Source organism: Plecotus auritus, assembly GCF_963455305.1.
Source record: "Plecotus auritus genome assembly, chromosome: 12".
Lineage (NCBI taxonomy): Eukaryota > Metazoa > Chordata > Mammalia > Chiroptera > Vespertilionidae > Plecotus > Plecotus auritus.
In genome coordinates, this window is record NC_137778.1 from 11,620,501 (window position 1) to 11,906,765 (window position 286,265).

Here is a 286,265-nt window from a genome sequence, read left to right on the forward strand (position 1 = left end):
TATATATATATATCATTATGTTTATCCATTCATCTGTATACTAGGGTTATTACTGCCTTTCAACTATTACAAATAGCCAACTAGAGTTTTGCCTAAGACAGAAGAGTTTAAATCTCAGCTTTGTGAACTTTCTAACTTGGATCAGATGTTCAACTTCCAGGAGTCTCAGACGTCTTACATGAACAATGCAATGGTTTTGTATGCCTTTTAGGGTTTGTACAGGCAATGAGGGAGAGAGGGGATGTGCAGTGGTTCGTGGTAAGCATACCTGACAACTAGTGAGTGCGTAGTGCATGCTAGGATGCCACTTGAATCACAGTGTCACTTACCAGTGCTGCTCTGTAGTCATTCCTTGTCTTTGTTAGTCTGCAATAGCTCTATCCCCATATCTCATGCTAGAATCTCAGAGGGCATGAACTTGGAACATAATAAACAGTCACTGACTCTTTGTTGACTGTTTGACTTGGGGATGGTTGTGTGTGTGACTACATAAAAGCATGAGTGTGAGTGTATGTATATGTGGGCATGTGTGTGTACGAACACATAGGCTCATCGGGAGCACCAGAGTGGGAGAGGGTGTGTGTTTGTGGTAGGCAGGGTTGGCAAAGAAATATTGCCCCTGCTGACAGCATATATTTCGTGGGCCTGGGGGGCAGTGCAGGTGAATGCTCTGTGCCCACTTATTCTGCACTTGCTTGCCCCCTTCCCGGCTCTCCACGCTTCTCTCTCGGGAGGGTGGGAGTGTGTGGCACATAAATGAGCTGGGAGCTGGGGAGCAGAGTGGCAGGGCGCCCACGGAGCACTTGCAATTGCAGATTCTTTGTTCTGTGGAACGATTCCCCTACCCCCACTCCCTACACACCCTACAGAGTTGTTTTCTGTGCCAGCCTGGCCTCCCGTTCCCGCAGCCCAGCAGAAGGACTGTCCCCGCGTGGCGTTTGCAGGCTCTGGCCTGGTGACAAGGCAGTCGCCTTCCTGGCACCTCCCCCTCCCCTGGCCACTTTGCCTTGGCAGGTGTGAAATATTAATTGCCTCACTGGGGACTGGGCTCTTTCTGTCTGTCGTGTCTGACCAGAATACCATTCTCTCCTGCAAATATAATTACGTAGGGGGGCGAGGGAGGGAGGATGGATGGGAGAGAGAAGGGGGCTGCACGGTAGGGAGGGGGAGTGTGTGTGGGAGGGGTGTGGAGTGGGGGCTGTGGCTTTTTTCTTAATCGCCTCTCGCCTGACTGTTAATTAGGAGCTGAGCTTTGCTACATGCTGAGATATTTTGGTTAATTATGAAAGAGAAAAGGACAAATTTGTCACGTCTTTTGTTTTCGTTCCACCACGTCTCTCGGTGACAGCGGTGGAAGGCTGATGGACTGCTCCGGAGGCAGCACCAGCTGCTCACACCTCCTCCCGGTCCTTGAGAGGCGAGGAGGGGTTCACAGGACCAGGGGGCCTGCAGGGGTGACAGGGCAGATGTGGGTATGGGTGCCTGGGCTGAGCCCATGGAGGTCTCATGGAGACATTCACATCCTTAAATGTGAATGTGAAGCGGATGGCAGGGAGGAGCCCAAACCCCACTAGAAGGGGTGGGGGAGACACTCCCGCGCTGTCCAGTCCGGGTTGTTGGCCTTCGGCTAACACCCAATGGATGGAGGCTGAAGTTGCTGTTAGCAATCAGAGTGGACAGGTGGTGTGTGGGGCCTCCTAAGGTCTTGAGGAAGGAGGGGGGCATGTTCACCTGGAGAGGGGGTGGTGAGCATATACAGTGTAATACTCCATGAGCTCGTCATGGAATAGACCGCCCAGGGGCTGCGGGAGGTCGCCCTAGTTCTCTCTTAACTCTGCTCACCTGGCTCAGGTCGCTCTCGGGTCTCGGCTGTATGTACTTCATTCCCTTAGATCCAGCTAGGAGCCCCACCTCCCCGAGCTTCTGCAGCAAGGTGATGAATTACGTGTCAATTCGGCTAGGCCCGTGGTCGGCAAACTCATTAGTCAACAGAGCCAAATATCAACAGTACAACGATTGAAATTTCTTTTGAGAGCCAAAAACCGACTTCTGCGCGTGGGCCACGAAGTTTCAATCGCACTGTACGTGCGCGCCCACACGTGGTATTTTGTGGAAGAGCCACACTCAAGGGGCCAAAGAGCCACATGTGGCTCACGAGCCGCGGTTTGCTGACCACTGGGTTAGGCTATGGTGCCCAGTTGTTTGCTCAAACACCAGCCTAGATGTTGCTACAAACCTATTTTTAGGTGTGAGTAATATTTACAAGCAGAGACTCGGAGGGAGGCAGACTGCCCTCCCTAGTGTGGGGGAGCCTCATGCAATCGCTGAAGGTCTTCAGAGCAAAGACCGAGGCTTCCTGAGCAAGCAGAGCTTCTGCCTCAAGGCTGCCCCACAGATCTTCCCTGAGCCTCTCGCCTTCCAGCTGCCCCACAGATCTCAGAGCCAAGACTCTGTCAACTTTGCCCAGCCGGCGTGGCTCAGTGGTTGAGCGTTGACCTATGAACCAGGAGGTTACGGTTCGACTCCCAGTCAGGGCACATGCCTGGGTTGCTGGCTCGATCCCCAGTGTGGGGCATACAGGAGGCAGCCGATCAGTGATTCTCTCTCATCACTGATGTTTCTATCTCTCCCTTCATCTCCGAAATCAATAACATTAAAAAAAAAAAAAAAAAAAAAGACTGAGTCAACTTTTACCTTATTTTCCTGCTGGCCCACCTACAAATTTCAGATTCGCCAGTTCCCCCAACTACATGAGCCAGCTCCTTAAAATAAATTTATCTATAGGTAGTATATAGATATGAATAGATATCTGTCATTGGCTCTGTTTCTCTGGTGACTAATTCATACCATTTCAACCCTTACCTGCAACCTGGTCGTCTCCAGCCTTAGTCTGTGAGGGCAGAAGCTAAACTGGGTCCCGTAACACCCCCTGGCTCCAGCAGAGGGTCTGACTGTAATAGGCCTTAATATGTATTTATTGCCCATTGAATGAGTTATTTGGGAAACAAGAAAGACCTACATCCCTGAAACCAATCACCTCACCATCCAAGGCAGCACAGGCCGTTCCTGCCTTACAAATGGATTGAGTTCCAAAAATTCATTTGAGTCAGTTGTCTAAAGCCTTTTCCCATAACAACAAGGATATCAGCGCTGGCAAGCCTCCCGGGCTGGCTGCCAAAAACCTATTTAACCCACAGTATAGATTAAGTACTGTGCATTTGCCATGAAAAATGGTAGAAAACAATACTCTTGCAAGGCTAGTAATTAAGAGAGAAATGTGATAGTATTGAATAAAATGGGTAATTTTTTATTTTGAATATTCGAGTTTGAGGAACATGCATGAGCAGGTAGAGAGGACTCATGGAAAATCTGAGTGGAATTTCTAAATCTTTTCAAGGGTTTTAGAAGTCAATGAGACCATGTCTTTATTTGATCTCATTTTTCTGCAAAGCTCAAGGTTGTCCCTCCCCCTCATTATAAGGCATTGTTAAAATTGTTTTATAATGAGGCCAGTTATTGGTCTAAATTAAGGTCATTATTTTGTTCACAAATGTAACAAAATGGGAGAAAAGGAATCCTCTGGTGCTTGGGCGAGAGTTAGAGAAAACAGCACAGAACTGATAACGGGGTATGGCTGTGGGCATGAGAGGGCCAGAGATGAAGTCCACGGGGCCAGAGGGCACAATGAACTGGAAGGAAGGCAGCTGGAGCAGGTCCCCATACTCGGGGGGGGGGGGGGGGGGGGGGGGGCCTGGAGGGGAAGTGGAGAGCTGCCTGCCATCAGTTCCCCCACCAATCACCAGGAGGCGCTGTTGTCCCGTATGGGGTGGGCAGCCTTTGAGGAGTTGTTGGGATAAGCGGGAGGGAGGGAGTGTGAAGGGCATTTCCAGGTTGGGAGTTACTCCTGCAGAGCCACTCTGAGGTTATAAAGATCCAAACAATGCCTTGCGGACTACAGATACCTAGGAGCCAAAGGAGGGAGTGTGGACAGTGAGTGAACCACAGATAAGGTGAGCCTGGGACCCGCCTTGAAGGCCGGCAAGTGGGGCCGGCAGGAGGGCAGGAAGGCAGGAAGGCAGGAAGGCAGGAAGGCAGGAAGGCAGGAAGGCAGGAAGGCAGGCAGGAGAGCAGGAGAGCAGGAAGGCAGGAAGGCAGGAAGGCAGGAAGGCAGGAAGGCAGGAAGGCAGGAAGGCAGGAGGGCAGGAAGGCAGGAAGGCAGGAGGGCAGGAAGGCAGGCGGGCAGGCAGGAAGGAAGGCAGGAGAGCAGGAAGGCAGGAAGGCAGGAAGGCAGGAAGGCAGGAAGGCAGGAAGGCAGGAAGGCAGGAAGGCAGGAAGGCAGGGGACGGGCTTCATGACCAAAAGGGCCAGTGTGAGCAAAGTGCCTGTGGCCAGAGGAGCCTGGTGAGTTCAGGGAAGGGAGATAACTCCGAGGTATTGACATTGTGCAGTAAAGCAGCGTAACTGGGTTGCTTGGATTGGGAAGTGTTTCTCAGGGTTGGGGTTGCGGGGAGCAAGACGATGAGTTCTTTTTAAAAGGAGTAAATAAAAGCATTCTATTTTGAAATAAGATTTACAGGAAAGTGGCAGAGGGAGTCCAGGGTTTCAGGTACCCTTCACCCAGCTTCCCCTCACGTTAACACCCTACATAATCACGGTACATGGACTAATACGAAGAAATTAACATCAGTACGATGCTAGTAAGTAAACTGAAGACTTTACTCTAGTTACACCAGTTGTCCAATTGATGTGCATTTTTTCTGTTCCGGGATCCCACTCAGGATAGACGTGACACTTAGTCAGCCTTCATCCCCTCTAACCTGAGGCAGTTTCTCAGCCTTCCCTTGTTTTTCATGATCTTGACAGTTCTGAGTATTTTTGTCAGGCATTTTGTAGGTTGTCCCTCAATTGGGCTTGGTTGATATGTTCTCACGATTTGAGTGAGGTTTGGGGTTTTTAGGACACAGAAGTGAGGTACCCTGCTCACTGAATTATCTCAGGAATTACATGATCTCAACATGACTCAATCCTGGGGAAGCAAGCATTTGAATGCCCTCTCTAAGGGCCGATTCAGGCAAGTTTCCCCGAATAATCCAGCACTCCTGCCTGCAGGCCCCTTACTGTCCAGACGAACTAGGGGAGGTGTCCTGCTCTGGAGAAGCGGCTTGCTCATCAGGATTCCTCATTGGAAAGTCAGTTTTGCCTGACCAGTGTGGCTCAGTGGTTGAGTATCAGCCTATGAACCAGAGGTCACGGTTCCATTGGTTTGATTCCTGGTCAGGGCACATACCCGATTCCGGGCTTGATCCCCAGTGTGGGGCGTGCAGGGGGCAGCCAATCAGTGATTCTCTCTCATCATTGACGTTTCTGTCTCTTTCTCCCTCTCCCTTCCTCTCTGAAATATATATATATATATATATATATATATTTTTTTTTTTTAAAGAAAAGTCACAACTTTTCCCTTTTCATACTCTGTTAGAGGCCAGTCACTAAGTCCCGCCCACACTCAAGGGGATGGAAATTAAGCTCCACCTTCTGGAGGAAAGAGTAGCAAAGCATTTAAGGAGATACGTTAAAACCACCAAGAAATAACACATATTTGGGTGGAAATGCTTTGAAGCTACACAGAAGTCCCAGTTTGATGAGTTCATTGTTGGGTAGGTTGACTTCGCTATAACCTTGGGACAGAAGACACATGCAGGAGATTGAGACACAGGGTGATGGCCCTGGGGTCCCCAGGACTAGAGATTGGTAACAGCGGGAGAAGTTCATTCTTTGCCTGTGGTCAGCCACCCAGTGACTTGTGCCGGGGCTGGGACTGACTGGGTGTTGAGAACCTGGCCAGGGCCTCTGCGGACGGACGTGGTCGTGGTGGTGAGAGAAGCGGAGGAGGTGGAGGGACTGGGGGAGGAGCACAATTAGCATGGGTTCCCAGCTCGCAATTCGTGGCCTCTTTTCCAGCGGAGAGCTCAGGCAGTCAGGCTGTAAGGATTCTGTCTTGTCCCCTGGCTCCCCTGCTTGGCCCTGGGACGGGCCCGAATGGGGAAGACGCTTCTTTGAAAGCCTTACTTCTGAGCTGTGGCAGGAGCCTGCTCCCCGAGCACTCGGCAGCTGCTGGCAGCCTCCTGTTCAGGGCTGCACCCTGACAGCGCAGATGCTGGCCCACTGATTGTGGTCTGTTCCTGGTCACCCTCCCCCCTCCCCATCTCCTCCCCAGATGTGGGGGATCGTGAACAGGGGCGGGGGACTCACTTGAGCTCTGCTGGTGTGCAAGTAGCAGCAACGCACCATAGCAGGAGCTCGTGTGCCAGTGTCCGGGCCCTGGAGGTTCTGCCCCGCCTAGTTTTTTCTTCCACGTCTCAGCTTTAAAGACAGGTGCCCGGAATCGGGAGTTGTTTGTTTGTGCAGAGCTGGGGTTTGGGTCAGCTGCTGGGTGTCCCAAGGGCTAGTTAGGACTTCCTCTCTCCTTTACTCAGTCACCTCTGTCGCTGTCCAGCCTTTGAGGCCGACTCAAAGGGCATTATCCCAAAATATCTCCTAGGATTAACAAAGCATGGCTCCTGATGTCTTGGTTTGAATCACTTGTTGCTTTAGATACCAGTTCTCCCCTTGTGTACGTGTGTGTGCGCGCGCAGGCACGCGCGTGTGTGCACGCTCTCATACATTAAATGGACTGCGAATTGTCTCTCAGCGTCTTTAGCCTTTCTTTGATTTATTTGATTCCATCTCACCTCCTCCAAAAAGCCTTCCTGGATTAGCGTTACATCAACCCAATTTTAGTGCAGCCAAGTTAACATCAGTTCTATGCTGTCTGTATTACTGAGCAGTTTCAAATGTGAACATTCTGACACCTCCTCTATATAGAGACCCTTGAGGGTCTCTCTTACCTCCCTACGTCTGTATATTGCCATGCGGACTAAAGCATAAACACTGAAGGTCTTGATCTTTTATGGTCCCCAGTGACTTGCGACTCAATTCATCCTCTGGAATGGATGATGATTGGATCAACCTTCCAGGAATCTGGGGTCATCCTGTTTATTCTCCTACCGTGTATGTGGGTGCGGGAGTGGGGGTGTGGGGGAAAGTGCCTCTTAGTCTAAGCCCATGGTCAGGCCTCGGTACTGTAGCTTCCCCATTTCCCCAAAGAAATGAGCAGGCAGCAGAATGAGACTTATGCCAAGAGAGTTAAAGAATCTCTACACTGAGGTCCCCTGACCCCTGAGAAATGGCCTGGTACCTCCAGTAGTGATTGATGCCATGGACAGAAGGGGGAAAGCGGACTAGTTCTACCCAGGCCTTTTTTTTAAAATTTATTTTCTTACCGCATTATTTGCATTCGGCGAGGAGGTGACACATTCTAGAACATAACCTCCCTTTTTCATTGCAGGAATCTAATTGTTACTTCTGTGTTTGTGAAAGATAAAGGATTAGTAAGAATGCTTTGCATTAAGGCATCATTTGTAAATGCTTTATAATTATTTATGAAATTATCCTGCATTTTATAGCATGGCGATAATAACTTAAATTGATGTATTAAACATGCGCAACCATTATTTCAACAATATTAAATGCACCTCTGAAGAATAATCATTTCATAAATATGAAGAAAGCATTCAGAAGTGGCACCTTAATTTAAGACATTACAGGCTTCGGGACACCCGCAGCCACGACCCTTTCTCTTGAAGACAGATGCAGTTTCTTATCTGGCTGCAGTGTTGTTCCTCTTTCTTGAAGTGAAAATGAATTCTTAATTTAAAATATGTATTATCGAGGTAATTTTGGCAATATGATGAAGCAATGGGAGAGGAGATAAGAAGCAGAATTTCCAGGGACCAGAACAAATTGGACAAACCTTATCTTCCTGGTCTCCACCTTCCCTGAGACTCAGTTGATTTGGGGTATCCTGCAGGGCTGGAGGAGGGGTTAAGAACTGACGGAGGGTGGAGACGGTTACGTTTTTATCCTCTAAAGCCCTGGCTTTGGGGCTGCTTTGAGCAAAGGAAACGCCAAAATAGAAGATCCATTTTGCACAGGTCTCTGCAATAAAGGGGGAGAATCGAGGAGAAATGTGAAAACGGGGAAACAAAGGTGGGGAGGAAGAGGAGAAAGGAAAAACATAAATCCCCGTCTGTTGTTTGTGAGAAGCTGGTTAGTTTAGTTTCTTTTTTAGACAAGTTAGTGGATCCAAGGCCAATCAGCCGTCTCCCTGGCAGTTCAGATTCAGTCTTCTGCTGGTGGTGCCCTCTGCTGGTCACTGTCAGAATTTCAACATCACTCCTTCAAGAGTGTTAATGTCCACCAGGAATGAAGTGCTTTCCTGGGTCTCGCCCCTGTGCTAAGTGTTTTATAAACGTGATCTTGTTCAATACTCACAAAAGTTATTGGATGAGAAAACTGAGCCTCAGAGAGTTTGAAGTGCAGGTCCAACCTCTTAACTGTTGGACTGTACTGAGTCAGCAGGCCAGAGAGCTGACCTTGGCTAGCCCTGTTATCTCGCCCCAGGCCCACTATGAATGCAAATCTAGGCTGCAGTTCAAGGCCATAATCCAGAGTCTTAGTAATCCTATTTGGAAGTGCATCTTAGTGTCCACCTTAAATTCAGCAATATGTCAAGCGCATGTCCTTTGGGGTAGAATGGGTCTTTGAAATCAGTATTCTTTATCCTAAGACCTGGTACTGGCCCCTGTGTGTGCAAATACTGGAAGTCATGCTGATTCCTCTTGTACTCTCTCGCCTCATACCCAACCCCATCAGGGAAATCTGTCAGCTGTACCTTCAGAATATACCCAGAATCCGGCTTCTTTGTGCCCTCTCCACCATGACCATCTTGGTCTGAGGTGCTGTCCTTGGGTATTTGTGGTATTGCTCTAGCCCAGGGGTCAGCAAACTCATTAGCCAACAGAGCCAAATATCAACAGTACAACGAATGAAATTTCTTTTGAGAGCCGAATTTTTTAAACTTAAACTTCTTCTAACGCCACTTCTTCAAAATAGACTCGCCCAGGCCGTGGTATTTTGTGGAAGAGCCACACTCAAGGGGCCAAAGAGCCTCATGTGGCTTGCGAGCTGCAGTTTGCCGACCACGGCTCTAGCCTCCTCCTGGCCTTCCTGCTTCTACGCTCTCCTTCTGTCCCTACGCTGTCTATTCTAAACACCATGGCCAGGAAGAGTCTATTAGAACATAAACTGAATTGTGTCTCTTCTTCCATCTCATTCTGGGGAAAGCCAAGTGGTCTTACACTGACCTATAGGACACTATAAAATTTGGCCTCTCTGCCTACATCGGTCATTTCTCATTTTCTCACTATTTGCTCACTCTGCTCCACCTGCTTGGAATTCTTTGAATAGGCAAGTCAAGCTCTGCCTCTGAGCCTTTGCACTGGCTAATCCCTCTGTCCGGAATGCCCTTCCCCCAGATATCCTCATAACCTACTCCCTCACCTCCTTGAAACTCCTAGAATGCCACCTTCTTAGTGAGGCCTATTTAAAATTACACCCCCCCTGCCCCTCATTGTCAATCTTCCTTCCCTGCTTTATTTTTCAACACAGCACGTATCACTTCCTGGTATGTCATACAACATATGTCTTTAGTACGTTTGTTTGTCTCCCCCACCAGAATGTAAGCCCGCTGAGGGCAAGTTTGCATCTGCTTTGTACACTGCCGGTTTCCCAGGAATCTGGAAGAGTGCCCGGTGCATTCAAGGTACTTAGCCAATACTTGGTAAATACGCAGTGCTGGTCCCTTGTCCCCAGTTGGTGACAGGTAGGTGACCAATTGTCCTGGTTTGCTCAGAACTGACCTGGCTTTAGCACTGGAAGTCCAGCATCTTGGGAAATCCCCGAGTTCCTGGCCAGTGGGGACTGCTGGTCACCTGACAGCCTAGAAGAGCATCAGGAAGGCACAGCGTCCTCAGGGGAGAGCTGAGCGTCTGGAGGAGGTGCCCCTCTCCCCCCCACGTCATTAGGGGAATGGCTTCATCTCGGGTAAAGCCTTCTGAGTTATTGAAATTGCAGATTATGAAGAAGAAAGTGAGTTTCTATTTCCTTGTAAGTGGCACAGGAGCAGACAAATGATCATGTAATGATGGTCCAGTGGAGCGATTATTTGCCTGAGATGGAGCGGCATAAAGCGTCACTTTGACTAACTCTGCCGCTGCCTTCCTACCCACACAGGGAGGCCAAGTTCAATGGCCAGTAAATCTTCCTCGGGCTTCCCTGCCCTGGGACTGCCGTCTCTGTAGCAGCTCACTGGCTGGCCTGGTCCTCCTCTGCCCGGCTGACCCCTGGGTCTCCTGGCTGTGCTTTAGGGTGATCAATTCAGGGCAGAGCCCAGGGCAAGTGTGAAAGGAGACAGGCAGAGAGAGAGGGTAGCTCAAAGGCTCAGGGTGTGACCTTGAATCAAGGCCTACGATGGGCTGTGGAGAGCAATGGAGCGAGGAGCAGGGATCAGAACGAGGTGCAAAGGCGGTGCCAGCAGGGTTGCTTGGGCATGAAGGCAAAGGGGAAGGGTCAGACAGAAGGTGAGGAAGGGCTGGAAAGAGCAGGAAGCCCTCGATAGGGTCCATAGCAGCTGAGGGGTATACGTGGAGACTGTTCTCTCTCTTTTAAAAAATCTCAGTATTTACTCAGGATGTTTGGTCCCCGAGTCTGCCTACCGTAGTCTCCTTGGGCTCCCATAACAAAGTACCACCGATTGGGTGGTGGCTTAGACAGCTGACATTTAGTTCTCATAGCTCTAGAGGCTGGGAGTCTAGAGGCTGGGAGTCTCATAGTCTAGAGAGGCTGGCTGATCTGGTTTCAGGGCAGAGCTCTCTTCTTGACTTCAGAACAGTCTTCTTGCTGTGCCCTCACAAGGGAGGGAAGGATGGATGGAGGGATGGAGGGAGGGAGGGAGGGAGGGAGGGGGAGAGAGAGAGAGAGAGAGAGAGAGAGAGAGAGAGAGAGAGAGAGAGAGAGAGAGAGAGGAGAAGAAGAAGAAGGAGGAGGAGGAGGAGGAGGAGGAGGAGGAGGAGGAGGAGGAGGAGGAGGAGGAGGGAGAAAGAGGGGTGAGAAGAAAGAGGGGGAGAAACTCACTTTCTCCTTCATGCACACATGCCCAAGCACACCGCCAAGCTCTGATGTCTCTTTCTCTTCTTCTTTTTTAAAATCTATTTTTATTGATTTCAGAGAGGAAGGAAGAGGGAGGGAGAGATAGAAATATCAATGATGAGAGAGAAACATTGATCAGCTGGCTACCTCCTGCACGCCCCTGCTGGGAATTGAGCTTGCAACCCGGGCATGTGCCCTGACCAGGAATCTAATCCAAACTTCCTGGTTCATAGGTCGGCGCTCAACCACTGAGCAACATTGGCCAGGATCCTTCCCTTATTATAAGGGCACCAGCCCCATCAGAATGGGGCCCCACCCTTATGGCCTCATTTAACCTTTGTCATCTCCCCATAGGCACTACCTCCAAATGCAGTCACAATGTGGGTTAGAGCTTCAACATAGGAATTGGGGAGCCCACAAACATCCAGTCCATTCCATTGCCTAATAGGACTGGTGCTTCCTCTTGGCCCCTGGCATGGTGCCCAGAGATGCAGCCTGAGAAAGGCTCACTTTCAGCCTGGGGATCATGCCTGTCCCCAGGTATTTAAACCGATGGTTCTCAAGGGGTGGTTCCCGGCCCAGCAGCGTCAGCATCATGGAAACCAGTCAAAAGATGCACATTCTCGCCAAGCCAGTGTGGCTCAGTGGTTGAGTGTCGACCTATGAACCAGGAGGTCACGGTTTGATTCCCAGTCAGTCAGGGCACATGGCTGGGTTGCGGGCTCGATCCCCGGTGGGGGGTGTGCAGGAGGCAGCAGAGCAATGATTCTCATCATTGACGTTTCTCTCTCTCTCTCCCTCTCCTTTCCTCTCTGAAATCAATAAAATATTGTTTAAAGAAATGCACATCCTCAGGCCTCACGCCAGACCTCCGGAACCAGGGGCTGCAGCTGTGGGGTTTTCACACCCGCTCCAGGCATTTCTGATGCAGGATGGAGTTGGAGAACAGTGACTGTGCATACAAGAGTGTCTCCCGTGAGAACTGTGGTTTTGAGATTCTCAAGCTTTAGTGTCAGGGTCACCTGTGCGTAGAAAAACACAGTCTGGCCCCATCTGCAGAGTTTGGGGCCCGGGGTCCGGGGACGAGGCTGGAGAACTGCATTTCCCTCTAGTTCCCAGGTGCCGCTGCTGCTCCTGGAAGCAGTGCTTGCAGTGGGGTCCCCTGGGCCCTTTCTCAGGAAGCTGCTCTTCCGGCTGCGGGACAACCTTCCCTGTGGCCCCAGTTCCAAGTGTTCTGTCTCCTTCACCCTGGACGTGGCTGAGCCCGACTCCCCCAGGTTACACTGCCTTGGGCTGTGGCTCAGCACCCATCGGCAGGTGGTGCCTGCCACTCCCAGGCCCGATCCCTGTCCGAGCACCTGCTGCCTCTCATTTCAGGCTCAAACTGGAGGTGGGGAAGAGGCCCCGCAGGCGAGTGTCACAGCTGGTTCTGTCCCTGGCCAGGCGTCTGCCAGGGCGCCCAGCAGCTGCTCTCAGCCTGGTCCCTGCCTCTGGAGAGGCCTCGTCCTCCCTGTGCCTTGCTCTTGCCCAGCTGCACATCTGCTGTGTGAGTGGATCCTTGTTTTCGTTTCTGCTCGGACCCTGGATGGTGTAGCCAGGGCCCTGCCACTAAGACCAGACTTTATTGCCCCCTTTCTCCTGCTTCCCTGGTTTTCTGACTGTGGCCTGCTCTGCGGGACGCCTAGCCCCCGAACCGTGCACCTGCGAGTTCCATCCTCAGTGCTGCCCTGCCTTCCACACCCTGTGTCTGCAGCAGCCCCAGCCCTGCTCCTTGAGGGGCTGGCCCACCTGGTGGCAGGCCTGGCCCCAAGTCCTCCCTCCAGGAGCCCACCAGCTGCAGCCTTTCCTGCAGGCTGGGCCAGGTACTGGGGTAGACAGGTCCCAGGTTGTTCCTGGGGCAAGGCTGGCACCTGGAGAGGCAGTGTTGCTCAACTGCATGTTGCCGTGGCCAGGGAGGGGTGGGCTGAGCTGTTGGCTGGGCTCCCGAGCCCTTAGGAGTAGGGACAGGTGGTGGGATTTTAGTGCATTGTTATCAATTATAGGGGTCCTTCAGCAGTTGCTGGCTGGAAATAAGAGGAACGAGGAAGCCTGTGGTTTTTGTCCTAATTTGTTTGGTTTGGGGCTGTACCCCAAGCTCGGAAACCACAGTAATTAGCGCAGCTGCAGAATTGGGCACACGTAGCACACGCTGTCGCTGCTCCAAGGGCCTGGGCCAGCACCACTTCCCCTGGCTCTGACATGGGCCTTTGTCAGCTAGGGGGCTGGGGCAAGATTGTAGCAGCGGATGTGGAGGGATGGGGCTCTGAGCTCCCAGCCTTTCCTCCCGCTTGTTTTGGTCTGTGGAGCGCTCCCCCATTTTCTGAGTCTGGGTGGGGGCTGGGAAGGGAGGGCGGCTGGGGATGAGGAGGGCAGAGGAGAAGGGGTGGCACAGCCTCCGAGTGGCTTGGAGGCTCATTGGAGAGGCTGGGTGTGGGGCTCGCTGAGCAGGGACAGCAGGGAGAAGGGCATGGTAGCCATGTGGCAATGGAGCTGTGCTAGGCCCGCATCTGCCACTGGCCAAGCCAACGAGAAAGTCACAAAGGAGCTCTGAGTGGGAAAAGGGGAGGCAAGAGTCAGAAAAGTGGGGGGCGCTGGGCCTACTGAGAGGGGCTCCATGTCACCCACAGGCAGGATGGGGCTGGGGGCATATTGCCATGGGGAGCACAGCACTTTGATCGGAAGCACATTCCAGGACTGTCACTGGTGCCACAGGCTGTGGGATTTATGATGTACATGGTGGCCACCCCACAGCCTCCCCAGGGGGATCTGAGGCCACCCTGGCTCTCCCCTGTCCCTCTCAGGTCCTGCCTGAGATGCCCCTTCTCAGCGCCCTAGTGCGAATGCTGGGTGACCTCTATGTGCTCAAGTGTCCAGAATCTGACACTTGCTGACTTTAGTTCTTTGCCTTTAATTGCAGGAGGGGATAATCGCAGGAAGGGTTTAGGACAGACATCAGGAAGATACTCGTACTCATAAAAATAGGTGAGGAGCCGAAGGTCATGCCTGAGAGTTGTCTCGACAATCTAGACCAGTGGTCGGCAAACTCATTAGTCAACAGAGCAGCAAACCGCGGCTCGCGAGCCGCATGTGGCTCACGAGCCGCAGTTTGCCGACCACTGGTCTAGACAGACGAAGGGGTCTGTCCCGCTGATGGCTGATCTCTCTGGGGGCTGGGGAGGAGCCCACCGACCAGAGACACGGAGAGTTCTGTCCGCAGACTTAAGGCCAGATGCACACCTGGGGACTAAGGCGCACCAACTACCATTTTCTTCCGTGGCTGTGTGGTCTCCTTGTCGTGTGCCCAGAGGGTCAGCCCTCTTAGTGCCACAGGGAGCACAGAGCCACTGAGAGACAAGGAGGTGGGAGCCGACACTGGCCTCAGCCTGCTTTAGGCAAATGACCCCGGCCTCTCCCATGGAGAGTTCCATGGGGCACACTTCCTTCCTTCTCCTGAGCAAGCCTAGAGGATGTGCCACGGTCAGTGGCAGCCCTTGGCTTTTTCTCCTTCCCTTGCCATTCCCGGAGGGTCTGAATGGACAGAGGAAGAGGCAGGGAAAGGAGAAAACACCCAGATCCTAAGAGATGGCCAGTGCGGTGAGAGACCAAGAGAGAAGTGGCTTTAAGGGGTGAACACTAGGCCTTTGGGCTGTGGCTACATTTTGGGGTGAGGGAGATTTGGAGGGGCATTTCCCTCGGGCCGGGTCTCCTGTGGATGAGCTGAAAGCCAGAAGGACTGTGCCAGCAGGGGGACCTCAACATCGCTGTCCCCTGCACTTTCATCTTAACGACCTGACATGCCCCTGGGAGCCTCATTTCGCTGGCTCCACTTCTATTCCCCATCTGTAGGGAGCTCTGACGGAACAGCAATGATGCCTATTTTGTTCACTGTGGTGTCCTCCAGGCCTAGAACTTAGTAGGAACTCAATAAAGTTGGATCAATGAATTTCCCCATGAGGGAGATACTGCTGCTGGGCCCAGAGCCGGGCATGGCAGCTTCCCACCATTTCTACTGTGGGCTCTTCCATCTGGTTCCTTTCTCTTCTCGGACCCCCTCCCTTCTTCATATTCTACTGCTGTCATGTTTCTTTTTTTCATTTTCTCGATTTCTTCTCCATAGACCTACCCTGATCCCTGGATGTTCTTAAACGTACAGGTTATACATTTATAGCATGCATTCTCAATGGGACCTCTCCAAAGGCCCCATCCCACTATGAAAACATACAGACGCAGTCCCACGGTGCACTCTCCTTAGACCTTTCCAGGGTTCCTCTAAGACAGTGGTCGGCAAACTGCGGCTCGCGAGCCACATGTGGCTCTTTGGCCCCTTGACTGTGGCTCTTCCACAAAATACCACGGCCTGGGCGAGTCTATTTTGAAGAAGTGGCGTTAGAAGAAGTTTAAGTTTAAAAAATTTGGCTCTCAAAAGAAATTTCATTCGTTGTACTGTTGATATTTGGCTCTGTTGACTAATGACTTTGCCGACCACTGCTCTAAGACATTCTGAAAGGCCTGGGTCAGACTTTGCTCAGGCAGGCAGAGCAGGCCCAGCTTGCGACTTGATTGTGTCACTCTGACCACACATACCCTATGTTCTCTTAACCTGACGATGTTGGACATTCTTTCAAAGGAGTAGAAGCCTTTCACACTCCTCCCTGAGATATAAACTTTATTTTCATGATGTGACTGACTAGGTATTGGCGCTCTGCTCCCAGAAAATGTATCAACCAAGGTAGCATTCTAAGAAAGTACTGACAATGAGAGTTTCTATTAGAGACTGATTTGTAGCACAGAAAATAATTGTAGAGGGATTTTTGAGAAGGAGGGATCAGTGGGATGGGGGTGGGGAGGGCAAATGTAGGTTGCCATCAGTGATTTGGTCACAAAGTCAACTTCCAGAGAATATCCAAAAATTAGTATATAGTTACCCTGGCTATCTATACCTTCTATCTCAACATCTGTAGCCATGGCAAATAATCAAGGTGGATAATATAAGAGCCAGAAATTCTGTAATAAAAATATTCATCCATCAAAAAAGTTTACCTCACATAGTGGTGTCGAGCCTGTAATGGCCCTTTAAGTGAACCTGGCTTGCCCATACCTATAGTCCCACCTTTGGAACTAATAAAGCAAGCCCAGTGTGGTAGGTACCCTTTTAGATGGCCCCCGGGGGTCCCAGTCTCTTGGTGTTCACCTACTTGTATAACCCCTTCCCCTTCCATGTGGGATGGGCTTATTGATTTGCTTCCAGTGAAAAAAATATGACAAAAGTGATGGTATGTAACCTCCAAGATTAGGTTGTAAAAACTATGGTTTCCATCTTGGGAGCTTGCTCTCCCTCTCAATTTCTCCCTTTTTGTTGTTGTTGTTTCTCTCTTTTTTCAACCAGTTACCAGGTTGTGAGAACATTTAGGTAGCCTATGGAGAGGCCCATGAGGTGAGAAGTTGAGCTCTGCCAGCAACCACGTGAGTGAGCTTAGAAATGGACCCTCCGGCCAAAACCGGTTTGGCTCAGTGGATAGAGCGTCAGCCTGAGGACTGGGGGGTCCCAGGTTCGATTCCGGTCAAGGGCATGTGACTTGGTTGCGGGCACATCCCCAGTGGGGGGTGTGCAAGAGGCGGCTGATCGATGTTTCTCTCTCATCGATGTTTCTGACTATCACTCTTCCTTTCTCTCTGTAAAAAATCAATAAAATATATTAAAAAAAAAAAAAAAAAGAAAGAAATGGACCCTCCGTCCTGCCCCATCCCCGAGGTAAGACTTAGAGAGGAGGCCACCTCTGGTCTTCAGCTTGACTTCAGTCTCAAGAGAGACTTTGAACCAGAGGTATGCAGCGAAGACATGCTCAGATTCCTGATCTGCAGAAACGGAAAGATAGTAAAAGTTTGTTGTTATCGGCTACTAAATTTCGGGGTGATGTGTTACACAGATAACTAATATACCCAGTTATCACGAGTTCTTGATCTCCGGGATTCCTTCAGACTCCCCGTGTTTGCCACTGTCCCTACTTACCCTTCTTTAGTTTCCTGACTCTCCCCCTCCTATTCCATCATATCGTTAGCTCCTTCGCTAACTGCTTGGTTTGATAGTCATGTCTTGGATCTTAACATGGGGCTCTGACCTTGGTATCTCTCCAGACAGAAATGTTAGGGTCTGCCTTCTGACTTCACACGTCATAATCTTATGTAAGAAGCAACTTCCTGAACCCAGGAGCAGAATCAGAAAAGCAGCTGACTTACTCCAGCAGGAAAGTGCAACCAGAAGCTCTGGGAAGATTTTCAATGAACACTGAAACCACCTCCTTATCATGAGAAAATCCCTCACATTGTAGCCCTTCACCCCATTCTTAGTGTTCCTATCAATCTTGACTTTCCTGCATTTGTTAGCTGATGGATGGCAACTGGTTGGCTCATGACTTTGTAAAAACAAGATGTTGTTTTTGGATGTTTTTCTTTCCTCCTTCTCCCTCCCACCCTGCCTCACTTAAAAGCTTTCATTCTTTAAGTCTAGTCAGTATTTCATTCATTATTATTATTGTTTTTGGAATTTAGACATTGAAATGATAGGGTCTGGGTTCCTTTACATGGCCTGGTAACTTAGGGTAAATAATCTCTGAGACTGGGAGAGTATATGGCTACTTTTTCTCAGTCATCCAGGTCTCATGATAGTCGGGCCTCGGAGTAAAATCAGAGGCAAACCTAAGGGTGGTCATAGAACTGGAATTCGATTCTTGTTCACTGGATTTCCAGCAGATACTCTCACGTTAAATTCAAAGTTCCTGGGTAGGGCTGGGGGCATCTAGACTAGGTTAGAAATAGGACATGATATTCCTCATCTCTGTCACCAGGGCAATGATATACCAATAGATGGAAATGCTTGGTAAGAAGCAATGACTGCCTTGCCTAGATGCATGGTAAATGTTTGCTGAAATGATGAACAAAGATTAAGGCCCAGTGAGGACCCTTGTGGCCACTCCACCTGCTCTTCCTGGATGATTTCATCTGTGATCATACTGCAACCATCATCAGTGACCTGATAATTCCCAAAGCATTCGCTCCAGGCCATTATCTCTCTTGAGCTCCAGACCCATGTCTCTAGCAGTTCACTAGATGACTGCCCTTGAGTGTCCCTCAAGACACCAAAGCTCCTCATGTCTAACATTGAACTTGCTTTCACCCAAAGCTGCTCCCATCCTGTCTTTCCTATCTTCTGGAATCCCTGCACTTTGCTCAAGGCAGACAACTTGGGTCAGATGTGGCTCCTTCTCCCTCACACTGTTCTTGTGGTCAGTCACGGAGTTCGGTTCGTTCCCTCTCTCGAGTGAGACCACATCTCTCCATCTCCACGGTCACCCCCATGTCTCCTCACTGGCCCTTCACTTCCTGGGTGGCCTGTGGCCAGTCCCTCTCCACATTCCTAGCAGAGAGATGAGCACAAAATATAGTTTGATTTATATCATTTCCTGTTTAAAACCATTCAGACTTCTTATTGCCCTTGGGTTACCTGCCCAAGCTGTGAGCACGGGTGGTAAGGCCCTACCTGATCTGATCTGGCCCCGCTTCCTTCTGCGGCCTTCTCACTTTTTCATAGCACACCGCGAATGCTAGGTTTCCGGCACGGGAAACACCTTTCAGTGACTCTCATGCCTTTGCACACATGGGCTTTCCTTGGGGAATAGCCTGGGGTTCCCTTCCCCTGTGGCTCTCCACATGGCCTGGTTTTCTCCTCTTTGTCCTTCCAAACTCAGCTAGGCTCCGCCTCCTCTGAGGAATCTTTCCTGCCATCCAAATCTGGGTGGCTATTTCCTGGGGTGCTCCTGCAGCAGCCAGGGTTTGCTCTGCCATTGTAAATACCTGCTTGCCCCTTCGAGAGCAGGGACAGTGCCTGGTCCCCAGGAGCAGATGAGCAAGGAAATCACTGGGCAGCAGAGGAATGTGCCAAAGCCATGGCAGGAAGTTTTCCACCTTCTAGGTACCAGGACATAGTAAAATCCTGCACCTGCCCCACCGATCCAGCAAGGAACATTGGCTGGTACTATAATACGATGAGTGCTAAACCCAGGGTCCTGAAGTGGCAGGTCTGAATCCCAACTCTGCCTCTTATTAGGAGAAGTTACTGAACATCTCAGCCTCTGCTGGCTCAGCTGGGAAGCCGGAACCATAGCACATAACAGCAGACAGGGCAGCCGCTGCTAAGGTGCCCATCTCAGGAAATCGCTGGTGGGGAGGGAGCCGTCCCCTCTGCGCCCACAGGAGCCTGTGCCCAGATCGATGAACTTGGGCTGTCAGGAGCAAGGTTGACAGAGCACACTCGATAAGGGGCAGGTTGTCGGATATGATAATAATAGTCTCATTTATTAATATAAAGGCCCTCTAATGGAGGCGGCATTTTTAATTAGCCCACACAGCCACGATATTAATTTTCATCCAGCGTTATTTAAGTCCGAGAGCCTTCCTCCCTTCTTCGGCTTGCACTTAGCTGGAGGGCGATGGGGAACGTTTGTAATTGGATTCTGTGCAGGACTTAATTATAAGGAGACAATAAAGCCCCTGAAATGCGGCAGGTCCTACCCCGCTGGCTCTTATTTTCCAGAGACACACTCAGGCCAATGAGGGCACAGATTTATCTAAATTGTAATTTTTAAACTTCCCAAAGCTCGCCTTGCCGGCCCCCAGGCCCGAGAGGCTGCCGGGAGGACCGGTTTGCGGGGAGGAAGCAGAGGTGGGCTGCTCACTCCATTGCTGTAATCAAGTCTTTCGCTCCATGGGCCACTGAGCGGCTTCCCCAGGCCCCTTGGGGTCTCAGAAGTGTATTTTCTTCCCTCGGCCAAATGGCTTATTAATAGAATTGGCTGATTTATATCTCACCCAGAAAATCCCAAAGTGAGACGGCAATGGGGAGATATCGAGCCAATTAGTTGTTGGGCTTGTTGTCGTGGGGGGAATCTAGTTATTAATTTACTGCCCTTCACCAGCGGCAGAATCGATTCAGAAGAAGCCAGAAGGAAAAGAAGAGGAAAAAGGAGAAAAAACCCACGAGTTTCCGACCACCTGGGAAAACTCAAAGAGACGAGGCTAAACCATTTATACCTTCCTCAAAACTGTCCCACCCTGGGGAGCAAGGAGTCGAAGGCCCCGCTCACGGTCAGCCAAGTGCTTCGAGCGTCTACAGACCATCGACTGTGGGCCTGATTATTTGTGTACATTATCGCATTTGGTTCATACAACCTCTGTCAAACGGGCTTATTTCACCCACCTCCTAGAAGAAACGTTGTTCATTCATCCATTCATCCTATTTGTGAAGAGACAATAGTGGACTGAAAAAGACTACCCTCCTGGAGCAAACTTTCTGGCTCAGATGCAGACACTTGCTCAAGGTCATCAGCCAGCATTCATACTCGGCAAGACTAAGATATGAACACTGGTAGGTTCCCAAGGCCAACGTCTGGCGAATCGCTCTGCCTTCTCCATGTATTTGGCTGCATAAACATTCAAACCATCTCTTTAAAAAACATCAAAGAGAAGAAAAATAGCAAAATGTAGGGTATCGGGTTCTGTGGGTGGCATCGCCCCCTACAAAGCATATCATGTGAGGGCCCACCTAGCTCCCCAACTGGGCCACCTCAGAGGACAAGAGATCCCCACGCAGCACGGTCTCGTTTAGGACGCGGAGGAGGAGGGTCTGCCGAGATGTGCTCAGGGGAGCGAGCTCTTGCTACACAAGCGTGTTTGGGGAAGATGAGGCGCTCAGGGTTACAAGCTTGAAAAGAAAGTTACTTTCCTAAAAAGAAAAAAAAAATACAATCATCATTTTCCTGGTAAGAAATTCGGGGTGAGGGAAGGTGGGAAACAGAATAAGGAGGAAGTAAAATGAAATTCACCCACAATCCCACTGCCCTGCTCAGATCACACTGTAACATACTGTGAACCGTTTTCTCAAACATTAAAAATTCTTTCTGAGCATAATTTTAAATGATACTATAACACTCCATCTTGTGGATATACTGTAATTTATTTAACTTTCCAAAATGTGGGGGATACCCCACCCCATAGTGGAGGTTTAATTGGTTTCTACTTACTAAAGATAAGCGATACAAACATGTATGTTTGTCCTTATTTGTACTTGCTTAAAATTGAAGTGGAATTATTGCAACAGAGAGAATGAATGTTTTAAAGACTCTTGAGGTTCATTGCCATAGTGCACTCTGGAAATATGGTACAGATTGCTGTGGTGTGAGTAGCGTGCGGAGTGGGCTCATCAGTACACCGTACCTTCATCAATATTCTGCATTGACTTCGACAAGGATTTGCTAATTCATTAGGGCAACAAATGTATTTCATTATTGTGTTTGTTTCACATATATTGATTGTTAGTGAGGCTCAACATTTCTTTGTATGTTTAAACCATTATTTGTATTTCTTCTGCTATTCTGTTATTGTTCCTTACACATTTTTCTTTTGGGTTTAGTGGGTTTTATGTATAAAGACTATTTTATATTTCAAGAACATTAATTTTTGATGTTTTTGTTGCAGACATTTTTCTCGGGTTGATTTTGCTGTTTATTCTTATTCCCTTTGATGTTTTCTATAGAGATGGTTTGAATTTTTATGTAGCCAAATATGTTTTTTTTTCTTTGTGATTTCCCCCATTGCTTTTATGCTTAGAGATTTTATCTCCACACTGAGATAGAAATAATAATCTATATTTTAGTCTAAGTATTTTATGATTTCATTTTTTACATTTAACTCTTTAATTCATCCGAGGTGTATTTTGTTCTATGTTGAGGGATAAGCATTTAAATAGGCAATCATTTACCCCAGCATCATGTATTAGAGAATGTTTTGTTTCCTCACAGGCTTGGATGCCACCTTTATCACATGCTAACTTTTTTACAAATACAGTAGACTATTTGAGTTATTATTCTGTTCAGTTGGTTCTATTATAATCACACTGTTATAATTACTGTGTCTTTATAGATTCAGGCAGTTTTGTATATGAAATGTAGCATTTTATTATCTGGTAGAACAAATCTTCCACAATTGCTCAGTTTAAAAAAAATTGGCTACTTCTGCTCATTTTCCAGATGAATTTTAGAATCATGCTGTCTAGCTTCAGGAAAAAAAAATCTCACTTGGGACTTTGAAAGGGATTGGATTCAACATATATCTTAATTCATGAACCATTTGCATCTTTATCCTGTGCAGTCTTACCATTCAGGAAAATGACAGTTTTGGTTTTTCCTCCCTTCCCTTTGACTTTTTTTCAGGTTTAACTCTAGTCTAAATGAAATCTTAGCGAATACTGTGAGACGAGGATCACAATGGATTCCTTTTCAAATAGCCAATTTTCCCAGATCCCCGTTTTTGTATAACTCATGCCTTCCCAGGTGATTGAGGAAGTTTCTGTTATCATTTATTAAGTCCTTACGTGTGTATTAGGGTCTGCTTCCAGGCTGTCCAATCCACTGCTCTGCCTTTTCTTGTGCTAATGCCACACTATTTTGGTTCTTGTCTGGTCTTTCCCTTGGAAACGACACCCCCTCCACATGGCTCCTGGAGTCGCTGCCTGCTTTTCCCAAACCAGGATTCATGTCCTGAATACAGAGCCAGCCCTTGACCAGAGCCTCTGGCAGGAAGCTTTCCAGTGGCCCAAGGGACAGAGCAGTTTGATGCCAGTATTGTTTGTTTTGTTTGTTTTTTAATATGAGAGGGGAAGGAAGAGGGACAGAGAGAAACCTCGATGACAGAGAGACATCAATCAGCTGCCTTCTGCACGTCTCCTTCTGGGAATCCAGCTTGCAACCCAGGCATGTGCCCTGACTGGAATTGAACCGGTGACCTCCTGGTGCATGGAATGACACTCAACCAAATGAACCACACCAGCTGGGCAGGTTTTGGTTTTTAGTTGCACAAACACCAAGGCTGGTGGAGACTGAAGACTGATCCCTACCCCCCTACCCCCACCCCTTTACAGATGCTGGCCCTGGGGCCTCCAATCTCCAGACTCCCCCAGGGAAGAAGGAGGGAGAACAGTGGCCTGAACATTCCAGGGAGGTGGTGCGAGGTAATAATGCCTCTGTGCTGGAAACCTCCTCATTTCTCAAGGGCCTGCTCTGTGCCAGGCCTGTGCGAAGGCCATGGCATATATTAGTCTAATTTTCACCAAAGCCCTGAGCGCACACTACATTTTACACATTAGAAGACTGGCTCGGAGGGGTGAGAACTACCTAATATCACCCAAATTCTATGATTCTCGCTACTGACCCAGTGGCCCCTCCGCCAGGGACTCTCTGATTGGGGAATTTATCACCCGGAGAAATGTTTGAGGTTCCTTGAGCTTTGAGGGGCCTCTAACTCCAGCTCTCCTGGCTAACAGAATCTGCTGATATGAGGTCCAGGTGTTTGAAGCTGGTCACCTGAGGCAGGGCTCAGTGCCCCCCCCTCCTCCTCCCCAGGCTGGTGGGCACACCTGAGCATCCTTGCCATGCTCAGCTATGGGGAGGCTCTGGTTCAGGGGTCCTCAAACTTTTTAAACAGGGGGCCAGTTCACTGTCCCTCAGACCGTTGGAGGGCTGGACTATAGTTTAAAAAAAAAAAAAACTATGAACAAATTCCTATGCGCATTGCGGGCCCGGGATGAGTCGGCTGCTAAGCAGGACAGGCAGCGGCACCCGGCGGGCTGGATAAATGTCCTCGGTGGGCCGCATGTGGCCCGTGGGCCGTAGTTTGAGGACCCCTGTGTCTGGTTGGTCCTCTAAATCAAAAAACAAGTACCTCCGGAGTCCGTGACGTTTGTTGCATTTGGCGAGCTAAGAAACGCCCCAATAGGTAGAGAATTTCTTCAAGAGTTTACTGGAGCCAAACTGACAACATATGCTGGGCAGCAAGATCTGAAACGCTCCTGAAAATGACCGTTTGCAGCTTCTTTCAGGCAGTTGAAACTAAGGAGGGAATTTAAGGGAGATTACCTGCAGGTGGGACAAAGCAAGGTGGGGATAAGATTACGGGATGGCTAACAAGATTATGTGCTCTCTTAAGGGAGCCCAACGTTAGGGGCACTTGAGGTGACAGCCAGGAACTGGGGCATGGAGCCACATGCAGATGGGAGGAGCCAGGGAAGATGAGAGTGGGAAGGCCAGAGTTCTGAAGGAGTCTCGGAGATTGAACAACTCAGCATGGTTTTGTGTGTTTGTTTTACCAGCTTCTGGTGTGTGCTTCTTAGCTGGGACTCTTGGTGGTGGACTATGATTATGCAGACATTCGTGAGTTCAGGGAAAAAGCAGAGGAGGAGGTCATTCCAGTTTTCCCCATTCCAGTTTAGTCCTCTCTGACCTGGACCCCTCCCTCCCCCACCCCCATTCCTGGCCTCCAGGGCACTTCATACCTGGTTGATATCTGCCCCGTTTCTCCTTTGGTTACCTAGCAAAGCTGGGATTCTATCAGGAAACTAAGGGTTTCCTCATGGTTGCCAGGGCCTGGGGTGAGCGGAGAATGGAGCCTTGTTGCTAATGGGTAGAGTTTCAGTTTTGCAAGATGAAGAGAGTGGTGAGGGTGGGTGGTGGTCATGGCTGCACAACAATGTGAGTGTAGTTAATACCACTGACCTGTGCACGGAAAATAGCTAAGAGGGGAAATTTTTATGTTCTGTGTATTTTAGCAGAATAAAAGCACCACAGTGAACGGATCTGCAGATGACACACCTGCGTTCAGCTTCAGTGTTTGAAAGCAGGTTGACTTGTCTTTTCTTCACTGTGATGGTTCATTTTTTGTGTCAGCTTAGCTATGGTGCCCAGTTGTTTGGTCAAACAGATGTTGCTGCAAAGCTAGCTTTTAGCTCTACATTGACATTCAGTAGACTCTGAGCAAACCGGTTTCCTGCTGTAGTATGGGTGAGCCTCAGCTAACACTGGAAGGCCTTATAGATAAAACGGATTTGCCAAAGAAGACATTCTGCGTCTGCATCGATGCTTGCCACAGTCACTAGCCTGCCAGCTTGCCCTGCAGATTGCAGACTTGCTAGTTCCAGTTATGTGAGCTGATTCCATAAATTCCCTAAAATCTGTCTGTCTTTATCTACCACTACACTACACTACACACACACACACACGGGCCCTGTGCCTCCAGCCCGCTTATCTGTGCCGCACCAGCACAGCCATGGGTGAATCTGAGGGCAGGGGGTTGGTGAAGGATTAGAAAAGACAGACAAGAGAATAAGGCTGGGGCTAGCTAGGATGCTGCCCTCTGATTAGAGAGACAGTGCCACAGCCTGCAAGCCGAGTCTTTATAGCCAGATTCCACGAGGCAAAGGAAGGGCGTGGTCAAGATGTTTACAACGTTCTCGTGGGTTTCGAATCTACTCAATTGCATGCACCTGATCAAGCTTTGTTTACTTGCTGCACCTCCTGCAGCCCATATCACTCAGCCACCTGGGAGCTGCTCTCCACACTTACCCTTCTCTGTTTCACCTGCCCTGGGCCCGTGGGCCTGCCCTGCCTCCTGACTGTCCTGGCAAAGGGGTATTTTACCTGCGAGGCCCCAAATAGTTTTTGGATCCTGGTCCTGGTCAGGCTTCCAGGAAGCCATCTACTGATTTGTGGCCAACTGGACTCTGTCTGTGGCTTGAGCACATGGAGATCTGGTTTGACCCACTTCTCTCTGCTACTTTCTATTTACCTGTAGCATTTTAAAAAAAGTTTTATTTTTATTGATTTCAGAGAGGAAGGGTGAAGGAGAGAAACATCAATGATGAGAATCATTAATCGGCTGCCTCCTGCACCCCCCTCTCCCTTTCCCCCCCCCCCGCCACACATACACACACACACACACACACACACACACACACACGGGAGGGAGCCTGCAACCCAGGTATGTGTCCTGACTGGGAATGAAACCATGACCTCCTGGTTCACAGGTTGATGCTCAACCACTGAGTCATGTCGGCTGGGCTACCTGTAGCATTCTTGACTGGCTGGTTCATAGCTGATTCTGTCTTTGGGTAAACCCTTCATTCATCTCATGCTTTCTTTGCTCGGCACCCAGGCCTAGTCCTCTCAGTGCTTACCTCTCAGCACCAACTTTCACTTTTGAAACCTATGGGCATTGATTCAGCTTCATCCACAGCCAGATAGAGACTCCCATCTCCTCCTGCCTGTACGTCCTGCGGTACTGTTTTTAAAAAGAAGGATTTATGGTTAATTCTATCTCTCACTTACCTTTTGTAATATCTATGGACCCCAAGATATATTTTACCCTATTTAACTCCTACAAAAACCCTATTTAATACATAGCATCCCCATTTTATAGATTTGAAAATTGATCCATAGAGAGAGGATGTCACTTGCCCCAGACCACTCAGCTTTGGGATGGAATTCAACGGTCGACAATTGAATCCCAGGCCTGTGCTCTGAGGGGAATGTGAACTCCAGCAATTATCAAAGGGTCTGGAGCGAGGAAGCAAGAAAAATGAGGCAGAGACACAAAGCAAAGTGGGGAATCAGATGGATAGTAAACTACTATTATTAGTGTTTATATAATCAGGGGTCCTCAAACTTTTTAAACAGGGGGCCAGTTCACTGTCCCTCAGACCGTTGGAGGGCCGGACTATAGTTTAAAAAAACAAACTATGAACAAATTCCTATGTGCACTGCGGGCTCGGGACGAGTCAGCTGCTAAGCAGGACAGGCAGTGGCACCTGGCGGGCCAGATAAATGTCCTTGGCGGGCCGCATGTGGCCCGTGGGCCGTAGTTTGAGGACGCCTGAATATATTATTAGTTAATATATGTCTTTATTACTTAATAATATATTATTACCACATAGCAGAAAGTCCTGCACATGTGCTACCGGTGGGCCCCAAATTTGGCTCCCAGCTCCTGGCAGCCAAAACGCAGCGGGACCTCCTCTGTTTCAGCTCCCTTGCTGAGCAGAGAGGTTTGACAGCTCATGGTGTCACTATGATCAAACACATATCACCAGCAACACCCACCTCCCCGAATTCTCTCCAGTGGCTTATCCTGCACGTTTCCCCTCAAATCGAGGAGCTCAGCACTCCCAGACTCCTGTTGCTGCAGATTGGCAACATTACTTTGCACTTTGTAGTAAAAATGAAGAAAAGGAATAAATCTTTCTCTTTGAATAATGATTCGGTATTGACATTAGATTGTAAATTCTGAGAAAGCGGCAACATTGAGACTTGTATATCTAATGGTGCCCAGTCTAGTGTGATGCTACTTCAAGCAATGAATCAATAGCAATTGTGTGGAACAAATATGAATATTAATGAATGCTGAAGACGGGTCCCCTGGCACCTGCTTGTTGCAAGAGGGAGGGTCCATTTCTGGAGAAGACTGCCGAGGATTCAATGGTTCTAGAGCAGTGGCCGGCAAACTCATTAGTCCACAGAGCCAAATATCAACAGTACAAGGATTGAAATTTCTTTTGAGAGCCAAATTTTTTAAACTTAAACTTCTTCTAACGCCACTTCTTCAAAATAGACTCGTCCAGGCTGTTATTTTGTGGAAGAGCCACACTCAAGGAGCCAAAGAACCGCATGTGGCTCGCGAGCCGCAGTTTGCCGACCACTGTTCTAGAGGTTGTGCAGTGGGAGGAGCATGCGACCTGAACTCTGGAGTCAGACCTCAGTGGCTCTACCACTGAACAGCTGTGTGACCTTAAGGAAGTCCCTTAACCTCTCTGAGTCTCAGTTTAGAAAAATGGAACACTCCTATCATGTGAGCTTAAGAGGCCTAAAAGAGGATGTTCCCATGGTTGGAGTATGATAGGTGGTTCCTAACATTCATTCATTCATTCATTCATTCATTCATTCATTCATAGCACTGTTACTTGGCATGTGCTGTGTGCCTGGCATTCACCACGCTCTGCCCTGTAAACAGGACAGGCCGGCACCTGGTAGATTCCTCTCCCCGCCTCTTCCTTCCTGAGGACGGCAGTTCCTGCAGCGGCTATTTAATAATAGAGGCTCTCCAAGTCCAAGTTACTAAGGGGAGATGGGGCCCGGCAGGGAACTCTGGGGTGCAAGGACCCTGTGTAAAGTAAAGGCCCCCTCCATCCGGTCTGTGTCCCAGCCGACCCCAGGGCCCATCAGACACTGTCAGAGGCCCTTCTCCTCTAACCACACTCTTGGCAGGAGCTCGCCAGGGCCACGGGGTCTCTGCTGAGAAACCATCACACCTTTTCACTGCGCCTCCAGTGCTTCGGGTCTGCGTGTAAAAGAGAAGCGGAGGACGGTTTAATGTCAGTAACATTAGTCAAATGGCCCATGGCCCCTGCGCTCACAAACCAACCCTCCGTGCACTGGAAACAATGCACTAATTACACACAGGCCTCAGCAACGTGGTGCCTGCTCTTCCCGGCTCTTCAGGCTGTTGTGTTTGCATTTTTCTCACCCTCAGGGCCAGCATTTGCATCTCTCCTGGTGTGTGTGTGTGTGCGTGCGTGCGTGTGTGTGTGTGTGTGTGTGTGTGTGTGTGTAAGCACCATAAACTCAGAGGCTGCAGAGTGAGGGTGAGAATTTTCTCTTTGAATCTATGATAATTCTACAACTCAGCATGCATTGTGTCTATGAACAGGCACTTGTTTGCATGCTGTTGTCTTTGAGACCCAGGCCCCATTCTTACAGTGTCACAGTCCATCTAAGACTGGCCACCAGGCCAGCAGGGTCTGCGTCTCCCCGCCGGCTGGCGGCTCTGTGAAGGCGGCAGCTACCTCCGCCATCAGATCTGAGGCTTTCTGAGGGTACGGGCTGCTGCTCCTCCTTCAGGAGTTTTCATTCCCAGTGCCAGGCACTCAGCGGTGGGGCCAGAAACCAGTTCTGACCTCGTTATCACGAAGGGAGTGACCGGCAGTTCTGGCCGCTCAGCTGAGATGTCAGAAGGGCAGGTTGTCCAGTTATCTTCATTCACGCCCTTCACCAGCTGAGGGTGGAAGTGTCACTGACACACTTTGGGAAATGAGCAAGAAATACAGAAAAAAGGACGTCCTCAGGTCAGCCTAACTGCTTACCTTTTAAAAAAATATATTTTTATTAATATCAGAGAGGAAGGAAAAGGGAGAGAGATAGAAACATCAGTGATGAGAGAGAATCACTGATTGAGCCCAAAACCTGGGCATGTGCCCTGACTGGGAATCGAACCGTGACCTCCTGGTTCATAGGTTGCCACTCAACCACTGAGCCCTGCAGCCAGGGCCTGACTGCTTATCTTCTCCCTCTCCCTGTGCTGGGTCTAAAGGCACCCCTGGCCTGGCACCTTCTCCCCGACCCCTTTAATCTCTCAACTGAAAATGAAAGAAAAACAACAGAAATACCCCTCCTGTGGCATGGCTCAGACACTCCCTTTCCAGAGTCTTTATGATGTCCACCACACTGCAAGGCTAATGAGGGCGATCAGGTCTTTCTCATTTTTTTTCCAAAAAAAATATTTTTATTGATTTCAGAGAGGAAGGGAGAGGGAGAGAGAGATAGAAACATCAATGATGAGAGAGAATCATTGATTGGCTGCCTCCTGCACTCGCCTTACTGGGGATCGAACCTGAAATCCCAGCATGTGCCTTTGACTGGGATCAAACCCGGGACCCTTCAGTCCACAGGCCGACGCTCTCTCTGCTGAGCCAAACCAGCTAGGGCATCTTTCTCATTTTTCATTTATCCCAGGGTGCCTGCCACAATGCCAGGCCATGGTAGATGCTTAGTAAGTGTTACATACTAATGAGTGAATATCATTTTCAGGAAGGGCTAGGGGTGGATTGCCTCATTCTTCAGAGGCCTTATTCACTCCTGGGAAAGTGCCACAACCCAGAGCATCTGGCACTGTCAGCCTATTTGGAAGAAAAGCTATATTCTGGGGTCTTGGGGCTAGAGGGCAGTGTTCACCTATTGGTACAAGCAGAGCAGCGTGTGCGTGCATGCGTGTGTGTGTGTGTGTGTGTGTGTGTGATGACTGGACATTAATGAGCTCTGGCTCCAGAGAGAATTCTAGAAGTCCCTCAAAACAACTTAGGTCATCTTTCCGTGATATCCTGCTTCTTAAATATGCTGGGAAATGTTCGTCTGCGTCTATGCTGCTGAACAATCAAGTGGATTTGAAGAGTTAAGGTATTTTTTAATCCAGTAAATTTTATTTATATATAACAACAGTACAAATCGTGTCCTTGGCTTGCAAAATAGGAGTGTTTCATATTTACAATAGGTACACAATAATATATTAGAATAACAAAAAACCCTATTTTATTGGAACATTTTAAATACTTCATTTTCTTCCAGTTTTTTTTTTTAATTCCGCAACACCTGTAAAAACAAGAAAACCAGACAACTATCGCTGCATTTTCTTAAAAATATAGATATCACACAGATTCCAGTGTGTCAGGAGCGTGGGTTTGGGGAGGAGAAGTGGGCAGAGGCGGGTGGGCTCAGGCCCCTAGTGTTGTGATACAAGGAACTGGTCCCTTCCTCCCAGACACACCTGAGGACATCTGCTCTGGATGGAGGGCACTATTTTCATTTTGCTCTCCACCTGCAATGCCAGGAAGGAGGGTAACCAGGCAAGGCCTTCACTGAAGCCCAGAGGGCGCCCATCTTCCTTGATGCTGGGACAGGGGGCGGGGCGAGCTGCAGAAAGGGTGGGACCGGCCTGAAGGCGGAGCTTCTTTCAGGTGAGGAGGCGGGATGAGGGCGTCTGCGGAAGCCAGAGCGTCTCAGGTTGCCTTGCTGGGCTGCTGGCCTGTGTGACCAGCTGTGGGCTGATCTCTCCCAGGTCTTTCCTGAGTCCAAGACTGAAACTTTAGGTTTCCTAGGTGGCATCGCTGAGCCCAGTAGCTAAAACTTCACTCACGGGGGAAATCAGGAGAAAGGAAGAGAGGAGGGAGGTTGGAGCTATGGAGAGGATGCTGCCAGCTTCTCGGAGCTTGTTCCTGAGGCGTCCCAAGGCCCTGAACTCCATCCCGGAGTCTTGTTGTGGGATCCACTCTGACACGGACCCTGTGTCTGTGCGGCTGCTCGCGTTTTCTCACCGTTGGAGCCCCTCTGCCCCCATTTGCAGGTCTTTCCTGTCTGTAGCCAGGCCTCCCCCAGAGCAGCTGGCTCCGTATTTACCGGCTGCAGGTTCATGGGGGCAGGTGCGGCAATAGGGAAGCACCTGGAGATTTAGCGGACGAGGCTTTCAGGCATTCTCCAGGTGTTCTGCCCTGGCCATGTTCAGTCGGTCACACCCATCCTTACTTCTGCATGTGCAGCGGGGCCAGGGGCCTCCACGGCTGTTTCTTGTCTTCATTTGGTGGAAATGAAGGAAGGTCAGGGGCTCCAGGAGCAGGGAACTGTTGCCACAAGAGGCAGTGGTAATGGGAACCAGGGAGGCTCTATTGCCCAAGTGACGTCCCCAGAATAAGGTAAGGCAGCTGGGTAGGTGAGCTTTCTTCTTTGCGCAGGCCTCCTTGCTTAGAAAACTCCTGCCCCCCTGCAGGGGAGAAAGGAGAACTGCGCCTGCTGAGTTGGTGGCAAGAACCAGTAGCCTGAAGAATGTAAACTTGCTAGAAGGTCCTCCTGGTCTTGTTCGTTGTTGCCGTTTCTCAGCACAGAGAGCGGAGCCTAGAAAATAGTTACAGGTCTGAAGGTTCCCTGAATGAATGAACGAATGAACGAATGAATGAAAAAAAACAAAACAGGTCCCTCCCTGGAGTGAGGTTGACAGCTGATCCATGAGTTCGGTGACTGAGCTCTGCAAAGAGGGGTGCTCTTAACCAGTGGTGGATGGGAAATGGTTCTGAGGGATGTGCTGAGGGGAGGGGGAGGGGTGATGGCATGGCAGCACTTGACACCAGGCTGACGGTGGGAAGCAGCAGGCCCGCTGGAGTGACCTGCTCCATCAAGATGGACATCTTTTCCATCTCCGTGTCGCCAAACACATTTCTGGGGTCCTGTGCCTTTTCCAGAGCATTGTCTCTTGTGCAGATCAATAAAACACAAACGGCATTGCCTTTCAGGAGACACCTCCTTCCTCGCCTCCCTCCAAGGTGGATGGCTTCATGTGGGGGAGCGGCTGTGACTTTAATGCTTATTCTGCACACAAGGTCAAAATGTCTTCGAAATGGAGGATAATGAGGGAGGCCAATGGACTGCCCCTCCTCCCTGTTCCACAGGGTGGACTCCACTGGTTCTTGGTGATCCAAGGTCAAGAGCTGGTGGAGGAGGAATAGGTGAGAAGCCAGAGAGGGGGCAAGGCTCTACCACCACTTACCCTCCTAGCCTGGCTTGAGTCCAACCGACGTTTCCTTTTTCTTAATTTCTTTCTCAGGGATGCCCCTCTGCCACTTCCCTTGCCAACCCAACTTCCCCAACTCTCCCATGGAATCCCGAGAAATGGGGCCACGTCTCTTGCCAGCTTTGGCTCTTCTCTCTGCGTCTGTGTGGCTGCTTTCTTCAGTCTACCCCTCATCTCCCATCATTCTCTGCACTCTCCAAGAACCTCCAAGGAAGCATCCCTGGGGGCAGTGAGTGGCCACCAGAAGTAGCTGCTGGGAGATGCCCAGGTGGCCGCACGGAGGTAAGGGGTGGCTAAGATGCAATGGACATGTCTAACTTGCTTTGCTTCTTGGTGGAGCCACGTGCTGGGTGCCAGTTGGAGCAGTGGTGTGATCGGAAAACCTGCATTCAGAACTCAGAAGTAACAGGAGGCGAGCCGGCTTTGTGTGTGTGTGTGTGTGTGTGTGTGTGTGTGTGTGTGTGTGTGTGTAGCAGAGTTCCTTCTCACATTCCTCTTGCCCATATCTCCTCTCTTTTCATCTCCATAAATCACGGGCTCTGAGCTGATAAGCTTTGGGTGCTGTGAAGAGTAAACACTTTGGCTGAGTGCGGAAGGCCAGTCATTAGTATTTCTTTCAGGCTGTTAATAGAGCCCAGAGAAACTTTAACAGAAAGAGGATTATCAGAAGAAAGTGGCCTTGGCATGGCTGGTCGTGAATTATAATGAAAACAAGCAAGTTTCCTGAGTATTTCGCTGAATGCTTTTCGCTTCCCATTTGTCAGCTGCATTCAGGCAAGAAACTGGAGCTGAGAGCAGGCGATGTCTGCTGTGTGGTTAGCTCAGCAACCCAAAGCCACACGCCAGGGATGGAAGCCAGCCCTAGAGGCTCCCTCCCCCAGCCCTTTCCTGGGAATCCAATGTGGTCAGCAGAGCCTCTGGAAATTGGAATTGTTTGGAGGTAAATCAGGGCACAGAGAAGCTGGGGCCCAGAGTTAATTACAGAGGAAATGACTCTGGTCTGGTCTCTCTGGGGATGGCTGGTCCAGTTTCCCAGCATTGCAGCCCCTTGAAAAGTAGGTGGAAAGGGGAGGTCGGTCCGCTCCTGCCTCCCCCACTTCCCATCCCTTTGCCTCTCTCTTGCCCTCCTTCCCCCACACTTCGGTGCTGCTTGTGGAGAAGTCGGAGCCTTCTGCTTGGATCCTTGCCAATGTGGGTGGCCTGGAAACTCGGGTGGCTGTCCTGGTCACCAAGGTCTTGTCACCAACAGAGTGCCTTCCTCTTGGTGACTCCCACTGGCTCCCGAAAGTCCTCTGGACCAGGGCGTGGTGCTGTGGTCTCTCTGTTTGCAAACTGCACTCAGGAGAGTTGGTCATCATGGTTTTAGGTGCCAGCAGGAGAGAGCCGGAAAGGAGCCCAGCGAGACACCGCCCACGTGTCCTTCCAACTCAAAAGGACAAGAGAGGCAGAAGTCATGGGATCTACAGTCTTTTCTCCCCAGGAAGTGCGCAGTCAGGAGCGTCCACATGTGAGCGAAGGGTAGTCTCCCGTCTCCAGGCACAAGAGAATGAAAGAAACAAAGCAGAACAGGAAAGACTGCGGCTTCTGTAACCCATGCTTTGCAGGTACTGCTTGCTGTAAACATGGTTTGATGTTTGATTTTTGTTTTCTCTTTAATTGTAAAAGCCTCTAGCGGAATGGAATGGAATCCAAAGCCAAACACCCATGCCCCACAAGGAACCTCCTGGAGGCCTGGCCCAGTGCCTCCAAGCCCTTTCCCCAGGGTGCCTGGTTCTGGACAGTGACTGATGTTAAGGCGGAGCTGCTCATGTCCTCAGGGAGGCCAGTCGTCTGGTCTGAGAGAGGCCCACCTCTCCCCCACTTCCGGTAGTAACTTTGGGGAAACCAAAGGGAAAGGTACCAAAGATCGGCTCCTCATTTGTTGAGGTTTGGGATTAAATAAAACACACATGCGTGTGCACGCGCGCGCGCGCGCACACACACACACACACACACACACACACACACACACACACAAAACAAACAAACAAAAAAACAGTAGCAAAAAGCATTGGTACTCTAGAGACACATCTCTCGAGAGATGAGAATATACAGGTGTGTGGTCTATAAAGCTCAATTTCCCATCCGCCAGGCTGAGCTGCTCCATGGCTTTGCAATTGGCGGCAAAGTTCTGTAGTTTCCATGTTCTCTGGCTGCCGGGATAATTCCAGGTTTTACTGGCCTCTCGTTTTGCAAAGTGTTTGGTGCAGACTTGTGCTCATTCTTCTTCTCCTCATTTTTTAAAAGAAACAACAATTTTCCCTCCGATTTCTCTCAGCCTCTCTGTAGGTTTTTTGTGGCATTTGGAGACAGGGGTTAGATAAGGAAGGAGGGCCGGGACAAGAGAAGGAAGGCGGGGATAGAACCCAGAATTCAACAAAAGTTGGACGGGATTAATAGGGAAGCTTTTTGTTTTGTTTTATTTCTGGTTTTCCTTTTTTCTTAAAAAAAATTAAATAAAGTTCTCATTATTTCCCCAATATACATCAAATGAGTTTTCATGCAAAGCAGCAGTCACAGAGGCAGAACCGTGTCCAGCTGGCGCCTCTCGGCTTGGAGCGCCGCCTCCTCCGCGGCCCTGCTCCTCTCCTGTGCGCCCTGGGGTGGAGGACGCCCATGGTCTCTCCCTGTAGGATCCGCCTGCGAGGAGACTTGGCTGGCGTGGGAGAGGGGCCCTCCCCTCTCCCCGGGATGGGGTCTCGGGGATCAGCAAGCTCTGGGGTCCGATCCCCTTCACTTGTCCTTCCTTCCGAGACGCCCAGTGTCACAGCTTTCACGGGTCCCTCTTCCCAGGAACGGGAGGCTCCGTCTCTCAGCTCTCGATGGACATAGCATTTATGAGCTGTTCCACCTTGTAGGCCAGCCGCTGGCGCCGGGCCTGCTCATCCTGCTCTAGCGCCCCAATGAGCTGAGGAACAAAGCAAAGGTGGGGAGACTTCAGGACTCGGGAGAGGAGACGCCATTTCCGAATCTTCCATCCTTCTATCTGCCTTTCTGTTCTCCCCTAATGAGCATAACCTCAAGTAATGTCTATGCTTAGCTGACTATGTCTGTATCTATGTGTTTATATATGTATGCATGTGTCTATAATTATATGTTATGTACGCATGTATGTATATCGTGACCCTGGAACAGCACAGGGATTGGGGTGCTGACCTCCCAGACAGTAGAAGATTCTCGTATAATTACAGTCAACCCTCTGCATGGGTGACTCCCAAAAGTATAGTTGATCTCCAAACAACGTGGGGGTTCAACTGAATTGTGCGAGTTAGCTGAATAGTGGTCAAGTGAAAAAAATCCACGTGCAAGTGGATTGTACAATTCAAACCGTGTTGTTCAAGGGTCGCCTGCACAGCTAAGGTGTTTAAACACCATCTGGCATTTAGAAAGTGCTATGCAAGCGTTCGTTATTATTATTATCATCGTTATTACTACCGACACCACTTTCAGGCACAGTGCTAATGTGTGGCTGGTGAATTCCCTGAAGCTGTCCTGTGAACTGCCACTCATGTGAAGGTCCACCTGCGTCTCTGAAATGTAACCGACAGGATGTGCCCAAGTGCGCACTGATTCATTGTTTAAGGAAGAATGAAACGAATCGCACAACACTTCCCACTGAGGAACAACAACTTTACTGAAAGTGTTATTTATTGCGTTACGACGAGCGAAAGCCGAGGCGATGTGTACGGAAGAGCTGGATGAGCCAGGGGAGGGTGGGCTGCCCCTGGAAGGATGGGGATGATGTTGCAGCGCAGGGGTTTTTCCCTCCGTGAATGTGTTTTCTAAATGACCTTTGGGTGCTGCCATTTAAGGACGAGCACAGGCGTTGTGTCTAACCGCCTAGCTTGCTGCGTGTCGGCGTCTGTGCCCCGGGGCCCTGTCTTACCTCTTCGCTGTACTTGCTGACGTAGGAGTAGATCTCATTGAGGGCACTCAGCATGTGGAACTCCACCGCGTGCAGGCGGGACTGCTCGGCGAGGTAGGCGTTCATGTCCTGGTCGCTGATGGCGGGCAGCTTGGCGATGTCTGCATAGTATCTGCCGTGCAGAGGACAGGTTCCTTGAGGGGGGCTCACCCTGACCCGGAGCCCCTTGTGAGCATGAGGAGTCCCCATTCACTAGCGCCTTCTTCTTTCTCTTCTGATGTGGCTTCCTCTGGCCCCTTGCCTCAATCTGAGGTGGAGGCGCCCAGACAGGCGCCCCCTAAGGCCAGGTTCCATCTAGCTGTGAGCTCCTGGCTGCAGTGCCCCCCAGTGGTGAAAAGCCCAGACTCCGAGCAGAATCCTTATATTCAAATCTCAGCTCTGCTACCTGCTAGCTGTTTGACCTTGGGCAAGTGACTCACCCTCTCTGTGCCTCAGTTTCCTTATCAGTAAAATGATGGTGATACTACCCCCTTCACGACTCTGTCGGATATTTTAATGGGATGGTACAGACAAAATCTTTATCACAGTGCTGGGTGCTTAGCATGTGCTCAATAAATGGTAATTAGGGTGATAATACCTTGACCTGATTTCCAAGACCACAAAGCTTCCCTTCCTCCCCGCAGCAGGCAGTGTAGACAAGGGAAAGGATGGAGCAGGTATAAAGGTACCAAACACAGTTGTGAGTGCAGGGTCAGTGAAAGCCACAGGGTGGGGACAGGAACAGGCAGCGGGCAGGGGCCTGTCCTCAGGTGCCACTGACCTCTCCACCCAGCTCTTGTAGCTGGGGATGTCCTTGGCATACAGCAGCTTGTTGGACGGGGAGTCCTTGCCCAGCCGGTGCTCTGACGTGGAGCAAGAGTCCATGAAGGTCTGGGCCACCACGGAGAGGCAGGCGTCCGTGATGCTGCCTTTGTGGATGTCAAACACGAACTGGGGGTTCTTGATCACGTTCACCCAGAAGCGCAGAGGGAGGCTGGAGGAAGAGGTGGAGCAGACCCTGAGGGCTGCACCTCGGCTGCACCCCTGATGCTGGCCACTAATGTTCCTCCCTGCCCCCCAAATTCAAGTTCTCTCTCCAAAGGGCAAGGAATGGAATTACAGAAAACTGGTCCAGCCAGGCCTGCAAATTTAGCTCAAGCTGCTCCCGATCCTGAGAGAAAAGGAGAGACGCCACTGCACCCTGATGGGGCTGACCCTGCTCTCTAAGAGCTGGGGGTGGGCGAGGGGCGTTCTGTTCCCTCCTGGCAGCCGTTTCCGAGGGCCTCGGTGCCCCAGGGCAGCCCAAGTACAGAGAACTGCAGTTTTCTCAGGGCTTCACACAAAGCCACCAGGCTCCCCAAGCCCCTTCACAGTGCCCGTGGCCATTGTCCGGAAGGCGGCCGCCGGCAGCCCCGGGCTCGGCCTCGGAAGGGCACAAAGGGCGCCACCTGTGCTCCCCGCCCAGCCCAGGCCGCTTCCCAGGGCAGCCCGGCTGCTTGGGCTGAGGAATGGGCTCCCCTGGGGCACGTCTTTCAGGACTCGCCCCAGGGCCTCCCCCAGGGCTTTCGTGTATCTGGGCAGGGGCCGAGGGAGCAGAGGAGGCCATTGTTGGCGCTGGAAATGACCCACTGGAGCTCCGTTTTTCCCACCCCAAGAGGAACCGATCAGTCCTTAGGGGAGTTCCTGCAGCAAAGTGGGAACTCATAATCGGAGCAGAATGCATTTTCTCCGCTCCTCGGGCCAGGAGGAGGGTAAGCCCGTTTAGGCCCCTTCAAACCCGGAACAGCTGCTGTTTTTCCCTGCCGTTCCCAGCTCTGCCTTCTCCTCCAGCCGCCTCCGGGCTTAACTCTTTTGGCTCCTCTGTGGAGTGAGCTCTGTCCTCTGGCTTGTCCCTCGGGCTTGAGGTGCTGGTCCAGCAACCCAGCCTACCTCTCCTCTCCTGTTTCTCATCTTCTCTTGACTCCGGTGGACCCCAAACTTTCCCGAACATCTTAGACCTGTCAAGTCTTGGGAAAGATCTGCTTTGCCCACTCCAAGCCCTTCCTTTAGGTTTTCTGCTTATCTTCCAAAATAAATGGTCATTAGCCTGGCGGGTGTGGCTCAGTGGTTGAGCATCGACCCATGAACCAGGAGGTCACGGTTCGATTCCCGGTCAGGGCACAGTTCCCAGTGTGGGGTGTGCAGGAGGCAGCTGAGCAATGATTCTCTCTCATCATTGATGTTTCTCTCTCTCTCTCTCTCTCTCTCTCTCTCTCTCTCTCTCTCTCTCTCTCTCTCTCTCTCCCCGTCCTTTCCTCTCTCTGAAATCAATAAAAATCTATTTAAAATAAATAATAAATAAATAAATGGTCATTAAGATGATGATGATCTGGCTTCCTAACCTGGGAGGAGCTGCCCCCACTGAGAGGTGACACATCTCTTCCCTGCTCCCTTCCGCCAGCAGCCATGGGGAGCTCCTGACCGTCTTTCTTTGGACATTGGCGATTTGAGTCTGGGTAAGGGGACTCTCCCCACCACCACAGCAGGGGAGGGAATTTCTATGACTCGAGCCTGGCCAGCAACAGGAGGCACAGAGATGGGGAGAATCCAGACTTTTCTTTTGATTTCCCTGAATTTGCCTACTCCCAGCAACGCAGACATCCATGGCCCTGCCCCTGGGGACACAGGCAAAGGGCCTGCCCTGGTGAAGTGCACCGTGGGCTCCGTACCCATGAGCACGCGAGTCTCTCCACTTCACTCCCCTGTGATCAAAGCTGCAGGCTCTGAGGGGCTCAGCAGCCATGACACACCAGAGAAGGAAGGAATATTCGAGATCGGGGTTGGGTATTTCCAAAGTGTTTTGCTGGTTGCTAGGACTTTGGATTCCCAAATAACAGCCTGGGCCCATCTGTGTCGGCTCTGTTTTCTGAAGAGATCGCTGACTCCGGACAGCTGTGCGGGCTGCTTGCCCAACCCCAGTGCCTGGACCTCCTTTCTCTACTCTCTGTGCTCTTTCCCGAAGGAAGGGTTTGACTACGGCTCCTGGCCAGGCCCGATCGGACCTGAAAGCCAGCCCTTTGCTTGGTTTTTGGTCCAGGTTCAAACCCAGGGGAGAGAGGTCTCATGCCAGCGGCCTGTGGGAGCTGCCTCCCCACGCTGGGTCTGGCTGCAGAGGTTACTTTCAGGGAAGAGAGGCAAGCCTGCAGGACATCTGCCCGCTGCTTCCTGACAGCCACGGGGTAAAACCTTGGCCTTCAGGGATCAGGTTTGCAGGGACCTCCTCTGTGGGCTCAAGTCTACAGCAGCTGTGAACTCTCTCCGGAGCGTGGGCCACCTTCCTCGGGGCTCTCGGCCTAACTCAGGGCTCCCAGATCTCAGGAAGTGCCTTAGACTCTGTCCTACTCAGGGTGCCCAGTGTTGCCTGGGCTCTGAGGCTCTGAGGCTTTGTGTAGGTTCCCCAGCTCCCTTTCCCGGAGAACAGAGACCTCAGAGTCAGGGAGGAGGTGCTTCCTGGGGAAAGGTCTCCACCTGAAAGGGCCGAGCTCAAGTGTGCGTCCTGGCCCTAGCTGGTTTGGCTCAGTGGATAGAGCATCAGCCTGCAGACTGAAGGGTCCCAGGTTCGATTCCAGTCAAGGCGGGTTTCGGGCTCAATCCCCAGTAGGGGGCATGCAGAAGGCAACCGATTAATGGTTCTCTCTCATCATTGGTATTTTTCTCTCTCTCCCTCTCCCTTCCTCTCTGAAATCAATAAAAATAAAAATATTAAAAAAGAAATTGTGCGTCCTGGCCCCGGGCCCTAAGCCAGGCAGGCCTCCCTCGGCGGCAGCTGGGGACCCTGGTGGCTCTGCAGAGCATATGTGCACTACTTGCCCAAGGCGCCTGGGCTTACCAGCCACAGCGAACAGGCTCCTCCATCTCCCTGGACCCCGCTGGTCCCAGCCCCTCCCACACACAGCTTGCAGCCTCCCCAGGGGTTACCAGTTGCTTTTCCAGGTGTGCCGCACATCTGTGTCGTGGATGCTGTGTCTGTCCGCCTGCTCATCCAGGAAGTCAAACATGTACTTGATGGCCAGGGGGAGAGCGCTGCCCCGGTGCACAGTGCTGAACAAGGTCTCGAACAGGTCGTCCACGAACTTCTGCAGGGTGCCCTGAGGGAGGGGCAGGGGGAGAAGATGAGGTGGAGGGGAGGGGAGAGAAGGGGGACAGCAGGCAGCAGGCGGGCAGACCAGATGGTGCCTTGGACCAACCCCGCCTTGGAAATTTGTCTGCGACTCCAGCCTGAGCAGACGGTGGAGGGGTTGGGGGTGGGGAGGTGACTGTTGGGATGTCGGGGAGGCCGGAGGGACGAAATGGGCTGCAGATTCCTGAGAAGATCTGCTCCAGTGTGCAGCCACATGCCACATTTATGCAGTGTCCACGCCAGGAGGGAAGACAGCGAGAGCTCCGAGTCCAGGCTTCCCATGGGGAAGGGGGGTGCAGGCTGATAGGAGAGGGTGTTTGAAGAACCAGCTGGAAGACTGGGAGCCTCCTGGCAGGGGCATGGCAGGGCCGTAGAGGGTCTGATAGGAGGTGTGAAAAGGCTTATGATGTTAGGGGCCTGGGGTACGTGGTGTCTGGAGTGGGGGCTGGAGTGAAGGGTCCAGATCTAACCCTCAGGCAGAGCCCTGAACCGTAGGGCCATGGAGGGCCTCTGTGGAGGGACAAGACTGGGCCTGGGTCCCACAGTTCGCAGATTCCAGGAATACCTCTGCAGGCCAGGAAAATGTCTAACCTTGGAGCCTCTTTGTTGGTCTCTCATTGGTCTTTTAGGCAAAGCAGAATTAAAGACATGTGACTGGGTGGTGTTTTTTTGTGCCATTTCTGGAAGCAGGTCTGAGAGCTGGAACCTGGATGCCACTGTGCTGGACGTGCGGTGGCATTTTCGTGGGGCCAGTGGGGAGAGTATTTGAAACCCAGCCCTGCCTGGCCTACGTAGCGGTGTGGTGGCCACACTTACAGGCATATTAGTTCTCTGCGAGGGAAGCGGGGAGCAGCTTCACGTCACAGTTTCCAGCAATGCAGCCTCCCCCCGCACCCCAACAGAGGCAGATGGGATTGGGGAGCGGGGAGGAGCTTTCTCTGTGATTATTGGCAGGACCAGGCCTTCCTGCATGCTTCCCCTCCCATTGTGGCCAGCAAGTGGGCAGAAAAGGCAGTGATGGTGAAAGCCAGCATATCTGTCCAGTCAGCACCAATAAGAAAACCACAGTTTGTTCCTAAGGGGCTCGGGCAGATGTGGGAGAGTGATGGTGGGCCTAGGAGGGGGCCAGGAGCAGCAATCGGGCTACGACTTTTGCCAAAGGGAAGAAAACAGTGGTGGCGGGTCCCCCGGAAAGCCTGTCCGGAGGCCTGGGCCTGCTCGTCCTCTGGGTCCCCTTGAAGGACGGACTCCATGATGTCCTCCCTGGGCCGAGCAGAGCAGGAGTTACCTTGGTGGCCAGCAGCCGGGTCAGGTAGATCTCCGACACCATCTTGCTGCCCCGGTCACCCTCCTTCTGGTCTCCGTGGTCGTGGTTCTTTACCAGATGCCACACCTTGACCCCGCTCTCCAGGTCTGGGGTGATCATGGGGGCCCGGGACCGCAGACTGTCGGGGCTGCCTGTGTACCTGAAGGAGGAGTCTGAGGAGAAGGAGGCGGTGGAGGCCTGTGAGCAGCTGATTGCACCATCCTTGCCTGAAGAATCCTTCTAGAATCCCTGCCCGCCTGCCATACCCACTCGGAAGAAACCAGTTTCAATTGGAAGGGGACCCTTGGCTCCTCCTACGGGGGAAGGGGTTAGGGATTCTTGGTTGGCCTGAGGACAGCCTGAGAGCTTTGTGTAAAAAGAGGATTTAGAGATTCTGGGAGCTGGAGAGACCCTTGGGGGTTTCGGAATCCCCCGCCCCTGATGCTTCCAGCCAAGATGATCAATAGGTAAAATGTCAAACAAATATTTCCACGAGGGCCTTGAGGAAAGCCTGATACTCAGGAGCTGTGAGCTGTGATCTTCCCTCTTTGAAGTTCACGGGGCCCTTCTTGGGGCCTAGAATTGGGAATGGCCAAGGCCTTTTGGAGCCGCTGGCCTCCGTCCTGAGGTGTCCTTCAGCTGGAGAGCCCAAAGCCTCAGTGCACAGGTGGATCCAGAGGAAACAGAGTAAGAGAAGCACCGGAACCTCATCCCCGGAGGGCATGGGGGGCCCTAACGCTCCTCAGTGGGGACAGGCTAGGACCACAAACTGATTGCCCAAACTGGGACGCTTTGGAGAGCAAACGGGGGCACTATTCACACTCTAGCCAGGACAGCAGACGTAGACTTGAATATATGAACCTCCCCCATCCAGGTGCCCCTTGAACTCCTTCACCAGGCCTGGGCTATTGAAGGAAGGGCACAGGGTGCCAGCTGTTCCCGCAGCTCTGAGGAAGTGGGCTGCTCTGGGAACCACGGGACTAGGGAGGGAGGGAAGCAAATGAGCAAAGGCCTCTGACTGGAGGCCAGCAGCAGCCTGGCTTCTTGCTGTCAGAAGGGACAGCGAGTGGTCCCTGGAAGGTCACAGGAGACTGGTCCTCACCATATCTGCTGATGGACGTCCGGGAGATGCTGGCAGAGGCGGGGATGTTGTAGGAGGAGGTCTGTTTGGGGACCAGAGCCACCACCGATCTGTCTGACACCTAGAAGGGTATGAAAGGTACAGTGCAGGTGACTGTTGGTGTCTTGTGAGACTGAGAAGTCAAGCACTTCTACACGGTTATGGAGAAGATGTGGAGCAGAGTGCAAGCAGTTCAGGAATACCAGAAGTAGCAGTTCCTGACATTCAACATGGCAGCGCTCCCACCTGTGGCTACTGAGCCCTGGGAGTTCAATTAGTCCAAACAGAGATGCACTGTAGGTGCCTGAACTGAAATGTGCTACAAAGAAATGTTCAGGCCCTGGCTGGAGTGGCTAAGTGGTTAGTGTTGGCCCATACACTGAAGGGTTGCAGGTTCGCTCCCTGCTCTGGGTCAGGGCACATGCAGGAGGCAATTAGTTGATGTGTCTGTCTCACATCGATGTTTCTCTCCCCCCCTGCCTCCCTTCCACTCTCTCTGAAAAGCAATGAAAAAAATACCCTCAGGTGAGGATTATAAATAAATAAATAAGTGTTCAGTATACTCTGGGTTTCAATGACTTAGCATGAATAAAAAAATACAAACTATCTCATTGATAATTTTTATATTTATTGCATGCTGAAATGATAATTATTTCAGATCAGTTGGGTGAAATAAATATATTGTTGACATTAATTTCATCGGTGTATTTTTACTTTGTAAATGTGGATAGTAAGAATTTAAATGTGGCTTGCATCGTATTTCTATTGAGCAGTGCTGGGTTAGAACCGGCCCCCTTCAACCTTATGAGTTACAGACAGTGATTCCCATTTTTCAGGTGAAGGAATCGAAGCATCAAGGGGATAAGCAACATCTCACAAGGTCACACCCTGAGAGATACCGTCTGCAGCCAGGTCTGCCGGCCCCAGTGCACCGGTTCTCCTCATCACCCCCTCATTGGGATTTCATTTCCAGTCACACTGGTCTGAAGTCCATTTTCCTTTCTGGCTCGAATTTCTTTCTGGCCCGGGTCCTACAACGCCCGGGCCACCTTGAAGAGCTCCTCACACAGAATGGCTGCTCTTGGTGACTCAGAGAAAAAGACGGTGTCTTGCCCAGTTCTCTGTGAGGGTGCCCAGCGCAGCACCCAGCCAGGAGGGCAAGGGTGATAAATGAGGAGCCATATTGAAGACATTTGGGGCCATTGTGATTTAAGATCACCCTCCATCCAATAAAAACGGAGAATCCCCAGAATTGTGATGATCCAATTAAACCCCTAACGCAGAGGGAATAAAATAGCTATAATAATGTTATGGGCCATAAAACATTCCTATTAAACCATTTTTTATTTTAACAATTTTTATGAACTTTATAAGTTTGATTTATAGCTGCACCAGTCGTAAAACCATCTTTCTGGGTCTTAAATTGTCAGTCCTTCTCTCCCACCAAAAAAGAATTAGATGTTGGGAAGTCGAACTATAAATGAACATTAGTGCTAACGAGATTCCCTGATAGCTGGTTTTAGTGGTGGTGGTTAATTTTACCCTCCCCATAAATCTGCAGGAGCCTAGGAAGATGTTAACGTCTCTCCGTTAATTAAGATTATGCAGATTTTCTACCCTAGGAGCTCCAAGGACCTTTGGCTCCAGGGAGGGTAACTGGAGGGCAGTCTTTGACCTGATGGCCTAAGGCTGCAGGGTCCTGCCAGGGCATGGGCCTGAGAGGTGCCAAGCTCCCTGATGTCCAGCCGGGCAGCCCTCAGGACCTCCAGCAGTTTGCAGCATCAGCACCAGGTCTGGAACCAGGGGGAACTCTCCACTCTGTCTGTCAGGAACTCTCCTTGCCCCTGATGGCCTAGAAATGATGCTTCGAAAGCCTGGGGGCAGGGGTTACCCTCCCAGAAAGGACAGATTACCTGTTGTTTACCACTTGTTGTCACCTAAAGGAAGGTTCACAAGATGCCCAAATGAGCACAGTTCGGCTCAATTCAAGGTCTCGTCACCAAATCTCCCGTCCTCAGTCTTTCTCTTGACCAACAGGCAGTGCAAGTTCATGGTCAGGATGCCTGGCTAGGTCTGACCTTGGCTCTGCCACTTCCTGGCTACATTATTCCAAGAAAGCCACTTCACCGCTCCGTGCCTCAGTTGTCTCTTTTGTCCGAGGGGATAATCATCTTGTCTAGGTTTGTTGTGCAGATTAAAGGAGCTGGGCCAGGAAAGGCTGCGGGCCGGGCCTGGTGCCCAGCGAGCACTCGGTGAGAGTTGGCATTAGTGCTGTTATTATGAGCAGCAGCATCGTCACCGGCCCCCAAAGGGAGGAATAATCCCCATGGTCCCCTGTCACTCAGGGGTGGCAGGTGGGAAGTGCTTAGCACTCCGTAAAGCTAGGTAAATATTTGAGGAGTGAATGAATACATGAATGATAAATGGCATCAGGGAATTGGAAGTGCTTTGTGTGGTGAGCACTGTAAGAACAGAATATTCCATTCTCCTGATCGAGAGCCATTGGACGGACAGCCCAGTCACAGCGTTAGGGCACCACAGGCAGAGAAGAGAGGCTCCACGCCTGCCCTGGAGACACTAATAATTCGGGGGCGTGATGCTATTCTGCTTGGCACTTCCTTCTCCAGCTCAAATTGGTTCATTACAACTGTTCTGCAGAATACATTAAGCACCGTGAAGCAGGGGTGGGTGGATCAACACGAATGTTTGTGGCTCCATGGACGTGAGTCTGCATCCTGGGCACCTCACCTATTGTTTCTAATTCTTCCAACTGCCTTCACAAGTCGGGTTGTTATTTCTATCATACAGATGAGAAGCCCGAGTTTCGGAGAGATTAAAGCCACACCACCGGTGAGTGGGGAAGCAGGGATTTCAATAAATATAGGTTGCAAAGCCCTTTCTCTTCCCACTACAGCACACTCCTCCTATCTGGGGCGGGGATGCAGCCTGGAGAAGAGCTGCTCGGGGTTTCCCCAGTGCCCCTGGAGGCACCCAGTCAGCTCCTGTGGCTGTGAAGGTCCCTAGTCTCCTGGTCATTGGTAACTCGGTGCCTCAGAGCCGAGCCTGCCAGCCCCCTGCACCCTCCCATGTGAGGCGTGGGCATAGGAGGATGTTATTAGTCAGGCAGTCCCAGCGGGCCTGGCAGCCTCAGGCACTTCCTCTGGTTGGTTTAATTTCCCTTGGTGTCTCTCATTTTCAGCTTCTATTTTATAATTTTTCCTGAATCCCAACCTGCCTACCTGTGCTTACTCTTACAGAGGCCCGAGCCCCGAGTGGTTACCGTGGGAGGGAAAGGAGGAGGGGACACCTCCTGGATCTTTTGTTCTTTTGCTGAGATTTTTTTTAAAGTTATATTTTCTTTAAAATGGTTTTTTTTGTTTTGTTGTTGTTGTTGTTGTTAATCCTCACCCTAGGATATTTTTCCATTGATTTTTTAGCGAGAGTGGAAGGGAGGAGTAGAGACAGAGAGAGAAACATCGATGTGAGAGACACATCAGTTGGTTGCCTCTCGCACTCGCCCTGACCAAGGCCAGGGATCGAGCCTGCAACTGAGGTACATGCCCTTGACTAGAATCGAACCCAGGACCCTTCAGTCCACAAGCTAAAGCTCTATCCACTGAACCAAACCAAGGAGGGCTGGGATTTTTTTTTTTTAAATTGCTCATTCAACAGGCAGTTGAGTTCTGCCAGTGTGCTAAATACTGTATTTAACCTATTCCACAAGACTTTGGGGCAGCGATCACCGTTAACCCTATTTTACAGATAAGGAGGACGAGAGCTTCAATAATTTCCCCAAGGACGTCAGCGAGCAAGTGGCAGAATGTAGGACCTGAAGACAAGTCTATCCAATTTCCTGCTCGGCTGCTAGCGAGAAGCGTAAGCTGCCTTTGCAGATGCCCATGATGAACGCGCAGGCACCACCGACAGTGGTTACCTTCCAGGTGGACTTTACAACATGCAATTTCCCTGCAGGTGCAGGGCCTCCAGGATAGCAATGCCTGGCCTTCCCCCAGGCCAGTTAGTCAGTTTCTCAGGTGGGCCTGGTGCTCATGTGTTTGCTAAGTTCCCCCAGTAATTCTAAGGGGCAGCCGTGGCTGAGAATCACTGCTCTAGGATCCGGGAGAAGGGGAAAAGGAAAGATCAGAAAACCCCTTTTAGGCTTTTCAGGGCCTAGGAGCCAACCTTGGAGGGGAGGGGACATTTGGGATGAAGGTCCTGAAGCGAAGCCCCCTCCCACACCGAGAGCCCCCCCGCCCCCTCACCTGGTAATGCATCAGTGTGTTGAGTCGCTTCCAGTCACCCTCGATCTTGGTGGTAATGTCCTCATCTTGCAGCACGACCCTGGCGATGCGGCCCTGACGCCACTCTGGGTGGAGGGGTGGTGCAGGTCACTGTGAGGGGGTGGGGGCCGCCAGCCAGGATCACCCAGTCCTACCTTCTCTAGGGACCTGCAACCCCAGCTCCCTCGAGCTGGTGCCATGGTAGCACCTAAGGCCTCTAGGCCTCTATGGGGCCCAGAACACTGGGCAGAAGTGTGGGCCTCACCAAAGGTGGCCCCATCTGAACAGTAGTTCAGGTTGCCCCTCACTGGGCAGGACCCAATCACGCCACAGCCCAAATGCCCTCCTTGGAAGCCGCCCTGCCCACCCTTGCCCCTGACTCCAAGCCAGGCCTCCTACCCAAGTCCATGTCCACGGCCCTCGGCCGCTGAGAGTAGGGCACGTTCTTGTAGATGGCGTCGAGGATCTTCTCCTTGACCTGCGTGATGGTGTCACAGTTTAACACCTTCACTGGGATCTCCGGACTGTTCTCGTTGTCGGGGTTGACGCAGTTCAGGATCTGCAAGTGGCCAGAGAGGGGGAGCAGGAGGGAATTGAGGGAGGAGTCCAGGGATCTCTTTCCAAGGCCTCCTCCCTTCCTGGGGAGTTGGGGTGCCTCTCTGTCTGTGCTTCACTTTCGTTCACCTCCCTGCCATCTGCCAACAACAACGTGAGCCATTCTGCCCGCCTCTTCTTTCTCAGAGAACCGGGACTCGACTTTCTAGCTCCTGGATGGCTGGGGGTTGCTGTGATCCTGGACCCAAGCATCCTGGCTTCCAAGATGGCTCCTTCCCCGAAACCTCTCTATTAGGAATCCACAGACTCACGCTCTTTCCCATGATGCCAATTTCCTCATACCTAAGGGCGGGTGATATTTTCTCTCTACCCTATATTATCTAGGGTAAACTGAGGCACCGAGAGCACTTTGGGCCCACCAACTGAGATGGCGAGAAGGCACCCAGGTGGTCTGCCTGCCCTTGGACTTGCTCCCAGGCCGGTCAGTCTCCTGGCCTCTTTATTGACCCCCTCAGACTGGCTGTGTGGTCAGAGGGTGAAGTAGAGATCAGGGCAGGAGGTTGGCGCTGTCCCCCAGCTCCGGGCCTCCTCACCAGGGTCTTGTACTCGATCTGCTGGCGGATGAGCTTGTCCTCGCTCAGGGAGTAGCGGGCCTCGCCCGTGATGGCGTCGATGGGGCCTTTCTCCATCTGCTGCTTGATGGCGCAGTAGAGCATGAAGAGCGGCTCCGCTGCACACTCCTGTGGGCACAGGCGGGGCGGGCGTGTGGCAGCACCAGCCTCCTCCCTCCTCTCCCGACCACCAGGTGGGGCCCTGCTCCTGAGCGGTCCCCATGCAGCCCCGGGGGCAAGCCCAGAGGAGTGGCACCCCATCTTGCTCTCATTTGCAGCTTCTGTCTCACTCCCACTCACCTTCAGGAACTTGTGCAGGAGGAAGGCAAACCAGTTGGTCAGCATCTTCTCAGCCACTGACTCTGTCCTGGGGAGGGAAAAGGGACAGGGACAGACCTTTAGGAGCGGTCTCAGGGCAGGGCCTGGTTTGCTGGGGGCACGGAAGACACAGGGCTGAGAGCCGGGACACCTGGGTCCCAGCAAACTCAGCCAGTAACCACAGTGGGACCTTGGGCAGACAGAGAGTTCTTCTTTCTGGGTCTCAAATGTGATGAAGGAGTGGTGCTGCCGTCTGCAGATAAAGGTGCCCAGTACCCCACCCCCCAGGGCTATAAAGAACCATTTCTCCCTCCTCCCTCCTGGCCTCAGGTCATGAAGTCCCCTGTCCCTCTGGGATTGCTTGCATGCCTGAGTACTGTACTCTAGTTCGCATGTTTAGAAGGTACCTTTACCTACCCTCCAACACTCAGAGTCAGACTGCCTGGGTTCAAATCCTGGCTCTGCCATGTACTGGCCGTGCGACCTAGGGCCAGTGAGCTCACCTCTCTGAGCTCTGTTTCCCCATCTCTAAATCATCATCATCTATCCCACAGGATCGCTGTCAGGGTTGAATGAGTTAAAGATGTGAAGTGCTAAGAATACCACCTGGTATCTTGCCAGGTAGGGTCACTGGGGACAGGTGAGGTCTGGATCCCAGCCCCTCTGGTAGAGAGCAGTGTGTGTGTTTCACTGACGGGGGACCTGTTTCTGTAAGCACCACCCGTCTCCACCCCCATCCTGGGCTGCAGGTCTGGGGGCTTGGGAAGGAACAAAGCAGTTGTGACAGGTCTTCAGCGATGGGGACGTGGAGGGGCTTTTAATCTGCACGTGGTGCAAATTATACCCTCTGGTTGCAGTAAATCCCAGGCATTTGCCAGGCTGCTCAGCGATCGGGGCCTGGGAGCGAGTGCCTTTGCGGGAGAAATTGCAGCTCTCTCCCTGGCCCCTCCCAGCGCCCTCTCCTGCATTGTGCCTGAGATTAGCTCTAATTTAAAGACAACGGTTCTTAGTGAGAGTTGCTAATGCTCAGATTGGCAGGATAGGGGCCCAGTCGTCATATAACAAAGCCATTCTTTCTCCCTTCTCGCCCCACGTGGGGCCTGGAAGCCTGTGCCCTCGCTTGGAGGAGGCTGAAGGGAAGGCAGCGACATAGGCGTGGTGCATTCCAAAGCTGTGCTCTGCTTCCCAGAGCTCAAGAGGGTGAGCTCTAGGGATGGGCCCCAAGGCCTCCAACTGGGGAGGGGGCATGTGGTGGATGCTGGTGATGCAGATCCCAGATGCTGGGCCTGGGAGGCACAGGCCACACCAAATCTCTAGGCTGCTGCGGTCCAGTAGGGCCTTCTGCTGGATGGAAATGCTCTCTTTGGCCGTATGTGGTGACACCGGTGGAATGCGGCTAGCGTAATGGACCCTGAATGATACATTTTGTTTCATGGTAATGGATCGTCACATGTGGCTACCATGTTGGACAGCACAGGTCTAGACACACAGGGAGGGACAGAGATGGTGAAAGAGGTGCTCTCAGTGTCATCTTATCCCGAGGAAACTAAATGGCAGAGGCCATGTCACTGATCCACGTGTACACAGCCAGCAGGTGGTGGATCTGGAGTTCAAGCCCAGATCCGAGCCAAGGCCTGTGCTTCTCCATCAGCTTTAGCAGCTGCAGACCCCCCACAGTGCCTGGGAGATGGATTCTGTTCTGTGGGATGTGCGGACACAGGCCTTTCTGGGGGGAACCCTCTGGTACTATCTACGGGACCTGCTCTCACAGGCAGGGTCCCTGTTCATACCCGCCGCCCTCCCGGCCTGGCCTCAGCTCACCTCCGGAGCAGCAGCTTGGGGTGATTCTTGTTCTCCAGGTTCTTATCGATGAGGTCGGAGAGCAGCTGCTTGAGCACGTCGGTGGCGTACTCCAGGCGGCCCTGCAGGCCGGTCATGATGAGCGAGGCCACGTTGCCGCGGTCGCGCATGGAGAAGCTGCGCTGCAGCTCCAGGGTGCGGATGAAGGTCAGCAGGAAGACCTTGTTGTTGATGAGCTGGGCGAAGAGCTTCAGCGCCTTCTCCACATGCTGCTGCCCGTTGCCCTGCACCTGGGTGGGCGGGGCGGGGGCACCCTCAGAGGACAGCTCCTGGCCTCCTGGCCCGGCTCTCCCTGAGGGTCTTCGCCCCACCCATGAGGATGTAGGCATGGCCAGTCTGAAGCCCACAGTCTGCTTGGACCTTCTCCTGGGTTGGGAGGGTTGGGCTCCAGGCAGGGCCCTTGGTGCAGATGCATTCCATCTGATTCTCCCAAGGATATGATTGGTGACACCCTGCAAAACCCGCTCGTTTACTAGTCTCCCCTTCATCTCTGTCCTGATTTATCATCTTCGGTAAGACATCCAACAAACGAACAAACAAACCTCACAGAGCCCTACGTCTTTCCCTAAGCCACCTTAAATCCATTGGAAAATGAGGCCGAATTGTACTTAATTAATTCAGTTATTCACTTAAAAATGACAAACAATGAGCCTTCCCTTGGAATCACCCCAGAGCCTGGGTGCCCCCCTGGTCGTGACCTCCCTGATTGGAAATGTGCCTGTTGGGGGTGACGCTGTTACCAGCTGTTTCCCCTCCTCACTTTTCTCTGAGCTGCCGGGCCCCATTGGCCTGTCCTAGGACACCCAGGTGCTGCGTCCCTACTGTGTGGCTGGGCCAGGGAGGCGGGTGTTACCTCCAGCTCCCGCAGGACAGGATGGTCCTCGATGCCGGGGAACAGGACGCGCATGGCATAGGTACGGTAGTCCAGGTAGGGGATTCCTGAGCGGTCCAGGTCACTGGTCAGCTCAATGATGTCTGTCTGGAGTTCAGCAAAAGCTACGGAAGGGCAGCAGAGACAGGGAGGCTCAGGACGGGAACCCCAGCAGAAAGGGGAAAGTGGGAGAAGAAGTCTGTGAAGAAGGAGGGGAAGCTGGGGGTACAGAGAGGGAGAGTTATAGGGGTACATCTCCAGAGGGGGTGGATTCTCTCCAGGCTGCCTTTCATAGGTGGTGGGAATATGGGTGATTTCTATGTTATTTCCTTTTCTGTGCTTATCTGTAATTTTGAATTTTCTTTGTACGTATGACAAGAAAAAGGAAGAATGCCATGACCTGTCATGCAGGTGCTACAGGAGCTGAAAGAGGTAAGTGGCCAAGCAATGACCAAAACAGGAAGCTTTGATCCCCTTTTCAAGCAAGAGAATACACCAAGATGCAAAAGCTTGGGGGACAATAAAAATTGAAACCGCCACGAGATAGTGTGGCTATTACAAAAAAAATGGAAAATAACAAATGTTGGCAAGGATGTGAAAATATTGGAACTGTCACATATTGCTGGTGGGAATGCAAATAGGTGCTGTCACTTTTGAAAACAATTAGGCAGTTCCTTAAAAAATTAAACATAGAATTACCATGTGATCCAGCAATTCTGCTCCTAGGTATCTACCCAAAAGAACTGAAAGCAGGAATTTGAACAGATACTTGTACACTCATGTTCACAGCAGCATTATTTACAATATTGGGGTGGAAATAACCCAAATGTGGAAGACGAATGGAGAAGCAAAACGTGGTCTATAGAGTCAGTGGAATATTATTCAGCCTTAAAGAGGAATGATAGTTTGACACATGCTTCAACATGGACGGATTATGAAGACATTAGGCTAAGTCAGTGGTCAGCAAACTGCAGCTCGCAAGCCGCGGTTTGCCGACCTAGATTCTTGATTCCAATAATTACAGGCTGTTGTTGTTCCTTGTGATTAAGCCCCTATCCCAGTGGTCGGCAAACTCATTAGTCAACAGAGCCACAGTTTGCCAACCACTGGGCTAAGTGTAGTAAGTCAGGGACAAAAGGACTAGTACCATATGATTCCACTTATGTGAGGTCCCTAGAGTTGTCAATCTCACGGGACAGAAAGTAGAATGGCAGTTGCCAAGGGCTGAGCAGAGGGGGTTACTGCTTAGTGAATACAGTGTTTTAGTTGGGATTGAGAAAGTTCTGGAGATGGATGGTGGTGATGGCTGCACAACCTGAATGTACTTAATGCCACGGAATGGGAGGAGGGGAGAGCCCTGGGGTGTAGAGACAGTGAGGGTTAAAATGGTAAAGTTTATGCTACGTGTATTTTCACACACACATATACACACACACGCATATACATGAGAAACTGAGAACCAAACCAAACCCAGCCTGGGGGCACCCTGGCCATTAGGGCCTCAACCAACAGGGGAGCACCCCCTTGGTGGCAGGCCTGTCTCCTGGTACCCTCCTCTCCCCTCCTCCCCAGCCCTGGCACCGGGAGGAGCCCTTGACCACCTTTGCTCGGCCCAGCTCTCCCCTCTCATCCAGCAGAGGGCTTGTTTCTGATCCTGACGTTTGCAGCAAAAGAAGAAATGTTTTGATTCCTAATGGAAATGTTTACTCAGAGAGCTCACTGGGTCCTCAGCCCCCGGGGACGCCAGGTACATTCATTGCCTTGCGGCTGTGGTTGCGTGGGAGACCGGAGATGGAAAAACACACACTCTCCACTCCCACACACGTCCATGGCCAAGGACACCAGCAAGCGCGGCTTCAGAGCGCTCAGCCTGCTGCTCGGAAGGAAAACAAACCCTGGAGTGGGAGGCAGGTGAGATGCTCCGGCGTTCCTGCTGCTGCCCCTTCTACATGCCCAGGGCCTTCCGCAAAAGGGGCCAGGCACTCCCACAGGGGGGCTCGGGGTGCTGAGATTTTGATGGAGGGAGCCCGAGGCCCTGAGAGGGAGATGAAGGCAGCCAGACTGAGGCCCGTGTCAGGGCACAGGGGACAGAACAATGTGATCGGGCCTGGGCCTCACTGTGGGCACTAACAGGACGTCTCTGGTCCCGAGGGCACAGGAAACAGAGGTCAAAGCAGAGCACAATGGCTGGGTGGGGAGGAGGGACGTAAAGATGAGCGCTGTTGGTAAGAGGGAGGTAGTAAGTTCGCTAAAGACAGAGGGGTCCAGGCTGCGCCAAAGTGCCTCCACGCACCTTCCTTACACTCCAGGGCCACACGGGACTCCAGGTTGTCCATCTGCATCTGGAGCCTCTTCAGTGTGAGGTCGTTTTCTCGAGACTTCCGCTTGTAGGCGATGAGGACGATGATGACGATGATGAGGAGGAGGCTGCCGCCCGCTGCGATGCTGACGATGGCTGGCAGGGTCAGCAAGCTGTCTGAGACGACACTCACCGAGCCCGGAGAGAACACCATCCCGCCCACGTGGACCTGCACATGGCACACACACAGATGCTGCAGAGCCCTGGCACGCCATCGGGTCCTCATCGTTTCAGAAGGGACACGAGAGGCCACAACCGCACAGGGCAGTCCATATTCACAACAACATCCTGCTGATTATCTGGCCCCCTGCCCCCAGTTCCTGTGTTCTCAACTGCTACCCATTTCCCGTTTTAATGCAGGACGTGGAGAGGGATATGGACTGGGACCGTGGTTGGCAAACTGCGGCTCGCGAGCCACATGCGGCTCTTTGGCCCCTTGAGTGTGGCTCTTCCACAAAATACCACGGCCTGGGCGAGTCTATTTTGAAGAAGTGGCGTTAGAAGAAGTTTAAGTTTAAAAAATTTGGCTCTCAAAAGAAATTTCAATCCTTGTCCTGTTGATATTTGGCTCTGTTGACTAATGAGTTTGCCGACCACTGGACTAGGAGGAAGAGAGAGCCTTTGTTATGACCAATCGATCACATATGCACGGCGAAGAGGGGAGGACATAATATGAAGAAGAGGGATCACTCACCATGACCTTGTGCTGCCCCGTGAGGTTGGGGGGCTCGCAGAGGAGCTGTGTCTCGGACACGGTGACGGCACACGGGGTCTCTCCAATCAGCACCGTGTAATTGAGTTTGGCGCCTCCAGAGGCAGGAGGGCAGAGGTTTTTGCCCTGTAGATAACAGTCATCTTAATAGGGATAATTGACACATGCGCTCAGAAGTTAATTGCCTTTTTTTTAAAAAAAAAAGGTGAAGGGGATAGATCAGTGGTCGGCAAACTCATTAGTCAATAGAGCGGCAAACCGTGGTTTGCTGACCACTGGGTAGATTAAGGAGGGAAGGGCAGCAGTGCAAAGACCAGTGGGTGACTCCCTGGTAAGTTTTGGGAGAGGACTTCAAACAGCCACAATTTAGAGGGAAAGAGAGAAAGCGGACGGAGGAGAGAAAGGAGGAGGAAGAGAGTAGGAGAGAGAGAGGAAGGGGAGACAGAACACTAAACAAGTGAAAAATACACCTCAGGTATCAATGGGAGTGGGGGACTACCAAAACACTTGTCCCAGGGACGCGACCTCCTGAAATATGTGCGCAGGTTACAGCGGCCACAACAGCGGTCAAGAAAGGCAATGGTTACTTTCAACTTCACGGCAGCCCTTTCGGGTCCCAAAGCTCACCAGAACAAGCAGCAATATCTAAAGTGTTTCTTAGGAATCCCAGGTGCAAGATACAGGGTGGGGCAAAGGTGGGCTGACAGTTGTTGGTATGGAAAAGAATAGAATAATAATCAATAACACAAGAATAAATTCTGTGCTCCGCATACTCACAACTGTAAAGCGACATTGCCCCTCCCTGTATATCGCCCGCTAGGCCAATACCTACAAATAAGCTCCCTTTACAGGGAGAGGCCAGCTTTGTGAGTCTGTCCTGTGTAGAAAAGAGAATATAAAAGGCAAGGAGAGAGGATGCTCTCTACCCTCCCCGCCCTCCCCACGTTCCTACCTTCAGAATGATGGGGGATCCCGGCTTCTGATTCAAGACTCCAGTGGGGCTGAGTAGTTCGAAGGTTGGGTTGGGGTAGTAGATGAACTTGGTGTCATTGTAAATGAGCAAGGACTGTACATTGTTAAAGACAAAGCCAAACTCGTCTGGCCGTTCCACAGTGTCCAGGCCGGGCCGGTAGTCCGTGGTCAGAGAGGGTGCCAGGCAGGTGAGGGTGGTGTTGTTCACAACTTTACACACCTACGAGGCCCAGAGAGCAGCATTCAAATGCCTAGCGAGTGACCGGAGGTCTGTGGGGCCCCTCCCACCCGCTGCTTGCTTTGGCCATTACTATTAGGCTACTGCTTATCTTCATTAGCTAATGAACCCCTTGAGGAAAAGGGCTGTGAAACTAATTTTGGGGGTTGCATTTTAACCTTATTCATTCATTCATTCATTCATTCATTCACCAACATTGCTTGAGCGCCTCCTTTGTGGCAGGTGCTGGCTAGGAGTTGGGGCTACCTAGTGAATAGTCACAGTCTACAGGGGAAGACGAACGATTCAAGCATGATATAGTCCTGGCAGAGGACAGGGAACACAGGAGGGGCACGAATGGATATGAGGAAGGTCCTGGTGGGGTGGTACCAAGTACAGGCAACTGTCAGTGTGTGGCCATGAGCATGTGTGTGAGTGACAAGGGCTCACGGAAGCTTCCCCTGGGAAGAAATGAATGAAATTTAATCTGAAGAATGAGTGGGACTTACCTAGACAAGGAGAGGGAGGGAGAGGGGAACAAATCTAGCAAAAGCCCAGGATGAGAACATAGAAGTTTAAGGAAAACGTGGGATGCAGTGCTGGATGTGAGTGTGAGTATGGAGGGGATCTGGGGGGGAGAAGGACATGGTGTGAGATAAGCACTTTGCCAGCACATAGTAGGTGTTCAGTTAATGTTTATTGACTATATTGATTCATGAAAAGGAGTCTTCAGCTCTTTAAATGTTCTACATAGAATCTCTTTCTTTTTCAACCAAGTCCTCTAACTTCGAGGGAATGTAACCTTGGTATTGATACCGAGTTCGCAATGTCCTTTCTTTATTGGTGGACTCTGGTCTCCCAAATAAAATCCTAGCTGGGCTGACCCCTCCTTAGCATGAGGTGTGTCATGCTCTCCTCCGGGTTAGAACTGGGGCTGCCCGAGGCCGCAGCTGGAATGAAGAAACCATTGCAGGACCCAAGTGGGGCTTGGGAAGAAACCTGGACTCCTCGCTCCCGGCTCAGTTTCGGTTTTGGGAGCCACGGTGTCCCAGCAACAGCCAAGGGCATCCGTGAGAACTCGGCCTGCTCAAGTACACACTGTCCTGGCAGGTCCGCACATGTGTGTCTGGCCAACATACACATACATGGACTTTGTGCTCCGAAAACAAGGCCGTGTGTGAAATTGCAAAAAGGCTGCCACTGGCACCGAGATGAGGTCAGAGCTCCAAGGCCAAGCGTTAACCCTCTGCTCCCGGAGGCCATTTGCGTTTCAATCAACAGCTCACCGAGGGCTTCCTGCCATCTTGGAGGTCAGTCCCCATTCCCACCCTTTCCAGCTCACACTTCAGCAGCCCTTAGAAGCCCAAAGTCCCTTTCATGTTCCAGCTGGGGACACTCTGGCGGGAAAAAAATGGGGGTGCAGTCAAAGGGTGGAGTTGAGCCACGGAGACTGAAACCCCAGGCTTTGCGGGCAGACACACAGCCAGGGTGCCTCTCTTCCCTCCCCACCCCACACCACCCCACCTTCTTCCCTGCTCTTTCCAGTTCCCCAGACTGGGCTCCTCCAGGAACAAGCAGATCACTCCCAAACAAGCGGCCTCTGTTTGCTTCCTGCCCCGTGCTGCATCGGCATTTTGTTTGCCAAACATTCCTTGGGGTTTTGCGGCCTTGGCTTTGGCCCTTCTCGCTTCTCACTCGGGGCTGCTTCATGGCCCAAAGGCAAGGAGAGGCCCCAGTCGCTGAGGCTGCCATGGGGCCCAGGCTGGGCTGAGGGGCCAAGCGCTTCTCTCCCACCAACCTGAGAAGGCCCAGGGCAGAGTTCACGGGCTTCCCACTGTGGAGCAGGCCCCCCCTCTCCATCTGCCCGCCTGCAGACCCCAGGCAGGTCACTACTGAAGCTGAGGGCCCCAGCCCAGGCTTCTCTTCAGTGGCTTCCCCGGGACTGGGCGTCAGCCTTGAAGGCCGACCTTGTCAGGCACATCCTCCCTCTCCCAAATCCCTCTGTGCCATGTGAACCATGCCTTTTACTGTCTGTGTCTGATGCTTTCACATCTGGGGCCTGGCTGACTCTGGAGGGACTGCCCCTCCTCAGACTCGGCAATTTCTAGGGACCGTCAACAGTGTGCTGCCTGCTAGAGCATGCTTTCTAATGCAAACAGCTAATCAGAGCCCACACCCCAACCACCTCCTTTCACACTGTGGGCAACTATCCACCTTCCCTAACTCTACCAGGGCTGGGCGCCAGACAACTAGGGCCCCTCTGCCCTACAGCCCATTGAAATGATCATGATCCAAACTGGCCCTAAACCTGCCTGCCTTACCTTGCTAGTTTCTTCCTGTGGAAACCAAAATAAAGGCTCTCACCCCAGTTTTCTTTTCTCCTTCTGCTTCCTAACCTACTCTGCGGCTTCCTCTCCCCATCCCCAAACCCCATGGCATGCCCCGCTTTTCTTGGGATCTATGTTTTGTTGTTGTTGTTGTTTGTTAATCCTCATCTGAGGATATTTTTCCACTGATTTTTAGAGAGAGTGGAAGGGAAGGGGAGAGACAGAGAGAGAGAGAGAGAAACATTGATGTGAGGGAGACGCACCATGACCAAGGTTGGGGATTGAGCCTGAAACTGAGGTACATGTCCTTGACTGAATCGAACCCGGGACCCTTCAGTCCACGGGCTGACTCTCTATCCACTGAACCAAACCGGCCAGGGCGGGATCTGTGAGTATTAATAAACTATCCAATGGCAATCATCTCCTGATCTGTTGGCCTTGTCATACCTGAATAATAAAATCTAAATTTTAAAAATGCACCTAACATGAGGGGAGTTTTATTTTCCCTGAGTGTGAACTCGCCATTCCCATTCCTACCCCTCACGCTCCTCCTTTTCATGTAGGCCCTGGAGTTGGACAGAGGGAGGTGGTCTCTGAGCTCCTGGGGGCAGTGGTCTCAGTCTGGAAGTGGAGTTGGGGCACAGATTCTTTACCCAGGGGTCACACTCTACACCTGCGATAAGGAAACATGTGCTCCTCTAGCCCCAAAAGCTGGGATCGTGGTGTGTAGAAGGTTGCAAAAGGTGTCCCCACGCCTGGCATGATGGAATGCCAAGTCCAGGAGCATCTCTTGTGATCTAGTTATAAAGGAGTTCAGTGGTTGAGCATCGACCTATGAACCAGAAGATCAGGGTTCGATTCCCGGTCAGGGTGCATGCCCCGATGGCCGGCTTCATCCCCAGTGGGGGGGTGTGCAGGAGGTAGCTGATCAATGATTCTCTCTCATCATTAATGTTTCTATCTCTCTCTCCCTCTCCTTTCCTGTCTGAAATAAATAAAAATATATTTTTTTTAAAAAAAGAGCCCAGATATTTGGGATCTAGCTTGGTCCTGCCACCAGTCATCTGCATGGTTGGGGACAAGTCTTTATTCCTTTCTGGCCTCAGTTTCCTCAGCTGTACAAGGAGGGGGCGGCCCCAGATGTCCCCCGAGGGCCTCCAGATCTAGCCTTCTAGCATCCTGTCATTTAGTGCATTTCTGTTTCCTAAGGGAGCCCCAAGCACTTCGGAAATGTGTCAGAGATGAAGGTAGACACAGAGCCATCCTCTCCATCTGCATCTCAGCCTCGTCAGTCCCCCGAAGGTCGAAGCAGTAATGATAGCAATTCATTTGAAAAATTATGGCCATAATTCATAGTGCCAGCATCCCCTGGACTATAATTATAAATACAATAACGTTTCAGAAAATATTGGCCAAGAAGAGCCACTAGAACAAACTAAAATATTTATAGCATATCAGACATTCTGCCCTTATGATAGAAAACTTCTTTAAAATCACAAAAAATCCATAATGAAAGAAATTGAATTGCGTGGCTCTGCTCAGAGGAGTAAAGTAAAATGTTCAACCTGATCCTCTTAGCGACCGGGATGGGATTATTCGCATGCAGTGCCTAACATGTGTCAAGTGCCAACCTCGTGAGGGCCAATGGCTGTAGGCGACCAATCTGCACACGAGTCTTATCACCATATGAAGTGACAGGGGATGGAGGATCAGAGAGGTCAGGTGACTTGACCATGGTTGTTCAGCTAATCATTGGCAGTGCCCTGCTTCCGATCCGGAAGTACCTGAATTTGGAGTCCGAATTTCTTCCCCCTCTCACAACACTGCTGCTTATCAGACCTCAGAGTGAGCATGTCATACAGCTGGAGCCCTTTTGTGTGCATCTTAAGCTCAGAAGGCACTACGTCGACACACTCATTATATCACCTTCTGACAAGAAATGACTATGCCATAATTATAACAATCATTGTCAGGCTCAGGCGTTTGGGGACATGATCCCAGGCTCAGTCTTGAGCCACCTACGTTCAGACGCTCCAGTGCCCGGCACAGAGCTCATCACATTAAGAAACACTGATATGCGTGGTGTTTGCTAAGGGCCAGGTGGACCAGTGGTTACTCACATTGACAGATTCTTTGCCATTAAACTTGACTCGGATCCTTGGCTCCTGAATGACATCCAGGTTGGAGCCTGTGATGGTCAGGGGTGTGTGGCCACTGGGAACAAGCAGAGGCTAGGTTAGGTAAACGTTCAAATTGCCACCACCTCACCCCTGGATCCTCTCACAAGCCATACTTGGGCTGAGGGGCTGATGCCACGTGGTGCATTCCTCCACGCCATGCCTCACCTGGCGATGCTCCACTCCGGCTCGATGCTCTGCACCTGGGGGTCCCCTATGTACTCAAACTTCAGGCTGTTATTCACACGGGCTCGGTCAACACTCACGAAGACAGGAACACAGCTCTGTCCGTTGGACGATGGGGGTGAGACACACACGATCTCATTCATTGACCGCCTGATGGGGAGACAGCAGGAGAGTTGTGAAGAAAGGCAGGGGCAATAGGGGTGCCCTCTGCTGGAAAAGGGGCTTGCCTCAGTCCAAGGGTGTGGCCAGGACATGTCCTTGGTCCTGTGTACTGTATACCACGGAACACCTCCCTTGTCAGTATCCTCTTTCCCTGAGATCCAACTCTGGTTCGATTAGGAGGAAGCAGCTGGAGAAGGGGATTAGAGAATGTGAGGCAGGGGCTGGGTTTCACGGGCTTCACTCTCTTTTCTGGATTTTTCTAGAAAATGACTATTTAACTGATGCTTAGAATCTAGTCAGTCAGTTAATAAATATTCATTGAGCCCAGCCGGCATGGCTCAGTGGTTGAGTGTCGACCTATAAGCCAGGAGGTCACGGTTTGATTCCTGTTCAGGGCACATGTTCAGGTTGTAGGCTCGATCCCCAGTGTGGGATATGCAGGAGGCAGCTGATCAATGATTCTCTCTCATCATTGATGTTACTATCTCTCTCTCCTTCTTCCTTTCTCTCTGAAATCAATAAAAACAATTAAAAATAAATAAATACATAAATATTCATTGAGCACCTATTATGCAAAAAAGTGACAGTGCTTGCCCTTAGGCAGTTTATGGTCCAAGGAGGAGATTATCAAATATTGGGCAAGTTGGGTTATCATGCATGGATTCTTTAAGAATTCTCTCAGGATTCTCTACACCCCCATTCAGTGTATTTGACAAATAGCAGGTGTTCAATTTTTTAGGCCTAAGAGATGCCCTGAGGGTGAGTCTGGCTTGCTGAGGGCTGAGGTCACGCAATGTCCATGTTTCTCAAGTAACCATGGTGGGGACCTAATGAATGTGTGGCCTGATGGTGACTGGACAGCTCCTGGGGGCCTTTCTCATCAGCAGCTCAGGGCTCTCACTTCTCATTATTTTCAGAAGTATCCAGCCCTGTGATACATGAGGTGTAAACGGACTAGTGCTATGTGACCAGAATGGTGTTTGGGTCAAGGATGCAGCACACAGCATGGAGGGAGGCAGGCCTATGTGTGAACATGCACGGGAACATGTGTACACATGTGTGAATATGTGCGAACGCGCACAGGAACATGTGTGCATATGTGTGAGCATACACCGGAACATGTGTGAACATACACAGGAACATGTGTACACATGTGTGAATATGTGCGCATATGTGCGAACATGCACAGGAACATGTGTACACATGTGTGAGCATGCACAGGCCACACAAGGACAGTCTCCCAGTGCTCCTTTGAGCCCATCTCACCCATAGAACTCGCAGGTCTGGTTGCCCAGGTACACAGCCACGCTGCTCCCAGCTCCAAGATAACGGCCCGTGATGGTCACCATGGTGCCTCCGGATTCTGGGCCACGGATGGGGTTGAGGGACAGCACGGAAGGGTTCTTTGAGAGGAAGCAGAGACATGATCACAGCTCAGGTTTTGTGCAAAGGGACGGACACAGGCTAGACTTAAGGACAGAAGGAGGGACCATGTCCATGCTCAGAGTGGAGGTACTTTTCCTGCCCTTTTGAATCCCGCACACTCTCTCCGCCCACCCTGGAGCTGAGATCCTTTATAAGAGGCTCCGGGCATGTCCAGGGAAGACAGAAAGGTCACACTTTGGAATTAATTACCTCCCCAGGGAGTCTCATGCCCATAACATTGATGGGAAGGCAGAGGTGACACTGACTAATCTATCAATTAGTTTACAAATTGAGAGCAATTTGAAAATGCTTCTCTATCTTGAACCTGTACTGATTTTTTTGGCACAAAATCGATAGGGCTGAATAAAGCATGCCTGTCTGGATTGGGCCACTCTGAGGCTAAAGTCCTTCATTAAGGGCCATGCACATCCGTCCATGCGTCCCTAAGCATGTGAAGGACACCGCAGTGTCCCTGGTGCAGAGGGCTGTAAGGGAATGTTAGACATGGCTTCCCCATCCTGCACCAGGAGAATGGATGGCCCATCGTTGGCTGGGGCTTTTTAGTAAGCTCATTAAGTTGTAAAATTAAGCCTGAAGCTTAGAAGAAATGTCATCAGGCAGCCGACCTGAATCAGAAAGGATTTGCTTCTGCCTCTGCAGAGGGCAGCGGAGCAGAGGGGAAAGTGCATTTAACTGAGCAACTACACAGACATGGACTAGTCCCCATTAGCCACTCACTAGCAATGAGCCCTGCAGCAAGGCTCTGGATCACCCTGCGCTTTTATTTGCTCCTCTGTGAAGAGGTGGGTGGGCTAAAGCCTCTCTGCGCTGGCAGTCCACTCCTCCCTGCTCTGGCATTCCGCAGTTCTCTCTGCATCCGGTGTTGCTGCGTTTGCCTCTCACAGAAGACCCTGTCTGTCTGCGTAGAGGATGGGGTAGGCCGGAGGCAGATAGGCCGAGGTTCTCTCCAGCCCGAGAGACAAGAGTACAAGAAAAAGGTGCAGACGCCAGGACAGGAAGGCAGAGACTGGAGAACCGACAATAAGCAGTAAAAATGCTGCAGAGAACAGCATCTTGTGGTTTAGGGATTTTTCAAAATTCTCAGCTAGGCTAGTTTGACCCCACCTGCTGGTGCTGATACTTCTTAATGAAGCCAGGTAGGTAAGTGTCAGAAAAGAGACTTGAGGGCCCCGGAGGCAAATTATCGATTCAGTAGGCACCTCAAAGGAGGCCTTTGCGGTTTTCCTACCTGTTGCCTGAGCACGGAGAGATGATTTCAGGTGTGAATGTGTGCTTACTTGCGTGTAACCACACCAACACACAGAGCAGCTCGTTTGTACACCCCACGCCCGTGATCCCGCACAAAGACGCGGTCCTGCACTAAATTCCTACTTACAGTATCCTTGGCAGAAAACAAAGCTGGCGGTGAATCTAGACCTTTTTAATTGGGTCCTCCAGGCGCTCTGGCCTCATTAGGCTGAATTAGGCGTGAAGATACTACATCGGCAGGGAAAAGGGCCACCCCTCCCTAGCCTGGGAGGTGCTTTCTAAGATCTGAATTCTAAGAAAGGCCTGATTTGGCCACGTTTAGAACTCTGACCTTTGGCTCTGGGGGACTCCTGTCTTCCCAGACTCCTTAGTCACACACCCATCCCACCCGGAAAGACAGGCTTGCAAAGCGAGGCCCGAAGTTCCCTTTTCTGGTCTCCTGGCGGTGGTGCCTGCCTGGGGAAGAGGTGGGTGGAGAAGTCCAGAAGGAAGTGTGCCCTTGCTGGGAGCCTGCAGCCCTGCTCGAAACCCCACACTCACCACAAAGGTGTACTGTTGATGGGACTTGGTCATGAACTCTGGTTTGCACTCGCCAATGCACAGGCGCACGGGCCCAGACGTGGTCCCCACGAGGGCGTGGCCCATCTCACAGACGATCCTGGGAAGAAAGCGTACCTTCCGGTGAGAAGCCGGGCAAGAGCTGGCATCTCTGCCGCTGCTGCTCACCGTCACAATGAATGACTCCTCACAGCCTCCCAACAAGTGCCCAACAAACCAAGACTCAGCTTGCTCTCCCATCTGAGCTGTGTGACCTTAAGGAAACGGCTTCTCCTCTCTGGGTTTTAGCCTCTCATCCGTGCAGTGAGAGGTTGGATGAAATCATGTCTAAAGCCCCGTGTGTCTCCAAAATGCCCAAGTCCCTGAACAAGCGTGTGGTACCCAGTGCCTAGTGCAGTGCCTACCACTGGGTGGGTGGCTGCCCGCTATTTGTGAAATAAACCGAATGCCCAACAGAGAGGTTCTGCCCAATGGAGTGTTCTTTCCCATGTGACGAGCCAACACTGCAACTCTCCCTAAAGGAGGGAGTGAGGGCCTATTTGCCAAACTGATTCAATTGTGGTTTGCTTCCTGCAGTGAGTTTTCAAAAGAGAAGAGATAATCCGGGGAGATAGTGAGAGCCGGGAACAGGAGCCCGGAGCCCAGCGGGAGGAGTGGAGTCCTGTGGCGGCGGGCGAAGGGCTGGGAGGCAGATGAGTTCATTAGGACAGCGGCGGGCACTGGACTCCCACTTAATCAAGGGCTGAGCGCACGAAGCCGCTGGGGGAGGCAGGGACCCAGCCCTGGGGTTGGAAGACAGGTCTCGCGTTAACAGGAGAGAGAGCTGGAGAGGAGAGGGATGCAGCATTCTCTCTCATGAAGTGCAGATCGATATCCCCCAGTGATGACTTCCCTGGCGCCTGAGATAAGTTACAAGCAGCACAACCAGAGGCGGGTTGCCTTGGCCACAGATTAGAAATGGTGGGTGGCTGGTGGGACTGAAGAAATCGGGTTCTTGGGGGAACTCTTGCCTGGAATGGTAGACGTGGGGTGCGTGGGAAAGGGCCCCACCAGGCTGAGCAAAAAGGAACCTGGGGACAGAGACAATGATTTTCTTTTCCTCCCAACCTCACGTTAAGAGTTCAGAGCAGCTGCGCACCCCTGGTAGGTTTGCTTAGTGGGGAGTCCGCAAAAGACACCCCCTCCCCCGCCCCACACTAATCCCCAGCATTATCCTGGCACGGTGGGGAAGATCCGAGTTTAACCCAGCGATGCTTATCTCAACCGCTTCTCTAGGAAGGAAGGTAACTAAACAGAGATTTCATTCCGATGCAATAAAACCTGCATTAAACAAATACACCGCATGCTCGCACACAAGGCGGGCGCTGATCTCCATTTCCTTCATCACAGTTAATCCCAAATAAGCACTTCATTCCTGGCGAATATTTACTTAACATGCAATAACTGTCTGGCTACGTTTAGCATATTAGATTCAACAAGCAAGAACTGAATCACAGGGAAGGCTACTCTCCCTTCCCTTTCGCTACGAATAAATACATTAATTATGAAACCAGAGTAGAGATGCTAGTGATGATCAGTTAGTATTTTCCACGTAGCTGTCTCCTCAAACCCCATTAGCAAAGCATCGGAGAAGCCTAATTTATGGCACTGTGTGTGGTGACCTCAGTGCTGCTACCTGCGTGGAGTGACCACACTCAACCTGCCTCCTGGGCCCTAACGCCTGCTGCTGTGTGGGGCTGGGCCCCCCTGCAGACCACGCGCTGGGCTCTCAGGAGCTCCAGAGGCACAGAAGAGAAGGGGGCAGGTATGTCTCCTTCCCTCTCTTCTAATCAGGGCTTTCTTGTCCCTCACGCCCCCCGCCCCCCCTTGGACAATCTGTGCCGAAGTGATTCTCCAGAAGAAAAGGAGGAAGGAACCGTGGCAGGCTTGAAATCATGGCGAGAGGAAACATGAGAATATGTGAAGGTCATGGGCATATCTGTTCCTCCTTGGACCACCCCAGGGCCTGTCTAGGAGAAGACAAAGCCTAGAACGGCTTCAGCTGTGCCTGGAGGGCGTTTAACAATGGGCCAGGACCTCTGGGCACTCTGCCTTTTCTAGAATATATATATATATATATATATATATATATATATATATATATATATATATATATATATATATATTTTTTTTTTTTGCTCAGGGTTCATGTCCCAAAAGATACGCCTTACATGTCAAACACCTGGGAGAAAGGGGATGAATGGAGAGGGGCACTGTCCAGGAGTCCAAGGCTGAATGGCTGCAGTCGGCTCTGAGTGCCCCGCCTAGAAAGGAGTGATGCGGGGGGTCAGGGGCTGGGAAGGGAGAGCCCGGAGCTGGACCACTGCAGCTGACCCTCTCCCAGCGGTGGAATGAGGACCCTCTGCAGCTAGTGAGCAAGAAGAGAGGTGGTGGCCTGCGGAAAAGGGTCTACAGGTGAGAGTCCTAAGGCAGTGGTCGGCAAACCCATTAGTCAACAGAGCGGCAAACCGCGGCTCTCGAGCCGCATGTGGCTCTCGAGCCGCAGTTTGCCGACCACTGTCCTAAGGAATCAGGCAGCGTCTCAGAAGAACTCAATGCCCTCGAACTCCCATCCTTTTCCTTCCTGGGACCCAGGGCTCGCCTCCTGGAGTGTATCTGTTGCAGGTAGCTGTTCTCTGAGCTCAGGGACAGGGGCAGTTCAAGGAGAAAGGAAGGGCAGCTGTAGGGAGTGGGAAGGGTTATAATGAGGAATGTGGGTCAGGCCAAAGCAGACTCTGTGGCTTAATAGTAACAGGAGCTACCCTGGACTGAGCTGTGACTGTGGCAGGCACCCGATAGGACAGGATCCCGTGTCCTCAGGCTCTCCTACCGGGAAGGTCTGATGAGCTTCTTTTATAGACAATAACTCAGGCTCCAAGATGCCTGGTGACTCACTGTAGCCACAGCTTTGGTAAGCCGCAGCGCCCTATTCAAATCTACGTCAGCCGCTCCAAAGCTCACGCCTTTGACCACTCCACTTTACTGCCTCTAGGACTAATGGAAGGACCTGTGTGTCTGTTGGGAAGGGGACAGGGTAGGCATGGCAGCAATGCTGGGGTGGAGTTGAGGTTGCTGTGGGAAGAGGGGTGGGGGAGGGAAAACCTGGCTGGGTTCCCAAGGCCCCGAGAGCTAACGCCCTGCGCCCCTGCCTTCCTGGCTGTTGATGGCCACAGGCAGTGGTGCGTGCACCACTTCCTCCTTCAGGCCTTACCAGTGGGCCAAGTGCCTGTGGTTTGATTTCTGGAGGCCGCCTGCCTTCCCTGCCCCCTCCCAGTGTCTCTGGTGGCTCTAGGCTCCCTGCGCACCATTAGGAGACAACAGATGGCCATGTTTTCTCCTGATAAAGTGAAGAGCTGGACTAAATCACTGTCCAATAGTTACTGAGCTCCAGCGTTCGAAGGCTTGACTCCTCCTGGTTGGCAGGGATTTCTGGAGACACATTAGTGCCACCAATGAGCTTTCTAATAGTGGGAGGAAAAGGCCCCGTGGGGCATACACTTTACTCCTCTGCCATCCGAAGGACCACAGACGTGACTGTAGGGATCATCTAGTTCTACATGCCCATTTTCCAGATGAGACATTTGAGGAGCAGAAAGCAAAGCCACTTGCCCAAAGTCTCCTAGCTCATCAACAGCTGAACTCCTGGCCCCCTACCAGTGCCCTCACGCCCTCCCCTGACTAACCTCCCTTAAATTGCCATAGGCGATGCTTTTCAGCCCAGCACTGTGCACCTAGGGTGGCGGTGGGGGGCACACACATCTAACATCCATCCAGCTGTGGCTGAGTTCACAGGTGCAGCAGATAGGAGGGAGGTGGTCTGAGACACGGAGCTGAGTGCCTATCACACAGAGCCCCTGTCCCAGGACCAGCTCAGCTGCGGCCTCCACCTGCGTCCCACCGCCCGGAAAATGTCCTGTGGTGGAATCCTCCGGCCCTCGCAGTCCTGAGGGGTGCCGATCGCAGGACTAAGCGGGGCCCTTTAACCAACATTAACCTAATTGCTGAGTGATAGATGGCAGGCACCAGCATATGGTGAGCCATTACCGTGCCCGCTAATCCTGCCCACACCCAGGACTCTGCACCGTGCACGGCCAGCCAAATCCATCTCTCGCAGACATCTGTAATGATTGTGCCTGCTGCTCCCTGCCCGGGATGGAGGCTTTAATGATGTTAACAAACTCTGAAACCTCGAGAGCAGTAATGAGCCTGGCACGGCTGGAAAGCAGGGCTGCATCCCGCCCAGGCGCCGAGCATGCCCGCCCTGGGGCCTGCCCTGTGCCCAGAGGCAGTGGTGGTGGTTTTCTAGGGCGACCACCAGCCTTGGCAGGGAGCCTGGTCCATTCACCTTCCCAGGCTCCTTCGAGTTCCTATCAGGACTTTCTTCCCCGTAGCCCTGAGCGAGTGCAGAAAACTTTCTTACATTCGTAGGGCACGTTACAGTCCCCGTGTTCTCATCTTATTGAATTTTCCTCAAAACTCATGCAGCAGGCATCATGGTTTCCATGAGGCCGATGAAGGACAGGAGACCGGGCAGATTGCTAAGGTCTCGGGGCTGGGCAGGGGAGCAGCCAGGACTCAGAACACGTTTGCATCCCAAACCCCATGGCACGTCCATGTCCAGCTGCCCAAGCGCTTCTCACCTCAAAGCCATACCCCTCACTCACCCAAGCCCTCTCCTTCGGCATCCTGTGGCATCTCCCCAAGTTGGAGACTTAGCTCATGTCTAGAGGCACAAGGCAGGCCTGGACGCCCCGGGGATTTGGGTCAGTGAGACCGAGGGGCTAGCCCAGCCTGTAAAGCCCTGGACTGTGAGGATCTCTCAGGCAAACCTGGCTCCTGCCCACAGCTGTCCCTCCTCTCCTGGCTCAGAAGTGCTACTAAGTCACGTCCCTTTCCCCTCCCTCCTCTCGTCCTGCAGACCCTGCCAGCCTTTCCCGACATGCTCTCCTTCCAGGACTAAGGTTGCCAGTGAAGGATCCCACAGGAAGGAGCTGCAGGTTGAAGGATCAGGCTCCTCCCTTGCTGGCAGGCATCCACCCGGCCTCAGAGTCTGGGAATTCACCCTCTCGCCCTGACCCAGCTCTGGGCCACACTGGGATCATGGCCCTCGAACCTGGAAGCCACATTGTGACGCATCATGAGATTTCCAGGCCACTCTCACCCCGGAGTCCACTCCATTGCTCGTAAGGAAGGGAAGACTCCAGGTCCTGCTCTGCCTTGGCCACTGTGCTCTGAGCAAACGGGACGGATTTTCACTCCTCTCTAGCTTTGTAAAGTGACGATAATGATTGGTCCTCACAGAGTCCGGACCAATGAAAAATGAGATAATAGATGAGACTGTGCAAGTGCTGACAGAACAAAGTGATGTCATTTTTATGGTTGCTGATGCCACTTTTAGGGTTGCTACTAAAGGCTGGTTCTGGGTGGGGTGGGGGTCAGAGGGAAGACCTGAGGCTGCAGGGGATAAAGCTTAGGGAGAGAAGGCCCCCCCCCGCCCCCAGCCGTGCTCTGGGTCAAGCTCCGAGAACCCCTGGCAGAGCTGTGTTCTCTGTGGAACGAGGGCGACTTGACCAGACTTGATGTGACCAATGATGCAGAGTGATCTGGCTGCTCCCCGCCCTTCCTCCTTTGAAGGGGAGGCACCCCTCCTTGTACCCTCCCGCCCCAGCTTCATGCCCGCCTCCTGCCCACCAACTCCACAGTGGCCGCCACTGCCAAATGAACACCCCAAATTGGAACATATGTCACTCCTGGAGCCCCGATCGCCTGTCTGCTGCGACATGCCTATTTTCTAATTTCCAGCTGACATTTCCCTTAGTGAAATAAATGAATTTACTCCGGCGGAGGCCCTGCTCGGATTAAGCTGCTGTCAGAGCCCCATGAGCCAAACAAATTGTTGCCCACAGCCCACCTTGCGGAATGCATTCCAATGGGGTCTGGTGGGGAGGGGCCAGGGAAGAGGCGGAGCCTGGGCTGGCTGGGAACCGACTCAGTCATGCCAGTGGGCAGGGGCAAACTGAAGGAGGGGCAGCATTGCACAGGGATCCCTGGTGCCAGAGGAGCCAGGAGACAGGGGAGAGAATGGACTATGACCTTCTGAGACTGGAGGTGGGAAAGGACAGGGCCCTGGGTAGACTTCTGGGGGCAGGGTCCACGGGAGAAGGGAGATGGGAAATGACTCTTGGAAAAGTCCCAGAGAAAGGGGGGTGGAGGGGAGTCTCGGCCCACCCAGAAGCTCCCCTGGGAAGGGGCAGGCCGGAGCAGACCGGACTCACTGCTCAGCGATGATGTATTCCCCGGGCAGGGGTGTGCAGGGCACCCCAGCCACCTGCACGTGATGGGCGATCTCGGAGAAGTCCAGACCCAGGTTCACGCCGTGGATGGTCACTCGAGTCCCTCCTTCGGGTGGTCCAGACACTGTCAAAATCTGTGGGAGGGAAACGGGATTAGCAAGCCTGCGGTCCACAGGAGCAGAGACGGCAGCATCCTTTGCCTTCCCGAGGGAGGCTCGGGGACTTCGATGGACATCTGGAACCTGGGTGAACAGAGAGTGTTTTCTCTACTTTGTAGCTTGTCTAAGATCCTGGCACCATATTTTTTTATACTCCTTCCTCGGGTCTTTAGGTCCTTAACTCATTCATTCATCCAATTGTTAAAAAGAAATGAGAAAGTACTAGACTCGAGGAATAAAACCATCGTTTGAACCATGTCTCGAATTCACCAGTTGCCTGATTGTGAGAGTCCTCTCCACCAGCCTCGCCCCGGGGGCTCCCGAGTACCAACCAGAGGGTGTTTGGGAGCATTCTCTACACCAAAGAGGCCCTGCAATTGTGAGGTGCGGCTATTGCCACTCCTGTGTGCTCCACTCGGTGGGAATACAATGATGAATGCACAGGAAATAGGCCCTCAAGGAACGTACGGGCGAGAGGAGAGATGAAGGAGGCCATACACAATGCTGATGCCGGGCACTCAGTGGGTTTGAGGCAAAGCTGGGGGATCCCAGAGGAGCCTGAAGTAAGGTAGCTGCAGAGGGATGACCAAAGATGGGAAGGGTGTTTCATATTGTTCTGGAAAACAAGTCCTGTGATGCATGCTACAGCCCCCCGCCCCCATAATAACTTTAGGATTTCCCAAATTTTGCTGGCTTCCTGTTAGTAAGGCTCATTTATGGATTCATTTCTTAATCCAGTCACCCAATGATGACTGTCTCATTTTGCTCTGGCCCAACAGGGAAGGGAACAGCAGAATCAGGCTCTCCCAAGGCGTAAACTTCTGTCTGGGGAGAGATCAGGCTCAGGAAGAATGCAGCTCTTAGAGATCCCACAGATGCCAGGGATACGTTCACACTGTGGTCCACAGTCATCGGAAGATGAAGGACATCTGGCCAGAACCCAGTCCTAAGCAGGAACACGCACTTTCAGAACGGGAAGGGGACTTGGGTGTCTTAGTCTAAGATGCTCGTACAACCTATACGCACAGTTGTAAGAAAGCCCAGGGCTCTTTTCATGGCCACAGGGAAGGCAAGGTGGGGAGAGAGGGAGGGGGCTGTCCAAGGCCAAGAGTCCACCGGACTCTCCCGGATGAGGCCGCTGGGCAGAGAGCTGCAGCCTTGGTCCCTTCTGTCCTTAGGCCCCTCTGAGGAGTTGGCCCTTATGTGCTGGTGGGGTGTCCAGTGGCAGATGAGTCCGCGCACCCCAGGGCACAGATGACAGGTGAGGGCAGGTGAAAATGCTGTTGAAGGCTCTGAAAACTCTTCCATCTCCCACCTTCCCGAAGGGGCCCTGCTCTCTTCCTATGATATGGGCACCGTGAGCTCTGCCACCAATTCAAACATGAGTCCCCAGGTGATCGTGGACTGAGATGTTGGGGATGGGACTGCCCCCATCCCTCCTCCCTCACTGCCTGGGCTCTCAGTAACGGGGCTGCACAGCCAGGACCTGAGCTCACTCTGAGCTGCTGATGTCCCCCGCCATCGCCTGCAGGCCTTTTATGGTGCAGCCTCCTTCCTTCCTTGTCAGCCCAGGCCCTGAACTCTCATTCGGGGACTCATTTCACCGAAGTCACCTTGTCTATGGCTCTGACTCCCTTTCATGGGAATAAAATAGCCCACCTTATGAATAAAACCAACAAGATTCATGAAATGAATCAATGGAGGGAGAGTGGCGGGGCACACAGGCATCTCTGTGTGCTGGCGCGAGTGTGGGGGGAAGGCGGGACAATTTGGAGAGAAAGGCGCCGGCATGAGGAACTGTGGCCCACAGCTTTTCTGTCCCTGGGATGCTAAAAATAAGCAATACTCGATCTTGACAGTCCCACTCCCCCCTGGCGGTTTCTCAGCTCCCCGGGCCTCCTGGACTCTGCAAGATGGACCCTTGTCCATGAGGAATGGGGAAGGGGCTGCTTCCATGCCCCTGCAGGAGCCTCTGTAGGAAAGAATTTGCTCTCCACAAGCTTGAGCACCTGGCTGGCTCTCCTTTGATCCACTTGGAATGAGCTCAGCGGGGCCCCTCCTCCCCTCCCCCAGCCACCTGGATGGCAGGAACCCACCTACTAAAAGCAACTGACAAGCCTGCAGTGATTGGTTCACTCTCCTCCCCCCACTTTTATTTTTAAAAATACTTTCTTTTGCTCCCTGCAGTTAATTACAACCTTTCAGAAAAACTGTGAAATGAAATCTTTCTGGGAAGACTAAAAATATTTTCGTCTTACAGGTAGCATGTGGGGATTGTACTGGGAGTAGGCAGGGGTGTTGGCAGGTTCCATGGGGCAGCTTCCTGCTGGCAAGTCATTTTGTATCCCCTTCCCACGCTTCAGGGTCAGGGTCAGGGTCAGGGACATGGTCATGGGCACTGAGCTGCTCAGAAGAGTAAGCCAGCTTATACTGTGCAGGAAAGGAAGACTTTAAAAAAAATTATTAGCAAGTGTTATGATCTTCGCATGAAGACACATGTTGAAGAGGTAGATAGTTTGGGGTGTCGAGACACCAGCCTGATCCCTTCTATCCCAGCTACCAGCTGTGGGAATGCAAACCTGGAGAGCCAGAGTCCTTCTGAGTCATTGGAAAGCACCCAGGAAATGCTGGATCCACGTGGGTTTTCTTCCCCACAAGGCACATGCTATGTGCTTGTGGCCAGCACCTGGGGTAGGTGGCGGAGGAGTATGGGGGCCAAGGCATTCAGCATCCATCAAGCCCTGGGGCTCACATCTTCCTTGATTAAAACGAAACTGATGTGTAACAATCTGGATTTCCCAAACATAGATGAGGTGGTGAGCATTTGATTTGCAAGAGAATTCCCAATGCCTCCATTACTGATGACTTTCAAATCTATATTGTTGGCTCAGACCTGCCTCTCGAGCTCCATATCCATATATCCAATTGCTACTAGACACCTCCACTTCCACTGTGAGTCCCTCAGGCACCTCACATTTCACCAGGTCTAAAAATGAACTCTTAATTTTTCTCCTTCCACCTCTAACCTCATTATCCTCCCAGATTCTCTTTCAAGGTTAACGGAATCACTGTGCACCCAGCCGGGAATCTTGCATTTTCAACTGTTTCCCTTCTCTCACCTACCATATGTAATAAATATGGTCGGCAGGCACCACCAGTTCTTACTCCCAGGTGTCTTTTGAATCCGTGCTCTGCTCTGTGCTCCAGACCAGGTGATAAGCAGGGCTCTACCACCCCTCACCCACACTAACAGCCAGAACCCCATGCTCCTCCCTTAGATCTGACGTCCTCAGATTGACCTTCATGAACACATACTTGACCAGGTTACTAGCTGTTTGCTCTAAACACCTGTCAAGGTCCTGGTCCTGCAGGTTCTGACCTTTGTGACTTCTTCATCCACATCTGCCATCCTGTACTATGTCTTCTGTGTCCCCCCAGGTACCAGTGATTCTTGTACACACATGCTCTTTAAACTTTCTGGATCTCTGTACATGTCATTGCTCTCCTTTTGCTTACAAATGGGAGTCAGGTGGAGATCTGTGCTCAGAATACAAAGCAACAGGAAGGTACCCTGTAGAACACATCCCCTGCCGCCTGATGGCTTCCAGGTGAGAAGGCCCTGGATGTCTGTGCAGTGGCCGGGGTGGGAAAAACCCAGGCATCCTCTTTCCTATTTCTCCTCAGGACCAGGTGTTGGGGAGATGCTACAGAGGGGAGGCTTGATGGGAAAGGATCTATTCTTCAGAGAGGAAGTGAGCCAGATCCCTTCCGGACACCCCCTCAGACCAGGCAGCTGCAGGGTCCCAAGCCCACCCTGGAAACTGATCCTAAGGCTCTTTTCTTAAAAGCAGCATTAGAGCCCGGCCCATGTGGCTCAGTGGTTGAGCACTGACCTATGAACCAGGAGGTCACAGTTCGATTCCTGGTCAGGGCACATGCCTGAGTTGCAGGCGTGATGCCCAGTAGGGAAGGTACAGGAGGCAGAGAATTGATGGTTATCATCATGATGTTTCTGTCTCTCTCTTCCTCTTCCTTCCTCTCTGAAATCAACTATATATGACTTTTAAAGCAGCATTAGATTGCAAAGTACCCAGTGCAGCACTCACAAAGCTTGGTTCTCCAAGGAGCAAAGTCTTGCCCATCCATCCCAGTCTATAAAGAGGTAAGTTGCTGGAGTCCCAGTTACTGCTTATAGAACTCCAAGGAAGGCCTTGCCTTCTGCCTTGCAGATCAGGAAGGTGTTGGGCTACAGCAGAAGGGAGAGCTTATCTCCCACAGAGGTGAAGGTGAGAGGGCGGGTGGAGTTATACAGATTCCCCCACTGAGAGGGGAGAAGATATGGCCGGGATGGAGAGATACCATCCGATGCTCAGGCAGTGTCTGTAGCAGGAAGAGAGTGGCCTCTGGTGTCAGATAGACTTGAGTTTGAAGTCTAGCTCTGACACGTATGGGCTATGTGACCTTCCATCTGTGTCCTTATCAGAAAACAGACAATGATGCTTGTCTCACAGGGAGGTTGGAAAGTCCCTAATGCAGTGGTGGATTAGAGAGCTGGCCTTGAAAATTGGCAATTCCCTTCCTTGTGTTCCCCCATACCTGTGCCTTCCTAGATCACAAAACCACGGGATGGCGCTGTTGGCCGGGAGCTTTAGAGGGTGGGGCTCCTCCTACTGATCTGGAAAAAGGACACACGGACCAGGCACACATAACCTAGATGCTGGGGTGACCCCGGTGGGAAGAGGTGTCCTGGGTTGACTGGAGAAAGCCTGGGAGGTGGCCTGCAGCCTGAGCTTGGGCAGGGAGTGGCTGCGCTGCTGCGGGCGGGGGCCTGGGTTTTGGTGGGTTCTGGGCCCTGCCCAATCTGAGTCACACATCACCTCTTCTCCCGGAATAAATTTGGGAGGACACTGGTCCTGTCTAAAATGGTCCACATCCCTCCCTCCCTCCCTTCTCACCACTTCTTTTTCCCTTGCCTAGGAGCTGTTCTGGGGTAGGCACTGACCTTCACAACAAACGCAATGAATTCTTTCAAGTAATTCAGTAATCTGAATGAGACACCCACACAAACAAATGGTTTGGCAGTTTGGGCTGAGTGTGTGTGTGTGTGTGTGTGTGTGTGTGTGTGTAGTGGCTGAGGGTGTGGAGAGAGGGAGAAGAAAGCTGAAAACCTGTGAAATCAGCTGGCAAGATCTTTAGATATTGACTCATTTCAGCCCCGTGCTCTGTAACCTATTACAATGTGGACCAGAGAGCTATTTAGATCCTCTGTGGTCCTCGGAAGTCAGAGCCAGAAGTCAGGCACGAGGGAGAGGATCCCAGAAGCAGCTGCTGTTGCTGAGTGGGGTGCTGGGGGCACTGGGGGTCTCCCCTAGGTTCTGTGCTGGCTCCTGCTGGGAGCCCCTCCCTACCCACCTCCCTGAGCCCTGGGTCCCCACGGCTAGACAGCGAAAGCCCATGTGCATTTGACATGCCCAGGCAGCGTGTCCACTGCGAGTCAGGGGCTTTCTCCGACTCCCTGGGGCAGGATTGGCAGCACCTTCTCCTACACGCCCACTGCCCTGTGGGAAGGTCCCGGGGCAGCAGAGCCCACAGGGACTGGAACTGCTTTTTCCTCACCGAGTCGATAACTGTCTTGGGACAGGGGCCCTCTCACTTTAGCCTAGCAACCTAATACTCAGCGCACTGCCTTGATAGACACCCCCAGCTCTTGTTACTGGGAAGTGCTGGTCTTGACCAGATTCTGGAACAAACTGTGCCCTTTCATGATGGCGGGGAGCATGGGGTGCCCAGTGTGGCTGGGAGTGACGCTGTTTCTCCACGTGGAATCATCAGGACGCCCTTTCTGCATCCCCCCGGCTTTCATGTAAGCCAGTTGCCGCTGTGATTCCGCATTGAACGGACGACTTAGCAGCTGCCTCCTCATCAAACATCTTTCAGACACTGACGATGGCCAATCTGTCACCCCTGGCCTTCGCTGCTGCGATTCTCTTGGTTTTCTGTCAGGAGACCTTGTTTTCTAAGCCCTTTGATCATTGCAGATGCTGTTCTTTGGACCTCGGGTTTCCGTGCCTCCTCGGAGAGGGTAGTGACCCCAGGTAGGGCCTGCCCACGTGCAGCAGGACGGCCCACGCCCAGGACTTCCTTCCCTTGTCACACAGACATCACCAGGCCGGTCCTGTGCAAATCCTAGAGGCAGGTAGCCCCTTGGCATCCTTCCCCTTTCTTTCTTTGCTCTCCGGGCTTCCTTCTCCCATTTTAGGCACCTCTCACGCTGCTAGCCTCTCCTCCCTAAAGAAACCTTTATTTGCATCTTAGTGGGACATTAAGGTTATTACCTTGCCTTAAGAGTACTGGCTTTTAACTGGTAGTAGACTATAAAGTGTTGGTCTATTTGCAGGATTCGGAAAGAAAATTCGGGAACACATTAGGGCGGAGGGCTGAGTTCAACAGCCCTAAACCCCGTCTGAGAAGCAGTCACTGACCAGGACTGGGTATAAAGGGGTTAGCCTCTTTAGTTTGTCTGAGTCCTGGCCAAGCACTTCTTTATCTGCCTCATCTTCAGCCAGAGGATGTGGGTGAGGCTGGCGTGCGCTGATGGCAGGGGGCTAACTCGGACAGTCCTGTGTCCTGCTGGGTCCTCTCACGCTCAAAGCCTCCCAACGCCTCTGGTTTGGAGAGCCACTTCCCCACCTCCCCAGACCTCCCTGTCCGCAGCCCAGCCCAGCTGAGCCCTGCCCAGCACCGCGGCCGAATCTGTGTTCCTGCCAGACGGTGTCATGCGTGTTTCCAATGTGGGTGCCGTGACCTGGAAACCAGTCCCTGTGGTGCTGCACTCACCCTGATTCTCGCAGCCACTCATGGAGCAGTTTGGAGGGAACTGTGCCACAAAGCCGCCCCAGGGCCAGCGCAGATGCAGCCAGATTAATTACAGCTGGAGAGCTCCCAGGGGCTGCACCAGGGAGTGGTGAGGGAGGTGCCACGGCCCGGGGCTCCGCAGCCTGGGGAGTGTGGGGTGGGCCATTCCTGGGGCTCGGGAGCCTTGCAGGGGTGGAGTGGGGGCCTCCTATAGGGTCAGAGGAGAACCCCTTCTTGGTGGGCGCCTCACAAAGCCCGGCTCCCATCCTGGAACCCATCTTCCTCTGGCTGTCTCTCTTGTCTGATAGACACAGTGAGAAAAGACAGAATCCGGCTTCTGCTCCAGGTCATTAAAGGTTCTGCTAATGATGACGACCGGCTTTGCACTTCTTAAGTACTTATCATGAGCCAGGAATTGTGCCAAGGGCTTTAAATATTTTATCCCACGATGCGCTTGGAGGGAGGGACTATTATGATTGCCATTGTATAGGTGGGGAATAGTGTTCCAGAGAGGTTAAGTAACTTGCTCAAGGTTGCGCAGGGAGTGGCAGAGCCCAGCTAGGCCTATCTAACCTGTGCTTTCAGCCTCCGCTCAACAGCGCCTGAGCTGGCCATCCTCCCACCGTGGGGCAGACCCTGGGGCAACTCAAGCTGATCTGCCCATGGGTTCCCTCTGCCCAGGCCCCCGTGCCCTCTCCCTCAGCTAAGGCCATGCTTGCTGCTTTCCAAGCTCTGAGTTTGGCTTTGCTGGTCACCAAGATCTCTCCAAACTTCTCAGCTTCCCTCCTCCCTCCTCTCTGCCCCTGTCCCTGGGGATGTCTCCCCCTCCCCCTGGCACCTCTCCCTGGGAGCGGGCACTGGCTTTCTCCCCATCTCTGCAGCAGGCTGATGCCAGAGGCCAGCACCTTCTCTGCCTCCAGCCCTGTGGTGAGAGTTCCATTTGTCTAAGTGAGCCCAGGAGAGGGGTTGAGGATGGTCTACGGGTCAAATGCGGGGCTCTAGCATCAAGTAGCTGAGGGTTAAGTCCCAGTCCTGAAACTTACTAGCAGTGACTTCAAGAGAGTTACCACACCTCACAGAGCCTTGCTTTCCTCACCTGTCAGATGGGCTGGCAATTATAATAGCTCTGCCTCCTAAAAGTTACTGTAAGGTCTAAATGAGTTAACATACCTAAGGTGCTAAGCCCCATGCTTGGCGCCAGGTTAAACATTCAGTGACTCGTAGTTAATTGTTTTTCTCATTACTATTTTATGAGTAAGAAATCTGGGCAGAAGCTGGGCTAGCTGAAGTCCTGAGGAAAAATGGTTCTGTTTTTTTTTTTTTTTTAAATTGATTTTAGAGAGAGGAAGGGAAGAAAAGAGGGAGGAAGAGAGGGAAACATCGATATGAGCAAGAAACATGGATTGGCTGCGTGACACACACACCCTGACCCGGTATTGGACCCACATCCTGGGAATGTGCTCTGACTGGGAATCAAACCCGCCACCTTTTGGTGTACGGAATGATGCGCCAACCGACTGAGCCACACCCGCCAGGGCAAGTGGCTCTGGGTCCTATGCAGGTGAGCCTCTGGTATTGTTCTTGGTGGGGACTCAGGTCACATTGTGGATCAAAGCTCAAGCAGCCCACAATCAAGACAAGTCGATGAGGACAAGTCTCAGGGGTGTAGACAGCTCATCTCCTCCTGACTTACTCCTTTCCTGCTCTTCGAGTTCCCTCACCATAGAGAGCAGCGATGCCAGCGTTGTGCCTGCAAATGCTGATCCCACCCTGGATCCCAAAGACACCTGGATGTTCATCCAAGATAGCACACTGTCACATTCTTTTCCAACTTGGTGTGTGTGTGTGTGTGTGTGTGTGTGTGTGTATGTGTATGTGTGTGTGGGCGCCCACACTCTTCACGGTGGGGAGAGCCCAGCTGATGGCTCTGCAGGAATCTATAGCCCTGGCGGTGCCAGTTCTGCTACCTGATGCGAATCCTGGCTGCCTCTGTCTTAGCTGATAGGACATTCAAAACCTAATTGTTATCTCAGCAGAGTAACTCCATTATTCATCTTGACACCATCCCCCGTTAGCGGTGTGTTGCCGGGATGTTATATTAATGAGGCCTGCAAATAAATGAACGGGGATCAGAGTGCTGACTTGTTTCTCAGCAAAGCGGGCGACTTCTCTTTTATTTGTCAGGAACTTTGCAGCGAGTCACTCTGGGCCTGGGCAGGTGGCGTTTGGCCTTTCCTGCAGAGATTTGAGGCAGCCTTACAGATAAATACTTGTAAAGGTCCAGCTCCCTGAACAGTTTCACAAACGCATCTGCATCTGAGGGAATCCGGGTGGAAAGCCACTTGAAATTATTTGGGCAGGAGGGAAGCAGGAGGAAGCCAGAGCGATGGGTCCTGTCAAACAGCAACATGACTCAGGCTTGGTCTTGGAGGGCGGTGTACACGGTTTTCTGCCACGGGTTTTCTTTCCTTGTTACGTGTACCTCAGGTAACGTTAAAGAGAATGTATATGCCCTGAGCAGGGACTAGTGAGGTGTAGCGGAAGTTAGTGAAGTTGAAAACTGTATAAAGCAAAAGCTACAAGGTGATCCATGGAGAGACAACTGCAGAACCAGGACCTGTGCAGCCTGGCATGCGTGTACCCTCACTAGGCAATGTAGCAGGTGGCTTCAGAAACACACAGGGACATTTTTTGGGATCCAAATGGTGGTAGGTTCCTGGTCACGCCCTGAGGGTCCAGCACTGGGGACTCAACCCTTGCAGTTCCAGCCTGCATTGCCATTACTTCACCCTGACCTCGTTCTCACCTACAGGTGTGGTCCACCGGGGCCCCATCCTCTGGGCTCTCCCATCGGGCTGAGATGCTTGGGAAGGCTGAGCCACCAGCCTAGGGAACTTCCAACTTTCACCTTAACCATCATGGAATTAGTAGACAACCAGAAACCAACCAAATCAAGTTTGGTGGCTTTAAGAAACCCGAAATTAAAGTTACATCTGCCCTAGGCAAGAAGTGATATCCTTAAGCTCAAGGGCACCCCAAAACGCTCTTCCTGTTTCTCCCCAACTCACAGGCATATGTGTGGGCCTAGTTATGTAGCAGGGTCCTCAAACTTTTTAAACTGGGGCCCAGTTCACTGTCCCTCAGACCGTTGGAGGGCCGGACTATAGTTTAAAAAAAAAAACTATGAACAAATTCCTATGCGCAGTGCGGGCCCGGGACGAGGACAGGCAGTGGCACCCGGCGGGCCGGATAAATGTCCTCGGCTGGCCACATGTGGCCCATGGGCCGTAGTTTGAGGACGCCTGTAAAAGTTTTTTTTTGTTTAGTTTTTAAGGCTCAAGTACAAAGCATAGCCAATGTTCTCAGCTTATCTGGCATCTCTTGGGCTCTTCCAGAGGATTCTGACCCTGGGCCCAGGTTATTTCTGATATACACAGAGTGGGGTGAGGTGTATAGCAAAGGAGAACCCCTCCATCCCTCTGACCAAGAGCGGTCACATGGCATGGTGGGAGGGTCTGCATTCTGGAGTCAGCGGCCTGGCCTGGAGTTTGCTCTGCCCCTAACCAATGCGTGACTTCCCTAAGCACTGCTTCCCCAACTCTTAAATGAAGACACTGATAGCCGTCTCGCAGAATTCTTAGGAGTCGTAGGTACGCAAAGTGCACAGGTGCTGGCACACAGCAGAGTCTCGTTAAAAAAAAGCTGTTATTACTAAGCCTCCCAGAACTAGGATGCGGCTCACCGCGTCCCTGGCCTGAAGTTTGTGTCCTCTTAGGTGTGGAGAGCTAGGCCCCTGCTGCAGTCCTCTTTCCGCACAGGAGACAACGGCAAAGGGTGTGGATTTGGAGTGACTGTCTCAGGTCCTTGGGAGAATGCACACTGGCTGCAGGGCAAGCAGTTTCCAGCCTCTTCCTAATGGCCAAGGGCAGAGATAGGCTGGAGTTCTCCAGAGAGAGGCTGCATCGTCCCGCCTCCTCACCCAGGACTAACCTATCCAGCGAGAACTTCAGGCCTCGCCCAATGCATGGCATACAGTAGTCACTCACTAAATGAATACTGAATGAGTGAATTCATTTCCTTAGAGCTGGGCATCTCCTCCTTTTTTCTCAGAATGCTGTTATGAGTTGAACTCTGTCCCCTCCAAATCCATATGTTGAAGCTCTAGCTCCCATTACCGTAGACTGGGACCTTATTTGGAGATAGGATTTTACAGAGGTAACCAAGTCCAAATGAGATCCTTAGTGTCGGCCCTAATCCAACATGACTGGGGTCTTATTGTTGTAAAAGCTGGAGATAGACACGAACCCAGGGAGAACAGCATGTGGACATGAAGCTGGAGATTGGGGTGATGCTTCTATAAGCCAAGGAAAGCCAAAGATTGCCACAACCCCCCGAAGCTGGGGGAGAGGCATGGAACAGATTGTCCTCCCAGCCCTCAGAAGAAACCAACCCTGCCCACACCTTGATCTTGGACTTCTAACCTCCGGAACGATAAGAAAACTAATACATTCACTTGGAGTGGAGGCCTTTGTCACATGAGCCCCAAAGCCCCTTGACCCTTCCCAAATTTCTCCTCCCAAAGAACATATTCTGTATCCCTCCCCTTTGTGCTGGATGCTGCCCACTCACAGCCTGTTGGAAAATGTTTTTTCCTGAGCCTTCCTGTCTAGTGGGTGGCGCATCACATCCCCCTCTCCGAGGTCCCAGCAGGACCCAAAGCACACGCTGGGAAGAACAGAAACGTGATGGGCCAGGCATCTCCCAGGCTTACCAACCCTCTGCACGTCGCCTGTTCCTGGGGTTGAACAGGTGACACGTGCAGAGACATCCAGGATGACAGCTGGAGTGGGAGCAGCCGGGGATGCCTCCCACGGGGGACAGTGTCATCATCACAACACGGGCTGGCTGGGAAGGAGCAGACGGCGAGTCCTGAGGGGGTCCTAACCTGAAGTTTATGCAAACTGGGAAATTCGATAGGCTGTAAGACTTGTCTTACACGAAGCTGCTGTAAGAGATGGGTCTCTAGGGGTGGGTTTGGTTGTCATGGAGACAGCGGGGGTAAGGAGGGGTTAAGGAAGAACACAGCTGTTCATCTAACTAAACTCGGGCTCACTTCTTTTCCTAAAGTAGAACTCGTTCATTGGGGGCATCTCATTGATTTGCCTGCCCCTGGAAAGGACAGCACCCGTTCCAGCTCCAGTTTGCTTCCAGCATTGGAAGTTCTGCCACCCCCAGCAGCCTTCACAGCTGTCATAGCAACCTCCTCTTTCCACCCCTCAAGAAGGCTCTTCATAGGAAATGGCTTCTATTTGCACGTGGGCTTGCACTGAGGGGATATCCCTAAGGGTCAGAGACAAGGAGGAGGAAAAGGGCATGGGTTTCACAGAATTCCAGGGACAAGGGGAGAAAAAGAGCATGGATCTCATATAATTCTAATTATTACGAAAAAGACCTATGCGAATGTTAAGGAATTGGCCAAGAAAGCTGGGGTAAAGAAAATAAGTTAATTCTTCTTAAAAGTTACTTTAAACAAATTATACATTTTGAGCAAAAAAAAAAAAAAAAGCCACAGAAATGAGGTCATGTTCTTAGCACATGCTATGGGGGGGCACATGAGGTTGGTTTCCCCATTCCTAAGATGTTAACTGTGATCCCGTGGCTGAGGTGGTGTGTGCCAGGTGTTTTTGCTGTGAAGTTACTATTTCTTATTGTAATTAATAAGTATCTTGGGGGAGATAGCTTGAGACTATGTAAACATCCCATTTCTCATCATACTTTCATCCACTAATTTTAACATTCATTGGCCATTCTTGCCTCAAACAATTATCACTGTGAATTTTGCCAAACGATGATTTTCTATTTCCATAATTCCCTCTACATTTATGAGCTGAAATTCTAGTATAAAGAAGAGCTTTCTCTCTCCTCCATGAGTTGTTTATTTATATCACAGAGGACCATACATTCTCATTTTATTCTATTGCTTATAGCCTAATGGGATCATTATTTATTTTCTTGCTACAATTGCTGCAGATTTGCCCACTGGGGCCAAATCAAGTTGGCTCCTGTGCCCTTTTGACATGTAACCTACAATTTTTTTCCTGTTAGTGCTCACTGCCAGAAACATATAACCCGAATTTAATCATGAAGAAACATCAGGCAAATCCAAATGGAGGAACAACTACAAGATAATGGGCCTACATTCTTTGACAGTATCAAGGTCATGAAACACAAAGAAAGATCAGAGCATGAAGGGGACAGGACAATGAATGTCACATATGACCCTGGGTTGGATCCTGGACCAGAAAAAAGGACGTCAGAGGGACAACAGGCAAAATGTGAACGAGGCATGTATAGGAGATGGCATTCTTGTATCAATGTTAATTTCCCAATTTTGATAATTACATTGTGGTTATGTAAGATGTTAATTTTAGAGAATCTGGGTGAAGGGTACATGACAGTTCTCGGTTCTATTTTTGTGCCTTTTGTTAAGTCTGCAATTATTTCAAAAATTAAAAGTTAAAAAAATTGAAAATGACTTTTATAGGGAGAGGAGGATAGGTTGGAAGTAGGAGATGCAAAGTGAAAGAAAATATTCCTGATAATAGTGAGTCAAACGTTCCAAGCCTGGGTCCTCCTTGCCCCCATGTCCTGTCCAGAATGATCTACCCACAGTGGCTTGGGACACAGCATGGATTTGTCTCTCCAACAAGATGCACGTTCCTTTCTCCACTGCCTCTGCTTAAAAAACACCAACAGGAGACTCCACTGCTCAGGGCCTCTGGCTCCTGCTGCTATGTTCTCTGGGAAAATCAATTACAGCCTAATTACCTCAGGGGGTTAATTAGCATCGTGTAGCTGGGTGTCCTCTGTGAGCGGAGCAGCCTGTCAGTCCCCGGTCAGTGAGCAGGGGAGGTGGAGGCAGAGGTTTCCCGGGGAGAAGCCTGCCTTGGGGCTGGGAGGGAGGCCCTGCCAGTCAGGGAGTAGACACATGGAGCTGGAGCAGCAGCCAGGGTTGGCAGAGGTGGGAGGTGATGGTGGAGTCCCGGGCTCATTTAAGAGCCCCAATGACACAGGCACCCAGACCTAGAGGCCACAACTGCATCAACAAGAAGAATTACAGAACAGAGCACGTTCCAGGCCAGCAGCTGCTGGAAATCATGACTATCAGGGTGAAGGCGTGGAGCCCTGAGCAGGTCAGGGGGCCAGCTATCTGAGGGCAGAGGCTGGGACAGCCCTGCAAGCATTCTTTCCCGCGAGATAAATGCACAGGGGACCGTCAGTGGGCTCCGTCTCTGGCCACATCCGAAAGTGCAATGGGATTGGAGAAGCCCAGTCTTTGAGAGGCAGTGTCTACAGTCTCAGAGCACCTTCCTATTGGTTGCCAAGGGCCTAGGTGCAGAAACCACCCGCCCCCAGCACTGCGCTTCCCCTGGGATATGCTGCCCTGTGGATGGATGGCCTCTATTTGGTCCATAGCAGCTAGGCAGGTCAGATATAAAGGAAGGGGAAGTACCACTGCTTGTTTTATGTTACTTGAGCAAAAAGAGTAAAGGCTTTAAAAATGGTTTTATAATTAAATACATCCAAGCTAAAATTGGGGCTCTGACGCTCAACAGCTGTGTGAACTTGGGCAACTCACTCCCCTTCCTCAGAACCACGTTGTCTTCCTCTGTCAAATGGAGCTGAGAATGTATACTTCCCACGGTGGGTGTGAGGATTGCCTGAGACCGTGCCAACCAAGGCCACTCATGGATATGTGCTCCGTCTCCAAATGACCCAGCTGTAGGTTAACAATATTCGTTTGATCGCGAGGGTTTTCTTTGCTCTGCTCTGCATCTTGGATATGATCATAAGGATGCTTCAAAGCAGGGGTCCTCAAACTTTTTAAACAGGGGGCCAGTTCACTGTCCCTCAGACGGTTGGAGGGCCGGACTATAGTTTTTTAAAAAAAACTTTGAACAAATTCCTATGTGCACTGCGGGCCGGGGACGAGTCGGGTGCTAAGCAGGACAGGCAGCGGCACCTGGCGGGCCGGATAAAATTCCTATGCGCACTGCGGGCCGTAGTTTGAGGACCCCTGCTTCAGAGGTTTCCCAGGACCCGGTAACACAGCGGAGAGCAGAGGTGCTTTCTTTGGCCAGGAGTGAAAGTGAGGCAGGAAAAGGGACAGAGCTTCTGCTCAGAAAAGAGGTAGAAGAAGAGCAGCCCGACCCTGCCTTCTTCAAACGCAGACCACGGTGGTACCTGCCCAGGCCTCTACGCCTCGTAACCAGAGGAATGTGCAATTAGGTTCACAGCCACAAGTGACAGTCAGCGAACTGGGAGTGGTGAAGAGTGATGAGTACGTTAACGCCAGCAAAGTTAAATTCAACTATGCCTCTCCCAGGCCGTCCAAACCCCAGCAGCTGCATTTCCATGTACATCACCTAGTCATCGTGCTTTGCAATTTGCTATTCAGGAAACAACATGCTTTTTTTCAGGATAATTAATTACCGGTTTCTTTCCATTAAAATGCACACACAACATGGGACAGAGTAAACCCTGGGAAATGGCCTGGTGGCTGAGGGAGCACCTGCCTTTACTCCTTCCGTGTTCAACTGTGCAACTCGGAGCTAATCTCAGCTGCTGAAATCACATTTCTGCTGAGAAAAGCGAAACCTGCTTTCTGAAACGTTCACCTACCACGCAGCCAATTTCCCATCCAGTGCTGCCGCCGCTTCATGGCCAGCAGGCCTGGCTCTGCCTCCCTTGTTGGGTGCACGCACATTCTTGCACAGGCATGAGGGCACACTTCCATACACTTGTCACTGACACCTGGACGTGGGCCATCGAGACACCCCCGAGCACAAGGCTCGGCTGGCACTCCTGTCCCACTGCCCTGGGGTCAGCTCCTGCACATTCCATTCTGCTCTGGAACTCGGGGGACTCACCTCGGTGATCTGCGGGTTGGAGCACTTAACGTTGTGGCTGGACCAGTCGAGCCAGGGACTGGAGGGGCTGGCGCAGTGCTGGTGAAGGGTGCACCTGCGCTCGCCACTGCACCAGCCGCACTCAAACTTCCGGTCGGCCTTGAGGCACAGGCCGCAGCTCTCCCGCTGGGCCGCGCACTTGTAGAGGTGGACTGCAAAGACAGGAGGGCGGTCTCAGAGTGGGTGGGACGGGACCTCCCACAATTTACCCTCTTCTTGCAAGTGTGACAGAAACGTCCCCAGCCACAGATAACATCAATAATCATCATGATCATTGCAAGAACAATTGATGAATAATTAACAATAAGAGGAACATTTAGCAATCATTTAAAGGCAATACAGAGCCCTAGCTGGTTTGGCTCCGTGGATCGAGCGTCGACCTATGAACCAGAAGGTCACGGTTTCATTCCAGTCAATTGCGGGCTCGATCCACAGTAGTGGCAGGCAGGAGGCAGCCGATCAATGATTCTCTCACATCATTGATGTTTCTATCTCTCTCTCCCTTCCTTTCTGAAATCAATAAAAAATATATTTAAAAAAATAAAGGCAATACAGAAAATAATATTATTTAAAAGTTCTGGCTCCAGATTGAATCAGATGAGGGCTTTAATGGAAGCTTCACCCCTCCTTAGCCACATGACAAAGACTTTGACCTCCTGAAACCTTGTTTACTTAATCTATAACATAGGGATTTAATGGAAGCTTCACCCCTCCTTAGCCACATGACAAAGACTTTGACCTCCTGAAACCTTGTTTACTTAATCTATAACATAGGGATAATCGTCGTTTTCTGTGAGGTTTGAGGGAGATGTAATATATTCAGTGCTAAGCACTGGGCCTGTAACATACCTGTACCTGCTTGTTGTCTTTTCTTTGAACACAAACTACCTTCTTATGCCACTACCTCTCTGACTCACCTGTGGCCTCATCCTGAGGACTAACCTCCCCATTTCACATAAAAATGCAGCTCAGAGCTCAGCCGGTATGGATCAGTGGTTGAGCATCGACCTATGAACCAGGAGGTCACAGTTCGACTCCTGGTTGGGGCACATGCCCAGGTTGTGGGCTTGATCCCCAGTGTGGGGCATGCAGAAGGCAGCTGATCAGTGATTCTCTCTCATCATTGATGTTTCTATCTTTCTTTCCCTCTTCCTTCCTCTCTGAAATCAATAAAAATATATTTTAAAAAAATGAAGCTCAGAGACTTGTTCACTCTTGGAACTCACTTAGGTGAGTGCCCCAAGCTGGGATCCTGAAATTCCAACTGGCTATGCTGCTGGACTCTTAAGTCCTGAGCAGGGAAGCAGCTGGCCCAGCACAGTGGGAAGTGGTGGGTCTGGGAGAGGCGTCAGAAAGGGCCGGCGGCTGGCAAAGTGGAGGCAGCACTGATGAGGAACAGGGTTACCACCGTCCTGTTCATGCCCCTGTGGATGGAGAGGCTGTCCCCAGAGAGGACAAAGTGGCCACTTAGCAGGTCACTTTGAAGTCTGCAAATCCATTGCTGCTGCTCTTGTCATTCCCTGACTTAGAAGCCCTTGACCGGCAGTTAGCAGAACTGTGTCTTGTGAGCCTGGGGTTTAGTTGTTGCCTGCTGGTGTTTTGAACTCAGAGTTCCAAGTAGAATCTATAGAAGCAGAATACTCAGAAAGTGGTTTTCAACTCAAGTCCAGCAGACATAGCTTTCAGGAGTCCTGGCGTGTCTCTGTGGGAGGCCGTGTACATGCCCCAGGGAAGGAGTAGTTTTTTATTCTTCCACAGGTTCTCATCCTGTTCCTCTGTTCTGTCAAGCGTACCCAGTCCCAGCTGTAGGGACTAGATTTAAACATCCACCTGCCCACGGCTTCCTATGGTAGGAATCCTAGGAAACGGGCATATTACACTGAGCAAGCACACACTGAGCATTTGTCACTGTGCACAAATGGTCCATGTCTAGCATCTCATGGGATGCTCAGGATGACCTTGAGAAAAGGGTATCCTTTCCCCCTTGCACAGATGGGGAATCCGGGGCGGAGAGAGGAACGGTATTTAGCCCGTGTCCACATGCTGTGAGGGAGAGAGACAGGACGTGAACCCCGGCTTGTTAGAATCTAGAACGTGAGTCCTCAAACACCATGGCCTCTTCCACCCAACACGGTGCGTAGCCTCCAGGATCACTGGGGCTCTGGGAGGGAGACGGAGGTGAAGAAGGCATCGCCTGTGCACTCAAGAGCTGCTTAAAAGTTGTCCGGCACCGCAAGGGAGGGTTCTGATGCGACAGCTTGGATGTGGCCATTTTTCTTTAAGCTCTAGGTGCACAGGCAACCTCTGAGAACTGAGCCTGGAAGCTCAGCAGGGGAAATGTCTATCTCTTAGCACCAAGAAAGTGTGGCCTGGGTATGAGGAGAAAAAGAAAAACACAAAACCCCTCCCTGGCTCAGTTTCTGCCCCCCCCCCCACCCCCCCCCCCTCAGTGTAAGCAGCATGGATCTTCAGGCAGCGTCCGGGACAGGGAGCTGCAGCCCATGGATCTGAAGCCTTTGCAGGGCCTGCTGTGGCCTTGGTCTCCCTCCCGGTGTCCCCGGGATGACCCTCAGGCACAGGGAGAGGCGTGTGGCATCCCTGGCTGTTTAAACTGTGGTGAGGCATGTGGCTCACAGTGGGGGGAGGGGAGCGGGTTCTGGGGAGAGGAGGCGTCACACCCCACAGTGGCCTCAGTCACTGGGAAGATAGAGATGTGGTTCAGCGTGAGCTCTGAAATCAGACTCTCTTGCTTCAAATCCTGGCTCTTACTATCTGACTCTTGGTCCATTTCTTTTCTTGATTTTTTTCCAGCTTTATTGAGGTAAACTGACAAATGAGGTTGTATTATATGAAATCAGGATGCTTTGCTATATGCATACACAAGGAAAGGATTCCTTTCAGTTAGTTCATTAACACACACATCCTTCACCATTTACATAGCGAAAACATGTAAGTTCTACTCTGCTTGCAAATTTCAATTGTACTACACGGTGTTCTTAACTAAAGTCACCATATTTTACATCAGATCCTCAGACCTTATTCATCTTCTAGCTGAATGTTTGTATCCTGGTTCCCCCACCCCCAACCCTGGCAACCACTCTTCTACTTCCTGTTTCTATGAGTTTGCCTTTTTTTTTTTTTTTTTTCAGATTCTACATATAAAGATATCATACAGTATTCGTCTTAAAAATACAAAACACGTTGTGAATTGGCACATCTGTGCAGGGGCCCTGCTATATATATAGTCGGCACCACTTCAGTCCTAGTATAGGTGCTGCTGAAGTGAGCACTCTGGTCCATTTCTTAACCTCACTGCATCTCGGGTTTTTAATCTACAAAATGAGCATCATACTGGTGCATACCTATCCGGGTTGTTGCAGTGATTGAAAAAATAATCTCAGCCTGCCTGGCATGTCTCCGTGGTTGAGCGTCGACCTATGAACCAGGAGGTCATGGTTCAATTCCAGGTCAGGGCACATGCCCGGGCTGCGGGCTCGATGGATCCCCAGTGTGGGGTGTGCAGGAGGCAGCCAATCAATGATTCTCTCTCATCTTTGATGTTTCTATCTCTCTCTCCCTCTCCCTTCCTCTGTGAAATCAATAAAAATATATTTCTATTTGGAGGTACCTTTGTCATTCTTGAGAGCATGATGAAATGTTGGTATTGACTGAACTGAGGGTACACCTGCCTGGCGCATAGGAGGAGCAGCACACGATGGATGAGGGTGAGCCTCCAGGAGAGTCCCCTTCATCAGCCCAGCTCCTGCCTGAACTTCCTGTGCCCGCTGTGCACTTGAGTCCCCATGCTGGCCTCTCCCACCCACCCCAGGACCAGGGGAGCAGCCTTGAAAACCTTCTTTGTGCAAGGACGGGACCAGAACCTAACTGGAAACAAGATCCCCATTTCCAGGGAAACTGGCGGGACATTCCGCCTGCTGCTCTCCTAGGTCAGGTTCCACAGACACTTCAAAGTCTCTGGGAGCCGAAGAAACCCACGATGAGCCGGCAGCCACAGCGGATGCTCTGGTTGTAATAAAACAGAGATCCCAACAGGACTCCTTTGATGGCTCCAAATGCTGCTTTCGGACCCTCGGAAGAGTTCCGCCAACAGAGGCAGTGTGTGATTCAGGGCACAGCGGCCGCAGGCTCTGATCCCGGCAGCCCCAGTCATTCCCGGGGTCACGGACAGATCAAAACTCTACCCAGAAGCAACCGCTTACCTTTCAGGTCCTGAGGGTTGTCGATGATGAAATTGCCGTTCCATACCACGGCAAAGTCTACGGCCAGGTTGCTGATGTCCATCCCATCATACTGGTACTGCGGGAGAGGGCAGAGGCACATGCTGGTGAGGCTACCACAGGGGGCAGGGATGCTGGGCGTCTCAGGGGACCGGGACTACAGCAGGAAAGAAGCGAGGGACTCCGGTTCCCTGGGCTGAGAAAGCAGCAGCGGGCCAATCAGAGGAACCCCATGTGCCGCTCAAATATCTCTGTGGCCCACCACCCTGGCTCCTAGTCACTGAGGCCAACAGGATCCAGCTCAAACCCCTTAGCTCGGCATCCAATGCTTTCCAGGTCCAAACCGACCCCTCCAACCTTCTCTTCCTCTGCTCTCCTCCAGAAATCTCTGAATCCACTTGACTGCAAACCGACTTGCCCACTTCCTCCCCCTTCCGTCCCCCGTGTCCCTGTTCCTTCCTTACAAGGAATGCCCCCCTCTCCCTATGACATGGTCCTTCACCCACCCTTATCTTCCTGGTCTAGCTCAGACTCGCCTTCCCCAGGTGTCTTCTCTGACACCCCTGCCAGCCCTCCCCAGGCTCTCTGTCCCCTGGGGTTGCCAACTTCTGTCTTTAACCCAGAACTGTTTCCCGTGCAAGTCTACTCTCTCCAGAGGTGCATGTGCTGCCTGTAAACCCCAGAGCCTTGAGCAAAGCATGTGTGTAACACACGGTTGGCTGGGCCCTGCATGGTCCTTTCTTTCTGCTCGTGAGCTTGACCTTGGTCAACACTCTGCTAGGGAAGGGCCCAGAGCCTCATGGGCAGGTACTTGATCAGCTCTGCCACGAACGGCCTCAAGCTGTGGCCAGGAGTCGGCTCTCTATGGTGCTGACCCCACAGAGGATGTGCAACCCCTCCACACACGTCAGAAATAGCCTCTCTCGGTGGCCCAGGCCCTCTGTCTCTGTGAAGGGGACCTCTGGGAACCCCCTCCGCAGGGACCGCCCCAGCCCCAGCCACTTAGCTCTCAGGGCATGTCCCCATCAGCCCTTTTGCCCGGAGCCCCTCCTGCCACCTTCTCCCTTTGTTGTTCCATTTCTTTCTTGTCCCAACTTCCCTTTGTGCTTGGCGGCCTTCCACCGATTACAAATTCCATCAAGCGCCTGTGACCCGGCAATCTGACAGCTCCCTGATAAGAGGCCCAGATCCTCTTTATCTCTCCCGGGCGAATTAGCTTCCCTCAACACCTTTGTCATGTCACCCCCATCTCCCGCTGACCTCCCACCTGCGGAGACAGGGAGTTGGCAGATAGGAGATCTTCTCCGGGCTGCTATTATAATTAAACACCTCGGGCTTTCTGTCTGGCGTTCGGAATTGGTTGAACCCTGGTTGCTCTTGAAACGCATGACCTCCACTTCCTTCCTTCCCGCCTCCCCCCATCCCATCCTGCTTCCCGCTGGTCTCTCCGGCGCAGCGCCCTCCTGTTGGTTTATCCACTCCCTGAATGGGGACGGGGTTTGCAGGGTCTGACTGGCCTTGGCTGAAGTTTCGCCAAAGTCCAAAAGGCACTCATCCAACTCAGAGAGGGCACAGAGCTCTCAGCTCTGCTGTTAGGGTGCTCACCGCACTCCAGCTCCTCTGACACCATTGCCTGATCGGCGCTCACTGAGGGGCCTGGCATGCATGCCTGCCCCTCTGTCCTCTGCCTCGCGGATCAGCCTGTGGACCTGGGAGGTTCTGGAAGCTGGGGCAGGCCAGGCTGAGGCCTTGGCAGGGGTGAGAGAAAGCCTGCTCCTGGCAGGGCCCAGGCCCGAGTCCTCTTACCGAACTGTTCTGGCACTGGACGCTGGAGCTGTTGAAGCGCAGGGCGGGGACCCGGTGGACGGCCCCCTGGATGTTGAGGACACACTCATAGCCTCGCTGGCCGGACTGAGGCTGGGGCAGGTTTCGAGCCTTAAGGGTGATGGGTTTTACTTCCCCAACGGGTATCAAGATCTCCTCCGTGGGCACCAGCTGGGGACAGTCCTGGAGGAGCAAGCAGAGAGGTTCCGTCTGTCCGGCTCACACCTTCCTGCTCACCTGAGCCAGGGCAGAGGACAGGGCCCAAGGCCAGGACAGACCCTCTTGTATCCAGGTGGGCTGCCCAGGAGAAAGACATGCCTCCCTCAAGGGGCACGTGGTGTCAGCAGGGAAAACGAAATCGATCTCTTAGCTCCCAGCCTTGATACTATTATTCCCAACCCACAAGTTGTCCTGGATCTGGTATGCGTGTTACCCTTCAGGAATTAATTTCCAGGCACTGGTGTGGCAGCAGCCTGTGGATTTTATCTCCTGAGACAAGGGATGAAAGAGGCTCCCTACGTCCCTGCCTCCAACCTGGAATCCCCAACTCTCGGCTCCACTCATCTCCCCAGCCCCTCGTACTGTCCCTGCCTGAGGTGGTCTGTTATCAGCAGCCTCAGCTCCCAGCTCCCACTGCGGCCTTTCCAGGAGGCTGGTCAGCCTCCCAGCAATGCTCTAAACACTGGCTGTGGCCTTTTATCTCATTTCATTACCAGGCCCTGCATGGATGCCACGTTGCTTTGAAAACAAAACTGAAACACTGAAACACACACACACACACACACACACACACACACACACACACACACACACACACACACACACAAAACAGGTCTTGATGGGGAGAGGCTCTGAGAAGGACCCTAAGAAAGGAAGTGATTGCTTTTCCTCAGTTCTGTTCCTAGATGTTGCTTCTCCAGCTCCCCGCAATCCCAATTCCCTGCCTACTTTCTCCCTCTCCAAGGAAGACAGAGTCCAGTAGCCTCGCTCAGTGAGGACCTGGCTGTCACCTCCCCCTGCAACCATTTCCTCTTTCCAGGGATCAACTAGGAAAATTCTGGGAGATGGTGCCTCTCTCCCTCTCCCCTTCCCGTCTGCTGGGGAGTCTGTGGGGTTGATGTCCTTACCCCGCAGAGGGAGCTACTGGCATTGAGTGCCTGGGGGCACAGTCACAAGCAATACATTGTCCTAATGCTGGAGGCGAAATTAAGGCCCAACATTGCTCAACAGGCCACGTTCAGCAACGGACAGCCTTAGAGGGAAACTGGGAGAGCTGGGTGTAGGCAGGTTCTTCCTTTCTCTGGCCTCCGATGCAGGCCCTTCACAACCTGGCCCTGCCTACCTCCTTCGCTGCGATTCTTGTGCATCAGGGTCCAGCCATGTGAGCTTAAGATTAGTTCTGAGGGGCCAGCCTCACTCATCATCCACCTCTGGTCCTTTGAAGGTACTGTTCTCTCTATGGGAAACACTCACTCCTACCCCCCACCCCCAATCTTCCTCCTGGCCCACCTTTAGCTAATTGCCTCTAATTAGTCTGCAAACTCAGCATCTCCCTCTTTAAAAAAATTTTTTTTTATTGTTTTCAGAGAGGAAGGGTGAGGGAGAGATAGAAACATCAATGATGAGAGAGAAGCATTGATTGGCTACCTTCTGCACACCTCCTGCTGGGAATCAAGCCCTCAACCCAGGCATGTGCCCCGACCAGGAATCGAACTGTGACCACCTCCTGGTTCATAGGTCAACGCTCAACCACTGAGCCACACTGACTGGGCAGCATCTCGTTTTTTGGGAAGCTGTCCCTGAGCCTCTCCCTGCACTGGCCTCCAGGCCGGGTTACGAATATCCTTCCCTGATCGCATCTCGCCTTCAGAATTGGTTTCTGGTTGGCTTGCCTTTCTCACTGGTCTGTGAGCCTTGAGGATCAGGCTCTGTGTCCCCAGTCTTTATCCCAGTTCCTGACAGGTAGTGGATACCTGGTCATTGCTTCTGGGAGGGTAAATGAGAAAACAAAGCAGCAGACAAAAAGATTTCTAGCTTTCCTTCTAGATCCTATTTCTAGATTCTTATTTTTTAAAAAAATATATTTTAGTGATTTTTACAGAGAGGAAGGGAGAGGGATAGAGAGTTAGAAACATCGATGAGAGAGAAACATCGATCAGCTGCCTCCCGCACTTCCCCTCCCCCACCACTGGGGATATGCCTGCAACCAAGGTACATGCCCTTGACCAGAATCGAACCTGGGACCCTTCAGTTGGCAGGCTGACGCTCTATCCACTGAGCCAAACCGGTCAGGGCTATTTCTAGATTCTTTACAGAGGAGGGGACAGCCCTGCCTTCTGGACATCAAGACACTGGAGAAGGAGTTCGATTGCCAAAGCTGGGTTGGAAGTGGCCATTGTTTCTGGAATCACACAATTACCAAATTGGCACGCCCATGTCTATGAAGAAATCTGAGGATTTACGAAAAGCTGGACCGAGGGGAAAGTTCTCATGGAAACCTCTCTAGGAGGCCTGCGGGAAGCTCCAGGTGCTGACCCCGGCCTGCGGGCCAGCTGCAGGCGAGGACCCAAGCAGGCGAGGTTTCCACGAGAGCCGGGATCACAGGGCGACCCCAGAAAAAGGGGTCCCTGTTCAGAAGCCAGCCCATCAAGCTGCCATCTCACAAGCTTGCTCTTTGCCGAGTTTTCACCTTTATTCCCTGCGGGTACTCTTGACAGAGTCTTTCATACATTTATAGCCCAGAAAAAAATAAACACCACTTTGGGGAAACCCAGGCATCCTATGGGAAGGAGGCCCTGCTTCCTGTGAGTGGCTGAAAAATCCCCATCGAGTCTAATAAATTGGAATGTTAATTTAGACTAGAAACGAGGCTGAGGTACAATGTGTGTGTGTGTGTGTGTGTGTGTGTGTGTGTGTGTGTGAGAGAGAGAGAGAGAGAGAGAGAGAGAGAGAGAGGGAATAAATCTTCAGACCGGGAACTAGTTGACACATTGTAAATGATGGCCATTGTTTTTCATCTCTAATGAGCCCGGAGAGCAAATTCAGATTTCAGTAGCAGAGCATTACAGATGTGCTTTTGGAAGTATAATGTCTTGGGTTAGTAAACAGGATTGTAGAATCCTTTTAAATTTGACAAAAGAATATACTTATATAGGTATTTGTTTTATTATATGTAATATTATAGTTGCACACACATGTACACATCCTCGCTCTTTGTCTGGGATAAATCTGATTCAGCTTGGAGGTTAAAGAATCAAAAGAAGAGACTTTATGAGGCTCTTAGGAGTTTGTTTTTTTTCCCTAAGAAATTCTAACATTTTATAAAAATTCCTTATGGTCTGCTGTGTCAGACCTTTTGGCACTACATTTAAAGACAATTTTTTAAAAATATATTTTTATTGATTTCAGAGAGGAAGGAAGAGGGAGAGAGAGAGATAGAAACATCATTGATGAGAATCATTGATTGGCTGCCTCCTGCACGCCCCCCACTGGGGATTGAGCCCGCAACCCGAACATATGCCCTGACCAGGAATCAAACCGGTGACCTATTGGTTCCTAGGTTGATGCCCAACCACTGAGCTACAACCAGCTGGGCTAAAGGCAATTTTACTGGGGGCTTCCCAAATGCCTAAACAGGCTCCAAGATTGCCCCAGGAAACAAAGATGTCTTAAGCTTTTGCTCGTGTATTTGGCTGTTTCTCTCAGGCCATAGAAAGTAGGATTCATCCTGCTAGTCTCTCAGGCAAAAAAAAAGTGGTTGGTGGCCAGGTACATGCCTTCTTGGGAGACAGGGGAAGACAGAGACCTCCGGGGCTGTGAGATGCTCTGGAGGATGCAGCACCGAGGGGGGCAGCGAGTCGTGGGTGGAAATCAGTGGCCAGGGCTGAAGGCAGGCGCAGCAGAGCGGCTGGCCCAGAAAATTGCCGAATTGTCAGAAATGCAATACCTCTGGAGCCTGAGGAAGGTGCTGGCTTTCATCAGCTACTATGAGGCCTCTCCAACCTGTTTGCTTCTGTGAGCATGCACACACACACACACACACACACACACACTCAGTTTCTGTCCTAATAACAAGAGACAAAAAACCATGCTATGCTTCTTCTTCCGTGGGACGTAAGGACTGTCACTAACATGGATCAGATACCCGTTGCTACTACTGGCCTCCCAGCGTGGACCGGCCTCCCGAGCTCATCTTCTTCTGTTACTAGGCAGCAGCATCACCTCCTTAGCAGCCACCCGAGTGGCCATCAGGATGAACAGATGTATTTGGGAATATCCCAGGGGCACGGGGAGGCAACACAACCACAGGGAGGGCAGGACCCTGGCACAGGAGCCCTATGACCTTAGGGTGGCATCGCCCTCCCGTTTAGCTGTGCATCGCTAGCGTTCAGTGCTGGGGACCCTCCGCCCTCGGAAACGACTTCTCCCACGTGAAAACGGCATTATCTTCACCCACTGGACTTCAAAGAGAGAGCAGCCGGCATCCTGGGCCGCTAATCGGATTTATTTGGTTCTATCTTTCCCCTGGGGCAGGGCATAAAGAAGATATTTATGTATCTACATCTAACGAGGCCTGGCTTAGCCATGAAGGGAGATGAGCTTTTAAAGCTGAAAGCCATACATACTCCCGTGCACTCCGCTCGCTAACACCATGTTGCAGCTGGATCCAGCCCGAGGAGGTGGAGAGTTGGGGGCTCCCTTCAGAGATCCGCTGTGCTCTGAGGGGGGGGGGGAGTGGGGAGGGGGGAGGTTTAGTTCACGACCTTAAGGGAGTTCAAGAGATGGTTCAACTGAAATTCCGTTTCCTCATCTAGAAAATGGGGCCGAGAATGACTGAGGTCACTAGCTTGCATGAAAGGGTATAAAAGTATGTCGTAAATGATGATACATGGGACGAACAAGGTTAATATTATTACTGCATATTTCTCGCATGTGTATACCTAAACCTCAGTTTATTTTTCCATAATAGAGTCCATTTTATGGAGTAAATGAGATATACAGATATTTAAAATATTGCTTATAGAGTAAGCACTCAATAAATGTTTACTGCTGTGTTTTCATTTTTCGCACCTGCATTCACTCCTGAATAGCGGTTCCTTGTTGTCAAGTCTACGCGTGGAGTTGGGCCACCAGCCCTCTGGAAGGAAGTGGGCAGACCTACTGCACAGGCCGGTGGCCTCTGTCTCTGGGTGTGGCACTACTGACCCACCTTCCAGGGGCAGTTTCTCCATCCATGGAGAAGGGTCCCTCCACATCCTGAACCCTTAGAACCGATAGCAACAGGCCAGACCGAGGTCAGGTCCACCAGTGTGGCTGCGGCCATGCAGACAGAGACGCTAACTGGCCCTGATTTTCTGGAGAAAGCATACTGTACTCAGCTTTTTTGGATGCTAGAGTTCTCTGTAGCCTTGGGCAAAAATCCTGAATCTGTAGCATCTTGGTTACTATATATGTCAAATATGAATTATGTGAAACTGCAGGTCTGTTGCGAGAATCAATTGAGATGCCATATGTCAGTGGTTCTCAATCTTCGGGCTAACCTGGGATGAGGCCCAAGAATTTGAATTTCTAACAAGTTCCCAGGTGCTGTGGATGCTGCTCTGTACCCCTCATTCCACCTTCCCCCCTGCCCTGACACACACGCTGAGAGCTCCTGTCACATGTGAGAGAACTACAAATGTGTAACGCATTCGTGTTGCTATGCAAATCAACGCAGCTAATCAGTTATATGTTGTTTCTAGGAAGTACAGACCTAACATTTTGATTCAGAGTTAGGGGGTGCCTTACTGAAAGTATAAAAGAGATATTCTAGGAACCCCAAAGAGGCACCTACGGGGTTTCCAATCCCCAGAAGAACCTGAGGTTGTCAGAGAGGACTCCTAGTAGAGTCGGGGAACCTCTCCCAAGCTGGGCACGTGCACCTTTGCTGCCCCCACATTCTCAGGAATGGGGTTCCCATAAGCAGAGCTCTGGACAGAGAGCAGGGCGGAGTGGGGGGGACCATGGCCTGTGCATATGAGCAGGAAGAGAGGGGTCCGCCCCATTCCCGCTCGGGGAGGTGGGAGGTGCGGGGAGACAAAGGCACCTCTCCTACTCCAGGGAACAGACGTTAAGGAGGAAAAGCAAAACTAAAAGGCGATGGGAAGCCTCTGAGTTCACCCCAGGCCTCTTTCCCTATTGATTCAATCCTGAGATGCAAAGGGTGGGTGTGGGGGTGGGGGTGGGGAGGCAAAAGCTCCTCTCAGGCCCAGTTCTCTGGACCGCCTGGACCTCATGCCTCAATCTCAGCCCCGGGGCTGAGAGGGAGCTGTGTTCCAGTGGCTTCTAAAAGGCGCGAGGGAGGCCGGCATGCTTCCAATTATCCTTCTGGGGCCCAGGCCCCCCCCCGCCCCCCCCGCCCCCCGCCTCCACACCAGGCAGTTTATTTGTCTTGCTCTGTGACACTCCTGCCCTCGCTCCAGCTGCTGGCGGTTGCAGGCTTGGCTTTGGGTTTCTCCTGCCCAAGGGGGAGCCCCTAGGAGCAAATGCAGCAGCTGTTCCTTCTTGTCCAGAGCCTGCCCTCTCTCTCTCTCTCTCTCTCTCTCTCTCTCTCTCTTCTGTTGTCCGCCTCCATTTATTTATGTATTTTCTTAAGGAACTTAGCAGTTTAGAAGTGGCCAATGTGAAGGCCAGTCTCTGAGACTATGATGCTTCGCTGCCTGAGCAGGTCTGCTCGTGGCTTCTGCGCTTCCTGGCCCACCTCCCTCCCTTCCCATTCTTCCATTCATTCCCAAGCTGGGGTGACCAGCTCGAGCAGGCAGGCGCTCTCAGGCCTCTCCGACCAGTGAGAAGACAGGCCTGAGAGCAGTTTCAGCTCCTGCAGAACCCCAGGGCTGAGATGGATTACCAGGGTCCGTGAAGACCAGTGCACTGCTTACTGGTCGGCTATGTCAAAGCCCAGAAACTGGCTGGAGGAGAAACCTTTCCTCAAAGGTCTTCAAGAGACTAGGTATCCCATTGTGAGGCACCTGGGGTGGGTCTGCCTTAAATCCCCTTGGGCGCCGTCTATGTTTCTCTTATACGACAGACAAATTCCATTTTTTTTCTGGCTGAATATAACACGTATTGCTTCAGAAACTTAGAGTTCAAGGCCAAGAGTATGTGTTTGGGAAACCTTTCAAAGGCTTACTTTCTTTTTTATTTTAACTTAAAAACTGTTTTTAGCTTTATTGAGGTGTAATTGACAAATAAAATTGTAAGATATTTAAGGTGCACGGTGTGATATATATCAAGGCCTGCTTTCTTATGTTTATCCATGAAAGCAACCAGCACATCTATCAAGATTAGGAGACACATGAGACTCTATTTCTTGATATCTTAGACACATAGATCCGAGGAACCCTTTCTATCAATGGCATTTGGGTAGAGTGGTCCTTGGTCCATCCATTCTTTCAGGCATGCATTCCACAAACATTCACTGAAGAAGGCACTGAGGACTTAAAGGTCAGATGTAACCTTTGCCTTCAAGGATCTTGTGGTTTAGTGCAAGAGGAAGACATGTATAGAGAGGCTATAGTAATAAGTGCAAATGCTACTCGTCACCTATTTATGTCTGTGGATTTCTAAAAGGTAGAAGAAGAAGGGATGGTTAGCCCCAGCCAGTTTGGCTCAGTGGATAGAGTGTGGGACCAAGGACTGAAGGGCCCCAGGTTTGATCCCAGTCAAGGGCATATACCTCAGTTGCAGACTTGATCCCTGGCCTTGGTTGGGGCCTATGTAGGAGGCAACCAATCGATGTGTCTCTCTCACACTGATGTCTCTCTCTCTCTGTCTTTCCCCTTCCCTTTCACTCTCTCTAAAAGTCAATGGAAAAATATCCCCACTTGAGGATTACAAGAAAAAAAAAAAAAGAGGGATGTGTATATATGCACATGTGCATATGAGTGAATGCATAAAGTCTCTATAGTTGTTCAAATGCAACCACTGACTACCCACAGGTATGAAAAGCACTGGGAAGGGAAAGGGTAATTGACCAAGCAGGCTTCATTGTCCTAAGGCCTGGGCAAGTCTATTTTGAAGAAGTGGTGTTAGAAGAAGTTTAAATTTTAAAAATTTGGCTCTCAAAAGAATTTTCAATCATTGTACTGTTGATATTTGGCTCTGTTGACTAATGAGTTTGCCGACCACTGTCCTAAGGCATAGTGTGAACATGTAAGAAAGTTCACATCAGTGGATAATCATTGGATGGAATATTCATAGAAAGATAAGCAATTGTTTTTTTCACCGTTTTGATAACAAAGGTGGGTCAGGCCTTAGGGATGAAACATTGACTACATAATAAAATGGGACTTTTAGCAAGGCCTGGTTCTTTTCACTTGCTCAATTTCTCTCTCTCTATAGGCCACCCACCCAGTCATACATCAGAGTCGAAGAATCACTGAATTTCACACTTGGAAGAGAAGCTGGCATGAAAGAATGGTTGAGAGTGAATGTTCTATTTAACTAGACTATGTCTGCAGCCAAGCAAAGGGCTTAGGCTCAAAGAATAAATGCCATTCACTGCACTTTTCTAGACCATGGAGTCTGTTTGGTGGGATATGTTTCCTCTAAGCTTTCAGCCTCAACCTTCCGTTCCCCTCAAGCTTTTGAATTCATACAGTCTTAGGAGTCTAGTAGATACAGCGCACTTTCTCTGCCTACGGGGTGTTTCCTGCCACTTTCTGAACTTCATAATAACAGGGCTTTCTAACATGTAGAATCTCTGGAAGAAGACCAAGATGGGCCGGAGCCAGGAGATGGCCAAGCTGCTGGATTGACCATCTGAAAGGGAGGGCCACTCAGATTCACTGGGAACAATGCCAGGCTGAGGTGATCCCCGCTTACCTCCGAAATATTGATCCGGCCCTCCTGGAAGGAGCAGGTGGTGGGGTCGTGAGTGCAGAGGTTGCGGTACTTGCACCAATGGCAGCGGAAGGCGCTGTTGACACAAGACAGGCACCTGCAAGGACGAACACAGTCAGAGGCAAAGAGAAGGAAGCAGAGAGGGGAGATAAGGGCACCAGGTAGCCTATGTATCCTGATGTTAGTCTGTTATCCTAGTCTTATTCTCAGGAGAGTATATTGATGGGGCAGCCCTCAACACTGATAACTGTGGATTCTCCTTCTAAGTTATTCACAGGACAAGAGAATTGGAAAAAAAAAATAAATGAGTCCAGAGTAGGAATGTTGTAACTTATGAAACAGAGGTGTGCTAGACCTGGCCTGTATCAGTTCATGAGAACTGGTTATTTATAGCCTCAGGAATTTTGCAAGTGGGTTGATAGCTTGTAATAGGCCACAGGGAGTATTTACACCATAGGAATTGGCAAACACTAATATGAAGTTTGCCCTCCAATTGCTGGTGGTTAAACATTTTTTTCTAGGACAGGCAAATTCCACTTTTCTGGCTCAATATAACATATTGCTTCAGAAACTAAGAGTTCAAGGCCAACAGAGTGTGTTCAGGAAACCCTTCAAAGGCCTACTTATAAGACAAAAAGGCTGAAAGAGCACTGGGGTAGAAACTGGGCAGCTCTAATGCCAGTCTTGCCTCTGCCTCTGCCACTGGGGTCACCCCGAGTCAGTCACTCCACCTTCTGAATAGGAATTTCTTCCTCTGTCTGTAATCAAACTTTCCTGGCTCCTCCACAGAGATGTTTAGCATCAAACCAGAGAATGTATAGGAAATGGTTTTGAAAAATACAATGCTAAATGTATTCTTTTCAAGCCCTTAAATGACCTGCTATTTCAAACTCTCAAAAAATATTTGTTAATGATTGGTTCATATCACTTATGTTCCTGAGCTTTCGGAGTTAAACAGTATTGAATGGAAACTTTGTCTGGCTCTCCAAGTAGCCAGGCATAGGTCGCAATAGGCTGTGTGGCTGATGCATTTTTGCCCGGCTGAGCGCTCCCCTCCCTGCTGTTCTACCTGTAGGATGTGCATATGATTTTGGCTCTGTGTGTATGACCAGACCATTATAATGGGAATAGGTTCTGTGACTGGGGTTGGTCTTCCTGACCCTCCACAGCTTCCCTAGCCTAGCCTTTCATGACTGGACAACCTGGAAGGGACACTGCCGGGTCTACAGTCTGGCGCCACCTGGTGGGGGCTCTCATTACCTTTGGGTGGATGGGGCTCCATCCCTGGGGGCCACTGGCTATGTGTTGGGTGCATTAGCCAATTGCATTCATCTCCCCCATTTGTGTCCCCTCCCGATATGCCCAAAGTGACTTCATTTATGAGCTTAGGCCGGATTGACTGATTCTTGCTAACACCTTGCAATTCAGCAAGTAAATAATGACAATGGTCCAAGGATGATGAGATGGGGTTCTAAGCCTGGCTCTTCCACGGACTAATTTTGTGCCTTTCATTGAAGCACTTGTCCTCTGCAGGCCTCAGTTTACCACACTAAAAGGAGAGATTGAACTTGGTTCTGTTACTTTTTACTATGAATGCCAAGATAGTTTTTGGTAATAAAAGGATGGAACCTGTGCTGTCAAGGAGACCCGCTTTTTTTTTGTCTTTCCTAAGACTTGCTGCTTGGGACAGCACCTCTGTTGCCACAGCAATGCGTGTTTGAAAGTGGTGACATCACACTGGACTGCCATGGAGATGAGAATGAGCTCACAAACAGTGGGTTCCATCACCACTGTGTTGGAGTGTGAGAAGAAGGTTGGGAGGTTCTTTTCCCATGATACTTGCATTTCCCAGAACAGGGATATCTGGGATTAGAATGCAGTGGTTAGTGGGCAATGTTGTCTGTTTTGACTTCAGCCCTATTGCCCTGCCCTGGCTCCTCCTGCCCGCCCCACCCTCCCCTGGACCTTTTTTAATCTCAGCACATCTGTTGATTTGTCCCAAATGGGGCTCAGCCATGTCTCCTTCCTTAACTACTGTGGAGGCCCGAGAACTCTAGCAGATGATTCTAATCATCAAAATCAAGAGCAGAGAAGGGGAGAAATGAGGACTGGCTCATTGGTCTGTTTTAAGGGCTAAAGATTCCTCTCAGGTTTAGCTGCAAACAGACCCTCTCCCCATGTGGCTGCTGAGCCCATCATGCCCACCCTATAGACTTGATGCTTGGACTTCTGCCTATTATGTAGACCCCAGGCTGTCCTTGTCCCAAACAATGGGAAGGATGGGTCCATAGAATATTCCCAATTACTGTTTCCTCTGGTATGGAGTTGTTGTTTGATCTCGCTCCTTGCTGAATGTCCAGGGTCACTGGTCCGGTGACCATTGTTCCCACTTTGTATGAAAGAAGTCTCAGTTTCTTTCCCAGAGAGGATCAGCAGAAACTGAATGTGGATCCATTTCTCCACTGCTCCTAGCTCTTCCAGCTTCCTGAGCAGCTATATGATCTCATAGCTTGTGGGCACCCATTGGTAGACATTCTGCTGCCGTAGAAGCTGGTGAAGTCCGTTGGGCTGTATTCAAGCCCCTCTGGAGGCTGGGGTTTAGTCTGGTTCCCACCTCCTTTTTAAAAAGTTGAAGGCTGGGTTTGGACCACAGTGGAGTTAAAGGCTCCTCTCCCTCTCCCAGCCCAGGTCCTTATCCTGGGTCCTGGGCAAGGCTATTGCCCCGTCCCTATCACTCCTCTGGGGGTAACTGCATGCAGAGCTGAGTCTTATCTCTGAGTCCCTCTTCATTTGGTCATGGATGACATGTCTAAACTCTACCCACTGTCAATCTCAATGTTCAAATGCACCACCAATTGGTCAGAAATGAAGACTTTTTCTTATGGTTCTGGACCACGATCTTTGTCTTTTACTTCAAACTTTCTTTTTACTCTCTTAGCTAGAGAGCTGGAGGTAGGGTTGTTGGGCGGGGGGAGTGGGGGGCGGGGGGCGGGGCAGGCAAGGGAGTCTGAATGAGACCCGAGGCTCTGATCTGTGATTGCCATTCAGATGAATGCAACTGAATAAACTGAATGGAACTGGAAAGTAACCTTGATGGAGAGCTTCCCCTGTTCCAGACAATGTACTAGGCCCCGTGGGAAGACTGGGAGGTGAATATGATATGACTCGAGCTCAGAGAAACCCCACACCCACATCCAGACCCAGGGCAAGGCTCTGACAAGGACTTACAGTTGGTGGGCACTGCAGTTGTAGAACTTGAACTCGGTGCTGACAAATATCTTCCCTGTCTCCTTGGATCTCAGCTGCAGTTCTAGCCCAAACCAGTCTGGAAAAATAAAGGAAAAAGGATGGAGGTAACAACCTGCGGGCCCGGTGGAGATCCTGAGGGTAAATCATTCGGCTATCTCAGGGCTCACAGGGCACAGGTGGTAGACGGCACCTGCCTAAGTCATCTCTTCAGAGTCCCTTTCATCCTGCCGAGACCCAGGCGGCCCCACACCCTGGATTAGGGAGGAAGTCATCAGTCACATCCCACAGAGCCCCAGGCTTTGCTCTGGCAAGTTCAGCTACTGAAACACTTTTAGAAGGATTAAGCCAGAACCCCTCAAGCCTCCAGTTCTGTGGGGAGAAGCCCGCTGGGAACCACTGGCTGGAGCCACAGCCATTCTGAGAAGGGAAGGGAAGTCTAGAGAAACGCTTTGCACACCAATGCAGCCTTAACCCAAACGGGAGCGAGGGATTTCCTTCTTCCTCAGTTTCTCTTTGAGGCGTGTCAGTTGGCTCTCAGACTCGTCATATAGCCCATTTGGGTGTTGGGCACAAGGAGACTTGGTCAGGCAACTTCTTTGTGAGTACTGGTCACCCCGGTTCCCGCGTTCTCTACTCCTGGTCTCCCTCGGAGGGCCGGCCCTGGCATGTGACTCTCATGGCAGACACTTCTTACCTTGATCCAATGGGATGACAGGAACATCCTTGGGCCCAGGTGAGATGCAGATGACTTGGGTCCCAGACACCTGTCCCTCCACCTCTGTCAGGTTTCCAAAGGCACATTTGATGCCCGCAGACAGATCTGGAGCATCATTCACAACCAGGCTGAGCTGCAGGAGGAGCAAAGAGCTGCAAAGAGGCTCAGGAGCAAAGAGCTGATGCCCTTGGAAGAGCCCAAGGGGCTTGGAGACCTGGCCCTAGTCCTGGCCCTGCCGTTGCCGCTGCCTCACTAATCTCCCCTGACCTCCTCTCTAAGAAAGGATGCTGATGTAGGTGATTTGGCTTGGACACTGAACAATTACAGCAGCGCTGCCAGGGTCAATGGTCTTTATTAATGTTATTATGAATTACTGGGGTGGGGTGCCCTAGGGGGAAAGGTACCCAAATCCATCTCAGACACAGCTAATTTTGACATGAAACCGAAAGCAAGTCATGAGCTGAGCCCTTCACAAGCTGTAGCCTTGGCTCCTGGGAGACTAAGGGTCACCAACCTGGAGGTTCCCGGGAGCTCACCAGGTGGTGAGAGACAGCGAGCTCCTCACTCTGGCTGTCCTTAGGGGTTCAGGGGCTGCTTATCAATGGGGTGAACGTGTTCAAGTTTCTGTTTATTTGTCCCTCTTGGGCTCTCGGCCTGCTGACAGCTCCCCTGGAGGGGCAGTCACTTCCCAGGGTGCATAGAGGATGAGAGAAAGCAGGGAATGGGCACCAGTGGCGTGGATGACGTCAGCTGTTACCTGGAACAGCTTCCAGTGACCTAGGCCAGAGGTGTCCAGCCTTTTCAAGTGTGAACACCCTCCTTGGAATGGTAAAAACATCTCCGACTGCCAGAAGAATCTGTTGCTTGAGAAACCATTTAATGGCAAGATGCTGTGCTGAATTCAGTGCACTTGGAAGTGAGCTTGTACTCAATTACCACAATATCACCTCTAAGTGAAATGTAAAACAATATGTGAGAAATGACACTGGTTCCCTCGGGCAGTGGGGGGTGCCCATAAGCGGTCACAGTGACATCAGCTCTGTGGCCTTCGCATTGGGAGTTGTGACATCGATGGGTCTCCCTGGGTCTTCCTCTGGGCACCTGGCGGGATTTAGCAGCAGTGGGCATCGCAGTCACAGTGGGTGTCCCCTCGCCTTCCCATACATTTGCTTGCTGCTGAATCTCTGCCCCAGTTTCGTTTCCATGGGGCCCAGAGACTTAGGTACAAACTCCGCTATTTGTTCCCTCAGCTCCCTGGGAGCCAAAACCTCCCTGTGGGGATGAATGAACGGGAATCTTGGAAGGTTCATTAACTAATTAACATTCGTGAATGCTCATAAAACTTCAGAATGAAATAATTGTGCAGGGCCTGAGGACATGAAATATTTGGGGTTGCACTTTGACAGGTGGTTAAGGGCTATTGTCTTCTCTTTAATAGTCTCTTTAAGCACACACGGTGAATTAAGTCTATCTCTGTTCCTCTCTCTCTCTCTCTCTCTCTCTCTCACACACACACACACACACACACACAAATGCAACTCTCAGGTTTCTGTGAGAGGCTGTATGAGTGGAGGATTATAAATACAGCATCTACCAAAGAACGCATTATCTGCTATCGGATTGCAGGATGTTGTAGATGTTGGTTGCTAAATGCAAAATCGAGGTTTACAAAACAGATCAATGGATAATGAATTTGCAAGGCGTATGCAGGACGACGGTGCCCTTTACAATAGCAGTTGCTGCGGGTTTTCTATAAATATAGTTTCCGTGAGCATGTAAAGCACGATCCATTTACAGCTTCTTGTGTGAGTGTTAAAGGAACCCGCCCACACGTGTGTGTGCTCCGTGTCCCCCCTGTCCTCCTGGGTGAGTGACTTACCAGCCGGCTGTGCTCAGACACTGAGATGCTGCTGGGATGCACCTCGAGGCTCATGCACTGGCTGATGCTGGCAGCAAATCGATTAGGTTCCCAGGCCCGTTGGCACTTGTCCCTGCGGGAGCACCTGCCACAGATACAGATTCGCAAGAGGTCAGGCCTGTGAGACCCGTCTGTTTGGCTCCATTGTCCCCTAGGCGTAAGGAAGGGGGATTTGCTGCTCTGAGGCTGTGGCCGGTCCCCTCATTACAACTTTCTCCCATCCCAGAGGCTTGGGTGCCTCCCAGATGGTCTCTATTGCAGTGAAAGACAGGCTAGGAGGAAGTGGGATTAACTCCCAGAAAGAGAGATTCAGTTTAGACACAAAGCATAGCACTAGTTAGCATCTTTATAGGCTTCTCAATGAGCAAGGGAGAGAAGGTGAGGACCATGAGCACACAGGAGGCTAAGAATATAAACTCTGGAGCCAGGTGACCTGGGTTCTAACCCAGATCGATTGCATGCTGGCTGTGGCCCTTTGGGGAAATTATTTAATCTCTCTGTGCCTCAGTTTCCCCAACTGTAAAATGTTGACCTTATCTCATAGGGTTGTGGTAAAGATTACATGAGTTATTGCTTAGAAAATGGCCTCCTGGCCCTTGTAATAGTAATAATATCAATGATGACTATTACTATTCTTCTCCAGGGATATTTGAAAGTCGGCACAGGGTCTTAGCTGTGTGGGACAGCATACATGTGATCTCGTGGCTGGGTTAATGGCTTTGTGAAGGCAGGGACCGTGTTTTATTCACTGAGATATTCTACCTGTCACTCGGCACATTTTAAATAGATGTTTGTGGTGTGAAATAATGCCTGGAGACAGGGAGACAGACGAGGAGTCGCAGCCAGGGCTGCCTCTGTCAGAAAACTGTTTGGCTGTTTCCTGACAACTTTATCTCTGGCTCCTGGCGCCTCTGCCCACAGTGGCAGGTGGGCACCATGGCATCTCCACACAGGGGCATGTGGTTGCCACTTATGTCACACGGGAACACGCTGGTGCTTTCCCAAACCAATAGCCAGGGGACAGTACCAGATTCCCCACTGCAGGGCGGGCGGGGGAAGGGGGGCGGGGAGCAGTGATTCCCACGGAACTCCCCCGCCCTTCCCCCTCTTCCTTTCCAGGTACATAATGGATCTAAATATGAATGCTGTCACAGAAAAGAATTATGGAGGTTTAAGTGAATCCTTAAGATAGCTCTAAAGTGAGCTCTTGACTGGAGCCTTTATCTCATTGACTGGCTGAAATGGCTGTTTTTTATCATACTATTTATGGCAACAGCCTTAACAGAGATAAATAGCCCTGGAGACAATAACACACTTGCAAGAGCAAGGCACACGGAAGAGACTGGAAGGTTGCAAATCCCCCGGGACCCAGAGCTTCTTGAGCAATTTCCCTCAGCCCTCTGCCTCCACTGAAGCCCAGCATGTGGGCCCGGCAGCTGAGCTGGGCCCTTCTCCTCCTTCCCTCCCCAAGGCAGGCGGGTGGTGGCCAGCGGAGGGGCTGGTGAAGAAGAGAGAAAAAAGCTCTGGGTATAAACAGGAAAAAGCTTGCTCCCCGCCTACTCTTGGCAGGCAGAGTAGCTGGCAGGAGAGGTGTGCCCTGGTAGGTAGCAGGGCATCTCTGAGGACAGGTAAGCAATTCGGAGGGCAGAGGAGATCTGAGACTGTGATGATGTGGCTCAGTCATTCTAGAAGCCACATCTGGCCTAGAGGATGACGGGGCGGGCCAGGGCCACCAGGAAGCTCAGGCATTGCCGACAGATTTGTAGGCACAACTACATGTTGAGGAATGCGGATGTCCTCGCTGCTGAACGGATGGCAATCCTCTGTCTATAACTTTGGTGTGTTCTACCTGGGAGAAGTAATGCTGCAGGAGCTGGCGGCCAAGGCAGGGGCAGCAGGGAGTGAGTGGTACAGTCGGACGTGCCCACTGCCCAGTGAGAGGGCAGGTACCCAGGACACACTGCGCAGCCGTCAGGTTCTTTGGAGGGAGAACTCCTCTGGAGGAGAGAGCCCACTGGCCGGCAGGTCAGCCTCACAGGAGGGAACCCCATTTTAGGCACCTTTGCCATTCTTGGGACACAACAGGGGTGTCACCGGCATCATCATCCCTTGTCTGCCTTTAATGGTGACTCCATGTCGGGGTTCCAGTGCAAGCATTTTTTTTTGCAAAACTTTTTTTTGCAAACCCAAGCGGGGAACCCAGTATTTGTGGGCTCAAATCCAGTCCAGATTTTGCATCTGCGAGGCGCCTGCTTCTCTCTCTCCCTCCGTAGCCCTCCCAACACCTGCTGCAGAGGCTGGGAGCCAAGAGCTATTGTGCGGCCCCTGAACTCTGGCCCCCGCCTCCGCCTCCACCCCAAACCCAAACCCGGCGCATTTCATAGAGATGCTTTGCTGGCTGGCACGGAGCCATGGAGTTTCCAACTCTGCTGGGGAACAGAATTCCTAGTCAGCGCCTGCCTTTCAGGGTTTCACCCTTTTCTCTCCCTCTGCGGCTCTTCAAATTCAGAAATTTAAGTGTAACTTTGCATTTCTATGGAGCTGGCATTCAATGGCGGGTGTGTGTGTGTGTGTGTGTGTGTGTGTGTGTAACTAAATTGGGATATGTGGCCAGTAGGAGTGGGAGGCAGATTTCTTGGAATCCTGAAATAATGAGGCCAGAAGGGTGCCCCCAAGAGTTCAGGGCCCATAGGAATTATTTTAATTTGTGCAGCCTATTCTGGGCTTCCTCATTCCCAGATTGTTTATTATTTCGTTTAACCCTCACAATTCACCTGTGAGGTAGGCACTGTCCCTAATGAGCGACGGGGGCCCAGAGGAGTCCACTGACCTTAGGGTTTGTGTCAACTCTATGCCCAACACGACCTGACACGGCGATGGAATAGCTGCAGGTCACACAGCAGCTACGTGGAGTCCAAACTCCCGACTTCATTGCCCGGCCATCCCTACACTCGCAGCAGAAGACACCTGCTCAGGCTGCCCGCAGAAGGTTCTCAGGGAAACCTAGAGGTTCTACGGCTTCCCGCTTGAGATTTTCCAAAACCATTACCCTTTCGGTACTGATGAGGTACAGGCTGAGAGCGGCTGGGAGGGCAGACTTTACAAGTGCAATGAAAGAGCCTGGCCAGCGTGGCTCAGGGCTTGAGCATTGACCTATGAACCAGGAGGTCACGGTTTGATTCCCCACCAGGCCACATGCCCGGGTTGCAGGCTCGATTCCCAGTAGGGGGCATGCAGGAGGCAGCCGATCAATGATTCTCATCATTGATGTTTCTATCTCTCTCTCCCTCTGCCTTCCCCTCTGAAATCAATAATAAATATATATATATATATATATATATATATATATATATATATATATATATATATATATATATTTTAAAGTGCAATGAAAGACAGAGCGATAAAGACGCTGTGTGGGACGAGGCCCCCAGTGACCTCTCTTCTTCTTGCTGCTCCTGGCACAGCAGAGCAGAAGCTCTCTCTCCCTGCAAACCGCTGTCACATCCCTCGTTGACACTCCCAGGAAAGTACCTGGTCTTATGCATTCCTGGCCCTTTCTCAGAACGGTCCCAAACTTACATGTTGTGCAGGGCACACCAGCCACAGTGCGGGTCCCCCGAGCTCAGGCACTCCCCACAAGTCGTGTACTGCTCACAGGATTCCACGGGGACCCTGGTGATCTGGTGGAGAGAGGAGAGATCATGGTTAGGTCAGGTAGTGCCGCCTTGCCCAGTGGTCGGCAAACTGCGGCTCGCGAGCCACATGCAGCTCTTTGGCCCCTTGAGTGTGGCTCTTCCACAAAATACCATGGCCTTGGCGAGTCTATTTTGAAGAAGTGGCATTAGAAGAAGTTTAAGTTTAAAAATTTGGCTCTCAAAAGAAATTTCAATCGTTGTACTGTTGCTATTTGGCTCTGTTGACTAATGAGTTTGCCGACCACTGGCCTTGCCGATGTGCATTCAGACTCGTCTACAATCTCACCACACTTGCACCATCACCACCCCTGAAGCAGAGACACTGGGGGGTGGCCTCCATGTTCTCATCTGTTTGCCTGGCACAGGTAGGCACAGCTAAGCAGACTGCGTTTCTCAGGTGGCAGGTCAAGGCTTCCTGCCTTCCCAGCAATGAAGCCAAACCTCCAGTGGCCTTCTGCCTGCACTACAGTCCTCGTGAGAGCTGCCGAAAATGGTTAACTCTGCTAAAAGGCTATCGCGTGCCTCCAACTCGTCTCTGAAGAGCTTTCAGCTGGGCTTGGGCTGAGACATCCTGCTTGCACAGAACACATTTGAAAAGGGAGAGAAGCAGAAACTTTTCCTATCAAATAATATTCATCATGTGGCACAGTCTCTTTACAGCCGACCAAACATACCACCTGGATCCAATTATCCCATTCTCTGATGTCTGAATTCCGTTTCTTTAGTAAATGTCCCATCATCTGAAAAGTCTGGCTAAATGGGAACATCCACAGAGATGAGCTGCCTTTCTGGGGAAAGTGGGGGTTTTCAGATCAAGCTTCCCACGCTCTCCCCTCCTTCCCCCCAAGACTGCAGCCCCTGCCAACTTCTCCTGGCATCCCGGTTGTGCCCTGCAGGGCTTGAGCTGGGCCTGTTTGGACATTACGCACCCCTACGTGCCCAGGTGCGCAACATTAAGGCTGGGCAGGAGGGGCAGGAGATTGAAGTTTTCCGTTTGATATGTCCTAGGTATCTGTTGCTGGCTGGGTCAGGAGGCCGCTGGGCCGCAGAAACATCTGATGGCTGGGAACAGCTCCTCATTTGTTAGGGCGTAGAGGTCCCCCACCTACTGGATGTGTGAGCTCAGGTAAAAATGCAACCTGCGGTCCAGCAGCACAGAGTTCCGCCACTGGCAGGGGCAAAGGATCTGATGGAGATGCCTTACAGCATCCTCCCGAGAGGCTGGGAGGGAGCCTGACGCCGCTCAGGCAGCAGATGTTCGTTAGATGTCACTGTATGGAGGCTCACATGCTTCGCCCGAGAGAAACAACAGCACACTGGACACAGATCCTGCCCCCGCAGGGCCCACAGTCCAGTGGAAGTTGGAAATTATAAACCGAGTTGCTCTCCACTGTGCCTGGGATGGGTGTGTGCCCTGGTAGCTTAAAAGAGGGGTACCCAGTACAACCTGCCGGGAGGAAGGCTGTAAAGGTGAGTGGGGAAACAATGGACCTAGAAGGGCATTCCAAGCTGAGAGACCATCACCCACATAAGTAATCAAGCGCAGTATGCACACGTGTAGGGTGCGCCCTGGATGGGCGGGGCGGAGGTGAGGCTGGTGGGAGGTAGGCAAGAGCCCAAGACCAAAGGCGCCAGCCTCACAGCCGTCTTTTTCTCTGTTGTCCCGCCCCTCATGCTTACCACCTAACACTTAAGATTCTCTATTTCAAGGTTTTTCTGTTAGTGAGTGACATGATCCGCTTTAAACATCCCTAACCTTCCATTAATCACAAAAATAGAAAATGCAAGAAGGAGAAATGTAAAATCCTGCAGTCTGATTTTTAAAAATTCATACTTTAAGTGGAGGCTGGGGGATAGCTGGTTTGAAACAGCTCATGTGGAATAGAACTGAGGGTTTGTGTCGACTCTATGCCCAACACGACCTGACACGGCGATGGAATAGCTGGAGGGGCTAATTTGCTCATGGGCTGCAGAAACAGACACAGTGTCAAGATTGAGAGAGGCTGCCCCACACCAGGGGGGTTCCCCGCTCACGTCTTTGCAACCTGCACCACGAGGGGTGTTGCTCAACCAAGGATCCTTCCCAGAGGGAGGTCACAATGGGGTGCACCCAGATGTGGCATCGCAAGTACAGCCGATGGACTTGGCCTGTTTATTTGGCTCAAAAAAGACGAAGCTCGGGTTGGCCGTGGAGGCTGTTTTTCAGTGTTTGAAGGGCAGCAGTGTGGCTGCAATAAGACTCAGGTGAAAAGTGTTAGGAAAGCTCAACAGAAGAAAGGCAAGGCTATGCAATAAGGCACCGGACCTCGCTTCCAGAGGAGCGCCCCCCAGTGGGATGTGTAAGCAGTGAAAGTGACCTGTGTCGGGCTGTGAAGGGATTCCTGCCCTCCGAGGAGGGGCTGACTTCATCCTTCCACTTCTGCCACTCGGGATTCTGTTTCCCACCGTTTACCTAACTCCTCCCTGACACTGTTGTTGCTTTTTGTCCAGTATAACGTGTACAGTTAAAAGCTAACATCCAGCCATCGCCACCAGCCACGGCTATCACATTGCTTTAAGGAGTAACCCTTGACCACGGACTCCAGGCCCGCGATTCCTACCAGGAGCACCTTTCTGACAGGTGCTTGCCATACACTGTCCTAGTGTGCCTCTGCGGGCCTGGGACTCAGGCCTTCGGGATTTCTGTGACCCCGGCTGCCTGCTCGGCTTCCGCCTGGCCCCCTCCCACCCACCCTCCGAGGCCTGAGAGCAGCAGCCCATTGCCCGGCCTTCCTTTCTTGGGTTTCGGGCTCCGTGTGAGTGATGTCTGCATCTGGCTGGAAATTAAAACAACTGTCTGCATTGCATTCGGCCCGTCTGTCAAAACACAGCCCGGCTCTCAGCAGCTGGGCAAGGGGGCCCTGAATGGGAGCAGTGTCTCCGGCAACAAAGCCCACTTTCACGCCAAGTACCACGGAGATAGTGAGAACCCTGTTCTTCTCCAAACATGAAACCAATAGCACAACTATTTTTCCTGTTTCCTGGGCCCTCCTGGTGGGAATTTTTTTTTTTTTTTTTTTTTTAATGCACGGAGTTGAAGAGCAAAGTGAAACAGGAAACTTATTGGGGTGAGGGGCAGTTCTAAAACTTGAATGACTCTATCCTCAAAGATCTAACAGCCATATACAAACCAGAGGAAAGAAATGTCCCAGGGACCCGGAGGAGACCCTCAGAGTCAGATGTTAGTTACCATGGGCTCCCTGTCTTTGCTATATTCACAGGCTGCGACAGTCATTCATCAGTCGGCAGCCAATATTCATTGATCATGTCCTACATACAGGCCCACACCAAGCACTTCAGGGGCATAAAAACAGCAGCAGCGTTACAACACAGCCATCATCTTCGAGTTGCAAAGTGATGTGTGTCCTAACAGAGGCGCGGAAAGAAGGCCGAGGGAATTCAGAGCAAAGAGAAAATACATCTGCATCGACAGTGTCCAGTGGGACAGCCACTCGCCCGTGTGGCTGAGCATCTGGAAGGTGGCCAGTCCTGACTGAGATGTGCCGGAGACTCACAGTACACACTGGCTTTTGAAGATGTAGCACGGAAAAAAAAGAATATAAAATACCACATTAATAATTTTTACTGACACGTTGAAAAGAAAAATTTAGTAAATATTGGGCTAAATAAAATTAACTTTAATTTCAGCTGCTGTTTCTCACTTTTTAAAATATGTCTGCCAGCCCTAGCCGGTTTGGCTCAGTGGCTAGAGCGTTGGCCTGTGGACTGAAGGGTCCCGGGTTTGATTCCGGTCAAGGGCACATGCTCGGGTTGTGGGCTTGATCCCCGATGTGGGGCATGCAGGAGGCAGCTAATCAATGATTCCCTTTTATCATTGATGTTTCTATCCCTCTCCCTTCTCCCTTCCTCTCTGAAATTAATAAAAAATATATTTTTTAAAGAGGTGGCCTTGTGGCTCTTAAGGAACAATGGCTCTCATCGTATCGGTCTCAGACCAGCACCCTTGGCATTAACTTGTGAGCTTATGAGACAGAAAAGCCAGAAACTTTGGGATGGCCCTGAAATGTCCTCAGAGCTTTCCAGCCGATGCCTATGAACGCTAAAGTTTGAGAACCACTGACAGAGACCACCTCACATCTTGGGGAGATCTTGTCGAATGTTAGGGCCCTGGGGCCAGGAAGAAACAGAATGAAACTCTGCTGTGGGGCTCTGTAAGGAACTACCAGGGGTGGGCAAACTTTTTGACTCGAGGGCCACAATGGGTTCTTAAACTGGACCGGAGGGCCGGAACAAAAGCATGGATGGAGTGTTTGTGTGAACTAATATAAATTCAAAGTAAAGGAGCAGAGGGGAGAGCAAGAGAACCCTCTGCCCTTTCGGCTCCGCGGGCCGGATAGAACAGCCTAACGAGCCGGATCTGGCCTGCGGGCCGTAGTTTGCCCACGACTGAACTAGACTGATTTGGGGGGAGGTGAGTGAGAGTACTCTGAGGATTGCTTTATGTCCAGGAAGGAAGAAACGGTTTTAATAACTCTGAGACTATGGAGGCCCTAAAAGACCAAGTTCAAGCCTCCGGGGGACAGGTGGGCACTTGCTCTAGGACCTGGCGGCGTGGGGTGGGGTGGGGTGGGGTGGGATAAGGTGGGTGGCAGTTGTCTCTGGAAGCTCTAGGAGGGAAGAGTTTCAGGTGGCCTCTGTCAGGGCTGACTCAGAGCTTAATGGGACACTCTAGGAGGCTTTAATGAGTGTTTGTTTATGATGATTGCGTTTTAATTATGCCTGCGTCTCCCCACCCTTTTCACGGAGTGCTGGGATCTGAGGGTGGCTGGGTCCCATGTAGCCCTTAATGAGTGTGGTGATGAGAAGCCCAGGGTCGGAGGGCACCCTTCTCCTGCCCCTCCACCGCCTTCTCCCCGGGACCACGGGGCTGCAGCAGACTTGATTCCACCCTCACACTCCACATTCTTCTCTGCTTGATCTCATGTCTTGTAATTATGCCTCTAATGAATGTAACTGTCCTATTAAGTCATTTACTTAAGAAATACTCTTAATTAAAGGTGATTCATACTGTGTTCTTGGCTCCTCTGGCCCCAGACCCCCCATCTCTGGTACCTTCCTTGGCCGGATTCGGGGAAGCTGGACGTCTATGTGGGAAGGGCTGGCTCAGCAGGGCTTGCAGAGTTTGGGGAAGTTCCTCCCGATTCTCTCCTTTCAGCAAATTTGGGTCGCCTAGGGGGTGTCGGGCCCAGCACAGTGAGGGACATGACACAGGACTGTTATTGGCTGTGGGGACCAGTCACTGAGGGGACTGCTGGAGCCAGCCTCATTGCCAGAGATCCCGAAGAGCGGGCAGACCCGCAGGGTGTGGGCCACCCAGGGTGAGTGCAGAAGTGCCTCTGGGCCCTGGAGCCACTACCTTCCTGGGCAGAGGCCCTGAGCACGCACTGCCTTTAGGTGCAAACCCATCGCTCTTCAGAGAGGCGTTCCCACAGCGGAGGGAGGCACCGGAGCCCTTCCGGGAGTGCACTGGGGGCAGCGAATCCGTGCTCCATCTCTGCCCCTGAGTGGACACCTGCAAGGAGCCGCTTGGTGCTGAGGACCTGGAGGGCTCTGCCGCAGAGACACCGGGGTTGAAAGCGGAACAACACGTAGGACCCTGACCGTGGATGGAGCCTGGGTCCCACATAGTCCTTAGACGTGTACTGAGCATCTGGGCGGTGTTGCGTGCTCTGCTAGGCAATGGGCTGCATTCTCTGCCCTCCTGGAGCCCATGGTGCGACTGAGGATGAAACTAAGGAAACAGGGCCTCTCAATGCGGTGGGATAGATGCCACCATAGACGTGCAATCAAGAGACAGTTGTGGATGAAAGGACAGAGTGGAGGTTTGCCCCAGGGGGTTTTGGTACAAACACTTGGTGTTCAAGAGGCCAGCGGGATTCCTTTGTAATCCTGCAAGGGAGCCAAGAGGGAGGAATGAGGGAGAGCTGTCCCCCACCACCCCCTCGGCTGGAGGGGCCCCTGGGGCACTGAGCATTTAATCCTTCCCTCCGCTTCCCTGGAATCTGCTCCCCCTGCCAGATAGTACACCTGTCCCCACACGTGTCCCCTGCTTCCTGACACCAGGAAAGAAACAGAGGCCTTCTCAGTGCTGAGACCAGGTGGCAGGGGTGTGAGGTGACACACACAGCCTGGTTGGAGCAGGCAGTTGGCCTGATCCGCAGCCCCCCGGTCCCCAGGGCCTGGGGCACAGCGCACAGCAGCTGAAACACAACTGGCCGGACTCCCTCTCCTTCCTTTGTACCTTCCCTGTGGTCCCTGCCTGCCAGCCCAAGCTCTCTCCCTTGGAGTTTGTAGGTCTCAGACCTATTTTCTCCTTTTCACCCAATCCAACCTGTTTTCAAGAAAAGATCTGAAGCTCATTTACATACTCGGTTGAGGCCCAGGGCTGGTGTGTGGACCAAGGTCCAGCACACAACCACAACACCTGGCGCGGGTTTTAGCATCTCCAGGTGCTTTCACACACCTGTCTCCCAGGTCTGCACAGCTCCCTAGGAAGGAAGAGAGGCTAGGTCTCCTCCTGCTCCATTTGAACCAGCAGGAGGCAGGCCCATAGGGCTGGCTCAACCCTAGGCATGGTCTTGCTGTGAGCAGAGGACAGTCCTCCATCACCCCTGATGGTGACATACTAGGAGGCGTCTTTTGGAGGGTGAGGAGGGAGAGACGGTTCAGTGTCAGTTCCAAGAGTTGGAGGCTGAGGGAACAGGAAGCGGGGAGCAGCCTGAGGGCAGGGGAGTCTGTCTCTCATGCCTCTGACTCCACCGCTCTCAGCGCTGTTGGCACCGGGCAGCTGTTAGTTGAGGGACTGGATGGGTGGGTGGATCTCTCTTCACAGGCTCCCCCAAATCTCCTCAACAGGTGCTAGGAGCATTGGGAGGCCCAGAGCTTGGGGCTCTGTCCTTCCCTTTGCACCAGATGGGGACGGGGGCAGAGTCCTCACCAGGAGATGGACACGAGCAGATGGGCAATCAGGGAGGCCCAGCCCAGCCCCCTGCTCTGGACAGTTTCTCTCAAGCACCAAAGCTAAAGGGGACACTCCGGGGGTGGGCCAGGCTCCCCGGGCTCCTGACAGGCCTCCAGTGATATCCCCTTTGGCTCAGCAAGTCCCACGGAAAAATACCCATCCTCTCTACTGTCCTTAAAGGGGAAGGAGCCCATTGTCTCTGGCTGCCTGAAGCAGCATCTCAATCTCAGTCTCCCATGCAGAGTGGGTGTGGAGGGGGTGCTGAGGCAGCAAGGGGATCCCCTCCTCCTGGGGGTTGAGGAAGGGAGAGATGGGGACTGAGGTCTCTGGCTGATGGCTGGCAGGTTCCTTCTCAGTGCTGGGCAGTTGATGGAACTTGTTGAACAGAATGGAGCAGCAGGGATATTAATAATAATAAATAATAATAATCCTATCTAATAAAGAGGGAATATGTTAATTGACCATCACACCTTCACAAAGATGGTAACACCCACAGCCAATAAGGAGGGGATATGCTAATTGACTGCCACGCCCTCAAAGATGGCGGTGCCCACAGCCACAAGATGGTGGCGCCCAGTCCCCTCAGCCCCGCTGGGGCGGCAGGCGCGTGGCAAGGCCGGGCCTGACCCCAGGTGGGTCCGGCTGCACCGCACGCCTGCCTCCGGAGTTCCCCAGTCCCCTCAGCCCCCCAGCCACTCAGGGCTGCCCGAGGCTCAGGTAACCAAGGTTGGCCAAGGCTTGCACTGCCGGCAGTGGCAGCAGCAGAGGTGAGATAGGGGTGTCACCTTCCCCTGATTGCCAGGTCACCTCCCACCCCTGAGGGCTCCTGGACTGTGAGAGGGGGCAGGCCGGGCTGAGGGACCCCCCTCTCTAGTGCATGAATTTTCATGCACTGGGCCTCTAGTAACTAATAATAATAATAGCTATTTTTCCAGCGCTTACTGCATGTCAGACCCTTTGCCTATTTTATCTCATTCAATCCCTATACCAACCTTGCAGGGGAAGTAATACTAGGCCCACTTATTAGAAAACTGAGTCTCAGGTTAAGTAACCTGCCCAAGGTCACCCATCTCATGGGCGTCAGAAACAGACTTAGTTCAGGTTTGTCCGACTCCCAGGCTAAGGAGTGATGTGGAGACAGAGGCATCACTAGAGGGCAGGCCCCTCTCCTGGGGCTGCCCTAAGGGTTGGCTCTCAGTCACCTTGCTTCCTCCTGGACATGGGGTGCCATGGACATGGGGTGCTGGCATGAGCTGAGGCTGTTGACAGTGCAATTCTATCCCCCACCACAGCATGCCCCTTAGCTTTTTTACTCTTCTCTGTCCGCTATCCACATTCAGCAGGTGGATCCTGAGCCGGACCACAGAGGGATGGAACCAGAGGGGAAGAGGGAGAGAGGTCAGGGAGGGTGGAAAAGCCCTGCTGGGTGCTTTTCAGCTGCCAGGACCAGCACACTAAGGAAAGTGGCTCTCAGCAGGTTGCACGTTTCCGTCCAGAGCCCCCCAGGAATGCCAGGGCGACTCAGCAAGGGCAGTGAAGGTGGCAGGGGTGTTCTGTCCCCGTCTTGCCAGTTGTTAGCTGTGTGACCTCGGCGAGCCAGTTAACCTCCTCAAGCCTCCATTTCCTCATCTTTCAAGTGGAAACAGCAATGCCAGTCTCACCCATCTCACCTGCACCTCAGGGAGGACCCTTGAGCTCACATTTTCAGCCTCGGTCTCGTCTACGAATTACTCCCCAGTAATTCATGTGAAGAACTCACTATTGTGTGTCCCCAGTGTTAGATCCAGTTCTTTAAAAATCAATAGTCATCTGTGAGATCCCCGTAAGTCCTCATAAACACCAGCCCAGCCCCCCTGCTGTCCTCTGAGCTGTGACAATTACATCACCAAGGTCATCAAGAAAAAGGAGACAGGAACCCCCAGGAAGCCAGCGAGAGGTTCTGGAGCCTGCAACTGCAGCTAAAGCAACATGCAACCTTCTGGTCAGAAGATGACCCCGGGTGTCTCCTGGGAACTCCTGACTCTCTGGAGACCTGAGAGGGGACTGGAGTTCAGAGAGAAAATCTATTTCTAATGACTTGGGGATAAGAGTGGAGTGGCTGAGTAATTTAGAGTAATTAAAGCTATCTATCACTCAGAGAAGTGGAATCTGAAGTTGTTGAACTTTTCAATGACATTTTCTCCCTCCTCATTCATAAAACCCAGCAGAGGGTCCTACAGGAGTCAAAGGGGAGAGGGCGACTGGGAAAGACATGTCTGGCCCCAAAGAGTGGAATTTTATCTTTTTGGTAAGTGCTAGGGGAGCGGCCCCTCTTGAATCTTTTTTTTTTTTTAATTATTTTTATTTTTTAGGTAAAGGCCAAATTTTATTCTGGTTGAGAAGGCGGACTTTGAAAGAGTCAGTCCTCATTTTCAAATCCAACTCCTATCTGTACAACATTAAATTCTCAGACCTCCTTGAGCCTCAGTTTCCTTCTTTGTGAAGTGGTGACCATAATGATATCAACTTCACAAGGTTGTTTTGAGGCTTAAGTGACATCTGTGCACCAAGGGCCTTGCATACAGTTGGTGCTCAATAGTGGTAGCTGTCATGCTCAGTCTCTCTAGGCAGCCCCCACCGAAGGTGGCAGTGTGTGCACAAGGAAGCTGGGAGGGCTCCTGCCCAGGCTCTGCCCCCACAGGTTGGGTGACCTTGAGCCAGCCACCGAGGCTCTTTGGTCTGAGACTGCCGATGTATCTTGTGGGGAGAATTATATCTGCCCTTTGTGTGGAGAGCAGCACAGCCCCTCAAACTATTGTCCTTATTGATGACATGATCCCTTCTGAAGGCCTGAAGTGCATGGACACTCAGGATCCCTGGCTGCAAGACGTCCACCTAAGCTTCGTCTCCTAAGGAAGAAGGGGAACTTGGATAAGGACAACATACAAAGAGGCGAGGAAACCAAATGGGCAGAAGAGATATGCCCAATACCATACTGTAGTTTCTCAGACGGGGCTCCTGGGCCGGAAGTACTAGGGAGTCAGGAGTAGGGCCCTTTCTAGTCCCGGGTTTGGAAGGATCTACGAAGAAGCAGAGATGCTAATACTATGTTGTCTCCATGGCAACAGTGGATTTATTCAGTTGGGAAAAGCAGGTGGGGTAGGAAATGAGAGATGAGAAGGATTTGGGAAATAGGGCTTAAGGAATAACTAAAATAGATCTCTCATCTGGAAACCAGATGCCCGGGATTAGCCAGGTCTCACAAAGCTCCCTTTAAGGTTGACATCGATTCATCTGCCGTGGGAGGGAAAAGTTGTGATGGCAACAGGACGGAGTAACACGTCAGGGACGCCCCTATCACCACCCACCCCCCATTCATTCATCTCACACTTCTGTTCAGTCAGGCGGTTTTAGTGAGGACCCTGGATGCAGAGACCACGTCTACCCTTACCACACAGAGCTTGATTTTATCTAAGAGCTGGGCATCTGGCTAAAAGTCCTGGCCTTTGGGCCTCACTCTGCCAACTAACTTCTGGTTCCTCTGCCTTCCAGTCAACCAGGAGAGCAAGATGAGAGGGTTTGGAGCTCCAGTTGGTCTCACATTCTCTGTGAAGCATCTATGATTCATGAGCTTAGCAAGGTGGGGTTTGGGTGTGAATCATCAGGGCCCCAGAGGAGGCTGGTCAGAGAACTGGGGTAAGCACACCTTTGCTGCGGTCTGGGTAGCAGGCAGGGACTAATGTTAGTAATGTGTGAGATGAGGACTCAGGAAATCCTACTTTAAGAGGGAAAGTGGGGCCTTAGGACTCACTGCTTCTGAAGGAGATCATAACCCTCCCTTTGGCATTGCCTGATGTCCGCCTCCTGGTGCCCAACTTCACCTCTGGTTCTGATGTTGGCACTCATGATTATTGATACAATCTCAGGGGTTCTTTGTGTGTTACTTTTCTATCCTAAATGCCCTCCCTGAAATCTGCTTCTGAGGTTCTGAAGGAACCTCAAGTTGAAGTTCCCAGGTCACCTGGATCTAGGGAGAGCACTCCTACCAAATGATGTATAAGATGGAATCGGATTTTGTCAAGCCCAACTACTCAGGTCCTTATTTAGTACACCCCAGTCAGCAGCTGTGTGCATAAGAAAAAACACAGCTGGCTTAGCCCTACCCATGGACGCTGGATCTGAAGTGGTTCCTCCACCTTTCTGCCTCAGCTGTCTGCCCTATAAGTCAAAGTAGACAAGAAACGACTGGAATCTCATGCTGTAATCCAGAATTCTGGTTTCCACTGGACCCCATGTAGCACATTTCTTCAACCATCTCGCAACTTTCCTTTCTAATCATCTAAGGCAGTGGTCGGCAAACTCATTAGTCAACAGAGCCAAATATCAACAGTACAACAATTGAAATTTCTTTTGAGAGCCAATTTTTTTAAACTTCAACTTCTTCTAACGCCACTTCTTCAAAATAGACTCGCCCAGGCCGTGGTATTTTGTGGAAGAGCCACACTCAAGGGGCCAAAGAGCTGCATGTGGCTCGTGAGCCGCAGTTTGCCGACCACGGATCTAAGGCGTGGCCATCTTGTCCTCCCTGCCATATTGGATCTGAAAATAGTCTGTCGTATTTTCTTAGTATGCCAAGTGGCTAGCACCTTTGGGAAGGACAGAGAGCCTTTTCTTGTCACTCACAGCTTCCTGGGACAAATTAGTAGATAAGTGGATGAGTGTGTGTGAGAGAGAGAGAAAGAGAAAGAGAGAGAGAGAGAGAGAGAGAGAGAGAGAGAGAGAGAGAGAGAGATGGAGGATAAGAGTACATGTTAAATGTCTAAGGCAAAAAACGTCTCCTGCAGGTATATTTAAATTTCCTTCCTGAATAGAGCAAGTGTATTCATTCATGCCATTCATTCATTCATTCATTCATGCAACCCTGGCAAGGTGGAGACGTGGAAGGCAGAACCATGCTTTGCTGAATCCTGTGACACTGTGCTGCTTTCGGGAACCCGTACAGACAAGACCATCCCCCTGAGGCAGCAATGACTACAGGGACACAGTGCTCTGTACTTGGGAACTAGTCGATATGGGTTGATTGACTTGGCCTTATGGATCTACACTCAGGTAGACTTAATTTATAACTGAGTAGACCTGCATATGGTTAAAATACACTCAGTACTTATAATTTGTTCATTTGTTTCTTTGTCATTCATGTACTCATTCATTAGTTCATTTAGGAATGCATCCTTCATTCATCTATTCATTGATTCAACAGAGCCGGTGTCAAGTCTTGCCCTGTGGTGGCACAAATACGAGTTAGCCTTGTTCTCACAGTCCCTCCAAAAAGCATACCCTCTGGTCGGAAAGCTAGAAAGTGAAAGATGTCACAGGAGGTTCTGAGCTGGGAGCGATCACTTCTGGCTGAAGGAACCAGGAAGGCGTCCTCATTGGTGGCAGCCTTGAAAGTGTGGTGATACTTTCATAGACAGGAGTGGAGGAAGGACATTCTATGAGGGGAGAAGGGCATCAGCAAAGAACAGCCATGAGACATGCAGGGAGAATCCCAGTCATGGACATGTATTAGGGCAAGGCTGCTGACAGGGAAAATGATCTGAGGGAAGATCGTGGGAGGTCAGGGTCATGGGCACAGAACAGGAAGAAGGGAAAGGAGAAGTTTTGCATTTCTTTTACGATGTGTCCCATGTCCGTCCCTGTCATTGTATTCCTTCAGCCTCCCTCTGCCTGCCCAGCTGCAGGCCACATCCTCGCTAGATGTATTCTGTACATCTTCATTTTCCTTCTCAAAGGGGTAATGGGTGAGAGCAGGGGTCCTAGAGCCAGACTCCCGGGGCCACATCCCAGCCCCCTGCTCATTAGCTGTGTGGCCGTGGGCCCGTTACTCAGCTCTCAGCCTCAGTGGTTGATTTGTGACAGGGTGGTAATAATGGCACATACTTATATAAGACCTACTATTTGCAGATGAGGAAGAAGCAGAGGCACAGAGAGTCTTAGTGAATTCACTTAAAGTCGCATAGCCAGTAAGTTGTCGAGTTGGGATTCGAACCCAGGCAGGCTGCCTGCAGAAACCACGCTCTGAACTCCTACACCAAATTGCCTCTTAGCATGAGGAGGTCCAGGTTAGAAAATGCTTAGCCCAGGGTCTGACATGTAGCTGTTCCTTGTTATTAACAAATATGTACTATGCACCTGCTTTATATTCTGCACAGGTAGGAAGTTCAAAAGATGACCAGACATGGCTCTGATCCTGAAGTACTTAGAATGTTGCCAGGAAGATAGACAAACCTCTGAACTGTAATGAAATATTAGCACTATGGCGGAGATGTGGGACAGCTAGCTAGCTCTCAGAGCAAAGAAGAAGGGCAAATCAGGGAAGGCTTCCAAGAGGCAGTGTTGTAATGACAGCTTCAGCTAAAACAAGAACAATAATACAAAAAACAAAATCAAAACAACAAGAAAAACTGCCTCCTGAATGAAGTTTAGAGTCCAAACACCGCAGCCTCACCTTTCAGCTTTTCCACCTCTGCTCCCCATTTCCACCTCTGCTCCCCATTTCTGCTCTAGGCTCCGTCTGTCAGCGTCAGCCCCCACCCTAGCCAGCCGGCCTCCTCTCAGACTCTACACAATCCTGCCTCCTTAACTCGCTCTCACATTCCTGCTCCTCAGAAGATCTCCCCTCCCTCCCTGCTCCTGGGCACATCCCGAGGCCCTCCCCGCTCCATGTGGCCTTTCCTGACCAGCCGCTGGGACCTCCCTCTGAATTTAGAATCAGGTTCGGCCCAGGCGGCAGGACTCCAGTGAACTTTTAAACTCTCCTTAGCTCTCCCTCTTTTCAGGTGGCTCCTAGGACTCGGCTCTTTATTTCTTCAGATGAGCTATCCCTGTGTGTTCCCACCTCAGTTTCTTACACAAAATAGGTCTATAAACACCCGCGGAGAAGCTAATCACACTTGCCCAGTGATCCAGGTTTTATTTTAAGCTCCTTAAGTAAACGTACTGAGCTACAGGAAGGCTGTCTAGGTGTGGCTGAGGCCCCTGGCATTCTGCTGGGATCCATTAGGTGACGTGGAGGCTTTTATTTTTTAATGGACTCACTGTTTATACCCCAGCAGAGGCGCATGGTGTCAGGGAAAGGACACGACTGTTCAGTCAGAAGAACTTGGCCCGGCCTCGCCCTGTGCTCATCTGCGCGGGGCAAGCCGCTTCAGCCCTCTGAGCCTCAGTGTCCACATCTGTAAATACCACTGGATGTCCAAGTTCAAGCATCCTCCCAGGCACCGAGATACAATGAATGCTGCGTGCAGCAGCGAAGGGGCAGCCTGGCCCTCGACTTTCAGAGTTGATTCTCAAGACCCAGGCTCACCTTTCCTCTGTTCTTCATCCTGGGTCCCCGGACCCAGCTCGCAGAAATAAAACGGTCCGGGAATAAAAAGAGGATTTTGTGAGCTGCTTGGAGGAAGGCCCTGGGATGCTGTCACCTAACCCACCCTTCAGTAGGGACACCCGGAAAGCTTGAGGGGCACTCACTGGACTGGAGGGGACAGAGTGGACAGGAGAATCCAGAAAGCAGGATGTCCAGAGGGCAGGTGGGTGAGCTCCCAGGAGGCAGAGTGAAGGCAGGACGCGGGGAAGTCACTGAGCTCCCCACCCCTGTGACAGTGGCAGGCGAGGACCGGGAAGTGCTTCAGGAGGGAGAGCTGGCCCGTCCAAGCTGCCCCTGGAGGTTCTGATTAAAACAGTAATTTTAATAAGCACAGCTCGATGCTAAGTGTTAATACTACAATGGCTCGATTCCCTGAAACGCTAATTAAACATCTATGTGGAGGGACAATCAGGGCTGAGGGCGGGGGGCGGGACAGCAGGAGGCACCGCCCACCTGCTGGGAGCTGCAGCCCAGGCTGTCCAAGGGCCAGGAGGGACCCAGCCCCGAAAACCAGCGTCATCAGCCAGCTCGGAGAGCCTCCCTGTGACAATCCCAGTTCAAGCGAGGAAGGGGACAGCAAGGACAGATCCAGTCGGGGAAGAGAAGGGTGAAAAGGAGGGAAAACAGGCCTCCAGCCTGCATGGCTGCAAGTGGGGAGTGCAGCCGCTAGAGGAGGGCTGGGGGGAGGTCTGAGCTTCAGTCAAGTTCAGAGTTTCACTTTGGGGCTGGAGAGGGACTTGATGATTCTGAACTGAGATGGGCCTGCACCTGAGACTTATCCAGCTGTGACTGGCTGAGCCACGTAGGCTGCCCGGGACCTGGGGAAAGGGGGCCGTCGGGGACAACATAAAGCAGTGTTTTGATTCTATCTCCCAGAACACTGGTTGGGCCTCAGAACGCCATGGACTGCCATTCCTGACCCGGTCGTGAGGGTCACAGGCAGTGAGGGCAGGACACTGCATGGTTCAAGATCAGGCTTACTGGACAAATCCGGGGGATTATGGGTGTGACCTCCGGGGACAGGATGATAACTTACTGATAACACGATTTTTAAAAATATCAAACTCGGGTCGTCAACTCTCAGATGGCTCAGTGGACCATTCTCGCTGAAATCCTGGGGCCCCTCTCAGGAGCAGAGAGGGGTGAAGTCTCTTTTCAACCCAAGTAGCTCATAGGTCCAAAGAAGTTGAGAACTGCCACACTGGGGACCTGATGACCCATTCATTGCCTCTGTCTTCCAAGAAATAAAAGCACAGTCATGGGCGATGCCACCCGAAGCTGGTTTAATGAGGGCAGGGTGCTGGAAGGAACTGGCTCCTGGTCAGGAGTCCGTTGGTGCCCGTGCCTGCCCAGCCCAGCGCCCAGCCCAGCCTGAGTGCTGGGGGCAGGGGAGTGGGGAGCGGGGAGCGGGTTAGGGCTTTGCAGCCTCCCCCTGCCTGGGGACTGGTGGCAGGGACTTCACCTTCCTCCCTGCTTTCTATCTGTGGCCTCCTTAATGATGACCTCAAATGTACCTGATGTCACTATGCCTCTGAAGATAGAAAGGGGTGGAGGGGTACATAGGGAGTTGGAAGAGAGACAAAGATTTTTTCCTTTTTTTTTTTTAACCAGGTGCTTAGGAAATTAATTAGGACAAATAATCACCGCGTTGTCGGAGTCTCTATTATATTTGGTGCACGCCAGGTCTGGTGGAAAAAAAAGGGGGGGAATTTTAAATAATTTTGGAGTTATAACTGATGTAATTAGATGCTCAGTGAACACTTAGCATCGAGCTGTGCTTATTAAAATTACTGTTTTAATCAGAACATTGCCGGCGAATCATTAATAATACAATGGCTCGATTCCCTGGAACTCTAATTAGACCTGGACTTTTAACCACCTGAGCGTAATCTGGATACGCACCGCGGGTGATGCATTATCATCTCAGGCCCGTGGGGCTGGAGCATGGATACTGCTATTTGGTGACTGCCTGAATGGCTCATTGTGGAGTGTGAGAGCGTGCCGAGGGGGCACAGGGCACAGATGCTAACAGGGGGATCGAAGTGGAGGGAGTCAGGCCGAGGCCGGGCTGGGGGGTCGTCAGGAACAAAAGGCAGAGAGAGTTCTCCCGCTGCTGCAGGCTAGACCTGCCTCATGCATTGTTCTGCAGGGGAAAGCCCCGGCCACCATGTCACAGAGCCAGCCAAAGGCCCTTTCCCGGGATGCCCCGCCTTCACACGCACCTGCCTCTCATCCAACCACACACCTGTCCACCAGGGGGGTAAAGTGTAAGTCCCTGCACAGCCACTGCACATCAGAAACCCAATCCATCAGTCACTACGTGGTGACTAAAGGTTAATCTGGTGAAGGGCTGGGGCCGCGTAATTTCCCTGTCCGGCTCTTTGTGTCACCCTAGAGAGAGATGCTGGGAAGGACTGACTTTTTTCCAGAACTTTTTTTTTCTAAATATATTTTTATTGAACTCAGAGAGGAAGGGAGAGGGAAAGACAGATAGAAACATCAATGATGAGAGAGAACCATTGATTGGCTGCCTCCTGCACACCCCCAACTGGGGATTGAGCTCACAACCCAGGCATGTGTCCTTGACCAGAATCGAACCCAGGACCCTTTAGTCCACAGACTGATGCTCTATCCACTGAGCCAAACCAGCTAGGGCTCCAGAACTTTTGAATCCTTAGGGACATTTTGCAGGTAACTAGGTCCAGAGCTGGAGGGAGGCGGAGTGGGTATGTGTTCCCTGAGCCTCCTGCTTGAGCTGGTGTTTGGGGAGGGCAAGGCTCAGAGCACAGATGCCTGTTTCTCTGCCCCTCCAGGTGGTGGCTCAGTCTCAGCAACGCTGATCTGGCCCCCGCTGAGGGGCAGGGGCAGAGTCCTCGGACAGTGTCACAGGGGCGGCTGAAGCCAAGGAGCCGGAAACACGCTCTCTGTCCTCTTAGCGCCAGCGAGCTCGTCGGAAGAACATGACAAAGATGTGAAAAAAGATTTGGAACTCTTAAAAGGCAGGTACTGGGAAGTGAAAATGAAGCTGGAGCCAGACCAGGGCACGTGGAGCTATGTGGTGATCACAGGGCGATGGGCTTCCTCGGAGGGCGGAGGGTCCTTAGGGACAGTCACATGAGGGCCGTGGGCCGCACCCTTTGTCTCTCATTAAGCATCCTTCTGGCTGCTACCGGGGACCTTCAGACAACAAGCTTGAACCCTCTGGGGCTCCCTTTCTGGGCCACCTCTTGCCAATACTTTTGTGCAATTTGCAAAGGGCGCCCCCTCTAGGTAAGGGTTGGTAAGATGAGTGAGGACTTGGTTTCAGCCCCACTTGCCCTGAGCCAGACTCCTCTGTGCAGCACACAGCCCGAACCATTGCATGTGGCGGCCCTGATGCCCAAAGTCCCCGCGAAATAGAGTTGGAATGTGTAGTGTGGGTCTACCAGCGTTCTAGCTGACCCTCAGACAGAAGATTTTAAGGGCTAAAGACTGTGACTCTTACAACCCTTTGGGGACAGAGAAGGTGAGAGTCGAGGGTGGATGAGGTGCAGCGAAGACTCTAAGAGGAGGAAGGAGCTGAGAAGGGGCAGGAGGAAGTCTCCGGGCAGGAAAACGGCCAAAGCCAAAGCAGGGAGAATGGGCTTTGGGGTGTCTCTGGGGACAACAAAGGACACAATAAAGATTTCTTGTTTTCCTTGTCAGTAGCCATTGTAACTAAGAATCTAAAAAATAAAGGGACGCCAGGCCTCCCTCAAGGAAGACTAGCCCAATGGAAAACGTTTTCTATAAACAGATCACCTCGGGATGGAGGCGAGTTCCCTCACTGGGAACGCTAAGCAGAGGCTCCATGTCCGTCTGGGAGGGATGAAGTCACCTCAGGGGTGAGAGCCTGGCACGTGTGGGTGGGAAACAGTGTCTTTGCTTTGGGAACAAATGATTAGGCCTCAACTCAAGAATCCTCGCGCCTCTGAGCAATGACGCGATGAATGACAGCCCCGGACACACACGCTCACCGTCACTCCGCAGACGCCTGCTCTTGTACAAACACACATTCATACCATACACACACATGTCACACCAACACACTGACACCACACACACTTCACACATGCCTCTCACGCTCACACCAACATCCCACACACATATTCATGTCACACACACTCATGACACACAGACGTTCCTGCCCCAACTCGTTGCCCCACTCCCAGCCGAGCCGGGACACCATCGGGAGCTGTCTCCCCGTGGCTGGTAGGGAAGAAGGATTAGGGCTGCCCAAGATTAAGCGGAGGAGTAAAAAATGACAAACAGGCTTCTAAACAGGATTAGAGTCTTAATGAAAGCCATAATGAATGGAAGAGCCACACAGATATCACCCATAAAGGTCCATAAATATCAGGCCAACCGATGAGATGTTAGATACTGCAGTTTTGAGCCCCATCAAATGACTCCTATTATAATTCATCAATAAATAACCAAGCTCAGCCTCGTGTTTAAGGCCTTATCGTGCTTTGAGGAATAGTCTCTGAGGCCAGGCAGGCTGGGATTGGATTCTGGTTGTGCCCCAATCAACCTGGGCATGTCACGCGGCTTGTTTGAGTCTCAGTTTCTTCATCTATAAAATGTGGATAATTATCCCCTAAACAGTGATGCAGTGGAGAGTAAATTAAGTCCTGCACTGCTCTAATAATAATTTGTAATGCTAATAATTTACTATCATAGTTACGATTAATTTTCACTCTCTTGTTCCCTCTCCTTTCAGCTTCCTGAGGTCAAGGAAGGCCCACTGACTGGGGGGACCGTTAGGGAGAGGAGGGAAAAGGAATAGGGAGGTAAAGGAACTGGGGAAGAGCAGGAGACTGAGGCAAGAGACGGGCAGAAGAAGGGAAAGGCGGAGACAATGAGGGTGGCAGACCCCTTGGCTGCCACACACTGGCATCATCCGTGGCGGTTGCCCACGCCTTCCTGGGTGGTGGTTCCTGGGGGAAGGGGAGGTTATGGAGTAGCCACACCATTATGGCCCAGCCTTCCTCAGATTTCTAAAATAATAGCTTTATGGAGATATAATTCACATATCATAAAATTCCCCCACTCAAAGTGTACGATTCAATGGTTTTCAGTATATTCACAAATGGTGTGATCATTACCACAATTGATTTTAGAACACTTTCATCACCCCAAAAAGAAACCTCATATCCATTAGCAGTCTCTCCCTCCCCCCACACCTGCTCCAGCCCTAGACAACCACCCATCATGTATGGACTTGCCTCTTCTGGACATTTCATGCAAATGGGATCATACAACATGTGGTCTTTTGTGGCTTGCTTCTTCCACGTAGTATTATGCTTTCTATGTTCATCATGTTGTAGCATATATATTAGTAACTTCCCAAGTTTCTTAATTCCAAGCCAAGACAGTGAAGGCCCAGAGCTTATTATACCCACACACCAGCAAGTGTCATAAATAATGGAAACCATCCAAGTGTTCACCCTAAGAAGTCTCACTGAACCGGGCTAGTCACTGAGTGATCAGCTTCGGGGCCAGGCCATGGAGTCTCCCTGTTTACCACGGGGAAACGGAAGCGCAGTGAAAGGATGTGTTTTTCGAGTGTGTGCTCTCTGCACCCTCCATATGCCTCTTCTGAAGAAAGAAAACAAAACAGGCTCCCAGCGTAAGAGTCTCTCATCTGCGGATTTATGATTTAGATTTAATGTTAAAAGACAAAGGGGAGTCTCTTGGTATTCTGTCCATATGTCTCTCTCTTACCTCTGAAAAGTGGCAATTCCCAGCTCTGTTTTTACAATGGAAAAGAATGACTCTCCTCTAATGGTTATCTGTCGTTGTTTATGTTTAAAGTAATTTTAAACGTTGCAAGACTGTAGCATTAGGAAGCAGGAAAGAACACCCCTGGGCCAAAGGCGGTCCCTGAAGTAGGAGGGGCTTATCATCAGGACTGAAAAGGACCAAGCTATTCATTGGACTCAGGAAATGTCAATCATCTTTGCTTTCTAACTGATGTGGGATGTGTCCCTTAGGGTAGCAATCCCAAGAGTTTCAGGAATAACAGGGTACATGTTCCAGCCAGTGGACCCCAGAGACAGAAAATACTTAAAGATTAAATCGTGTGTGCAGCTTCACTCTCTGTATTGATAACTATCATCATTACCCCATGGCCACTAGATGTTAGTCAAGGGCCACGGGTAAAGAAATTGAACTTCCATGCTAAATAGAACCAGACATACCACTAACACGTATGCTTTAGGCAAACCCGACTAAAGAGGGTTACGTGCAGTCTCTCTCTCCTACAAATTCCAATATGGATTTAGCTTGAATTACCAGGAGAGGAACTTGTTCACAGTCAGGCCAACACAGTGCGACAAGCTGCAATGTCCTTTGATGCCAGGCGTGGTGGCAGCGGTAGCAGCCATAGCTAGAGACCCAGGGAAGAACTCAGATAATGAGGAGTGACCGTGAAGGTCAGGGGTCACTTCCTGTCTGAACTATTCAGTGACCAGCATCTCCAGTGACCTCGATGAATACTGTGAGAGTCGCAGTATAAGTTTATCTCTAGAACTAAATTTATTTGAAAATGGAACAATAACTATACCAAATGGCGTGTTGGATAGGGCCCTCTTTCGTGAAATAAAACGGTACAGCGCTGCCACTCTTTAAAAGGTCAAGCATTGTTTATTAACAATGCTCAAAGAATCTCATTAAATCCGGACACATGAGGACAGTACAGACTAATATCACACATGTGCAGTAGCCTGCATCCCAGGGAGGACTGAGCCGGGACCAGAGTAGCAGTGTGGCCTCCGGTGGCTGCCCGAGCCCCCACACTCCCCAGAGGGCTGCTCCCCAGTGCTCAGTGTCTCCCTCCTTCCACCCAGCAGAGAGGAGACACTGGTCACAGCCACCCAGCCCTAGAGTTCCTTCCTGAATTGCAATTTACTCCTTAGTGCATCCTTGGCAAATAAATAGGGGATCTCAGGTGAGCGAGATAGGATTCTGGGAAAAGTGAGGGGACTAGAATTTCCTCCATTAATCTGGCATGCTCCAATTTGCACTATGAGCATACATTTGCATGCTGAATTCTAGAGATTCTAGAGGCAGGAATGCTAAGAATGTTAGGTAAAATAAAATTAATTCTTGTAATCCTCTGTGATCATATCCAAACCCAATATTCTCAGCTTGGCACACAGAACAGGTGTGCCTGCCTGCTTTCCTATTAAAATTATTTTCTCAAACGCTGCTTCTGGCCATACACTTAGCACTGGGAGGGGACAGGGACCTCCAGCCTGCACCTGGTCCCCAGGAGCTTTGAGCCTAATGGGGGAGACATCAAATAGATAGTTACCAGATAGGTGGTTTTGACCAGAAGTTAAAGAGGCTCAGAGAGTAGGATTCATTCGGATTGGGGTGCACGTGGATGGTTTTGAGTTCTGTGGGGGGCAGAAGAAGCAAGGGCACATGAAAGTGGCAGCAAGCTGATACCCTTGTCTTTCCACAAGTTCAAAATATCTGTATGGCTCCTCGGCCTGCGGTCTGTTCCCTGTCCTCGGGAGGCTGTTAATGAGAGACAGCTCCCTGTGAGGGGATGGCTAACGGCCGGGCCCGGCAGGCCTCAGAGACGTGGGCAAAGCCCATGATCACGGGTAACTGCTGGGTGAGCCTGAGGCCGTGAGTGCGGCCAGCCCACCGCAGAGAGCAGGATGCCAGCCTAGCCCGATTCCCCGCCGAAACCTGCTGGGCCTGGGGAAGCGGCCTTGACACCAAGCAGTGGCTTGGCGCTTCCTGGCCCTCCATGAGCTGGGGCTGTTCCCGTGGTTCTGGAGGTGGAATCGGTCATGAACTGTGGGCTTCCTTTCCTTGGAGAAAGCAGACTCCCTGGGTATCAGTTTCCAGGGGCTAGTGAGCTAACCACTGCCCATCCCTGCCAGGAGGCCTCCAGGACAACTCCAGATCTTGTTAGGAAACAGCTGTTTCGAATGTTTGCAGTGCACCCAGCCCTGGGCTCCGAAATCTACATGTGTCCCCTTGTTTAACCCCTGCAACAAGTAGTCTACCCCATTATCGACACTTTTTCTAAGAGGAAACTGAGGGCTCCATGAGATTCGATAAATTGGTGAAGGTCAACGTAAGTGAGAGGCGAAGCCAGGATTCCAGATGTGCTTAACACAGAGCCTGCCCTTCCCCCATGCCACAGGTCTCCCAACAGCTGGCAGGGACAGGGAGCAGGTGTGTTCAGAGGCTGCCCGGTCTACCTGGGAGCCAGAGTTCTGCTTTCGCTCTACCTGCTACTTCCCTGCCCCTCTCCCCACCCCCAACCCCTCCAGAACACTCCTGAAAGGAAACTCAGAGAAGAGAGGCAGGCACAATGTGTCCTGGGCCCGGGGACAGGTGACCTTTCCCATTCAGCACCTTTATAAATCTTCCCTAATGAAGTTAAGGGGAAAAAAAGAATTAATGAATAAATGAAGGTTAAATCACTCCCTGCAGAAAATTGATGCTGACAGCGCGGGCCAGGAAGAGAGCTTGGAAAATGGAGGGGGGAAATGGGGGCGGTGGGGGGAGGGAGACTTGCACAGGAGGCTTTCAAAATTCCTCCCTCCAAATTCGATGGGGCTGTAAGGCTGGCCAGCTCTGAGGTGGGCAAAGAAGGCTTTGGGAAGTCCAAGGCAGATGGCCTGAAGGCGATGGAGGAAGCAGCCACGTTCTATCTCGGATCAGTTTTTCCAGAAGCCGATTTGAGTGTGGCGCGCGCACACACATACACACACACACACACACACACACACACACACACGATTTGCATGCTTAACCCCTGCAGCCAATCAAGACACCGGTAGGTTGGGTCAGCTTGGGTCAGCCTGGCTCGTTCCTGGCCTCCCGGGACCTCTGTGGAATATTTTCTTGTCAGCACCACTTGTCAACCATCTCTACTTCCTTGTCTACCCCAATGGCCCCCTCCACAACCCCCGGGGGCTGCACACCTCAGCCCAACTGGCTCAGAGGGCCTGTATGTGACTGCGTGGCTGGGTCCAGGAAGAAAGAAGAGAGAAGAGTGGCAGGCCAGCCAGCTAGGAGTTGATGCGAGAGAGGCAGAGCTTGAGGAGAAATGGATGAAAAAGAGGAGACACGAGGTAAAGCTCCAAGAACAAACTGGGATGAGGGGCTGGGAAACACATGCTCTTCTGGGAAATGCTGCAACTCCCTGAGGGACGGTGGGCAGGCCACTTGCTGGTCTAAATCTCAGTTCGTGCTCCAGCGACACAGGATGGAAGGGGAGGTCTGCAGAGGAGGATCAGCTGCAGAAATCCTCCTGGTGGGAGCCCCGAGCAGGAAAGATCAATACTTCTGCTCCCTCCTCCTCTCCGTGGCCACAGGTTTTTAGGAAAATGATCATGAAGACACGGGGGCTCGAGGGAGCAGCCTAGCTGGCCCATCCTGCAGTGAGATGTGGCCTGGGAGGCAGGGAGCCAGCACTGCACTGCTGAGGGAGTGGGGGTGTGGGAGGTGGGCTGGAGGGGGAGGCAGGGAGACCCCGAGCCAAGAGCTGACTCGATCAACCAGTAAATAAAAGGTCACAGTGATTTTTCAGGTACCCAGGGAGCAGCAGGCAGAGAGCTCTGCTGACGGCAGGAGCTGACAATTGGCAAATGAGCCTCTGCAGTTATCTGTTTCCCTTCCTTATTCTTGTCTCATAAGACACAGAGGCTAGAAATAGATGCAACTGGCAGGTGACTTAAAGATGAAAAATGAGCAACATGGTAGTGTGGGGGCTCCGTGGCAGCGGGACGAGATGTTGACGAGTGAACCAGAGGGAAGGGACAGGGCTTAGCCGAAGCTGGTTGCGGGGTTTGGCTCTTTCTCTGTCCCAGGAATTAGTTATTGGGTCTTCTCTGCAATCCTAGAAGGCAGGTATGGTTGTTACCCCCACTTTATAGAAGTGAAAACTGAGGCTTACAGAGGGTGCACCAGGTCCTGTCAAAGAACAGCAGAGCCCAGATTTGAATACAGGCCTAACTGCCTCCAAAGATGAGCTGTCTGCACTACCCTCCAATGCCTCCATTTCATAGTTCTCTCTTCTTCCCCTGTCTATCTTCCTAATCTTCAACAAGCGTTTACTGAGCACCTAGTAAGGGCCAAACGCTGTACTATTTCTGAGGGAGCCAGAAGCAGCCCAGACAGGCAAGGTGTCTGCCACCAATAAATGCTGTTGAAATGATTGAATGAATGAATGACCAAATGAATGGATGAGTGAAATGGTACACTCTCTCTCTCTTCCTCTTCCCATGAACCCGAGATGGGCAGAGGTTTCCACACAGTCAGAGAAGTGGCTGCCCGGAGGGGAAGTGGATTGGCCTGATCACAAAGGGCCGTGGCGGTGGGCTCTGCCCATCCCTGGCATCTTTTGTCTTGACTGAGCTGCTCAGATCCATGGCCTGTCCGGGGGCCCTGCTGGTGGGCTTGCTGCCTGGGAGGGAGCAGCACTGGGAACTGCATGCATGTTCGTTCCCCGCCCCCCCACCCCACCCCCAAGTTCTCTGCCGCAGCAGCAGGAGCTGGGGGGCTAAAGCACCAGCTCTTTGAGCTGAGGCTCCTTTCATCTTGGTGAGGGTAGGTGGGTTGTGTCTCCCTGAAGGCTGCTCGCCTGGGTGCTATGAATATTCCGTGAGGGTTGATGCCTTCAGCTCCAACAATAACGAGATCTGGGGAATAGGCCCTGAATATGCTGAACTCTTTTATGCCTCCATGGTTCCCTTCACTGGGGAAATACTCCTTTGCTTTTTATTCCACTTGGTGAAATTAAATTATTTCATAATTCAACTAAAGCGCCTCCTCCGGGAAGTCCTCCTTGACTCAGGCTCTGTTGGGTGGCACCTTCTCATGCATTCCCAGCGTTCTGTGTACAGTATTGTAATTCACGGCTGACTCGTCTGTTTCCCTGGGGAATGTGATGTTGTGAGGAGAAACTCTGTGCACCCAATAGGTCCTCAAAGGTTCTTTCATGAATTACTTGGTGGCTTAGTGGTTAACTAGACATTGTTCTAGGCCCTGTCCATTCTTCTCTCTCCAGCCTCTCTTCTGCCCGACTCTCCTCTCTGCCCATCTCCCCCTTCTCATTAAACATTACTTGAGAGACAGAGGCTGAACCCAGACTGTGTGCTAAGCCACTGACTGCTGAGGACACAGTCGCTTCTCCCTCCACCTGGTGCAAATTTCAACCTCCAACCTGTTTGCACAGGTGGGGAGTGGGAATACCTGGGAGGGAGACTGAGGAAGGTGACTCCGTGCGGAGTGGCAAAGGCTCGGGGAGTTTAACTGCGCAGCATGCAAACGGTGAAGTGGAAAGCGTGGTTGGGACGCTGGGTACCTGAGCGGGCGAGTTACAGAAGGACCATAGGGCCAGCTGGAAAGTACAGAGCAAGCCCTGAGGAGACGGTGACAGCCCTGCTCTCCCCCAGGACCCTGCCCTGTGGCAGGAAACAGCCCTGTTAGTGTAGACACCCCTGATCACACAGGAGCGCTCATCCCATCTCACTCATCCCCACACACCCCTGCTCTCACAAGCACATGCGCACGGGGCCCAGGTCACCTCCAAGTGCTGTGCACAGCCACTGTTTGAAACACACTCAGGGCTAGAAAGAAAGTCCCAAGTGTCCTGGCTGCAGGGACATTCAAAAACATTTTGTGGATGGGGAAACTGAGGCTGCAGCAGGCCCTGAGTCAGATGCACTGGTGGAACTCTGATGATTAACCGAAGGCAGAACCCTAATCGACCAATCCCCTGTCCCTCTCCCATCACCCTCTGCCATCTCTCCACCTCCTCCACCAACTCCCTGGTGGCTCAAAGCGGGATTTTAAGTTTCAGCCCTAGGACCAACCTCAGAGAGAAACCTTGTCTAACCGGCAGCGCATGTGGGATGCTGGCCAGCACTCTCAGGAGTGAGGAAGGCCTCCCCCCTCCAGATGTCAGGAAACCAGCACAGCCTGGCTGAGGAGCTCACAGGGGCTAGAGAAAGTGACGATGGTCAGTTTCCCCCTCACAGGCCTGGGCCATCTGTGTGAGAAACCAGCTGGTTTCTCCTTTCCCCTCCCCCTGGGGCCCCCAGGATCCCCGCCCACTTAGAAAGGAGCCTCATCAACTTGCCTAATGCCCGGCCGCCAAGGGCCCCCTCTCTGGGGGAGACCACGTGGTACTCGGAACCTCCCAGCATGCTTCTTTCCGCAGGTGTGCTGGCTTCCCTTTGTCCCCTCCCCCTGCCCCGATGCCTCGTACGTCCTCTCTTGGCACCACTGAAGCTGTGTCCTCACATAGCAGCGACTGTCCCAGTCGTCAGCGGATGGAAATAACTTTTCGTGACGGCTCCTCTGATGCTGCCATCTTTTGTGTAGATCAAAACAACGGATCAGACTCTTGGTGTCTGATTGAAGCCTAATTGGAAATCCAAAGTGGCACTAACTGCTCTGGTCTAAATAAAACCCATTCAATTACAGAAACGCGACCCAGGGAACACGAAGGAAGCTCTGGAGCCAAGGAACAGGCTGCAGAGTCCTGGGGTGTCACCATGGGGCCCCGGCCCTTGGCTGCATAAATAATACTCCAGAGGGCAAGCACAAAGCTTTGTAGAGTCTAAGAGCCCTGGTGGGGGCCAGCCTCCGAGCCCATACCAGTTTGCCTGGGCCGAATAGGGGCGTGGGTGCAATGCTTCTCATGGGTATCTCCTCTCCTTGCAACGGGGTCCCTTCGCCAGACAGGCTGAGCTGTGGATGGGAGGATAGTGTGCTGAGGAGTCACAGGTCCCTGCATGGGGCTCCTTGGCAGTGGGGGAGGGCAGGTGGGGCAGGAGCTTTGCCACCACAGGGTTGTATGAATGGCCTGCTCAGGGCACCTCACCTTGCTGAGCCTTCCTCATGTGTCAGATGAGGGGGACAGTACCTGTGTTTCAAGGTTGTTGTAAGGAGCTGAGATAATGCTTCTGAGGCGCCTGGCCCGCTGCATAGGATCAACAGCAGCAGTAACTTGATGCACCACTCTCGCTCCCTCCGCTCTGAGCACCAGAGACAGCTCCCGTGACTGTCCATGTAAGGCCTATCCTCTACTGGATTTTAAAACAAGACAGTGCACTGCGCCATGCTCCGTGGGGGTGTCCAATGGGGAGTTGTGAGTCTGCGCTGGTCTCCTGGAGCCTCAAATGCCATCTCTGAGGCCTTTCTCTTAAATTTGGAGCCCGGTGAACCCACGCAGCAGCCAGGGGGCGTCATCTTAGGAAGCTAAAGGTGAGTTTGGCTCTGATGTGTGGGGTGGAGTCCCAGCCCTGCTTTTTTTTTTTTTTGCCAGTGCGGTGGCCCTGGGCAAATTAGGCAGCTTGAATGTCAGTGTTCTTATCTGTAAAAAAGGCCAGGAGATACCACTTATCTCACGGGATTGTTACATTCACTGAGGTCAAGTCTGTAAACTAAAATAAGAAAAAACCTGACCTACAGGTTCCTTAGCTGATCTCAACACGTCTTCAGGTCGAGCTGAAAGGCAAGGCAGGATGGTTCGGTTCCTTTTTCAGGTGTGGCTGTAGGCACAGCCTGGTCTGCAGGGCTTGGCCCGGTGATTATGCATGGGGCACAGCCACACACAAAAATATAATTACCACTACGAACGTTTATTAAGCAGGCAATATGTGCCAGGTACTTTTCAAAGTGCTTTTTATGTATTCATTCAATTAACTTAATCCTTAAGCAGATCTCATAATTAAGCCCATTTTGCTAATGAGGAAACCAGAGCACCGAGAGGTCAAGCAACTTGCCCAAGGTCAGCCATCAATGAGTAGCAGAGTCAGGACTTGAACCTAGGCAGGCGGGTGAGTCCAGAGCCCATGCTCTTCATAGGGTCAGAAAACCACCCCTCATCAGCCACTACCTGCCTCTTCACAATCTAGAGCCACTTCCCACGTAGGCCTCCTGTCTTCAACTATAAAGGGCTACTTTTCAAGAGAAAATCTCTGAGGCTCTACTATTCTGGGTTGCTGAGTCAGAGAGAAGGTGAGTCCTCTGTTACTCCAAGGAGGGACAAGGAGAGGCCTGTCGCTGGCTGGTATGAGTTACTTTAGTTATTGAGTGAGTGGTGTACCTTTGCTCTAGCAGTGCTGACTTTATATTGTATAATTGTGCACTGGCAGGGGGGGCGGGGGGGCGGGGGGAAGGGTTCCCTCAGCCTGACCTGCGCCCTCTCGCAGTCCAGGAACCCTTGGGGGATGTCGTGAGCCCGGCTTCTGGCTGAGTGGCGTTCCCCCTGTGGGAGCGCACTGACCACCAGGGGGCAGCTCCTGAATTGAGCGTCTACCCCCTAGTGGTCAGTGCATGTCATAGCGACCAGTCATTCTTCCATTCGGTCGATTTGCATATTAGTCTTTTATTATATAGGATGCTTTTTTTCATTGAATTTTTTTTTTTAAGAGAAAGGAAAGGAGAGGTATAGAGAAATAGAAACAATGATGAGAGAGAAACATCATGGATCAGCTGCCTCCTACACGCCCCGTACTGGGGAATCAAGCCTGCAACCTGGGCATGTGCCCTGACCTGGAATCAAACCGGCAACCTCTTGGTTCATAGGTCAATGCTCAATTACTGAGCCACACTAGCTGGGCTATATTGTAATTCATTTATACACCAATCTTCCCTCCTGAATGTGACCTCTCCGAGAGCAGGGATTCTATTTTACTTATCTCTACACAGAAGCACACTTACCAGTGTGGTTTCACATTGAAAGGGAACAGAAAGAAATCAAGAAGGTACCTATCTTCAAGGCAGCCCTGTTTATAAGATCTTGGCTGGAATATTACTTAGAAAGACTGCCCTACCTACATCTATATATGCAAATGACTTGTCAGGTGGACAGCTCTATGCATTATACATGGTAGACACTTAAAGGTCTATTGAATGAATAAGTCTGTATGCAAATGATATGCAAATTTTCCTATTTTAATTTGACCCTTGGGAACACCTTCAGGGACTCTAGGGCCCAGGTTGTTTTAATTTTCTTAATTGAAAGTCTTTTAGCACAACCAGTTTTCTCTCTGAGTGAAGCTGTTGTCAAGTTGGGAAAAGAATGCTGGGCTGGACCAGGTTAATTAGGATTAATTCTGGCTCTTCTGTAATTAAGAGGATGGCCTAGGCCAGTGGTCGGCAAACTCATTAGTCAGCAGAGCCAAATATCAACAGTACAACAATTGAAATTTCTTTTGAGAGCCGAAAACCGACTTCTGCGCATGGGCCAAGAAGTTTCAATTGCACTGTAGGTGTGCGCCCACACGTGGTATTTTGTGGAAGAGCCACACTCAAGGGGCCAAAGAGCCGCATGTGGCTCGAGAGCCGCGGTTTGCCAACCACTGGCCTAGGCAAGTGCCTGTCTTCTCTGGGCATCAGTTTCCTTATCTTTAAAATAAATGGAGGAAAAAAATAATAAAATAAGTGTGGGACTGGGGGTTCCTTCTGGTGTTGAGGCACCACGACTTCCCCTCTCTGGGTCATGGTCACCTTCTCCTGGGCAGTGGGGTGTGAGCATTCAGCAGTACCTGCCTAGAAAGAGAAATCAAATCCCTTGCCAAGGATTAGAGTCTCCAGCCCCCGCTGCCCATTTAGAGAAATGAGTTTTTTGGCGCCAGTTCTTTTAGCAGGGCATTGTGTTCAATCATTTCTTTCCAAACCAAAGGATTTTAAAATAAGAAGCTGGAGTTTTCTCTCTTCAATGCAACAAGCCAAGCATCTGATTCATAGGGTGGGTTTGCCTTGCCTCTCCCTGGTGTGAAAATATTTTTCAAAAATGCTCCAATGAGAATATTAATCGCCAAGGAATCAGCTCCATGCCGGCTTCTCTGAAACAGGGGGAGAAACGGAGAGAGGATGGAAACACAGGCTGGAGGTGGTCACTGCTCTCTGGGCCCCCTCCCCGGGAGGAGGGATCCCGCCCTTTCTCTGGGAAAGGCACTGAGATGTGGACAGGCTCCTGGCCCACACTGGGGGCCCGTCCTTAACCAGAAACACATGTGCATCAAAGGCTTGGATCGAAAGTGACACATTTGAAAACAAAAGTGCAGCAGAAACTCGCTTATCCTCACTTTCCTAATCCGCAAACTCTGTAATGCTCCCCCAAAGTCCCTGGGGCTCCACTGCAGCCCCTGCCTCCTCACATTCCCTCCTCCCCGCGGCTCAGCCAGGCCTCCCAGCCCAGGCAGCAGGCAGGGCTCCTGTTACCAGACTTCCAGGGCCTTGTAAAAATACACCTTGGCACGCTCGGCCTGCGCCCTGGGAGCCTTATCGCCTGGACTAAACAAATGTGCACAATCAAAATAATCGTCTGAGATGTCAAAATAAATGGTCAGGGGACATCTGGAAGCACGGCTCCGTGGCTCCGTGTTTTTTTCCTCCCCCTTCCCGGAGTCTTTACATGCCTTTCGGGTCTGGCAGTTCCGTGGCGTTGGCCACAGGTAGGAGGCTTGTATCCCAGTAGGCGCTTTGAAAATGCTTCTTATTTTGGGCCCTAGGTCCGGGTTTATAGTTGTCAGGCCCTCCCCCAAACCAAAGAAACCCAAATTTGTTCTCTGGTGAAGCCAGCTAGAGACTTCAGGCATGACATGGGGGGCGGGGGGGGGGGGGGACTGGTGTGTCCTTCCCCGCCCTACACGGGATCTTCACCCAAGGGTGTGTGTGTGTGGGAGGTTGGGGGAGGTCCTGTGCTGTACTTGAGACTTGCAGAGAAGTCGGGGGAGGGCTTCCCATCTTTGCAAATAATTTTTGTTTCTAATAGCACTGAGTCAAAGTTCCTCATGCCCCTACTCTCTTAAATGACTCAAAGTGTTGTGGTTAAAAAGTTAGTCTTCCGTAACCCGTGCGGGTAAGTTTCTTACCATCCATTGCCCCGCGTGCCCAAGGCGGACCACCAAAGAGGACCACCTTCTGAGTGGGCGGGTGCCACACTGCCACGGGTGCTCTCACGCTCTGCGGCTCCGTGACCCCGGGAGATAGGAAACCACGGATTTCTCTTTCCCGAGCCTCGTTGCTCAAAGCGTGCTCACGGGCCACAGGCATCGGAGTCACCTGGGTGACTGCTGTAGCGAGGTGAGGCAGGGGGAAAAGAGAACCGTGGGATTTCTAAGGCTAGGCCATAAAGAAGGCAAGAAAGTGTCTCTTTACTCTCACAGCCTGAGCTGCTGTCAGCTGTCAGCTGCTCCGGAAGGCTGACGATCCTGAGGCCACCATGCTGCGAGGAAGTCCAAGACACACGGCGAGCCTTGTCCAAGGCATGCTGGCCGCCAGTCCCAGCTGATCCCAGCCTCTGAGAGGAGAAGCTTCCAGAGGATTCTAGTCCCTAGTCATTCTAGTCCCCCCCACGCCATCAAGCTGTAGAGGAGGAAAAAACTCTTCTGGGTGCACGTTGTCTGAATTCCTGGCTTACACAGTTGATGTTTCACAACGGGTTGTTTTGCCCCTAAATTTTGAAGTGTGCCAACCACACAGCTATCAGGGCATGCAGAGCTGGGGCCTGAGTGTCCACGGCCTGGGCACGGCAGGCCGTCTTTGGCAATGAGCTTGAGACTTAGTTTACTTCCTGAGGAGTCCAGAATGAAAAGCCCACGGGCAGCCCCTTTCTGGCCAAGGATCCACACAGGCAGCCAGACCGGGCCCTGGCGGTGGGGGATGACCAGGGCGCAGGACCCCTCCCTTCTCGCCACAGATGCTGCAATACCAGCTGCTTGTGCCTCACACGTGGGCCTGGGGCTGCCTCTGCCTATATCAAGGGGAGCAGGACTGTTTAGTCTGCTGGGCACATTCCTGAATTTTTAAAATAAATAGGAGATTATGAGCAACTCAGCCTGATGCTGTCATTCGGCCAGGCCAGGGGCTTTGGAGGCATCCCGAGGGAGGGGCCTGCAGGCACGGCAGGTTGGAGATGTTTGATGAGACTGGGAACTGCCTCTAGCCCTCTCAGGGGATCCAGAGAACTTCTACCACTACTAATAACAGCAATGATAATAATCACTACCACGGTTTGAAAGCACTGATGATGTGTCAGGCACAGGGCTAGATCCTTTATGTATATTCTCTCAATCCTCACAATAGTTGCCATTCATAGGCCCATTATACAGATGAAGAAACTGAGATTCAGTGAAGTCAAATAGCTTTCTCAAAGCCACATGCCTACTAAGTGGCCACAGGTTGAGTGAAGAGCAGTCTGTCACCCATGCTCCAGCTCTTAACTGCTGGCCTGTGTTGCCTCTCCAAGCCTTGAAATAGACAGCAGCATCCCATGCCCTCCCCTCCCAGCCCCCCATTGCCAGCCTTTCTGCTGTTCCCAAGGCCCTTCCCAGCCTGCATACAGCCATTCTCCACTGCGACTCCCTTTTTCCATTTCACCCTTCGCTGGATCATTTTATGCCTCTATTCCCTCTGCTAATTCAAACTAATTAAAGTATAAAATAGAATAATTGCTTCCATCCCCATACTCTTTTTCTATCCACCCAGAGCAGAGTTAGGTTCCCTTTCTAGGAGTGGCCAGCCTGAGAAGTTGGGTGGAAACTGGGGCTATCGAGTTTCTTCTCATCTTGTCGCTTGGTTTTTCACTTGGCTCGCAGCCTTGATTTCCCCTGGACGTGCTGACTGACTTCCATTAGACACTGAAGATATGGGAGTGACTTGTATTCCCTCCCACAACATCTGTCTACTCGCTGTTGAGGAAGCTGGGTGGACTTTCTAGGGAAGAGCCAGGCATCTTATCAGGGGAGAGCCTGGGCGGATAACAGGATTGGGGAATGGGCTCCCAAAGATTCCCCTGGGTCTGGCTGGCTTCAGACATATTAACAGTGTATTAACTCAACTTGTTAGGCAGTGGCACTAATGACCCAACACTTCTGATTAGTCCTATTCCATTTTTAATTACATTTAATCAACACACACACACACACACACACACACACACACACACACACATACACACACACACACACACACACACACACACACACAGAGAGAGAGAGAGAGAGAGAGAGAATGAATGAATGAGCTATATTGAATTTTCTCAGCTCTGTGGGGAGATGAAAACCTCTATAGGCGGGCCTTGAGACTTGAGACTTCATTCTACTCTCACATGGTGTCATGAATACAATAGGGTGCCATATTTGGGGCTGGGGAGGGGAACAGAGAGAGCAGAGCTGGGAACAAGATGAAGACAGGGATGAGAGTAGGCTGCCCAAAGAATTATCATAAAGTGAAGTGACGGGAAGGCCCATCCCCATGATGTCTTGTAAGGTTTCAGGTCTTTCAGAGAACTCCAAAGTCTTAAGTCACTACCTCAAAATGAGACACACTTATCCACAGCCACCGGCATCGCCCCCTCTCTGTGCGCTCCCCCTTCGGGGAGGAAGTCCCCCCTATGAATTCACATGGCCTCATGAACTTTGAAGCCCGTCTACTGTGCTTTGGTGTTGTCTTCTGGAGAGAGGAGTCCCAGCGCCAAGACCTCAGAAAAACCTTGTTAAGATCTGAGAGAGACTGAGACTAGGATTGACTCTCTCCGTCTTTATAGGTGAGGAAACTGAGTCTCTGCCAAGTTAAGGGGCCAGGCCACCCAGCTTGTTAGAAGTGGGACCAGGACTAGAACATAGGCCTCCTGATCAGCCTGGGGCCACCTGCCACTTCACTTCCTTCTAATCACACTCATTGTCACCACCCTCCTGAGTCATGGAATCAGAAAGCCTGAGAGCTGGAAGGGGCCACATAAAATCTTCACATCGGCTATTTGTGTGGCGCTTGAGGCACTGGAAACCAGATTCCCATCTGTGGTCTCCACTGAGCCTCATGTTGACTCAAGACACATTGAGGAGAACTGACTTATAAAAGGCCGCCCAGCTAGAAAATGTTGAGATAGGATCCAAATTGGAGCTTTGGACTTCAGAGACAACCTATTATCTGATGCCGCTCCTTTATTTTAGAAGGGAGGTAACTGGCGCTGTGCGAGGGCCATACTTCCGGTTATAGCGAACGCTGGGCTAGAACCCAAGTCATCTGACTGCATTTTCATTGGTTGTTCTGTTGACAGACATTAAAGAGTTTCCTTTAGGAGGTCCGAGCTGTCTGTCTGTGAACACTCTGTGCTCATAGCTGCTCAGACTCAGACAGATGGGCCTCCTGAGCTGTTCTTGGCCCTCATCCCTGGCCCCAGCCCCTGGTGAAATCACCTGGCTACCTATTTCTACATGATTTACAGCTCCCCAGGTGACAGGCCTCAGAGCTCCACCACAAATCCCCCTGCTGCTCATAGTCCACCTGGAATATGTCACCTGCTAAAGACAGCCCCATGGCATTCAACCCAAACGCTTCCTATATCTGCTCAGCGTGACTGGCTACTACTGAGCCCCTCTGTCTGGTGCAGTTGAGGCAGAAGGAGAGGACGTTTAGAAATAAGTGACATGGACACTTGGTTTAGCCAGAACTGATGCTCTCAAAGGTGACACAAGATATGGCCTCAAGAGGCCCTTATATTCTCTAAAGGCCACTCATCAGCCTCCATCCCTGGCCTAGGCCTTTGGCCACATTTCAAATGCAATATCAGAAAGCAAACCATTTGAGAAACAGATATGCTCCTGAAAAACGGATGCATTGACTAAGGTCTCATTGGTCACTTCTATTTGCTGTTTCTGTTTTTCCAGTTCAGTGGGCTCAGAGAACCCAAGAAAGTGCTCTTACCCAGGGTTACCCACCTGGTCCTCAGCCATACATAATAATTAATGCCTTTTGAAAATATCATGTATAATGTGGGTCTATTTGATTCCTCAGACCATGCTTTTATCCACCCATCCAGATTGCCATCTATTCATCCCTCCCTTTATCTGTACGTTTTCTTGTAGAAAGTGTCTGGAATGGTGTTCACCAAATGTTAACAAGGTTTGGGTAGTGGGTATGGGGACTGGTTGTTACCTTGTTTTCTATATGTACTGTTGAAATTTGCATAGTGAGCACCTACCATTTTTTTTTTTAAAGAAATAACCCTTTGTTTATAAGAAAAAAATAGGAAGAAAAGGCAGAGTATTTATAGATTGAAACCTGATGTTATAGATTTCTGGGTATGTGTCTCTCCCTCATTAGACTGTAAGCAACTTCAGGGTAGCAACTGGGTCCCTTTACTTTTTTTTTTTTGTCCCATTACTTTTGATATTTTCTCAGTACATTGTTCCCAATAAACATATTTCAAGTAATGGGTTTTTAGGGCTCACCAACTGTTTTATTGGAACAATAGGTCAGTGTTTAATTCCAAGACTATCTTTCCCACTGAAGGTCAGGCAGAGCCTCCTCCAGCTCCACCAGGTTCCCATCTGGACCTGTTTATGCCTCAACTGCAGGGGCCACATGAAAGGACGTAAGAAGACAGGTGGGTTCAAGAGGATCTGGATGTAATTTGCATGTCATTAGCATATGATTTGTGCCATCTATTCTCCAGAAGTAATTTTCAAGTTAGAGCTGCATCACTGCTCCACCTCAGGCTGTCATGTGCCCATTCGCCTCTTCGTTCTTCCCTCCACTCATCCATCATCCCCGGAGTCAGAATGCTTACATTCAGAGAGAAAGGAGGGAAAGAGAACTCTGGGTGACACTGATCAAGGACACCTGGAATCTTGGCAGAGTATTTTGAGAGTGACACAGGAGCTAGAAGGCATCTTGTGAAAGTTTGCTGGACCTCTAGCCCAGCATCCTTGTCTCGCCTAAGTCATTGTCCTCAGCACCAAGACAGAGTCGTAGGCGTTTTTCTCCATCTTTGTTTGGCCTTTGTCTTCCTTACTGTGTTCAGGTCAATGTCAAGACCGCCAATTCTGCTGAACAACTGCTGACCCACTTACTGAATGAATGGATAAAACCAGCCTTTCCTAAGGACTTTGCTTTCTGCATCTCCATTGGTTTGCAGAATCCCCCATCTTCCCTGTTTCTTTTGCCCTTCACCATGGCTCTCCTTACATTTGCCTTCTCTCTGTTCACACATATTCAGACCAAATACAATCCAGGGAAATAATGCTCCAGCCCAGAGGGTGGGGAACCTGGTCAGGGTTACCCAGCAGAGGGTAGAATTCTATTTCTCAGGCAGAGCTTCAGCGTCTTAGTGCTGGCCAGCTTCTACCCTGCCTCATCTAAGGCGCAGGCCAAGATTTTTATCTCCTCGGGGGAGGCCCTCTCTTGGGTCTGTCTCTCCCAGGATTGGGCCCAGCCCGGAGGCCCGGATTATTTACACCTCTCTGGCTCCCTCAAGCAGCAGACTCTGTGGGCCTGGGAGCAGTAAATCTACCTCCTAATCACACCAAGCTGCTCCGCGCAGTCTGGCCCATTCCTGCGGGGCTGTTCATCACGCGCTGAGACAGGGGCTGTGGCCTAGAGAGAAGCCTGCGGGAAGTGGCTGGCCCCTGATGCTTCTCTCTGGCTCCCTGCAGGAGTCTCCCTGGACTCCGCCTCTCCCAGGCCCCTGAGCAGCAAGCCCAAAGATCTCCCTTGTTTGATGCAACAACTACTGCATAAAGGTCACAGGTTGTCAGCTCCTCTGGGCTTCAGAAAGGAGGGGTAGGCGCTAGCACTTACCTGTCTCTCTGACATGACGTACAGGTAGCGCTGATCGATGGAGAAGGCCATGTCCCGGAGGATGGGGCTCCCGTCTTTGAGCACAGAGACCATCTCATACTGAACCCCGCCATGGGGGGGACCATCAGCTCGAATCTGCACAAGAAACAAGGGCATCCTCAGCATCTGCACTCAGCAGTCTCCTGTGGGTGGGCCTCAGCCTCGGTAGTCTTACAGAAGATAATCACCCCACCCCACCACCAATTGCTGCCCTGACCCAGGTGAGGCTGCAGGGAAGACAAAGGTGCCCGTTAGCTCAAATAGACCATTTCCACTAAGATGAATCCTTTCCCACGTGGTCTGAGTGTGCCGAGTCTGGGATTTCTAATGGTGGCTTTATTTGTGTGCATATCCTAAATCCTTAAGTGTGATTTTGAATATTCCAATGTGGTCCTTCTGGTGTGTGTCTACAGACATTTATAGCACAGTATGATGAGTGTGTGTGCAAGTGAGTGTGTGCTTATGTACACACATTTGTGTTTGGGGTGAGAGAGTCAACATCGGCACAGGGTTTCTGTCTCAGGCACGTAAGAGAGAAGAATGGTGGGACAACACACAAACCACCAAAAAGCTAGTCAAGAGATGCAAGATTTTTGGATCTTAGAAAGGTCTGTCTGCTTCCAAACACAGCCCCTAAATGTCTGCAGATCCACTCGGTGAGATCCGGTGAGGCAGGAATCCCAGCTCCAGCTCTCGACTTGGACATCATCTCGTCCAGTCCTGGCTGCACATTAAATTCACCTGGAGAGTTTTAGAAAATATGGATGTCAGGGCTGGGTCCATTCATCAGAATCTCTGTGGGTGGGACCTGGGCATTCTTTTTGGATTTCAAAGCTTCCCAGGTGAATCTAATGAGCAGCCAGAGTCGCACTGAGGTAGCCCTGTGGTTCTCAAACCCTGAGAATCACCATGGGAGGGAGTTGGTAAAATGCTTTGCTGGGACCATGCCCAGAGTTTCTGATTCGGTGGGAATAAGGCCTGAGAATTTTCATTTCTAACGAATTCCCAGGAGATGTGATGCTGCTGATCTGAGGGTTTGAGGAGCACTAATCTAGTCTAAGCAGTATATGTAGAGAATACTAAGACTCGGTGGGGAGATGTCCCTAGGTCATCCAAAAGTTGGTGGCCGGGGTCCTTGGTTCAAATGTGACCCCACCCTAGGTTTCTTGTTCCCAGCATAGCAGTTGACTGTTGACCAACATTCCGTACTGGTGGCTCATTTCTTTGTTCTCTACTCCTGGAAACTCCTCTAGCTCAAGCCCCATCTCCTCCATGAAGTCTTCCTCAATCTCTTCCCCACACTAATTGCACTTCACTCAGATGCCTTTTTTCCTACCAGACATTTTGTCCTAGAATTATAATCAATTGACCTGTTCATCGCATATGTACTAGCTAATGTGTATTGGTGACCTATTTAAATTGTTTTCTAATTGCTTCACATGTGCAGACGTCCATCAACCTTTCTATTTCTCTTACAACCCTCTAACCCTGAGGACTAGAATGGGGCTGGGGACATACCTGTTAGTGGATAAAAGGGAATGCTTGAAAGATATTTGTTGAAAGGACATGCACTACAAACCAATTGATAAAGTATTATGGACTCTTTAGTGCTAAATCAAAATGAAGTCAAAGGACATTTTCTTTGGAAGACTTTAAGATTAAGCCTTCCTGTCCCAATTCCCTTTCTAACCATCTCCTCCCCGCTCTGCCCATTTTTCCCACCCCATAGAGAGCTCCTTGGGGGAGGACATGGCTTATTCATCCCAAGGGCTGAGCCTGGTGCCTGATGCCACAGGTAACATGTCAGGATGGACAAGTGGAGGCATCCTCGGTTCCTATTGGCCGAGTAGGGAGGGTTAAGAGCATTACTTATTGCAGAGATGGGGAAGTAGGACCAGTGCTTCCATTCATATTTCTCTACCTTCCTGACAATGGCCTACTTAAAGGGCCTGAGCCAGGGCATGGTCTGTACCTGCTGCAATGGGATTGGACTGGAGTGGGTGGGAGGTAGACCATGAGCCCACTGTGAATGGGGAACCATGTGGCCCTGGATTTCCTAGTGGCAGAAACAGCAGATTCCTGCCTGAGGCCTTGTGCCCAGCCCCAGGTTGAGAACAGTAGAGTAGGGCCTGGAATCAGGATATTGTTTCTCCTCGTCGCTTTGATGGTTGAGATGAAGATGAGGAGGTAGCCTCAACGGAACCAAAGAAATTCTGCTCTCAGCCATTCCTACCCAAGTACCTCCCTTTGTGGGCAAGACTCTCCTGTTTCCCCTAAGCTTCTCCTTTGCCTCTTTTCTGCCTGACTAGTAGCTTCCTGCTGTTCAAAGCTGTTGCCTTGGCAACTGTCACTAAGCCCCTCCTTCCAGGGGAGGGACCAGGCATCACTGAATTCATTCTCACAGGGTGGAGGAAGACTCTGGGGTCAGTGATGATGCTATGGGGCTGAGGCTACTGTCCTGCTCCCTGAGCAAATCTGATTATGGATTCAAGTAGAGTGAAGAGCCAGGGTCTTTATGTGGAAAAACACCCCACCATTAAATTGGTTCCCCTTAGCATTCAAAGCAGCACTCTCTCTCAGATGGACAGATACCAAATTTCCATGAGACTCTTGCAAAAGTGGTAGCTTTTAGTCACGAAAGTTCTTGTGCTTTTGCCAGAGGAAGAGGGAAGAGGTGGCTGTCATGACTCCTGGTTGGCTTGACCTCAGCCTTGTATCTCCATATCATGGGAAGTCCAGGCTCCATTCTTCCTCTCAAGAGGAAGTGTCCAGTGACTCTTGCCACCCTCCCTGTGACAGATACTCCTCTCCTGTGAGATTCCAAGGCTCTGACTCAGGCCCAGAGGCTGCAGAACTTGCCCCCTCTTTCCGGCCTGGCCCAGGATCTCTCTGCCTGGGAGGCCAGTTACCCCCCTGCCAAGCAGAGCAGCCCCCCTCCCCACAAGCCTGGGCACCTGCCTAGACCCCCAGCAAGGCCAGACACAAAGTCAGAAGGAGGAACACCACATGCCTGGCCCTCCCTCTCTGGTCCCTGGGACTAGATGGTACCCAGGGCGAGGTTGAAGCTGGGATTGTGCCAAAGACAACTTTTCACCACATCCTCTGCTGCATCCCAGTTAGGACCAATCCCAGCCATTCACCTCTTACTGAATCAGAGACCTAAGCAGATTTGTTGTGTTTTGTTTTTTATTTCCTTCTGCAACCCCAATCTTTTAATAAACCAGTTAAAGCCAGAATCTAATCTGTATAACGCTCAAATGGCAGAGCTAAAACCAAACCAGAACAGAAAATGTTCTTGGAGCTGAACCTGAACTAAGCTATCCTATTTCACTCCGTCTAAATTCCCCGAGAGAAGAGTCGCACTGCCCAGGAAGCCCAGCGCCTCCTCTCACTCTCATTCCATGCTCTCTGCCTCCAGCTTGAGCCTCTCCCAGAAACCTTCAGGAGGGCAGAGAAGATGGAAAGTGGGCCAGGAGGCCAGGGGGAGAGTCAAAGAAAAGGGGGTGGGGCCAGGGACTGGCAGGCAGAAGGCAGGGGAGGCCAATTGAGCCGCAGAGGTCTTTCCCAGCCTTAATTCTCTTTGCTCCCTTTGGCAACACACCGAAGTGGGCAGAGCATGGGTCTGCGGTTCAGGGTTCCTGGGTTTCTGGTCTGGCTCTGTTCTTGCCTGGGCTTGATTTCTGCTTACGGGTATTCTTTTAGGTCCGTTACCTTGTCTCTCTGAGCCTCAGTTTCCCCCTCTGAGTAACAGGAAGAAGCAATCTGCTTGGGCCCTGTCAGTGAAAAGCACAGATTGTATGATACTGCTGAGATTCAAGGGCTTCGGAGCTCATCTCATCCAAACACTTCCATTCAAGGGACACAACTGGTGGAACGGGGGCTCCATCTGGCTCCCAGCTGGTGTGATCCAGAGGAAGCGCATGGCTGAAGGAGGCTAGGGGCTAGGCAGGAGGGTCCTCTTAGCGGGGAGGAGGGTTCAAGGTCAGCCAGAGGGAGCAAAGGGAATTAGGGCGGGGAAAGACCTCTGCGGCCCAGTTGGCCTCCCCTGCCTTTTGCCTGCCAAGCCCTGGCCCCACCTCATCTTCTTTGACCCCCCTGGCCTCCTGGCCCACTTTCCAACTTCTCTGCCCAAATTGTTCTGTCTGGGATAGGAAGGGTTGAGTTTCAAAGTTGTCCCCCATCCCTGCCAGACCCAGGGTGATAGTGAGGGGCTGCCAGAGAGTCCCAAACAAAAGTGGGTTTTAAAATCCACCTGGTTGAGTCTATTGTGTGGTGGCCCACAAAGTGACAGTTCCATTCAGCTTTGAAGCTTGTGTCCCCAGGGCCAAGTTTCAATGCCCACTAAGACAACATTAAACTGAATTAGGCCAAGACCACACGGCTAAGGGTGGTAGAAGGAATTCATTCACACACAAACCTATGTCTCTCCTAAGAAAGAATAACAATGGGCGACTCTAGCTGTTCATTGTGGTTAAAAGTCCAAATTCTCTCCTTGCCCACTCTTCCTCCTTCAGACCCCAAGGCCAAAGTGGGACAGTCACCTCTTTCCTGGGAGGCAACGATAAACTCACAATCTAATTTGGTTGGTGGCTACAAGTCCATTTCTCAGGGATGGCGCTGGGGCTGTGAAATCCAGGGGAGATTTACTGTCCTTTCCCCAGATGGGAGGGGCCTCTTGGAAATGAGAATGAAATAGTAATCCTATTAGTAGCTTCCCTTTAAATCACAGCTAGGTCTGTGCAGAAATTAATGGCAGCCTCTTTACTTGAACATCCAATTCAAATCAGCATATCCAATTAACTAGCTTACCTACAGGCCCCCCCGAACTCTTCCTCTTGTACATCAATTTCTTCTCTAGTTAGTCCTAAATTATGGTGCCTTTGCTTGGAGTGTGATGCTGTAATGTCACTTTATTAGTAGTAGTCATCGTCATAGTCATTTTTTCAAGATCAGCTGATGAGCAGAAGAATTGGGAATTCTCTTCTTGGGCCTCCCAGTAGGAAGCAGATTTGTGTGAGAGGCATCCCCTCACAGTGGGAGGCACTGGTTCCTGTCTGGAGGGCTGGAATGGAATCCCAACTTTCTCAGTAATTGGCTATGTGACTTCAGGCAACTCGCTTCACTTGTTTGTGAAATGGTTTCCATTGCTGCCAAATGAGAGTGGTAGCGCCTGTCCTGACTAGCTCAAAAAAGATGTCGTGAGAATGAAATGAGTTATTAGCTATGAATTTCAGTATCATCCCATAGGCATTTAGTACCTGCCTACGGTGAGCCAGGCCTGTGCTAACCGCTGGGGACACTGTGAGAAAGGATCCTCTTAGGAAGCCCAAGGAATAGGGAAATGGACAATTCTACCCTCTTCACAAACACATGGGGGGCCTGGGGAGGCCAGCCTGTGGGGCAGGACAGCCCCTCACCTAGAGCCGTGAGGGAAGGCTTCCTGAAGGAGGTGACACCTCAACTGAAAAGCAGAGGCGGAAATGTGAGTTCTTTGCAAAATTTAAAGCGTGATGTCCTACAAATATGAAACAGTTGTTGTCACGTTTGAGCCCAGGCTTCTTGGAAACTTGGTGTTGCAGACCTGACCTGCAGTTACTGAGGGCTCAACAATTTCAGCCCTTGTCATTTTTTTGTCCTAAAATTCACTTTGGAAGAGGCCTTTGTGACTTGATTGTATCTCTGCCTCAGGACTCTGGGTTGCATGGCATATAAATGTGTGTGTGCATGTGTGTGCATATATGTGCGTGTGTGTGTGTGCGCGTGTGTGTGTGTGCACGAGCGTACATTTAGACCTTTAAAGAGGGCAAGGTGGAAAAAGCCTGGCGCTGCCCAGACTGAACTCAGTAGTGAGTTAATGAGCGAGTGTGTCTGCAGCTGCGCATTTAGTGCTGAGAGAAGGGATTCATGCCGAAGTTTATTTCTGTACAGCTTCATGACCCGGATTATTTATAGATGGAAGTCTTTAGTAAGTTCAGCCTCTGAGATTCTTCTTCCCTCTATCCTGCACACACACACACATGCACACACACAAGCAGCAGCAACGTCCAGGGCACCTCGGGCTCGCCCCCCAGCCCCCACCCTCTGGAGCTGTGCACACATTAACTAACCATGCAGAGTCATAGCCAAGCAGGCGAGGCTCCCGGAGGACAGCTGGCCACCTGGCCCTAAATGCTTGGCTAATTGGAGAGGGACACGGGAGCCTGAGAACTTGGCCAGTGGGCTGCACTGATCCAGGAGAGGGGGAGAAGGAAGACAAGGCCCAGGATCTGCCTGCCCACGAAAAGGAAGGAGGTCACTAAGATGTGCTAAACTTGGAGAATTCTGGCCACCCCTCCCTTACACACACACACACACACACACACACACACACACACACACACACTTCCAACACTGGTCCCTAGGGAGTTGGAGAGTTGTCAGTTACTCACGGGGGCTCTGACATTGGAGAATGACATTTTCATGTACAATTACTTCTATTTCTGTGCATGTTAGCAATCTGCCCTAAACACTAAACTGCAGGTGATGGGTTAGCAGAGGGGTGCATGGGGCTACAGGCTCCTGGTCTTCAGAGGGCCACGCCAAGGAGGGCTTTCCCCTGAAACATGGCGCCAAGGGGTCTAAGAGGAAGCACTTTTCTGGACTGCACCTTGGGACAGCCTGAGATTTAAGAGCCTGGCTTGTGACCGGGGATAGTGGATGGTGTGAATATTTTATTGAGCACCTACTCTGGGTAAAGTAAGTGTTCAGGAGTTGGGTTGGAGGTTGGCTGGAGTGGGTAGTGTTGTTTTTTTCGTTTCCCTAAATCGTGGCTTCTCTGCTCCTCCTCAGCCAGGGGCGGAGGGCCCAGCAATCACGGATCCCTGTTGCCCACAGGACTGAGAAGAGCAACCTTTGCTCCCCACCTTCCTGAGGTTAGTGGCTCACTGCGCTCCACCAGGGCACCAACGCTCCTATCCCAGAAGCCTCTCCCTTTAGACTCAGGGGGAAAGGACATCAAGACCCAGAAGCAAAAGAATCCAACTCTGGGGTCTCCCTCTGTCAAGAAGGGCTTTGAGCTTCAAGGCGGGAAGGGACAGGAGCCTGTGCAGGTGAGTGGCATGGGTGGGGCAGTTTCTGAGCTCAGGGCTTGGTCTCAGACCAGCCCCACCTTTCAGTGTTGCTCCTACTCAAGACTCGGGCAGGTCAGGAGGCTCCGGGAACAGGATGAAGCTGCCAGGGGCAGAGGAAGCACTTGATTGTTCTGGGAAACAAATAAGATAAACACAGCCAGGGACAGCTAAGGCATTAAGCAGCCTCAGATGAAATCACATCACGCAGTGGCAAAGCAATAATTCACAGGGAGCATGCACAGAGCTGGGGGGAGCGTAGAGGGATGGGAGGAGGAATTAATAAAGAATAATGAGCAACTTCTGCCAAACAGAATCTCCATTGACCCAAAGCTCTAATATGTGGGGCTCCAGGCAAGTGCACACAGGTTCCCGCCTGGGGACGCCCTGGCTGCTTCAGGATTGAATGAATGATTTAGAACCGTCCTTTAGAGCCCATGTGGGGGGTGGTGCAGCCTTCCTCACCCAGCTCAGGGACAGGGTGTGGTGAGAATTAGGCACAATGACACTCAGGTTAACTACCTTGCAAGGCCCATCACACTGCTAGGGAAGACCAGGTAAGGGAACCCAGCCCTCCCTGGGACTGGATCTACAGGCTTTCTTTCTTTAAAAAAAAAAAAAAAAATATATATATATATATATATATATATATATATATATATTGATTGATTGATTTCAGAGAGGAAGGGAGAGGGAGAGAGAGATAGAAACATCAATGATGAGAGGGAATCATTGATCGGCTGCTTCCTGCACGCCCCACACTGGATATTGAGCCTGCAGCCTGGGCATGTGTCCCAACAGGGAATCGAACTATGACCTCCAGGGTCATAGGTGGACGCTCAACCACTGAGCCACACGGGCTGGGTGACACAGGCTTTCGAATGGCTTCTCTCCCTTTATTAATTTAGCTTCAAGGGTTTATTGAACCTCTATTGAACATGGCCATCAGTGTGCAAAAGGTTGGAGATATTAGCAGGAATAATCTTGAACCCTCTATGGGACAGGCTTCCCATTTCACAGAACAGGACCTGTTCAGTGTCCAGGTCACACAGCTGGCCAGGGGTGCAGGGAAGCGCAGAGCGGGTCTGCCTGATGCCCAAGCCTGGATTCTTGTCTTTCATCCAGCCTCACTCTGAAGCCTTGGTTTTCCCAACCGGTAAGTCCAACCAGAGGATGCATCTGATGCCTGTAGTGGGACGCAAAATTACATCCCAAGACTGCTGAGTGCCCCTGGAGATAAATCCTGGGACACAAAATAGATCACATAACTGTCTCCCCCAGGATGACAAAGAAAGGCACCTGTAGTCTGGAAAAAAGAGCAAAGGATGGGTGTCTGAGAGGGCTATTACCCTCTTTAATTAACTCGTTCTTCTCCAGGGCCTAACAATGTCCTGCATTTTATAATCTGGAACAGTCATCTCTTGCTTTCATTGACATTGAGGATGGCACTGCGGGCTGCAAGGAGAAGGGAGGTCAAGATTTGTGTGCGCAGCAATCCGACCCTGGGCTGTGCCTGAATGCAGGGGACTCCTTGAGATTTTCAAAGGAAAAATCATTTAAAGAACGTGTGTGGCATGTGTATACCACGGTGCAGAAAATGCGTGGTAACTGGGAAAAAAAAAAAAAAAAAAAAAGCGGAGACCACATCCCTGTCTCTGTATTTCTCTCCCATTGCTCGCGGGCTAGGTCTGAGTCTTTATTGCCTCTTATCTGTGCTACTGCAATAACCTGAGAAATCTGCCTGCCTCCAGCATATTCCTGCTCTAATCTGTCCTCCCAAACACTGCCAGATTAATCTTCTTAAAACACTTATTTGATCCTGCCTTTTCTGTATGCAAAACCCTTAAATTTCAGGTGTTTGTAATTTTCTTTCTCTTGCTTATCTCAAGCTCCTAATTTTTAAAAAATAATGAACATACACTCAGTTAGGAATATGGAAAAGAATAAATAGTTGCATGCACCCATGCACGCACACACAGAACACCTTGACTTGCCCCCACTGGTAATTTAGAAAAGTCATTTAGGGGTTCGCTAACACGGCCTTCTCACTATTTTCCAATGATGTCTCCGGGTTTTTGGTCTTGAGGCCTTTGCTTGACAATTTATTCTACCTCCCAGATCCTGACTATCCTTCAAGGCCCAATCCAAATGCCACCTCCACCATGAAGCCTGTCCTGATCCCTCCTTTGAATTCTCATAGCGCCTAGCGGTATCTCTTGGCACACTCACTGGTAAACACATGCAGTTATCTTTCCTGAGGTGGTAAGTTCCCAGAAAGCAGGCACTGTGTTTTCTACAGCTTCCTATGCCCCCCTGCATTGGGTACTACTGTGCATACCGCAGGCCCTCAAGGGCACATGCTGATGGAATGCATGAATCCTGCTCTGGGACCTGGGCAGGGGTGGCACATTAGCCACGGCTCACGTATATGCAGCCCCTATGATTGTTAGACATCCTCCGAAGGGTTCTACTATTCCCATGTTATGTGTGAGGAAACTGAGGCACAAAGGGGTGAGATAATTCCTCAAGGTCACACAGCGGGGAGGTGGAAGAAACAGAACCTTATGCGTGTTGGGCCTTCACTTTTCTAGGCCTCTCTTTCCCCATCTCTAGAAAAGAATGGGTGGAGAAAGAAGGAATCTTGTTCCGCCATTGCCCTGCCCCCCAACCAAATCTTCTGGAACTGGCACCGAAACACACTACACACATTTGCTTCTGCCGAAACGGTCTTTTTGCCTCCCCATTGGACCTATAAGGGCTCTTAGGAGGAAAGCACTAAACACTCAAGGTGCTGTTATGTAAAGAACTCCGGGGCCGCTGAGCTGGAGCTGTGCTGGCTCAAAGGCAGACGGAAAGCAGGGGTTAAGGTCACGATGATGGGATGGGTCAGAGCTGGGGTCTGAGACTCAGAGTCACAGGAAGAGGAGTGAGGCCAGAAAAGGGTGAGGCCAGAAAGCCTCCCTCCTGAAATCCGGAGCAGCCCACACAGGGTGGCTCAGGACACCCATGTACTCTGCTCTGTGGGTCTTTCTGGCAGAGCCCAAGGGCAGAGCAGACAGCTGTGGGGGGAGAGGGAGGTGTCTAGCTCCTTTCAAAGATTCTGTTTGAATAGCGGTCCCCTTCACACCTTGGCCCATCTCCCCTCCCAGCAGAGGGACTTTAATAAGGAGCGGCTCCGTGACAACAGACCCCTAATGAATTCATTGCTATTCTTCTGGGGCCAGGTCATTCTAAGCCAAGTGGGGTGGTGAGCAAGGGTTGCCTGGTCTGCTGGATCTGCATGGACTCCAGCTCTGCTCCCTGGCATCACGGCTCGGGACCCTTCCCGGTCACCTTGTTCTCTTTGGCTGGACACCTGCTTCTCCTTGACGCCCACCCCTCCTGGCACCGACGCCCCACAGCTGCCGGGCACAGTGCCAGCACGCAGACCTTGCTGGTGGCTGGGAACAACAGGTGCCAGGATCTCCTTGGAGAGGGAGAAGGAGGGAAGCAGAGGCCTTGTGAGGGGCAAACTGACTGCCTTTTCTCTGAGACTACCCAATGGGCTGAATGGTCAGCCGCCTCCCACATTCTCCAGACCCCCGAGGGCTCCCACCATCCAGGACACTGTGCTCCTGGACCTTGCGCCCGAAGGGTGGCGGCATTTCTATGCCCCCTGCAATTCTCTGCACGAGGATGTGAGCAGATGGCAGGGACCGTGGCCACAGGGCCCTCTCCTAGCGATGCTATGAAACACAAAACCTTAGAGAAATCCTCCCTAAAGCTGGGTCACACCTGGTGATGATGGAAATTAAAGAACACACAGGTCTGTCTCCGCAGCTACTTTCTAGATTTTCCGTTTGCTTCCTAGGTCTTCTAGGCCCCACACTTCCATCTTCCCTTCCTATAGGCGCTGACCGTCCAGTCAGGGCTGATGTCTTACCAGTAACTGGCTGGGGCAGAGGCCACCCAGGGACACTCAGCCAGGGAGTTCAGTCTCACTTCCCTCGCCTGCAGAACCGATAGGAACAGCACTGCCTACAAGACAAGGCTGCGTGCGGCAGGAACACATTAGATGAGGAATGTGAAAGCAGTGGGGACGCTGGAAAGGAGGCGTGGAGGCAAGGACTTTTTGATTGATTCACTTTCAATCCAGAGATTTGGGTGGGACGCAACTGAGGAGGAAAATTGGGCAGAGAGGAAATTCTTCAGGGGCCCACTGGGGCAACTGGTCACCCCTGCTCACTGTCCATTCCAGGGGAATAGCTGGGGAAGGAGGAGGGGGAGGAGGGAGGGGCAAAGAGGATGGAGAGCATAAAGAGGGGAGGGGTGGGAGGGGGAGGGTAAGGTGAGGGTAGGAGGAAGGAGTAGAGGTGGGAGGAGGAGGAGTGGGAGAAGGAAGAGGAGGAGAAAAGGCAGAGGAGGGGAAGGGGAGGGAGGAGGAGAGGGGCAGGGGGAGAAGGGAAAGGAGGGGGGTGGAGGAGGAGAGGTAAGAGGGGAGGAGGGGGAGAAGGAAGAGGAGCTCAGCCCTTTGCACTGGGGGAGTGTGCAGCCTGCTTTTGATGACAGCCTCTCTGAGTGGCTGAAGGAATGGTTTGGCCAGGGTCTACATCGGACCTGTGCTGGGACACAGAAGGCTGAGGCCACCGGGGCCAAAAGGATGGCAGTGTCTGATTCAGACCCTTTTTACTTTGTGAAAACGAGAAAGTGAGGGGGAGGCTCCAGTCATTACCCACCGAGAGAAGGCGGCTCAGGGCAAACCTACCCACTTCTAATCTGCTCCTTAAAAAGAGCTGCAAGGAGAGACAGTGTAGCTTTTGTGCAAAGTACTAAAGCATCCCCCTCTCCTGCCCCTCCCACACCCCACTCCTCTCTGTTTTTTTCTTCCAGAAAAGCGCTTCTCCTCTCCAGGGACTGGAATCATTAACTGAACAGCACTCTGCCTCTCATAGCTTTTGACAATTTGGCAGTGGGCTGGAAAGTACCAGAGACACTGCAAAGAAGCCGAGGGAGAGAGGGTGGGCCAAGGGGATGGTGTGTGCCTGGCCCCTGGCCCGACACCTGGATGCTCTGGCTCTGCCTCCCCTTCCTGCCCAGCTCCGTGGTCAAGGGAGTTCAGGGTCGCCAGCTGCCAGGGAGGGGTGGTGGGGTGGGCAGGGAACACCACAGGGCTTCCTGTCCTCACCCCCTTTTGCTGTTGCCTGGAGGCTGCCTGGGGTGGCTGACATCCAAGCTGGACACGGGTGCCCCAAGGAGAGGCAGGAGTGAACACCTGTCATCCCACCTGACACCTGAGCCTCCCATGACAAGCGGCGGAGGCACACCTGAGGGCTGAGGTGTGGGAAGACGATGGGGCTGGGCAAGGAAAGATGGACCTAAACAATGACCTTAGGCAGCAAAACCCAACTCCTGGACATTTCCGAAGAGGGAAAAAAGACAGGTGAGGGGAAGCAGGCACAGGGATTTCCCAGTCAGGTTCTGATGAAGACAGAGCAAAGAGAGCATTCTGGGGCCTCAGGAGACGCAACCTAGGTTGGAACATGCAGAAGTGGCTTCCAACAGTCGCAAGCATTAGGAGCTGATGGTTTTGAGGGATTCCTCAGAAGGGGCTTTGGGTCCCCAGCCACCTGGGGAGGATCAGAGAACTCCGCCCCTTTGCCTTACTCAGGGTTCTGCTCTCACAGTAGGAATCTAGCCTTATTTGGCAACCCTGGCATGTGTAAGTGACCACTTATTAAGCTCAAATCCTGTGTTGGACAGGGCACCAGGTGCCTTACACAAAATATCTACGTTAATCCCCCAAGCCCATTTCACTGATGAGGAAACTGGGGTGCAGAGATGTTAAATAACACACCTTAGGTCACAGAGCCAGTGAGAGGCAGGCAGAGATTGGAACCTGAGCCGGTTTGATTGTGTGAGCCTTTATTAAGCCACAGGCCTCCCAAAAATGCATCCCCCTTGCCATCTTACTATCATTTTAATGGTCTTATTCAGCTGTCTGAGCCCCTATAGAAGTGGCAACAAAAATGATAAATTCCCAGATGTAGAGGCTGGATCTATAGAGTTCATTTTATTCAACTTTTGGCAGCGTGCCAAGCATAAGGGGTTGCTTTAAAAAAGTTGCAAGCTTCCCTTGAATCACGTCGGAGCTCCGGCAAGCCACAAACTTGGATCACAAAAGCTAAATCATCAAGCCTCACTTTCCTTAATGGCCTTATCTCCTCGCTTCTTATTGTTGGTTACTCCAGGAGAGTAATTTATTGAATGTTGATTATTCCATGGATGTCACAGCCTTGGCATCTTACCGTGAGTTATTGTAAGAAATCGCCACATAAAAGATGCTTCTGATTTTGATGTCCAACTTTTGTCCTGGTTTCTGTACAAGGTTTCACATGATAAATCACGTATAGAATGTGACATCTGGGAATTGTCTCTCTCCTGAAAAATAGGTCTACTTCTATCAGAGAGTACGGATTTCTATCTAGTTCATCCCATTTCCCTTTTGGATTTGGCTGCCAGGAGACTCAGGCCAAATCTGATGCTGGGTGATGGTTCCTATATGAGCTTTATTGCTGACATAATTACTTCCACTCCACTCTGTGGCTTGGATTTTCTGGTTCCATGCTCGTTTTCATTATATATGTTTGCCAAATCTTTTCTTCTCAGTTACCTAATGCCTTCTCTGAAAAGTGGGTAGAAATATATACAAATAGTTACTAATTCACGCACTAATATAATGTTTGCATGGATGCATTTTCACTGTTGTATGTTGCCTTGACATATTCTCAGGCCTTTTCACTATGTGCTTGTATTCTTTGTCTCTGGGTAGGAGTTAGCCAGTGAGTGTATCTGAGGAACTGGACTACTCCCAAGATGGTTAAGTATGTATATAAAAAGCTTGTGGCCGTAACACCATAACGACCAACAACCGGACGGGGAACCACGGGGAACCGGGTGGGTGGCGGCAGTGGCCGGAGTGTAGCAGTCTGGGTCACTAGGAGGTGCATGGAGCACCTCTTGGTCCCTCTCCCCGGCCCATGAGCCACTCGCAGTGGCAGGGCGGGGCTCACGGCCCATGCGGCTCAGCCCACAGGCTTTGATCGCAGCAAGGCTGGCGGACGGCAGGCAGGCGGGGCAGCAGGCAGGTGGGCCGGCAGGCAGGTGGGCACAGCAAGGTGGGAGCGGCGAGACGCACATGGGTAGGCAGGGCTGCGCGATTTCACAGACTGGGCTTCCAGTATATATATATATACATATATGATGCGTTAGAAGAGAGGAAAGAGGTGAGGAGACAGATTCCACGTAAAACCTAGAGCCAGTGGTCAGTTAGCCTTCGGTTGGGCTAATAAAAATAAAACTCCTTACATCAGCTATGGGTCTGGCCCATAACAATGCTCCCTACCTATGTGTGACATGGAAGAATGAATGAATAAATTAATGAACAAATGCTTCTCTGAGCCAAGAGATTCTTCTCACAGAAGAGAAGGCAAGAACTGTTTGGCAGAGGGGCTCTCCTTCAGGTCTCAGAGGAGGCTTGAAATCAAGGGTAGAGTGCAAGCTCCCACCCTACCCTTGTCCCCTGGCCAGGCCGAAAGCACAGGTCACCTGCACGCTGTGTGGCGAAGCTGGGTCAGTGAGCGGGTTACCAGAAGAAGGAGAGAGGGAAAAGAGGGAGGAGCAGGCAGGGGAGGCCTGCTTCTCCTGCCGGCCTGCTGTCCTCCCTTGAAAGGGAAAGTGACAGCAATGCCGGCCATGGGAAATGTGAGGAGAGAAAGGGAGGTCTCGGAACATGTGTCTGTCTGTTTTCACTAGCAATCTCCTTTCAACTCCCACCTGCTGCTCTCTTCCTTCCTCCCTTCCTTGTCATTCTCTTGTCAATTCCAGTTTCTCTGGGTGTCCATTACATCCCTGTCTTTCTCTGTTTTGCCTCTCTGCCTCTCTCTCTAACGCAGGCACACCCCTGTCTCCCCGATCCCTGCGAGAGAAGCTCTGGGAGCCCCCCTTCCACCCTCTTCCCAGAGCCCAGAAACAGTCAGGAGCAGAAGACCCCAGCCCAGAGCGAGGGGCATTCCCGCCTGCCCACTGACCTGTGTCCAGACCTGGACTTCGTTCTAATCCCAGTGGCCTTGCTGACATGAGTTGGGCTAATTTTTTTCCTGTAATTAAAAGGGACCCCACCTCCACCCCATTCCCTCCCTAATCCCAGATAATGAGCTCGCTGATTGCCAGCGCAGGGCAGGAAGCCTCGTGTTTGCAGAGGATTTGGGGGTAGACAGATTAGGCAAACACTATGCAGCAGGAAGCTGCACCGGGAGCACAGGCCGTTCCCAAAGTTTGTTGTTAAGAGAGATCTGTGGTGGGCAAAGGGGCCTGGTTCCCTGCAGGTGGTCTGCGCTGCCTCTGACCCCGCCAGGGTCTCCGGCAAACAGGTGACATGTCTCCGCGGGCTCCCAGGATCCTCCCTGCGGTGAGTGCTCTCCAGCGCACCAGTCCCAAGGGCTTCCCATCTTGCTCACAGAGTGCAGTGTGCATGTCTGCATGTGAGAGGGAGGGAGGGCCCCACTGGTGGCCACCCACATGCTGGCTGGGTGGCGGTCAGAGGCTACTAAAATGCAGTTACAACAAGACCACCAGGATGCCTACGGACCCCAGGGAGGGGGAGATGCCAGGAAAGTGGGGAAATAAAACCCTCTCCTCCAGGCTTTGGGGGAACACTCCCTGTCATGGCCCAGGATAGGGGCCCTGGGGGACAGGTCCTCCCCGCGGAGGCTGCCACTTGTTGCTGTAACTGGCACCGCACTGCCCTCTGGGAATGGCATTCCATTTTTTGTTTCTATCATTTAGATGTTTTTTTCTACAAGCCTCGTGGTCATCATGCGGGGAGGGAGGGTAGGTATCCTATTAAAGAGGAAGGAAACTGGGTCCCTGAGAAAGAAAACGCCTCCCACAGAGCAAACCCCTCAGCAGAGCTGAGGACACAGCCCAAGGCTCCAGGCAGCCGGCTGTCCCTGCTCTTTGCACTGTCCATGCCTTCCAACCCCGAGACCCCTGTGTTGTGAGAACTTGAGCACTTAGGATACTGGCGTGATGAGAGATTGGGGGCACCAGATATCCAAGGAGATTAAGGTCTCTGCCAGCCAAGGAGGGCTGGTCGACTCCTCCGTGAGGGTTCTGAAAGCCCGGTGCTACCTTAAGGGCAGTCTGGCCCGGCCCGCTGGTTCATAGGTTGAGTGTTGAACTATGAGCCTGGAGGTCATGGTTCGATTCCTGGTCAGGGCCGGCTCAATCTCCAGTGTGGGGCATGCAAGAGGCAGTTGATAGATGATTCGATCTCATCATTAATGTTTCTATCTCTCTTTCCCCCTCCCTTCCTCTCTGAATCAATACTAAAAAACACATTTTTTAAAAGGGCCATCTGAGCTTCTTTCTGACAGGAAGGGAATACGTTCCCAAGCCCCTGGGGGAGGACTCGGAGTCTCCTTCCCCTTTCTCCCGCTCTGCTGGAAGCCACAAGACCAGCTCACTCTGGTGCTGAGAGGAAGGGGCAGGCACTGCAGCCAGGAGTGGGTGCCTGGGCGACCTGTGCTTTCAGAGCTAGGAGGGGGCCGTGGGGGGCTGTGGCTGGCACCTGGGGGTTGCCCGGCCTGCTGGTGGAGGCAGGCGCCTGGCCCTGCTTCCGCACTACAGCTCCTCCGAGGAGAGGAGCTCAGGGTGTGGGAGAGGGAGGCAGGCTGTGGATGGCTTCCAGATGGGCTATCAGGTTTGCCCACAGTCGACTCTGAGGCTCCTCTGGTCTGGGCAGCTCCCTCGGCTCTGACTCAGCGGCACGGCCAAAGCCCACTAAGGCAGTGGTCGGCAAACTCATTAGTCAGCAGAGCCAAATATCAACAGTACAACGATTGAAATTTCTTTTGAGAGCCAAAAACCAACTTCTGCGCATGGGCCACGAAGTTTCAATCGCACTGTACGTGCGCGCCCACACATGGTATTTTGTGGAAGAGCCACACTCAAGGGGCCAAAGAGCCGCATGTGGCTCACGAGCCACAGTTTGCCAACCACTGCACTATGGTGCCAGCGATACCCAACCCGCTTTGCCCCGGCCTCCCCCTCACCCGGCTGCCTGCACCGGAGACAGTGCATGTCTTCCCTGCCCCTCCTCTCCTGCACCAGCACCTCCCCCCTCCCAGGGTGGAAAGGGTTAGAGTTGCGAATTGGCTGATGGCTGGGCTCCCAGCTCCAGATCTCTTCCTTTCCCCTGGGAAGAAGTAGTTGTATACGGTTCCGGGTTCAAGTTCTAGATATTTGAGAACAAGGTGTCTGCAGGGGAAGCCTGAGGGTAGAAGGCAGAAACCCCATGTGCCTCTCTGATGGCCAGGTGTGTGCAGCTGGCTCTGGCCCAGGCATGGGCGGGAAGACAGGGGGACCAGAAACTAGGCGGAGTGAGGCAGCCAGCCATCTGACGTCACCCCAGCACTGCACCACTGCCTGGCTGCCAGACTAACAGCAGCATCTCATTCAGTCCACCCCACAGGCTGCAGAGAAGGGAGGTTTTCTTTAGCCCCATCCTGCAGATGAATACACTGAGGCCCTCGGGGGTGGGGGGTTAGAGCAAACATTTGCTGTTGGTCTCCTGAGTCTGGCCACAAACATTTTCCTTAAAGACCCACCATATGCCAAGGATAGTGCTTTTGCTTTGCGGCTGTAGGAACAAAGACAACACAGATCATGCCATAGAAGCCAGGGCTGTTTCCCTTACGGCACAGAATTAATAGATGAATTATCCTCACAGAGGGCCTGCAGGGTCTCAGCATAGAACAGACTTTCACACGTTCTCGCCCATTTGCCCATTCGCTGCTGTTTCGACAAGAAGATCAAGTTCCCTTCTGCCTTGTAGAGAGAAGAGGGAAGCATTTCAAGTGGAACAAAGGGATTCCATCAGGATTTCCTGTCTGGTGAAGTGTGCCTTGGTTTCCCTTTTGGTGATCTGATTCTAAAGGTTCTATACCCCGCTCCCCCCGCCCCCCATGTCAGCCTCCTCCCTCAGGGCTGGCCTGCCTCCTCTAGCCACCCGGGGTCACTGGTTAACGAGTGGCAGGCCCGAGGTGCTGCTGCACTGTCAGGGTTGATCAGTTGGGCTGAAATTTGCATTTTGCTTCAAAAAAACCAGTTTGGGATCAGAAAGCAGCAGGGCACCAGCTTCCAGAGAGAATGCCCCGGAGGCCAGGCATCTGAATTAACCACAGAGCCTTCCTTCCTTCCCTCCTCAAGCCCTCCTCACCTCTCCCCTGCACAGAGGCCTATAACTGAAGAAGGGCTCTCTGAACAGGCCTGCAGATGGAAAAGCCTTTTTTTTATTTTATTTTTTTGCTTCAAAGAAGACACGAAGCTCCCTCCAGCCTCCCTGCAGTCAGAGGGGGAACAGGCTGTCTCAAATGCCATTAAAACGTCTCTCAAATTAAAACAGTCCTGGAATGTGTGACTTCCCGGGTTCAGGATACAGGAGTGCTGGTCTCCACTATCTGGGGGTACAGACAAGGTCAAAGGCAGCGGCCCAGGCGGGTCCCCAGTTCTGTCCTGTGATGCACCAGTGTCCTTGGGCAAGTCATTTGGCTTCTCTGAACCCCAGTCTCACCCTTCTTAGTAAAAAAATAAAATCCGCATCTTTCTCCTCACTCCCTAATTTCAGGGAAGTGGCCCTGTTGCTCTCAGAGGCTTGGTCCTCACGAGCCATCTTTGGAGCCTCCCTTCCCTCCGCTCCTCTTCCTCTTCCCGTCATGGTGCTATTTTAAGTGGAGGCTTCCAGCCAAAATCTGTACTTCATTAATTACACGTCAGCTGCTCTGTGTAATGTTTAATGCATTTTCTTTCTTTCTTTTTTTAAAATATATTTTTATTGATTCAGAGAGGAAGGGAGAAGGAGAAAGATAGAAACATCCATGATGAGAGAGAATCATTGACTGGCTGCCTCCTGCATGCCCCCTACTGGGGATCGAGCCTGAAACCAGGCATATGCCCTTGACCGGAATTGAACCTGGGACCCTTCAGTCGGCAGGCTGACGCTTTATCCACTGAGCCAAACCAGCTAGAACATGCATTTTCCAGATTCTATCAAGTCCACAGTGAACGGAGGAGTATGAGTGGGTTCTGGGTGCCTGGCAGGGTGGCCTGGGAGAAGGTGGGGATCAATCTGACTGGCAGCTTCCTATTTAAAGAACACACAGCACCGGCCTGGAGGGTCGGGAAACCTGCCTCAGGAAGGGCAAAGGGCTCAGGACAGCTGAGAGCATTGGCAGGGAGGGCGGAAGGCTGAGGGGCGATTTGGAAGTGTGGCTCAGGGATAGGCCAAGGGAAGGCTGCGGATGACAGTGACCATCCGTTCTTCTCCAAAGAGGACGGAAATAGCATGCGGGCAGGAGCAGGAAAGCTGGGAGTTAGACCCAGGTATTCCATTCCTGGCTGCTAGGCTCTGAGTACTGAGGAGCTGTGGTTTGAACAAGACCTTCCTTCAGCTCATCTGGACCACAGGTTACTGCTCTGTAAACGATTAAAGAGGCTGAGCTATCTCCTAAAAGCTGTGGGAGACATTAAAAGGGTTAAAAAATATGGATGCCAACTAGGGAGCCAGCACAAGTTCAGGAGCAGGATGTAAGTCCTAGCTGGGGTGGGGGAGGGGAGGGCAGGTGAGGGCACCTGGAGAAGAGGAAGGACTAATAATGCGGGGAATGCTGGAGAGGGAGGCGTGAAGGAGTGCAGGGGGGCACACCTGTGCCTGGAATGGCTGGTGAGGAATGTGCACGGTGGCCCCTAGGGGTGAGGGGATGGGGGGAGAGTCTGAAATTGTGCAGAGAGGCTGGTGAAGTCTTTTTATTCAGCTTATCACTTGCTCAGGAAGCCCCACCTCCAACAGTTCTGGTCCCCTGGTTACAAATCATCACCTGCCTGGGGACCGGCACACCTCTTTAACATGGTCACCACGGTGACCAGCAGCGATTCCTGGTGTCTTTTCCCCGTCAGCCCTGCGCCCCGGGCCGGGCACAGCACTGGGCATGTTAATGCTCATGAAATACCTGCTCAGTGAACTGAGCGCTGCCTCAGGCTGGGTGCCCTTCGCCCATCCTTGGGCATCATGGTCTGGGCTTCTCATCCCCATTTCCCCAGGGCCCTCACCTCCCCTAGGAGTGCAGGGCAGGAGATGTAGTCATGGGTTCACCTGTCCACTCTCCCCACGCTGGTGGTTTCTGGCACTTCGGTGCCTGTTGCCCGGTGGCAATAATGAACAGTTCCGCATGGAAACTGGCCTTGGCAGGAGGGGGCTGATGTGTGCCTGAGCGATCAGAGAGCATCCTGCTAGGAGACACCTTCAGCCCTGCAAGCGCCCACGCTCTGACCCCTTTCCCTGGCCAGCCTCCCAGGGGATCCTCCTCTGCCCCTTCTGTGCCCCCAAACTCTTCTGCTCTGTCACTACCAACATCTACCTGAAGAGGGGTTGGAGGGAGGAGCCCACAGTTCAGTTCCCGCTCCCCAGAACGCTTCTCAGAGAAGTTCCCATTCTCAGCCCCCCACCCCAAAGGGAAGAGAGTGCAGGTGGTCTGCCTTCCCCCTCCTTCAGGCGACCACCAGTTATTCAGGTGGTGTCTTCCTTTGAGGACCAGTTCTAGGCACTTTCTAAGAACTACTTTCCTGCCAAATCCCTGTGGGATTTTGAGGGAAATGGGAAGACAGAGCATGGGATCCTCACTCTCAGATGTGGGATAATGGGGGTCCTCAAGGAGCAGGGGCAGGGACCACCCCTGAGAACTCCTAAGAAGGGAATGCTAACTCCTTTCCGGCTGCACCGGAGCATCCTTCCCCGACCCTCAAGCCAGCCTGCCTCCCCCTCAGTGTCCCTCCAGGCCGCCGCGGCCCCCAGGAGGGACCTCCTGAGGACTACTTAGCAGGCGCTGCGGATGCTGGCGGCACTAATGGATTTTGTTATCTCGCAGGGACCCTTGTCTGCAGATCGGCAAAGCGGAAGGAGGTGGCAGGTTAAAAATACTCTGTTAGCAAAGAGGCGGAGGTGGGGGCCGTGCTGTGGGAACTGCAGTGATGAGAGGCCTCCAGGACAAGAAGTCACCAGTGGAACCCAAGGTGCTGGACCTGCGGCTGGCCAAACCTCTCCTTCGCCTCCAGTTAGAACCTGCTATAATTTTGAATTTGAATTTGCAAAGGAGCATGGGGATGGAGGGGCTCTTTTAGCCTCCTTCGTAAGGTCTGGACAGCTAGCCACTTAGTGGATAAAGTTCCTGACGCTCTCGGCTTGGGTGTGGGTGCCAAGCTCTGATTCATTTTATAGCGCATTCTCTTCCTCGGGATAAGAAAACAAGTCCTGGGTGGGAGGGAATAACAATACCCCACTTTATAGAATATTTTTATTGCTTCGGAAGTGTTGCCACGTACGTCATGGCAGGCTCACAGCATTCCCGAGGTGAGAATCATTACCCCGGTTTTATATATATAGGGAAACAATGCTCTGAGAGTTTATGAGACTTGTCCAAGGTCACGTAGCTCGGAAGTAGCAGCGTGTGGACTTGAATGAGGGTTTTCATGTTTCCTGTCTGGGATTCACCGTGCATTTTCTATTTTGCTTTCCTCCATCCCCCTATTGGGGAAAAGCCCATGGGGATCTCCCCAACAGCTCAGGGCAATCCCTCAGTTCATTTCATTGGTCTTAAGTGCCACAGGCCCCGCTGCCTCTAACAGGTCCAGGGCTGGCCTAGCCCTAGGCTGGTCTCAAAGTCCTCTCCCGCCCTCCCTGGAGACTTAAGGGACGTTTGCAGCTGTGGCTTCCCCTCCTCAGCTCCAGGCTGTGGGGGTCCCTGGATTGAGGGGAGCCCCAGGACTGAGGGGAGCCCCAGGATTGAGAGGAGCCCTAGGATTGAGGAGTCCCAGGATTGAGAGGAGCCCAAGGACTGAGGGGAGCCCCAGGGTTGAGGCGAGCCCCAAGATTGAGGGGAGCCCCAGGGTTGAGGGGAGCCCCAGGATTGAGAGGAGCCCCAAGATTGAGGGGAGCCCCAGGATTGAGAGGAGCCCAGGACTGAGGGGAGCCCCAGGATTGAGGGGAACCCCAAGATTTTGGGGAGCCCCAGGATTGAGGGGAACCCCAAGATTTTGGGGAGCCCCAGGATTGAGAGGAGCCCAGGACTGAGGGAAGCCCAGGACTGAGGGGAGCCCCAGGATTGAGAGGAGCCCAGGACTGAGGGGAGCCCCAGGATTGAGAGGAGCCCAGGACTGAGGGGAGCCCCAGGATTGAGAGGAGCCCAGGACTGAGGGGAGCCCCAGGGTTGAGGCGAGCCCCAAGATTGAGGGGAGCCCCAGGGTTGAGGGGAGCCCCAGGATTGAGAGGAGCCCAGGACTGAGGGGAGCCCCAGGATTGAGAGGAGCCCAGGACTGAGGAGAGCCCCAGGATTGAGAGGAGCCCAGGACTGAGGGGAGCCCCAGGGTTGAGGGGAACCCCAAGATTGAGGGGAGCCCAGGATTGAGGGGAGCCCCGGGCTTCCAGGTGAGACTCCATGCTCTGCCGGGGCCAGGGATCTAGGTCTGATTTTTTGACCAAAGGGAACAAATGCTCTACAATTTCCACTGGCAAACTGATCCCTGCTTACTCTGCTCCTCCCTCCTGCTCAGAAAGCCCCCTGCATGGGTTACCTTCCTGCTATTGCTGTTTATTCTACACAGGTAAATTGAGGGTCACTTCCCACAAGAGGACAGGACCCATCACCAGTGGTCCAAGGAGAGAGCACCCTGAAAAGGGCCCCATCCACCCCACCCCAGGAAAGGGCACATTACATTCCTCACATTTACACATGGCATGGAAAAAAATCAACCCCAACTGGCAAGGTTTGGGGAGAGGATGAAAAGATCTCAGTTGGTTAGGAACTCCCACACAAACACCAGCAGTTGCTCACCTGAGTTCCACTCCCAGGCCCACCCTCCCTCCGCCAGGTGTCTGGCTTAGGCAAGGGTCCTGAGAGCTGACATCAAGCTGGTAGGAAGTAAAGCAGCCAACAGGGCCAGCACTGCCCAAACCCTCAGCAGGCTCTGCCCGCCCAGCTGGGAGCAGGGACTCCAAGGACAAACACATGAATGATCCCTGACCTTGGAGACTTCAAATGCCACCCAAACGCCTGCTGTGCAAAGTGCGGTTCCCGGCACAGAGAGCGGGCTGTGATCTGGGCCTTGCCCTCGCCACCTGTACCCGGAGGGAGCCATACGGGCTCAATGACAATGCACATGGCGGGGGGTGGAGGGGTGGGGTGGAAAATGTTCTGGAAGTTCCAAAGAACGAGACATAAAGTCTATAGGACAGGGGGTGAGAAAAGGAAAATCCACGCCTGTGCAAAGCAGCACAGTGATGCAATCTGCAAAGAGCACGGAGTGAGGGCTTCGTGCACTGACAATGATTAACCAGAGTCAGGAAGGGCCTGGCGTGGAGGCGGGTGCGGGCACACGCTGGCAGGAACTAGGAGAAGGTGCTTCTCCCTGTTTCTCTCCCGAGTGGCTAGACCCCTAACCCCGGCTTCGGCCCCTGACACTCCTTCCTTTCACCTCAAACCCCTCCGTTCCCAGCCCAGCGCGTTATTCAGCTCCTGAGCCTGCACCTGACTTATCATGGGAGAGGGCGTTCCCAAAATAGAGAGCAGAGCTCGGGGCTATGACAGAATGTCACTCAAGAGTCTCTAGGTCCCTGGGGACAGGCACCAACGAGACAAAGGAAACCCACCCGTAATTTCCAAGCTTCCTTGACTTACGTCTGTGCAGAGCTTTCACCCCTTTGCTCACTAAACCGTTGACCAGAGCGCCGAATGGGGGCTTCCTGTGACTACTGAGGACTTCACAGAATTTGTGGAAGAAAGGGCTGGGAGGAAGAGAGCAACAGGAAGGGAGAGGAGGACACCAGGAGAATATCGGGTGCCCTCTCTCCCACACCCCCTGACACCAAAGGGAGCCGCTAATGCATTAATTAACTAGTAGTTTGGAATGTACTCCATTGCACCTCATTGTCTGCAGCTGCCATGCCCTGGAGGAGCCATAATAGACTCGGCGCACACTATATAATTAAATATCAACACATGTGTCCCCTGCCCAGTGCTGGGACGCGTATTTACTTGTGTTAATTAGAACTGGAATGGCCCTACTGATGGAGGTAGGAGGGGCCGAGGCACAGGCCATCAGAAGTTGAGGTGCTTGCAGCCCCCCCTTATCCCCCTTGGCTCTCGCTCCTCTGCCACCTGCTCCCCACATCCTGCCCAGAGAAGGACATCTCAGAACCCCTGGGGGAAGCTTCTCCCCAGACCACAGGCCAGAGTGCCCCCGGCTCCCCGCTTCCCTAATGAGAGTCAGACGCAGCAGCCCGCACGTGCTGCATAATGACTATGTTTTTGCTTAATACAAATTGCGGTTATTTAGCAGCCCAAGTACCAATTCCCCACTGAGATCCCGTCGTTGGAACCCCACACACATACACAGACTCCGCAGACACGAGCACAGCACCTGCCTTGCTGCCCCTGCCCCCACAACCCATCACTGAATTACTCTGTGGCCCTGGGAACCACCCAGTGTTATTAATACTGAGATGGGCGACAAAGGGAACTTTCTATATGGATGCAGACGAGTGGAATCCAAAGGGCAGGGCTTTAGAGTCACAAGGCCTGGGTTCAGAGTCTGCTGCTGCTACTCACCCGCTGTGAAACCCTGGGCAAGGGACTAGAGCTTTGGAGCTTTGGTTTTCTTACTGGAAAGTGGGCACAGTGACACACCTATGCCACAGGCAAGGATTACAAGGTGTAATTTATGAGAAATATTAGTGCATCCCTCCCTCCCTTTCCCCTCTTTATGCACAGCTGTGCCGGGAGGGGGCGTGGAGGCATCTGTCCAGCCGAGGGGAAGGAACTGTAGGGATGAAACAGCACCTCACACACAGGGTTCAGTCTAGAGCATACTCCTTGGAGTTTAAAACAGGTCACTAGCAATAGGCTTGTGTCTATTTTGTTCACAGATATATATTCCCCCTAGAATAGTGACCCACATATATATAGTCAGCGCTCAGGAAATACTGAATAAAGAAATAAATGAGACTTGGCCAGGTGGCTCAGTTGGTTGGAGCCTTGTTCCATGCAACACAATGATGTGAGTTCAATTCCTGGTCAGGACACATACCTGGGTAGCGGGTTTGATCCCTGATCGGACGCATATGGGAGGCAACTGATGGATGTTTCTCTCTCTCTCTCCCTTCCTCTCTCTCTCTCTCAAATCAATGACATATCCTCAGATGAGGATTAAATAAATAAAAAGGCTTTCTCTTATTTACTCCTCCTAACAACCCCACGTGGTAGAGTACATTGCCAGCATTGTGCAGAAGATTAAGTGAGCCCAGAGATGCTGGGTGCCTTGCCTAAGCCTGGGTTAAAAATACATGTCTGATTCAAGTGTTCTTTCTGATGCCTTCAGCAGGCCCTAAATGCTTGGGGAGTTGTTGATTTTTTTATTTTTTTAATGTGAGACCTTATTTTATTTTTTTCATTGATTTCAGAGAGGAAGGGAGAGAGATAGAGATGGAAACATCAATGATGAGAGAAAATCACTGATTGGCTGCCTCCTGCATGCTCCCCTACTGGAGAAAAAAAAAAAAAATCCTGCATGCGCCCTTGGCTGGAATTGAACCTGAGACCTTTTAGTCTGCAGGCCGACACTCTATCCACTGAGCCAAACCGGCTAGGGAGGGGAGTTGTTAATTTTATGGAAAAGGGGAAATAGACACAAAAAGAAGATAAAGTATGTGTGGCCTTTAAGGATATAGATACTGCTTCTGAGAGTCGAATGGACCCCAACACAGTTCTTAATTGGCACCCGTGAGCAGTAAGTCCCAGTTTCAACCAGGACTGGAGGCCAAGGAAAAGGAACTTCTCAGCAGGCACCAGAGGTGGGGCCTCTGCAAAGCTGAAGCTGGACCCCTCCAGGGTCATGGACTCTAGACTCCACCTCCATCCATGTTGATTTCAAAAACTACCCTGCCCCTTCAGTGGTTTCCGATGAGGCTGAGCTGATCCCTGGCCCTTCTTGCCCTTTTAGAGTGTATTCCCTAGAGCGGGTCCTGCTGTCCTCACTCAGGCCTGAGGATGCTCCAGACCGAGTTATTGGGAGCGGAACAGCTGGGCTGGGGTAAAGGCTGCCCCTCCCTCTGTACTGTGCTCCCCATTATGCTGCTGAGAGGCTGGAGGAAAGAAGAGGCTGACCTTTGGGAGTCACTGGCAGACGGGTGACAGGCCACACACTCCAGACCCAGACAGGACACATACTAAAAGACTGATAAACAAGTGCAGATTAATGGGGTGATGACAAGACACAGGGAGAGTTCAGATGGGTTACAAGTGATCGGCAGAGTCTTGGACCACCGGCCTTGTGTGCGGGTGGAACTTTAACTCACATGACTATTACTCCGTCTCCCACAGTGGACTGGATGCTGCAGAGCCCAGCCTCAGGGCAGGTTGGTGGTGCATCTAAAAGTATATTTTGGGTGCATCTGGTCCTGTCTGGGAATAAGCCAGAGCCCCTATCCTAGAAAATATAATCTATAGAGTGGCCCCAGCCTTGCGGGCAAGCGGGCGAGGGGCTTAGAGCGCCAAGGAGTCAGAGAGACACGGAATTGGACTTGGAGGCTGCACTGGGGTGTGCAGGGGCAGACTGTGGAGAAGCCCAGGGAAGGGAAGACAGAAGAGGGGCAGGGCTCAGAGATGGGAGAGGAGGAAGAACCGGAAGAGCATGTGCAAACAGTAAGAAGGGGGCTGCAGTCAGCAGAGGCCGAGAAAACTGGATTCTGGCCCTGGTTTGGGAACAGTCAAGTGTGGCTTTGAACAAGTCACTTCCCTTTTATGATCTTAAGTTTCTTGATCCCCCCCAAAATGAAAGGGTCAGGCTAGATGAACTCTAAAACCTTTACTTTTTTAAAAATTCTAAAATTCCAGACTTATTACTCCCTCCCAAAATGTCTGGACTGTTCTGGTCATGGCCAACCACAGAAACCAGGATCTCAAAGGACTTTCCCGGCAAGCTGCAAAGCACCCCTGTGCATCCCTCATTAGATATTCACCACCTCTTCTCACTCCCGAGCCCCCCTTCATTTCCCCATATGCAGATGGCTTTGTTTTCCAAACCTGATAGATGCTGACAGGTATATTGTCTCAGCATCACCAGACTGCCAGAGGCAGCTTAAGTCAAATAATTTTCTCTCCCCTAATAACTTGGAGGATTTTTTTTTCCTCTTAAAAGGAAAAAAAAAAAAAATAGAGGTCTTCTTTTTAATGCTTTTTTTTTTTTTTAACCTTAAAGAGACAGAGTGTCATTTATCTCCTTCTTTAGCCCAAAGTCAAAAGAAAGGAATGTTAAACAAAGACCAGCCTGCCTTGGAGCAGTCATTTGTGACTGGAGGCTGGGAGAACAGGGATGGGCCTCGGGGACCCTCTCCAGAGACTGGTGATTGACAGGCTGAGGGGAAGTGGGGTGGGTGAGATCTGAACCGCTGCCAGAAGGAGAGGCACAGCCACCCACAGAGGCAGGGGAGCAGGAGGCCCTGTGAGGTTGGATGCCGGCCAGAGGCAGGGTCAGGGACTGGCTAGTAGGCAAGAGCGATCTGTGGGGGTGCTCATAAAGGGGCCAGTTCAGCCAAGCACGCTAGGAACAAACCTGGTGCAGTCAAAGTCAGAGAGGCTTCATGACAGAACTCCACGGCCCCCAAATTATTTGGCCTTCGGCCTTCGGAATAGGCCCAGTGCTGACACTTTGCCTTCTCATCTGCCCATTGCCTTATAACCTGTATTGTTTTTTGTGGGTTTTTTTTGTTTTTTAAATATATTTTATTGATTTTTTACAGAGAGGAAGGGAGAGGGTTAGAGAGTTAGAAACATCGATGAGAGAGAAACATCGATCAGCTGCCTCCTGCACACCCCCCACTGGAGATGTGCCCGCAACCAAGGTACATGCCCTTGACCTGAATCGAACCTGGGACCTTTCAGTCCACAGGCCGACGCTGTATCCACTGAGCCAATCTGGTTTCGGCATAACCTGTATTGTTTTTAATGAACAATTCACCATGATTGGGTGATCTGCCAACCAACTGAGTTCCTTCAGGTCCTCTTGAGTGATAAATATCCTGGCAGTATAAAGATAAATAAAATACACCCCTTGCTCTCAAGAACCCCGGGAGCCAACGAAAAGCACAAGCTAGGGAAAGAAAAAGGACAGGGAGCCATGCCAGTGAGCAAATGCCTGATACAGATGACGGTCGTGCCAGGAATCAGGGGTCAGTGGGGGTTGAAGGGGAAGGCATCCTGGAGGGGGTGTCTTTCCCCGGGATGCTGTAATGGGTGGGTACCATCTCCCGAAGGGCTCTAACCTGACTGCAAGTGGGAACAGGGGGACACAAATGAAAGGTAAGTAGGAAAGTTTGCTTAGCACTTGACAGAGTTGGAAAGAGGCAAATTGTCCATATGAAAGAAGAGTAGTGGTGGAAGTGGGGTTGGGGGGGGGGTGCCATGCATTGGCATTGTCACTGCTTGAGCCCAGAGGACTAATACTTGTGTGCTGGGAATGGGGAGGACGCTTTTAGTCAGACTCCATGGTATTTACAATCACTGCTAACTTTTTAAAATATATTTTTATTAATTTCAGAGAGGAAGGGAGAGGGAGAGATAGAAACATCAACAATGAGAGAGAATCATTGATTGGCTGCCTCCTGCACACCCCCGACTGGGAATCAAGCCCACACCCCAGGCATGTGCCCTGGCCCGGAATCGAACCATGACCTCCTGGTTCATAGGTCGATGCTCAACCACTGAACCATGCTGGCCAGGCCATAGCTAACTTTTATTAAATGCTTACTAGGGCCAAATACCACTCTTAATATTTTATATGCATCATCTTATTTAACCTTCAAAATAAAATGGAGCTAGTTCCCCATTTTAGAGGTGAGAAAACGGAGGCACTGAGGCACCCATTACAGCATCACTGGGAAGGACACCCCCTCCAGGATGCCTTCCCCTTCAACCCCCCACTGACCCCTGATTCCTAAATTACCTAATCTACTCTCTGAACATCAGTTTCTTTTGCTATTGACAGTAATCATAGTGCCTACCTAACAGAATTTTATGTTGAGGATTCAGTAATGAATGGAAGGCACTAGGCACAGTGCCTGGCACATAGTAGGTGCTCAACAAATAGTAGCATTGGCATTATGAGCAGTGGCTCTGAAGGAGAGATGCAGACCTATGTGAAAGCCACTGTTTGGGGCCTCAGTTCACTCATGGAGTAATGTTTTTTGGCTAGGGGAAGAATAATTGGAAAGGTAGGTGGGATCATATCATGAGAGGTCTGGGATGCCTGGATTTTGCCTTGTGAAAAGGTACGTTCTATTCTTTCTTCTATTTCTAGCTCACTATTTTGCCACTGCCTTAAAAACAACTCCTAAGAACCTGCAACTTACTGCTGCCCTTCTTCTTCCATTCCTGGTGCCTCTGCCTCCTGGCCATGCCCACAGCACTGCCCTTCTTCTTCCATTCCTGGTGCCTCTGCCTCCTGGCCATGCCCACAGCACTGCCCTTCTTCTTTCATTCCTGGTGCCTCTGCCTCCTAGCCATGCCCACAGCACTGCCCTTCTTCTTTCATTCCTGGTGCCTCTGCCTCCTAGCCATGCCCACAGCACTGCCCGCATCTGCAGGTGACAGGGGGCTCACAGGGTCTGAGCTCAGCCTGGGCAGGTGCGGCAGATCATGTGCCCTCACACTTATCTCACCGCTGCGGAGCTGAGCTTCTGTGCTCTCGGGTGCACGTGTTCCCAGGAAGCTGTCTTCTCCTGCTAAGAACCTGGAGGGCACAGGCAGCTGGCCTTACCGTGTCCTCAGAGAGAATGGAGTCCACTGCCTATCTGCACAGAGAGGAGGGCTGGGCGGGCTCTGGCCTTCCCCGGAGTCCCCTTAGAAGCCCGTGGGAAGCTGCCTTTTGCATTCAGGAGACACTTTCTAGAGCCACAGAGGAGAAAGGGGTAACCGAGTTGCTCTGGAACTGGCTGGCCAATCAGGAGACTGGTCCCTGCAGCACCTCCTAAAGAATGTGGCCCATCAGCCTGATGCCACTGGAAAGAGCCCTGGCCGAGGAAGAAGACGAACAGCTGGTGACCCTGAGCAAGGCCCTGCCGTCTCTGGGCTGAAGCTGCCTCCCCGGCACATCTGAAGGCAGTGCTTGGGAGCGAAGCCCAGAGCCCTTTCTCCTCAAGGTTCACTCCTAGCGGTATCAGGAAGGAGCTGCGTGGCCCAGGCGAGGTACCTAATCTCCAGGAGCCCAATGTCTGCATTTGAAAAATGAGTTGGTGCAGGATCACGAATTGGTACACTGGCAGCCCTGAGAATATGACCTGAAACATTCGATTACTATGTGGTGTGACCCCGGGCACCGTAGGGTTCTGTGAAGTCTGTGGTTCCAGCTCCCTGCCCCATTTAGATCAGACTTAGCGAGCATTAGCTGAGCGCTAACTACATGTGAATATGTTATCATCTTTAATCCTTGAACAAGTCCTGTGAGTCCTGTGTTATTATGCTCATTAAGAAATGGGAAAAATCAAAGCTCCGATCATCTGAGTCACGTTCTCAAGGTCGCACAGCTAGCACATGGCAAATCCAGGGTTCGCACACGGCCCCGCCCAGTCCTCTTTCCACTCCCATCTGTCTGCAATGGGACAAGAGTTGCTCCTTCGGTACCAGGCTGTCCTGTCTGGCCAAGATCTGGGGCCAACGCTCCGGTTCCAGGCAGATCCAGTTCTGGGCCTACGTGCGTATGCTAAGCCCGTCTCAAGGGTGGGCAGGGGATTTGCCAGTGGAAATGCTACCGGCTGAACCAGCATAAGCCAGCCATATCGGGGCTGAGGCTGAGGGGAACGAAAATTAATCCTCTCATTACAGGCCTGACCTGCAGAGGGACGGGCAGCACTGAGCCAGGACGACGAACTCCGAGCAACATCTGCTGCTGCAGTCTGCTCGACTTTCATTTCCTCCGTCCCACCGGGGAATGCTGCCTGCGCACGGGATGCCAAGACGTGACATGTGTGCACACACACACATGCAAACATACACGCACATGCACAAACACATGTGCACGAGCGCACACACACACACACACACACACACACACACAGGGGCACACATGCAGGCACATACTCACACCAGAGACAGAAGGAAGGATGCAGAGCCTTTCAAAGAAAAGAAGTTAGTGGAATATGTGGGTTTTCTCCCTTATGCCAAGGGGCCTCTGGGGATGGCCCTGGGGTCAGAGGCTGGACTCTCAGAGTGATGATGAGAAGGGTCTCTGCAAACGTGCCCAGGGCCTGCCTGGTCATGGAGAGGCCCTGCCCACCTCCTGGCCTCAGCTCCTGTCAGCCAGATGGGTTTCTGAATGTAGGCACAAGGGGCATGGGGACTTGATAAGGCTGTGTGTGGGGCTGGGGGCGGGGAGTGAAGGGATAACTCTTCGGAGAGCCTGTGTTATTGTTTTATTTTTGCAGGGCACCTGGGGGAGGCAGGGAGGAACACAGACGGTAGAGTCATAAGGAGACTCAGCGGGTGGGGGTGGGAGGAGGTGAGGGCTGCAGAGGGAGGGATAAAGGCGTTGTCAACGTCTCCGGATGGTCATCAGCCAGATGTGCAGACCATATGGAGCCGGGCTGGAGGCGGGGTGTGGGGTGAGGAGAGAAGGACAAAATGCAGGGAAATGGCTGGGAAGGGCACCAGCGGCAGGTAATGAAGGCAGCGCACCTAAATTGGCTGGCCCGGATGCCATCAGAGAGAGAAGTGGGAGGTGTTCCCATGCCTCCTGTGAGGCTGGTTATATGCGAAGACAACAGAGACTGCCAGGCGCTCCTGCTGAGCCTGTGCCCAATTCCTCTGCTTGAAGTTCCCGTTACGTCTCCATCTCCTGCTCCACACTAGCCCTGATTCCTCCTCTCCCCCTTTAGACCTCAAGTTCACTGCTGCCAAGTGATGGCATTCCCAATTCTGCAGTGACACAGGAGAAATCCCCTCAAGAAAATGAGCTGGTGTGTCCTGGTCTCCCTCAGTGTCTCCTGCTGCTCTGACCCCTCCACGGTGCTCAGACTCCCTGGCCAGGCCCAGCCAATCACTCTCTTTGGGGGAGCAGGGTTAGCTGTGAGCCAGCTGCGGTTGGAACTCTGTGCACTGGCAACTTTGTGGGAACTCCCAGACCCCTTAGAACCCAAAGCTCAACAGCACACCCACCGGCCATCAGCAGTGAGCAGATGGCTAGTCCTGCAGAAATCGTTAGGAGAAGGTGTACGATGAAGGGGTAGAACTCCTGGGGACCCTATACCTGGAGACAACTCAGAAATTAGACTGAGGGAGGATGGAAAAGAAGGCTAAGGGGTGAGTATGGGGGAAGATGGGGATGTGCTAGGTCAAGAAGAAAGTGTGGAGCCCCGGCTGGTTTGGCTCAGTAGATAGAGCATCGGGCCTGCGGACTGAAGGGTCCTGGGTTCCATCCGGTCAAGGGAACATGCCCGGGTTGCGGGCTCGATCCCCAGTAGGGGGTGTGCAGGAGGCTGCCAATCAATGATTCTCTCTCATCATTGATGTTTCTATCTCTCTTCCCTCTCCCTTCCTCTCTGAAATCAATAAAAATATATATTTTTGAAAAGTGTGGATCTCCCACCCAGGTCCACTCATCTCAGCTCAGCATCTAACAGACAGTGCAGTGTGGACTAAGCGTGGGACACAGCCAGCCACTGGGCAAGGGGAGCCATTTCTTCTGGGGGAGTTGCCTCCATGGGTCCCCCCTGGGGCTGTCATACCTGCCACCCTGGAGTCCTCTGAATGGGAGACACAAGGGCTTGAAGGCAACGAGAGAGGGAAAATGACCTCTGAGAAGTCCTGTTAGGGTGGACAAGGTCTCTAAATGTGCTTGTTACCTCTTAAAATTCTAGGATCCCGGTGAGCTCTCTATCCTCCTGCTTGGTTCTGTTCTCTGCTGGGAGGTCTGGGGCCAGCTGGCTTCATACAGGTAGGAACTACTCCCCTGGGGAATGGGCTGGAAATCTGAAAAGGTTATCCACAGTCCCAGTAGGGGGTGGGAGCTACACCCGGAGGCCCTGGAGGGGGCGGGGAGTGGGAGACCGTCTGGAGAAAGGGTTTAAGAAAGGCAGACTTCCCTAGAGAATGCCTAAAAAACCCCAGCAGTCCGAGATGGAAGACCCTACAGTTCACAAGGTAGTTAAAAGGTACCTGGGGACTCATTGGGATAGTTACAGGGTTGGACATGTGTCAGCTTCCCATTGAGTGGTATCTTGGGCTTTTGCTTGAAATGAATTGATGGATGGCTCACTTTTGCTCCTGACTGAAGCAACCAGCCTTACGTACCCTCCTCTACCTCATATCTGCCTGGTGCTTTACAGTTTACAAAATGCTTTCAAAGTCGGGTTTCATTTCAGGTCAACACAAACTCTGTTGAATAAATGGGCGAGGACTTCCTGCCCCTTCACAGGTGAGGAAACAGAGGTGGAAGCATGTTGATGACGAGAGCCCGGTTCCACAGACCAGGCAAAGCCTTTTAAATGCAGGGGAGGTGAGCACTGCAGAGGAGTCCTAATGGCCTGTAATTAACTCTGGGGCCCGTCCATTATCACGGGTGTGGGCAGGAGGAAGGGCTGTGACCCCTATAGTTCTTTAATTCTGCATGTATCCAAGCGCACCCTTTCCTGCCAGAGTAGGGGCCTCAGTCAATCCAAGCATGGGCTTTGGGCTACATATCAGCAGGATTTGGGGTCATGGAGAATAAGACCAAAGACCATGAGTGACAAGGTCAGAATTAGGTTGCTACAGGTTGGAAACGCCTTGAGAAGAATGGAAAAGATCAACTACAGAGAGTCCCAACGTGGGAACCAGACAGTCAAGGGATGCTGTCCCGGTAGATAGAAAATGCCAAGGAGAGAGGGCTTTTATCAGGGGGGATGTGAGTCACCAAGGAAGCTGGGGAGGTTAGCTCTTGGTGTAGCCCATGCTGGGTCAAAGGCTAAAACCTAGAGTTCTCTCTGGCAGTTACACATTATGTCCCTGACTTGCTCACAGTCCTTAAATAGCTCCCCCTTGGTTGCCAAAGTCCAAACCATGAGCAAACCATTCAAGACAGCCCACCACCTGGGCTCCACCTGCCTGCAGGGCTGGCCCCCTCCGCCTACCCCCTGCCTCCTCGAGCCCTGGGTCCTCGAGCCCTGGGCCATTCATGGTCCCTGTGCTTGCACACACAGGGTCTCTGCACAGACTCTTCCAACTGCTGCTTGGGAGTGGCCTTTAGCCTTTGCTTTTATTTAGAAGTCAAGCTCAAAGGCCCACTCTTCTTTGATACCTTTTCCCACTTTCCCAGGCTGAGTGATGATTCATTCTCTCTGCCTTAGGCCCTTTCTATCTTTATATTATCCTACTAGAGGCCCGGTGCACGAAATTCGTGCACGGGGTAGGGGGTGTCCCTCAGCCCAGCCTGCACCCTCTCCAATCTAGGACCCCTCGAGGGATGTCCGACTGCCCATTTAGGCCCGATCCTACTGGGATCCCCTCTCACAATCCAGGACTGCTGGCTCCCAACTGCTCGCCTGCCTGCCTGATTGCCCCTAACTGCTTCTGCCTGCCAGCCTGATCACCCCTAACCACTCCCCTGCTAGCCTGATTGATGCCTAACTGCTCCCCTGCCAGCCTGTTTGCCCTTAACTGCTCTCCCCTACAGGCCTGGTCACCCCTAACCGCCCTCTTTTGCAGGCCCGGTCCCTCCCAACTGCTCTCCCCTGCAGGCCTGGGTCTCCCCTAACTGCCCTTTGCTGCAGGCCCGGTTGCCTCCAACTTCCCTCCTCTGCCGGCCTCATCACCCCTAACTGCCCTCCCCTGCAGGCTTGATCGCTCCCAACTGCCCTCCCTTGCAGGCCTGGTCCCTTCCAACTCCCCTCCCTTGCTGGCCATCTTGTGGAGGCCATCTTATGTCCACATGGGGGCAGCCATCTTGTGTGTTGGAATGATGGTCAATTTGCATATTACTCTTTTATTAGATAGGATGGCATCCCCTTTGTTAATACAAGGCAAAATATGCCGTACTCCATCTGTGTATTTCTCTTACCTACCCCATGCTGAGTCCAGCACGGTTCCTAAGTTACCACAGACACCCAGCGTGTTGAAGGCTGGTTAGGAGTACAGATTCTAGAATCATACTGCCTGGTTTGAATCCCTGCTCTGCCTCTGATGAACCTTATCTTCCCTGTGCCTCAGTTGCCTCATTTGTAAAATGGGGGTAATCATCACAGATACCTCATAGGATCATTATGAGGGTTAAATGAGTTAATATATGCAAAACTCTGGGACAGTGCCACTGAGCAAGCGCTCCGTGTTTACTCGAATAATTATTACCTTTTGAAAGTAGGAAGAAACAACATGGAATTAGCAAGCTGGTCACATTTTTCCTCAGGGACCTGAGAACCCAGAACGAGTGTAACCTGGTGTAGGGATGGAAATCAAGTTGTGATGAAGTGCAACGTGGAATTACATCCAGCAAAAGCCTATTCGATGGGCGGTGGAACCAGCACAGTGGTTCTCAGTGTGGTCCCTGGACCAGCAGCATCAGCCCAGCCTGGGAACTTGTCAGAAATGCAAATGCTCAGTCCTCACCCCAGCCCAGGGGTCCTGAGTCAGAAACCCAGGGGCTGGGGCCCAGCAGGGTGAGTTTTATCAGCTCTCAGGTGAATCAGGTGCACACTCAAGTTTGAGAACCACTTGGCTGGATTTTGTCAGTGTCTTATAGTGTGTGCTCCAAGATTTCAAGCCTGCTATTGCAACACAAGTTTGGGGCCTTCCCCTGAGGCCTGGGGCACATGTCGGGGAGAAAACACTGCTGCTGATAGGAGACCATGTGCCATGAGGCCAGAGCAGTCTCTGCCTGTGGCAGGAGCTCACCACGTGTCAGTCAGTTCCTCTGTTCTTTCCTCCTTTTCCTACAGAGACCTGGGATCAGATGAAAGGGAGGAAGCCATGCTCCCTGGCATGGCTCTTGGAGGAGAATCCTGAGCCCTCTGTAGCAGAGGGGAGGGGCAAGCTACAGCACGGAACTGTGGGAGCCTTGCTGTGAGCATCAGCGCACACAGGGTGCACCGTGGGTGCCTGTTCTCCCATGGGTGTGTGCACAGGGTGGACAGGGACACTGTCACTCCGCCAGCCTGTAGCTCAGCTAGAGGAACAGGTGGAGATGCATGAGGGAGGAGAGGCTGGCTGGGGCCCAGCATTCCCCACAAAGGTTTACACATGAGTCAGGCTGGCCCAGCCTCCCCCTGGGGAAGGCCTGAAATGCCAAGTGAAGGAATAAATCTTCGGGGGGGTGTTACCTGCCTCTGCCTCCTCTCCAAGGGGGTTGTGTATGTGAGAGCTAGCAGCACTCTCTTACCTCACACAGCACCTGGGCGCCTGGCCCCCGGGCTGGGAACCTACTTTTGAGGGTATTGAATGAGGCACAGTATAAACACCTGTATCCATGAGGCTGTGAGGAGGAGGGGAGTTCAAGGGCCTCTCCCCTTAAATAAACCCAGTTTAGGATGATTTAGGGCAGGGGTTCACAAAGTGTGGTCCCCAGACCCAGAGCCTTATCTGAGAACTGGCAAAATCAGCATCTGGGACATGCTCGTTCTCAGGCCCCACCCCATACCCATTAAACACGAGCCTCCGCAGTGGGCCCAGCGATCTGCATTCTAACACCTTTCAGGGGCTTCTGATGAAGGCCCAGGTTTGAGACCCACTTGTTCAAGGCACGGATTAAAGTGTTTTTCTTGTTTGGAAGAAGGCCGTGTGCTACCCCACAGGCAAGGGGCCTCCCTCTTATGCTGGCATCCAGTACTCCCACACAGTCTGTGCCACGCCCCCCCCCCCCCCCCCAGGATGAAGGCATTTTGGGCCCGGGCCAGGGGCAGTCTCTGGGGACAGGATGGGAGGAGAGGCCCTGTGGGTGGTAGAGGGGAGGAGAGAGGCGGGGAGGCTGCCACAACTCATTTTCTCTGCACACGAAAGCCCAGAGGAGGCCCCAGCCTCCTCGCCATTGAAACTGGCAAATTACCGGATGCTGATGGTGATATTACCAATAATGACGATAATAGCATCAATAACGTGAGGTCAGACGGGCATTTTCCCGTCTTCGGTCAAGGGGTAAGGTTGCAGCTTTCGTGCATTTGCTTCTGATTTGGAAGAAACCCTGGACCCCAGCCAGCTCCATTTCCATGCTCCTAGCCCCTTGCACCCCATACCCGTTCTGCTGGAGCCTCCCTCCAGTCAGTCACCTCCCCCGCCTGGCACAGGGGTCTGCCAGTGTCAGGGCAGGTGAGGGTCTACCAGGGGTGGGCAAACTTTTTGACTGGAGGGCCACAATGGGTTCTTAAACTGGACCGGAGGGCCGGAACAAAAGCATGGATGGAGTGTTTATGTGAACTAATATAAATTCAAAGTAAAGGAGCGGAGGGGAGAGCAAGAGAACCGGATAGAACAGCCGGATCCGGCCCGCGGGCCGTAGTTTGCCCACGGCTGGGCTAGGGAAACAGCCAAGAGGCAGGCAGTACCCACCTTCCACCCCCACTGAACCATCCATGCGCATTCAGTCTGCAGACTTAGATCCAGCCCCAAGGAAGGCATGCGAGAGGTTCACCCTGGACGCTGCCTGCGTGCAGGCGCTGAGGGGTCTGGGCTCTGCTGGCCTCCAGGTCGCTCAGACAAGCCACACAGAGAAACTGGAGGTGAAACCATGCATGTGAGGGTAGGGGGCGTCAGCAAATTCCTACACAGTGAGAGCTACAGTCTCCCCTAAGAGCTCGTCTCCTCCCGCCCCTTGCCGGAAGATATAGGACGGAGCAGCGATCCAGAATTTCAAGGAGAGAAAAGGGCATCTGGTAGCATTCTCCTTCCACAATAGCCCCCCCCCCCACCCCTCGTTTCTTATTTTTCCAAGATTTCCCGGGATGAAACAGTTCCCTAAATGCTGTGGCGTTTCTGAAAGGATCAAAGGCAGCAACCAAATACCCCAAGTCCTCTGCCTCTTCCCTCTCGCTGCCTGCCACCCTGCCCCCACACTCCAGCTTCAAACACAGGAGGAAATTAGCACAAGGCCCCCTGTCATCACAGCAGTGACTTGTGAACATGTGCTTGGGGTGTTTCTCCTCCAAGACCAGAGGTTTGGGGCAGCTCACTGGGGGCTTGTATTTTTTTTTTTTTTAAAGAACTGTGTGTATGTTAAAGTCATTAAGGCTTGAAAAGGGGGTGGCGGGTGGGGGAGTAAAGGCCATTATATGGGGAGAGAAGAAAAATGACCTGTCTTCAGGCTGTCAGCAGAGGAAACGCCTCTGCCTGGGGCAGGGGGAGAGGGCCTGGCTGGAGCCTGCGCAGGCACCTCTGCGCCTGGATGCTGGGGCGGGAGGAGGCGGCAGAGAAAAGGTTTGGGCCTTGGCCGTGGCCATGGCTGTGACGGCCTGGGGCTGTCCCCTTGTCCTACAGAACAAGAAAGAGCGAGCTAGCACTGACGCAGCACTCCTATGGATCCGGCACACGGGGGGCGCTGCTACCATCCCCAGCCCATAGCAGAGATACCGAGGGTCCCAGAGTCATAGCTAGCAAGTGGTGGACAAAGCATGGAAACAGGCCACGCGACATCATGGCCAAGTCTTTGGAGACTTAGCTCCAGTTGAGACCAGCTCACTGTCTCATTCCTGCCTCATCCCAAAGCAGCCAAGGGGAGCAGGGACAGAGGAGTCCAAGGCTGGGGTCTGGGGTTGAGAGTGGTGGCATCAGGGCAAAGGAGAGCTCATGGCCCTGGGCAGCTCAAGCGTTTGGTGTCTCCCTCCTGCCCAGGCTTGGGAAAGGGTAATGGGCGTCTGGAGCCTGGAACTCCCAGCAGGGAACTCCAGCCTCCGGGCCCTGAGCCTGTGGCTTCTCCCTTCCTTTAGGCTGAATTTGCCTGCCGGGGGACAGAATTGCACACGTGTTCTCTGCAGCAACATGGCGATGTGGAGGGGTACCCATCCTGGCTAGCGCTCTGCAGACCCTTTACATCCACGTGGTCCTCACCCAGGCCAGCCAGACTGAGCCAAGCCTTGTTCATCCTCCTGAGCAGCCCCTCGAGGAGGGGGGCTGTCATCCAATTCTTCCCCCCACGTACCCTAACCCTGAGGGGTGAGACCCCCTCCCCAGAGCACAGGCTCCAAATCACTGCCCCAGTGGCAGCTGTTGCTTTCTGCATGAGGGAGGTTCAGGAAGGATGAAAGTCCCATCCCACTGGCTGCTCCACAGGCCTCCTTTGCCAAAACATACTGTGAAAGGACCCCTGACCCTCACCTCATCCTTTCTCCACTCGGCCTCCCCGTCAGCCCTGATTGCCTCCCTCCCCCCAGAGGGGGCTAGACAGCTCAGTAATTTAGGGATCACTAGCAAGAAAGGTGCAGAGGTCAGAAGTCAGCGAGGGGAATTTCACCCCTGCTCCCTGGCCCGAGTCTTCCCACCATCTGTATTCCAGGCCCCTGTGGGCCTGGGCTCGGGGGACAGGCCCTGGAGGTGGGAAGGGGTGGTGAATCGATACAGAGGAAGGGAATGCAGTTTTCACTCATGCCCTGAAAAATAACTTTCAAGACCCAAATGTACTCTCCAACGTTCTTATTTGGAAATCTTGCCAGGAAAGCGAACACTAGATTTTCCTGGGAACTCAGCCGCTGAGGAAGTCCCTTCTACGATCTCACTTCAACTCCTCCCAGTTCTAGCTGCTACACAAACAAAAGCTAATTCACACAGGATCTGCCTTCGCTCTCCCACCCTGTCTAGCTCAGCACTCAGCTCGGCTCCAAGGCGCAGAACAGGTCAGGTGGGGAGTGGCTCAGACTCGGGCAGGGAGGTGAGCGCCCGACTCACCCTCTAACGCCAAACCACCAAAAGCCTCAAGAGGATGAGACTGCCATTCCGTAGCTACCAGCAGTTCCTGCTCGGCCCACAGGAGTGGAGTGTTTTGGAAATGACACTCATGGAATGTTAGTTCTCCAAGGGCCCCACAATGCAATCTCCTCATTTTGCAGATGGGGAAACTGAGGCATAACTGCCTTCCTTCTGCTGGCTGGTAGGTGTCCTCTGCAGTTACGAGGAAGGAAGGGACCTTGGAGAGCTGCCTTACAACTGAGAAGGGGACGAGGGGGTTTGTGGCCAGTGCTCCTGGGTTCTCACCCACCCTGGGAGGGGCAGCTCAGCCTCCCTGGGAAGAACCTGGCTGCTGCGCGACCTGGTGAATTGCAGTTCACAGGTGGTCACCTCCCTGGCTGCGCAGCCAGCGGAGGCCAAGGGGCCGGGATCAGAAGAAGGAACCCTTTCCTCCCTGTGGGCTGTCTCCACACGCGGAATCCAGCCGGGGCTGGCGACCTCCTGGCCCAGAGAGGGCTTTCCTCTCTTCCTCCTGGGTACCCGGATGGATGGAAGGTTGAGGTCAGGGGGGAGGGTGGGATTTTTCAGCCTGGGGTAGGGAGTGAAAGCTCTTCCGGGGCTCCCCCCACCTCCAGGGGTGAGGTCAGAAGAATAAAGGTCACAGATGGACCTGCCATGGTCTGGAAGAGGCACATGTGGTCTTGTTTGCATGGAAGGAGCTGGGGGGCACTGGGCTTTGACAACTCAGACAGGAGAGAAGCATCGATGGCTTAGAAACAAGACGAGGTTCATCCTGAATCCTGCGGGAGGGCAGTGAGCGCCTATGAAGTCACCTTCGCGAATGTCAATAACATTTCATTTCACCCTCACTCTGCCTCCCTGACTCTCTTTTCCTCTTTCCCCCTTAACCTCGCTCGGCAGGGGACAGGGCCGAGGGAGCCGGAAAAGGTCCGCAGGCCTCTCTGACTCTGGTGACCGTCAGTGGCCAAGAGCTGCTGCTGACAGAAAAGCAATGATGGGGCAGAGACGGAGGGCGAGCCGATGTCTGCAGCTGCAGCCGCTCTGCACGGTGCCCCCACCCGCTGCCTGGGGTCCAGGCTGGGGCTGGGGGCAGCCAGGTGCAGAGGAGGCCAGGCTGGGGCTGCGGGGAGGGCTGGGCCCCATCACGCTTGCTCCAACCCCCAGGTCCTTTGTCCAGGGAACAGAAAGACGGCTGGCTGGTGCTGGAGGCGGGAATTCGGCTCGCTCTGGGGCAGACGGGAGGTAAACTTCACTGGAGCATCTTACAAAACATCCCCTTTCAACCGGGCCTAAGAGGTGGAGGACCCTCCTTTAGGTTTCCAAGTTGCAGTTGCTTCTACTTCATATTCTAGAACTGCATCATCTAGTACAGTGGCCACATGCAGCCGTTTCCATTTAAATGAAGTAACATTAAGTAAGATGAGAAATTCAGTCCCTCAGGTGCACTAACGCATTTCATCTCTCAGTAAGGACCAGTGGCTACTGTGCTGGACAACCCAGATATAAACAGTTTCTAGCATCACAGGAAGTTGTTTTGGACACTGCTGGTCTAGAAAGTTCCTACTTGAGTCTAACGTTCGCTCTCAATTTCTTCAGGGAGGAGGAGGGGCCTCGGTCACAGGCTAGCCTGCTCCTCTGGGATGAGGGAATGGCGGGCCCTAAGGATGGGCGTGGGTGGGGTGGGACAGAGCGGAGGGAAGCAAGATGTAAGAATGTCACAACAATTATGTTCATGTTGGCAGCCCGTGTGCTTTCTTTAGACCTGGAGCCTCTTTGCTGGCGCAGGCAGAGGGGTGGCTGCCGCAGAGGAGGAATTCAGGCGGCGAAGCCAAGCAGGTTTTGCAATAATATCCTGCCTCCTGCCCCCACCCCTGCTCCAGCGTCAGAAACCCAGGAAGGGAGACCAGGGCAATCCCAGATAAGGTGGGCGGAGTGGCATTAGATGACTTAACTCACCACACCCCCTGGCCTCCACTGGGCCGGTGGAGGCAAGAATGGGGACCGGGACATGGGCTGAGGATGAAGTAAGCGGTTATGCTCCATTTTGAAAATTGTTGACAGGATAGAGCTGGAATGAGAGATGCAGAGCCAGATACTGAGCACGTCCAGCCAAGCCTCCCACCAAACACACTCACCAGCCTGGCTGCTTTACCCACGGTGGGAGGTCCCGGCACGGAGAGAAGTCAGGAAGAGCATAGGCACACACACACACACACACACACACACACAAACCCACACACCACGCACCTATGTATGCACACGCCACACATGCATATATAAACACCACAGACATACCACATGCATGTACGCACACACCAGACACATACACACTCTACACAAACACATACATACACATATACCACACCCCTCCACCCACCCCACATGCATGTAAACACACACATACAGACATACACCACACATCCACATCCACGCATATGCTGCAGACACATCACACATACACACCACACACGTAACACACACATACACACCACACACATACCACACACATACATGCACACACCACACACCATGGAGTTGCGGGGTATTGGTGGAAAGAATCTAGAGCCCATCTCTCAGCGGCTTCCGCTCTTCCTCCAGGCTCCACGGGGCCCACAGAGGGTCCTACGAAGCAGGCAGCCTCTGGGCCTCTAAACCCAGGGTCTGGGCCTTTCTAAGGCCAGCAGGCCACCTTTCCCCACACGTGGAAAGCGAATGCATTTGGCGTCATTCCTTCCCGTCCTGGGGCCAGGAAGCCCTCAGGCCTCCGACACCCCTCAGCACCCTGCACTTTCCCCCACGGACTTGCCCCCACTCTGCTCCAGATTAGGTTACTCAGGATCACAGAATGGTCTGCTGCCAGCATGTCCTCTAGGCCTCAGGGGCCTGCCTGAATGGTTCAAAGGAAACTGGGCTGAGAGGCATGGCCTCCATCAGGGAGCTTCTCTCCATCGGCTCCAGGAGGAGGGGTCCCAGGGGATGAAGGCCAAGGATTGCAGTGCCGTCCATGATGCCATTTCCTTCTCCCAAGGGCCCGGAAGAGCTGCAGGGAGACCCCGGTGCTCTCCTCTCCTTCCGAGGCCCCTCCTCCTCCCTGCAGAGCTAACCGGCACGACTGGCATAAATATATCCATATATCTCCCTATAAATATACATATCCTTAACTATATATAACTTTTCTTCTAAAGACTTGGCAAGAACTCCCTAGAAGCCTTTTCCATGACACAAAGGAAAACCATCAGAGTCATCAGTTTGATGGTTCCCACACATAAGAGCTCAGGGGTGACCTCTGCAGAACCCCTGGACCCCTCTCACAGCCCCCACCCCCCAGTCACAAAATACAACTTGCTTGCTTTCCTGAAGGTGCCCCTCGAGTCCTCCCTGGCCTCTGAAAGCAAATTAAAGCCCACTGCTTTTGACCTCGCGCTTAAAACATACATAGGCATTGCCTCGGAGCTCCAGCCGGCCAGCGGCGTCCCCTGGCACTTAGGAGCAGCGTGGGTAAGGGTGGCGTGCTGCTGCTTCGAGTGGGTTACAACTCCGTGGGCAGGATGGGGTCCCGCTGAGCAGGCATCTGTCAGGGCCTGGCAACCACTTGGGCAACAAGCAAAGATGGGCTGGGCTCCTTGTGATGGCTCCTTGGATAAACAGGAGAAACCCCAGGGTACCAGTGAGAGCTGGAAAAGCCGCCTACGTAATGACTTTCTGAGGGAGTTATCGCTAGGCGCAGGTTCTAAGAATCCCGTCTTCATCACCTGCATCAGCAGTTCTTGGAAGGAGGCCCAGGAAGAGAGGACGGGAAGACTGGTTCTTCCACCTTCCTACTTCCCCCTCCACTGTTGAAGGGTGGGTGGGTGTAGCCCTGGCCGGTTGTGGCTCAGTTGGTTGAGCATCACCCCATGCACCAAACGGTCGCATTTTCAATTCCCGGTCAGAGCTCCTGCCCGGGTTGCAGGCTCAATCCCCAGGAAGGGGCCTGCAGGAGGCAGCCAACTGATGCTTCTCTCACACATCCATGTTTCCCTCTCTCCTTCCCTGTCCCTTCCTCTCTCTCTAAAGTCAATAAAAATAAATGTTTAAAAAAGGGTGGGGTGGAGAGAGCCCCCTGACTCCTCTCTGAGGTATTATGATCCCAGCCACATGCTGACTCCATGTTGAATCCCCAAACAGGTTTTCTTTTCTTGATTTTCAAAGTGGTGGTTGGAAGAGGGGATTCATAAGCAGAGCATGGGGAATGCAAAGGGATAGGAGATCAACAGAGAAAGGCAGAAAATGTAATTAGGAAACAAACAAACAAAAACACACACACACACACACACACACACACCAAAAAATACACCAGAAAAACAAAAAGCCCAACCCTACAACCCCACCTCCCGGAGCCTGTCTTGTTTGGTATTCTTTCTTTTTAAAGTCGGTTGTTAACTTTATAACGGAGACATGCCAGCAGGTGCTGCTGGCAGCTGTGTAATGACAGTGTCAAGAATGTCTTCAGGAAGGTAGGCTGGGAAGCAGAGGCCCGATGGAGAGAATGGGGGAAGCGGGGGGGACTTGGCCCACATCTGCAGAGAGTAGCTAAGGAATGGCGCTCTGGGACTTGCACTGTTATTTTGAACAAAATTCTTCCTGTAGGAAGTAAGGGGGAGGGAGAAGAGACACAGTCCAGTGTTTTCGGCCCCTAAGCACGTTGAGCTGGAATTAAGAGCCGCTCACTGTGTCTTTGGACAAACATCTTAGCTCTCTTCTCAGCATCTCCCACTTTCTTCTTTTCTGCTAGGATCAAATAGAAAGACTTGCCGCCCCTTGGAGAGAGATCCCAGCAGACCCAGGGGTGATCAGCCCTGCAATGCTTCCACATCTGGAAAAGGTAATGGCTCCCAGACTGGCGGGGGGCGGGGGAGGGGGGCGGTGTCACAGACCAGTGGGGGAAAGGTGGTTTTTGTTACCTCGCTGACCTCAGCTCCCCACTGTGTGAAGGAGGCTGTGGGAGTCTGGATTCGGAAGGGAGTGTGCGGAAGGGACCGGGCCTTCACCACGAATGCAGCCCTCAGGAACACTCAGAAGTTGAAATTCTCTACCGCTTGGTGCTTACTTACAGCTCACTTCCCTACAACTGACCTCCTGGAGGCAAACCCGCCAACCTCGCAAGCAAGTCAAAGTCTTTCCTCGGGGGCACCATGCCCTCCCCATACTGTCACTCTCCTACCTGTTGGGACAATAACCAAGATCTTATGGAAGTTCCTGGCATTTTTTCCCTCCATCTGAAGGGCATCGCCAGGCCTGATTCTTGGGTTACAACCTGCCGATGCCGGGTTTTACTGCTCAGGTCCTGCTCATTCTATGCTTTTTTAATTTTTGTAATGGGGAGGGGGTTGTAGTTTAGCCTGTCATCACACAGGTAACATCTGTAATTGATGCGGGGTGGGAGGGAGACATAGGCAGCGGGCAGCAGCAGTTAAAGCATGCAGCTGTAATTGCCCTGGTCACAGGACATATGGTCAGGGGACAATGGTGATTAGCATAGAAATGTCTTCTGCGGGTCTCAGGCTGCTAATAAGATAGGAAGGGGACAGAGGCCCTTCATTTGCTTTCCAAATGCCTTCACAGGTATTTTCTCACCAAATGTGCCCCTTCGTCCTGGGAGGTAGGAACCAGAATGACTGACAGGCTGTAGAGCCGACTGGAGCGCAGGCCTGGAGGATTCTGGGCTTCTCTGCCCCAGCTGCATTCTGGGAGATGGTGCACAGGGGATGTGAGAAAAGGGCAAGCACACCCCTGGCAGATACCTGGGCAAAGGGCCCTTCATTCTCCTTTACATCTTCCACGGCCCATAAGCTAGCGTTTACACACCACGGGGGCTCCAAGAATAGTTTGAATGGCTACTCGAGGCAGGAAAAGAGGAAGGACACAACAAGGGTACCAAGGCATCATGGGGGTGGTGAACCTTCAGCCGCAGAACTAGGGTTTGTGTCAGGGCTCCAGGGCTCACTGACTGAGTAATCCGTCGGGGTTTCTGTTGACCTCATCCTCAGAATGGAGAGGCACACCCAGCTCCAGAGCTGCTATCTGGACTAAATGAGATGAGGAATGCAAACACTGCAAACGGCGATGTGTCAAGTTGGGTCTTGCTGACCCTGGGGTTCAGGAGGTCGCCAAAGATGAGAGCACAGAGAGAGAAGGAAGCTCCTCTTCCGAGGGCTCTCAGAGCAACGCCCCTGCCCTCCTGCCCCAGGCGGGTGAGTAGTGTGTCCAGGAGGGGATGGCGAACTACGTTAGGGCGACAAGGCGTCTAGGGCATGTGTTCTGTCTCTATGCATTTACAAGTTCCTCTGTTGTGAGACGAATGGGAAGGGGAAATGGGGAGGACAATCATTAGGCATCTTGAGGATCCCTCCCAGCCTCAGAGTCTTCAATGATTTCAGATTATGTCTTCAGAAAGGGTCAAGTAGCACCACTGCTTAGCTCTGCTTCGCTCTTCCGTGCCATTCTTTGGCTCTCTGCTGGGTTGAGGGGTAGATATGGATGACTCTGGCTTACATGGTCATGTCAGGGGAGGTGGTAGTGGCTGTCGTCAAGTCACCCAACTCACCACAGAGACAGGGCAGGCACAAGGGCACTCTTGTGGCTGATTCAGGGGCCTGGGCTGACCTATACACAGGGTCCCCAGAGGAGATCCAGAGCAGGCAGAGAAGCCAGGCGTAGCAGGCCCACCAGAGGGTGGACTGACTACGTCTCCCATCTGCTGGAGCCCCTGCAAAACGCCAACCTGGGGCGTAGGCGAAAGGATGCCCAGGCTGGCTAGCCCGTCTTAAGTACCCACTCTCGGCCAAGCAACCACACTAAAAGATGAACACATCTGACCTCATTTAATTTTCAAAGCACCCTGCCAGGTGGGAATCTTCATTCTCATTTCACAGTTGAAGGACCCAGAGCTCAATAAGGTCAACCACTTTTCCCAGTACCATCTTCCTAGTGGGTGGCAAAGGCAAGGCTTGAACCAACATGGTCTGATTCCAAGGTCCATTTTCTTCCCATTACACATGCTGCTCCGGAGCAAACAGCCCACGGTCAGGAGCTACAAATAAAACACCGCACCTCCTACGGGAGGCACTAAATCAGTGCAAGGAGAGGCTGGCAGGGAGCAGATCTTTATCAAGACACTTGAGGAGCCAGAGAAATATCTCCGCCTCCTCCCAGCCGGAGGGTTGGCTGTGTCTGTAAGATGAGAAACATTTTTGGGGGTGGGGGGTAGGGAAAGGGGAGTGCAATCTCAAGCTAAAGTCCCCACCCACACCAAAATAAACGTGAAGGCAAACTGGGGCCTCAAGGACTTGGCTCCCTTGCCTGTGTGTGTGAGTAGGTGAGCCTGTGTGGGGAAGAAGGAAAGAAGAAAGCAGAAAAGGGAAAGTAATATCATTTTTCAGACCCAGTGGCATTTACCAAGCAGAGTCTCCTCCCAAATTTATGTTCCTCCCTCACGCACTTATTTCATGTTTTCTCCTTCCTGACCTTGTGCAGAGAGAAGCACACACTCTAGGGCCAGCAGAACTAGGTTTGCTCTCCCGAATCCACACCTACTGAGCTGCCCAATAAACACGTAGTACATGAATGAATGGGAAAATAATTGAACCTCCCTGAGCCTCAGTTTTCCCATCTGGAACAATCAATAGTCATAGTACCTGCGCTACAGGGCTGTTTCGAGGATTAAATAACATGTATTGAGCATCAACTCTGTGCCTACCACAGAGTTGATGCTCAATCAATGTTTCTCGCTTTGGTCAGTTTCTGCTCTTCAGTACTGTTGACATTTGGGCAGGGTAATTTTTTGGTGTTGGGGGATGTTCTAATATTGTAGGATGTTGGGTAACATCCCCAGTCTCTATCCACCGGATGCCAGTAGCACCTCCTCCCTCCAAACAGAACATTCAAAAATGTCTCCAGACATTGCCAAATGTCCACAGAAATACTGGCTTCGTGTAATTAATGGTGATAGCGGCAGCAAGCAATATATTTGAAAGCACAGAGTAGGCCCTGGTAGTAACATGTGTTTTTTTGAATGAGGGAGTGAATGTGTGAAGGCATACAGTAAGTACTAACAGGTGGAGTTCTGCATCGTAAGCCTTGGTGTCAGGAGCGGTACAGTCTGCTATGTTCCGGACTCTAGGCAGTTGATGGAATCAGCAGGGACTGGGAAGGGCATCACCCTGTGGGCCCCCTGACTCCCCCCACCCCCCGTCTCTGCTGCCAGCTGTTTTTTGGCACAGACCTGGCATCTGCTGAGTTGCAGACAGAACACTGACAGGTGAGTGCAGCTGAGAGCTAAGGAGGCTGAAGGAACTTTCCCCCTGGGAAAGGGCAGTCCCGCGGGATTTGCCTGCAGCAATGAGGGTCTGCATTTCAGTGTAAGAGATGTGATTGCTCTAATCACTAGCACTCCCCCAAAGAACCTCCTTCATGCCCGGGGCCAGTCAGAGACACTGGGTGGAACCCCTGAAGTCTCGCTCCACCTGAAGGCACAGCACACACCTGCAAGCCACTTCAACGCACATCAAGAAGGTACCTTACAGCTGGGCAGAGAGGTGGCTCCCGTCCCAGGATTTTTTCCACTTCCCACCCTCTTTCCCCCCGCCTCCTTTCCTTTTTTTTTTTTAAACACAATTACTGAATGTCTGCTCTATTAGTTGGTAAAATGGGCACAGAGATGAGATGCGCAGCCCCTATCCTAAAATTACTGCGTGCACTGAGGGACAGAGAAAGGAAAAGGGAAATTATAATAATCATAGCTAACATTTACTGAGCTCTTAGTCTATTTTGGAAACTGATCTATGTGCTTTCCATGCATCAACTCATTTGCTTTGTCCCTCACAACAAGCCTGTGAGGCGGAAACCATTATTTCCAATTTTCAGATGAAGAAACAGGGACAGAAAGGTGAAGCGATTCTTACTGCATCGCCCAGATTTCAAGGGGCAGCAGCATCAGGAGTGGAGCCCGGGGCACTTTGGCTCCTGGGCCTGGACTCTGCTGAGCCACTTTGCTCTTCTGCTCTGATAATCATGTGATGGGCACTATGAAGCACCTCTCGGGGGGCTTCCTGGAGGAGGTGTACCACAGAATCTTGGAGATGAGAAGTGATAGCTGGGCAAGGGGAAGGGAGAAGTGCTTCTAGTCTGAGAGAACAACACATGCAAAGTCCGAGGTGAGGAGCATGGAGACCCATCAAGGTTCCATGGGACAATTCTTACCCTCCCACGTGAGCCCCCTCTCCTGGCCTCTTGACTGATAGGACTACTACTGCTTGCCTCTCTAAAATATATATATATATATATATATATATATATATATATATATATATATATATATATATTAAAGGGTTTGAATGAAAGAGGATGACATGCTGGGCCTGTCCGGCTCTCCTGTGGTGTGTCTCTCTGGACACTCACGTGGAGCCACCTCGTTGGCCTTCTTTGCCAGCCGTGCTGTCTGATTTAAAGGCTGGGAGGGACCCATGCTCGGTCTCCCACAGGTGTGTCTTCAACACCACTCCTCCACGTGCCGGATCTGCTCTCCCCGCTTGGCCCTCTGGCTCACCTCTTGGCCCTGATCTGGGTTATTTCAGCATCGCCTTGTTCTGCTGACACCAGGCCTGGGGGTGGGAGTGTGTGTATGTGTGTGTGGCAGGTGGTGATTATGATGTATGCGTGCCTGTTACAAGGGGTACACACCACATGGGAGTCAGACAGGCCCAGCATTTCATCATCTTTCATTCAAACCCTTGATTTCAGAGAGGAAGGGAGAGGGAGAGAGAGAAGCATCAATGATGAGAGAGAATCGTTGATGGGCTGCCTCCTGTTTGCCCTCCCCGCCCCCCACCCCCAGGGAAAGAGCCTGCAACCGGGCATGTGCCCTGACCGAGAATTGAACAGTGATCTCCTGGTTCATTTGGTTAATGCTCAACCACTGAACATGCCGGTCGTCCAAACCTTTTTCTTTTTTTAAAACAACAACAAAATAATTCTACTTATAACCCTACTTATATATGGGAGGGTGGAATTGGGGAATTAGAGTGGTCACCCTAGAGCTCAGAGGCACACTGCCTGAAAACTTGTCTAAAGACCATTAGACAAAGGGTCTTAACATTTTAGGGTTGTAGACAGCTTTGAGAATGTGATGACAGCAATGCTATCTCCACACAGAAATTATAGATCTACAAATGTTTGCACAGCATTTTTCTCTAGATCATGGACCCCCTGGATCCTGGAATCAGGTTAAAAATCCTGTGCATTTAGCTTCGGCCATATCTTCCTACTGGGTCTCCCTACCCCGCTGACTGCAAGGGAGAGATGTAAGCTGTCGGTGGCTGCAGACAGTCAGTGACGAAACCCAGACAGTCCCAGCATTGCTTCGTCTGCCCCGAGAGAGCAGAGGCCTAGGGTTTGGAAAGCCTGACCTTCTTGGGTTCAAATTTCTATGATGAAAGCATTGGTGTTAACACTGTTCCCACACGGCCAGCCCTAGAGGACCTGGGGGGTCAGAGATGATTTGTGCCTCAGTTTCCTCACTAGCCTAATGCTAGTGAGCTCACATACCTGGGCGAGGGTTAGAATAGACAAAGGAGGGCATCCAGGTTCCAATTTAGTGTCATTCCTGGGGAGTCATGGGTAAATCATTTGATCCCTCCAGGCCAGTTTCCTCGTCCACAAGATCACAGCCCGTGGTTGTCTGGATTACTAGATGAGCTCAAAATGGGTGAGATAGACATGAAAGCGCTTCATGTACCTCAAACTACTGAACAAGCTTGCGGGTGGGATTATTATTTTGGCGTTCAGAGACTGACTAGGAGATACACCAAGAGAATTGCCTTCCAGACCTGCAACCAGGGTGGCTGATGGAGATCACTTTTACTCAACAAGGTCAAGTTGTGGCCCAAGATATAAAATAGTTTGTTTCGGGTCATCCATCAATTAATCAAGGGGGGTGTGGGGGGACCTCATCGCTTAGAGTACTAGGCTCTAGAAAATCCCAGCAGCATCCAGTGGCCCTGAGCCATCTGTACCGCTGTCTGAGGCTCCCTCCCATCCCTCAGACAAGGACAGAGACTCTGGGAACTTGCTCCCTGGTCCTTTGTGCTCAGGTTGGGGCGCTTATCTGCTATTATATGCAAATCAACTTCCAGACTCGCAGTGATGGGAGAACGAGAAGGTTCTTCCTTGGGTCTGCCTGCTGTTCAAGAGCTGATCTGGGGGCAAAGATCCAGTGGAAATGACCAATCTCCACCAGAGTCACCGAAGTGCTCTGTGCAGCCGACATATGTGTTTTATGCAGCGTTCCGCCGGCTGCTGGAGCTTGCCTGTATGTTTATGAGATTAAAGCCCAGTGCTCAATAAATAATTTAGCAGCTCGCTGCAAAAAAACATACACGCAGCATAATAGCTACTACCTCCAGCAGTCTGATGTGTACAGACATTGTAGATGCACATCACTTTCATCTGTGTGTTTCCTTTAGATGTGGGGTCCAAAACCAATGAGGGGGAGAAAGGAACATCACCCCATCCTCTGTGTGCATCCTGCCACTAAGATGAGGCCGATGAAACAGGAAACTTGTCAATGCACTAATTATTCAGGGCCTCACTGGCTGTCCTGCACCTCCTACCCCCTTCTATCTTTGCTCTAGTCTCCGCAGAACTTGGTTTTCTTCTCCCAGGGGTGCCCTTTGGGAGCAAAGCTGGGTCCAGGCGCTGTCACGAGTGACTTGCTCGTGGGAGCAGCATAAAAGCAGAAATAAAAAAAAATATATATCACTGCCACTGCCACCAGAGCCCTGGCTGAAGTTTTAATAAACCAGAAGAAGTGGTGACGGACTGGTAAGGCTTGGCCCTGGGCATGACGAAGGGGGAAAGTGTTGAAGAGGGGAGGAGGGAGAGGTTGGAGTGTTGTCACAGGGAGGGAGGGTGAGAGAAGGCAGAGACACTTTTGGGAAGTTCCTCCAAGATCTAGAAGCATCAATAGGAGAGGAGTGGCACGTGGCGATCCATGCAGCACCATGAGCTCCCAGGAGAATAGAATGTCAAAGGGAACCGTCCTCTCCCCACTGGAAAGTCCCCTGGCTCTGATTACTGTTAAGGGACAGGTGGCTTCCGGGGGGGAGCCGGGCACGAGAGAGTGAGAGGATTTCCCTCTAGCTTTCGGGGAAATCTGGAAGGGCGGCATTCACTTCTGCACTAGCCCTTGAGTCTCCTGTAGGTGGCATCTACTCCATATCCACCGGCCACTGGGCCTGTGGGGACACCACCAAGCTTACCCCAGGCACGCCCCCCCCCCCACCCCCGCCCCGCACCTCCTTGGCCTTGGATGCATTTATTGCCAGTGACTGTGGTTTATCTCCCGTTGTTTATGGCCTGGGACAGGCCGCCTACAAATAGCTCCCCAAAGAGTGGAGAAACGCATGCATCTGCCATTCTGTGCGGCTCTTCCCAGAAATGAAAAGGCCAGTCATAAAAGGTTGCATTGGGGGAGGGGTGGTGGGTGGGTAACGCATCATAAAAAGCGTAATGGACTAATGCAAATGCACAGACTGGCTGCAGCCCAGGGGTGTCTGCTGAGCTCAGACATAAATATTGGGGAGGCACCAAGGAGACAGATTTTGTATTTCTTTGATTTGATGGTGGGGAGAGGTTGGGCATGTTTTTTCCCTCTATTTCTCTACGGTCATTCCTCTGGGGATACCACCTATCTGTCTGAGACCGAAGCTACTCCATGTTTTACGGCTTCCAGAACAGTTAGGCCCTTGGAAAGACCGGAGGTGCAGGAGGGTTTGTGGGTGCATCACATTACCTCACAGGGTGAGTCAATTTTGGAGTTTTGTTTGGATCATCCAAGATTTTGCAAATAACAAAAGAACAGAAGCGGGTGAGGATAATTATGTTAAATGTGTGCTTCGATGCACGAATGAGTAACTACGTACTTGCCCAACATCAGGCTAATTTCCAACATTAAGAGGACTGAATTATGTTCTCTACTTAGTGGGAATTAAAACAGCAGCTTTACCAACAATAACTCAACAATAATCTCCATCTTGCTCAACTCCAGGTATGAAGAGCAAAACAGTTGTTTGGTAATTAATGAAACATTCAAGTTGAGGACTCATCCACACACATTTTTTTCTTCTAGCATTTTATGTGGCAAAGCATCTACATTCTCTGGTTGATGTTGGCCGTCAGCCAATTGCCATGTGTCCACACATTTGCCTTGAAGTGTGCACTTCGGTAGAATGGGTGAATGTACAGGGTATGTGTGGGGCAGAAGGCAGAGTGAATACACGTCCTGTATAATAAGGGCCTCCATTCTGGGGGATGCGAGAATGCTCTCGCCCCCCTCAGTGCTAGAGCTCTGGGCCCTGAGCTCAAGGATAAATCCAGTTCACCTAAGACCATGGGCTACCTGAGACTAAGCAGAAACTAGGGTACCTACAGTCGGACAAGAAGCCCCTTGTTCCATCTTTCAGTTGGTGGGGAGAAAAAGCCTGAAGGCATTTGAAATTCATGCTCCCGTTCACTCGTGTTTTGGAAGAACTAATTTTCCTTGTGCTGTCCCGATGATGGGAGGGAAGTAAAGTGGCATTCCTCTGAATGCCATGGGTACCAAGAGCTAGGCTGTTGCCCCTTCTATCTGGGTATATGTGAAAGGAGAAAGAGAAGGGGATGGGGAGTGTTATTAGGTATAGAAGACCTATGATGAGCAATTCAAATAGTTCTTCAACCTTATTCTAAGTCTTATAAAGTAGCTATTATTATCCCTATTTTAAAAATGACAATTCTCAACTCCAAGCTTCCACGTGGGGGGGGGGGGGTAACTTAGCCAGGGTCTCATCCTTAACGAATATTAGTAGTAGAGTTAGGACTTGAACTCATACCATTGTCTTCTCACAAGGACTTAAACATATGAAAGGGGGAAAAAAATCAATACATGATGATTTGGAGGAAAAATTATTTCCAGTCTGAAGGTCAAAGAGCAGGGACTAATGCATCCCTTATGCCAACTGGTGTGTATTATTATTCCAAGTGATGCAGTGGTGGGAGGGGGGTGGCCACCACATGTGCTGTTGGGAAAGAGTTAGAGAACCTTGTGTGCACAGTGACACATGATTCCTCACATTGGGGGTGAATGGGGGACCGAGAGTCTCCAACGCTGAACTGGGGGCCTGATAATAAAAGACTGGGCTCCCCAGTCAACAAATGCTGCGCATTTGCCTGGAGAAGCATCTCGCCCTGAGAGAGAGCTCATCCTTCCCACCAGGTGCAGCGCAGGCTCTTTCATGCGCGAGGCCAACCTATGCTCCGTGGCCCACGGAGCCCTCTGGGTGGGGGGTCCTTGGAATCAGTTGTGAGCAGGGGTCTTGCCGAATCATCTACCCAGGATGGAGGCCCAATTGGGCTCAGCCCCGTTCAACCAACCTTAGGGCGTAAAGAGATGTTCCTCTCTCCTGAGTTGGCTCATTGCCACCTTAAAGTCTGAGAAAGCAACTGCCAGGGCATCTAGTCTCTTAGGTGCAGCTGGCTAGCGTTAGGTTAGACCAGTGGTCGGCAAACTGCGGCTCACGAGCCACATGCGGCTCTTTGGCCCCTTGAATGTGGCTCTTCCACAAAATACCATGGCCTGGGCGAGTCTATTTTGAAGAAGTGGCATTAGAAGAAGTTTAAGTTTAAAAAATGTGGCTCTCAAAAGAAATTTCAATCATTGTACTGTTGATATTTGGCTCTGTTGACTAATGAGTTTGCCGACCACTGGGTTAGACTCAAGAGAGCCCTTCCTGGCTGTGAGCTGCCCGAGGCTTGACCATGAGCGGCCAGCACTGGCTCTGGCCTATCCGTTCCTAAAGACTTTAAAGAGCGTGAGAGACACCTAATTGCTGCCCACAGCACTGGGCAGGCGAGAGCCTTCCCTCCAGCCTCACCTTTGCTCGCCGGTATTTTAGCGAAGGCCCGAAACCAAGATAGAATGTATAATTTTCACATCATTCCTGGCAAACCCCAGGTGCGCCCCATTAGCAGCGTTCCAAGGATGCCATTTTCTATCAAGAAAAAGACGTGCCGCATCCTAGTGCTTAGCTCAGGGCCCTATTAATAGCAATCCTAATTATATGGCTGAAAATTTAATTCATAGCAATGATTAGTGTCAGAATCAAAGGCATCAGGCATCAATATTGATGGAATTGCATAAGCCCATAAACAGAGAACAAGCATTCCGGCCCTTCCCCCCCCCCCCCCCCCCCAACGTGGCTTGCTGTTAACTATTGCATTAATGTCTCTTCCAATCTTGCCAGACGAAAATGACTCCATTTCTCAGTGTCCCCCTCCTTTGCCCCGCCAGCTCTGAATGGGTATGACTGGCACACAAAAGATCCCAGACAGCGTCTTTGAAGAAGAGCCCTAGGGCTCCAAGGGATGCTCGGGTGATGGGGCAGGCCCCACGCTTTACACAGCAGCTTTTGGCCTTGTCAGCAGTACCCCTTTGTCTCCCTTTCAGAAAGCTCTGGGCAAACAATGATGCCTGGAGAAAGGGGAGTCAGCTGGGACTGTGTGTGGCACAAAAGGCTGCCACCCCATCCATTGTGGCCTGGGCTGAGATGGGTGGGGAGGGGGGGAGGCCCGAGGGGAGTGACACAAGGCAGCGTGTGCCAGGTGACAGCTGCCATGTCCTGGGTTTCCAGGGCATCTTTGCTGAAAAGAGCACAGAGTGTTAGCCCGTTTACTCTTCTCTCAGCATCTCCTGGTAGCTCTCTGTAGGACATACAGTGGGTTATGGATGGACAAACAGAATCTTCGAGAAGGCCAATGGAGTGCTAAACACTGGTGGTTAACAAAGCGCAGGTCTGGGGTCAGAAAGATCTGGATTCAAATCCCAGCTCTTCACTCGGTAGCAATGTGACTCTGGCAAGTTACCTAACTTTGAGCTCAGTTTGCTCATCTGGAAAATGGACATAATAGTAACCCTTCTCCTATAAGCGCAATGTGAGGTGTAACTGAACAAAAACCAAGCTACTTACCCCAGGGCTTAGCACAGAGGAAGTGCTTAATTTGTAACAGACCCCTCATGTGCCCCCCAAAGTGGCATGCCTAGAGAGAGAACTAACATGTAAGGCTTGAGATTCCCAAATCGGTGTTAGGATTTGCCAGAACTTCTTAGCCCCAAGGCAAGAATTTTGTGGTTCAATAGGCCTTCTTGCTGGCCAGGCTCTAATAAGATTCCTGAGACATGTGGGGTGGGGGCTCAGGGAGGCTGGTCACCCTGGAGCAAGGCTGCCTGGCCATGCCTGGGATAGGACGCTAAGTGAGACTCTTGCCCTGGGTAGGGTGATCCCCAGACCAATTTTAGGTCCCGCTTAGGGAATGCTTGCATGCTAGGGAGAGGCAGAGGTTAGTCTGATGATTCCTACATAGAAGCGTTCTTCCCTTTGATGGCGAGAGAAGGGTCCAAAACATGGCAATCTGAAGACCCGGATTTTAGTCCTGTCCCTGCTGCTAAGCATCTCGGTGATTTTGTGCAGATCACTTAGCCTTTCTAGGCCTTAGCGGTCTTACCCATAAAATAGAAGACACATCTCAACTGCCTAAAGTCTGTAGGCTGGACCAGTTCTCTAAGGTCCTTTCTAGCTATAAAATCAGAGGAAGATTCTGATAGAGATAGAGTCCCCTTCCTCTGCAGTTGTTGGGGGGGGGGGGTGGTCCCCGAACCCTCTTCAGGGTCCCAGCTCCATGGCCTCTCCCCCTTCCTTGACTGTGTGCTCTCACCCACCGTGACGGTAAAGCGTGAGAATTCCAGATTTGTTACTACACCCTGTGGATGCCACTGCCCCTTTTAGGTTAGGTGGGGACATCCCACTGGTGGCAGTAGCCGTTGAAACAGAAAACCAGAATGTGCTATCCAAGCGATGACTGATTGGGACAAGGCCAGAGGCACCAGCTTCTACGTTCGGCCACACCTTGCAGCCCAGAACGCTTTCTGGAAGCTGAGACCAGGAGAGGGACAGAACCCCAAGAAGAGACTCTAAGGGTCAGACCTTAGTTGACCCTCCCCACCTGCACCTCTGCACCTGCTTTTCTGGGCAGGAGAACACAAGATAACAAGAAGAAAAGAGAAGTTCAAGTACTAGTAGCTGCAAGCTTTTAGCTTTGCCACCTTTGGACTCTACAAGTGTGTGCTGGGCCCAACTCCACCTGAAATATTTGTAGCTCTGGTTCCAGTTCCCACATCTTCCCCTCATTTACCCTGTGACCCCCGAGTAAGTCCATAATCCGAGTTTCGGTATTAGTATGTGCAACAGAGCAGAGAAATATCCCAACCCTTCCTGTCCATTCAAAATGTTGTGGGATTAATGACGTAATAGAAACCAAGGGAATCTGGCTGGGCCCTTGGAAGAAAAAGCGCGACAATGGTGTGGGAGGGGCAGTAGCAATCCGAGTGAGAGTCATACTCATGGTGAGAGTGCTAATAGCAGCAATGGCTGCTCTTTATTAAGCACTTACCATGCACCAGCCTCTGTAGTAGCCTTGCGCCTCCCATGTCTGACATGCATAGCCATCTCGCAAGGCAGCCTGGACGACCAGTTGAGGAAACTGACGGCCGCCAAGATCACGCAGCTAACCTGGGAGAGAGCTGGCTGTGGGGCGCTAGGATATCACGGTTGCCTTGGGAGTGTGCAGAAGGCACGGAATGGCCCTGTTTCCGTCAGTCTGTAAAGCCGCAAGAGCAAACCGCCACTTCCCCAGCCCCGCCCTGGGGAGGGGCCAGCACGTATTGTGTGGCCATAGGGGGCTCGGAAAGCTCTCACTGGTGACTAAGGCAGCTGGTGCCAACGTCCAGCAGGAGTAGATTAGTTCGGCTCAGCTGGCTCTAGTCTCCGCAGTATTTTTTCCCATGACTCAGGGCTGGGGGCAGGGGGCAGGGTTCTCTTCCTCCGTCTGACCTTGCAAGCATGTCACTGAAAAGGCAGCCGATATGACAGCTCCACTTCCCCAGGGACCCAGAGGAGAGTGGGCTTTGGGGGAGGGGGAGACTCAAAGATGTTAGTGATAATCATGAAAAGCACTTTTGTGCTTGCTTTCATTTAGTTCTTACAATAACCATGCAAAGTGTTCATTACTACCCACTCCACAGAAGGCAAATACATAGGCTCGCAAGTTAAGGAGCAACAGCAGTGATATTTAAGTTCATATCCGCTCCAGCTCGGCACCACTCTTCACAGGAATTAGTTCATTCTGCTCTATTTTTCCCATTAGCACTAATTATTTTCTAAACATACTGTTGGTTTATGGTTTTTTGTCTGTCTTCCCACATTAAGATATAATCTTCATTAGGAAAGGCAGTTTTGACTGTTCACTACTTATACCCAACAAATGGCACATAGTAGGTGTTCAATAAATTTGCATTCCATAATGAATTATTTCATTTAGCCTTCATTACAATCTCATGAGGCAGGTATTATAATTGTCCTCCTTTTACACCCGAGGACACTGAATCTGAGAGGTCCCGCAGCTAGAAGGCATGAGTTAGGAAGGCATCCATGAGCTCACATACTTCTTTGTTGTGGAAATCAGTTCCTACTGGGAGGCAGAGGACTGGACTCCTGGTCTTCCGAGGTCCCTTCCAGCCCTGCTCCACAGGCAGGTGAGGCTCACTGGCCCGAAAGGATGTGCATCTATGTGGTTGGTGTTTTCCTAAAGCTGAGTGCCTGTAACATTCGTACGTTGGCTTCTTGGAAATTCTGCACAGCCTATGTGGGTCACCTGGATTCTGTAAGCTCCACCCTCCCTCCCCCTGTCCTGCCATGAAGCTCTGAGCTCCAAGGGGCAAACTCTTGGATATGAAGCAGCCTGCTGAGCACACAGTCTGATGCCTCCTACCGGGATTGTCTAAGATTGAGGCATAGGAAGAGCTACACAAAAAGGTGCAAAAAATAAATGAGTCTTCAGTTTCTCCCTTTCAGCCCGGCTCTGGGAGATCAGGGCCTCCTCCCCCTGGGGTCAGCTGGGGCTCTGCACAGAAACCCACACCCCATCTCTACACCTGTCATGTGGTGGGGGGCCAGGAGTGTGGGGGGGGGGACTCTGTAAATATGCCTCCTTCCCTGTGCCAACCAAATGCTGCCTTTCCCAGCTTTCAGAAGACCAGTTCTCCGGGCTCAAGAGGGCTATAAAACAACAAAACAAACAGCGAGTTTGGCGGCAGGAGTCTGGGCAGGGAGCCAGATTCATTCCTAGGGCTGCGGTGGTGAGCTCCGAGCCACCACCGGCCTCTGCCATGCAGGCTCCGGGGAAGGAGAGAGGGTGCCTGCCCCGACCCCTGCTCCCCCAGCCCCAGGACTGCGGAGATGCCCGGGGAGTTAGGGCATCAGATCAGTAGTTCCAGGTCCCAGGAGAGCCAGGAGGTCTCCTGGAAATGGAGCCGCAGCCCTGGCTGTTTACAGGATCCAGGGTTCACACTGAGAGACAAGTGAATCATTTCCACTCAGAGGAATGAGTGGCTATTGTTTGGTGGGGTTGGCACAGAGGGAAAGGCATGTTTCTCAGCATTTCATCCAACTTGGCCTGGTGTCTGCCAAGACAACTCCACCCCAGGAGGGAGCCAAGTCAAAGGTTAGGAACTTCTCTGGGTGTTTTCGGAGGAAGTATAATTGCCAATGTCAATATTGCCCATGGAGGGGCCATATAACCTTGGGCACGATGTTTAATATCTCTGGGGCTCGGTTTTGCACATCTGTAAAATGGGACGAGCACCACCCTTCATAGAAGTATTTGTGGAAGACGGAAAGGACCATGAAAAGGTAGCTTGTAAGTAATAAACGTTAGCGAGTAACTCCGGGGCCTGGGGCAGTTAGTTAATACTTAGGTGCTCTTAATGGATTCTTTCCAGCGCCTAAAATGCTACTACAAGAAGCTCACACTGTTCCTGGCTTTGCTTAGCAAATTGTTGGTGAGATTACAAAGAGAAGAATAGGACTGGGACGTCAGGGCTTCCTGCGGCCTGAGGACTGGAGACCTTGGGTTGGTATGGCCCTTAGGGAAAGGCAGAAAGAATGTTCCTCAAGAATTTCACAGGCATTTCTGCAGCTGGCTGTTAGCTAATGGGAAATAAGGTGGTGCCAAAAGAGGCCACATCCCTCCCCCAACTGGAAAAGGGCTGTCTCTGTGGATTCTGGGAATGTCCAGGGGGCTAATGGGGTAGAGGGGCGCGGTGGTCACCTGAGCCTTTGTACCTGCCTCCCTGTCTGGGTGAGGTAGATGCTACCCCCCTATATTATCTAGGGGTCTCAAGCAGCAGTATAAATGCCCTCCCCTTTTTCCACCCCAGTCAACATTTCTGAGAGCACCCCCCCACCCTCATCCCAGTGTTGTTAACCAGCAAACAAACTCTTTTCCTGTTACCCACAGAAGTTCTCTCACTCCCCTAATTCCTCATCCCACCACCCCCCAACCCCCCCGCCTCCGGCCCCGCTCCCTTTTCCAGCGTATCCAACACACAATAATGCCATTCCTTTGCAAACCAGCCACATCCACAGGAGTCACTCTTGGTATCTAATCTGTGTACATAGGAGTCTGGCAAGGAGAAAGCACCCCCCCCAAAAAAAAATTTGACATAAATATAATGAGCACCTAATGTGTGAGAGATGTTTGAGCTGACAATGGGGATAGGTGATATAAAAATGAAAGGAGGGTCCCTGACCTCAAGGATCTGTGAATCTCAAGAGAAGTGGACACATGTGTAGCTGCTCCTGTGTCAGATGCTGTCACAGCAAAACTACGTGCCATGAGGGATCTGAGGAAGGTGCAGCTCAGATGCTCCAAGAGACAGGGTGGAGGTCCCGTCACCGGCCCTGGAGCAGCAGGCAAGTTTCCAGTGGGGATAGAAAGCGAGGAGCCAACACACTTCCTGCTGCTGTGTCAGGCCCGGCGGCTGGAGGAGGCCTGGACTGAGCCAGCCTTTTAGCAGCAGATGAAGAGAAGGAACCAGAGGGACTTTGCCTGACTAGGAAGAAGGGAGGGAATCCTTCCCCCCAGGTCCTGGTGGCTGCTGCCTTCTCAGCTGGCCCCTCCCTCCTCTGCCCCAGGGCCTGTGCTTGCACCTGGCTCCTCCCTTCAACCAGGAAGTGGAATTAAATGAGGTTGTGGTTACCACCATACAAGAGCTGTTCCCACTGCTCTTTCTCCATCTGCTTCGGTGCTAGCACCCAGCACCTGTCCTCTGGCCCCCACAGCCTGCTCTTAGCCAGGAGGGATGCCATCGCAGTGAACCGGCCCAGAACAGCCTGCAGTTGCTCCCCTGGCTCCTGCCCGGGGCCTCCTGCCCTCGTCACCTTGGCAAAACAGATCCCTGTCGGTGCCAAGCACCTACTCCTGGACCCTGAGGGATTTTCCATCACATCTGAGGCAAGCTCGAACCCAGCCTTGACTTCAAAGCCCACCCCCAGGGGGCCTTGGCCTCCCTCTCTGCTCCTGTCTCTGCCACGGCCTGCCCGTCCTGTCACCCACTCCCACCCGAGGAGCAGAGAAACGCCAAGGACAGGATTACAAAGGTCATGTGGTTAGTGCAGGGGCCCCTCCACAGCTTCCCTGGTCCATGACCATCTAGTCTCCGCTTGAATATTTCCGATGACTGGGAGCTCACTCCCTCTGGAGCCAACTCTTTCCATTATGGGACAGTTTGGCCACAAGAAACCTCTTCCTTTTTTTAAGTGGAAAGCTAATCTACTGTCACTCCCACTCAATGGCCCTGTCCCGCCCTCTGGGGCCAGAGCAAATAGGTCTAATTCATCCTCCACATCATAATGACTGAGCATGCAGTTTGTGAAACTTAATGATCAAGGTTCAAACCCTGGGTCTGCCATTCGCTGGCTATGGGGCATTGGCCGCATTTCTTGACCTGTCTTGGCCTCCATTTCCTCATCTATAAAACGGAGATAATAATAGCACCTACTTCATGGAGTTACATATGGACTGAGTGGGTTAGTAGATATAAGCTCTTAGAATAGCACATGACGCATGATACGTGCTCAGTAAATTACAGTATCTGAACAAAACGGTCTCCTCCTTTTCTCTTCCTAGCTTTTTAACATCCTTTTAACAGTATTCATACGGCATGACTTCCGCATCCCGCCAGCTCTTGTTTATCTCACACTTTAGTGGACTTAAGGCCCCCTTACAATGTTATCTCCAACGTGGAGCCCCCACTTCTCATAACCCAGAAATTGTCCTTCTGTCAGTGTGGCAGAGACTAATCAACTTTGCTCGTTTGTATCACACAGTTGGCTGTCAACTTGTGGTCAGTGAAAATCCCAAGATCCTTCTCACTTGCTTCTCTTAGGGACTGGATCCTCTCGGCACTCTACCTCTGCCTTCCACTCCACCAAGTCCTCCAAGCTCTCCTGTGCACTCTATAGCACCCAAGGTCTAGAGTGCCCTCCTCTCATGCCCCTAACTCATCCGTGGACCTGTCTCAGTCTTTAAGCAAAGCCTGGAGATGGTCCTTCCTGATAAAGCCTCCCAGGGTGACCGCTCTATTGCAGTGGTGTTTCTGGAATTGTTCCATCCCAGAGGTGAAGCTTCACCTGTTTTCTTATCACCTGCAAGCACTGACCCTTGGCCTGGGCAAGCATTACTCATCTCCCATCTTGGCTTTGAGGACTTGTCCTTTTTCCTCCTGGTCCTTCTGCATATTTGTGGCTCAGAGGAAGTGGCCTCATGGTCATGCACTTGTCATGAGTCTCTGCTTCCTCTAAACTTCCGCTTCCAGGGACATCCTATTCCTGCGGGCTGCCATGGATGAGTGCTGGGCAGTCTGGCAGACGCCTGCTCAGGCTGGGAAAGAGTGCATAGTTCTGACACAGCCTGCTTCCCTCCCCTCCCTACACTCTTAGCTAGTTTTTTTTTTCTTTATTTTCCTTCCTGTGTTGAAAGAGCTATGGGGCCTGGACCATGGTAAGGTTTCCTGGGGACATTCCATAAATTCATCATGGGCCATTTCTCTGGAGAGGGATGGGTGGGTAAGTGGGAGCCCAGCGGGAGCCGGGGTGTGAGTACCAGGTGCCTCAAAGGAGTGTGGGTGGAAAGGAAGGGCGAGTTGCACAGAGGAGAAAGAGGGGTGTTATGAGCTCATAGAAAGAGGCAAAGCAAAGAGGGAGAAGGAACAGCCAACTTGCAGGTTGGAACAAGCTGAGGGCAGACATACTCTCAGCCTTGCCCTTGAACCTGCTGACTTGCCTCCATAACGACTTGTCCGCCAGGGTTTGGAGAACTTTGCTCGCTTGGGTGTGTGGCTTGGAAAGATGCCCCAAGCAGCCCCTGGGGTATGCTGTGCAGGATACACAGAAACATGGGAAGGTCAACTCAGGGTCCCTTTGAGTCTGGCTAGGTCGTTCTTTCATTCAGTCCTCATTCGTCCATTCAGCAAACACTAACTCCTTAACTCAGATCTAAGACCAAAAAGAGTGGAGGCACTAGCCCCTAGCTGACCCCTGCAGCAAGTCTGCGCCCAAAGATTGTTCCCAGCATCCATCCCTGGGCTCTGTGGCTGCTTCTTTAAGTGAAAAATGGTGTCAAACTGGGTGTCAAGGCAAGAAGCAACTTGTCCTAGTCTCTAGGCTTGGACAAGTCACTCTTCTTCTCTGGGCCTCAGTTTCCTGCTGAAAACTGAGAGCATTGGGCCAGATGATCTCTAAGTTTCCTTAGAGGACGGTTCTGTTTTTCAAAACACTTTTGAGGGCTATCCCATGTGTGACCACACATGGGGAAAAATAAGGGAGAAAGAAGAAAATAAACATGAATAAAGCATGGCCCCTGCTTTTAATAAAACTTTCAAGAGGGCAAAGGAGACGGAGTTACATGAGTGATCCAGAACCCTGTGGCTACTGCTGGCCCTAGGAGGTCCTTGTGCAGTTTAGAAAAAGGTGGTCTCTTTGGGCAGAGACACTAGTAAGAGCAGCCCCTGTGGGAGCATGTTTATACCCTCAGGAACATGGCTGACAGGCAGAGCTGAGGCTGGACTTCAGCTCCCATAGGACCCTTGGCCCAAAGCCCCCTTGCAAGGAGCAGTCTACCCAACCGTACAGGAAGCTGCTGAGCAGGGAAGCAGCCAGCTACAGGGTCCAAGCTGAACCTTGTCTGGTGGAATACGTCACTTTTATGTTTTTGTGGATTTTTTTGAGAGAGAGGAGGGGAGGGGTATAGAGAGATAGAAACATCGTCATCAGTCAGCTGCCTCCTGCACGCCCCCTACTGGGGATGGAGCCTGCAACCCGGGCATGTGCCCTGACCAGGATTCGAACCATGACCTCCTGGTTTATGGGTCGACACTGAGCAACACCGGCAGGCGGGATATATCACTGTTAAATCTTAATGGGATCTCATAAGGCAGTTCCTTTCCTCCCTCATTTTGGGAAAGCAGGGACCACACTCAGCCTCCCTTCCATGTGTCTAAAAGCCAAGCCAGGATCCACAGCCCCTGGCAGAGGATTGGGCATGGCACAGGGAAAGGTAAAAACCTCTCCCCAGAGTGAGAAAGGGTCAAAGGGCGTTGGTCTCATGAGAACCAGAAGAGGTCTGCAGGGTTCAGCACCTCCACATACACCCAGGCCCCTTGTTCTCACCTCCTCTGGCAGCAGATCAGAACAAGCAGATCATGGAATTTCTTCCTCAGGCTCCCGCCCTGCCACCCTCCTTCCCAAATAACATCTCTCCCAGGCTCTAAATGGATTAGGAGGGAAGAGCTACAGGGGTGCTGTCAACATCAAGGGGGAGACGTGGTGATGTCCCGCATGTGCCGTGATCCACAGGTGGGGGGAGGGCTGGAGAAAGGTGGCAAGAAGGTAAATTTAGGAAAATGGGATTAGCTGGGACCGGAAAGAATGTGGCCGCCGTAATCCCACATGATGAGCCAGACCATGCTCGGTCTCCGCACCCAAGCACCAGACAAGCAGCTACAAGCTTGCTGCACACAAGGCCGCCCACACTGTTAGCTCAGACAGCCCTGGCCCTGCCGTTGGCAGAGGTGTCCAGGGCAGGCAGAGGTTAAGATGTCTACTTCCTCCTGGAAGCTCAGGGCTTGGGGGTAGGTGGGGGTGGAGGAGTGGAGAAGACTCTGTAATTTGGGAGAGAGGAGAGACAGAAGGATGGCGTCTTACCCAGGCACCATGTGCCCTCGGAGGGCAGCCCCACCACTTGCCCTGTTCTTAGAATGAAGACCCATCATCTGCTTCAACCAGATGCTCTGAACTCAACAAAGACTTTTGACCAGTACAATCAACTCTCCGGGCCCGTGGGGAGGAATTCGTGATGTTGGCGATTTATAATACAGAGAATCGAATAATCAAATCAGCTCTGCTTGACTTGGAGATAAAGAGTGAAGTGTTTTTCTCCCTTAGGCAAACACACCTTCCTAATTCCTTGAAGTGTGGGCAATATGAAATGTGCTTGCATTTCCTACCCACCCATTGACTAATGGCTGGGGAAACAGCTAGAAGATAAGCCACAAAAATAACTCCGCTATCCGACCCCTTCTGCCAAGAAAATCAGAGTTGCCTGTTGTTCAGTCTCCACCAACAACTACCTTCCAGGAGGGGCTCCCAGCTGAGGAGCTGAAGGGCCGCAGGCTCATAGTCTCTTACCTTTTTCAGCTTGCCACTCTTGGTCCCCACGAACACCACGCTGTAGCCGTTGTAAACATACGAGGCCACTGATGTCATGCGGTCCCGGCTGGTGGTGTACAGGGTCAGGCCCTCCACCGGCGTGGAACCTCCAAGAGGCTGGTTGATGTCTAATCCACAGAAGTTGTCATCGATGGGAACCGGCTGGAGGGAAGAGGAGGAAATTGGGGTGAACAACAGCAGAGTCACGGCCATCAGTCTATAGGTCACCCCCAACCCCCAGCCCTAGGACCAGGCTTCAGCGAGGTGTGATACAGGAGCAGGGCCCTTATACACGCTGCAAACGACATCTCACCATCTGACCCATGTGTCCCACAGGGGCATCCGGTGATATCCGCTGTCTTCCTCACTCACCTGCAGTCACCCATTTCCTTTCTATCAAGAGATCCAGGGTAATTTATAAAGCTGATGGCTTAAACTCACTTTCTGGTCATTTTAATGTCTCGGTGGACATGGCATTTTGGTGATCTTTCTATTTAGACAGTAGTGGCTTGGTCTAGAGGCAACATCCCAGGATTTCTACCAGCCTGGAGAGGGTTTCTTATTTGTTTGGGATGCAACGCCTCCCTTTGGGCATAAAGAAGGTTAAGTCAACTATTTACCACTTTCTATACTGGGGATAGATTGGAAAGGGTCATTTTAATGTTAACAATAGAATTTTAATTTGAAAAACCTACTTCATCTATATAAACCTCAGTTTCTTCATTTGTCAAACTACCTGCCCACCTTTCTGAGAGAATTACTGAAGAGCGAATGAAGTAATGCATTCAGGGGAGTTTGAAGTTAAGCAATGAGTTCCACTGTCCAGTACAGATCTTCAGCCCTGTCCAGGTGACAGCATCCCCATCACCAGACTTGTGAAGGGAGTGGTGGTGTGCCTCTGTATATCTTTCAGGAGAGACTAGGGCACTTTCATTTATTTTTGTATTTTCATTATTGACAGAGACTAGGTAGGGCACTTTGGAAAGAAGGTCACCTTAAACCAATGAAAAACTAGTCAAACAGAAGGTAGGAAGCCCTAATTTCTAGCCTCTGCTCTACTGCTAAGTACCTCCACGTATCACCTTGGACCTGTGGCATCCTCTTTGGATGCTGTTAAAGGCGAATGTTAAATTGATTATTTCTAAGATCGCATTCAGTTAAATAAAAAGACTGCATGCTTCCTGAGGACAGGGGCTGCCAAAGGGCCTGTGGTCTCTACCCAGTGCCCATCCTGGGGCTGGGCCGTGATGGGCCCTCCAAAACGCCCCAGTGGACTGCACAACTGGAATCGCGTGGGCAAAGGCTGCAGACTCTGGGCCAGCTAAGAGCCCGAAGTCCTGTGACAGCTGTTTCTTCTGGGTCTGGAAAGGCATCCCAGAGGAGGAAGGAAATGACTGTGGTCGCGTAGAAAGCATCAGGGAAAAACCTGCAACCTGTTCCCTTCAACCACCTCCTCTCACCCTTCCCAGGAAATAGCTGGCTGATGCATCACTGGTCAGCAGCCTCCTGTCCTTAAAATAACTGGTTTATAAGCTAGGACATGTGCTTGCTAAACCAGGGTCTTCCTTCCATTCCCTCCCGAGAAACACAGGAACAGAGACTTGTGTTTTGGAGAGAGTTGTGCTCCTGCTGCTGGTAGGAATGGTGGTGCTGCCCTTGTGTATGTGTGTGTGTGTGAGTGTGTGTGTGTGTGTGTGTGTTTTCTTTAGGAAAGAGAACTAAATTTTAGGGTAAAGATAACCTTGAACTCTGTGAACTCTGGTAAGATGGAGCCACCTCCACACCCCATGCCCTGCCCCAGCAGAAGGGATGAGCTTCTCAGGAAGGGAGGGAATGGAGCAGGGGTATGCCGGAGCCAGCCCCTGAGGGTTGACGGCACATCTCTGCGTTCAGTGACATCACACTGGTGGCGTGAAATCGGCTATGGTGGGAGCATTCGCACCATGGACATTAGCAAATGCTTGTAGCCAAGGCTCCCACCACCACCACCACTGCCGCCACAGCCTGCATAGAGCTAGTTGTTTAATATTTACCAGCACACCACGGGAGCCCATGTGGAAAGGTCCTGTGCCTAGGAATGGAGCCAGAGGAGCAGCTGCTACCTTTACATCTTCCACTTGTCTTTCTCATCCCCACCCTGCAGGCAGCAGGGGCCCTGGAAAACTCGTGAGATCTAGATCGTAGTCCTGTCTCTAAGACCAACTAGCCACATGACCTTGATGTGTCACGTGCCGCTCTGGGCCTCAGTTTTCTCATCTGTGAAGTGAAAGGGGTAGACCAGGTAATCATCAACTTTCCTTTCAACTCTGAAAGTCCCTGTCAATGTTTCGGTTTATTTCCCACCGTCTCCTGGGGGCCGACAGAGCTGCAAAGTCTGCACACAGCCATAGTCCAAACCAGCTTCTGAGAGATGATGACAGAAGCAAAAGTCTGCTGGTGATTGTGGGTTTCTCTACATCCCTCCTGACTCTAGAATCTCCAGACCATGAGGAAAACGGTTTATTCTGAGTCTAAACCCCTGGGAATGGCTGACATTTCTCTCTGACTGTCCTCTAAACTGTCAGATCCTCCCAAACACCTGATGTGCCTTCACTTTTGCTCAAAGGGTGAGATCTTGAAGTGCGGCTTTCTTTAAAGCAGCGTGGCTAGACAGAAATAACGTGGACTTGTGGTAGGCAGTTAGACACGAGCAGAGCAAGGATGACAGCCAGGTACAGAAGGTCACCAGGGCAAAAAGCCCCAGGTGCCTAGCAAAGGGCAAAACTGGGAAAACAAAGACCTGGGCCCCAGGGTAACCTTTGTCCCCTAGCATATCCCTGGTCATGTGGTTTAGAGCCCCCCTGACCATTCATATTGCTGGTCATGCATTTTTGATGCTCTTCTGGCATATTTCTAGTCTATTGGGTTAGTCCCCTTTAGAGGGGGTAGGGAGGAGGGGGCCGGAGAATAGCCCTTAAGCATTAAGCCCCAAGACAAGGAGGCTCTGACCCACATCAAATACATCTAGGCCTCAGTTGTGTTTCACCTCCAGGCCCAGAAAAGCAGCAAAATCAGACAAGCGATGTCATGGCTGACCTCAGGACCAGCTGCACTGACTAATGGCCCCCGGCTCTGACACTGACCAATCAGTAGAGACCATGACCCTGAAAGGGCACACCTGAAAAGCTGGTGAATATTCTATTGGGACCCGCTGACAGCATAGTGCTTGCAACTGCTTATCTTGTCTCTGCTGCCCTTTGGCCTGGATCCTGAGCTCCCTTTCTCCTCCTCTCTTCCCTTCACCTGATTATGTTCGCCCAGTTTGCAATCTACCAGGCAAGCTTAATTCCCTTCCCTCTCCTCCGGCTTCCATATCCACCTGCCTACCCGACACTCCAACTTGGCTTCCCAGTGGCCTGCAGGCCCTGAACAGACACCATCTGATCCTGTTATCTCTGACCGTCCGCCTCACCTTCTCCCACTCTTTCTCCTGCATGTGCTGATCCAGCTGCAGTGGCCTCCTTGCTGGTCCCCAAACACGCCAGGCATGCTCACCCCCCCACACCCCGCCCCCGGCTTTGCCCTTGCTGTTCCCTCTCGGGAATGTTTTCCCCAGATCCCCACATGGCTCACTTCCTTACCCTCCTCAGTCTTTGCTCAAAGGCCCCATTTCTCAATGAATCAACGCTTTCAGGGAATGCCTCCTCCCTTTCTCTGCTCTATTTTTCTCCACAGCTATCATCACCATTTGACAGGCTACATATGTTATGTATTTATTTGTCTTGCCTCACTAATGAAAGCTCCATGAGGGTAGGGGGCTTTGCTGTGCAGGTCACCACCGAAGCCAGCAGTGCCTGGCTCTTGATATATATATTAGTTGACCCTTGAGCACATGCATTTTTTTTTCAATAAATGCTATAAATGTATTTTATCTTCCTTAGATTTTCTTAGTATTTCTTTTCTCTAGCTTACTTTATTTTAAGAATACAGTATCTAGTAATACAAAATGTAAGTATTGATCTACTGTTTATGTTATGGGCAAGGCTTCCAGTCAACACTAGGCTATTAATTACGTTTTTGGGGAGTCAAAAGTTATAAGTGGATTTCTGTCCGTACAGTGGGTCGGTGACCCAACCCCATTGTTCAAGGGTCAACCATATTTGGAATGACTCAATGGATCAACAATCGTGTGTCTGGTGTAGGTCAGACTCGGTGTGATTGGTCACCACCTGATAACATGAACCTGGGTGTGCAACAGAGCACAGGCTGGGCAGTCGGAGCCGGAACCCCACATCAGGGGCAGAGCAGGTGCGCGCCTCCTTACCGCCTTGGTGCACTGGACTTCCTTCCCCAGCAGCCAGTTGAGCTCCAGGTGGCCCTCGCCCTGGTAGCAGGACTGCAGGCGCTCCTTGATCTGCAAGTTGATGGCAGGGATGGGGAAGGCACAGAGGGCGGAATCATCGGGCGGGTGGTGGTACTGCTTCTGCCCTTTGGAGAAGATGGCGAAGAGCACATCATCCTGGCTGCTGATGTTGAAGGCCTGGGCCAGGGAGACCCCGGGCTTGGCGAGGTAAGCCGCCTGCAGGAGGCGGTATTCCACCCCAGCCCGCGTGCAGCCGAAAGGCAGGGACACGTAGGAGTGGAACTTGGGGTCATTCTTGCAGAGCCTCACGATGCGCGAGGTATAGAACAGGTCCCCAGCCGAGTTGATGGCCACTCCCTCGGGGGTCTCGGGCTGCACGGTGAGGAAGTAGACAAAGCCCCCGCTGGCGAAGCCGTAGATGTAGAAGATGTCGAAGTGGGAGACCAGGGCCAAGGTGTCGGAGGGGATCTTGATGAGGGAGGACACGAAGTCACTGTGCAGCTCGTAGTCGAGCATGGCGGAGGACTCGGGGTCGCGAGGCAGCTTCCTGCTGGACAGGGTGGGGAAGTAATCCTGCTTTCCGTCCACGGCCGTGCCGATGAAGAGCTTGCCGTCCTGGCCCTCGGAGCGCACGATCACCCCGTACATTGTCCCCGTCTTGTTGACGCTGGACAGGTAGTGCTCCTTCTTGTGGAACGGCTCCGCCAGGATAAAGAGGTCGTCCAGCCGCAGCAGCTTGCAGACCCCCTGGTAGAGACTCCCACAGGCCAGCAGGCGGTTCTCGGGGTAGTCAATGATGAGCAGCTTGTTGACGTTGTTGGTGAGGGTGAGCGCCTCGCTGCAGGGCTGCACGGTGAGGGGCGGGTAACAAGACTTGTTGTCCTCCCGCGGCCCAGTCATATGAGCCACCTGGATGGTCAGGTTGCCCGTCAGCTTGTAGACCCGGTTGATGGCCCCGACGTACACTGCCCCCGTCCCTCGGTGGACAGTCAAGTGGTTGAAGGTCCAGTCTCGGTTCTCAGAGTGGAAGGTGTTGAACTGAGGCATGCCAGCTGCCGGGGGGGCCAGCAGCACCCAGACCACTGAGAGCAAGACCACAGACCGGCTGTCGACGTCCGCCCGTGGCCAGAGCCTCCTCTGTTCCATGCTGAGCGGGGCAAGGACCAGGAGGCAGATCCTCTGAGCGCTCAGCCACGCCACCGTCCTGGGTTGGCCCTCACATGGTTCTGGAAAACACAAGGCAGGGAGGGAGGTCAGACGGGAAATCGGTCCTGAGAGGAGTGAATCGGATTGCTTGACCCGGAGTCCCAGCCCCGGCTAGCTCTGAGTCTCTTCCTTGCGTATTTCAGTGTTTCTATTTTTAACAGACTTTCTCCCTCTTGGGGTTGTTCAGGGAATCCTATTATCTATTTTGGTCTCCAGCCTTTACTCTGTAAATTCCTTTCTTTTACTTTACAAAACATCTCTATTTCTGTCCTCTTAAGACAGCGTTTTTATCTCTCAGAGAGGTTAAAAGACAGTTCAAGTTCACTGGGCTAGTGGATCCCGGGTGGGGACTAAAGCTAGTCTGTCCTCTCCCCGTCAGGTGGAAATCTCCCGGTTTTAAATGCTTGAGAGGCAGGCCCTCTCCTGGGCTGTCCTGGCCAACTGCTCCCAGAGTGGGACATCGCAAATAAAATTCCTCTTGGTCTCAGACTTCCAGCCCCTCCCGCAGCTGCACCTCCTTACTTCCTCCAGCTCCGTCCTCCACAGGGAAGGACTTCTGAATGACAGTGCCTCCCACTGCCCCTCAGCCTTGGCCTCTCCAGAAAGAACCCCTGCTGTTACCTGTTACAACCTGTTAGACATGTGAGTGCCGTGCAGGAGCCTGAACAGCCCTGAGGACATGGGTAGACACCCCCCACCCATTCTCCTTTGAGACAGGCGGGTGCCAGTCATTATCACTCAGTGAGGGGGCTGCCAGGCCCTGGGGACATTGCTTCTGCTTCTGCTTCTGTGCAGGCGGGCCTCCTCACTATGGGGACTGGCCCTCTGGGCCCAGCTTCAGAGGCCTGGATGGGTTTGGAAAATGTGAGCGGGACAAACGGAAGCAAGTTGAGGGTCAGTCTCATGGTAGCTACTGCTGAGGCCTCGTGACTATTTAAGGATCCATAAAGTCACCCCAGGGCCTCAGCCTAAGCCCTCGGAGCCTGTCCCCTGCCCTGACTCCTGTGCTCCCTCCCCTCCCTTCAGACACTCAGGCTTTTCCAAGGAAGCCGGCCCGAGGAGCAGAGTGGGGCTCCCGGGGCTTCTGGAGATGCCTGGGCCAGGGGAGCAGAGGAGCCTGTCCCTCACTCAGAGCGCTGCTCATGACTAGTGCGGAGAGGGATAGCAGCAGGAGGAGGCCGCGAGCCGCGACGTCAAGTAGGGACCTCTTTCCTCCCGCTGGACAAATGGCCCGGCACCCTTCTCAGACAAGGGCAGCCAACTCTAGGCAGCCAGGTGACAGAAGTGAACACACCCCGGCCAAGGATGGAGACCTGGCTCCCAGGCAGCTTAGCAGGGTCCTGCCTCCTTCCACCCTCCGGGCTGGCTGGACTGGCTTAGAATCAGAACAGGCGCCACCTCAGGAATTTACTCCGTATCTTTAGAAACTCTCCTTCCTCCCCTTGCACCCTGGGCCCAGGGCCTGACAGCCACCGTGGTGCCAGAGGGGGCCACCTGACCGCTCTCCGCCAACCAGCTCCGCGGGTGACTCATGAGGCCCGCGTTCCTTTGGAAAGAGGAAGGCCATAGCGGCGTGAGGACCGGGCTGACCTCAGGGACTCCAGCATGGCCCTTCCGGCCCCAGGCCCGCACCCTCCAGGAAGACCTCCGACAGACAGAGCTTTCGGTTTAAAAACCGGAGGTTATTTTTAGCGATGTCCTGGGGCTGGTAGCAGGACGTGAATTTCTCAAGAGGAGCTGCAAAAGGAAATAACAGAATCCTCACGTATCCCACTGGACAGGGCGCTAAGGGAGGCCAGAGGCCGTGCTGGGCATGCCCCTGTCCCAGCGGGGGGAGGGCAGTGTGTCCCACCAGGAGCCATGAGGAGGAAAATAATTGTCACCACATGGTGCTAGGGTTTTGCCTTTTAGAAAGTGCTCTCTCAGACACTCCAGCACTGAGTTTGTGACAGCACACTCCTGCCTTCTCCACGACATACATGCACATTATGTTTAGCCTGACATACATGCACATTATTTAGCCTGACATACATGCACATTATTTAGCCTGACATAATGCACATTATAGTCAGCCCGTGGCTACAGGAAGAAGGTCCTGGTAGCAGAGATAACGTCAAAGGACAAAGTGTGAGGTTAAGATCAATCGTCTCACCTCCCTACCCAACATCCCAAGACATGGTTTGAATCGTGAGTGGCTTTGTTGGTAGGCAGAGTTTGGAAACAAATTTGGGAAAGTGGGCAAGCCAAGTCTCATCCCCCTTTCTGGGGGAATGGGGATCACTGCAGTACCGACCTCTCTGGTTTGTCAGGAGAGGAAATGAGATAACGCAGGGGAACCTCTTGCCTGCTGGCTGGCACACAGTGAATGCTCAGCCTCTGCTAGTTGTTACTATTTTCACTGAAGCCACCCCAGGAGACTGAACTTCAGGAATCCTGCCAGAGCTCCTGGCTTCCTTCTTTTGCTCATACTCTTTCTTTCCATGGGAATGAAGACGGTGGGTAGACCTTTGATCCCCAGCTTTCCCTGACCCAGTGAAGGGGTTCAATCTGGGAAGCATGTGCCAAAGGAAAGAGAACAGATCTGAGGTGATCGTCTCTATCATACTACTGCACAAGTCCCAGCATAGTCTCTCGGCCGCCTGCAGGGGTGTTGGCAGAGGTGCAGGATCCTGGGAGTTGAAATGGGAAAACTGGTCTGGTGGCTGGAAGGCATGCAGTCATGGGGGAGGAGGAAGAGTGGGGGTCTCAGGAGCTTTTGATTCAAATCCTGCCTCTGTTAGCCATGAGTCATATGGCTTTAGACGGTATCGCATCACCCTGAGCCCATATCTTGATTTTAAAACAAAGGGGGTTTGAGTGAGCCAATTTGTAAGATTTCTTCTTTCAGATGAAATAATACCTTGAGGCTTGCTTCCTTCAGCTTCTAGTCTGTGACTGAGACAGCTGCGGAGGTCCTTCCCTCCGACCCGATAAAGCTGGTTAGGTCAGGAATTCTCAACAGACCACCGCAGCTGGGCTGCTTTCCCCCGACTCCTCCGTCAGCATCCACTTTGAGACAGACCACTCTTGGTGACCAGCCAAGCGAATTCATCCCATGGGGCTCAAGGTTCACCGTGTGGGAGCAGCAGGCGCTGGCGGAGTGGAGTCAGGAGGCGGCATGGTCTCCCTCGGGGCAGGAGTGGCAGGGAAGGCGCCCGCTCTACCTCAGGAGTGTGGCTTTCACAAGGACAACCGACTCCCACCGCAATTTGAGGGCCTCTGTCTTTCCATGTCAAGGCGGATGGAACCAGGTCGCTGTTCCCAAGCAGGGCCCAGCTGGCAAGGATCAAGTCTCCTATCCGCATTCAGAGAAAGGGGGATAAGCCCCCTCCCTGGAACCTCCAATGAGAAGCCGTGCCATGCAAGGGTTAAATGCGTGAACGCTGAGCTGAGATTTTGGATAGCTGTGCAAGCTTGGTCAAGGTCCTTAGCCGTTCTGCGAAGCCATCTCACTATCTGCATAAAATGGGATTAGTACTAGCATCTGCCTTGTGGGGTTATTATGGTGAACTCAGTTCATACAGATAAAGCACTTGGAACAACGCCGGGCCCATCGTAAGTGGTCACCATTCATTAGTCTTTATTAGTAGTAATTAATTTGTCAATATGTCCAGCTCTTCACCTCCATCCATTCTATGCTCTGTCTTAGAATAAACTGTCCATCCTCAATTTGCTTGAAGCCAGTGAGCACATGCCCATGACTTTGCATAACCTATTGTTTTCTCCTAACTCCGATCTTCTGCTAATGTCAGCCCCAGGAGTTACCGCTCAATGATGCCTCCTTTTTCCCGCCGCTTCTCCTCCCTCTGTCTAGTTTGTGAAGTCACTTTGTCACATGCATTCTCAAGAGCCAAAGCCTGCCTCTCCCTCAGCCCAAGTCTCACACCAGGACATGCGGCGCTGGGACGCTTGCCTTACCTGCGGGGCCTCCCAGGACATCTTACTCCGAGCCCTCCCGATGCCAAGCAGAGGCCATGGCTGCCTCTGTAGGAAGCAGTGTCACTAAATATTTTATTTGGGGGCCCCAATGACACCATCTCCCCGATCAGGATTCAGGAGGCAGGTGTGGGTGACAGCCAGGGGAGGCATCAAATACCGTCCCGACCAGCTGCTGCGGGCGACAGTGGCTAAGCAGCGAGGAAGTGGCAATCAGGCATTTCCAGTTCAGCTCAGTGCAGGGTTCTCTCCACCCACCGACCAGCTCCGTGGCCTTTCTCAGGAGATCGGGCACACATGCTTTCACTTGTCCCTTTCTTATTGCAAAAGGCACCGCCAGGAAGAGGAGTTAGAGTCGGGCTGTGATTTTGTCAAATTGAGTCAAAGTTCACGAGAGCAGATCTCACACCCTTGGACCCATCTGTAGCTCCGCCACCTCCATTCTGTCATGGCTGTCACCCCCTTCATCACCCCCATTGTCCTGGCTAGGATGCGTTTCCTAACGACAGTAACAAGTGCCTATTATCATCACTGCCCTACTCAGTGGCTCACACAGCCAGCATCCCGAGGAGCCAGATGGTAAAGAGAAAGGCTGTGAGCCAGGGCAGGGTGAGCACCTCCCCGCCTTCCTCTCCCAGGGCAGAGGGAGGTCCATCCTCTCCCCCATGTCCTTTCCAATCAGTAGCACCTTTAAAGCAGCCACTCAGGGCCAACGCTGAAGGACATTATGATTACTCCAATCCACGACATTTTTAGATGAAGAAACTAAAACCTTCGGAAAGGAAAGAAGAAACTGTCCCACGTCAGTCAGGAACAGGCTGCCATCAGACTCTACAAAAAGTCTAGCGCTGCCTCCGTCACGGGGCGAAAGGGTCCTGAGAGTCAGTTATGTTCTGCCTCGAGGCTGCCCTGTTTGGGGGAAAGAAGGTGCCGTGAATGATGATGGCCCTGTGATGGGGGCTCCCTCTGTGCTGGGAGAAGGATGTACTCTAGGCCCAGGAAGTCTTCATTCGCAGGAAGGGAACCTACGCTGTGACTTGGGGGCCTGTGTCACATCCCTCCGGGTTACAGACAGCCTGACAGGCAGGCCAGATGGACTCTAAGCACAGGAAGCCTCTTCTCCCCGGAGGTAGAGCTGCAGCAGAAGGGACTCAAGGTAGATATTCAGGGGACATCCTATCTGGAGAGGATCCCGGGGGCAGAGTGCCAAGGAGATGATGGAATTTTCTGACAGTGAAGGGTCCTGACAGCTGTCTAGGAATAAGTTACCCGGAGGCAGGGAATTGGCCTCTAGGACTTCAGAAGTCTTCTTCTGCTTTACGATGTCTATGAGGATAAAATGTCTAAATGTGAGATCGGGGGGCCCCCAGCTTGTCCCCTGTGGGTGGAATGACCCCAAAGGGCCCGACATAATGTCATCTGCGCGGTTGTACATGCAAACATTCCGAGCGTCGCTGTGTAACACCGACCTCAGAGGTAGTCCAGGCACGTTGGTAGCACAAGGTGAGCGAGAGGGCGCACGCAGAGGCCCGGGGGAATGCCGGCAGCTGAAAGGCCTCAATTAGAGTGAAAGGCGTTATCTGGTATTTAAATAATTATTAGATTGAAGGAATAATCATGGGTTTGAGCTGATTTTTTCCCCACTGTCACCCTGATGGCGCCTATAATATTATTATTCAAATGCCCATGATTCTCACCGAGGAGAGACCCTGAGAGAGAGGAGAGGGTGCGGGGAGAGGGGTGGTGAGTGGGGAGGGGGAGAGAGAGACTCATTTAATCTCCATGTGACAGGGCTGCAGGAGGTACGATTAGTCTTTTTCTTATTTCAGCTGTCACTCATGCACAGACACCAAGATTGTTATTAGCGTATTTTATGCACACGATTTAAAGGAAAAGGGGGGTGGGGTGGGGAGAGGGAGAATTTCCTACAGAAAATAATGGGACCAAAGGAACAATTTAGATGTCACTGCTATACCAGCTGCGTTTGCTTCATTAATCGAATGTCATTTTTCCCCCCAGACTCTGTGCTGTTATGTGAAGCTAAGTGGCTCTACCTCGCCCCGGAGTGAGAGAGAAGGAAGGCGAGGGAGACCGGGGGAAAATGGGCCTCGGCCTACATGCCCTCCTGGCATCCTTCCCAGAGAAGGGGAACCCGATGACACTGTGGCTCCCCAGTGTGTGTCAACACAACTTCCGGCGACCATGTCTATCCAGCTGCCTTGTCTCACCACGAGAAGAGAAATCCCCTGCTTGTCTTTATACACGATCCCTTTTATAGCTGGATAAACCAGATCCGATCTCAAATAACCAAGGAGTCAGAGGGCGAAGGAGATTCTGGGGTGGGCCCTGACAGTCCGGCTCAGCAGTGAGGCTGTATGACTGTGGCTGCGTGAGGCCGTATGACTCTATACTCAGGCAACAGGCCCTGGACCCACGGGAGCCTATGGCCCACTGGACTCGACCTCCTAGCTGGCAAGATGGGGAGACATGGGGTGATGTGCAGGGGCTGGGCGCTGGCAAGAAAGGCAGAACGGCAGGCATGATGGGTTGAACTGTCTCTTTCCCCCCCACCCCCCACATTCATATGTGGAAGTCAGTACCTCAGAACGGGACTGCATTTGGAAATCGTTTTTAAAGAGGAAATCGAGTTAAAATGAGGTCATCAGGGTGGGCCGTAATGCAAAAGGCTGTTGTCCTTATAAAAAAGGGAATGTGGACAGAGACGGAGACAGACCGCCCCCAAGGGAAGCGGATGTGAGGAGACACGCGGGGAAGATGGCACCTACAAACCAAGGACAGAGGCCAGGGCCATCCTTCCTTCCCAGACCTCAGGAGGCGCCACCCTGCTGAGACCCCGACTTCTTAACTGCAACACCCCGAGACAATACACGCCTGCGATGGAAGCCACCCGCCGCCTGTGGTACTTCGTTAAGCGGCCCCAGCAGATGGAGAGCAGGGAGGAGTAACGCGCCCTGGCATCCCGGCTCCCGGATTGTTCTTTCAGAGAAAAGGTGGGTGTGCGGGCAGGGTCTAAACGCGCGTGCTCGTGCCCAGCGGTGACAAGGTGAACAGATGTCTTGCCATCTCTGTGAGGACCAGGGTGGCACACCAGGCTGCCTCTTTCCCCAGAGAACCCTCTTGCTTTGCCTCTCCCGGGTTTACCCCTCGAGTCAGGGCTGGGCTCTCCCTGCAGAGGGTTCTCTCCTTTTGGCCTCCCCTGCCCTGCTCTTCAGCTCCTGCCCGGAGGAGTCAGTGTGTCCCTTCCCAGACCCCAAGAATCTTATGGGATATTGTGTGACTCCCAGGGACCGATGGCCCTCCTATCCCACCCCAGCTCCCGCCTGTGCCTGTCCCCGGCCAGGGCCTTTCCATGCTGGGGAGGGTTTTCTGTTATGTACTCCCCCCCCCACCCCCAGGTCTCCCAGCGGGCTCGGGTGGAGCCCTGGAAACCACACGGGCTCTCGCAGGGCCTTAGCAAAACATGCAGTGTTTGTCCTCTGCTCTCGCAGCCTGTCAAAGTTTGCAGTTGTCCCCCTGAATTATGAAGGGTTCCAAAGACGCTCACTTGAGGGGTGGCGCAGGGGAGGGGGCACTGGCCGGGCTGGCTTTGCAAAGTCATTACCCTGGGGCCGGGAGCAGGGAGATACACGCCTGACCCTGCAGACCTGCCCCATATGTCATGGGCCTGTCAGAAATCTCCCAGAATTCCCTTTATTATCTAAAGGTCGCCACCCGGGCAGCGCTGAGAGAGCCCAGGGTATAAACTAAACTACAGGAGCAATCAATTTCAAGCAGCTGCCTTCCCCCCATCCTGCCCCTCCCCCTACCATGGCTCTGCTGTCTTCAACCCCCTGGGGTCAGGATGCCCAGCAAGGAGGGCCTGCCCATGGCCACCTCATCCCGGGAAGGGCGGGGGGGGGGGACGGGGGGGAAGGAGAATTTCTGCAGGTGAGCAGGGCTCTGAGGCTAGGAGCAGTGGGCCCTAGGAGTGAGCCTGCTCTGGGCACGGTGAGCTCAGAAAGGTCACCCCCCTGCTCCCCTGACTCCAAGCCAGATCCTGCTTAAACCACCCTGGTAGCAGGGCCGTCTGGTAGGCATTATGGGATTAAAGAACAGGGAAAAGAATGCTCAAGCTCCTTCCAAAATCAGGCCGAAGAATAAAAGTGGGGTTATGTGGCTAACGTCAAGTCCAAATTCATGTGAGGAGACCTGGTACCCTAATGGCATGAACAGCAAAATCACAGCAACTTGCATTTGCTTCTAGGAAAAATAATGTTATTACTAACGACCTGCTACATGGCGCACTGTGCTAGGTTCTTTGCATATGCAAGGGGATATTTTGTGTTCATCTTGCAAGAAGGGTATTATTCTCCCATTTCACAGATAGGAAAACAGGATCTTGGGGAGGTGGAGAACCGCACTGGAATCATTCCGCCGGGACACAGAACTTTCTGGAGCCGCGCTATCCCCACTAGTCCACACTGCCTTGAGAGTCAGCATTTATTTTTCAACCAAACCCTCTTATCTCTGGTCTGGAAAGACTCACTCGAATGTTAAGTAAAACTTGGCAAGTACCTTCTTTTAAAGGTCAAAACTTGAGGCCCCCACTTTGGTAACGGCGCAGGGCTAGGGGTGGGGGTTGAGTTATGTGCTACACGGTGGAACCCAGGGCTGTCTCGAGGCGAGAAGGGTGCTAGCTGGCAGTCACCTGTCGGAGACATTCCAGTGACCTTTCCCAGGAGCCTGGAGATGCGCCTCCTGCCTCCTCACTGTCCACGGCAGAGCGGGGAGTTGGGGGAAGAAATGGCAGGAGAGCAGGCCACAGGGTAGAAAGTGCCCAACTAAATCGTTAAATAAATTACAGTTACTCCACATAATGGCATATTATGCTGCCATTAACCACTGTAATGTTTTCAGAGAATAATGACACGGCTCCAGTCCACAGCAGTGGGAGGCGGAGGGAGGAAAATAAGGGGGTAGAAACAATTCAAACAAAACGCCAGGCATTCCTCTCAGCTCCCAGGCCGTGGACTGGCCCCCAACTCACTCCCTGTCCCCAGAAGCTCTCCCCATCTTTCTCCTCTTGCAGGAAACGTAATGGCCTCCGGGAGTCCCTGGAGGAAAACGCTTCCTGCTTCTCTTACAGACCCTCCCACCCCCCTGCTTCCAGGGGCTCCATGGCGGTCCCTGAGGCCATCTGGGGACCCCTCATGCTGTTTCAGCCTCAGTTAGGGAAAGCGGCCATTCGGGCCAGGTCAGGGTTCATTGTTCAACACTGTCCACTTCCACAAGTCGGGGGTCCCCGAAGTTCAAAAGAGTGGGCCTCTTGACCAGCAAGTCTGGTGTTGCCTCCCTGAAAATGCACGGAAGACTGCCCCAGGGACGAGGGGCTGGGCGTGACCCTGGAGAGAGCCCTGGGCAGCCGTAGATTCCCTGCCCGGTGTGCCTGGTTCTGCTTCGTTTCGTGTGCCTCAGACTCCTTGTCTACCTTTGGCAGGCACGTGGCCAGAGTGTGATGTCCCCCCATGGAAGCACCTTCTAGTGCCCAGATAGACTCAAAGCTGGACTCCTAAGCACTCAAGGTCATGTCCTTCCCATGCTGGCTCTTCTGTCTTTCTCTGCCTCTCTTCCCATCTCTCCCAGAGACTCCACTCCCAACACATGTGTTGAGTCCCCAGAACAGTTTCACCTGCGTGGTCCCCTCTCCTGGGAACCCCTATCTCCACTTTCAGCTTTCCCTGTTCAAACCCCATCCGTCCCTCAAAGCCTCCTGAAGGCTCTAGGCCCCCCATCACCCAGCTCTCCTCCAAAGTCGATCAGAAATGGCTGTTTCTAGCACACACGGCATCGCAGTGTTGGCTCTTGCAGGTTATGGGACTAGGTCCCACCACCCCATTGAACGGGAGGCTCTGAGATGGCAGAGACCATACCTCACGCTCTTCAGCACCCCGTGCTGGGCTAGCCCAGTGCCTTTCACTCGGTCTGAACCCCGGGGAGCAGAGGAGAAGGGAGACGGGGCTGCTCAATGCCTTTTCTCACTGCTGGCCTGGCCTGAGACGCGGTTGGAACTCCCACGCTCAGCTCAGCGATTTGTCATAACTGCTCTTTGGTGGAAGGGAAGAAGGCAGTGAACCGTTTGGAAAGGATCCTGCCCATTATTCCTCTTGAAGCCACAGGGTGGAGAGCAGTATCCCTGGCTAGGTGGGTGAGGTGGGGAGAAGGATGGAGAAGAATGGGAAGACACCAGTCTGCCTTTGAAAAATGCCCAACGCAGACAGGGCTTGGCAAGAGAGCCCTGAAGCCACAAATCGTATAATATCCTAGGTCACCTGGAAGTATGTGATATGAAACGGTCAACTGACAGAGGAAGCGGTCAGGAGCAGAGTGGGGTGGGTGAGATTCCCCAGGAAGTTTTCAGAACAGGGCTCACTGACAAGGCCAGGCTCCCCGTGCTGCAGGCAGTGGGTACACAGAGCAGACCATGGGCTTCGGAGACAGACCCGGGCTCCGGTCTTGCTCTGTCACTTTCACTGGATGACCTTGAACCTGTTATTTCACCTTTCGGAGCCTCGGTTTCCTCAGCTACAAAAGGACACCTTGCAGGGCTGTGATGAGAATCACCGAGATGATGGATGTGAAAGTGTTTTTGGTAAACTCTGCAGGTCTGAATAAACACCAAGGACTCTTGTGGAGAAACACCGTTCAAGGGCATCATCTCCTTGGCGATGGCGGCTGCCCCACAGGATGGCAACGAAGGCTGCTGAGGGCTCCGTTTCAGCTGGCCGAGGGGTGCTTCTTGTGGCGGGGAATGTGGTCGCCCAGCTCCCAGCTCCTAGGGATGCTGAGAAGGAACTGGGTGCTGCTGGTCCCTAGTAGCCATTCTCCCCAGTCCCTTCGGCCCCACATTGCCCAGGTTACCCCACTTCTGCTGCTCTTGTGATTCATCCAGGGAGCCTTGGCAGGAGAGAGGAAGGAGAGGAGGAAAGAGGAACGCTTTCCCCCAGGAGGAGGAGATGCTGGAGCTCCACATCCCTTGGGCTCTGCCCATCCTGGGTCTGGCCAGCATGTGGGATGAGCTTCCCCTCCCTTATCTTTTCCTGCCTCTCCTCCTCTCCAGCGCTTTTCTGGACCGACAACCAAGCCTTGGAATCAAAAAAGCTAACTCCTTTTTTATGAGGGAGCTTTTTTAAGCAGACTGTGTCCCCGCCCTGTACCGCCCCACCTTGGGTTTCTATTCTTTTCCTCTCTGTCTGAAACTCTGAGCTCTTGCAGAAAAGATCCTGAGCCGTCAGCAGCCTCTCTGAAATGACAGGGGAGCTCACAGTCACACACACCGCAGCAGGGCAAGTGCCCTGGGGCTGGATAAAAGCGACCCGTGGAGATTGCTGGGTGGCTGGCATTCCAGACAGAGGGGCAGAGCTCTGTCCTCCTAAGGAGCTGGGCTGTGCCAAGAGGCACGCACACTCGCCTGCGGGCCTCTCAGCACCAGTAGCGGCATGGGCCCTGGGTGAGCGTGCAGAGCAGAAGACACTTTTGATGTCTGGGACCCCAGCCCTGTTGCCGAGGGAAAGTGAAGGGAGCAATTACCGGAGCCTGACACAGGGGAAGAATGTGCTGGAGGGAATGCAGGGGGAGGCAGGCGGCCAGGGCAGCGGGGCACCTGGGGCAGAGAGATGAAAAGATCTCCCTGAGTGGGAATCTGGCCCCATGATGAATGGGGTGTGAGAGAGGAGTCTGGGAAGGGGTAAACAGCCAGGAGGGACACAGGAGGGAGGGAGGGCTGAGGAGAAAGAATGCTGAGGTCAAAGAGCAACGCGAATGCTTCTGGAATCATTGAATCAAGATCCAGCACGTTGCACACCCGGTGGGGTGGGTGCTGATGTGCACATAGACATGGGGCCCTGCCCCCGGCCTCAGCCCCCACCCCTGCCGAGGGGTGAGCAAGTCAGCTCTCCTCCCAGACACATTCAGTGCCCCCTGCAAAACTTTTCCCTCTGGAGACTAGTTCTGAGGCCCCCAGGGAGCCCCCCCGTAACATACACTAGCATTTGTGCAGTGACTGAGTTTCACTGTTGGCTACAAATTTCATGTATGTGTCCCCATTAATGCACCCCTCACCCAAGCCAGGGAGGGACAGAGAGCGTCAGCATCACTTTTCGCAGGTGCGAAGTCTCGGGTGTCTTAGAGGTGAAATATTTTGGCACAGGTACCAGGTGTGGAGCTAGGACTTGGACGTGGGCTCCTGGAGTTAAACGTGTCACCCTACTTCTCCGTCGCGTGGAGCTGTGGGTGCCACCACCTGACACCTCCAAGGAGAGATCACTTACTCCAGCCATCGCTCTCTGCTCCAGCTGGGCAAGGCTCTGCCCCTGCTCAGGACAGACGCTTTGGGAGTGGGGGTGGGGATTAGGAGCTCAGCTCAGAGTTGGGTTCTTGGGGACCCCTTGTGAAAGAGGAAAGGGCCATCTGGCTCCTACTCAGACCTGACTGGTGGGAAAGAGGGGTGGGAAGGAGGGCTGGGAAGGACTGAGGACTGGAGTTGGCCCCAGGGGGTGCTCAAGAGATGGCAGATAGAAAGAGTCCAGAAGCAGGACTGTGTAGGGAGAGAGGCTGGGGTGCCACCGTCCCCTTCCTGTCCGTGGGGCAGAACAATGGCTGCCCACCACCCCTCTAAAGACTGTGACATTTCCACAACCCCTGCGGCCGGCCCCAGCGTGCAGGCAGCTCCATCCTGCCATCTCCCACTCCCCACCCCACCCCCTCACATCCTCCCTGCTACCCTGGCCCTGCCGCTCTTCAATTTCCAACCCCTGGCAGATCACTGATTAATTCAGGGCTGTTTAATAACCCTTCCATTTCGATGAAACAAGCTGTCTTGTTTTCTTTATTTTTAACACCGACTTGCGTTTCTTTGCTAAGCATCTTACTGTCATTTAAATTTCTCTGTCTCCAACCAAGCTGATAATAGACTGGAGCGAGCAGCTGCTTCCCTCCCGCTTATGACAATGATTAGAAGTTAGAGCTGTGCCGGGAGCTGACCAGTCTCGGTTCAGAGGGGTCTGCCCCTGCTTGTAGAGGGAGTGCTCATTCTAACGCGATTAGGAGAATTCTGGCTCCCGGGGAGACCAGGGCTTACCCCGGCCTAGCCTTCCGGGCACCCTGTGCCGCTGAGGGGAGCGGTGGGGTGAAGGTGTGAGAACCAGCTCTGTTTACGATGGCATTAAGGCCAGCAACTGTGGGCCTGACACTCAACTTCACTTCTCAACTTTGTCTTCCGTGAATTTACTAAGCAGCAAACAGGGAGACTCAAGGTTAGAGGATTTGGAGGCGGGTGGCAGTCTCATCAGCTATTACAGCTTTCTGCTCCACAGGGGAATCCCTTTTCTTAAAAAAATAGATTTTTATTGATTTCAGAGAGGAAGGAAGAGGGAGAGAGAGATAGAAACACCACTGATGAGAGAGAATCATTGATCGGCTGCCTCCTGCACGCCCCCTGCTGGGGATGGAGCCCACAACCCAGGCATGTGCCCTGACTGGGAATCGAACTGTGACCTCCAGGCTCATACGTCAATGCTCAACCACTGAATCACGCTGGCCGGGAATGAATCCCTTCTTAAGACCTGGTCCACAGCTTCTAACCTCTGTCTGACTTCTCCAAATGATGGAGCTCATTCCCTCCCCAGACGCCCTTCTGGGGTTGGAGGGCCCTGGCGACCAGCACTTACATCGAACTTGGGCAATAGTGTTTGTGTGCATACCCTTCCTTCCTTGGCACATTGCACAGTCCTCAAGAGCCAGCACAGCGACATGCCTCCTCCCGCAATACCTGGCACATAGCAGATATTCCACCAACATTTGCCCAATCACATGAAATTATGTGTAGTCTCCTTGCAAGTTCTGGGCCCTCCCTCCTGCCTGGGCAGGCCCCTGGGGAAGCTGCTGGTTTTTCTCTACCTGTACAGGTGTGCCGCCCCTTCCTGTCCTCAGGCCAGAAGTCTGCGTCCTCAGGAGCCAGGTCCCTTCTCTTCCCCTCAGGCCCCAGGAACGACACAGCTGGAGAAAAGCTTGGCCAAGGAAACTGGGGTGTCGGGTAGAAGCCAATCAGGTGGCCTGGACCAGGCCCTCTGGATCCCAGCTCTCCCCCATCCCCTCTGGGTTGGGCCCGGCTGCCTGAGAAAGTGTTCAGATGCCCAGGTGCGAGGTGCACAAAACCTGGCTGGCCCAAGGCGCAGGAATGGGGGGGTGGGGGGGCTCCCAGCTGGCAGTTTGCAGGCAGCTGCTGGGGTCATTGTCTCACCCTCTCCCAGTGTGAATGCTGAGCCTATAGAGGCCGAAACACAAACAGTGCCCACAGGGCCTCTCGCGAAGGGAGGGGTGGCTGGGCCTTGCCAGAACCATTGGCTGTGCAAACAGCAAGGCCTGCTATGCCTGGGGGAAAGCTGGTGGGGCTATTGAAGAGAAGGGGCCTTCCTACACCACCCAGCCCAGGGCGTGAAGAGGCAGTCTGTGCATCCTAAGGGCGGTGGACTGGCAGGGAAGGGGAGGGGTCAGCTCCATGGGATCGCCACTGTGAGGTGCCTGCCTCTTCTGGGCATGAGGTCGGGAAGGAGAGACTGGAAGAGAAGGTGGCTCAGTGGGCAGATCGAGAGGGTGTGCTGCGCTAGGCTGGGGCCAGCAAACCTCCTCGAGATAAGGCAGAGCCTGGACACTCGCCATGTGATGCTCCATCCCCCCCCCACCCGCCCCCCTCCATGTGGAGTTGGGTTTCACATCTATTATGTGGGCCTGGGTAAAAGCTGCTAGGAAATACTCAGAAACCTTTTCCCCAAGTATTCTACATAGAACACCCAATTCCTTTGTAGTTCAAGTGTGTTTTTTAAAATAATACGTTAGAAAAGAAAATGAAGGCACCTTGCCACACTCGTTTCCCACAGCTGGCTCTCGGGCAGTGCGCTGAATGCATAGGACTCCTCCTCTGCGAGCCACCTTCCCACGCTCTGCCCTTCAACAAGGGACGGACTCTTGTGCATCAGCTGGGAGGGCAGTGGGCAGCTCCTTGGGCCAGAAGACAGCCGATGTGTCCCCCAAACCTCCTGCTACATTCTGACCAATGATGGGCGCTGGCTAAGGATCTCATCCCTGTGCCCCAGGGACCCGCTTGGGCTCTGGGACGCCGCACCTGCTCATGTCTTTTATGCCATGTCTGCCCCCTCCATGCCCACACTCCAAGGAGCTCTGTCTGCCGAAAGATAGAAGCCTACTCAGGCAGGCAGAGGCCGGTGGGAGCTGCCCCGTCCCCTGCCGTGGGAGGTTGGCTACCAGGAAAAACGCCACCTTACCAATTCTATGACAGTCTCGTTCACCCTGCCCTTACACCTGAAGGCACCAAAGGTGAAAGGATAGCAAATTCAGAATTCAGATTCCATTCCCACCGGTTAAATGCTAACCACGAGTCCCGGTCAGCTGGCTCAGTTGGTTGGTGCGTCGTCCCTTACACCAAAGAGTGTGGGTTTGATCCCCAGTCGGGCCACATACTGGAGGCTACTGATCGATGTTTCTCTCTCTCTCTCTCTCTCTCTCTCTCTCTCTAGAAATCAATAAAGACATATCCTCAGGAGAGGATTTAAAAACGAATGCTAACCAGGAGCCACGCACCAGTGGCCTCCCTCTCCGTTTCCCGTCTCCACTGAGTCTTCAGCCTTTTATCTATTTTTATATATAAAAACCTTTAGCACACAGAGCTTCTTTAAATAAAATCTCATTTTTTCCCCTCAGAAACTCCCAAACAAATTCAGAGAAAGAGAAGGACTTGTCCCTAGCTTGGCTCCGTTCCTGCTCTCGTTTTGGAATAGTTTTACACGTTTACAGCGATTGTCCTTTTTCCAAATCCCCTCACCATCTTGCTCTGCCTGGCTCCAGACAGAGGCCACTGGGGGACGTGGGGAGACCTGAAAAGCAGCCATTGCCACCAAGCAAATGGAGAAGCTACGGTGCTGGGGACAGGGCGGGGGCCAGCTCTCCCAGGGTGGCTTGTGGCTCTGTGCCCTCGCCCTCCCGGGACCAGGGAGCAAATGGTGGGAAGGTGAGAAATCTTTCAGGAAGAAGGAGGAGCTCAGGTGTGAAGGTGGGCCCTTTGTGCTGGCGCATTAGGACCCTATTCTGACACCAGCTTCTTCCTGGCCATCTGTTGGGACCTTCGTGGTGGGACCCAACCTCCAGAGGGTGCGGCTTCCCAGCCTCACAGGCTGGGGATCCGTTTCTCTAAGCCTCTCACCGCGGGGTGCTGGGCCGCTCCGAGTGGGCGTGGGTGGCAGACTTGAATTTTCTTAATTTCCGGATGAACCTCAGGGGGGTGTTTGCCTAACAGAAACCCTGGTGGTGTGGTTTGAGTTCCAGAGAGTCAAGGGACCTGTCAGGATGGCCTAGGCAGCTGGGGCCAGGGTGGGGGGCCCGTCTTATCAGGGGACTGTGACATCCTGACCCCCTCGCTCCTGGAAAACACCACTGCCAGGTCCTGTCTGCTTTGGGCTGGACTCCCGTCCCAAGGAGGACCCCAAGTTCAGAAAACAGGCTCTTCTCCCTCGGGTACCTTTGTTACTCAGGAGAAAGACAGGGAAGCTGGGGCAGCAGTCAGGGGAGGGGGGAGGTCAGAGGCCAACGTAATATTTACCCAGCCCAGCGAGGTCTTTGCTTTTATGAAGCAGGAAAGCACTTCAAAGCAGCCACATCCCCTCCTGCCACTTGGCCGCCCCTGTTCTCCTGCCCCTCGGGGCGAGCCGCGTAGCTTTCCCAGCCCTTCCTCTCCTCCGGAGCTTTCCACCCTCTCTCCCTCGAAGGGAGATGCCCCCTGCCCTGCCTCCTCATCGGAGAGGGACAAGGACTTGCCTGGAGATGCAGAGCAATTCCAACGCCTGGCTTCCCCTGGCATTCAAAGCCCCGGCTTGGATTTCTCCTGTTTAACTCTGAGTGAGTCATCCATCGACTCCTGTGGATGGAGGAGAGAGGGCGGCCGGGTCCCCGTTCCTCATCGGAAGCCGCAGTCCAACCCCCAGAGCAGCAGGACCCAGCAATGGAGGGGGCATACTAGGCCGTATACTGGTTCTTTAATTTTTGAGGGGGGTCACAAAGTCTTCAGAAATATACAGAGGTCTCCACCTATTTCTAGAGAGCACACACGTGTAAGGGTGTCACAGAGGCTGCTGAAAGCCCACGCATGCCCCGATTCTGTGCATCCCAGTCCAGGGACGTCCCGGACCTCAGACTCGATTTGAACACTTCAAGGAGTCAGGAGAGCCCTACCTTCCAGGATTAAGATCAGAGACAGTTTGTAAACGATGCTGAAGCTGGCCTTCCCCCTAACCTCCCTCCTCGCATCCCTCTCTGCCTTCTTTCTGCGCAGAAACTTCGGGGGTTCCTAAGTACCTCTCCGTTCAGCCAAGGGGCAGGGGTACAATCTGGATTTTCTCTCCGGTGGGTTCCATTCATTGAGTTCCCTGGGATCAGAGCGGGTGAGTAGCGGCAGGATTCTGGACACTGAGATGCGAGCACAGATGAGTAATAACTTGTCCGGAAGGACCGCCCTGCCAGCTCCAGGGGACCGGAAAGGGATGCGATTTACATAGAATACAATGTGAAACCCTAGGGAGTGGGCCTGGAGACCTTGCTCTAGGATGCACACTAATAGAAAACAACCCCAGGGCGGTCCATCCATTTAGTCTGTGGAGGAGAAGGAGGGGGAAGAATGCTTAGGGGCAGTTCTGAGAGGCTGAGGAATGAGAGGTTAGTCATTCCCCACCAGCCACTTTGAGGTTCTCAGGCACCTGAGTCTCTCTCCTGGCCTCTCTTTATCAGCACTGCATGTTTCTGGCTCATCTCCAAGGCACCTTGCATGGCCTAGAGCAAGGGCTTCCAGAAACTTCTGCCCTTTCACTTCCTGAGTCCCAGTGCCCAGTGGCCCAAGTTCTGCCTGATGCTAAGCTTCTCTGGGGGGCACTTGGCTTCTGTCCGTCTCCCTCCCCTTGGGTACTGTCCATTTCTTGAAGGCAGGACCTATGACATTTCCCTTCTGTGCTGGGTGCTGCGACATGCCTAGCACTGCCTCCGTGATCAATTTCTGCCTGTGTCACGGAAATGGATCGCAGTCCCTGCTTTCCGTGTCTTCTGTTCGCTGCAAGGGCCAGCAGTGTGGGTGGGGTACAGCTCCAATGTGAGGGTTCATGTTGGAGGGGATGTTCGTTCCCTCTATCCCTCCATCTCCCAACTAAGGGGAGAGGGGGGCTGTTTCAATACAAATCCAAGGAGCCCGTGAGTGTCTCCTAGGACAGTGCAGGCAGCCCTGGGGTGCCCATTGGAGAACGGGGGTGTTGGGGGCCCAGGAGAACGGGCTATTCACCCTGGGCCCCAGGACCCCTCTCCCTCTTCCTTCTCAAACACCGCTGAACTTTCCAACTGCTTTTTATCTTGCACACCGAAAGTAATTTTAGCCAAGGAAAAGCAGGATTAAACTTTCAGAACACGATACATTTATCTTGTTTTTCTTTTCTCTCTCCCCCCTCCCTCTCCCTTCCTTGACCCCAGGTCAATGTGAGCCAAAGGGAAACCAAGATGAGCTATCAGGGGCTGGTATCAGATCTGAGGAGATGCTACACTCTGGCCCTCTGCCCGCCCCCACGTCCGTGGTTCTGCACACCCTCTCAGGCAGTTATTATCTCCCCGATGAGAAAGGCCTCTGGACTCGGCGCTCTCCCCACATTGTCCTGCGCGGAAATGAAAGGGGGAATTATCATTCAGAGAAAGGCTCCCACAGAGAACATGAAGACCGAGATTAAATCAGCGATGCGCCACAGACAGGCCTCCAGTCCCGAAAGATCTTTTGAAAACAGTCTCCCCAGAAACAGTTTTGCCACCACCTGGGCGGGTTTCGAAAAGTCCTCATGAAGGGAGTTGGGAGGAGGGAAGGCATGTGAAGGCGCCTTGGGGATGGGCCAAAACTTTTATTGCTGATAAAGACAGGCAAGGGCCTCTTGGCGGGCCAGCCCTCAGACTGAGTGCCTGCTAACTCAAGAAGGCAGCCCTCCTCCCAGCCTCACACCCCCAGGCATCCTGTTGGGACGGGCCTCTCCCTGGCTGCTCCCCACCCTGGGGCGCCCTGCTTAATGCTGCAGGCGCCTTTTCCAGGCCCCTGCAACCAGACAGGGTCCCGAGGTCCCACTGGCAATGGGACTCTACCAGTTGTGGTCTCTGGGTAGTGACAGCTGGTAGTTTCTAATATATCTCATCTATTTTTTCTTGTCTTAAAAAAAAAAAAGCACAAAAACCACTGTTTAGAGCCAAGCCTGGTTTTCAAGAGCCCCCTCTAGTGGCGATAACCTGCTCCTTCAGCCACCCAGTTCACCCAGAGGAGCCTAGCCTTCGGGGGGAAGATTGGAAGGAGCCCCATCTGCCTGGAAGGGTGGTTCCCACGTGCTTTCTGCTTTAGCTCTCAGCTCTTTCTGCTCCATTCACACTGTCAGTCTCTCTGTCTCTACCGTCCCTTTCTGTCACCTGCTTCTCTCCATCTATCTGTGACTATCCATATCAGGCCCTGGGTCTTTCGTGGTGCGCGCAGGCTGCTGCATCTTGGTCTGCATCTTTGGTCCACCTGCTGTTTTTTTCTGGACACCAGGTCTGGTGAGCTGGAAACGCTCTGACAAGGCCCCTGATCGAATGACCTCATCTCAGAGGCCAACACAGGGACCCCTAAGCCAGACCCACAGCGAGAAGCACAAGGAAGACTGAGGAGCATGGAACTTGGGCATCAGCTGCCTTCCGCAGCCCCACCCCCAGGTAAACCTGGGTGACTCAGGTGTGAAGGGGTCTAGAACCTGGGCTGGGAGTTCCTGCTCTGGAGCCCAGCGTGGAACCAGCTCCTGATTCTCCCCAGCGTGCTGCCCGCTTCCTGGCCTCTGCCAGTACCCTACCATGCAGACAACTGGCAATACCAGGATGGAGGGCCAGCTGGCAGCGGGTGGGAAGAGGGTGCCGGGGAAGAGGGGGAGAAAAGGGTAAGTAGGGGCCAGGACTGAGCCTGGGGCTGGAGCTGGCAAGGGGAGACAGAGTGAATATTCTGCTGGGGCGAGAGGGACGCGGGGAGCACCTGCTCGTCCTCTGGGTTTCTGAGGATGCCCTCACCCACGCAGGAGCTGTGGCCAGGGCAGGGCAGGGCAGGGGGTTAATGGTTAACCAGCTGTGAGAGCAGGCACTTTTGCACTGCTCAGGCCTACGCCTTCCCTTTCAGCTCCCCCTCCTTCCCCGCTCCTTTTTTTACACTCTTACCCAGGAGGGACCCTGCTCCCCAACAAAGAACTTTCTCGCCTCTATTTCTGCCCTCAGTTCCAGATGGAAGAGTCTGGAGCTAGATAAAGCAGTTCCATATGCCCCATGCCAGGCAATGGGCCCCCAGGAGAAAAGGGGGGGGGGGGCGGTCTACTTCTGACCATCTCACCCTCTCTCGGGACCAGCTGTTTGACCCTGGGAAGACCGGCCTTTCTCTCTCCACAGGGCTCACCCTCAGAAATGACCAGAAAAGAAGTGGACACACACCCGCCCTCATTTACTTTAATCGGGCATGAAATCTTTGTCACTCAGTGAAAAAACTGTTTCCCATAAGGGAATCGGGCCCATTCATCATTGTTTGAACGGAGCATATGTGCAGGGGAGAAACAGAATATTCGCCTATAATGAATTGATAACAGACTGCCCCTGGGCGAGGGCGGCGGTGACGGGAGGGGTGCACATGAGCTATAAAACTACAGCACCTCCACGCCCGGCTCTGCATTTCCCCGCGGACAGTCCTGAATTATTTGTAGTTAACAGACTGTAACACAATGCGCCCGTCGCTTTATGATCAGAATGGGGGTGGAGGTGGGGGTGAGGGGCTTGGCTGGGAGCTCCCTGCCTCCCCGTTGGCCATGATGGACAGAAGTATATTGGGCCCCAGCCTGTGTGTGTCCGGACAGCTGTGTGGCAGCAGAGAGACAGCTGGGGGTGGGGGCTGTTGCTGCTGGAGACAGGAATAGTCTCCCCCCACCAGGCCCCCTGTCTTGAGGAGGCAGCCAGAGAAAAGGAGAGAGACTATAAAATCCCCAAACAGTGCCAACTCCAGAACCGTAAATATTTCACAGCACCTGAGCAGGCGGGCCCGGGCTGCTGCCAGCTGCTGCCCTGTATATTTAACTGTGTCACCGGTTTTCCCTCCCGCTCTGTGTGCTTCCTTGTAACGTGCCCATGAAATACAGATTAACGGAATCACCAGAAGCGTTTGCAGATGGAAAAGAGACCTAAGAGAGAAGGAGCTGCTCTTTGCGGGCTTTCTTCTTGACCCCATTGGAAGCACAGACTCCAGTAAAACGGATGGTGAACTTTTATGTTTCCCACACCTGCAGCTTTAGACGGTCAACAGGGTGAGAGGGTGGATGGCCCCTGGCGCTTTGGGGACAGAGGCAAGTAGTCAGCCCAGCCCTGAAAGGGGGACAGTGACCTTGTCATGACAAGGCTGCTTTTAGGCAACAGACATGCAACACCACCTTTTACTCCTCATTGAGACTTGGAAGGCCAGCCAGCCCCTTGCCCTGCTCCAGGCTGTGAGGCACCTGGATGACCCTTATGTCCTGTCAAAGGAGAGGCCAGGTGGGACCCCCATGCCAGACTTGGGGTCCCTGGGCAGAGGAGACCTGCTGGCACTTTGCCAAGTCGGATCCTGCTGCTCCTCAGCACCACCATCTCCACTGCCCACCGCTCCAAATGTCATTCCCATGTAAGTGCTTTGCAAGCCAACTTGCCCCATCCTAATGCAATTTGCAGAAGACAGTGAGGGAGCAGAGAGGGAGCAGCAGGACCCTGAGGAGGGTCCGCTGGGGGATGGAGAGGAATGGGTCCTCTAGGGAATGCTCCGGGATGAGGAAGGGTTGGGGTGAAAGGTAGAGATGGCAGGTGGAAGAAGGGAAAAGAAACCCACCCTGGCTAGGGCATCTTGACCGATGCTCCTTCAGTTTCCTTGGTCCCCTCTCCTCTCTCTCCTCACTCCCCCACCCCCATCCCCCAGGCCAAGGAGGGGAGATCACAGGTAATTAGTGCACCAGGTGCCTGGAGAGGTGAGGGGGACCTTAATGAATTCTTCTCTCTTCTAGCCAGGAGGCCAGAGGACAGAGGCTCCTAGCAACTCCAGGAGCTTCCTGGGGTGAGTGCCTAAAACTTGGGCATTCCCACCAGGAAGAGCTCGATTCCTCCTTCCAGAGCTACCTCTTCCCTGGGCTCTGTTGCTCTGTTGCTCTGTGCAAGGCCTCAGAATTCATAGCTGCCCAGAGGGAAGAGGGGCTTTCAAGGTCTGAGAAAGAAGCCCAGAGGTATGGGCGAGGGGAGGGGGGAAGGCTGCTATCATCCCAGGAGGGGAGAGCTGAATTTGACTCTACTCCTGAAGTGCCCAGCCCAGCACAGATACTCATAAATCTTGTCCACTGCCCGGAGCATACAAGGAAGAGAATGAATGGGCCCCCACATTTCTGCAGGTTCCTACATACTGCTGGGTCCCCCAGCCACTGCCAAGATCCAGCTGGCAGCCCTAGTCCCTCAGACTGGCCGTGTCTTATGTCCCTAGCATAGCCACTGCTGCCATGTCACTAGGTCCCTACAGGAGACCTGGCCATGTCTCCACTGCCCACCTCAGGGGGCTCTCACTGTAGATTCTTAACTGGCCTGGAACCCCAAGTCTAGTGCTCCCCAGCCCCACTATCTCTAGCACTCCGGACCTGAGTTTGAGTAGGTAACTCCTCCTATGGCAAGGGTCATGCTAAATAGATGGATATTTGTCTGGGAGCTGAAATGACAGTTTTTGGTGACTCTCTCTTTGGCCATCCAGCCCCTGACTAACATTTATGGAGACTACCTGTGGGATGGATCCAAAGGGCTAGAATTTTCTAAGGTCCCTACATCACTTGTGGGGTGGGGCGAGAAGGCTCCCATGGGTCCTGGGCAAGGTAATACTCCAGTTGCCAGCCCTCTCCTGCCGCCCAAGCCCAGGGCAGGTGCCCATTGGTGTGCACCACGAGGGCGCACGGAGAGGGCATGGGGGCGCCTCTCCCCATTCAGCACCTCGGACCGGCTTCCTGAGCCCCTGGAACCCGCGCAGCTTCCTCTTCCATTCCCCAGTCCCCTGATCCCAAGGAATAGCCGGCGGCCACCAGGGACTCTGGCCCGGGAGTGAACGCCCCCCCCAATCGAGCGCTGGCCACAGTGGCCTGGGGCTCTCTTGCTCTCGTGCCACCTTTGCCCACACTGGCCCCAGCTCTCGGGACAGCCCCGCCGCCCCAGCGCTCCCCGAAGCCGCAGAGCACCGGCAGGTGCGCGGGGAAGGCGCGCCCCAGAGCGTCGCCGCCACCGGCAGCCGGCGGCAGGGAAGCCGGTGGCCGGCGGGGAAGCCCAAGCGGGCAGGGCTCCGAGTCCGCCCGCGAAAGTGGCCGAGCCCGCGCGGGGACTCGCCCGTCGCAGCCGAGCCCGGGAGCCGGGGGCCGGGACCCCGGAGAGGCGCTTGGGATCCGGAGGAGCCGGCGCGGGGCGTGCGGGTGTCTGGGGAGAGGGCCGAGGGCGCCGGCGACTGGAGCGCTTCTTACCCAGCTCCGCGACGTCCGTCTGTCCTTGCGTCTCCGGTCCGTGCTCCTGGGCCGCCGGCTGCCGAGGGCGGCGCGCTGCCCCTCTCGCGGCCCGCAGCTCGCAGTCACCAGGAGAACCACATCCACATGGAGTCCACATTCATTAAAATCCACGGCAAGCCACCGGCCACTTATCTGTATTCCTGGAGTGGCCCCTCGGTCTCCTGTCCGCGCGCCCCTCCGTGCCCGGGCGCTGGCCGTCGGCTCGCGGGGGACCCGGGCGGCGCCGAGGGGGCGTGGGGGTGGGTGCGTGGCGGTGCCTGTCCTGGGGAAGCGGCGGAGCCCAGGCTGTCTTCAGATTTTCCCAGCGCGACTTTCCGGGCTCCTCTGACATCAGCAATCTCGGCGCTTCCTTCCCTTCGCTCTCCGGGTCCGCTCACAGTCCCATTTCCTCCGGGAGCCGGGCTTGCTCAGTCTACGGGGAGGTCCGCTGCGCTCGCGCTCCCCTGCTCGCGGGGGCCCCTCCCTATCGCTCGCCCTCTCGGCCAAGGATTCCCAGCCACTGCCCCGCCGCCTCCCGCTCCCGGCTGGCGAGGACGCCGCTCCTCCTGCTCGGGCTCCCCGGCGGCGGCGGCGGCGGCGGCGCTGCTCTGCGCCCGGCCTCCCTCCCTATATTACCAGGCGGCTCATTATCATAGAGGCCGCGCGCCTTAACCCCCTCCCTGCCGGCCGCGCCCGCCCGCCCGCCCGCGCTGGGGCCGCGCCCGCCGCTGGCACCGCCCGCCGACAACCCCCTGCCCCCTCCCCGCCTTCCCCGCCCGCCCCGACTTCCTCCACCGCCAGCTGTCAACAAAGGAGAAGCACGCTTGGCATCGGAGGGGGGCCGCCCCTCTGCCCTCCAGGCGCCCAGCGCAGCCCGGACCCACCGGCCCCCTTAAGTGCCAAGGGGCAGCGAAAAAATCCTGCCGGGGCCTGGGAATTCGGGTGGAGGCTTGGTCAGCCCAGCTGGCTTCGCCCGGGGTGCGGGGAGAGCTCGGGACCCCAGCCGAGGCGGTGAGGGCAGTGGGGACATGCACTCCCCCACCCTGAGCATCACCGGTCCCCGCGCACATCCTGCACACCACCTCTTCATTTTTCATTTGCGCGTGGGGTGAATGGGGAGGAACCGGCCTTGCCTGCTGAGGTTGACACTGGGGGTCTCGGAATCTGTGGGAGCAAATTTCTTCTGCTGGTGAATTTCGGAAAGCCAACAAGCTGTCAAATGGGATTTGAAGCTGTTATGAATTATTATTTTCATAACGCAAAGATGAGTCTTGCTCGGAATCTCACGCTTCCAGCTCTTAGGGATCCTGGGCCTCTGGCGAGCGGAGGGCACCGGAGGGGAGCTTGCTAGACCCAGACCCGGCGCCTGCCTGGCGGGGGATTCAGAGAGGTGGCCTTAAGATAACTTATTTTAATAACCTAAGGTGAGAGGTTTCTGGGTTCCGAATGGCCATGCCTCGGCGCCCTTATGACCACTGATTACACCCCGTGAAGAGTCCGGGTATCTCGGCAGCTTCTGGACGCAGCTTTCGGAACCGGGCCTGCAAGCCAGACACCGGCGAGTTCGCGGGATCTGCGTAGTCCCTGCTGGAAATGAGAGCACAGGAGAGTTCACTGGGCACGTCCAAGTATTCCGATAACCTCCCTCTACTGCCCTCTCGTGGCCACAGTCTTCAGTGGTAAAAATAAGGGGAAACATTTACTCCTGAAACCCCAGAGTTGCAAGAAATTCTCTAAGCAGTAGGGGCCTTACATAAGGAAAAAGAAAGAAATTGAGTCTCATCTGTCATCTTGAACAATTGTCCATTGAATACAGGATTGGGGGCAACCCCGGCTTTACTTCATTTACAGAAATTAGCTACTGATTCAAAAATTCTTTCTTCATTGTAATTAGCTGAGATTTGTCTCCCTGTCACTTAGTTGTGTCCTGTGGAGCCACAAAATAATCTAAGCTGTTTTCTCTGACCCATACTTGTTCTCTTGTGTGAACTTCTTTAGCATTTATTGTTGGCACCCCTCCAGGCAATTATCATAAATTACCCTATATTATTATTAATTTCTCTTAATAAGTAGATCTTGTCTCCCCATCCAGACTGTCTAGTCTACCTCCTTATCTCTGGGTAGACTACATCTAAACCACAATTTATTAAGGAAGATGATTTGAAGAAGGCACTAGGAGATTTTGCAACAGCATCTCTCCCATTTGTTTGATACATGGAGCATCAGTCTGGCCAGCGACGCCTAAGCCGGCCAGCGGTCGGTTGGCCGGTTGGAAATATCTAGGTGATAAAGCTGAAAGCCTCTGGTTCTAAATCAAGTGCTCTGCGACCCTGGCATAGGTCACATCTCTTCCCCATGCTTCAATTTAATCACATCTTTGGAAGATTATAATACAATTTAAATAATTAAATTGCATTAATACGATTGTGTGAATACCACCCAGGGCCCAGAAATAAATTCTAAATAGAGGGCAAGGAAGGATAAAATGAAACAAATTCCTCCACTTCTTCTATCCTTCACTCGTAGCCTCCCCTTTTCTTTCTGAGAGAGAGAGAGAGACAGAGAGAGAGAGAGAGAGAGAGAGAGAGAGAGAGAGAGAGGGAGAGAGAGAGAGGGAGAAAGAGAGAAGACAGGCAGGAGTACACATTGAAGGCAGCGTGGCAGTGACTTGGTTCCTATTACCACTCAGTGAGTCTGAGATTGGAGTCCCGGGAGATTGTGGCAATGCCCGTGGTCAGCCATAACAATGGTCTATTGCAGGCGTCCTCAAACTACGGCCCGCGGGCCACATGCGGCCCGCCAAGGACATTTATCCGGCCCGCCAGTTGCCGCTGCCTGTCCTGCTTAGCAGCCGACTTGTCCCGGGCCCACAGTGCGCATAGGAATTTGTTCATAGTTTTTTTTTTTTTAAACTATAGTCCGGCCCTCCCACGGTCTGAGGGACAGTGAACTGGCCCCCTGTTTAAAAAGTTTGAGGACCCCTGGTCTATTGTGAGGAACCCTGGACGAAGCAGCCTTAACATCTCTGAGCCTCAGTTTGCCCATCTGTAAGACGGGGACTTCTACCATCAGTCATCAGACAGTTGAAGGAATTAAAGTAGACATAGTTAAAAGCATTGGAAGAATTAATGGTATCGTTAAAATGGAAATATTTATTCATATGTTCAGTCCTAATCAGCTAAAGCAAAAATACGGATCTTGTTAGTTAAGCACATAATTATAATACTATAATCCTCCTACGCAATGTCCTTGGTCTTTAAAGGTGTTCAAATAACCTCATTTCTTTTTTCACTGGGTATCCATTCATTCATTCATTTATTCCACAAATATTATTTATTAAAATCGAGTTTATTAGATTTCTTCCTTTAAGGAAATTATATGCAGCACATAATTATCTCTTCCACACATTTTTTTTTCCTTAGGAATCATGCTAATAATCTAGCAGGCTCTCTACCCCTAGGCCTGTCTCTGTCTTTCTGGGATTCGAGTTTTCTGGTATCTATCTGGCTTTGATGTCCTCTCCCTCATCCTGCCCAACTGGTGTCAAACCCACAGCCCCCGGGGACTCACCAAGCTTTGACACAGTGCCTTGCAGTGCATCCTCCTTTCCATGAGGAGGGGCAGCCAGCCTAGCCCCGTAGTGGGTATTTAATAAATATTTATCAAATGGATGCAGGGAGCACGGTCGTTTTATATAAAATCATCATTTTTGGAAAACCCCCGAAAACTCAGCAGGGTTCTTCTCCATCCCAACCCACCCACCTCCACTGGTCTCCATGCTCCTGGGACCTCACTCTTGCAAAGTCACCTGTGGCTCCTGAGCCCAGGCCTCTTCTTTGCTTGTCACTAGATGGGCGACTTGGGGAAGAGGATAGGAGAAGTGGGAGCGAACAGGGCGAGCGCATTCTAGAATGGAGCTGAATTTTCCCTGGGAGCCATGACTACAGATTTCCCCTGCAGAGGGTGAGTCTGGCTGAGTAGCCCTCCTCGGGCCCTTGGAAGGAGGCCTTAGACTTTGGGGAGAACAGGCCCCAGTGGGCAACCAGCCAATGCCAGGGGGGAGTCTTCTCTCTGTCACAGCAGCAGCTCCAGACCCACACATAGATGCCAGTACAGTAGCCCCTTGGATCACAAGACATATTTTTGGTGCTGGAATCTGGCCACACTTCGGCAGGCTCTCAGCATTAAGTCCGCTTGCTTTCGGGGGGGCGGGGGCGGCAAGCCTTCAGTGCTTAGCATGGGAATGCTGCCTGGGAGTGTGTACACGCATATATTTAGGGTGCCCGGAGCAGAATGGGGGCTGACTTGGGAGGCTGTGTGCCTGGACCTGTTGGTCTGGAGGCTGGAGGGCTTGCCAGCGACAGGATGTGATCTTCGGGGAAGTGATCTCTGTTCGCAGGCTGCAGCTGGCTCTCAAAGCTGAGACCACGGATGCCACCACCAACGTGATCTATCTTTGCTCTAAAATGCACGTCAGCCGGGCCAGCAGGGCTCCGTGGTTGAGTGTAGACCTACGAACCAGGACGTCACGGTTTGATTCCCCATCTGTTGCAGGCTCCAACCCCAGTGTGGGGCTTGAGTGCAGGAGGCAGCCGATCAATGATTCTCTCTTATCATTGATGTTTGTATTTCTCTCTCCGTCTCCCTTCCTCTCTGAAGTCAATAAAAATATATTAAAAAAATAAAAATAAATAACATCCACATCATCTTTCCCTTGCCCCGACCTTGAGACTGCCCCTGGTGGGTGGGCCCTCTGTCTCCCACCAGACCTCGCCTTCTCGGGGCAGACACTGTCAGGCGCAGTGCAGAAGCAGGCTGCTTCCTCTACCCCCCACAGTGTTGCGAACAAAGGGATTCCTCTGATGGGCCAGACAGGAGTGTGTGGGCCAAGTCCCATGAATGGAAGAGGAGCCACTAGGATGCCAGCTTGGCGGGCCTCAGCCGGGCAAGGGGGCCAGGGGGCCAGGGGCCCAGGACACAGGGCAGCAGGGCACCTGCGCCAGGATTCTCAGCACCATTCATAGGCTGTCCCCTCCTCTCTCCACACCTCTCATCCCTCCACAAATCCCACCTTCCTGTGTACTTTACACAGTAGCGAGCCTGTTAAGGCTCCAAATCCAACAAGGCGGGATTTCACTCCTTTCTCGCTAAACCTCCCACAAGTGGAGCTTATGTCCCTGTATACCTCGCCCCCTCTCCCTGCCTCCCCTTCCTCTCCCCATCCGTCTAGAATGGTGCTCTGGGAAAAGGATAGTCTCCGAGAGGCCCAGCCTCGCCCAGCTCTACAGCTACGTACATGGGTCCCCGGGACAGTGCAGGCTGCAGGGGGAGGGGGGATCCTGGACTCCACTGGGCTTCGGGCGAGGAAGGCCAGGGCTGCGTGCAGACTTCTGACTCTTGTCCCTGCTGTGTGCCTAGCAGTGAGGGTCTGAGAAACGGTCTTCTGTTCTTATTTTCTCTAAGAGAGTCCAACAATGGAGGCGCCACCCACCTGGTCACGTCATTCCTGGCTAATTCTCTCGGTGCCTCGGTTTCCCCATCTATAAAGTGGAGATAATATTCTTCGCCTCGCAGCCACTGCTTCATAAGAATCCAATAAGACACTGGCTGGGAATCGGAACGTGTCAGGCACACATGGGGGTGTTGTCTTACCATCCAGGAGACTCTTCCAGGGCCCAAACCCACGGTTCAGTGGCTGGGGCTGCAGTTCATTCTCTGGCTTGGTTTCCAACGCAGAGCAGCTGACTCCTTAGAAATATGCATTCGCTTCAGGGGTGGCTGCATCGTCTTCCCGTCACTTCGGGGTCCCTCTTTCTCTCCCATGCCTCCACTGGAAACTGCTACAGGCCCAAAGGGGTTCTGTCCAGTTACCTCCCCACACAGATACAGAGCACACGGATGCTGGAGTCAGCTCACTGCTAGGCAGGGTGCACACACACGCCCCCCTCCCCCCCCTCCCCCAGGCAGGCAGTGAGCAGGAGAGTGGCCGAGATGCCTGGGAGAACACCCTCGATTGAACAAACACTGGGAAAGCATGGACCCTCATTGCTTGGGACGTATTATGAAGATGCACCTTTGGGGTCAGTAGCCCCCCACACGGACCCCCGGCTTCGATGGCCAGCCTGGCTTGGATGAGAGTTGCTCTCGGAGCTTCAGTGGGAGCTGGGCTGCCAACTTTCCGAGGGACCGTGTCTGACGGGCCGGCTCACCCAGGGCTATCTGGGGTGGGAGTAAGACAGGACAGAGCCAGTCCGGTTTATTCTGTTGAGATCAGACACTCTTGGAACTGATCGGAAGCAATCATTTTATCCAAGCTTCTTCCTTTAAATAAAATGATGGATTCCCTTCTGCTGTTTATAATGATTGTAACAATGGCAAGAGCTAAAGTATTGGGTGCCCACCCTGTTTCAATCACAGTGCTTGGCAGTGGACCTATAGGCTGCCTAATCCTGGGCGGTCTTATCTCACAAGGTACGTGTTATCATCCCATTTTGCAGATGCAAAAACAGATGAGCAGAAGGTCAAGTGGTTGGTCCCAAGGCCACACAGATAGAATGTGGTATGGTCAGAATTTGCAGCTAGGTTTATCTGACCTGACATCCATTTTCTTTCTTTTTTTTTATTGAATTCAGAGAGGAAGGGAGAGGGAGAGAGAGACAGAAACATCAATGATAGAGAGAATCATTGATCGGCTGCCTCCTCCACGCCCCACACTGGGGTTCGAGCCCTGACCGGGAATTGAACCATGACCTCCGGTTTCATAGATTGATGCTCAACCATTGAGCCAAACCGTCTGGGCCCATTTTCTCTAGTATTGTCCTCTCCGGAAGGAGGAGAAAGTGATGACAAAGGGGAGCCGTATTTCAAATGCCAGAAAATGGGGGGCAGGAGCCTCATCCTTCTGAGCACTCGCCCAGCCGGTGGCCTGGAGCCCCCGCATCAGGAGGCCCTCCAGAGCCCCAGAGTCCTGCAAAGCCGCCTGGGCTTCTGTTCCCCTGAGGGTCAGGGTGTCATTTTCTCTAACAAAGGAGCGCATGTTGCAATTATTACCATGATTATTATAAGCAATCATACTAATGAGCTCAATTCTCCTCTGCTTTGCAGGGTGTCTGTGTTTAACAATGAGAGTGGCCCCGAGGAAAGAAGTTGCCGACACATGCAAATCTCCACCAGCCATGTCACCTCTGCCCTGCACAGGGCCGCACAGCACATATGTGGCCATGCCTGCCTTTCAAAATAATGGGATAATTGGGTGCAACGTGTATCACCCCCACCCCTTAGAGAGCATGCCAGCCGGCCTTTATGGGGGTCCACGGAGAGCAGGGGGAGCCAAACGCCAGTGTCTGCCTTCTCCCTGATTTCATCTGTGCCCTGCAAACCCCAACAGAATTGAACTTACATCTCCTCCTAATTAGGGGAGAAAGGAAGACAAGAATGATAGCAGAAGAATTTCTCCCTGCTTCTGACTGCGGGCTTTTCAGGGACAGAATGTCAAGCTCTCCCTCTGTTGGCCCCTAACCCCAACTCCTCTTTCCCGACTGATATCTGGAGCCCCTAACACAGTGCCAGGCTCCCCCTGGGCCCAGAGCCCTGTGCGATGACAGTGATGAACAGGGCCTGGGAGGGGAAGCTAGACTGGCTGCTGAGGCTGTGCAGAGCGCAGAGCACGGGGGAGTCTGGGAGGCCTCAAACCAGGCAGGTGGGGCCTGGCCCACGGCCCTGCGGGGTGGGGGTGGGGGGCCTTGCCTGGAGAGGAGGCTGGCAGAGTGGAGTCCATCTCCCTTGCAAAAACAACTAAGCACACGGCTTGCATAAATCACACACTCTGACATCCAGGTGCAAACCCAGTGCCTGCCTTAAGGCTGTGAACTCAGGGCAGGGTGTGAAGGACACAGGTCTAGAAAGGAAAATCCAGAAATGGCACGGCGCTTGGCAGTTAGGAGTCAGCTGCGTCATCACCAACGTCACGAAACAATGGCCGGAGACAAAGCACTTTCGCATGTCTCCTGCATTCTGAGTTTCGAATTCCTAGAAAGAAAGGGCCACACTTTCCCTTCAAGGTCAGCTTCGTGTGGAGCTCATTACTGTCCTGTTTGCGACGTCTGGGCGGAACAGGAAGTGGGAACAAAAGATCAACAGGAGGAATTCTGCTTCTGTCCTTCTTTTCTGATGTTTCCTCTTTCTCTTCCTTTTTTTTTTTTTGGAATGGCTTCAATCGCTCAGAATTCACATTTGAATGAAAAGACTGTCATTTTCATCAAAACGCAGAGGTTGGAATTGCCAGTTTAGGTGTTAGGTGTCGGGAGACCTGGGTTCTAATCCAGCCCCTGGGTTCCCTGTCCTAGCACAGGTCACCTCCCTTTGGGCCCTGGCTTCCCCCGTCTGTAAAAAGCAGAACTCATGCAGAGCCCCCCCCCCCCCCCCCCCCCGCTCTGGCAGCACAGCTGTGCTGTCATCACTCCAAGCTTCTCCTTGGAGAACGCAGGAAGGACATTGGACACAAAAAAAGCCTTCAAAAATCGACGCGGGAGTGCGACCAGGGACAGAGCTGAGAAACAGGACTGCGCCTTTGAATTGTCTCGAGGTGGAAGACGGCTCTCCCTGCCTGCCTGTGATAAATGCTTCTGTTCAGGGCTCTGCTGTTATGAATCTTTCTGAGTCATGGGTGGCTCCAGCCCCTTCAATCCATTCAGCTGTCAATATTTCCCGAAGTTTCAGAAGCCAAGAGTCTCGGGGGTGATGGGGTATCACATATCTGCCTTCTCTCTTCTTCTCCCACCCACCTCGCTCTCCGGCCTCCTCTCTCTCTTTCTTGTGGAATTCCTATTCTGCGTTGTTCCACGAGGTCCTGGGATGCGGGCAGATCCCAGCCCTGGGCGACTGGAGAAGCTGGAGGTGCAGAAAGGCTTCTGCGGTCGCTGGAGGGCATCACCGCCCCCTGGTGGAAGGACGGGGAACTGTCCAGAAAAGCTGGGGCGCTGGCAGCCAGCCTTACCTTGCCTAGCACTTGGCGAAGTGCTCATCATGATCACCCCGTGTGAATCACGGCAGTGGAAGAATTGCAGGCCATTATTTCGAGATGATTGGCTTTGGTCAATGAGGACTGAAGACAGCAAAGGGGAAGAAACATCAGCGCCGGGGTGTCCCCATGTAAATGGGGCCTTGAGTGAAAGATCAGGAATAATAGACTGGGCATTTAGTTCCATTTTCCTCCCTAAAGAGGCCCTGTCAAAGGAATTTCCCCTTCCGTGCATTACACCTCGCTATTATGTATAATATCTTTTGGGGGAGAATAAAACAAAAGTAGACCCTCCTCCTCACCGCCCCGATCTCCCCTTCCTGTACCCCCCCTCCTCACCCCCCATCAACTGTGTCTCTTTCTGGAGTTTGGCAAACACAGCTCCGTCCTCCTGCTGAGCTTTCAGTGGAGCTGAAATGAATGTGGCTCTAGTTATATTTTCCCTTAATCATTCTTTTGCTTTTTTGCTGGAGAGCATTTTCATGAAGCACAATCACAGAGGAACAGAATGTCCTGGTGTTTGGGTGAGCAGCATGCATTCCTTTTCTTTTTTTCTCCCCTGGAATAAAAATAACACCCATAACCATAATATCAGAGGACCTGAAGGCCATCTTTCAAGGTTTTTCATAAGCTTGCCCTGCCCTCTGTGCTCCACCTCATTTCTAACAACCCCTACCCACCCACCCCAGGCACACGGGCTCTCTCACAGTCCTTGGAGATCACGGTATCCCCTGAACCTCTGCCTGTTATTCCTGCCTTCTGGAATGGGTCACCCGCCTCCCTCCTTTCCCACAGCCTGAGGCAGGTTTAGGGCCTCGTTGAGACCCATCTCTTTTACAATATGTTTCCCAGTCGTTGCTAGGGGCACATTATGGTCATACTGTGTTTAAGAATTTGGGAACTTGTTCCTATCCTTGGTAAGCTTGGCATAGGGACGTCACCTCATAAATGTTTGCTGAATTACATTTACTGATGGCATCTGCCATTTCTTACTCATTTCAGAGCTGATGAAGGGACGATGTTCAGAGAGGTTCAGTAATGTGGGGACCACAGGTCGAGGAAGTGGCAGAGAATATACTGGAGCCCGGGTGTTTTAATTCCAAGGTTGGGGTCCTCCCCATCTGCTTTGCTGCAACCCCCTCTAATCTCTCCTGGTACAATCAGCACTTCCCTTTCTCATCAGATTGCATCATGAGCAGGGACCATGTCTCATGTTTCTCTTGTACTTACCTTGGAAGTAAAAGTTATGGATCGATCTCATGTGACACTTCACCCCAGCTTTTCTCCAGTCTGTCGAAACTGGTTACAACATTATGGAGCCAAACTTTGGAAGGTCTTGGTTCTGATGCTGGGGTCTCCTGCGGACCTGGATCCGCAAACACCCGTGATCTGTGCTCCTCACCGAGGCTGACACCAGGGGCCGCCCGGCTCTGCCCCGCTGGTCTGGGTCTCTCATTCAGCAGCGTGGTGACAGCGGGAATGTCAGGAGGCCCAGCATCTTCTCCTTTGAGATCAGTTTCACTGTTCCAGCTCTACCTCCAGGGACAGCCACCAGCACCGCTAGCCTTCTTGAAACAAAGTACTCTCCTGTGTTGACTGATGAGCTCAGAGAAGACCCTTTGACAGAAAAAGGTGCCAAATTGCTTTGCAATTTTTATATACACCTCATCCCAAGACCTATGAATCACCTCTGAGCGTTTGAGGAGCTTCAAAGTCAAACCAATGCTCACTTCTCTTTAATGCAATCATATTTAACAGTGAATGTGAACCATGAATATAACCATGTGTATAGCAGGTTACCATTGGCAAAGTTTTTATGTTCATTCGAAAGCAGATAGATAGAGACTAAAAAATAAAAATAAAAATGCTGGATTCAGTTCCAGTTGCTGAGACATGGATTTCAGAGAGGGTTGGATTCCTGGCTCAGCCACTGCTTCCTTCGTGGTCTCAGCAAAGTTACATAACGGCTTGCTGACTCTCATCTCCTAATGGCAAGACAGGGAAAGAATGCGGACATCACAGGGTTGTATGAGAATTAAATGAGGGCCTCATAAGCCACAGTGTCTGGCCCAAGAGGAACTGCTCCTCCCAGGCCAGGTATGCTGAGGTAGCCTCTGTCTGCGGGGCAGTCAGGTCACTGCATGGTCCTCCTGTAGAGCAGGAAGCTTTGGGTCCTGATGCATTTCGGTCTTCAGAACAACACAGACAGACAGGAAGTAGGGGAGTCGTCCCTCTTTTCAACTGAGGAGCCAGGTTTAGGAGAGGGAGTCCTTTGCCCAAGGGAATGCAGGTGATAAATGGAGAAGTGGGTCCCAAACCAGGTCCAGTGAGTCGGGCCTCATGCACCGTTCATGGAGATGCCTGGGCTTGCCGACCAGTCTCCTTGGTCCTCTGACATTGGCCATCTTTACCTTCGGCCACAGTTTCCCTACAGGATGACAGCGGTGTCTGCCCCCGAGAATGCCGGCAGCGAGTTTGTGGTCGGCAAACTCATTAGAACCATCTGTCTTAGGGAACTCCATCTTAGAGAGCAAAGTGACCCACTCTGCTTTGTCTCCCATCTCGTCCTCCCGCCGTGGCCCTGGGAAACTTAGTCTCTAATGGCATTAGTGTGTGCCGTCTGCAATGTTGATTGGATTATCTTAATTGTTTGGGATTGGATGGCGCTCCTGAGTCAGGAATCCCACTTGACAGCCCTGGGGACTGGGGTCTGGTTCCTGTCCCCTAGATTGAGCACCGAGTATGCAGCTGTTTTACATGGGAAGGCAGCACATGTGTGAGAGAGTGTTGTAGTGTGACACATCGAACCCTTTCTTGAGGAAAGGAGTGCCCTTGAGGCTCTCCCTACAGGACCTACAATGGCTTTTATGGTTCCCTACGGCTCATTGGCAGACATGCTTTCCTCTCTTTCATGACAGGACTGTAGAAATCAGTTCAGAACGATGTTTCTGCATAAACTCCCAACGAAGAAACCCCCATGAATTTCGGTCTGCAGCCTATTGCAGTTGGAAGAGACCCTCCATGCCTCCTGGTCTCACCCTGGGTTAGTTTCCTAAGGCTCTGCCATGAAAAGGACCGGAAACTGGGTGGTGTAAGACAGCTGTTCTCTCAGAGGGCTTCGTCAGGGCCACGCTGTTCCCGAAGGCTCCAGGAAGGGATCTTTTGTGCCTCTTCTAGCTCCTGGTCATTGTCCGTGGTGCTTGGCGTTCCTTAGTTGGTAGGCGCATCACTCTAGTTCCTGCCTCGGTCTTCACAAGGCCATCTCCCCCTCCTTGTGCATGCGTGTGTGTGTGTGTGTGTGTGTGTGCGTGTGTGCGTGTGTGTGTGTGTGTGTGTTCACATGGCCTTCTTATAAGGACACCAGTCATTGGATGTGGGCCTAGCAGTGGTCGGCAAACTGTGGCTCGCGATCCGCAGTTTGCCGCTCTGTTGACTAATGAGTTTGCCGACCACTGACCTAGACTCTCAATTCCAATAATTACAGGCTGTTGTTGTTCCTTGTGATTAAGCCCTATCCCAGTGGTCGGCAAACTCATTAGTCAACAGAGTGGCAAACCTCGGCTCGCGAGCCGCAGTTTGTCGACCACTGGCCTAGACTATTCTGGTCTGACCTTATCTTAACCTGATTACATCTGTAAAGACCCTGTTCCAAATAAGATCACATTCAGAGGCTCTAGGTTAGGACTTGAACATAATCTTTTGAGGGGACACAATTCAACCCCACTACATCCTCTAGAAAAATGTCTCCTAGATCACTCAGTTAGTGGTCATTCTTTGTCTCTTTGTACCCATTCAGTGATAAGGCATTTACCAACTTACAACTTTTTTTTAATCCTCACCAGAAAATATGTTTTTATTAATTTTAGTGAGAGCAGAAGGGGAGGGGAGAGAGAGAGAGAAAGAGAGAGAAACAGAGAGAGAGAGAGAGAGAGAGAGAGAGAGAGAGAGAGAGAGAGAAACATTGATATGAAAAAGAAAGATTGATCAGTTGCCTCCCATATGTGCCCTGACTGGAGATCCAACCCAACCTAGGTGTGTATGTGCCCTGACTAGAAATCGAACCTGCCACCTTTTGATATGACAGGACAACACTCTAACCGAGTACCTGGCCAGGGCAGCCACCTTATAACTTTTAAGAAGTCTATAATATGTTACTGATATTCCTACCACCTGTTACAGTTTTACAGTACTTTTAGTCTGGAAGATTCTTACATTCTAGTCTACATTTTCCTTTTAAACTTTAACCCAGTGAAAACAATGATTTCTGTGAAAGCCTCGGACAGAAGGCTCTATAACTAACTTCTTTTTCAATGGCAATATTGTGAGCATCTGGGAGGCTCCTATCACACATCATAGTTTTATGTGCATCCTAGTGAGAAAAAGAGACCCAGAATTATCACAATAAAATATTCCTGATTAGCATCCCTATGGGACTTTTGCCTTCAAAGCCATTCAGGCCCCCTTCTCTGGCACACATTCAAGTTCAACAGCATGCTTGCCCACCCTCTCTGGTTTCCTACATCCCCCACAACCTAAAGCTTGTGGTTTGAATAGTTTATTTGCCTTGACTCACTATGAAAGCCAGGAGGCCAGTGTAAGCTCTAGAGAGTACATTGAGATAAACGATTGTATTAGTGCGCATGCATGCATGTGTGTGTGTGTGTGTGTGTGTGTGTGCGTGCGCGCGCGCGTGTGCATGTTGCCTGTGACTGAAACTCTGTTGGGTTTAACTGATGCATTCAATTACTCTGATGATTCCCTCTCTGGAGCTTTCCAAAATAGCCAGATGTACCAAGGAGACCACCTCCAGTTTTTGCCTTTGGTTCAAACTGCGGGCAGGGGACAGGGAATGGCAAGGATTATGTAGATTGGCACAATGGAAGAAAAACCTAATCCTCATTTCTATAGAGCGCAGCACCCATCTCTTCCCACCAGGACATAAATTAGACTACCTCTGGCCAGTGGAGCCCTGGGGATAAAAGTGCAAAGGCAAACATGGAGGAAGCCAACTGTGAGGCTCCTCCTGGGGGTCCCCCGTCCCCAGGCATCCCACCCACCCACCCACCCACTGCCTCTTTTCACTGCTAGATGATCAAGAAAAAGCAAATGAGAGAGCTCATTTAAACTTATTGTGGGAGGAGATAATCCTTTCTCAGCACACTCCCCCCTCTTCCTCTCAGCTTACTTTGGATGTACTTCCTGGATACAGGTCTAGCAATGGCTTTTGTCGCTAAAGCTTAGACAAGTCAAGTAAGGTCCGATTCTTGCCTTCAACACAGTTGCAGAAATGTGATATTAGGCCGAGACTAGATGTCAACAACTCCCTTCATTCAGACCACCCACTTCAATGTATTGGCTGTTAGCTCTGATGGCACAAGAGTGGACGAGACCCCGAAGCAAGGGAAGTGAAGATCCTAATCAACCAGGAATGAATGCTGGATTCTGGTCCTAGCCCTGCCTTTCACCGCCTTGCTGATCCAGGCCACAGTTTTCTCATCTTAGGGATTGAATTAGATCCTTCAAATCCCTCTGGCTCTCAAGTCAGAAGGCTGGGGATGGAAGTGCACTTAGAGGGAGATTTGTGTCACCTCTATCCTCGAGTAATCCTAGGATTGGCAAAGGGAAGCAGCTGTTTGCTAATGGTGACAGAGCCCTGGGACAGAAGATCACAAAGCCAGCTTCATCTTAGGTGTCGACAAACTGTGTGACCTTAAAAAGTAATTAACTTTTATATGCAATCAACTCTCTCTCCAAGGCCTAAACCCACTCTCCCCAGTTCTTTATGAAAATCTTCAGGGGCAATGAAGGGACCAGCTAAGGTTTCCTTTTGGCTCTGCTGACACAGAATGGCATCATCTAAGACAGCAGAGGGGAGCATCTACTAAGAACCATTCACTGCCAGGGCTGTGCTCCATCTGGGCCTTTATACAGAGTGGCTGCTGGTCAATGACACTCCAACTGTCCGTATAATGGAGTCATACCATGTAATTTAATCCAGATTCTTGGTAATCACTTTTGGGGATTCTGATTCAGTGGGTCTTGGGTTAGAACTTGACAACCTTCACTGTTAAAAAGCTGAAATGGCCCTAACTGGTTTAGCTCAGTGGATAGAGCATCGGCCTGCAGACTGAAAGGTCCCAGGTTCAATTCCAGTCAAGGGCGTGTACCTTGGTTGCGGGTACATCCCCAGTAGGAGGTGTGCAAGAGGCAGCTGATCGATGTTTCTCTCTCATCGATGTTTCTAACTCTCTTTCTCTCTCCCTTCCTCTCTGTAAAAAAATCAATAAAATATATATATATATTTTTTAAAAAGCTGAAATGGCTGGATCAGTAATTTGGATGCTTATCCTGGGCTAAGAGGCATCGCTTTGTGCATTCAGTTCAACAACTTTTCATTGAGGCTGTGGCTGTATGGAATATAAAAAATATGTAAGGGCTGATCTGCTCCTGGCTTTCAAGGAAATCCTAGCTACTTTTGCTACCAAGGGAGGCAGATATGAATGCAATGAAATCTAATCATATAAAACTCAGGCACCAAACAATTAGAACAGAGAAGCAAACAATCAGCATGGAGGCCAGCTGTGAACAATGCATGTGACCAAACCAGTGTACTGTCAGGCAGGGCATACTTCCGGCAGTAATTACTTTGACGAGTACTCTATTTTTGGTGGTGAGGCCTAGAAAAGTAATATTGGAGCTGAGGCTTGAAGAATGAGGAGGGTACAGATCTATCTTTGTATTTTCTTAAAGGAATTATAGAAGGATAAGCCAATGAAGGATAAATTGTAAAAGCAACATGTTAAAAAAAGAGAGAGAGAGGGAATAGAGTGGAGAAGATTAGGATGGGCATGAGGCTTTTTTGAATATACCACATTTTATGGATTTGTTCTTGGAACTATGTAAATATTTTTACACAAGTTTGAAACAAAATAAAACAAAGTGGTTTCTAAAAATTTAGAAAGTGAAATGAAAGAAAACAAAAGCGAATGTAACCGTATATCCAGTTGGAGCAAAACCACACCAAGAAAGCATTTCAAGTAACTTAAAAAATAAGTATAAAATTTCTTATATCCCTAGTGGGATCCACCCTAAGAACAAAAAGAAATACAAAATGAAACCAACCTTAAGCTATTCTGAGCAATCATATTGCTGGTAGTGTTGATATTGTACAGCAAGTCCTCACTTAACGTCCTTGATAGAACTCAGCCATAAGTTTAGTGATATAAACAGGAGTTAGGTTCCTCTGGCATCTCATCAATATTATAACAAAATGATGTTGAATGAAATGACATTATTTGAGGACCTGCTATATATTGTTTTATGTGAATGTGTTGTATATGAGTAATTATATACTAAATGTCATTGGCAGCAGGGGTTTTTATTATGGGAGAAGAGACACGGATGTGAGATGGATGAGGTGAAGAAAAACCTGTGATTCTGTATTTGTATTGGGAATATTATAATGAACTCACGATCCATCTTATCTTTTAAAAATGCATGTTTACTGGCTCCGTCTCTCGAAAAGACCTACAATAATAAACTAGAGCACCGCTAGCTCCAAGATTACGTTTCCTAATACCATTTCCTCCTAAAAGGACACAAGATTTCTTGAAGAAATGTCTGATGCCAGATCCAGGGCAGGAATGCACAAGATGAGTCTGGAAAATCTTGTCATACCAGAAAGAAAACTAAATACCAAACACTACTAGTGTCATGTCAAAAGGACTCGTGAGCCTGCTAGGATAGATTCTCACAGAGTAGAGATGGGAGGGTTTATTATCAATATCTCTATTTTACAGAAAGGATAATAGCTGCAAAAGCTTGAAATTCACAACCAATATATTTACATCTGTGAGTTCATCATGATACCTCTATTGGCCATTGAAGGAATTATCTCATTATTTTGAAATTGATAAATAAAAGGAAAAATCGAGCATTTATTCTGCTTTTCATGTATAGTCTGTATGCCAGGGCTATCTAATAGATGAGAGGAAGTTTCTCTTTATATAAGTCTTACATCTAACAAATAAAGAAGGAATCATAGAATGTCATCATTTTGCAGCCCCCATTTAGGGTTGCTAGATTTAGCAAATAAAACATAGGACCCTCAATTAAATATACAGTTCAGATTAAAACCAAATAATTACCTGGATAAGTGTATTTGGGATATGCTTACACTAAACAATCATTAGTTGTTTATATGAAATTCAACTGTAACTGGACATTCCGTGTTTTATTTAGAAACCTGACAAAGAGTTAATAAATTCAGGCAATGATCACTAATACTGCTAACATCACAATAAAGAAAACAACCAGACATTGTGAACCTCCTAATAGAAATACTTATGAGGACCCGGGAAGTGGTCTTGTCAAATTATTGAAACGTTATCAATCAATCCTGCAGATCTATCAATTTATAGAAATGCAGAGTGGCAAGAGGAGCATGTTAAATGATATGCAATCAACAAAATGCAGACTGTCAGAAACATTACCCAACAAAGGATCTAATCTCCTGACTAAAACATTGCAAGGGGATAATAGTATAAAGTAATTGAAGGGGGTAACCTACAAATTAAAGAGACTTAAGACTTAAAAGACTAATGTGTGGACCTTTTTTCATATCATTTCTGATAGAGGGGAAGAGAGAGAGAGAGAGAGAGAGAGAGAGAGAGAGAGAGAGAGAGAGAGGAGACAATGATTGATATTTAGTATTGTAGAATTTTTCTTATAATTTTGGGGAGTGTGGTAATGCTATTATGGTTATACATTTTTAAGACATTCCCTGCTTTTTAGAGATGCATACTAAAATATTTAAAGATTAAATATTCTTTTCTTTAAAATAATAGGGATGGAAATGAAGTGAGAAGAGTTAAGATAAAGCAAGAGTGACCATGTGTTGATCATTGTTGAAATTAGGTGAGGCATTCATTATTCTATGTTGATATATGAGTGTACATTATGTTGATATTTATGCTTTTGCGCACATATATATGTGTATATATATGCATACACACACACACATATATATATACACATATATAATGACTTATAAAACGTTTTCAAATGAGGAGCATCTCATTTACTTGATTTGGGATAGCAATATTTTAGGTGCTTTGTTTATGTTAACTCATTTTCATCTCACAAATACCAAATGAGGTAGGTGTTATCAATATCTCTATTTTACAGATGAAGAACTGAGGTACATACAGGTCAAGTTAAGTGGTCTTCAAGGTCACCTAGGAGTGAATGAACCAGGGTTTGAACTCGGGGAGTCTAACTCCAGGCAGACTAAGTCCATGATCCTAACCACCAGTCATCCCCTACACTGGCAAAGCTGGTTTCTTTGCCTTGGCATCTTGTTCCCACTTGAGATGATGTGGCTCTGCCCAGCCCTGCATCTTGAGCTGTGCTGTGGGCAGTCATGGTCATATCACTGGTGATGGACTGGGTTATGCAGGCATTCTAGCATGAGATCGGTGATCTGACTAAATGGGCTTTAAGGTCATGTCTAATTATGAGACTCTATGATTCTAAGTAGTTTCTTCCCCATTCAAGTGACTGTCCTGAGAGCGTGGTGTAGCACTAAATACGTCATCTCCAGGATCTGTGAAGGCAACTAGGAGATAAATCAGTAACCCAGGGTGAGGCAGCACAGGGCAAGGGATTCACAGAGCCCGGAATTCCTCAAGAAAACTCCCTGTCTCTGCCCTGGCCAGCGTGTTCCGTGGTTAGAGCATTGACCTGGAAACCGGAGGGTTGCAGGTTTGATTCTGGTCAAGGGCGCATACCTGGGTTGCAGGTTCCCCTAACCAATTGGTGTGGGTCTCTCACATAGATGTTTCTCTCTCCCTCTCCTCTCTCCCCCTCCCCACTTCCTTCCACTGTCTTTAAAATCAATGGGAAATATATCCTCCAGTGGGGATTAACAGCAACACCAAAGGCCCTGTCACCCTTCCTCTTGCAGAAGCCTATCTAGGGATGGCAGACTCTCTGTTTTCCAGGTCGGAAAACTGGTTTGAATATTTGCAAAATGTTTCCATCAGCTTCTGGGTATAACTAGGGTCCCCTTCATGAAGACTCACTCCAGCTTGAGGAGATAAACAGTGTCTGCCAATGCCCTGTTTGTTAACATTGCAGTTCCTCCAATTCAGACCAAACCTTCCCCAAAGTACAATCTCGAGAGAGCTGGAATTCAAATGCTACCCCTTGAAGAATACAACTAATTTCTCTGTACCCCAGATCTTCCCTTTCACTAAAATGCCCCTTGCTCTTTTGCCTCACAAACCTCTTAGAGTAGAAGGATTTGGGGATCGCAGTCAGAGGAACTGGACAGGTGGCTTCAAAGGGCCAGTTAGCGGGGCTCTGAAGTTGTTACAGGTGCATTGCCTTCTTCAGTTCACAGGAAGGAAAGACGAGTTCATGGGCAAGGCTGCTTTTTTTTTTCCAGATTGGGGACAATCTCATAGATTGGCTGACACATATGTACTATTTTTCATAACTCAGAACTATCTTTGGAGCTGCCAAAAGTCAATTCCAACTCTGTTTGGATAAGATGGAGTTTTCAAAGGAAAGTTTTCCTTGGCAAAATGTATGTCTTGGCTCCAACAGTCCACGGATGAAAATACCCAAGACCAAAGGCGAGGCAAGGCTGCTTCCAATTACTGGGGTTGAGTTCGTTGGGAACAGGCCTCATGACATGCCTCAGATGGGGAGCAGACAGTGTTTCGGTTGGCAAGTCGGGGGAAAACGAAAGAGACCATTTCTCTGCTATTTGGTGGACTTTCCCAATTATGGAAAGGTAATTCATGTCTTTGGTGACTTTGGAAGGCTTCCTACTGGAATATTCCCATTGGTTTTTAGTATTTGCCTTATTCTGGAGCATTGAGAATGGTCTGGAGGGAATGGAGTCTAAGTGGCCTGGGAGCTTGAGAGGAATTCTTGGGCAAGTGGCATTGGCAGAGGAGTTGCCTGGGACGCGCCTGAATGTCTCAGAAGGTTCTGGCTTCTCATGTGAATTGCACTCATTACCAACAAAAGAAGAGCAGCTTGGGCTGCTGGCAAAGGGCAAACCAGAAATCTCTTTAAGGCAAAAACTCGAAGAAGCTTAATAGTAAAGTCAGTAGGAAATGAACCCAGACATGAGGAGGGTGGGGGAAGAATGATACTTCTCCCTTTTTGGATTGCAAACTGTGATAAGAAAAACGACTATGTTGAGTTGCTGCCTGGGCATTTTACAGTATGACAACCCCGTTCACACTCAGAATCTGGACACTTAGATAAGGACCTGAGCTCAGGACTAATTCCTGCTCCAGGTTCCCCCTTTGCTTTTCCCAGAGGCACCGTTTTAAATAACCACTTAGAGTCGAAAAGTTAGTGACCTTTGCCCCAACCACATGGTAAGTAAAAAGTGCTTCTATCCTGCAGGCTGGTGACCTGGGACAGTGGGCTGCCCTTCCCCCCGCCCTTTTGCACCCTCCCCACTCCCCTGGTTCTGGGATCTGTAAGTAACAAGTCTTATGACGTAAATTCATTTGTGTGAGTGTATTGGAACTGCGCCTTCCATCAAAACCACCCTGGGGTTTTCACTTCCCCAAAGTGGGAGCTTAGATGCTGAGGGATTTACCTGCTGACCCGATGTGGGCAACTGTGCCTCCTCCTTCAGCAGGTCGTAACCTGCATATTCTCAACTTAATGCACCAGCTCTGGCTTCTCAATGCACAGCCCGTAACCTTTTTTGTTTTGCTGATGATCCTCAGTCATCGATGAGGAAGCCTATGTGCTCTGTCTAGGCAACTCATTTCATGAAGGTCAAAGAGGGTAGGTAGGGCTTGCCCTTTGGTCCTTGACACTACTCTGCCCTCTCTTCTGAACTTCATACTTGCGGAGATATCTGAATGGAGAGGAGATGAGAAACTGTTGACTAAAATAAATAGTTCCCATTTTTAGAGTTTTATTTCTTCTTCTAATTTTTGAACAGTTGCAAATGGCTCCCTCTCCCCACTCAGGTCCCCTTCTTCTTCCAAAGTCCCAGACCTCCCACACTGGTCTAGACCCCAGGGCATTCTCATGACCCTCTGTGTGGCCCAGACAGGCCTCAGCCACCTCAGCTACAGAGGAGGGATGCAATGCGTTAGTGCTTTGGACTCCCTTTCCCCGTGGGAGAAAGTAAACGGAGTGAACAAATATATGGTCATCTTTAATAAAATCTAAGATACACCTTCTGTAGACATAGTACATATGAATATGCGATTCCTCCAGTCCCCTGGCAAATGGAAAATGCCCAGGTGAGTTGGCCTGACCATTTTCACATGAGCCAGGAATGGCTTGACTATCAGTTGGATCATAGTTCCCAGCCCTGCCCTCAGAGCAACGGCCACTTCAGCAACACTCCCATTGAAGCTCTCATCTCAGCCTCTGCCAGCTAGGTGAAAACAGAAGGGACATTCCGACTGCGCTTCTCCAGAGACAAGAATTCCATGCAGAGGGAGGTGTAGGAGGACGGAGGTGCTGGAATCCATCTTCCTGTGACAGCTCCCCTGACAATACCCCGCTCTCCCTCACCTACTATCCCCACTGGCCAGCCCCAGGCTTTCTGCAGCAGGAGGAGGAGGTGTCTGGGAAGGATCAAACACTAGCCCGGCCAGCAGCTTCCAATTTAATTTCCTGAGAGGACATAAGAAACAGCAGCATTGTGGAGACAGAGAGCTCCTCGGGAGGAAGATCCTGAAGGCTCTGTCCTTTAGATACAAGACGGAGGGAGAGAGGGTAGCAGGTCAGCTCCTCTCAGCACAGGCGTGAAGAGCCCACCCACCTAGACAGCTCGGTCCACACCCTCCACCCCGTCTCCTCATCCCAGGCAAGGGCTCAGAAGCCAAGCACATCTTCCATGCTCTTTGCCCCTCTCCTTACTTTCCTTCAGGGTCCAACCACCTGAATGGTTTGAACATGCTTGATTGGAACTTGCCCAGCCCTATTTTTTTTTTTTTGGGGGGGGCGGCGCTTAGAGAGGTTGAGTTCCCCATTTGGAATGTCACTGCCTTTCCATTTTACCAAGGCATGCCCTTCCCTGTTCTAAAATCGACCTCTATTTTATTTCCTCCTGGAGTTCAGGTCACTCTTGAACATCCGCATCCACGTTAGGGCCCAATTTGTCATAGTGTCATACAAAGTCTGGGCCTTGGGTGGCCTTGGAGATCACCCAAATGTCTCAGGTTCCTTTGGGGAAACTGAGGCCCTGCGTGGGAAAGGAAGTTGTACGGTCATGTAATGAGGGGTGCTAGAGCCTGGGTTATAACTCAGGGTTTATGGCTCCTGGTCCAGGACACTTTTTTCCCATGCGAACTTGTCTTGCTTCTCCTTCTCCTGCATTTGACTCCACATCCCAATCGATCTCAGAACTTTCTGAGAGCATGGTCTCTCCTTCTCCTTTTAGAGGCATCACCGTGTCCGCTACAGCCCGTACCTCATGCTTGGGGCACATTATATATTTTTAGAGGTTATCTAAATTATTTCATTCCATCCTCATAAAGGTACTCTCCAGCAGCGGCAGAGATATCATTTACCCCCGTTCATAGATAATGCAAGTTCGATGGAGAGAATTCAGTGGTTCATTTAAGGACACGTAGATACGTTGGCTCACAGAAGACCCTGGCACAAAATAACCATGCAGACAGTGAAACTGATTGCTACCTAACAAGACCTATAGCCAAGGGAACCCCGATGCTCGCAGAAGATGATGGGGTCCTCATGGATCAGTGCCCTGTCCCATATTTCCCTGAGGTTCTCTGCTCGAAGGCTGCCTGATTCTGTTATGTTATGCTTTAAAAATAGCAATGCTCAGAGGCATGACCAGGTTGAGAAGAGGGGGTTTGTTATTAGCATTGATTATTTAAGCAACTCTAATTCTTCCCTCCTAGTGCCCCTACTCCCTCCCCCCCCACCTCACCCAAATAAGCTTGCCTTGTGCAAATTTCCTGTGGATTCCTAAGGGAATGTTTTGATCCCAGACAGCGGGACCTTTCTCCCTCCCCCCATGTGTGCTGGGGGAAATGTAGTCACATCATTTGCATTTATCATGGAGAATATACCGCCTTGTCTGTAGCCTTTAGTCTGACTGAATTGCTTTTCTGCTTCATGAGACACAGTGAGGCGGCCCAGCGCTCCCCTCTCCTCCTTTCTTCACCAGCGTCGGGCCGTAACCCACTTTGCTCTGCCTCACATTTATCATATTGATCGTATAAGAAATAGATCATAAGCAGAATGAAATTACCGAATGCAATGATCTGGGGCATCCTATGGACCAGATCAATCTTGGGGCAGCCAGGAAAAAAAGTCCCTGCTGTGACGTTTTCCAAAGTTGATTTTCATTGCAAATAAATTTCCATCAGCTGAGGCACCCTGGAGGGAAATGCCTGCTGTGCTGACAAGGTGTGTGTGTGTGTGTGTGTGTGTGTGTGTGTGTGTGTGTGTGTGTGTGTAAGAAAATGGGAAAAAGAGAGAAAAGGAGAGAGAGAGAGAGAGAGAGAGAGAGAGAGAGAGAGAGAGAGCGCTTGATAAGCCTCATAAGGCTCCCTGATTAGGAAGGAGACTTCCTTAGCTAGAACTCATTTGAAATGGATGCTCCAGGCTCGTTGTGACAATATCCCTTTTCTCTTGCCTGTCTCAGATTCTCCAAATTACATTGTTCTTTCTGTGCATGTGTTGGGTAGAGGGTGGGCGTGGACGTTGGTAAGGCCCACACTTGCTCAGAAGACCCATCCAGGTCCGTTCCAATGTCCTGTGAAGCGGGCTGCGAGCTGCCTGTCCTGTCACCCTGGCTGGCCCTGTCTGTGAATCTGCCCCGTCCGTGGGAGGCCGGGGCTGTAACAGCACAGTTTGCACAGGGGTTTGTTTATAAACGACTCCCTGAAAACATAAGCTTGGAGCACCAGCACCCCTCCCCCCTCCCCCCAGACTTGAGGCTCCAGACATGACCTCTGCCATAATAAGAACGTTCTCTCTGTCTGGAGACAAGGCTGGTGAGTTCAGCTGGGACTGGAAACCCAAGTGAACAAGGTCCCTGGCAGCCTGCCACCACCTCAGACTGAAGCAGAAACCCACAGTGGGAATGCGGTCCGAGGCCCCGGTCACCCCCTTCCCACTGTGAAATCCATCCCCAGACACTGAGACTCAGTTCTATTGGCTTTGGCAACATTCGTCATGCCAATAAAGTCATTGAAACTGAAGAAACCAGAGGGGAGAAGGAGAGCGGAGAATGGAGGCGGCAGGAGGGAGAGCGGGAGGAGGGTGTACAAAGGCCAGCAGGGAAGAGGAGCTGCCCTCAACTCTCCAGTGAGCTTAAAGGGAGAGACGTCATGGATGCCAAATGTCTGAGTTCATGGAGAAGAGCAGGCGCGGGCATTAACAGACGGCCTCCCAGCCCCCAAGGTCATCTCTGCTCCCGGCCTCTGCTGAAGCTTCTGTACTCATGGAAATGTGTCTGGAAACCTTCTCGTGGGGCACATGGCCAAGGAAACGCACGTGTGCACACACACATACACACACATTGCCATCAGTGAGGCATGAGACAATGAAAGAGGAAACACCGCAAAACGCACCCACCAGGACTACGGGGAACTGCACCAGCCCCTCAGGACGTGCTCAAGCCAAAGGAGACCCAGGCTCCGACAAACTGCTCAGCGACTGGACAGAGTCAGGCTCCGACTGGCTCCACCCTCCCCACCCCAAGCCTGCTTGGTGCCTCCTTTGCCCTGGGTATAGCTCCTCGATTTTCATAGCTTGCTGGAGATAAAAACTCTCCTAGAAATTCATCCAGGCTAGCTCAGTATCGTGTTCCCTGGAGAGGAAACTGCCTCCCCTAATCTCAAAGAGCCCCAGATAGGGGGAAAGCTGGATTCCACAGTCTTGTCATCAGGGAAGTCCACCCACTCGCTGACACTGTCGTTGTGGCTGTTTCCCTGGACTCTGGGGGCTGGGCCAGCGGTGCAGCACCAGGGCACCAGCGCCTGCAGGTGCTCGCTGAGGGGAGACAGCCAGGCTGCACCCCTGGGTGAAACAACTCGTACGTCCAGAACCTCTCGCTCAGCCTGTCCGGGTCAAAGGGTGCCTTTGCTTCCTGGCAGTCCTGGCCTGTCCTTCTAGCACTTTCTTGCCTCTTGTTTGAGATGTTCTTCCAGGGTCAGTGGAGAGCTGGCTTGTCTGTTCTGTAATCTGGCACATTTCCCCACCTACCATACTTTTATAGGTAAATATGCAAAAAACAATAGTAAAATAGGAGCACCTGCTAAGTAAGGAGGGATAAGAGGACCATTAGAGGAAATTAATATTAAATTTTTCTTCACCTGAGGATATTTTTCTATTGATTCTTAGAGAGAGTGGGAGGGGGAGGGAGGGACACAGAGAGAGAAACATCAGTATGAGAGAGAGTTATTGATTGGTTGCCTCCCACATGAGCCCCGACCAGGGCCGGCGATCGAGTCTGCAACCAAGGTACATGCCCTTGACAGGAATCGAACCCAGGATCCTTCCGTCCTCAGGCCGATGCTCTATCCACTGAGCCAAATCGACTGGGGCTGATATTAATTTTAAGTGAGCCAAAATGAAGGAGGGATAGAGAGCTACGACAGACGTGGAGACCACCCAGAGCTATGACTGAGCAGCAATTAATCCAAGAACGTACAATAGCGTTTTGAAGACCCCCCTGGCTCTTTGAAAACTGGGTTGGGTTTGGTTGGCTCAGATTTTTAGAAGAGGGTGCTGACATAGCCAAGAACCGTAATTTGAATTTAGGAAGGGGCTGCTTACTTTTCAAAAGAGAATTTATTTCATCATCGCAGGTTATTCTGTTGATTCCCAGTCCATGATCAGATTCATGTTGCAACTGATGACTGGGCTGGTCAAACGTGTGGCTTTCTCAGTGCCACCCCGTCCTGACTACTGACTGCATGGACAGGCAAAGCCCTCTTGGCCCAGGGTGAGAACCTGGATAGGTGTTTGCAAACGACATCATGTTCCTGGGGGAACAAAGCATCCTAAGGAGGAATTTTGCGGGGGGGGGGGGGGGGGCAGAGCCATGTGTCACGTGTAAGGAGACACCTGTGGGTAGTGTTTACTCGGTCTGAGCCAGCTGAGAAACTGTGGCTCAGAGAGAGACCAAGAACACAAAGGGATAGGAGTTGGGGTGCAGGAATGTTCCCCAATGACTCCACGGGAAGCTTTTTATCAGCTGGGGGTTCACGTGAGATGAAAGGCTGGTGTGGCTGGCGAGCCTGGGATTCCCGCTCTGTCCTGGGCCTGATGGTCCATTCCCTTAATGAAATGCACTCAGTTTACTTTACCAACTCTAATTACATGAAGAATGAGTGTCAGCTTTCTTTATCCCTCTGCCGGCCCTGAATCCAGGCCAACCTCACAAGCCTCCCGTGCTCTGAAGCTAATGGAGCTTTTATTCCAATGAGTTGAGAGCCAACCCACCTTTGTAGAGAGGAGAATATTTAAAAAAAAAAGAAGAAGAAAGAAAGAAAGAAATACTTAATGTTCGTCTAGCAGATGAAAAATTTCACAAGATAAATTAAAGTGTTTTCTGGCTGAACGGAGAAACCGGGGCAGGATGGTGGAGATAATTTTCCCAGGACTCAAAATGATTTATCTTATCTCTGTGTTCTTTAGACAAGAGGTTCCATTTATTTAGTCATTTATTTTATTAGTTTCTGAAGATATCCCCCCATGCTCCCACCACCAACACAAAGACACGGCACTTGGCACGGGGAGCGTAGGTGGGGATGGGAAGGAGAGGGGGGTGCAGCCTGCCATTCATCCCGGCAATGAGTCATTCCTTTACGACGTGCTAGGCACGGGGCCACGGGCTGGAGAGGCCGCAGTGCTCGGATGGAAATGGCTCCTGTTCTCGCAAAACAACAACCTAATGGGAGATGCGGACTCACAAATGACCAACATCACTCTCTGTGATCAATGCGATGTGTCAGAGCCCTCTCTGCCCCCACGCACCCCAGCAATGGACTTGAGAAGACCTCAGGAGATCATCGAGTCTGGGAGTTCTCAAACGGGGTGATTTCACTCTCAGGGGACATTTGACAATGGCTGTGGGCGTGTCACCTGGGGGAGAGGCTGCACGGGCATGTAGTGTGTAGAGGCCAGAAAAGCTGCAAAACATCCAGCCATGCGCAGAACAGCTCCCACAATGAAGATGCATCGGCCCCACATGTCAACAGCGCCCCTGGTGACAGACTCTGCCCCAGTCTCTCCGCACGCCTCAGAGCAGTCCTGGGCTTAAAACATGCTGGGAGCCGGCCTGCTTCTCTCAGCCTCCCTGTTTCTTTTTTAAATTAATATTTTTAAAAATATACTTGTATTGATTTCAAAGAGGAAGGGAAAGGGAGAGAGAGAGAAACATCAATGATGAGAGAATCATTGATCGTCTGCCTCCTGCACGCCCCCTGCTGGAGATGAAGTCCAAAACCTGGCATGTGCCCTGACTGGGAATTGAATCGTGGCCTCCTGGTCAACCACTGAGCCAGGCTCAGCCTCCCTGTTTTATGCGGGGCTTGTCTTTGCTCAGACACTGCTGTATGCACCTGGGAGAGGGGCTTTGCTCTGCTCTGTCCTCACAACTGGGGAAGAACTATATTTTATTTTCTCACTTATTTTTATTTTTTAACTATAGCTGACTAGGACTGTATTATAAAAGTGGCATTGATGAGTAAACTTCTTTACTGTGAGGGGGTGGAAAAGTTTTCAGGAGAGCGTCTCCGATTCAGGGTAGAATGGATGAAAGCTGTGATCCGGCCTGGATGCCTCTCACTCCTTTTCCGTAGGACTGTCTCGTGTGGAGTCCTTGGCAGAGGAGACAGCTTGGGACCAGGCTGAGTCCTTAAATAGTTTCCCTTTTGCATGCCCCAGCCATTACCCTGCATGTTTGTATTCGTGTGACTGTATGTTGCAATCCCCCGAGTTATTTCTGAGCAGTTACGGATTCCTGCGCCAGGTTTTCTCATCAGCGGCCACAGGCATAAAGAGAGGCCTTGTGTCTGGCTTTCCCCAAGAAGCAGATGGCACTTTGGGTCCTGGCAGGAGACAGGTGTGAAGTTTCAGGGGCCGGAGAGCTTGTCTGGCATTCTATGTAAATCTGGCTCTGTTTTGAATCCCTCCCAGGAGCTACAACCAAATGGAGCCTGCCGTGTGTGTGTGTGTGTGTGTGTGTGTGTGTGTGTGTGTGTGTGTGTGTGTGTAGAGAGGGAGAGAAAGAGAGAGAGAGAGGAGAGAGATTGTGATGGAGGTCGGTGTATATGTGCATTGGGGTGAGCAAGACCAACTAAGCACTTTGCAGATGAAAATAAAGCAGTTATGTGGTGGTCAGGAAAGCTTCCATTTTATTCTGTTCTAAATTGTACAGAAAAGAGATGGATAACCCCCCAGGGTCAGCTCTCCGGAGGACAGTGTGTAGTTAACTTGATTAGCCTCTGAGTCTGCTCCCAGGGCTGCACTGGCCAGAGTCTCCTGACATCCTGCCATGCAGAGACGAAGCCTCCCTTTACCTGCAGGCTGCTGAGACTCTGAGTGAGCAGCTTAGCTGCCGAGAGGCACGAAGAGGCTCAGCTGAGCAGTGCTGAACCCTTCCTACACGGGGTCCCCAGGTAACGCCTCGTTGTCCTCAGTGATTTGTCTAATGGGCTCACCCTGGATGATGCCTATTGTATTCCATGTCAATGAGGGCACTGTGTGCAGGTGACCTTGTGCCAAAGTTTTTTCAGGAACAGCCCCGATTTTAAATGCTTTTCCCCCTTATATTTTCCTAAGCACACTCACACTCGTCAAACCATATGCCCAATTTTTATGTTTTTTTTAAAAAACCTTCCCTGTAACTATGACATTATTTATTTTGCTATGGAAACATTCTCTAGTTCATGATAATCCAGAAACCAGAAGAGAAAAGCCTTACTTCTACGGACTCCCCAGTTTTTGCCCCAGCACCACCCAAGCCTATGAATGCACAGATTCAGGGAATTTGAATGGAATCTGTTAGGCAATATCAACTGCACTTCCTCTCTCTTCGAGAGCAAGATTGGCCACACCACTCTCCATCTTGCCTTTCATGATTAGGGTCTACGTGTTTTCACTCAAACGCCCTTACATGGCAAGAATGGGTTACTCTTGGCCCTATTTGGGTTGGACAAAGGAATATGCATGACTCAGTGGAAACCCATCCCCCTGGTTGGTCAATACCATAAATTTGCAATGAAAATGACGGCAGTTAGTAACACATTCTCTTGGAAACTTGCAGATAAGGTGGGAGAATATGTGTCATGAATAAGAGGAGACATACCATGTTCGCTTGGCCTGAGCCATAGGGGGACCCACATGCCGTTAGGCGGAAGGCTCTGCTCAGACAGGCCTGTTGGTCCCCTCACCAAGGACTGAGAGAGCCACCTCCGTGCTCACCTGTGGCTCACCTGTCAGTGTTCAGTGTCCAGTTGAGGACGTGGCATTGAAGGCCCTCAGAGATATCTGCATACAGACCGAGTTCCAGGTATCCAGATCAGAGAGACAAGAAAGATCTTCCCCATCTTTTAGGAATAGAATTCTCACCATTTTCTCTGCAGTCTGGTTACTTCCTGAGGTGAGGACATAGGTTTCAGGAGGGACCTAAACAGATCAATTCATTCCTCAGAAGCTAGCCTTCAATGGTTCCCATGCTCTGATTCTCAGGGACTTTGCCAGTGCTGCCTCCCACTGTCCTCACTTATTTGCTCCCTGCAAAGCAGTATGGATGTAGTCTCCACTCCCTGACAGGTTCTGAGTGCCCCTGTTCCCATGGAATGCTGCCCGACCCCTAACATTTTCTTACTGAAGTCCCTGTATTTGGATTTTTAAAAATATATATTTTTTAATTAATTTCAGAGAGGAAGGGAGAGGGAGAAAAAGATAGAAATATCAATGATGAGAGAGAATCATGGATTGGCTGCCTCCTGCATTCTCCACACTGGGGACTGAGCCCGCAACCCAGGCATGTGCCCTGACTGGGAATCGAACCGTGACTTCCTGGTTCATAGGTCGATGCTCAACCACTGAGCCACGCGGCCAGGCCCTGTATTTGAATTTGATATTAAGTCTGGGCACAGGGACTGGCACTGGAGATCCAGCTTGAAAGTAAATATAAGAGTGTGAGATGGTGCTGGTAAGAAAAGTAATGGTGCCGCTGGGTGATTTCACGTAGGCACTGTTCTAGGCATTTTACGTACATGCTTTTATTTAATATTTTGAGTCCTCTCAATTACTGAGTGAGTCAGCATCATTACATGGCTTGTTTAGAGGACCAACATCTTCCCAAATGGGGAGAAACCTGAACCTCTAATCTTTGCTTCTTGGTGTCATGGTTGACTTTTACTGCTCTTGGGAGAGTTTACTAGTCCAGTCTGAGTTCTTCCCTAGAGCAGAGATCATGACAGTGACAGGGGTTCTACACAGAGACCTATGTAGCCACCCCCAAAGTGGCCCGAGTGCCATCCTTCCTGAGCCAGCTTAGGTCACACCTCCACCAGGGGTATGATCCTCTTCAAGTGGAGTTAATTTCTCCCTTCCCTTCATCCCGCAGCAGGTCTATTGCTTGCTACAGCTCCCCTAACCTCTCTCTGAATTCATCTGATCTACCTGAAAGAGAGCTCCATGCGGGCAGGAGTCATGTTTATTCGGGTTTTGTTCTCTGAGCTTTGCCACATGAGAGGCCTTAGCACATTAGCTGAATTTAACTGATTTGTAAAGACAGCTGAGAAAGCTCCAGGTCACCTCATTGTGATAGATGTTTGAGCTTGGTCCCAGGAGATGGTGTGTGAGAGAGAGAGAGAGTGTGTGTGTGTGTGTGTGTGTGTGTGTGTGTGTGTGTGTGTGTGTAGAATAGGAATCCCACATGGAGAAGAGATTTGGAGTGAAGCTTTATGGTGATAAAACAACTACAGCTGGGCCACTTTTCAGGGAGCTTCGGATTTTGCTTATAGAAAAGACAATTCCAGACTGAAATACAAGCCTTTTCTTGACTTAGCTGCTGCTTTCCTCCTAGAGGCCTCAGAGTCTGATCACTCTTAGCACAGAGAATTCTCAGGACCTGGCACATCAAGGTAAAGGCTGGAGATGGAGATAAAGCTGATGCTCCTCCTGGCATCCACCTCCCTCCTCTGCTCTCCTGACAGCTCTTCTTCCTTTGAGTCCTGTGTTTCTGCCCCTATCAACTCTTTGCTTCTCTTAGTTGAGTTTCTCCATTAACTTTAAAACTTCATTTTAGAGAGAGAGAAAGGGAAATAGAGAGAGAGAGAGAGAGAGAGAGAGAGAGAGAGAGAGAGAGAGGCATGGATCAGCTGCTTCCTATACACCCCCTTCTGGAGATTGAACCCACAACCCTGGCATGTGCCTTGTCCGGGAATCCAACCTGTGACCTTTTGGTGCATGAGACTACGCTCAACCGAGCCACACCGGCCCGGGCTCCATAGACTCTTGGAGCAGCAATACTGTGGGTCCCAGGACTTTAGAAACAGGTGATTTGTGACTGTGTAGCATGCCTCTGCCTGTGAGCTCTGGAGGGGTCTGTGTGGCTGTGATAATGTACGTGGGCCGGGGTGGATGTGATCTGGACGCGGAAGGATGCTCCTCTTCTCTTGGCTATGATTGTCATTCATTCAACATCTCAAAAATTACATACCCGTATTGAAAAGTTTCATATCAAGCACTGTGCTAAAAGCTGGGGTAATGGAACTGAGTAACACACAGTCCTGTCTTGGAGGAGAGAGATACACAGCGAGGAGAGAGACACACAGCGAGTAACTGTGAAACAATATAATAGTGCAGTGGTCAAGGTGTGAATCAAAAGCACAAAGGAGTAAGGGAGACAGAGCAGAGAATTATGTGTGATGTCTGCGGCTGGTTCCTGCATTGATGTGCAGGTAGGATGAGGAAGCACATGTTGGCAGCATGAAAAGAGTTTATCTGTAGAAGTGTTACCTGGGGGCTACAACACTTACCGCTGAGTGCTGGGTGACTGAGCCAGGCAGCAGGATGAGAAGGCTGATCCCAGGCTGTGGAATCAAGGGCCTGAGTTAGAACTTAACTCACCATGGCCCAGCTGTGAGCCTTGCACAAGTCCCCTGTGTTTTTAGAACTTCAGCCACTACTTTTATAACATATGGACAATTCTACCCACTCTACGGTGTTGATGTGGGGGTAGACTTAGGTATGGTTGTAAATGTACTCTGGAATCTACAAAGTGATGTGCAAACAGCATCTATCATTTTAGTATCACGAGAAGGGAGGGCAGAGAATCACACTATGACGTTTAAGACAGGTAGATCCCGCAGAGCGAGGAATGGCGGGTCCCACTGGGAGGAGGTGGTATTACTGCAAAACAGTTTCACAGGTGTAATGAGCCTGCAGAGTGCCCACCACAGTCCACAGCAGCCTGGCCTGGCCCAATGCTCAGAGCTCCCATGCTTTATGGAGTTGGCGTAGATGGCTGCTGACTATTAAAAAGTGGCTGCCCAGTTTTGAGATTGAGTAGTCTTTGAAAAATACAGTATCATTTGATTTGTGCTGTCAAAAAAAGCAAACAAACAAAAAAACAGACCAGCCTTGACCTGTGTAGGTCAGTGGTTAGAGCGTCAGTCTGTGCACCGAAGGGTCTCAAGTTCAATTCCTGGTCAAGGGCATGTACCTGGTTGCAGGTTCTATCCCAGGCCCCAGTTGGGGTGCATGTGGGAGGCAACTAACTGATGTGTCTCTCTCACTTCGATGTTTCTTCTTTCCCTCTCCTCTGTGTCCCCTCGCCAATCCTTCTCTTCCATTCCCTGTAAAAATCAATGGGAAAAATATCCTCAGGTGAGAATTAGCCACAACAACAGAGTTAGAACAGGAAAATTTTCTTAAAATACATGTGCAATTTGGGGATAGTTTGTCATCATTGTGGCTTCAGAGTTTTACAGGTTTCGCTCTTGCCTTATTGATATACAAATTCAAAGTTCATTTTGACATTCTGAACAGAGTCATAATTATGCCACTCTTTCTTAAGTGTGTCTCCTGATGAAGCTGAGAGCTTTTATTGATTTAAATGTGTTCTGATATTATGCATAACAGTGAATGAAGATTCATTCAAGAGTGTTACTTCCTCTTAGGGTCCAAGTTTACCTAGAAGGGTGTTTCTGAGCCAAGCAGGGTGCTTGTGGGGGCTGTTGCCAGGCAGAACCAGGAGCCCAGCATCCAAGCAGAACCAGGTAGCAGGCATTGCCAAGAGCCCAGAGCCAGAGATTGAGAAGAAAAGCCTGGATTGCAGGCAAATAAGGAAGCAAATTGAGGGGTCATGGGCCCCTTAAATCTACAATGGGGATGAAATGGGAGGTTAATATGTGGGTGGATTTACTTCAAGTTTGGATGCAAAGTGTGAAATGTGCTAAGGAAAACAAATCCAAGGGGACTAAGGGTGGAGGCTGTGAGGAGCACAAGAAGCATGGAGGCTTGCTCTTCTTTGGAGTTTCTGCGCATGCTGGGTGGGCCCATCGCTTGGAGTATGGCTAGAGGTGGACGCCCAGTTCCAGAGTATTTGAAATTCCTCCGTTAGTTGTGTATTCCTTTCACTCAGCATTCATTCAGCCAACAGTTCTTGAGCATCTATTACGTAGAAGATGTTATCCTAGACATTTGGGATATATTGGTGATAAAAAAGCTCAAAAATTCATGCTTTCCTAGAGCTTACATTCTAGTGAGGTATGAGATGAAGGTAAATGAACAATAAACATAATAAACAATACAAGTAAGCAGAATGTTATAAAATGACAAGTGGGAAAAATAGTACAGGGTAAAGGGGATTTGGAGGGAGCAGGGGGTTGGGGAGTGGTACGGAGCAGGTAGAATTTGCATTAAGATGCTTAGGGAAGGGAGGAGACCTCCTAGAAAAGGTAGTATTTGAGCAAAAACTTGATGGAGTGAGCCAAGGAGATTTCTGGGGAAATATTATTCTAGTCAGAAAGCATAGCCAGGGCAAAGACTAAAACAGGAAATGCAGTAAGGAGACCACTTTGGCTGGAAGGGAGTGAGTAGGGAACTAAGAGGGAAATGAGTAAGAAATGAAGTCGGGGGTGGGGGGGTGGGTGGGGGGAAGTAAATTGTGAAGGGGCTCGTAGGACACTATAATAAACAGGGACTTTGGCTTTTACTTTGAGGTTAAGCCCTGAGCAGTTTAGCATCCTTTCTTAAGTGCAAATGCCCCGGTGACAACACTATACCTTCGGTGGCTAAAAGCTAATTATAAAAGCATTTGTCAGAAAACATATATCGTTGTTCATAGCATGGAACCAGATTATTCAGGGCTTCCTGCTTGGGCTGAAATGATGAAGAGGGCATAGAAAGGCAACCCTAGGGAATCTGAGCCCACGTTCATCTAGCTCACCTGCGTTCACATCACTGGAATGAATGTGTTGAACCTCTATGCAATTTATTTTCATTGTTGATTTGCATACGGCAGGTCCTGATTGATGAAATGTCACATGAGCTGACCTCTTGAAGCTCCCCTCCTCTCCTCTCCTCTCCTCTCCTCTCCTCTCCTCTCCTCTCCTCTCCTCTCCTCTCCTCCCCTCTCTCCTCTCCTCTCTCTTCCTTTCAGGCAGGGCAGCCACAGGAACACTCTGGGAGGGGAGGGGAGGGGAGGAGGGAGGGATCTCCTGAGGAGGGAACTGGCATCCAGCCCCTGCCAAGCCCAGGAATGGAGCAGGTCACCACCACTATCTTTCTCTGCTAGAGGTGAGCTTTCTCTACACAGCAGGAGGGAAGGGACAAAGACAAATACAGGCCTTTGGGTCTGCTGTTTTCCTTCAAGGAGTTGTGTTTGGTGGCCTGTCAGGAAATGATTTCCAATTAGGGCGGGTCCCAGAGGACAGAAAGTCAACTTGGGTTGAGAGAGCTGGAAGCCTGGAGGAGGGTGGCAATTAGATCCCAAATGTTATTGGCTAGACAACTCATTCTTGATCCAAGTCTGGGAAAATGTTTTTCTTTTGTGTTGGAAGTCTCTTGCTTTGCTTATCTAATGTTGTTTTAAGGACAGAAATGTCAACTACATGTGTGTCTTTAGGAAGTCCTGGGAAATAAAATTAAATATCCCAAGTCAAAGTTAAGGGTTCCAAGTTGAGGCCAAGAGTTTTCCTGGGAAATCACCTTGTTTGTTTCTCTGTGACCAGGTACATAGGACTGAATCCCTCCCAGGCTGGAGGTGAGCACTGACTGTGTGTTCACTCATCTATGAAACTTCCACAGGCTCACTGGAAAGCTTTCCTATACGCAAACAAAATTTCTCTTGGTTATAACCCCCAATAAGCACAGTTTCTACTGGAATAAATGTGAAGCAGTAGCTTCAACCTTCCTTCAGATGGGCCTGTCTTCATTATGTGGAGTTGAGACAGACAACAGTCTACACACTGTTATTTCAGACACTTCTGATCCCATGTATTTCCTCTTTGACCTATCACGGTGCCCCAAATAGCATTACAAGCAATTCATTTCTTTGCTCCTTGAAGCCCCATTAAGATACAGGCTATTAAAATGTAAATATTTCTGAGACCGAGAGCTTCAGGTAATGCTTCAGAAAGCCAAAGCTCTGTTAGGACAGCTCGTTGAGGTAGATAAGTTTTTGTTAGGGATAAAGGCTTTGAAGTTCTACAGAGCTGGGTTTGAATTGTGGCTCTGCCGTTCAAGAATTATGTGATCTTGGCAACTTCTTTAGCATCTCTCTCTCTTTTTTTTCCTCTTCTGGAAAATGGGGGGAATAATCCTAGCCCTCAATTTTGCCTGAAGATTTAATGAGAAAATGAGTATAAAAATTTTACACGATGCTTAGAACGTAACAAACACCAAACACGTGAGCATCATTGTGGCTAAGTGCTCTGGGATGGAATCTGGGATGGCTGGGGTTACTGGGAGCAGCACAAGAACTCCCAGGGAAGGAAAGCCTTCCAGACCCTTTATTCCTCTTCCTTGGCTGGCCCTTCCTAAGACCCTCCCCTGGAAGCTGTATGCAGAGAAATTAATGAGCAGAGAAGAAAGTATTCAAGGATGTCTTTCCTCCAAGCCCCTCAACTACTTTTCCCCCGGTGATTTTTTCCTTTCTCCCTATTTTATCATGCATTTCTTTACCTACTACCCAGGGTGCAATAAAGAGAGAGAAACTTGGCTTTCAAAACCAGAATCCCATCATGTGGGCAGTGGGGCAACCAGATGCCAATCGGAGTGCTGCATCAGAGCGGGTGAGACTTGGGCATCATGGCCCTGGCATAGCCCAAACTCCATTGTGCCAAGGCTCATGCTGCGTGATCACGCGCTTCCTCTTCTGAAGTCTGCTGCATCCACAGATTTAGGAACCAGCTTGATGGAAGGGAGTGGGCACTGGGGAGTTTTGGAGCACCAATCCGTGCATGCCATCTGTAGCTAGCTTTATTTAGTGCAGGGGAAAGGGACAGAGCAGGACGAAATGGTTGGCTTTGTTTGACTTCGGTGGGAGGGAGGGGGGCAGGAGGAGTGAGAATGCTAAAATAGCCTGGGAGTAGGTGAGGATAATCCCTGCCCGCCCCTCCCCCCCCCTTTATGTTTCTCCTTTACTACTTTGGAACAGAATTAACCTGTCGTTTCTCTGGAGAGGAAAGCTGAGGCAGTCACATCTGATTATCTGATGGTCACAGAAGACAGAGACGCCAGTTTGAACTTGTAGACTCTGAGACAATAGAAAAGGTCGCCATTATTGCTGGATAACAGGGAGAAAGATAAGAGGAAGGATGCTACTACTAGAAGCCATCAGTTCCGCCTCTGTCCCCCCAGGTATGAAACGAATCCAGATAGCAGAGAACACTTGGGTAGAGAGCCCTCTCTTTCATGTGCTGTAGAAAAGGGCTGTACTCTGTAGGGATGCATTTCAAAGTGATCATTTGCGTTTCAGTCTTAGGACCATGGAACCTCAGCTCTACAAATGAAAGTGTTAATTCTCTGCCACACAAGAGATAACTACTTCGCCTTTGTTTGCCCAAGAGAAAGAGTTGCAGGGATACGCTTGAGATCCAGCAGATAGAACTTGAGCATTACATCCATTCTGAAAACTCATCTCCGACGTCTGCTTTTCTACATGGTTTTCTCCACCACTGAGAATCCTGATGCTCTCCCCTCTTCTTCAGGCCCAGCTGCATGCTTCTATCATTGTAGATGGTACTCCCGTTGTCCCTGTTTGTGTATATGCCTTCCCTACCAACTGAGATCTTCAAGGGCAAAGTCTGTCTTAATTTTCCTTGCATCTTCTGTGTCTAGTTCTGTGCCTAAAAAAGGGCAAGTGGTCCTCACCCCAAACCTTCCCCTTGTGGTGGTTCCAGGGCAGAGGCAGCTTCCATAAAAGCTTGAAGCAGCTCACGCTAATTGCATTGTACTATTTCGGGAACATTCTCTGTCTCAATAGATATGGAGTCAGAATTGGAATTATTTTTGGTAAGTAATCCAGTAATGGCTCCTCCGGGTGACTATTCTGAAGTTGGAGGGTTTCCATCGTCTTTGTTCTCATGGATCCAGACCTGAATGAGAACAATTTAATTTTTTTTCAAAGGTGATGGTCAGTTTATTCTTGCAACCTTCTAAACCTACTTTGAGAAGGAGAAGGGTATCACATTAAAACTTGTAGCATGGGCTTCCCACTCTTTGTCAGTTTCTAGAAAGCACGTTACTCTTCTTTGGAAGTCTGCTTTCCTAATATTTCTCTCCTTTCTATGAGATTAGTGAACCTTTAAGTTGTGGTGTGTGCCTCCTAATTTAGCAGGCTTATACTCCAAGCGCAGCCCAACACTGCCATCGGTGAAGGTGTTCAGTGTCTAGAGCAGTATAGGTGCAGCAATTCTCTCCTTTCCCAAACTTGCCCCCCTGCGGCCATCACCTTCTGTGCCTGGCTGTGAGGAGACTTGCGGTTCTCTCCAGTAGGAATACATTATGTCAGCTGGCAATGACTCCTCTCGGGGCCTTTTGGTAGAACTTGATGCTCAGTCGGTATGGAATAAGAAGCTGATGTGAGAGTGAGGAGAATTCGTTCATAACTTAGTACCTTCAGTTACTCCCCAGGTGATCCTGGGCAAGCCCCTAGATCTCAACGTCCTATTTCTAAGAAACAGCAAGAGTAAGTGCTATAACCACCTTGTAGCGCTAATGGGGAGTTGAATTAGGTGCCTCTTATAAACCAGTGACTTCTCAACAGAGAGTTATCTTGGAGGCAGTGTGCTGTGGTGTCCTGTGCATGTGCTTTGAATTAAGTTGTTCAGCAATGCATTCAGATCCCAGCTCTCCCCTACTAATTAGCTTGGGAAGCCAATGACCTTCCCTATGTTTCATGTTCTTTGGCTATAAAATGGGGATAATAATCTATACCTCTAAGAACTGATAGGAGGGTTCATTGTGGCAGCATATGCCCTCAACAACTGTTTATTTTATGTTCCATCCCATTTGCATGTGTCACTTGAATTCCATGAACTCCTGAGATTATACTTCACCCCATTTGATGCAGAATAGCTGCAGATTCAGTTCTGAGGGAAAATTTATCCAAAATATGCAGGGCATTCAACTGAGTTCTTTCTGCATTCTTTTGGAAAGCACATTTTCTTGGACCCGCTCTTCTTCCATGAGTCTAAATTTATAGATTTTTTAGGGACCACAGGGATCTCAAACTCATTTGCCTATAGAGGCCAGGCAATAGTATAAATGTATGAAGTAGCCCATGTACAAGGCATTAGGGAATAGTGAGGCCTATAGTAGACAAGAGTGTCTGTCTTGCAAAGCCAAATTAAAACCACCACAACAACTTTAAAACGCTTTGTAAGACAAGTAGCCTGATTTGGCACAAAGGATGCTAGACTGAGATTCATGAGTACCAGGATATATGCCCAAGAATATTCACAGCAGTGCTGTTCAATAGCAAAAATGTAAACAACTCAATTACCCGTTGAGGGAGAAGGGGGTGAATGAAGTAGGGTATAGTTAGTCATATAATGAAATATTATCTAGCAGACAAAAAAAATACATCACAGCTCCATGTAACAATATGGTTGAAACTTAGCAATATATATCTTAAATTCTAAAAAGTAAGCTACAAAGATTTCCTCTTGCATGAGGCCCATTTCATAAAGTTTAAAAAAACGAAAATAAAAATATGCTTTTTAGAAATGCATGCGAAGGGAAGCCCATGGTTTTCTTTCGTGCACTGGTATGGGCTGTGGGTAGGGGAGTGGATGGAATGGGAGAAGACTACAGCACTGACAAGTACTAGTTCTTGTCAAGGTGCCAATGTTTGTGTTGTCTGTAGGTACGTGGCTGCTTACTATATTATTTATAGATAAAACAAAGCGAGATACAAATATTCTTCAGACCTTTCAGAACGTTGTCCAAAACAAATGAGTACTCTAATGGAAAAGTGTTTTCTAAACTCCAGCATACAACATAAATGTAAGAGGTTTTATGATAAAGTGGTTGTGGACATTGGTAGCTTATTGCTAAATTCCTGGGGTATGATGCGTTATCTATTTGGTGGACAATGTCTTTGGGCAATAACTTTGCAGTACCAGACTCATTTTTACCCAAATTGCCATTTCTCCCCCTTCACTCTCCCTGGTAGTAAGTATGCTCTCAGGGAACAGGCACGTATGCATGGTCAGCAAAAGCAAAGGTCAAAGTATAAAAGCAAACATCACACACAATTGCATATGCCTCTTCCTTCTTCCTTCATACCATACACATGCACCTCCCCTACACACACACACACACACACACACACACACACATTTATACCACAATGTCATGTACCCCAAACCAGGTAGAAATGACTTCTGGATCGTCTGTTGATTTTGGTTATTGATGCCAGTTTTATTTCTCTGAGAAAGCAGGTGATAATCATTTTCAGAGTAATTAACAATAGATTCTGCTTCCCTAATTTTTTCTAGGTTGTAATTAAACATCAGTATAAATAGTTGTATGTAAAATTACTAAAGGAAAGGGGCCTACTCTAGCTGAGACAGAGGCATCTGTTAATTACCTATCTACTATTTACTGTCTATTTGTTCCAGGGACTGTAGTGGGGGTGGAGGCTGTGGACATGGATACTCCCAGCCTCTTCCCTAGGGGGAGCTCACAGGCCTGTTGGCAGAGGGATCACTTACTAGTAAAGGTGGTGAAACCTTCCTGCTAAGGGGTCTCCACAGTGTCCTGCAAGGAAACTGACAAGGCATCTGAGAGGAAGTGATATCTGGCTTTGACCGGGTTGAAGTTAGAAAGGTGAAAGAGATGGGCAGGCCGCATACAGTATGCTCAGCACCTCAGAGAAAAGAGGAAAGAGACCGAGTCTGGTCATTGGGGCCCGTGGAAGCTTCTGGTAGCTGGAATGGAGAGTGTGTATGTTGGGGGCAGGAAGGGATGAAGCTGGTGAGGGAGGCAGGAGTCAGTTAAGAATTGGCCTTATTACAAGGCCTTTGGATGTTATCTTAAAGTCAATAGGGAGTGGTTTAAGGATTTAACCAGGAGAACGACATAAGCAGATTTAAGTTTTAGGAAATTGTGTTTTAGGGGAAGGTGCCAGAGGCAGTGAAATCAGTTGTGGGATTAAAAAAAAAAAAAATCTTTCCAAAATATTGGCTCTCCTTTTGGTCAAGCGAGGGGATTAACAACACATTCAATGGGAAGACATCTTTCTTCTCCTTGCTGAAGATACCAAGTAATCAAGGGAGGTACCATGATGGCGAAGGTGGTTGTCCCAGGGCGAGGCTTCTCCATTGCACTCCGGAGGTTTTATCGAGGGTCTTCCCCTGCGATTTCCCCAAATATGGGAAACTTCACTGAATCATTTGTGGTAGAGGGGCACTGCATTTGCAATCTCCGCTGAAAAAAAAAGAATAAAATATCAAGGAAGAGCTAGCTGCCTGAGTAGCTGGGAGTCCAACAATTTGGTTGAATTTCAACTCTTTCTACTGCTTTTCAATCTCGGTCTAGTTCTATTTCTGTGGACCTCGGTTTCCCCTTCATTAAATAAGGAAAAGCATTTGCAAAGTGCTCCCTGTGGTATTCCTAGTCCCCACCTGGCACCGCGCAGAGTTTTTACAATATTATTGGCTATATTTCCTATGCTGTACTTTACATCTCCACGACTCCTTTGTAACTACCAATTTGTGCTTCTTAATGCCTTCACAAGTATATAATTGTCTAACCACTAAATGGTACACCTGAAACCAATACAAAATAATATGCAAACTATAAGTGGAAAATAAAATTTAAATTAAAAAAGAAAAAGTAAATAAATTTTTATTTTAAACAACAACAAGGAATGGCATTTGCAATGCTTCTTCGATAGATGTTCTGGAATGAATAAGACGGCAGTTGCTCCTGAGGGTCTCAGAGTTTGTTAGAGAACGTACTCACCCACATGCCACATATTATTCCTATTTAGGAGGAACACTCAACCTTGCATTAAGGAAGGGAAGAATCCTGGGTGCTCTCTAGCTCCCCAAGCCCAGTCAGGAAGCTGATGTTGTCTTCCTGCCTCTCCCATCAGCCTCTGCTCTGAGAACCCTGGATCCCCAGAGCTTTGGGAAGTCATGTCTCTCCTTTTTAATGAGACTCCTGGTTAATTAATGAATCATTGACCTTACTAAGTAAAACAAATTTGGGGAGAGATTATTCTGTTTCATGAGTCCCTGGAACATTGATCAGCAGACGGGAGCTTGAGGGCTCTTGAGGTTACTTTCTGACCTTTGAAAACAGACCTTCTCTGTGATCTTTTGTCCAACTGCCTGATTTTTTGTGTGATTGGCCTTATATTTGGTGGCTGTGGTCCCCACAAGTTTTCCTAGTTAGTGGGGATTTTCTGGTCACAGGCAAGCCCACCAGCCGGTGATGGTAGCCATGGGAACCAGACACCTCAGGGTGCTTCTCCAAATTATGTTGGGTGGCACCCCTTCCCCCCCCCCCATCTCCCTGGGGTAGTTTAGACAAAGTTTCCATGGAAGCATGGACACAGGACAACTGCAGATCATCGTGGGAGCCTAAGGATCCTTGTGTGGAATTCTTTGGAGCTCAAATCATGGGGTGATTGTTACAGAAGATGGTTTTCAGAGAAAACACATCTAATATTTATGGAGCAATAAATATTACCTATTTACTCCGTTCTAAGCTATTTACTTGTGCTAACTCCTTCAGTCCTTACAACAACACTATTATGGTCTGCACTGAGCACATTAGGAAATGAAAGTACAAAAAAGATAAATAACTTGTCCACGGTGACAGCCAGGACATGGCAGTGCATTCCTTACCACAGTATGATTCTGCCTCCTGTACAGAATCATGGACCCCTGACCTTGAAATGACCTCACGTGATCATTTGGTTCGCTGGCTGTCTCCAGCTCCAGGCAGTTAAGGTTTTATCGTGGGTCTTCCCCTCTCCTTTTTACTCACAAAGCAGTGAAGACCCTAGGGGTTAAGTAACTTGTCAAAACACAGAGGTATTAAGTGCTTGGAGGAAAGGGAGCCCCTCTGTGGATGGTCAGAGGAGCGCCACTCCTTGCTGGCTCACTCCCTTCAACACAGGCCAAACAAAACACACCTTCCCGTTCTCTCTCCAGCAACCCTGCTTTTCCTCCCATCTAGGATTCTACTTCATTTCCTCTGTTTTTTTTTTTTTTTTTTTTTTTTTTTCAAGGCAGATCACTCAAGCCAGTTTGTATATTTTGTTTTAAAGAAAAAAATATTCCAGGGCCTCCATCTCCCTCTCTTTATGTCTAATTGGCTTTGACTAGGGCACAAAAGGACAGCATTTCCATGATTCCCTCTGGCCCAGACCTGGCCTCTGTGAGGCAGCATGCCGGGGTCAGCAGGAGGGGCCTGCTTGGAGAGGGGACTGGGGTACTGGGGAGGGAGGGAACCTGAGTTACCGAATAATGTTTTGGTTAAATTTTTACCACCCCCTCCCATTTGTGCTGCAAATCAGAGACAAGTTCTGACAAGTTCAGAGACATCAGGATTCAGATGTGGTTCTTTTCCTATCTGTTAATTCAAGGTAGCTAAGGGATGCCCTTTCTAGCTAAGACAAAGCAAGCTTGCCTCTGCCCTCCATTTCCCCCCCCAATTTCAACCCATTCCTCCCCTCCGTCCCGTTCCTCGGTGATGGGCTGAGGTAGATCTGAAATGGCTGGCAAGGCCCTTTCCAATGTTCTGTGCCCAACACTTTGCATCGTTGGCTTCCTCCAGGTGCTACTCTCTCGTCACAGCCAGCCCAGAAGATGATTATGCCTGGAGGCTGCGGGTCCAGGTGGTGGGTCAGCCAGGCCCTTGGCTCCCTCTCCTCCCTCCTGTGGTCATGGTCATCAGCACAAGAGAAGAACAGGAGAGACTCAGACTGGTTAATTGTATTTCACCCCTGGGGATATCTGTAATGTATGAAGCTGAACAAAATTCATGAAGGAGAGCTTCAAATACAGAAAAATGTGATATAAGGGCACAGATATGCCCTTTGGCTCATCCCCACACCTAATTCATTAGGACCTCTAGAATAGCTCTTAAATCTATC

At 51.4% G+C, this 286,265-nt stretch overlaps 1 protein-coding gene across 1 annotated transcript; it reads right to left on the reverse strand.

Moving 5' to 3' along the window:
• Positions 1–34,824: 34,824 nt before the first annotated feature.
• On the reverse strand, positions 34,825–243,239 carry PLXNA2 (plexin A2). The gene is made up of 32 exons (XM_080648776.1): positions 242,617–243,239; positions 217,751–219,015; positions 213,427–213,609; positions 147,634–147,768; positions 110,499–110,599; positions 106,878–107,001; positions 104,978–105,131; positions 104,263–104,359; positions 101,017–101,131; positions 92,137–92,337; positions 90,313–90,409; positions 86,054–86,244; positions 70,093–70,244; positions 63,761–63,878; positions 61,793–61,929; positions 60,347–60,514; positions 60,122–60,215; positions 55,438–55,677; positions 54,468–54,611; positions 53,708–53,942; positions 51,397–51,539; positions 50,505–50,773; positions 48,666–48,732; positions 48,348–48,494; positions 47,599–47,758; positions 47,182–47,285; positions 42,902–43,001; positions 41,782–41,972; positions 40,292–40,461; positions 37,116–37,328; positions 36,317–36,467; positions 34,825–35,338 (listed from the first exon to the last, which is right to left on the reverse strand). Exons 1-32 carry the CDS (start codon positions 242,753–242,755, stop codon positions 35,243–35,245), a joined length of 5,901 nt encoding a protein of 1,966 aa, XP_080504902.1. The 5' UTR covers positions 242,756–243,239; the 3' UTR covers positions 34,825–35,242.
• Between the last annotated feature and the right edge of the window lie 43,026 nt (positions 243,240–286,265).

What these genes read in the sequence shown, in the direction of transcription:
- PLXNA2 (XM_080648776.1), bottom strand. Translation starts at nt 242,755, where the DNA reads ATGTGGACTCCATGTGGATGTGGTTCTCCTGGTGACTGCGAGCTGCGG. An exon ending in GACGTCCATCAGCAGATATG is followed by an intron (nt 41,973 to 42,901) that starts GTGAGGACCAGT and finishes CCTTCTCCTCAG; the next exon opens with ACTCCTCCTTCAGGTACACA. An exon ending in CCCGGCTGCTGGCCACCAAG is followed by an intron (nt 40,462 to 41,781) that starts GTAACTCCTGCT and finishes CCCCTCCCTCAG; the next exon opens with GGCACCCTGCAGAAGTTCGT.